Source organism: Orcinus orca, chromosome 16, assembly GCF_937001465.1.
Source record: "Orcinus orca chromosome 16, mOrcOrc1.1, whole genome shotgun sequence".
Classification (NCBI taxonomy): domain Eukaryota; kingdom Metazoa; phylum Chordata; class Mammalia; order Artiodactyla; family Delphinidae; genus Orcinus; species Orcinus orca.
The window spans coordinates 64,465,814-64,681,898 of NC_064574.1; the positions used below are offsets into that span (position 1 = coordinate 64,465,814).

Sequence of the window (216,085 nt, forward strand, 5' to 3'; positions counted from 1 at the left end):
GGAAGAGGGCTTGGCAGATTAAAGAAATGAAGGAAAGCCTCCCTCCTCCCTATTCTATTGTTTCTGCCTTCCAAGACTATTCTTATTTGTGATGACATGGGCAGAAACTTCAAGGGGATTATTGGACGAGTTAATCTCTAAAAAAGTCAAGCTGAGCATAGGCATTTGGGACCAGATGATTAAAAAAAAAAGAAAAAAGAAATCTAATTTAGAGGTTAAAGAAGATGGGATTGGGGGCTCAGGTATAAAATAAAAGCATAAAAATTATAAACAAAGAAGTAAAACTGTCTCTATTTGCAGATGACATGATTATTTACATAGAAAAGCCTAAAGAATCTACAAAACAACTGCTAGAACTAATAAGTGAGTTTAACAAGGTTGCAGAATCCAAGGTCAATATACAAAATAACATAACAAGATGCCTCACGAGGGGAGGGGTCCCAGTGGCTCAATAGTATCATCAAAGACGTAAGTTCAGGTAGACCTCTGAGCCCCCAATTCATAAAAACATACTTGTGAATGGAAGAATTTTTTTTTTTTTTATCATTCAGGAATATATAAATAGCTGAAGGGTTTTTCTGGTCGAGATGAAACTCAGAAAGGGTCTGTATGCCACCCCCAGGAAATAGACACCAGTGCCCACAGAAGATAAAATCTCATAAATGACCAGCTTGGGGCCACCCAGTGGCTTCATTTCTGGAAATTGTGGGGGATATTATGGTAGATACTGTTGGTTCCTTACCTGGTAACTATTTTTACTTTTTTATTCATCAGTCGAATTCTGGTTTTGTCGGATATCTTGTGGCCATGAGCTTTAAGGAATACAGTGCCTCTCCCCAGCCCCACTGAATAGGGAGGGTGAATACTGAATATTTCGAGAAAATCATGGTAATTCTGCTACCTTTGCCAGCAACTGGTTCGTAAATGGGCATGTGATATCGTTCTGGCTAATGAAGGAAAGCCTGGAGGGTGGGGCTCTGTGAAAATTTTCTCATCTCATAAATGTACACATTTGGATATTGTTTTGTGGGGATGTGATGTTTGGAGCTGTGTCAGCTACCTCGCAACCATGAAGATCAATGCTATATTTGGCAATGTGGAAAGCTAGAAGGAACTTAGGTCTTTGATGGTACTATTGAGCCACTGGGACCCCTCCCCTCGTGAGGCATCTCGTTATGTTATTTTGTATATTGACCTTGGATTCTGCTACCTTGTTAAACTCACTTATTAGTTCTAGCAGTTGTTTTGTAGATTCTTTAGGCTTTTCTATGTAAATAATCATGTCATCTGCAAATAGAGACAGTTTTACTTCTTTGTTTATAATTTTTATGCTTTTATTTCTTTTTCTTGTGTTGGTGCAATGGCTAGAACTGCCAGTACAGTGTTGAATAGAAGTAGTGAGAATAAGCATTCTTGCCTTATTTATGATTTCGCATTGTTTATATTTATTTATTTGGTTGTGTCGGGTCTCAGTTGCGGCAGGCAGCCTCCTTAGTTGTGGCATGCAAACTCTTAGTTGTGGCATGCATGTGGGTTCTAGTTCCCTGACCAGGGATCGAACCCAGGCCCCCTGCATTGGGGCATGGAGTCTTAACCATTGCACCACCAGGGAAGTCCCATGATTTCATATTGTTATATGAGATTATATGTTTATCGTTGTTTTAAGTCAGTTGAAATGGGTTTTCTGCAAGCTTTAATGCTTCCAGATGAAAGCACTGTAGCTGACACTATGATTAAAGAAAAGATTGATCCAAGAAGACTTGGTTATATACAGGTTAGAGTTATCAGTGATACAGTTAAAATATTAACATCCCAAGTTACTTCTAGTTGCAGATATGTTGGGTTTCATGTGAGAATTACAGCTTCTTTGCTCCTGGGAGGCCCCTGATGTTCCCAGAGATACTGAGAGCTAGAGATTGAAGGGAGGTGGCCTGATGAGGCCTAAGATTTATATCTCCCGGAGAACCAGGAGCCTGGCTACATCCCCTACAGAATCAAGAAAGTATTTTTACTGCCATGTATTACTCAGGCTCCCCAGTCTCTCAGGAAAAAGGCTGGAATTTGTTGAGCTCACTGATGCCAATTATCCAAAGAGGATGCAGTCCAGAAGCAAGAAAAGGATCAATAGGACTCAGCTGGGATTTGCCTTCTCCAAGTGGAAGGAATAAAACCTGTGATTAGCTCTGAAAATAAAAACTAAACAACATCACAGGCAATCACAGACACAGTTCTTTGCTATCTACAAGATTTTTAAAAAAATTTAAACAGTGCTAGGATTTTCCTGTGTGGACCTCAGAGTCCAGCTTTCACACTGAAACCCACCATCACATTCAAAGCACCTGCTACCCATATGTGCTCCAGTGGGGCTTTGGGAATGTCAGGTGGTGCTGCTGGGCATGTTTGATTCCTACCTGCTACCACATGAATGCTCCAGGCTCGTGGACCACTAGTGTTTCTCTGAGAAGAAACCTTGCCAAACTGTAATGATGCCAAGTAAGATGAACAGAGGGCATTTTGCCTGTAATGGCCAACTTTCAGACACCTGAGGTTTGGGGTCCTCAGTTCCAAAAGCCATGGGGCAGCTCTTAACCAGGAGAGAAGGTCCATGAGATAAGTTGCATTCTTCCAAAGTTGTTTCAGATAACTGGGTTGTTTTTTTTTTTTTTTTTTTTGCGGTACGCGGGCCTCTCACTGTTGTGGCCTCTCCCGTCGCGGAGCACAGGCTCCGGACGCACAGGCTCAGCGGCCATGGCTCACGGGCCCAGCCGCTCCGCGGCATGTGGGATCTTCCCGGACCAGGGCACAGAACCCGCGTCCCCTGCATCGGCAGGCGGACTCTCAACCACTGCGCCACCAGGGAAGCCCCTGGGTAACTGGGTTTTAAATAAACTGGGTTTCAGCTGGTGCCTGTCATATCCTTTCCAGCCTGATGTTCTGGCAGAGGCGTGTTTAACTTCATAAATTTATGGTATATTGTGAACCACAGAGAATCATTAAGAAAACGGATTCTAAAGGGCTATTCCCATGGCCGTGAAACACGCTTGCAATGATGCTTGGAGGGGGCTGTGAACAGTTACGCCTTTTGCGGCTGGCCCTGGATCCGAACAGAGCCGAGCTCTCCTGGGCTGCGTTTACTTACGATCCCACTGTCAGTCAGTAAGGCACATTCACCAGACCGCAGGCTGGGAAAACTTCTCTCATAGCAGAGGGAACAGTTCCACTTGTTCAAATATCACTGTATGGCCAGCAATATCCTTTGAATAAAATAATACTATAACCCAAAGATCACTCAACATCTGTCCGAAATAGTCCAGACTTTGTGACGTTGCTAGGATGAACAAATGAATGGGTAGAATACTTTTAAAAATTGTGGTAAAATACATATAACATAAAATTTACCATTTTATACTAAATACCACTGAATTGTACACAATATCCACTCTATTACTGATTCCTTTGCTGTAATAAGACTTTGGTTAAAATGAGTCCATTTGGCAGAATCTTAATATCCATCTGAAGGTCAAGGTTGAAACGGACATGTAGTGTTTCTGCTATCATGATTTTCTTTTTGCTATCATGATTTTAAGTAACGTTATGAGTATTTAGTTTGCAGTGGTGTCCTAAACTTTTATATATTTTAACTAATTAAAGTGTGGGCAGGACTTCCCTGGTGGTCCAGTGGTAAAGAATCCTCCTTACAATGCAGGGGACATGGGTTCGATCCCTGGTCAGGGAACTAAGATCCCACATGACACGGGGCAATTAAGCCCGCACGGCACAAGTACTGAGCTTGCGTGCCTCAACGAGAGAGCCTGCATGCCGCAACTAGAGAGAAGCCCGAGCGCCACAATGAAGAGTCCGCGCGCCACAACGAAAAGACCCCTCATGCCTCAACGAAGACCCGACACAGCCAAAAACGATAAATTAAATAATAATAAATCTTAAAAAAAATAAAGTGTGGGTATTAATAGTATCCCCACTTTACAGATGACTGTATAGAGGACTATATAGCTTTGAACCCAGATGGGCTCTAAAGTCTGTGTACTTAACCAATAGGATTACTGCAACAATTACTGCTGTGTCACTTCTGCCACTGTCATTGATTGAGGGCTGACCATATGCCTTTATCCACATGAGGGAACATATATATACACCTCTCTAGGCCAGTTCTGAACAGTCAGCAAGGTAGGCATCATCGATGCCTTTTTTTCAGGCAAGGAAACTGAAGTTCAGGGAGTTAAGTGCTCAAGGCCATAGGCAGCAGCAAAGCTGGAACTTGAACTTGGCTGCTCTGCTCTGGCTCCTCAGCCCACACTGCCTCTGTTGATGGAATTAACTAATGGAAAGTAGCACCCTGAGCCCTGCAGGAGAAGCAGGAAGATGCAGGTCAGGAAGATGGCTAGGCCTGCTTTGAAACCCAGCATCACTACTCACTTGGGGACCAATTCAAAACCAATTCCAGAGAGAGAAAGATGTTGACCGACTTACTGTTTTTTGTTTTGTTTTGTTTTTTGGATTTATTCATTTATTTTTCTTAGGAAAAAAGTGATCTTTAATACAGAGATTTCTTTTTTGGGAAACCTTTCCATTTTAATCATTTAATCCTAGAGAGCTTGCCCCTGAAAGCTGTGTCCAATTTGTGATGCAGAGAGAATGAAAGCAAGCGGGGAAGAAAAGAGCTGCCAGGAATGGATTTGTTCTTCAGGCCATTGCTCGGTTCCTCTTGACTCACCAAAGAGAAACATTTTAGCTGTCATCTCTATTTAGGAAACTGTGCTGTGCTTCTGAAACTCCTTAACCCTAGTCACAGTCTGAAATAGGAAGTCTCTTAAAGACTTTGGGAAATACCAGGATGGCGTTTTTCCCCCGACTTACTGTTTTTCCTTCTATGGGTGCTATCATCAGGGTTGGACCAAGATGTGTGGACACCTGGTCAGGCTAATGATTTGGTGTCCTATTGAGTCAGGTGGTCAGGATTAAAACTCTGGCTCCATCACCTACCAGGTTTGTGGCTTTGAGCAAGTGACTGGAACACCGTGCCTCACTTTCCCCATGTGTAAAAAGGCAATAATAAATGATGCCTACCTTGTAGAGTTGTAATGAAGATTAAATCATCTCTCCATGTAGTAGGAGTCCTGTAAGTCACTGTAAAAAATAATGACAATTTTCTCTATCTGGTTAGATTTCTAGGGATGTTTTAGCGCCATCCCTGTGGTTTGGCACCAAATGTCCCGTCCCTTAATCCAGTTCAGGCTGCAGCCTGGATCCTTTCCAAGCCCAGCCACTTTGCTAATCAGGATCTTATCACATCTCAGACTGGGCTCTCCCAGACCAGGCAGGGAGCCCCTGGGTCCTGCCAGCCTGCCGCCACCGTCTGTGTGGCTCTTAGCTGGGGAGACAGAAACCAAATCCTTCCCAAAGATGCTGGGAAATTAGTTTAGCATCGTCTGCCAGTGTGCAGTGACTCAGAGACTGCCTGCCCAGCGGGGCTCCCAAGCTCTGGGGTTGGAACAAGATTGATGTTGTCGTGAATGCAAAGCAGGGCGAGAGAACTGTGGGGTTGGGAGGCAGGGAGAGGGAGGGAGAGGCAGGGACTTCTGTTTGTCTCTTGCTCCCCTTCCACGTGAGCTGAGGTTTCAGGCAGCAGGACGGCCTCAGCTGCTCACCGTGATGGAGAGGCGGTAGGGAGTAGGGGAAAGCCAGCAGCTGGTTGGACTAATGTGAGGTGGGCATCCTGACCTGGTCACTTACTGTGTGACCTTGGGCAAGTAGCTTAACTTCTCTGAGCCCCCATTTCCTTGTCGGTCAAACGGATATCATAGCGACTGGGGTTGTTGTGAGGATGAGTGAGATGATGGATGTAACGTGCTTAGCTTAGCACAGCACCTGGAACACAGTAAGTGCTCAGTAATTGTGAGCAATTAATAAGATCAGACTTATGAGCTCCCTAACCCTTCCTTTTGTTAAACATCCTCATCCCTTCAAGCCCTTCCAAACAACTTCCTGAAAGCATTCACCAAAAGGTGGGGGAAGGAAAGGATTGAGGGGAGGTGTTGTGAGTGTGTGTGTGTGTATGCGTGTGTGTGCAAGTGTAAGAAAGAGAGACAGAGGGGGGAGACACACACACAAAGAAAAAAGGAGAGGGACAGACAGACATGCACACACAGAGACGTGCACATGAGCATAGAGAGGTACAAACACAGAGACAGAGAGAGAAATAGGAGAGGCAGACAGCAGGGTCTGAACCCTGGCTCTGCCGCTCACTAACTGTGTGACCAGTCTCTTAACCTCTTGGTGCCTGGCCTTGCTCACGTGTGCAATGGGGAAAGCAATAGTTCCTCCTTCATGGGATTGATGTGTAGGTTAAATGAATACAATAAAGCAGTTGGTAGAGAGACTGGTAAATGCTCAATAAATTTGGCAGGTGGAATTCTAAGATGGCTCCCAAGACTGGCGCCCCCTGGTGTACACTCCCGGTACAGTCCCCTCCCCCTTGAGTGTGGGTGGGTCCTGTGAATACTTGGGACCTCATGGATTAAGTTACATTATATGGCAAAGGTGAAAGGATTTCGCAAATATAATTGGGGTCCCTAAATCTGTTGACTTTCAGTTAATCAAAAGGGAGATTATCCTGAGTGGGTCTGAATTAACCACAGGAACCCTTAGAATCTGGTTCTAGAGGTCAGAGTCAGAGGAAGGCAAGAAATTCAAGCCTCGCTGATGTTCTCCAGATGACCTTGAAGAAGCCATCTGCCATGTGTGGAGAGTGCCATGTGGCAGAGAGCAGTGGGCAGCCTCCAGGAGCTGAGGGCCTCACACCTACAGCTACAAGGAGCTCTGTCAACAACCAGTAAAGGTGGGAAGAGGACCCGAGCCTCAAATGAGACCACAGCCCAGCTGACATCTTGATTTCAGCCAGATGAGACCCAGAGCCACATGTGGACTTTTGAACCACAGAAGCTGTGAGATAACAAATTTGTTTTGGCTTAAGCCCCTACGTTCGTGGTAATTTGTCGTGCAGCATAGAAAATTGTTACTCGGTTTTTTCAAATTGTGCTTAAAAATACTGTAATAAATATGTAATAATAATATAAAATTTAAATTGTAACAAAGATAGCATGAAAGTCATTATCTATGAACTAAAACAAAAACCAAAACAAGAACCATTTATTATCTCACGTTTCTGCAGGTTAGAGAAGTCAGGCAGGCTTGGCTGGATTTACTGCTTAGAGCCTCACAAAGTTGAAATCAAGATGCTGGCCGGGCTGAGGTTTTTTCTGGAGGCCCTGGTGAAGCTCATTCAGGTGGGTTGGGTAATTCACTTCCCTGTAGCTATAGGACTGATCCCAGCCTCCTGCTGGCCATCAGCCGGGGCCACTCTCACCTCTGAGCGTCCCCTCCTTCTCCAAAACCAGTAACGGTGCATCAAATATTTCTTACACTGGGAGTCTCTCTGAGTTCTTCTTCCGCTATGAGCCAGAGAAAACTCTGCTTTTAAAGCGCTAATGTGATTAGATTAGCCCCACCTGGATAATCTCCCTTTTTAGGAACCCAGAGTCAACTTATTAGAAACCTTAATTACATCTGCAAAATCAATTTTCCTATATAACATAACATAATCATCAATGTGCTATCTTAGCAAATTCACAGATTCCACCCACATTCAAGGGGAGGAGAATGTGGGGGTCATTCTCAGAATTGAGACTGTGCCTGTCCTTTTCAAGTCTTGTCTCTCCCATTTTTCATTCCTTCCCGTGAGATATTCTGTATACTTTCCATAAATTTTTGCTTCTTTGTTTAAGGTAGCGATTGTTGGCCCCAAACTCTAACTCCAAGCCCTAATCCATCTCCATTTGCCAAGATTTCCATGTGTATGCGTTGTAAGTCTGAGGTGAGGCCTGGAGTCTTATGACCTCAGAACCTTCTAGGTCAGTTCAGCTGGCCTTAGATGTGGTGGCTGAGAGGATCACTGAGGGAAGTCTGCTTGTGGATGGGCTAAGGGCTGTCTCACTCAGAGGGAGGAGGCCCCTGGGAGGGGTGCAGCAGTGGGGGCAGCATCTGGCCACCCATCTAGGAGACTAGACATGGTGTGTGAGCCCCTCAGACCCAATCCAGGGCAATTTGGGAATGGCTTGGTTAAGAAACAGGAATTTGGGCTTCCCTGGGGGCGCAGGGGTTGAGAGTCCGCCTGCCGATGCAGGGGACACGGGTTTGTGCCCCGGTCCGGGAGGATCCCACATGCCGCAGAGCGGCTGGGCCCGTGAGCCATGGCCGCTGAGCCTGCACGTCCGGAGCCTGTGCTCCGCAGCGGGAGAGGCCACAACAGTGAGAGGCCCGCGTACCACAAAAAAAAAAAAAAAAGAAACGGGAATTTACTTCCCCAAGGTCAGACCCCAGGGTGGCTTCTACACAAACGGAGAGGCCATGAGAATCCAGTGAAACGAACTGGGACTGAATCCCGTTCAAATCGGCACAGCCTCAGGCTCTGCTTCCCCAACCAGCAGGTCTCTGCTGAGCGCCAACTCCTTCCTCAGGTGCTTTACATGCAAGAGTATAATCTTGAAGCTCCAGGGCGGGCTTTTATAGAAAGACACTTACACCCATTTTTCAGATGGGGATCCTGAGGCACAAAGCATTAAACTAGCTGCCTGTGTGAATTCCACCCCACGGTTGGCACTGGAAGTCTGAGCAGGCTTCTCTCGAGATTTAGAGGGAGCAATAACTTTTTGGGGGGTTACACTAGAGCAGGAGTCAGCCAACTTTCTCTGTCAAAATCCAGATGAGATGCTATTTTAGGCTTTGTGGGGCGGGTGGTCCCTGCCACAATTACTCAACTCTGATGTAGTTGAGTAGTGGGAACACAACATGTAAACCAATGGGCATGGCCATGTGCCAATACAACTTTATTTACAAAAGCAGGTGCTAGGCCAGACTTGGCCTGTGGCTCATAGCTTGCTCCCTGCACTGGATGGTAATCATGAGACAGGGGGCGGAGTTAGTGACATTTTCAAACCTTTTCAGGACTTCCCTGGTGGTGCAGTGGTTAAGAATCCGCCTGCCAATGCAGGGGACACGGGTTCAAGCCCTAGTCCGGGAAGGTCTCACATGCCGCGGAGCAACTAAGCCTGTGCGCCACAACTACTGAGCCCACGTGCCACAACTGCTGAAGCCCACACGCCTAGAGCCTGTGCTCCGCAACAAGAGAAGCCACCGCAATGAGAAGCCCGTGCATCACAACGAAGAGTAGCCCCCGCTCGCCGCAACTAGAGAAAGCCCGCGCGCAGCAACGAAGACCCAACGCAACCAAAAAATAATTTTTTTTTTTTTTTTGCGGTACGCGGGCCTCTCACTGTTGTGGCCTCTCCAGCTGCGGAGCACAGCCTCCGGACGCGCAGGCTCAGCGGCCATGGCTCACGGGCCCAGCCGCTCTGCGGCATGTGGGATCCTCCCGGACCGGGGCACGAACCCATGTCCCCTGCAGCGGCAGGCGGACTCTCAACCACTGCGCCACCAGGGAAGCCCGCAAGGACTCTTGATGGGGCAAGATGCGGTCCTGCCCTTCTCTAAGAAGACTCTCCCGAGGCTGCAGTTACTCTTCCATGTTTTCAACCCTCCCCCCGAGTTTGAAATTTAAAGTTGGCTCCTCCTTGCCTTCTTGTAACAGAGATATTTTGTTTTGTTTTCAACATGACTTTCAACATTAGCTCTCTTTTGATAAAATAGCACCTCCAATTCCTTTCGGGAAGCCAGCTCTCCCCAGCTCTCAGCCTCGATTGCACAGAGCCTGATTGGCTAAAGCAATCAGGCTTGTCTTCTGGCCACAGTGATTGGTTAAAAGTTGGCCAAGTAACCTGGTACAGCCAGTGAGGCAAGAGGAGGTGACTGCAAGGGCTTCTGGGAAAGAAAGGCCCCTCATTCTCTTGAAGGGTGTAAGATTTAGAATTACCCTGGCCATGTTTGCTTCCCTAAGGGGAGAGACTGGAGCCTCAGGATCAAGCCAACAGCATGGAGGCAGAGCATGGACACAAATGCCTTTGGCGATATCACTTACATTCCTGGATCAAGCTGAGCCTGAAGGTAGATACCTCTGGACTTTTCAAGTCTATGAGTAAATAAAAGCCCTTTTGTGTTTAAGGCAGTTGGGGTTGGGTTTTCTGTCACCAGCAATTAAATCAGTCTCAGTGATGCATTTGCCGACAGAATGCCCCTGAGGGTTGCCAAGGGAGTGGAAGGAGTGTCCACCTGCTCACTGGAGGTTCAATTTGAAGGTGGGACCAATGTGTTGGCAAAAGTGCAGGTGAAGAGGGGCTCTCCTACACTGCAGGTGGAGTGTAAATTAGGGCAGACTTTTGGGAGGGCCATCTGAATATACTGTATGTATTAATCTGGGTCCTTAGAGAAGCAGGTGCCAAGATAAATTAAGTATATGCAAAGATTTTATTAGAGGAAATGCCTGTGTGAAAGAAAACAGGAAGGGAGCCAGGGAAGGCTGGTAAAGTCGTCAGACTTGGATGCAAGTCTGACTCCCAGTGAAGCAGAGAACGTGGAGGCGTCCTAGACTGTCCTGCAGTCTAAGGCGAGTTCTCTCTCTCTCTCTCTCTCTCTCTCCCCTCCCTCAAATTATTCTCAGGCCTGGTTGCCTGGCTTCCCAGCCCACAGCATCTCAGCAGCAACAACCTAGAAAAGATGGGGGATTCTGTGGGCTGTTAGAGACTGGCACAGTGACACCCAGATATGACAAGAGGAGACAAAAATACCTGAAGTTGATGCAGCCCACATGACCCTGAGTCATCTAGAAAAGACTAATCCCCTTGAGTATCTTCTATTTAAGGAAGCAGGAGAATGTATAACATGGTTTAGAAAGATTTCTAGCCAAAGTGGAAAAAGTAGAGATAGTTGTGATGCTTGAGGAGTGAATTTTAGTTTTCTGGACACGTCACCTATGCAGAGCTCTTCATTTCCCAAAGCTGCCTGATAAATCAGTTAGAGCTGGAAGGGACTGTGTCTCCATTTTACAAAGGAGAAAACTGAAACTCAAGAGAGGTTAAACCACTTCCGTGAGATCACATGGTAAGTGGCAATGGTGAGATTTGAACCAATGTCTTTTTTTTTTTTTAAGATTTATTTATTATCTATTTAATTTATTTTTGGCTGTGTCGGATCTTAGTTGTGCACCCAGGATCTTCATTGAGGCATGTGGGATCTTTCGTTGTGGCGCGTGGGCTGCTCTCTAGTTGTGGCCTGCGGGTTTTTCTCTTCTCTAGTTGTGGTGCGCAGGCTCTAGAGCGTGTGGGCTCTGTAGTTTGCAGCACGCAGGCTTTCTAGTTGAGGCGTGCGAGCTCAGTAGTTGTGGCAAATAAGCCACCAGGGAAGTCTGAACCCCATGTCTTTCTGATTCCAGATGTGGTAACACTGAGATGTACCACCCAGATCCCCACCTTCAAGGAAGGGGGGCAGAGTGGCTTCCAGCTGTCAGCTCCTACAGGGTCAGCCTCAGCTGCAGAGAGCTGCCTTAATCAAAGTCAACTCCTTGGGACTTCCCTGGTGGCGCAGTGGTTAAGAATCTGCCTGCCAATGCAGGGGATACGGGTTCGAGCGCCGGTCTGGGAAGATTCCCACATGCTGCAAAGCAACTAAGCCCGCGAGCCACAACTACTGAGCCTGTGCTCTAGAGCCCACGAGCCACAACTACTGAGCCTGTGCTCTAGAGCCTGTGAGCCACAACTACTGAGCCTGCGCTCTAGAGCCCGCGAGCCATAACTACTGAGCCTGCATGCTGCAACTACTGAAGCCAGCTCAACTACTGAGCCCACAAGCCGCAACTACTGAAGCCCGCGCACTCTAGGGCCCGAGTGCCACAACTACCGAGCCTGCGTGCCTAGAGCCCGTGCTCTGCAACAAGAGAAGCAGCTGCAATGAGAAGCCCATGCACGGCAACAAATAGACCCTGCTCACCACAACTAGAGAAAGTCCATGCAGCAATGAAGACCCAACACAGCCAAAAAAAAAAAAAAAAAAAAAAAGAAAAAAGAAAGAAAAGTCAACTCCTTTCTAGGGGAGCCCACATCAGTGACTGAGTGGAGTATGCAGCTAAAGGCCTGGCCATTTCAGTCCTATGTGGTCCACTCTGATCGCCTCTATTTGCCCCAGATCTCCCTGCCAGGTGGAGCGATAATTTGTCAGGCTGCATCTCAATTCCGCTTCTTCCTCTGCCTTCCCTTCACAGGTACTTATCCCTAATAAACATCTTTTACAAACCCTGTCTCAGCAACTGCTTCCAGAGAACCCAGTCGGGAGCAGTCGAGGAAGCAAGCGACAAGATGGGGCTTAGAAGCTGGATCGCTTACCTTCCAACTGGCGATCAGTGGTGGCATGTGGAACAGACAGCCCCTGGCACGAGGTGGTCTTCAACTGTTCAAACTTCCATGGAGTGAACTGGGAGGGTTTACGGGAAGGGGATGCACTAGGAGGAGTGAGGTAGCAGGCAGTTGATGAGCAGAGAAGAGCACCTATAAGCATAACTAGACTGTGGCTATTGCTAAGAATTTGATGTTCTACAGAAAGACAATAAACAGCTGAGGGGCTTCCCTGGTGGCGCAGTGGTTAAGAATCCGCCTGCTAATGCAGGGGACATGGGTTCAATCCCTGGTCCAGGAAGATCCCACGTGCCGTGGAGCAACTAAAGTCCGTGCGCCACAGCTACTGAGCCCGCGAGCCACAACTACTGAAGCCTGTGCGCCTAGAGCCCGTGCTCCACAACGAGAAGCCACTGCATTGAGAAGCCCGCACACCGCAACGAAGGGTAGCCCCCGCTCACCGCAGCTAGAGAAAGCCAGTGGGCAGCAACGAAGACCCAACACAGCCCCCCCCCAAAATATATATATATGATAATAATAATAAAATAAACAGCCAAGGACAAGTAACAGGTTCTTGCTCCAAGAGTGAAAGCCAAAGAGTCTCTTTGGTTGCAGACAAAGAAGTTCTCATCTCTTGTGGCAGGAGGGCAGATCAAGCCTGGGACTCAGAGTGTCCGAACTTCAAAGGGAGTTGAGCTCTCAACCAAGGCAGCGTGTTATGCTACCGCCAAGGCCCTGGTTGGGATCCTGACGATGGGATGGGGTCATCTGGGTGGTGCCCCCAAACATGTTTCCACTTTGGGGGCCATTGTGAGTAATGCTACTATGACCATTCATATCTGAATACCTGTTTTCAGTTCTCTTGGGTGTATACCCAGAATTGGAATTGCTGGGACCATATGGTATTTCTGTGTTTCACTTTTTGAGCAAGTACCAAACTGGTTTCCAGAATGGCTTTACCATTTGACATTCCCACCGGCAATGTACGAGTTTGGTGGTATTTTCCTTTTCCTTGGGGAACCACCTTCCTCCTTGGGCCCATGTGGTTCGGGTGATGTTGACCCCACCCCTCCTGCCCAGCCATGTGCATCTAAGCAGGGTCTAGCCGACCAGCACATGCCAAAGAGATTGTTTCAAGAATGGGCATGTGCCCTGAGCCAGGCCAGTGAGATTCAACTCAATCTAGAACAAGCCCTGGACCGTTATTACTTGGACCAATAAATGCACCATCCTTTATTTATAAAGCCAGCTGAGTTGGTTTTCCCGTCACTCGTCACCAAGTGATCACTCTGTATCTTAAGATTTGCTTGTATAAAATCTCTGTCTGGGAGATTTGTCTCCTCTGTGCGTTTTACATTTATTGAGTGTCGACTTTACATTAGGTACATCTACAAGTCGATGCTGGTGTTGGGCTTGCTCCGAGAGGGCGAGACTGGATCAGTGAATGGTCAGAGCTGCGATCTTGCAGACAAAGGGGAACTTTCGGCTGCAGGTGTTATCATTCCATGACCTCAGAGCTGTGACGGGAAAAAGCAGAGACTCTGCGTGAAGGTCCATCCATCACAGTAAAAGTCACCCCGCCATCCCACCAGAGTAAAAGTCCTCTCCCGTAGGCCTGGTGTCTCCACTGGCATTCCTTTCTCGCAGATGCTTAATGAGGCTGCTGTCCAGTCTTACTCTCTCATAAGGCTAGTGTTGACTTGTCACTGTGGAGGAACAGGGCAAGCGTCACCCAGAGGCTTGGCCCAGCTCTGGCTCCCAGGATAGCAAGTCGCTGTGCCATGCCTCCCTCCCGTAATCAGAAAAAGAAAAAGGAGCGAAGTAGGAATGGCAGCAGTTCAGCACTTGCATCTGGAGTAGATATAGGTTTGAAACCCAGCTCCATATCTGCTTGCTGGACAAACTTGAATAAATCACTTAACTTCTCTGAGTCTTGATTTCTTCATCTGCAAAATGGAAATATTAATAGTTTTTACTTCTTAAGGTTGGTGTGAGCAGTGACGTTGTTGTTCACGATGATGGTGGTGATTGCTGATACCACATGCAAACCATTGCAGTCACTTTATGTCTCTTATCTTCTTTTTCCTTCACATCAACCCTGTGAGTTGTGTCATTAGCCCCATTTTGCAGATGAAGAATCTGAGGCACCAAGAGGTTAAGGCACTTACTTTGGGCTACACAGTTCATAAGTGGTTGAGCTGGGGTTCAGACAAGGACATTCAGCTCCAGAGTCCATGCTTTTACCACTGTGCTGTATCAACTATATCTCCTTCAATGCTCAGAACAGCCCTGTGGGTAGCAACGATTATTAAACCCATTTTACAGAAGAGAAAAGGGAATCTCAGAGAGAATAAGTAATTGCCTGCAAGGGCACAGAACTAGAAAGCAACAGGGCCAGTACTTGTACCCATCTGGGTACTCTTTTCACTACTACACCTGGGTGCTCCTCCAGGCATCCCTTCGTTCTAATGTCCAGGAGCACGAGCCACCTCTGGTGCATTGGTGAGATGACATAAAAGCACCATCCTTTGGTCTCTACACAAGTTTCTTTTTTTCATGCTTCTATCTCTAATGTCTTTTCATCCAAATCACAGTTTGCATGTCAACAACGCACCATTAAACATTGTTTAAACTGGGCATATATCCTGAGAAAACCATAATTCAAAAAGAGTCATGTACCAAAATGTTCATTGCAGCTCTATTTACAATAGCCCGGAGATGGAAACAACCTAAGTGTCCATCATCGGATGAATGGATAAAGAAGATGTGGCACATATATACAATGGAATATTACTCAGCCATAAAAAGAAACAAAATTGAGCTATTTGTAATGAGGTGGATAGACCTAGAGTCTGTCATACAGAGTGAAGTAAGTCAGAAAGAGAAAGACAAATACCGTATGCTAACACATATACATGGAATTTAAGAAAAAAAAATGTCATGAAGAACCTAGGGGTAAGACAGGAATAAAGACACAGACCTACTAGAGAATGGACTTGAGGATATGGGGAGGGGGAGGGTAAGCTGTGACAAAGCAAGAGAGAGGCATGGACATATATACACTACCAAGCGTAAGGTAGATAGCTAGTGGGAAGCAGCCGCATAGCACAGGGAGATCAGCTCGGTGCTTCGTGACCGCCTGGAGGGGTGGGATAGGGAGGGTGGGAGGGAGGGAGACGCAGGCGGGAAGAGATATGGGAACATATGTATATGTATAACTGATTCACTTTGTTATAAAGCAGAAACTAACACACCACTGTAAAGCAATTATACTCTAATAAAGATGTAAAAAAAAAAAGCTAAAAAAGAAAGAGAGAAAAACAAGAAAAAAACAAACAAAAAATGCATCCACCATAGGGAACTGCCACGCCCCTAACACCCCACCCCCACCCCCCAGTGAACTCTGGTCACTCTCCAAGGTGTTGAATAATTCGCAGTTTCCTGGCTACCCCTGGCACCTCCCCAGCACCCCTGCAAGAGCCCTGGTCTCGAGGGCACCCACCGCTGGTGGGTCGGTACCATATTTGCACGCAATCCTCCTCTTCTGGGTCTGCGTGGATGCCATCGTCCGGCTGGCTCCCATCCCAGTAGCTATAGTCATAGGATGAGCCGTCTGTCCATTCAAACTGCCCTTCCTGGGGGGTTGCACCCAGAGGAAAGGAAGCAAGCCAAGGAGAGAAAGGTCAGGCATTTTAGCCAGCTCCAGCTTGGGGTAACATTCTAATACCTCCATATCTAACAGTGCAGAAGCCCTCACTTTTATCTGATATACTATTATTAACCACCATTACTGAAACTGAGCAGGACCCCACAGGGCCCTCCCAGGTACAAAAGCGCCTCCATGTCCCCTGCCTCTTTTCTGCAGAAAAGCTATAGTCTCCCAGACCTTCCCTGAGTCACAAAAAAAGCAGGCTCAAACAGCTAATGATTAGGACACTAGAGTCACAGAATCTTTAGCTCCTTCCTGAAAGATACAGATCACAGTGTCCTATGTACATTCCTGAGTAGTTTTGCAGATATTATGACTGCTGCCAGAGGGAAAAAGCTAACTGCCTGATGACCAGACTGTAGCCATGACATAAGCTGCTCCGTCTTGAGCAGCACTGAATCTATGGCTAGCTCAGTGCCAAGAACTGGCCTCAAGGAAGTGAGAACAAACTGACCCTGGAGTTGAAGATTATGCTTAAAACAATCAAGATGATGCTGATCCAACCACCGCATGACCAGTTTCGAGGTGACTGTCGGAGCTGGCTGTGCTGTTCTGCTCGTAGCCCCCTTGCCTGTGCACCCCTGAAACTCCCCTTTAAAACCTTTGTCTCCTAACCAGCAACCGGGAGATGGTTTGGGGGATGCGAGTCCGTCATCTCCCCAGGTTGCCGGCTTCTGGAATAAAGCATCTTTCTTGTTCTACCAACCCTGTCTCTCGAGCATTGTCTTTTGAGCAATGAGCAGCCAACCTGGAGTGTGGTTCTGGCTCCGGCTGGTAACATTACAAGCCGCCGTTTGTTGAGGGCTTATTACGTACCATGCCAGGTGTGCTTTACTCATTTTATCCTCACCATCCTGCAAAGCAGGCGTTGTCATCTCCATTTTACAGACGAGAAAACTGAGGCTCAGATTAGTCTACCCAAATTCACACAGTTAATAAAGCATTAGTGCTAGGATTCAAACCCGGGTCTATCTGACTCCAGCACTCGAGACCCTAACTACCATATTAAAAAGAAAATGTTTTTTACCAGTGGGTGCGAGTCACCCTTCATCTCTTTTCTTTCTGTCCAAATAGTGTGTATTTTTCTTGCCTGCTGTGGAACTAGTCTGTCCAATTACAAGAAAAGTCTTGCTGGGAATTTGACAGGTGTTGCAATAAATGTGCAAATTAACTATGGAAAGAACTACTTCTTTGCAATGTCCTGGAACAAAAGTCATTTCTCCATTTATTCAAGTTTTTAGAGAAGTGTCTCCCAAAGCACTGATGATTTTGGAGGCCATGTCATGTAATGGACACTGCATGCTCCTTCTGGGAGAGACTAGAGCCTGGGATTCCAGCTCCATCTACTTCCTAGCTCTGCAATCTGGACAAGTTACTTAACTTCTCTGAGCCTCAGTTTCCACAACTATAAAATAGAGCTAATATTTCCCTCAGAGAAGTATTGAGAGAAGTGAATGAATTAAAAGCATTAAGAGACTTAGCTAGTGCCTGGCATGCGGTGCCTAGGCTTGAAAACTATAAAAAGAAGTCCTGGGCTTCCCTGGTGGCGCAGTGGTTGAGAGTCCGCCTGCCGACGCAGGGGACGCGGGTTCGTGCCCTGGTCCGGGAAGACCCCACATGCCGCGGAGCGGCTGGGCCCGTGAGCCATGGCCGTTGAGCCTGCGTGTCTGGAGCCTGTGCTCCGCGGCGGGGGAGGCCACAGCAGTGAGAGGCCCGCGTACCGCAAAAAAGAAAACAAACAAACAAAAAAAAACAAGTCCTTTTACTGTATCATTTGTTATTATTATTCTTAGGTCTTGTTATACAAGTTCCTTAACTCTAAGTTAAGGAACTCATAAGCCAATTTTAAAGTTACTATTATAATGGGACATTTTGGTTTTTTCATGTTACAACTTCTATACAAGTTTTTGGCAGATGAATTCTATTGATTTTTAAAAGTATCTATACTGAGTCTGGCCACTATTGATACTTCTGCTACTTTTTTTTTTTTTTAATATTTGTTTATTTGGCTGCACCAGGTCTTAGTTGTGGCACGCGGGATCTTCACTGCGGCATGCAGGATCTTTAGTTGTGGCATGCAGAATCTTTTAGCTGTGGCATGCAGGCTTTTAGTTGCAGCATACATGCGGGATCTAGTTCCCTGACCAGGGATCGAAACCCAGGCCCCCTACATTGGGAGCGCGGAGTCTTAGCCAATGGACCACCAGGGAAGTCCCACTTCTGCTACTTTGACAGCAACTTCAACCACCCTTAATGAGCTCTCACAGTGTGCTGAGCACAGGCTAAGCCCTTTACATACCTTGGCCCATTTACTTTTTACAACCAGGCACTATTATTGTCATCCCATTTTACAGCTGAGGAAACTGAAGCTCAGAGACGCAAAAAAAAAAAAAAAGTCCCAGTCACCTACCATCCAGTACGTGGCAGAACAGGAGCTGGAACTGGAGCCCTATCTGAGGCAGGGCTGGAGGCATACATGCAGGAGAGATGCTCAGGATACAACTTGTCCATGGAAAGTGTGGAGACCAAATCTCCAGGTGGAGTGTGCCGTGATATTGCCAGGTATGAGATCTGGCCCAAGCCAGCCTCTTTGGCCTTATTCTCCACCGTTATTCCACTCACCCCTGTGCCACCCTGCATCCCAGGCACACTAGTCTTTAATGTCCTTGAGTGTGCCGTGATCTCTCCCACCTCAGGACCTTTGCCCATGCTGTGCCCTGTACCTGGAATGCTCTTCCTCTGGCTGGTTCCTATTTATCCACTAGACGTTAGCTTAAATATCTCTTACCCAGGGAGGCTGTGGCAGCTGTAGACGTGCACTGCTCAGAGCTCCTTCAGGAGGACCAGCTGAGGGAGCATGGCTGACTGAAAGCCCCTTGGACCCAGCACTGTATTCACAGTGAGACTGTGCTTCCTCCATGCTGTTCCCAGTTAGTGACTTAGCATGTCAGGGGTATTAGTGCTGGCTTCCTCCTGCCCAAGGTGGGACTCCTGGAATGGGCATCCTTTGCCTGGGGACACCCCACTGGCTTAGCTAAGACTTTCCAGGGTGAGCTGTGATCTAAGGCTCTCCCCGCTCAGCCGTTCCCTCCCCCTCTTCTTTCACAGGGCTCAGACCCACATCATGGCCTGAAGGTCTTCCCTGCCTCTTCAACCCTCCCGTCTTTTTTCCTTCGCCAATGTTTTCCCTCAAAAGCCTCTTACCCATCCAATCACGTTTTTGTGTCTGCTTTTTGGAGAACCCAAACCTAAACAGAGGCCGTCCCTGGCCATCCAATATGTTCCCATAATACCCTCTTTCACAACAATTATCATATTCTAACTGGGGCATCCTCGTGTCTGATCTTTCTGTGTGCTGGGCACATAGCAGTGACCTGGAACCCAGGTTCCATGTGAAAGGCTGGTTAAATCAAAATGGAATCTTGGCTGGAACTTCCAAAAGGGCTTGACGGTCAGCACTTCCTCACCTGCCTGTGATCGTGAAGCCCTGTCCAGATGTCAGCTGGGATCCCAGGAACACAGCTGTTCACGAGGTCATACACAAAGACATTCTCCTCCCAGCTGCGAAGGTAAGAAACCCGGTAGCCTGTTACTCATCGCCTCTTGCCATAGGATTGAGTTGAAAATGGACAGAAGTCTTCGTTAGCCCTCCCAGACCAAAGTAAATAGAGGATGTGATGCGGTCCTGCTTTCTCTTTTTCCTTTTTAAACTAAGGCACGCATGTGGGCTGTCCTCTCAGGGGCATCTCTGGATTTGGTCCAAAGCAGGACTCAGCACACACTGTTACTCATCCTAGAAATGTAAAAACACTAGCAAACAAGGTGGATTACATTGAAGACACAAAGAAAGGAGCTGACTTTGCATTGTACACATCAAATAACGAAAATCTCCACTGGATGTTTTTGGTCTTTCTCAAAAGCCCTCCTTACGGTGCCAGTCCTTACATAGCCTCCTCTCTCCTAATCCTTTCTCACAGAACATCTTCAAAATCTTTTGTTTTGCTGGAAAATTCAGCTCGAGGCCTGAACCTGCATAGACGACTCAGCAAAACCAAATCCTGCAATTATCAGTCCACCCTCTTCAGCAGGTATCTTAGGCCATTCAGGCTGCTACAACAAAATACCACATACAGGGTAGCTTATGAACTACAGGAATTTATTTCTCACAGTTCTGGAGGCTGGGAAGTGAAAAATCAGGGTGCCAGCATGGTCAGGTGAGGGCCCCTTCTGGGTGCAGACTTCTTGCTGTGCCCCCATATGGCAGAAGGGGGCAGGGGAGCTCTGTGGGGCCTCTTTTATAAGGGCACTAACATTCATCAGGGCTTCACCCTCAGAACTTAAGCATTTCCCCAAGGCCCCATCTCCTAATACCATCACATTGGGCATTAGGATTTCAACATATGAATCTTGGGGGGCACACAAACATTCAAACCATAGCAGAAGGCATTGGTGTCTTCTTGGGGGATTCTCACCTCCTATTTTAAAGAGCTTATAAAGTAATTCACCCAACAAAAGAAATTGATGGAGGACCCTGGAGGCAGTCTGCTGCCAAAAACAACAGAGAAATAGGGATGGATGAATGGATAGATAGACAGATAGATAGATAGGAACACAGTGATTTTTTTCTTCAGGTCATTAAAATGTTTCTTGAGCACTGATTTCATGCCAGGTACTATGCCGAATGTTTTATATACATGAACTCATTTCATCCTCACATCAAGCAGGCACAGCGGCAGATGCTACAGGTTACCTGCCTCACAGTCATTCCTAATCCTTTTGCCCGTTGCCTACAACCAAATTTAGGAGGCCAGATTTCACTTTCTCAGCCTCCTTTGCAGCTAACATTGGCCATCGGACCAAGTTCAGCCAATTAGATGTATGGGGAATTGGTAGAGGACGTCTTGGAAACATTCTCCTCCCCTATAAATGGAGAGTGGTGTGTGGAAAAGGTCCCAGTTTCCACCACTGCCTCCCTTCCTGGGGTTGTAGCTGTGTGTGGACATGATACTTGGAGCTGCTGCATTGGAGGCCCTGGAGAGGGGGCCAAGGTAACCACTCACCTAGTGCCCCAATATCCATGAACCTGGGGAATATTTGCAGAGATGAGAAGGGTGGGCAAGGGATGTGACAGAAAACGAACAACTAACAGGCACAGCTCACTCAAGCAGCTCACAGACCCAGAGGGACAGATTCCACTGGACAAGGGATTCCACATTTTTGGCTTCCACATGACACTAAAAGGTGAACATTGGTGTGTTGAAGAAGTCATTACGTAGTAATAATAATCAGACCTAACAAACACCTAACCAATAACTCACTTCAAAACAGGACTATGGGGCTTCCCTGGTGGCGCAGTGGTTGAGAGTCCGCCTGCCGATGCAGGGGATGCGGGTCCGTGACCCGGTCCAGGAAGATCCCACATGCCGCGGAGCGGCTGGGCCCGTGAGCCATGGCTGCTGAGCCTGCGCGTCCGGAGCCTGTGCTCCGCAACGGGAGAGGCCACAACAGTGAGAGGCCCGCGTACCACAAAAAAGCCAAAACAAAACAAAAAACGGGACTATGTTGAGGTACCCTTTACGTTACAACGGTGTATATCTGCTCCCATCGGCGTCTTCTAAATCTGGGGTCTCCAACCCCCGGGCCGTGGACCAGTAGCAGTCCGCTGCCTGTTAGGAACCGGGCTGCACAGCAGGAGGTGAGCGGCGGGCCAGCGAGCAAAGCTTCATCTGCCGCTTCCCATCGCCCGCATTACCGCCCGAACCATCACCCCCGCAACCCCCGCCCTGGTCCGCGGAAAAAAAATCTTCCACAAAACTGGTCCCTGGTGCCAAAAAGGTTGGAGACACTGTTCTAAATGACCGCTCTCTACAGGCTGCCACCTTGTCTAGAACACCCACCAATAGATTTCCTTTTGCTTGAGACGCTGGTGGCAAGTCAAAGCACACAGAGCTACTCTCCTTAATTTTGTTTGTGGAAGACATTCTTAATCCATCCCAGAAGCACCCAGAATTCTGGCTCTCAGAATCCTTCTCAACGCAGTGCTCTAGGCAGTCACATGCTGGGCACTGCTAAACACATATTGTTATGAACTGAATGTTAGTCCCCTGCCCCACAATTCACATGTCGAAATCCTAACCCCTAATGTGATGGTGTTAGGAGGTGGGGGCCCTTGGGGGTGGTTAGTTCATGAAAGTGGAGCCCTGTGAATGGGACTAACGCCCTTATAAAAGAGGCCCCAGAGAGATCCCTTGCCGCTTCTGCCATGTGAGGACTCAGCACGAAGATGACCATCTGTAAGCCAGGGAGTGAGCCCTCACCAGAACCTGATGGTGACGGAGCCCTGATCTTGGACTCCAGCCTCTAGAACGGTGAGAAATGGATTTCTATTGTCTATCAGCCGCCCAGTCTGTGATATTTTTGTTACAGCAGCCTAAATGGACGAAGACAGATGTTATTAGAGGCAATGGAAAGGAAACAGGGCGGGTGAGTCAAGCCTTACTTGCCCTCCGAAAGATGATCTGATGTGCGCAGGCTAAGTAAGCACTGACCTCTTGAGACACTCGTAATTATAATTAATAAAAATAATAACAGCTCCCACCACGGAGCATTGAGTTACCCGAGCACTTGTGTAAGAACTTCAGATCCATTTTTATCTCCTCTAAAGCCCCTCAACCTTAAAGTCAGTGTGACTACTTCTATTTCCCAGCTGAGGACTCTGGCTCAGAGAGTTTATGGGACTTGGGCGAGGTCGCCCAGGTGGGAAGGGGTGGAGTGGGGACTAGCTTAGGGCTGACTGACTCTAATGCCCTCAATCAATGCACATAACATTGCACAGGTTTCTTCCTTTAGAACATCTGCTGCCCCCATTCCCTAAGCTTCCCAAGCCTTCCAGATCTTGATCCAGGACTAGTTCTTCCAGGAAACCTTCCATGAGCACCCTCTATCCAATTCTTGCCCACCTGTAGCACAAAGTTTCCATGCTCCCCAGGGCAGGCTGGTTGGTTTAGTTTTCTATTTCTGATGGGCTCCCCAAAGAGAGAGACCAACACGGACCCACACGACGCCTTTTTTCTATTTGACATCTTATCTCACACCATCACCAGGCTCTATTCAGTGCCGATGTTCCAAGACAGTGTGTTCTGTCTAATATCAGAGTGGTAGATTTCTGGGGACAAAGTGCTCTCCAGTCCAATGGGTCTTTGCCCTTGGTCCTACCCAGTGAGGCACTGGCATCCCCAAGTGCCCCTCTCATGAGCAATTTGGGGTGTCCTACAGCAACTGCTGAACATGCATGGTGAGCGGTCATCTGGGGGAGTGGCTGCCCAGCCATTTTAGCACTAGTGCCATCTTTGTTCAGCGGCACCTGCTCAGGAAACTATTTCAATATTTTATTGCATTTTCCCCATATCTAGTCAAAATAACTGGGACATAGAAAGGCCCAAGGTGCTACTACAAGTAGTAAGCAGAGATCAAATGAACTTAATTCAACTGTCACTTGAAGCAAAGATGGAAATTATTAGGTAAGCTGAAAGTATGAAAACCTTACACTTTAATCAGTTGCTTGATGAACATAAGTTGATAACGTGCTTAATTATGAAGGAAAAGAACAAAATTACAAAGCATGAAAAAATGCCAGAATTAGAAAATTGGATTGTGTCTCAAAGACAAGATGTAATTAGAGATTTTATAATATTGTCTGGCTTTATGGGAACTGAACTTATAACAGATGAATGCGTTGTGCAAATTCAACTTTTCTACATGTTTTTGGGAAAGTATTCTATTATATACCAAAGTGGAAAACTACCTGTATACGAAAGGAAATGCTGGTATAACATTTGGGAAACATTAGTATAAGAGAGAAAAAGAGGGATGTCAGGACTGGAGAAGAGAGGAAGGAGGTAAGTTTAGGAAGAAAGGAACAGGATCTGGGTCAGGGGCTGTTGGAAAACCCCTGAATTTGCCTGGAATCCTTTCTAATGCCTATTAAACCAAGGGATAGATTACAAGCACCATGAGGCAGGCTGAGCCGTCCTTCCTGCGGACTGGCCCAAGGGAAATCTTCATTTGGAATCACTTTTAAAGTTACTGTTTATTACATATATTTCATTTTCCTCTATAGGTTGGTTATTTTTGAGAACTTATTTTATCCATCTTCATAAATGCCAGTCACGTGCTGTGCTCTGTATCACAGGGGATTTGACCCCCGAAGATCGCCTTTCCCAGGCTTCCATGTCAGCTGCCCTCCATGTGACGGGAGGCACTGATGGGAAGGATGGGAGGGAGAGAGAAGCCAGGGTATATCTTTCCCTCTCTGCCTGGGGAGGTGCTGGCAGGGGCTGCCTGCCTTCTGTGGCTCTAGCTCCCATAGGACTGGCCCGCCCTCCGGTTAGGGGTGGAGTTGGCTTCCTGCTAGTGTTAATCTCTAGATACACTACTGCTTCCTTAAGTTCTCAGAGTCCATCACTTGTGTATGTATGAAATTCTCTCTGTGTTAAATGTTTGTAGTGCTTCCTGTTTTCCTGGTCAGACCCTGACTACCTCACTATATTCTTCAGCACCACCAAGGATGCAGTAGGTGCTCAATAAATCTGCTGGGTGAGTTGATGCAAGGATTCAAGACTTCTTTGGAAACTAAGATTGAGGACCCCTTCCCCACTCTTAACAAAACTCTGTGACTGTAAAGCATAAAGAACCAACCGTCATTGTAACTTCAAGTCTCTGAGATTCTTGAAAAATGAGGTGAGATTGTAAATGTGTAGTTTAGTGGCAATGGAACACATCACAGCTGGCTTCAAAGAACCCACGAATCAGCAAGGAAGACAGATGTGAAAAGAAGTCATTAAAGTGATGAAGAAAGTGCTCCTGAGAGGTGGGTGGTGAGTGCAGTCAGGTGCCATTGAGTCAGGGGTGACTTCGGTGGAAAGATGGCAGAACTGAGTCTGGAAGGTTAAGGAAGTGTCTCCCTGGAGGAGAAGATAGGGATGGGAATTCCCAGTGGAGGGAACAGAATGTGCAAAGTATGCAGGCGTAAATGGGCTGGACCGCTTTGGAGAACTTCGAGATGGTGAGCATGGCTGGGGCTTAGGAGGCATGGAGGAACACTGAAGGAGGCCTTGGTGGCTGGGCTATGGAACCCAACTGCTCAGGTTCAAATCCCAGCTCCACCACTTTATAGCGAGTTACCTTCTTTGAGCCTCAGGTTCCGTATCTGTGAAATGAGGATACTTACCTAATATGGTTTGAGGGAACTTGATGCTTATAAACTCTTAGCAAATAAATATCAGTTATTATGTCTCATGTTATGTTCTTTACATACATATTATGTGAGTTATATCATAGGGTCAAACCCCCTGTGATACAGAACAGGGCACAGCACAAGATCGGCACTTATAAAAATGGACCTTCCAGCCTGCTGTTTGCTACCCTTGCTATGCTTTGTCCTCTACTGCCAAGGCCAGTTTCAGTGAGAAATTGGGCTGAATAAAAGCTGCAATTACCAAAGAGGAACACCAGTGGGACACACCATTCCCCACACCCCTTTCCAGAGGGGGTGTTTGGTTGGGCTACAGAGGACAGAGGAGTCCACTCACCTGTGGATGGAGGCCAGTTTGGCGGACTTCCTGCCAATGGAGAACTCAGAGCAGTAGAAGTCAGCCTCAGCCCAGGTCTTATTGAGAGGGAAAAATCTATAGCAGTGGCCTTTGAACTCCATCCAGAACAGTGGGCACAGGGAAGCCTGGGGCAGGTCTGGCATGGCTGGGGGCAGAGAGAATACGGGTTGGGAAGAAGCTTGGCCGTGCAAACGTTGATGCTATGACATCTTTTTAAGAATGAAAGTAAGAAGTGTCACCTTATGATTAACGCATACCTAAAGTTTACAAAATAATAAAAGTAATATGTGCTCATTATAGAATCCTTGGAAAACATTACTACATTAGAGTGTTTTTCTTCTTGTCATGTTGAATGCAAAGATTTTTTTAAAAATGCAATTGTGATTTTATTGACCATACACCCCTGTCAGTATTCTGATTTCTAAAAATTAAGAGTATAAGCATTTCCCCTCATGTCATTATAAATTTTTGTAAACGTTGTTTCAAATAGCTCTTTAATATTCCCTAGTGGCCCCCTAGAGTTTATTTAATCATTCCCCAATTTTGGGATAATTAGATTGTTTTCTCTTTTTAAAAAACAATTAGAAATAATCCTGAGATGAAAAGCCTTGCGCATAAAGCTTTTGCAGCATTTCTGATGATTTTCTGGGGATAGATTTTTAAGGCTTTGATACAATTTGCTAAATTACCTCCTGAAAGCAATTTATACTCCCACGGTGATGTCTGAGAGTGCCCATCGCACAGCGCCCTTGCCTGCGCTGAGTGTTACCACTTTAATGGCAATCTTTGCAAATTTTATAAGCAAAAAAATGGCATCTTATTTCAATCTGCACTTCTGGGCTGTCTGGCCAAGGTGTATATTTCCCTACTGTAGTCAAGACTACTTATATCTTTAGGCCGTGGAACTACTGGGGTCCAGGATGTGTTCTTAATTCTGAAAAGGGACAAACAAAAACCCCATGTTTGAGACACTAAAGTTCTCCAAAGTCTCAGCCCCTCTGGAGACCTCTTAGCATATACTTTTTTTGGAAACCACGATTGAAGATGACTGACTGGGGGAGAAAGGCATGCTGAGAACCTGCCTGGAACTCAGCTGGGTGGCTCATCTGTGAGAGCAGGCACCGGGCAGTGGTGAACTTGTTAGACTGGGATCCAGAAGCCCGGGTCCCAGCTCCAGCTCTGCGCCTGACATGCCATGTGATGCTGGTACATTCCTTCCCTTCTCAGCTGTCCGACTAGAAGATCTTTGGGGTCCCTTTTGTGATGCCCAGGGGTGTGAAATTTTGCCTTCAAAGCCATTGTAATAGCTGGCTGGGCTCATGAATAAGGAAGTAATGGACCACCTTTACTGAGCATTTATGATGTGTCAAGCACGTAGAGGGAAACTGAGACTTAGACAGGTTAAGTGACTTGCCCAAGATCATCCTGCTGGTAGTAGGCAGAGTAGGGATTTGAACCCAGGCCTCCTGACACCAAAGTCTTTGATTTTAAAATCCACATGATACTTCATCATGGGAAACCAATAGGGCTGAGCATGGTTAATCGTGTGTTAGCCCCTACTTCATCAGGTTGCTAGGCCAACTAATTGGGTCAAATAAAGTCACCGAGTGCTTGGCATGTACGGATGTCCATAATAGTATGATTATTAACGATTAGCTCAGGGTTTCATCACTGAGGTTAATGGGCTTCAGGGGTCCAGTGAATCCCTCGAAATTAAATGCAAAATCAAAAGTTCGTATGCATGTATGTGCACACACACGCATCTATATGAATTTTTCTGGGGAAGGAACGGGGCAGTTGCTTTAGTCACTAGAGCTATGCTGGGACTTCCCTGGTGGTCCAGTGGTTGAGAATCCGCCTTCCAATGCAGGGGATGAGGGTTTGATCCCTGGTCGGGGAACTAAGATCCCACATGCCGCGGGGCAACTAAGCCCGCGTGCCACAACGAAAGATCCCGCGTGCCGCAATGAAGATCCCGCGTACCGCAACTAAGACCTGAGGCAGCCAAATAAATAAATAGATAGAATTTACTTTAAATAAATAAATAAAGCTTTAAAAAAAAAAATAGAGCTATGCTAAGCAGGCAGCTTCCATCTGGGCTACCTGTCCCTGATGAGAGCCATTGGGCTTTCCTGTTTGATCAGAACCAGCCCTTCCCCCATCCTAGGCAGCTGCGCTGGTCAGTCCTGCCTTGTCCCACCGCTCTCCACCAGTCCCGGCCAACCGTCTTTCAGTGTGTGCCAGTATCCAAACTGGAGCCAGCTGGTTCAGAATTGGCTCTCTTAACCCTCCCTTACATGGCAAAGCGAGAGAACTCTTGCTTATGGAGTTAGGGGGCTCAGGACCGCGGCCCTTCCCTGTTCCCTGCCCCTCCCCGGACTTCGGTCTCCTCCTTTCTCAGTTGAGAGCATTGGTCTAGGAGGATATCGCCTCGATGCTGAGAGGGCTGAAGGACCCCTTGTGATGCTGGGCATTGCTGAGCTCCCTGTGGGGACTTTTGCCCATTCCTTCCACACAAAGAGATTCGGCTGAATCATTCCCAGGGGTCTGCTTTTGGAGCAGTTCCCCCTTTGCATGGATGAGAAGCAGCAAATCATTTCCATCTGCTTTCCACCCATCACTTGTAACCCAGGGCACTCATTGGTGAGAACGTGGCCACGTCTGTCAGGTGTTGGCTGGAATAGTTAGCCCAAGAGTATGATACTTGCTGGTGCTAAACCACTTTCCCCACTCTCACCCATCCTATAATTATCTTGCACCCTAACTATTCATATTAGAGATGGAAGTAGGGGATGTAACCACCCCAGTTTGCCCAGGACTGTCCCAGTTCTAAATCTGAAAATGCCACATCCCAGGCCCCCCTAAGTCGATCACCCTGGAGCACTGGTTCTCAACCAGGGGTGATTTTGATTCTCAGGGGACATTAAACAACGCCTAGAGACATTCTTGGTTGTCAAAAATAGAAGTGGTGGTGCTATTAGCATCTAACGGGTAGAAGCCAGAAATGCTGCTAAACATTCTACAATGACCAGGACAGCCCCACAGCAAAGGGTTTTCTAACCCCAAATGTCAATAGAATCCTCGCCCTAGATGGAAGGCAGAACTCCAAAATGCAAAATAACCCCACAGGGCAGCAACACAAAACATCACAGCAAACGTCCACATTTCTCAGCCTATCTGTAGTTTCTTTAACAAAAATTAAGCCACACAACCGATTAGAAGTAGAGTTTGTGTTATTTTTCTAATTTTGGAGTTAAAATATATAACTGTTATAAACCCAGGGCTTAAAAGCCCCGGGGCATTGCTAGAACCCTGTGTTTAAATTTAATGGTACAGACTTCACCAAAGGATGCTGCAGAGGGGAAGTCTTGCATTTCCTCCCTGAGTTTGGGATGAAGCTGACAAACTTCTTCATCATCTCTCTGACAGAGGGAGGACCGCCCCCTCCCCACTCGGCGCATCCTTTCCTGTAGGGTGGGACTCTTCACGGGTCTCCTCTCTGTGAGAGGGTCCGAGTCCCATCACTCCCTCCCCGGTGTGGATGTGAAGCCCGAGCTTCTGTGTCAGGGAGGCTGACACCGCACCCAGTGCTCTGCCGCGCATGTGCCCACTGCTTTGGTTTCCATCTCTAACTTTGTTTCCCGCCCCTGGTCGCCCTCCTCACTTTCTTGGAAGCCCAGCTTAATTTTCAAAGGATGTTTGTAAAGTTTATCTGTATTTCTGGATGTCTATAGTGGAGACGTTTTCTGTTCTCTAATTTACCATAAGGTCTGATCTGGAGGTTTCCACCCTCGTTGTCCTCTATCTCTTTTTCTTTTCCTTCACTTAAAAAAAAAATAAACTTTTTATTTTCGAATAAATTTAGATTTACAGAAAAGTTGCAAAAATATCATACAGAGTCCCTGAATAACCTTCATCCAGTTTCCCCTGATGTAAACTTCCCACAGTACATTTGTCATAACTAAGAAATTAATATGGGTACATACTCTTCAGTAAACTACAGGCTTTATTCAGATTTCACCAGTTTTTTCTTTTTCTGTTCCCAAGATCCAACCTAGGATACCCCATTACATTTGCTCTACCTTTGTGATTTATTTGATATCAAATATTATAGTATAGCTGTCTTGATTAAAGCTACTGCTCCTTTCTTTCCCCAGAAAAATGCAGTGTACACACACACACAGACACACACAGACACACAGACACACAGACACACAGACACACACACACACACACACACACACACACACGGCATACGGGATCTTAGTTCCAGACCAGGGATCGAACCCGTGTCCCTGCAGTGGAAGCGTGGAGTCTCAACCACTGGACCACCCGGGAAGTCCCATACACACACAGTTTTGATTAGACAAAACTGACAAGAATTGGCTGGAACTGACCAGAATTGTCTAGCATTGTTGGATATTTGCCCCAAATCATCTTTACCTCCTCTCTTTCCCTCTACGCACATCGAATCAATTTTTAAGTCTTGTTTATTCCATCTCCCAGCACCTTTCCAATTCCTTTCTTTCTTCCTTTTCTTCCCTCCTCCCTTCCTTCCTTTCTTCCTCCCTCCCTCCCTCTCCCTCCCCGACTTCTGTCTCTGTCTCTTTCCCTTCCACATTCTTCCTCCCCCTGTCGTCTCTCACAGAGACCTCCTCAATTGGCTGTTCTTCCTGCCTTATCTCACCTTCCAAATCCAGAGGGATCCTTCCAACACCCTGATCTCATCTCACCGAAGCCCTCCAGGAGTGCCCATCACCCTCGGGAACAGGGCTCCCACCTGCCCCTGCAGCTTATCCCCTGTCGCTCACAACATGCTCCAGATTTGCTTCAGCTCTTGCCATTTCTCAAAGGGTGTCCAGATCTTTGCAGATACTTCCCTTGGCCTGTCTTCGGCCAATTCGAGTTTCTTCTTTGAGTCTCAGCCACGTGGTGGCTTCTTTAGGGAAGACGAGGTAGGAGCCTCTCTAAGAGCTCCTAGAGCCCCTCATCCCTCCTTTCACACATCCCCGTGAATTCTTGTTCAGTCTGGCCTCCCCCTGCACAAGGTCTGCCGTGATCATCTCTCTCCCCAGTGCCTGGCACATAGTAGGTGTGCAATAACTAGTTTTGAATGACTAAATGCATGCTAGGAAATCAAATGCTGCTTCTTGGGGTCAACTGCCCCTTTTGGGGGACAGTGGTGAGAAGGGTGTGGGCACCGCCCATGTGCCCTGATGCCTCCAACCTGGTGTATCTTGACTCTAGGATGGCGTGCCTGGACTTTTCTAACTCAGCACTGAAGGCAGTTGACTGACCCTGGTTTTCCAGATTACTTAGCACAATGACTGCTGTTTGGAGCAATACCAGCATCACCAGGGAGCTCGTTAGCAATGGAGAATCTCAGCCCCCACCTTCCCACCCTTCTCCCCACCCCTGGTCCCTTTGATTTTCTCCACTGAGCAAGTGGTGGTTATGGATGCCTGGGGTGAAACATACCAGAAAATGGGGCTGTGACAGGTCACTGCTCAATTACTCCCCTTTCCACCTGGGCAGGCAAAGGCTTTTAATTGGGAGGATCTGGGAGGCAAAAAGGAGCCACTGGCTTGCACTGGGATGTTAATGAACTCCACCCTGCCTGGCAACCCCCTACCTCCTTTACCTCTGGGATTTTAGAAACAAGGATTAGACTTAGGACTTTTTTCTTTTTTCTTTCTTTTTTTTTTAAAAAAATATTTATTTATTTATTTGTCTGTGCTAGGTCTTAGTTGCAGCATGCAGGCTCTTAGTTGCAGCACACAGGATCTAGGTTCCCTAACCAGAGATCGAACCCAGGCCCCCTGCATTGGGAGCGTGGAGTCTTAATCGCTGGACCACCAGGGAAGTCCCTTAAAGGACTTTCAACCAACCTGGAACCCAGAGTAGCCTTTGCTAATTTGTGTCTCTCTGGTGAAGAGATCTCTATAGCTTTATAGCTTGACACTCAGGTAGTGATGGTGACATTACAACCAGGGCCAACCCTACTGAACTTCCGTCTGAGCCAGGCATTGTGTCAGGTGCTTTGTACATATCAGTTCATTTGGTCTTCATACATCCTACAAGGTAGGTACCATGATCATCCCCCTTTATAGATGAAGAAACCAAAGCACAGAAAGGTTGAGTAACTTGCCTGAGGTCACACAGCTACTAAGTGGCAGAGCTGGGTTTTGAAGCCAGGCTGTGTGGCTCCAGACCTAACTTAGAGATTCCTGCTGCATTTAAGCCCATTTCCTTTTGTCTCAATCTTGATGGTCTGGTTCTTCATTCATCCCCTTATTCATTCAACAAGTCTTATTTGAGCACCTACTTGGTCTCAGGTAGTTGGCTATGTGCTGGAGCTACTGTGGCACACTACACAGAGGTGACCTCTGCCCTCATGGATCTTACACTCTCTGGAGGCTGACATTAAGAAAAATAAGCACAGAAATAAAATGTCATTAATATGCAATTAATATGGATTTCTGTCATGCAGGCAAAAACTTGAGGGAGCAGCGCTCAAATTATTTTGGAAACTGGTCATTTGTTTGCCCCTCTTTTCTCCCTAGTTGAACTGGTGGCCACCCCAACCCTGCCTTCAGGGTGTCCACTGGTGACTAAGACAGGACACCAGAGTGAGTCCCCTTCCGGATGGGGAAAATAAAGGTGTTGCCACAGAAGCACCTAAAAGTGGCACATAACCCAGATTTGGAGATCCAGGAGGCTTCCTGGAGGGGGTGATGTGAGACCCCCCACTGAGAACTGAAGGATGAGGAAGAGTCAGAGGAAGAGGGTTCCAAGTGGAGGGCACAGCACGTGCAAAGGCCCAGAGGCATGAGAGAGAAGGGAGCATTTGGAGAATTGCAAAAGGTTCAGCCTGGCTGGGAATTTGAGGGAGGGATGAGGCTGGAGGTGATGGAGGGGAGGGGTGGAAGCGGGGGAGGGATGCACAAAGAAGCTTGTTGCTCTGGAAACCAAGAGGCCAAACTACATGGTATTTCACTTCAATTAGCAGCACCAAAGGCCCCCAAGGTCTCCCAGCTGGGGTGGGGGTCAAAGCCTTTGGAAGCTCTGAGCTTGTTAAGGAAAGAGGACATGCCACCGGAGTTCAGGACTTGTTTTTTTAATCTCTCTCTTTTTAAAAGAATAAATTGTCACCCTCCCACACGATCTGGCTGCTCGCTCCCCTGGCCCCAGTCCAGCTGCCCACAAACACACTACACTGCCTCCTCCTGCCCAGATCAGCCTTGAGAGCCAGCTGGGAGTGGAGGGGGAGGCTCTGGGGGCCACATTGGCAGCCTCCCCAGCGCCCGTCACTACTGGGCCCCAGATGTCCCAGGGGGTCGGAAGTGTCTCCCAGTGTCTGGGAAGGTGGCCACTGGGAGGTCTCATTCATCTTCATTGCCTGCTGTCTCCCTGGTCCACACATCCCACCCTCAGTGGGCCCTTCCCTGTGAGCCCTGGCTCTGGGGTGCAGAACTGCTGGTCCCAGGCCTCTCATGCCTCAGCTTTGCTTTCCCTCCCTCCAGGCTGCTTTTGTGGTCACGTGATACAGAGGAGACAGCACTGGGTGATTTTCTATATTGCTCATAACAGTGGCCATTCATTGCGTGGTTAATATAACCGTCGAGACCAAACTGGGAGGCGTATCTGTATCATCCCCATTTTATAGGTGCAGAAACTGAGGCTCAAAGATGTGAAGTCACTCACTCCCACAGCTAGCAAGTGGCAGTGTCAGGATGAGATTAAGGTCTGATGGACTTGAAAATTCCTAAGCACTACAGTGCCTCCAGAAAACATCTTTTTCTGGTCTTGGTTTTCTCATTTGGCAAGACAAATATATTAAACACCCAATTTAACAGCATTATGGACTGAATGTTTGTGTGTCCCCCTCCAGTTCATATGTTGAAGCCCTACCCCCCAGTGTGATGGTATTTGGAGCTGGGGCCTTCAGGAAATTAGGGTTATATGATGTCATAAGGGTGGACCCCCAGGATGGGGTTAGTGCCATTAGGAGAAGAGGAGAGACCAGAGCTCTCCTTTCTGTGGCCATGTGCAAGCCAGGAAAAGAGCTCTCACCAGGAACTGAATTGGTCAACACCTTAATTCCGGAGTTCCCAGGCTTTAGAACTGTGAGAAATAAATTCCTGGGGTTTAAGCCTTCCAGTCTATGGTATTTTTTGATAGCAGCCTGAGCTAACTAAGACCAACATAATTAAGTAATAATTCAATGTCTCCTGGGTGCTTATTTGGTTTGAGGTCTGTGCCCTCAAGTTGCTCACAGTCTGGAGGGAGGAATGCATAGCACACATGGCAATGAGTCCTCATATACTAAGGGACATTCTAGAAATAGGCAGAGGGCTCTGTGACCATAGAGGAGGGGTAGGGAATGGGTTAGAGTGTCCAGGCGGGGGTACTCTAGGATCTGACTCTATGATACAGACTGGTGGGTGGGGAAGGGTGTACTCTAGGAAGTAGGGACACCAAGTTGCCCAAGCCTCTGTGCTCCAGCCTCAGAGCTTAGACCCTGGAGTTAGATGACTCCAGTTAGAAACTCACCTCTTTGTGCCTCAGTTTCCTCATCTGTAAAATGGGCATGATGATAGTGCCTACTTCACAGGGAAGCCTGTGCCTGGCTTATAGTAGGTGTTCTAGTAAACATGAGATGTTACAACAGAAACAGCCTGGGCCCTGGAATAATCCTGGTGCTGAGTGCACAATGCCAGTTCCTTGGAGGGGTGAGGAAGAGGCTATGGAACTTGACTGATTCTCCCTTCCCACCCCTGAAGCCCTGCAGAAGCAGGCCCTGAGCATCAAAACGTTTTGCTAGAATTTCCTTTGCTGTGGAAAGTTCTTGGGCTCAGGAGCCAGGGAAAGGAAACTTTTTTATGGTTATGGTTGAAGAATCATAACAGCAAATATTTATGTAGCGTTTACCAGGTGCCAGGCCCTCTTTTAAGCACTTAATATTTGTTAATCCGCGTAACCAAAGTGATCAAAGCCAGGTTCAGAGAAGGGTTTTAGGAAAAGGATCTAGTCTGGCTAAATCCTTCCCAGGCTTTCAGAAGTGTCTAAAGGTTTGTTTCCAAAGCAGATCTAAGGGTATGGCTGGGTTGCACTATTTGCGTATATTTGCATGTTCATGAAAGGTCCAGAGCAGTGGGATGAAGGATGGAATGACCCTGTTCTGTTTTGTACCTAAAGGCTCGGGATGCAGGAGAGGAAGAAGAACCAGGCCCACTTTCACTAAGGAGGGCTGTGGTTGTGCGCCCACCTTCATGGTCTGCCAATGGCTCACCAAGACCCCAGATAAGACTTCCCTAGGCACACATCAACATGCACACTCACATGCACGCACACACCCACTTGACACACGTACACACACTTAATTCACACGTTCTCTTCTGCATTGAAATCACTTTCCTCTAGCAGATTTATCCACTCAGGCTTGAACTGGGCTTTCTGCTGGACTGGATGGATGATGACCTTGGCCAGATTATTTGGCCTCTGTAGGCCTCAGTTTCCACAGCTGTATTGTGGAAGGATTGGGCCAAGTGGATTTCCGGGACCCTTCCTTCCAACTCCAACTCTGAGGTCTCCAAAGTTGCTGGGTTGGAAGGGATCTCAGTCTCCACATCTGTAGAGTGGGACTGAGGCATGGGGCTAGATGTCTGGAAGTTCCTTTTGGAAGGCATTTTGTCACAGCAGAAAACTGTGTCTCCTGGTCAATTCTACCATAACATCAACAACCACAGTGGCAGAAGTAGTAAGGTAATAAGCCATTTTTCAAGTGCTTTCTATGTGTTAAGTGCTTCACTTGCATGATCTCATTGAAGATTCCCTGAAATGTTTGATGGACACCATTATCATCCTCACTTTCCACAGGAGGAAACCTGAAGCTCAGAGAAAGGTCCCATGGTCACAAGCTAGTGAGAGAGAGAGAGGACTCCCCATCGCTCCCACTCTCAAACTCAGCCTCAGGACTTTCCTCTTATGCTGGGCAGAAAGGCAAGATCTTGGAACACACAAGTATCTTTCAAGGATATTTTGTCCAACTTCTCTCCTGCTCACCCATTGCACAGATGAGGATATTGAGGTACAAGAGCAAGCAGGCAAAGACACTGTTATGGACTGAATGTTTGTGTGCCCCCCAGATTCCCATGTTGAAGCCCCAACACCCAATGTGATGGTGTTTTCATGGGGTCTTTGGGAGGTGATTAGGGTTAGATGGAGTCATGGGGCCCCCATGATGGGATTAGTGCCCTTGTAAGAAGAGGAAGAGAGACAAGAGCACTCTCTCTCTCCACCATGTGGCTACTTGCAAGCCGGGAAGAGGGCCCTCACCAGGTAACGGATCAGGTGGCATCTTGATCTTGGACTTGTAGCCTCCAGAACTCTTCCTGTTGTTGAAGCCACCCAGTCTACGGTATTTTGTTATGGTAGCCCGAGCTGACTAATACAGACACTCAGAGAGTTTATGGCAGACCAGAGCCCCTGATGCTTGCCCAAATGAACTGACCACCCTTTATCTCCCATCACTAGGGTTACCAGATTAAAAAAAAAAAGAATTCCCAGTTAAATTTGAATTTCAGATAAACAAGAAATAATTTTTAGCATAAGGTATGTCCCATGCAATATTCGAGACACTTACAGTAAAAAATGATTTGTTTATCTGAAATTCAAATTTACCTGGACATCAGGTATTTTATCTTTCAATCTTATCACCCCACTATTTAAATTCCCCTCAACACTGTAACTGCCCAATAACATGGCTTTATGGGGATCTTACAGATGTTTTATTACAGTGTTAGTTTTATTTTAATGGGGATAGAAACAGTATCTCTGCCATAGGGTTATTGTGAGGATTAAATAAATCCATATGTAAAAAGTGCTTAAAACAGTGCCTGGCATGTAGTGAGGGCTACAAAAGTACCACTTGTTGTTATTGGTATTATTATTATAGCTTTTAAACCATGTGTGGAAAGAACCCTCCTGGTAGAGGTGACAGGCAAGATCTTCCACCTTGAAGGGACTGAAGGACGCAGGATTCTTCCTACCCCAGTCAGCACCCTAGCCTCCCTATTGCAAGGGTGAAGAAATTGAGCTCATTTGAAGCCCCGCATCCTCCAAGTGGGACACTGGGAGGCCACATGCCCGAGGCTGATGGATCCCAATCCTTGGGGACACTGAATATCCGCAGAGCTGGGTGTCACTGGGCCAGGCCGCCAGGGAGGTCACTAGAGGGACAACTATGTCCTCCTGCGTGCCCAGCTCCCTGGGAACAGCTGTCACAGCCAAGGTGGGACCGCGGAGCCCAGATGCCAAACCCCTAACAAAAATACCATCTTCAGATCTTCCTGTGGTACCAGGCACTTTCCCCAGATGATCTCATCTCCCTTGCACGGTAGCCCCAGAGGATGTCACTGTGACCACCATTTTCTGAAGGAAACTGAGGCTCAGAGAGGTTAAGAAACTTGTGCCAGGTCATACAGCTTTTAAGATGCAAAGCTGGGATTTACCACCAGGTCTCTTTGCGTCTGGCCCTAGCACAATGCGCGTGAGCTGGAGGGAGAGCAGCTGGAGGGGCTGTCAGGAGGCTCAGCTTGGCCCCCCAGCATTCCTTGGGTCAGGCAGGCCTGCAGCCCAGGCAGCGAGGCCTCACTGACAGCTCAAGCATTTGCGGGGTGTCCTCCTCTCCTCCCGGCCCTGGCCCCGTGCTCACCTGGGCTGATATTGATGTCCGTTTGCGGAAAGGCCTGTGCGGAGAGGAGGGTCAGGACGGCCGCGGCCCACAGTCCCCACCTCTGCATCCTGGGCCCCGAGAAAGCCACCTCACGGCCTGAGCAGAGGAGAGAGGCCCTGCCGTGGGAGCTCGGGTCCGGACGGCTCTCCTGCCCAGAGCTCAGGAGCACTGGGTAGACCCCAGTCTCCTCCCCCGCCCCTCCCCTGACTCCTGTTTCCTCCCTGCACGGCCGCGGCCAGCTCAGAGTGACAGCCTGAAAGCCGCCCCTGGCCGGCCCCCTTCGGAGAACTCAGAGGAAGCGCAGCGCTGCTTCCGAGCCACCGAGTGGCCTTGGGCACGTGCTTGCCTCCCTTGAGACTCCGTAAGATGGGACAATAGCGGCGCGCACGTCCCCGCCTGGCACAGCAGATAAAGCATCGCGGAGCCCTAGGAGGAAATAGTACCAGAAGGTAAAAATACAAGTCAGCATCTAGGGCAGAGGCCTCCTGGGCCAAAGCGAGCTCACCCGTGGATGTGATGTGTTGGGTCCATGCTGTGTTTTAAAATTTCTAAAAATTCGTTGTCAGGGTGTAAGATCAGGATATTTTAAGTATAAGTCGAGATTTCTGCCTCTGCTACGAATCTGAAGATCTGACAAGAATTAGGCCTCCTTTGCACATGGGAACAATTACGCGGAGCTGAGAAAGGGCTCCCCCTGCAGGCGGGGCCTCAGTGCTTTGGCTCAGCGGGGCCCCAACGTGTCGGCCCAGCTCCAGGGCATTGGATTCCCCGCAGCGAGGAGGAAGGGCAGGCCCGTCATCTCCTGCAGGGTCTCTTGGAGGTTAAAGGATGTGCCGGTAGAAGGTTCTCGACACAGAGGAAGTGTTCACCAAAAATAGGCAAACGTTATCATTAGTGTACAGTTCTAGCGTGTTCAAACTTAAAATAGATCCGCTGGTGTTTCACTGGAATCTCACTGCATTTATGAAGTGATACCTCTAAAAATCAGTCTTTGTGTATCCTCTGCCTCTCTGAGCCTCACTTTCCTCCTTTATAAAATAGGGGATAATAAGAGTACCTACCTCACAAAGATTAAATGTCATAATTTGTAATACTTAGCATAGAAGCTGGCTAGTAGTAGATGTTGAATACCTGACAGCAAATTTTGCTATGATTGTCATTGATCCAGTGCAGGTCTTTTCCTGGCTTTCCCTGCACACTCCCTCCTTTCTCTCCCGAAGTGCTCAGCCAGGTGCCCTGACACTTCGTGTGGCTGGCATTCACAAGGGCTCAAGCGTGTCCCAGTCGCTCACTTTCTCTCTGGAACACCTGCCGCTGTGCCTGCGAGGAATAAAACTCGTGCCCATGCAGCGTGTTTTGCCGGCCCACATGGGGCTGAAAGCCTGCCAAGGCCTGACTCAGGCTACGAGCACAGCCCAGGCCCAGTTTCAGCCATGGCGTAACTCACGTCTACCCGTTGTCTCAAAGCTTTGCGATGAGGCCCCCCAGAGCATGCGCACTTATTTATTTATAAATGACATATGTTTATTATATAAGTGATGTGCATCGTGTCTGTTATAAAACAGCCCTCCCCCAAACGGACTTTTTTAAAAAGTTGATACAAACTATAAAAATGGAAGAAAGTTGGAAGGCTTTCTCCCCACTCCCCATCATCTGGTGTGCTGACTGTACTTAGAGGCCCCTGCTGTCACGGAAATCAAACACCCTCTGCGTGAACGAACCAGGGGGAAAAGGAGGGTCGTCAGACACAGGCCGCTGGAAATACTTTTGAAAAGTGGAGGAGCCTTTGATTTGGCAAATAAACCTCCTAAATGACCTGTGTTGATAATACAATATGTGACGGCTGGAGGTTTGGGTAAGCTGGTTCATGCCCCCTCTCTGGATGGAAACATGTAAAGTATTTGTGACACGCTCATTCCCAAGTGTGGTCCACGGACCAGCAGCGTCGGCATCTCCTCAGAGCTTGTTAAAAATGCAGAACCTCAGGCCCCACCCCAGGCCTGCTGAATCGGAATCTGCATTTTGACTAGATCCCCAGGGAGTCATATGTACATTAATGTTATGAAGCATTGCTCTAGACGGGGGTAGGCAAAGTTTCTAAAAAATTCTATTTTTTAAAAAAATAGTTTGTATTTAAGGCGTACAACATGATGATGTGATATACATATATATAGTGAAATGATACCACAGTCAAACTAATTAACATATTATCTCCTCACAGGGTTACCTTTTGTGTGTGGTGAGTGCCCCTGAAATCTACTCCTTAGGAAATTTCCAGTGTTCAGTACAGTGTGATGAACTACAATCATTATGCTGTACCTCACATCTCCAGACTTATTCATCCTACATAGCAGCAACTTTAAATTTTTTCTGTAAAGAGCCAGATAGTAGTGGCTTTGCAGCGCACATGGTCTCTGTCACAACTCTGTGAAAGGCTTTAGGAATGGGTCTGGCCAGGTTCCAATAAAACTTTATTTACAAAAACGAGCAGTGGGCTGGATTTGGCCCACAGGCCATAGCTTGCCACCCCTTGCTCTAGACCTCAAGTTTACTGGCTAGGAAATAGACAATTTATTCACTTAACAAACAGGATCTTTGCTGCCATTTGGAGGTTGTAGAGGTCTCTCTGTAACACAGTATGTATTTTCTGGGTTCTTAAAGACATTACTCTCCCCCACCCCCACCCGAGCCCATGCGTACACACACGCATACACACACTGTGCCTGGGGGTTTGGTGAAGATCTATTTCTTTCTTCTTATCATCTGTCTGCCTATCTATCTGTCTCCTTTAGTTTCTTAGCTTTTTAAAATTGTCATTTATTTACCAGTAAGTAAAACAAAGTTCCCTTCCCCTCACCACCATCATAAAAGGGACAATAGAGGCTAGTTTATTTCATGCCTTTCAATCCAGGCACATCTGTATCTATGTTCAAATTCCAGACCTGCTTCTGTGTGACCACACACTGATTATTTAATCCATCTTAGCTTCAGTTTCCTCATCCGAAAAATGGGGACAAATCAATACTTTTCCTCATACAAGTGCTTAGAACAATGCCTGACCCATAAATGCTCAATATATGTTAACTACCATTACATCACTATGGAACCTTCAAAAAAACTGAATAGGAAGGTATAAAATTGAGAAGCAAAACCACTTCCCAAAAGTTAACCCCTGCAACCTTCAGGGCAATGTCTTCCAGTCTCTTTTCTAGACATAAGTTTTAAATTTTTACTTAGTGGTGCTCATTCCTGGATTCTTTTAAATGGTATTTTTGACCATGAAAAAAGAAAAGGTATCCCACTGAGGGTGGAAGACAGGCCACCCAGAAAGGAAAGGAACTCTTCCTCTTTCCCTGCAGTGATTCCCAGCTTTCTGGGAGTAAAGTATCAGTACCCAAAACAGCTGTTCCTGGTGCCCTGGGAACCAGCACATCTGGGCAGGGCTGGGCAGAGGTCATAGCTTCTGTCAAGTCCCAGGGGTAGACTGGAGTCCTGAGGGGATCTGGAGTCCCCAGAGATGAGACAGCTCAAGATGGGCCCTGGGAAAATAGATGCAGATTTAAAACTTGACACCACCGCTTTTCCTCTACCTCCTTCCTTTGAACTCAGGTCCCCGCACCCCAAAGAGGGTGTGTAGGTGGCCCATGCATCTCCTTTCTCACCTCCTGGCCGAGGAGAAGGAGGATGCTAATTAAACCGGGCAGGTGGCCCACCATAAGGCACCTGGGGTCCAGGTTTCTATAGAAACCAAGTCATTTCTTCACCTTTCAACACATTTCCCTCATCACCTGACAAACTATCCTTGGAGACGTGGATGGCTCTGACATCTGTGCTTCTGCTGTTCTCTCCAGTCACTCAGCAAACATTGCCTGATGTGTGCCCAGTAGGAATAGCCATCAAGTGCTGTGTGTTAAGCCTTTGCAGGCATTTATCCCGGCTAACCCTCACGTCACATACAACCCTATGGGGTAAGAACGGTCATCCTATTTTCAGATGAAACAGCCCAGCAGAGCGGTCAGCCACACCAGCTCTACATGAGTTTGTTAGGGCTGCCGTAACAAAGGACCACAAACTGGGTGGCTTAAATAACAGAGCTTCATAGCCTCATAGCTCTGGAGGCCGGAAGTCTGAAGTCCAGGTGTTGGCAGAGTTGCTTCCTTCTGAGGCTGGGAAGGAAGGAGCTCTCCTTGGCCTGGGTCTCCAGGCCTCCCTCCTTGCTTGTAGATGCCGTCTTCCCTCTGTGTGTCTGTCTCTGCGTCCTAATTTCCCCTTAATATAAGGACACCAGTCGTATTGAATTAGGGCCCACCCTGATGACCTCATTTAATCTTAATTGCCTTTAAGGAGCCTACCTCCCAATACAGTCCCACGCTGAGGTACGGGGGGTTAAGGCTTCATGAAGTATGTGAGCTTGGGGGGAGATACAGTTTAGCCCATACCAGGCTCTAGAGTCAGCTGGGCCTGGGCTGGCATTCTAGCTCTGATGCTCGCTTGCCACTCAATCCCAGGAAACCTCGGCTTCCTCATTTATAAAAGAGGAATAAGAACACCTCTCACGTGGGGTGCTGCATGAGGACTAAATGAGACGCTTAGCACTTGGCACGGTGCCTAGTCAGCCCTGTGGTTATTGTAAACCAGGGGAGCAGATGCTGGGGATGCCCCACTCCCAGCCCTCGGCCACCTGAGTTCCCCCGATGCTGAGGTGGGCTGGGCCATGCAGAGGGACAGCTCACTTGCTCAGGCACATGCCCGTCATTCTCTGCCCGGGGAGTTCTCGGGGCTACCCAAGCTGGCTCAGCCCACACAGGACAGTCCTAAGTTGCCAATCACTGAACGCCTCCGGGGCTGTACCCTCAGGCTCTGAGAGACGAGGGGCAGTAAATAGTCCAGCTTCCCCATAACGATCATTCTCAAGCGTATTCTACGTGGGCCCCCAGCACGACTGAGCCCCAGCTGCCCACAATGCCAGTTAAAGCAGTCTCTGCCTTTTTCCTCCCCCTGACTTATCCTTCCATTTATGCTCCCTGGGCTCACCTCCCAAATAAACCACTGGCAGCCGAGTCCTTGCCTCAACATCGGCTTCTGAAGTGCCCAATGTAAGGTAATGAGGAAACTGAGGCCCAGAGCAGCTCCGCGGCTTGTGTGAGGGCACAGGTAGGGTGTGCTGGGCCTGGGGTTTGAACCATGGTCTCTCTGGCTCCAAAGCCCACGGGCCCAATCACCGTATAACCTCATCTCTGGTCCTGAATGCCTGTCCTGTTTCTGTCTTTCCTCATTCTGTTTGTTCTCTCATATTTTTATCCTCTTCTGTACAACCACAGGAAGGAAACCATTTTATAGAGAGGGAAAAGTTTCTCCTTTTGTCTCCTAACAAACATAACCTAACTCAACCTCCCAGCCTTTCCCCCTTGACCTTCATGCCATCTCCACTCCAGAGTGAGAGACACCAGAGGGACCCACGAGGGGACCCTGCAATGCCCAATGTGGCCAGAAGGGGTGAAGCCATCTCAGCCCACAGGGGGTTACCTAGGTCAAGCCCCTTTTATTGGGCATGGCCAATAGAAAGCTAAGTAGCCATGGCTCTTGCCCTGAACAAGCAAATAGTTTTATAGAAAAAAGCGTTACTTTCCTCCCCTGGAAAATGGGGATAATAATAGCTTCTTTGTCAAAAGGTTGTTGTGAGAACTAAACAAGACTGTGCAGGTATTGGGCTTAGCACACAGTAAGGCCCCAAGAGTTAAATAGAAATATAAGCTTCTTGTGGGGAGGACAGGAAGCAGCCGTCATTTCTGTCTTGGAAAATCAGGAAGTGGTAGTTTAAGCTGGGTCTTGATGATAAGTATGAGCTGGAACTTAAGCTGCTGGTATCCATGACGCTCACCGAATGGGGAGAGCCTGTCCAGGAGGCAGCATGATCAACAAAGCCCTGATCACTTCATCTGAGGCCCTGGATCCAGCTATGCCTGAAGCCAGGACTTCCTTCGTTGCTTAAACTATTTTGTGTTAATTTCCTGTTGCTTGCAATGGGAGGGACCTAACATAAATCCTCGTCTTCTCTTTGCACGGGTTCTCCTGTCAGTCGTCAGATGAATATATCTTAACGTTTCGACTGTTCTTCCTTCCCAGACCACACACTCATCTTACCAACAATGTCCAGCGTGACCGGTTGTCTGGTTATACCCGCTGTGGCCCTCGAGCCTTCCAGCTGAGGCCGTAGGTCTCATGGGACAGAGACAAGCCATCCCCGTGTCTGGTCTCAATTCTGCAGCCACAGAATCTGTGAGCATAATAAATACCAGTGCTCTGCGCCGTTGGGATGACGTGTTACACAGTGGTAGGGACTGAAACACCCTCCTACCCTCCATGCCCATGTTCACGAAGAAAAAGATAACGCAAATGCGTGGCACAAATAGATAATCTTTAATGTCAATAAATAGCTCCCCATTATACCAGACAATACGCTGTGGGAAAAGATACAGAAGCATCCAACAGAGAGAGAGATCTATTCTAACTACACTAATTTCTTAGCACGAGAGAGATGACTTTGGTTCACACACAAACACAGAGCGATCCTCAGGGTGTGACGAGGAGGGGTGTCGTCTTGGATGGGGGCGTGCAGCAGCCGTGGTGGCCATTTTATTCCCTGTAACTGTCCTTTGCCAGTCTTCTGTGAGTCGCAGTCGCCATGATTCGGTCAAAAAACGTTACTTCTGCTCTATCGTATTTTGTTTACTTGACTTACACGCTACTGTTACTGCAGGTGGGGTCTTCACAGACAGGAGGGCGCTGGGTGAAACTTCACTGACGGGCGAGGCAGAGAGAAGGGAGTACTCAGGACTGCGGTCCCGGCCCAGCACCTTGCTCACTAAGGGGACACACAGGCACACACACGTGCTCACCTGAGGGCACACACACCAGAACGTCCACGTACACACCCACAGGGAGTCCCCAGAAAAAAAGCTACCACGAGGACGAGTTCAATTAAGCCAGGAGCGCCTTCTTACACTGGAATATTTTTTGTTGCCGTTTGGTTTCTCCAAATAGTCTAATCTATTTATCACATCTACTAAAGAGAAGACAGAGTACTTAACACTTTTGGGGAAAGGTACCAGGTTTGAAGAACCCCTAGGAACAGCAGCCCATTCAGAAGTCACCCAGTGGGTGTGCATTTTGGGCATATGGGGGTCAGGCCTCCCAACACTGGCCAAACTCTTGGAAAATTTTGTCTCAGTGGAGGTTGGCACCTTTGGGGAGGCCCTTTCTCTGGCCTGAGGTTGAAAGTGCATTTTGGGGCAGGGGGATCCACAAGAGCAAGCACTGCCCGTAAGTCTCAGAGCGGAGCCCACGCAGCTCATGACCTGTGCAGGGGAATTCTGGAAAGTTCGCAGGCCTCGCTCCTTGAGGGCGGCCAGTTTGTGATCAAGAGTCAGCTTCCTTTCGGTTCTGAGAGGAGCTGTGCGTGTGGTGAGGAGTGTGTGTGCAGATGTGGATGTCATAGTATACATATATGGCATATTTTTTGTCCTAAGTTTTCTTCCTTTTTTCACAAATGAAAGCTGCCTTCCCCGCAGCCCTCAGGTCACCTCCAGCGAGGCAGGGGACACACGGTCACACTCGGCCCGGGACCGCAGGCTGTGCCACTGCTCCACGGCCGTGCGGTGGGCACTGAGCATCCGCCGCCAGTGGTTGGATTCTGAGGGGCCCGAAGAGTACTGGCCGATGACGATCCTCCCGATGAAGTCGTTGCTGCTCTTCATGTTGTGGCCGAACACTAGCCAGAGGGGCGAGAGGAGGAGGGGCAGGACGGGAGGCAGGAGCAAGACAGAGGCGTTAGTCTCCATATTCCTCAACTGCAGGTGCGAGGTCCTTGTTCTCAGGACACTTTTAACCATGAGAATTCCCGGATTCCCTCATCATCCTCCCACGAGTCCCTTGGCTGCACATTTAAGCTTCTGACTCGTAGACTCACCACACTGTCCTCAGGGCACTACAGCCGGACAGTCCTGGTGGAACTGCCAGCCACCACTGGAGTCCAGCTGAGCACTTAAACCAGGCTTCTCAAGCCCGGCACTGTTGACACTGGGGCCTGGATAATTCTTTGTGGGGCATCCTGTGCACTGTAGGATGTCCAGCAGCACCTCAGGCCTCTACCCACCAGATCCCAGTAGCACCCACCGCCCCCAGCTGTCACAACCCCTGAGTCTCCAAACATGGCCTGGTATCCCCAGGGGGTCAATTCATCCCAGATAAGAACCACTGGGCCATGGGGCCAGACATCCTAGGTGAATCCTGGCTCTGTCATTCAACAGCTCCGAGACCCTGAGACAAGCAAAGGAGCCCCTCTGGCACTCAGTTTCCTCCTCGGTTACACAGGAATCTTAACAGTACTTTGAGAGCTTTCAGTGAGATAATGCACACTGTGCCTGGCACTCAGTAAGTGCTCAATAAACACTACACTGCTCTTTCGATCCTCAATTTCTACCTCTTGACCTTTTACAAAAGGGACTTAGGCAACAGAGGCAAGTTTCCTGAGAGAAAGGGCTCCAGCAAGGTCTCCTCCCGTTGTTGCACTGCATGTCTCTTTGGAAGGCTGTTAATTCCCATGCAAGCTTAATTTGTGTCTTTCAAGCCTAATGAGATAGTTAGCTTGATTTATCTTTCCAGCCGAGTTCTGCCTAATTCCTTATCTGCATGTGGGTAGTCCAGGCATGCCATCTCACTAACGGGGAAGCAGGCTGTGTCTGTGTTACAAATGAAAGACTACAGAAAGGGGACCATCACAAATTCACCCAGCGTGAGCAGAGCACAGGCAGGCTAGATCCCAGGAGGGATGCCCATTATCAAACAAACCAGCTAAAATACGCAGCCCAAAACAGAGCTTGAATGCTAACAAATCTCTGTTTCCCCCTGTGGGGCTCACATCAAGAATTCCAAACGGGGGCTTCCCTGGTGGCGCAGTGGTTGATAGTCCGCCTGCCGATGCAGGGGACATGGGTTCGTGCCCCGGTCCGGGAAGATCCCACATGCCGCGGAGCGGCTGGGCCCGTGAGCCATGGCCACTGAGCTTGTGTGTCCAGAGCCTGTGCTCCGCAACGGGAGAAAAAAAAAAAAAAAAAGAATTCCAAACATAAAAATATGGGGAAAAAGAAAAGTGGAAAAACAAAAACAAAAATCCCATCCATTGTCTTTAAACCCAAAAAAGACCTAGAGTGAACCGGGCTAAGTGAAATGCTGTGCCATCTCCATCAAGAGTGTCCCGTACCTGTCAGCTCCATGAACAAAAATTGGACCATGTATATTTTTTGTACATTTGGTAAAGTGTTCACTATGCATAGGTAGACCTTATTTATATGAAAATTCCTTATGGAAGAGAAAAATTAGGAAAAGAATCTTTGCTTAATAAAGGAAATTGCTGAGAAGCTCTCTGATGCATCTTAAAAAAAAAAAATCTTTTTTGAATAGGTAACATTCAGGACTCTTGAACTACACCTAGTGGGCAATGTAAGGTTTAATTTTCACCAAATGAAAACAAGTCACCAGAGTCCCCTTCCCCGTGGGCCTCAAATCTAAAGTAAGACATTAGGAGACCATTTCAGGCCCCATTTGGTTTTCTTTCCTGGGGGCAAAATGTTCTGTCTTCCTCTGCCTCTCCAAAGCTCAAGACTGAAAATGCACAAACATCCTAGTCAATAGGTGTGGGTTTTGCTTCCTTGGCAAGTGGTCCTAAGAAAGGAAATCTCAAAGGTTCTCAGGCACTGTTGGTGAAAGAGGAAGCACGTTCAACTTTTGGGGGAGGTTCACAGTATCTGCTCAAAATAAGAATGTCATTACTCCAGATCCAGCAATTCTACTTCTAGGGATCTGTCCCATAGAATTATCTGCACAAATGGACAAAGATAAACACCCAAGAATTATCCACTGTAGCAGGGGTTGGCAAATTAGAGCCCTCAAGCTAAATCTGGTCTGTACCGGTTTTTTGTAAATAAAGTTTTACTGGAACCCAGTCAAACCCATTTATTTCCATAATGCCCGCAGCTGCTTTTGTGCTACAGCAGCAGAGTTGAGGAGCTGCAGCAGAGACTGTGCGGCCCGCAAAGCTGAAAATCTTTGCTGGCTGGCCCTTTACAAAGAAGTTCACCAACCCCTGCTCTAGAACATCGTTTGTGAGAATGACAAATGGAAATAACAAAAACACTTCATGACGAAGTGTGGCTGAGGCTTGCTGGTACCCTGCCTGCCCCCTCAGCCCACCCCAGAGGCTACCCATAGCTTCTGTTGCTGGCATCCTACCATGAGCGCCCGGTGCTCTCTGCCTGGGACGTGCCAGTGTATGCCGACAATGTGACTTTCGGTAGGGGCCTTGGACCACTCAATAGAAACTTGACCTCTGAAAAGGCTGGGGACTAGGGTCAATCCAAATCCTAGACACCGAGGCTTCAGTGCTCTTCCCCGGTTGGTGATCCTCCGAGCATGCTGCCACACATCATTACTGGGAGAATGAAGTGCTGTCCATACACAACTGGACACTCACGGCCGGTCTCTCCTGGACTCTGCCTTCTGCTGATTTGGGTCTGTACCCTTTCACTTCAATAAACCATAACCAGGAGTATAACAGCTTTTCTGAGTTCTGTGAGCCCTTCTAGAGAATCACTGAACCTGACGGTGGTCCTGGGGCCCTCCCGAGCTGCAGTTACCCACGCATCAATCGTCCTTGACTGGGGGCTTCCCTGGTGGCGCAGTGATTAAGAATCCGCCTGCCAATGCAGGGGACACGGGTTCAAGCCCGGGTCCGGGAAGATCCCACGTGCCGCGGAGTAACTAAGCCCGTGCGCCACAACTACTGAGCCTGCGCTCTAGAGCCCGCGAGCCACAACTACTGAGCCTGTGTGCCACAACTCCTGAAGCCCACGTGCCTAGAGCCTGTGCTCCGCAATAAGAGAAGTCACAACAATGAGACGCCCACACACCACAATGAAGAGTAGCCCCCGCTCGCCACAGCTAGAGAAAGACCGTGCACTTCAACAAAGACCCAACACAGCCAAAAATAAATAAATAAGTAAATCAATCAATTAATTAATTAAATAAATTAAGAAAAAAATCGTCCTTGATTGGCCTGCCTCCCTTCCTGGTCTCACTTCCCCAGCCTCTTGTTGGTGTTTCCTGGGATCACCTTCCTAGTAGCCTGCTTGTACCCACGTCCTTGTCTTAGGACCAGATTTGGGAGTACCCAAACTAAGACTGGAGAGGACTAATTATGAGTTTTCTTCTATTGCGGTACGCGGGCTTCTCACTGCTGTGGCCTCTCCCGTTGCGGAGCACAGGCTCCGGACGCACAGGCTCAGCGGCCATGGCTCACGGGCCCAGCCGCTCCGCGGCATGTGGGATCCTCCCGGACCGGGGCACGAACCTGTGTCCCCTGCATCGGCAGGCGGACTCCCAACCACTGCGCCACCTGGGAAGCCCAAGAGGACTAATTAAATAATTTCTGATGTGACAACACCATGGAAACCAGAACCATGGTAAAAAATGAGACAGACCTATATATACAAGATGGAAACATCTCCAAGACATATTGCTAGGAGACAAAATCAAGCTGCAAAACAGTATATGTAAACACAATCTCTTTTTGCTTAAGAAAATGTTAACATATAGAATAGAAAATAGTATCTGGAAGAATATTCACAAAATTGTTAAGAGTAGCTCTCTCTAGAGAGAGGAAACAGAGAACTTGACACTTTTTCTAATTATTATATAAGTATGTACAGTTTGAACTTCTTACTAGAATATATTATTTTGGAAAGAAAACAAAGGAAAAAATAAGTTCATATTAGAGAATCAACATCGAAATTACCAGAAGGGGCAGAAGGATGAATGGAAATCTGATAGCCTACGTTCCTTATCCCAAGGTGCAAAGTAACTTGGCTTGGTAAATCACTCAGCACTTGAAAGGTGGTCGCTCCTCAGTGATTCAGCCCTTCTGATGGGAAGCAGTTGCTGCTATGGCCATCTGACCTAATTGGGAGGCTTTGGGACTTGCAAATCACTGGGTAAAGTTATGGCAATCTTAACAGTCTTTTAAAAAACATACATTTAAAATGCAAATTATAACAAGCTGAATAAAACTAATGACTTCTATCATAAAATTTGCCTGGGAGAGTATCAAGATTTGCCATCACTGTAAATGCTAGGGAGTGTGAGAATAGGGAATTAAGACTGGATATTCATTGAATCCAGAAAGGGGCTCAGAGACAGGAGACCAGATACCCCTGACCACTCCACTTTGTAGACAGGGAAGCCAAGTCACTGAGTAAGCTGGTGAGACACTCGCAGTATTTGCAGCAAAAAACCTGTAAAGGAAGCAAATTCCTCATAACTAGATCCCTACATTTCTCCTCTTTAGAAACAATAACATCTAGGAATTTTGTTGTGAGGCACCCCAAATATCCCCACTGGCTGTTATGGGGGACTCGTCTTACTGCAGTCAACAGTATACACCTGCAAAATGTACAGGCTCTAATTTACCCTCATCATCTGGAGGGAACTTCAAAACAACCTTTACAAACCAGAGAGTGAAGAAAAGCCATAGATGTCAGCAAGGACCTACGGTATAGCACAGGGAACTGTGCTCAATATCTTGTAATAACCCATAATGGAAAAGCATCTGAAAAAGAATGTGTGTGTGTGTGTGTGTGTGTGTGTGTGTGTGTGTGTGTGTGTGTGTGTAACTGAATCACTTGGCTGTACACTTGAAACTAATACAACATTGTAAATTAACTATACTTCAATTAAAAAAAAAAGGCATAGATGTCACAAAGTCCATGCACAAAACCTGTGAAGAGGGCGCCTCGCATTTCCTCTTAGATACTATTTACTCTTCATGGCTTTAGACATAATTCAAATAAACTTGGTCATGTGGTTTCCCCATCTGGAGTAATTTAAATTAATCTGGTAGATTGTGACTATCAGACAGATACCAGAACTTAAAAAAGTACAACAGAACCAGGGCTATTTGGTGAAGCGGCAAACAACCCTTTTCTCCTTCATAGAGCCTGGGGAAATTCACTGTGTGATCATTTATTTTTATAATTAAGATTCTGAATCGGTAAGAAAGCTCAACGTCCTGGTTAATGGGTCAAAGGAAGTACAAACAGTTTTCTATCAAACAGTTAAAACTTTAAAGACTTTTTAAAAAAATAATAAATTTATTTATTTATTTTTGGCTGCGTTGGGTCTTCGTTGCTGCCCGCTGGCTTTCTCTAGTTGTGACGAGCGGGGGCTACTCTTCGTTGCGGTGCGCGAGCTTCTTATTGTCGTGGCTTCTCCTGTTGCGGAGCACAGGCTCTAGGTACACAGGCTTCAGTAGTTGTGGCACACGGGCTCTAGAGCGCAGGTTCTGTAGTTGTGGCGCACGGACTTAGTTGCTCCGCAGCATGTGGGATCTTCCTGGACCAGGGCTCAAATCTGCGTCCCCTGCATTGGCAGGTGGATTCTTAACCACTGCGTCATCAGGGAAGTCCCTAAAGCCTTTTTTAAAGTTTAAGGGGAACGCGCTTGGCGAGTAGAAAATTTACTCACACAAAACCCCTTTAGTGCCCCTCCCCCAGTGATCAGAGTACAGCACCAGGCGTGCCAGGAACGTGCTCTGTGCCCTGTCACACTGTCCTCTCTCTAACCTCGACAAACTCCATGCACCCTGATGGCTACAGTCTCCAAGGATCACCCTCCGTGTGGGCCAGTGAGTCACTGAAGTCCAGCTCTATCCTCAGACGGGGCGTGGACACACCTGGCACATTCTACTTTCTGAAATTTATCTCTAAAGGATCACCAACATATTGAAACCATGTACAAGCCCTGCCTCCTTGTCACGTTGCAGCAAAAATAGAAATGAGGTTTTTTTCTTTTCTGACAAACAAGGAAAATAAAGGAACAATGGGTAGGCTAGGGAAACAACATAAACTGGCCCGAAAGAGTTAAGCAATCCTAGTTTTACTGTAACTGTTACTTGTCCTTCACAAAGCTAACTCCTTAAACACTCTCTGACTCATGTGAATTACATCCTGCACCTAGTCTTTACATCCCCTACACTCCCTTGTAACAATTTACCCCTTGTAGCATTCTTCATTTCAGAAAGGTCACCAGCTATAACCCACAGATGAACAGACCTAATTACTGGGCTGCCTGATGCCAGCTGTGACTGTTTTAACTTTTTGCAAAAAAAAAAAAGAATATAAGGCTGTCACTGCTTTGATCCTTATCATCTATCCCAGACCTCAGACTACAAGACCTCTCCTGGGACTCCACTGGTGGCACAGTGGTTAAGATTCCGTGCTCCCAATGCAGGGGGCCCAGGGTTCGATCCCTGGTCAGGGAACTAGATCCCACATGCATGCCACAACTGAGAGTTCCCATGCCACAACTAAGGAGCCTGCCTGACGCAACTAAGACCCAGAGCAACCAAACAAATAAAGTGTCGAAGAGAAATGCACACTTCAATATACATCCCAAGGAGGGGAAAGAAGAAAGACCTCTCCTAATTCCCTGAAGAGGGGGGCACAGTTCTTGAGGCGCTAGCCTGCTGTGTTCCCTTTCTGTCCAGCAAAGAATAAAGCTCTTTCTCCTCCAAAACTCTGTCTCCATATCTTATTTCAGCATCCGTGTAAAAAGAGCCCATATTTTGACATCAATATCTGTCTGCTTCTGTGGTGACGATTGCCATGGCAATTCAGGTTAGGGACACACAACTGGCAAAACAAAAGCATGATGAGAGGCGCCGATGGGCTCAAGGCTTTGAAGGAACACGGAGAGCACCACTGCTTTATGAAGCACCTACCATGTGTATGGCCCAGGGCTAGGCGTATCACATGGATTAACTCACTTAATCTTCATATCAACCCACTAGAATGGGGTTTTGACATTTGGGGCCAGACTGTTCCGTGTTATGGGGGCTGATCTGAGCACTGCAGGGTGTCCAGCAGCACCCCTGGCCTCTGCCCACGGGATGCCATTAGCAGTCCTCTCCCCAAAGTATCTCCAGACATTGCCAGACATAATCCACCCCCCCCCTTCCACTGAGAACCACTGCTCTAAGGCAGCTGCTGTCACTGGCCCATTTTACAGCTGGGGAGCCCGAGGCCCAGAGGTGCAGGGAGATCCCTGCTCCAGTCAACATCCACGTGCCCTGAGTGAGTCAGGGGCAAGTTGAGGCTTTCACGTGTTGATATGTGCTGGAAAAATGATTCTGTTCTTTCCCACAAGAGCTAAACTCCTTTGGTTGCTAATTTAGTTTGCCAAGGCAGACGGTTCTGGAAGGGAAGCTGGACGACTTAGAGTGTGGGTGTGATAAACACTGCAAATGAAAAGGGAAGAAAATCTTGATCATTACCAGTGGGAGCAGACTTGGCAGCTGCCCAGTTTGCAGGTTCGGTTCACAAGGTGATGCCCCCACCTGCACAGAGACCCCTGCCTCGTGGAACCCCACCTCGTCGCTGTCCCCTGCAGTCCACCTCTTGGGTGCTGGATTGAGCATGCTCCCGCACTTCTGAAAAAGCTGCACTAAGCTACCAAAACCCATCCTAGCTGTTTCCCAGTCCTCTTGAACTCGTCACTCTGGAGGGATCCCCGCACTTCAGCAGGCTGTTCGGGAGTGATCTCAGCCCTTGGAGGAGCCCAAAGCAGTCTACACGCCCCTGCTTCCTCCCCTTCCCCCTCCCCACAGGCCACTCCACAAATGCACCCATTCTCTTTTCAACTTTTGCAAAACTTCCTCAAATTACAGTTGGTCCCCTGCATCCGCAGACACGGAGGCCATTTCATATAAGGGACGTGAGCGTCCACGGAGTCTGGGATCCAAGGCGGGTCTGGAACCAACTGCCCGCAAGTACCTCTTTTTTCTTCTCTCTGGAACCTAGAAGCTGTTTCAGGTTTTTCTTTAAAACCAGGGAGATCATATCACTTCCCTGGGCCTCGGTTTCCCCATTTACACAATGAGTGGGTTTATGTAGGTTTTAAGGTCCCTTTCAGCTCTGAGATTTCTTCAGTTCCAGTTTCATCCATGATTTAAGGGTGACGTTTTTCATGCTTTCTTGGCTCATTCTGTGATTCACAGCAGCTGCATGGACTGAATTGTTTCTCCATGTCTTTCCTTCTAATAGTCATCGTGACAATTTAGATAGCAGTATTACAATAATTTAAAATCAGCAATGCCGAATCCTGACATCTTTTTACTAGGCACTGAGCAAAGTACTTTATATACATTTTTGACTTAATCAACACCACCATCCTATAGGGAAGGTGCTATCTATACACCCATTTTGCAGATGGGGAATTAGAGGCTCAGAGGGCTTAGGAGGTTGAGTGTCCAAGGTCACACAGCCAGCATGGGCATAGACGGAATTGAAATTCAAAGCTCAGCATCATTTCTCCTCCTTCTGTCTCAGAAAGAAGAGACTTCTCACCCATTCCCCCCTTCCACTGACCCTGACACAAGACAAAGACAAGATTAGGAACAGAAATATACACAACAGGTCCTCAAGTCAGCATGTCAAGGAGAATGGCCCTAAAACCCCCTCACGACAGTGCCGGGTTGGAGACCTTCACACCGTCTCTCTGGGGTCCAGCAAGGTCAGGTTAACCTCCAACATCTGAATGGATGGCTGCTTCTTCAGGGGTGCAGCAGACAAGGAGGTTGTCTTATGTTTAGGGACTATTGATATGAAAAGTATAATAATAGCAGCTAACATTTATATAGAGCTTATCATGTGCCAACCCTGTTCCATGGACTTTGGATACACTAAATTATTTAGTCCACACAACTCTATTTACAAAGAGAGTACTATTATTATTATCTCCTTGGGCCTAGAGGTCACACAGTGGCATCATGGTCTACCTCCCTGAAGATGGACCTGGAGAAAACCCTAAGCAGGCTTCGGTCATTTGGGTGAAAAATTCTGGGATCCCAGTACTCAGAGGTGATCTGGAAAGGAAGATGTGGGCTCCAGGTGGGCACATCTCCTTGTCTCCCTGGACTCCTTGCCTTTAGACCCCCTCACCCCATTTAAAGTACAAGGCCCAGGAAGACCTAAATAGACATCTCTCCAAAGAAGACATACAGACGGCCAAGAGCACATGAAAAGATGCTCAACATTGCTAATTATTAGAGAAATGCAAATCAAAACTACAATGAGGTATTACCTCACACCAGTTAGAATGGGCATCATCAGAAAATCTACAAACAACAAATGCTGGACAGGGTGTGGAGTAAAGGGAACCCTCTTGCACTGTTGGTAGGAATGTAAATTGATACAGCTACTATGGAGAACAGTATGGAGGTTCCTTAAAAAACTAAAAATAGAATTACCATATGACCCAGCAATCCCACTACTGGGCATATACCCACAGAAAATCATAATTCAAAAAGACACATGCACCCCAACGTCCATTGCAGCACTCTTTACAATAGCCAGGTCATGGAAGCAACCTAAATGCCCATGGACAGATGAACTCATAAAGAAGATGTGGCACATATATACAATGGGATATTACTCAGCCATAAAAAGGAATGAAATTGGGTCATTTGTAGAGACATGGATGGACGTAGAGACTGTCATACAGAGTGAAGTAAGTCAGAAAGAGAAAAAGAAATATCGTATATTAATGCATATATGTGGAACCTAGAAGAATGGTACAGATGAACTGGTTTGCAGGTCAGAAATAGAGACACAGATGTAGAGAACAAATGTATGGACACCAAGCGGGGAAAGGGGGTGGTGGGGGTGGGATGAATTGGGAGATTGGGGCTGACATATATACACTAATATGTATAAAATAGATAATTAATTAACAAAAAAGACCTCTTTAAGTAATAAAAGACATGAAGAGATGAAAAATAAATAAATAAAATAAAAAATTAAAGTACAAGGCCCAGGGTAGAGGCCCCTCTTGCCCAGGTCTGCAGGCAATGATGGTTTAAAGCGTTGGGTTCCTTTAATCCAGTGGTTCTCAGCTGGGGCCAATTCTGCCCTCAAACTTGGCAATGTCAGGAGACATCTGGATTGTCACACTGGGGATGGGGGGTTACTACTGGCATCTAGTGAGTAGAGGCCAGGGATGTTCCTAACCATCTTACACTGCACAGGACAGCGCCACGACAAAGAATTATCTGACCCCAAATGTCCACAAGTGCCAAGGTTAAAAATCCTGCCTTAAGGGAAAGGCATGCGTTTGGGGGTTTCCCTTCATTAACACCCAATCCATTGTCACCAAAGGGAAGTCCCTGTGACCCAAGTGGCTACAAAGATCTGCAGGGAAAAAGAGCTGGGAGGGGAGAGGGAGGGAGAGAAGTCACCTGTCTGAGATAAAGAGGGTTTGGGAGCTCAACAGAGAAGAAATTCCAGAGCAAATTCAGGGCGAGAGGAAACCGGGGAGTGGGGGGAGGGCCTGCTGAGAATGTCGCTGTGGCTTACGAATCAGATCTTCCTCCTTGCCCAAGAGAAAGAACTCAAGATTACAATCTGTTTTAAAATTCCTTCGGACCACGGCCGGACTACTTCTTTGTGTCTGTGTGGAAACTGAGCCACGTGGAGCCTGCGTTTACAGGGATGACATATGGGTTGAAGCATCATGTTCAGATCTGTGTGTGGATCACACTGTCTAGGAGGAAGCATTTAGAAGTGTGACTGTAACGCAACGTGCTTGCTTTTACAAGAACAACTGAAACTTACACGTCTGAATGAGGAGCATCTTTGTAATATTTGTTTAAGAGATGCTGGCATTGCTTTGGGAGAGAATGTTCACTGCAAACTGTCTTCCGAGCTAGTTATACGACACCCACTGGAGCTTTAGAAGATGCCCCTCGTTTTCTAAAATAACTGAGAAAATAAAGGAGAGAGACCACGAACGTGAGAATCACTTGGAAGACTTTTAAAAGTATCAGTGCCGGGGCCTCACCCCAAGAGATTCTGTTGATTGGTTTAGGGGTGGGGGACTGGAGACCAGTGTTTTTCAACAGTTCCCCAGGTGTTTCTCATGTGTGGTCAGGTTAGACACACAGTATTAGAAGCAGATCAAAATATCCACTGGACTGGCGGCTTAGCTGGGGAAAAACCCCACACGTTTGGTGTCAGAAATGTTGAGTAGAGAAAAACAGACAGTTTTTTCTTTTCACTGTGTTCCAATAAAACGTTATTTATAAAAACAGGGAGTGGGCCAGATTTAGCCCATGGGCTGTGATCTGCCAATCCCTGATCTATCTAGGGCAGCGATCTTCAAAGTACAGACCCCAGAACACCAGCTCCAGCATCACCTAGAGCCTGTTAGGAATGCAAGTTCTCAGGCGCCATCAGGGATCTACTGAATCTACTGGAGATCTACTTGTCCTATATAATTTTTCCTTATTCCCCAACACAGTCTCTTTCTTAACCATCAATGCGGGTCAGTGCAGCAACTGTCTTGAATCCTAGCTCAAGACGAGGTGTCAAATCCTAGTGATAGATGGAGGCCCAGCTGGGATCCAGCCAGAGTGACAGTGGTGGAGCTGGGGTTGAACTCAGGTCCTGATGACCTCCTGGGTCCCTACTCTTAACCTCTCTTGGCATTTGCAGCATTCTAAATCATGCTTTGAAAGAAATGATGTTCATTTGGATGGGCACATTCTAGTATGTTTAAATATCACCCTACTTTTAGACTAGATACATAAATTGTTGTATAGTTACACACTGAAATACTATATTAAAAATGTGATGAAAGGGGACTTCCCTGGTGGTCCTGTGGTAAAGACTTTGCCTTCCAATGCAGGGGGTGTGGGTCTGATCCCTGGTGGGGGAGCTAAGATCCCACATGTCTCACGGCCAATAAACCAAAACATAAAAAAGAGAAGCAATACTGTAACAAATTCAATAAAGACTTTTAAAGAAATGTGATGAAAAACCACAAGTACACATAATTATATGAATAAATTTCATAAGGATGATGTTGAGTGAAGGAAGTGGTATGATTCCACTTACACAAAGGTCAAAAAGAGACAAAATGAATGTATGATAAGAAAAGTCAGCACAGTGTCCCCTGGGGGAGGGAGCAGTAATTGAAAAGGGCACAAGGAAGTTTCTGGGAACGCTCTTGTTCTTGATCTGAGTGCCAGTCACATGGGTGTGTTCGTTTTATAAAAATTCATGAATTGTATCTTTAAGACTGATGCACTTTTCTATATGTATATTACACTGCAACAAAAAGTCAACTTTAAAAAACAAACGAATGCGACTCATGTCTACAACTGACCTTGAAATGCATAGGAAAAAAAATGAATCAAGAGATAAATAGAGAGATGGAGAGACGTGTGATAAAAGCAAGTGGGAAATGTTCATTGCAGAATCTAAGTGGTGGGAATACGGATGCTGACAGAACCATTCTTTCAAAAATTTGTGAAGTTTCTCAATAAAATGTTGGGATTAAAAAAACCTAAACACACAAACACCTTAATTGTCCTACTTGTATATTTTATAGCTTTCGCTTGCTTCTTTATACCACAGAAATATCAATTTCCAGGTCTGTGCGCCCATTCAGTTCACAGGCTGGTCACAGGGCTGTTGGATCCTGCAGTAGGTAGGCAACTTGGGAAATCATCAGGGACACAGGAGCGAGCAGGACAAGACTCTCTGGGGAGACGGTGCAGACCTCCCAGTGGGTCCTGCCAGCTTATCCCAATGACCACAATAACCAGACCACACATGGCCAGAAACACAGTCCTGCGCCTGAACCAGGGGGTCTCACACCCTGATGATCTGTCTACTCACAACACCAAACTGAAGGTTCAAGTTGACTGTGGACCACTGACCACAGAGCAAACCCCTGCCTTCAATGCCTTCCTCCTTCCACATGATCTACACCACAGGTCACTGGGGAAATGCAAATTAAAATCACATCCAATTGTTTCATTAAAAAAAGATTACCTACATAGGATAAAATCCATCCATTTTTAAGTATACAAAGTTTTCTCCCTAGTACTTAACATCATTTCTACTCGACATAACTCAGCTGTTTTGTTTACTGCCTGTTCTGTTTACAACATTCAAGCACTCACCCAATGAAACTCGGATTTTTGTCTGATTCCTTCACTGATGTATGTACAGAGCCTGGCTCACAAGAGGTACTCAACGAATATTTGAGTTGAATGAATATATACATTAATATGGAAAAATATCCAAGATATATTATGCGAAAAGGGTAAGTTGCATGAAAGTATATTTATATATTTTGGATGTTAACAACAGAGGCTGGAGATCTATGCATACACACATGTGCACACATGTCACACATACACACACACACAGGTGCGTACATTCCTGGAAAGAAGGCTACAATAAGTTGTTAAGAGTAGTTACCTTTAAGTAGGGGGACTTAGGGATTTTTACTTTTTATTCTACTCTCTCCTGTATGTTTGTATCATACACACATATGTATTATACATACATATATGAATATACATTTACATGTACATATAATAACAACGTAAAAAAGCCTCCAGTACTCCTTGTCCCATGTAACCCCTTCACGTCACCACATGCAGGTGACATGCACCCATAAACTACAATGTGGGGTGGAGTAGAGACCTGATTGAAAAATACTCTGCTCATCTTCCCAGGAGGGTTGCCCAGCCCTGTCTCCCGCCGAGCCAGGCCACAGTGCATCTGCCCAGGCCACACTACCTGGGACATGGGGCTTGTTTGCAGAGCAAGATGTTTCTGTCTGGCCCAGTGATTATGGGCAGAAACAGGGAAGCCGTTTGAAACCGTGCACAGATGAGCACGAATTCAGCCAACAGGCTCTGCCCCGGAACTCTTCACACTTAGGCAGCTAAAGCGAAACTGCTGGGAATGATGAGAGGTTAAAATGCCATAAAGAGGGCTTCCCTGGTGGCGCAGTGGTTGGGAGTCCGCCTACCGATGCAGGGGACGCGGGTTCGTGCCCCGGTCCGGGAATATCCCGCATGCTGTGGGGCGGCTGGGCCCGTGGGCCATGGCCGCTGGGCCTGCGCGTCCGGAGCCTGTGCTCCACAGCGGGAGAGGCCACGGCAGTGAGAGGCCCGCGTACCACAAAAAAAAAAAAAAAAAAAAAAATGCCATAAAGAGAAGAAACATGCCCCAAACAGGCACATGACATGAGCAGACTGGCTCCGAGCCCACACCAACCTGCCCTTCACAGCTCCTGGCGGAGGCCACCACCTCACCTGCAAACTCCAAGGAGACCGGCAGAGCTGCTACTACGTCTCAGGGGGTCACAACCTCAGCATCCCTGACGTTCTCCTCTGTCTTGTGCAGTGTAGGATGTTTAGCAGCATCCCTGGCCTCTACCCATGAGACGCCAATAGCTTCCCCCAAGTTGTGACAACCAAAAATACCTCCAGACATTGCCAGATGTCCCCTAGGTAACAAAAATCAGCTCAGCTGAGAACCACCCATCTAACAGCTCTGCTACTTGAGTAGGTGCCCGGAGCTTGCCAGCCAAAACGTATTTGGTGAATATACTGCAAGGACTTCTCTTGTTAGGCTGAATTCCCCAAGCTTGGAATTTGGTCGTGTGGGATCGCCCATTGACACTGATCATGAACTCAGGTAACAGGTGCTCAGAGAGGCAGTGGAGCAAGCTGGTTCAGGGTCCAGGCTGGCTCTTTTGTTTGCCTCTTGGGTGCCTGTGGCAGAGACAATCGTGTGGTCTCCAAAGCCTTTTCTTCCTGGACAAGCAGCTGGACTACATTTCCCTGCCTCCCCTGCAGGGAGTTGTAGCCAAAAGTGTCTGAGTGGAAGCAGAAGTGATATTCATAACTTCCAGGCCTGCCCCATAAAAACTTCCCAGGCAACACACAATCCTAAACTTTCTCTCTCTCTCTCCCCCATTCACCAGCTGGAGATGAAACCCTCCAAGGCCTGAGAAGATGGCAGAGCCACAAGATGGAAGGGGCCTGGGTCACTGAATCATGGAGTGGAAGGCCACTTGTGAGAAGACCCACAAAGGATCAGTGTGCAAGAAATAAGGGCCACGACTCCCTCTTGCAAGAGCACCAGAATCACAACTAACTGCTGAACAATCATCAACAGGAAGACACTGGAACTCAGCAAAAAAGATACCCCACATCCAAAGACAAAGCAGAAGCCACAATGAGACGGTAGGAGGGGCGCAATCACAATAAAATCAAAACCCATAACTGCTGGGTGGGTGACTCACAAACTGGAGAATGCTTATACCACAGAAGTCCACCCACCAGAGCGAAGGTTCTGAGCCCCATGTCATGCTTCACAATCTGGAGGTCCGGCAATGGGAGGAAGAATTCCTAGAGAATCAGACTTTGAAGGCTAGTGGGAGTTGACTGCAGGACTTCGACAGGACTGGGGGAAACAGAGACTCCACTCTTGGAGGGCACACACAAAGTAGTGTGTGCATTGGGACCCAGGTGAAGGAGCAGTGACCCCATAGGAGACTGAACCAGACCTACCTGCTAGTGTTGGAGGGTCTCCTGCAGAGGCGGGGGGTGGCTGTCGCTCACCGTGGGGACAAGGACACTGGCAGCAGAAGTTCTGGGAAGTACTCCTTGGCGTGAGCCCTTCCAGAGTCCGCCATTAGCCCCACCAAAGAGCCAGGTAGGGTCGCCTCAGGCCAAACAACCAAAAGGGAGGAAACCCAGCCCCACCCATCAGCAGACAAATGGATTAAAGTTTTACTGAGCTCTGCCCACCAGAGCAACACCCAGCTCTACCCACCACCAGTCCCTCCCATCAGGAAGCTTGCACAAGCCTCTTAGATAGCCTCATCCACCAGAGGGCAGACAGCAGAAGCAAGAAAAACTACAATCCTGCAGCCTGTGGAAGGAAAACCACATTCACAGAAAGACAAAATGAAAAGGCAGAGGACTTTGCACCAGATGAAGGAACAAGATAAAACCCCAGAAAAACAACTAAATGAAGTGGAGATAGGAAACCTTCCAGAAAAAGAATTCAGAATAATGATAGTGAAGATGATCCAGGACCTTGGAAAAAGAATGGAGGCAAAGATCGAGAAGATGCAAGAAGTGTTTAACAAAGACCTAGAAGAATTAAAGAACAAACACCTAGAAGAATTAAAGAACAAACACACAGAGATGAACAATACAATAACTGAAATGAAAAATACACCACAAGGAATCAATAGCAGAATAACTGAGGCAGAATAACAGATAAGTGATATGAAAGACAGAATGGTGGAATTCACTGCCATGGAACAGAATAAAGAAAAAAGAATGAAAAGAAATGAAGACAGCCTACGAGACCCCTGGGACAACATTAAACACAACAACATTCGCATTATAGGGGTCCCAGAAGGAGAAGAGAGAGAGAAAGGACCTGAGGAAATATTTGAAGAGATAATAGTCAAAAACTTCCCTAACATGGGAAAAGAAATAGCCACCCAAGTCCAGGAAGTGCAGAGAGTCCCAGGCAGGATAAACCCAAGGAGAAATACGAGACACATAGTAAATAAATTGACAAATATTAAAGACAGAGAAAAATTATTGAAAGTAACACGGGAAAAACAACAAATTACATACAAGGGAACTCCCATAAGGTTAACAGCTGAATCTCAGCAGAAACTGTACAAGCCAGAAGGAAGTGGCATGATATACTTAAAGTGATGAAAGGGAAGAAACTGCAACCAAGATTACTCTACCTGGCACATATCTCATTCAGATTCGATGGATAAATCAAAAGCTTTATAGACAAGCAAAAGCTAAGAGAATTCAGCACCACCAAACCAGTTTTACAACAAATGCTAAAGGAACTTCTCTAGGCAGGAAACACAAGAGAAGAAAAGGACCTACAAAAACAAACCCATAACAATTAAGAAAATGGTAACAGGAACATACATATCAAAAATTACCTTAAATGTGAATGGATTAAATGCTCCAACCAAAAGACACAGGCTCGCTGAATGGATACAAAAACAAGACCCATATATATGCTGTCTACAAGAGACCCACTTCAGACGTAAGGACACATACAGACTGAAAGTGAAGGGATGGAAAAAGATATTCCATGCAAATGGAAATCAAAAGAAAGCTGGAGTAGCAATATTCATATCAGATAAAATAGACTTTAAAGAATGTTACAAGAGACAAGGAAGGACACTACATAATGATCAAGGGATCAATCCAAGAAGAAGATATAACAATTATAAATATATATGCACCCAACACAGGAGCACCTCAGTACATAAGGCAACTACTAACAGCTATAAAAGAGGAAATTGACAGTAACACAGTAATAGTGGGGGACTTTAACACCTTACACCAATGGACAGATCATCCAGATAGAAAATTAACAAGGAAACACAAGCTTTAAATGACACAGTAGACCAGATAGATTTAACTGATATTTATAGGACATTCCATCCCAAAACTGCAGATTACACTTTCTTCTCAAGTGCACACGGAACATTCTCCAGGATAGATCACATCTTGGGTCACAAATCAAGCCTCAGTAAATTTAATAAAATTGAAATCAGGGACTTTCCTGGTGGCACAGTGGTTAAGAATCCACCTGCCAATGCAGGGGACGTGGGTTTGATCCCTGGTTCAGGAAGATCCCACATGCCACAGAGCAACTAAGCCTGCATGCCACAACTACTGAAGCCCGCCCGCCTAGAGCTAGTGCTGCACCACAAGAGAAGCCACAGCAATGAGAAGCCCGCGCAACACAATGAAGAGCAGCCCCTCCACAACTGGAGAAGGCCCATGCACAGCAACGAAGACCCAACACAGTCAGAAAAAAAAAAAAATTACTACCTTAAAAATAAATAAATAAATAAAATTGAAGTCATACGAAGCATCTTTTCCAACCATGATGCTATGAGATTAGAAATCAATTACAGGGAAAAAAAACCGTAAAAAACACAAACACATGGAGGCTAAACAATACGTTACTAAATAACCAAGAGATCACTGAAGAAATCAAAGAGGAAATCAAAAAACACCTAGAGACAAATTACAATGAGAACACGATGATCCAAAACCTATGGGATGCAGCAAAAGCAGTTCTAAGAGGGAAGTTTATAGCAATACAAGCCTACCTCAAGAAACAAGAAAAATCTCAAATAAACAATCTAACCTTACACCTAAAGGAACTAGAGAAGGAAGTACAAACAAAACCCAAAGTTAGTAGAATGAAAGAAATCATAAAGATCAGAGCAGAAATAAATGAAATAGAAACAAAGAAAACAATAGCAAAGATCAATAAAACTAAACAGTGGTCCTTTGAGAAGATAAACAAAATTGATAAACCTTTAGCCAGACTCACCAAGAAAAAGAGGGAGAGGACTCAAATCAATAAAGTCAGAAATGAAAAAGGAGAAGTTACAACAGACACTGCAGAAATACAAAGCATCATAAGAGCCTACTACAAGCAACTCTATGCCAATAAAATGGACAACCTGGAAGAAAGGGACAAATTCTTAGAAAGGTATAACCTTCCAAGACTGAACCAGGAAGAAATAGAAAATATAAACAGACCAATTACAAGTAATGAAATTGAAACTGTGATTAAAAATCTTCCAACAAACAAAAGTCCAGGACCAGATGGCTTCACAGGTGAATTCCATCAAACATTTAGAGAAGAGCTAACACCCATCCTTCTCAAACTCTTTCAAAAATCGCAGCCAAAGGAACACTCCCAAACACATTCTATGAGGCCCCCATCACCCTGATACCAAAACCAGACAAAGATGCTACAAAAAAAGAAAATTACAGACCAATATCACTGATGAATATAGATAGAAAATACTAGCAAACAGAATCCAACAACACATTAAAAGGATCATACACCATGACCAAGTGGGATTTATCCCAGGGATGCAAGGATTCTTCAATATACGTAAATCAATCAATGTGATATACCATATTAACAAACTAAAGGAGAAAAACCATATGATCATCTCAATAGACGCAGAAATAGCTTTTGACAAAATTCAACAACCATTTATGATAAAAACGCTCCAGAAAGTGGGCACAGAGGGAACCTACCTCAACATAATAAAGGCCATATATGACAAACCCACAGCAAACATCATTCTCAATGGTGAAAAACTGAAAGCATTTCTTCTAAGATCAGGAACAAGACAAAGATGTCCACTCTCGTCACTATTATTCAACATAGTTTTGGAAGTCCTAGCCACGGCAACCAGAGAAGAAAAAGAAATAAAAGGAAAATTGGAAAAGAAGAAGTAAAACTCTCACTCTTTGCAGATGACATGATACCATACATAGAGAATCCTAAAGATGCCACCAGAAAACTACTAGAACTAATCAATGAATTTGGTAAAGTTGCAGGATACAAAATTAATGCACAGAAAACTCTTGCATTCCTATACACTAACAACAAAAGATCAGAAAGAGAAATTAAGGAAACAATCCCATTCACCATTGCAACAAAAAGAATAAAATACCTAGGAATAAACCTACCTAAGGAGGTAAAAGACCTGTACTCAGAAAACTATAAGACACTGATGAAAGAAATCAGAGATGACACGAACAGATGGAGAGATATACCATGTTCTTGGATTGGAAGAATCAAGATTGTGAAAATGACTCTACTACCCAAAGCAATCTACAGATTCAATGTGATCCCTATCAAATTACCAGTGGCATTTTTTACAGAACTAGAACAAAAAATCTTAAAATTTGTATGGAGACACAAAAGACCCCAAATAGCCAAAGCAATCTTGAGGGAAAAAAATGGAGCTGGAGGAATCAGACTCCCTGACTTCAGACTATACTACAAAGCTACAGTAATCAAGACAACATGGTACTGGCACAAAAACAGAAATATAGATCAATGGAACAGGATAGAAAGCCCAGAGATAAACCCACACACATATGGTCACCTTATCTTTGATAAAGGAGGCAAGAATATATAATGGAGAAAAGACAGCCTCTTCAATAAGTGGTGCTGGGAAAACTGGACAGCTACATGTAAAAGAATGAAATTAGAACACTCCCTAACACCATACACAAAAATAAACCCAAAACGATTAAAGACCTAAATGTAAGGCCAGACAATATAAAACTCTTAGAGGAAAACATAGGCAGAACACTCTATGACATACATCACACCAAGATCCTTTTTGACCCACCTCCTAGAGAAATGGAAATAAAAACAAAAATAAACCAATGGGACCTAATGAAACTTAAAAGCTTTTGCACAGCAAAGGAAACCGTAAACAAGATGAAAAGACAACCCTCAGAATGGGAGAAAATATTTACAAAAGAAGCAACTGACAAAGGATTAATCTCCAAAATATACAGGTAGCTCATGCAGCTCAATATCAAAAAAACAAACAACCCAATCCAAAAATGGGCAGAAGATCTAAATAGACATTTCTCCAAAGAAGACATACAGATGGCCAACAAACACATGAAATGATGTTCAACATCACTAATCATTAGAGAAATGCAAATCAAGACTACAATGAGGTATCATCTCACACCAGTTAGAATGGGCATCATCAGAAAATCTACAAACAACAAATGCTGGAGAAGTTGTGGAGAAAAGGGAACCCTCTTGCACTGCTGGTGAGAATGTAAATTGATACAGCCACTATGGAGAACAGTATGGAGGTTCCTTAAAAAACTAAAAATAGAATTACCATATGACCCAGCAATCCCACCACTGGGCATATACCCAGAGAAAACCATAATTCAAAAAGACACATGCACCCCAATGTTCACTGCAGCACTAGTTACAACAGCCAGGTCACAGAAGCAACCTAAATGCCCATCGACAGTCGAATGGTAAAGAAGATGTGGTACATATATACAATGGAATATTACTCAGCCATAAAAAGGAATGAAATTGGGTCATTTGTAGAGACGTGGATGGCCAGAGAGACTGTCATACAGAGTGAAGTAAGTCAGAAAGAGAAAAACAAATATCATATATTAACACATATATGTGGAACCTAGAAAAATGGTATAGATGAACAGGTTTGCAGGGCAGAAATAGAGACACAGATGTAGAGAACAAACGTATGGCCACCAAGGGGGGAAAGCGGGGTGGTGGTGGTGGTGGTGGGATGAATTGGGAGATTGGGATTGACATGTATACACTAACATGTATAAGATGGATAACTAATAACAACCTGCTGTATAAAAAACTAAAATAAAATTCAAAAATTCAAAAAAAAAAAAAGAAAGAAGGGCCACAAAACCTCAGCATTTGATCTATTACAGCTGCTCGCCTTACCTTAACTAATACAGTGCCTTTTGAGCAGGTCACTTGAGCTCTCTGAGTTTCCTCCTCTGTAAAATGGGAATAACACTAGTACGTTCCTCACTTGGTGGTTGTGAGGATCAACTGAGAGAGTGCTTGGGACAGTGCCTGGAACACACTGAGCCTTGATAAAGGCTGGCTATTATGATTAGTGGGGAGAAGAGTTACAACTGAATTCCTGCCCCTCCCATTATCTCTTCTGTGAATTCTTCCAAGTCACACTCAGTAACCTGGAGAAGAATGATTTGCTGCCGTCCTGAAATGCCTTAGGGACACACTGGGATTGTAGGGATACTTCTTGTAATGAGGCTGGGGACCCTCATTTTATCACGCGGTTGTCCAGGCATCTCTTAAGTATCCTGGCCTCTCCGTACCAAAGAGGCCACTGAGAAGCCAACGTGACCCTGCACAAGGATGGAAGAGGACCCCACCCACGAACCATCCACAGGCTGCCTCTCCTCTGCGTCTCCAGCCCCGATGAAATGAAGTAGAATGAAATCTGAAAGCAGACACAGAATGGGAGGTTTGGCACCAAGCCAGTGGATACCCTTCCGGATGCTGTAACTCAGGATCCTAAAGGGAGTGGCTGAGAGTTAAGCCCCCAAAGACCCTCCCTTCCCGGCCAGCGTGGGCACCAGCTCTAGGAGACAGAGGGAAGGATGAGCTCTTCCGCCCACTCCGCTTATTCTTCACCCACTTGTATGCTTTGCTGTCATTTTTTTTTCCCGGTAAATTATGCCCTTGCCTAAGGCCATCTCTAGAAATAATTACCATAGGTCAACTACATTCTGTCCTGATTTAATGCAGGGGGCGGGGGTCCGGCAGACACCCAGCGAAGCAGTTTTCATGTCAACTTACAAACGGGGAAAGAGAAAATTACACCCACTGAGCATCTGCTGTGTGCTAAGGGCCCTGCACTCACGTCAGCTCACCCATCCTTCGTGAAGGCAGAGCCACATCTGCCTTCCTCATTTCTGTTTCTCTGGTGCCAGACAGTCCTAGGCACACGGGAGGTTATCACCTAAGCTCCTGACCATGGCCCCTACTTATCACTCTGACCTCACTGCATAAGTCACTCCCCTCATTAACCATGCTCTCGTCACTGAACCATCTTTCTTTTCTTTGAACAAAACAAGCTCATTCTTACCTCAGGGCCTTTGCATTTGCCATTTCCTCTGCCTAGAATGTCCCTCTCTCCCATCTTTGCAGGGCTGCTCCTTTCTCAGCTTACGTTACCCAGTTTAAAGTAATGCTCCAGGCCCTCTCTGCTGCCTTACTTTACTCATCTTTAGGTGTTTATTTATTTCTTGTTTGTCTCACCCCAACTAGAATGCCAGCATCGTGAAAGGATGGATTACTTCTGTCTTTCTGCTATCTCTCCAGCAACTAAGCACAGCACCTCAACATAGTAGAGGCTTGATAAATATTTGAGGCTGTTAAAACCCAGCGACTGGGAGCCCAGATTCTGGATCGACATGACCCGAGTCGGAATCCGGGCTCCAGGATCTTGAACCAGATATTCATCCTATTGCTGCCTCAGTTTCTTCATTCCTCACTAAAATGATGACGATGCCCATGTCACAGTGTTTCTATGAGGATTAAATAAGTTAACTCACGTGAAAACAGTTGGAGTAGTTCCTGGCATGTAGGAGACGCTGTATATCTATTTGCTATTATTATTGCTAAAAACTGAATGAACAGGGTCGGGGAGGGGAGGGGGGAGAGGAAGAAAGAAGTCAAAAGGTACAAACTTCCAATTATAAGATACAGAAGTACTAGGGATACAATGTACAACATGATGACTACAGTTAACATAGTACGATACGCAGGGAAGTTGTTAAGAGAGTAGATCCTAAGAGTTCTCACCACAAGGGGAAATGTTTTTTCTTTTCTTTTTATTGTATCTATATGAGATGATGGATGTTAATTAAACCTACTGTGGTGATCATTTCACAATATATGTAAATTAAACCATCATGCTATATGTCTTAAACACATACACTGATATAGATCAATTATTTCTCAATGAAACTGGGAAAAAAAGAAATCTAAAATAAGAAACCAGGGAAAAAAAACTGAACAACCCCAAGGTAGATTCTAGGTGCATCTGAAGGATGGAGAATGGAGGCTCAAAGATGTTAAAAGGTCCTTCACGACGTGATACAGCAACGAAGCTCTGGAATCTGGTTTTCTGATTTCTAAGCCACATCTATTTCCATGACGGTGAAAGCTCTCCTCGAAATATAGAGAGACAGGTAACACTACAGCTTGTGCCCTGCAGGCCCCGGCATTCTAAAGGTTAAGCCTTCTCCAGCTGACTGGCGGCTCTGGGTTGGTGAAGTCAGGGCAAAGCAATGGACAGAAGGGAGATCTGGAAAGGATACTTTCGATTTCTGATTTTACTTCACGCACAAGGCTTCACCTCAACCGCCCCCGGGTGCTGGCCTTGGCTGCCGGGCCTGACTGCTTGCAGCCAGCACTGAGGCACAGGTGAGGCTGAACCTGGCCTCCACTGGTGCCCCCTTCTCACTCCATGTAGCTCAGGCCCTGCAGGCACACATATGGCTGGATAAATTCCCAGCCCCCTGATGGTCTCCCCCATGGGGACTTGCCTGGAACGAGGCTTCATCAAAAGGCACCAAAATCATTTAAAAAAACCATGCAAATGGAATAAAAATCCCCAGGAACCCTGGCAGCTGGCCTGGTCTTCAAAGGCTGCCACTGGAACCCACAATGAAGGTTTAAGATCCAGCCAGGTTTTACCACCTGGGTGGACTCCGGCAGCCTCAAGGAGCCTCTGGAGAAGAGGCTAAAGTGCAGGTGCCACTGCGGGCTCCGTGCTCTGCCAGGAGAGCCCCAGGGTGACGGGTCTCAGCTTCCCTCTCCTGATGACTTGGCGTCTGCGCACATCCAAGGTCAAAGCCATGATCTGCAGAGCCCTCACCAAGCACTGTGCTAAGTATGTTACATACAGGATTTCCTTTTGTCCCTGCAACACTCCACTCTGTGAGGTGGCAACTGAGATGTACAGATAAGGAAATCGTGGTTCAGACTGAAGTAACTTGCTGAGATAGAGGATGGTTCTTTACATCTAATCCACCAGCACGTTCTGTTGACTCTGCCTGTGTAGTTACATCCTACCACGTTACTCCTCTGAAACCCTTCTGCCACCTCGCTGGTCCAAGCCACCGTCACCTCTCCCCTGGACCAGCACCACAGCCTCGCACATGGTGGGGAGCAGCCTCGCTCCCCCCTCCTGCTCTCCTTCAACCCAGCTCAACAGCTGGAATGACACTTTAAAACGTTATCCAAATCCTATCAGTTCCCGGTCAAAACCCCTCCAAATGTGTCTCGAAGCACTTAGAAAACAATGACAAGCTTCTTGCCCTACAGGCTCTACTTGATCTGTCCTCTGCTAATTCTCCAAACTCATATTGGCTTCCTTGCTCTAGATGTATTGGGGTAACATGGGAGAACAGAGGAAAGGTCTTCTTGCTATTCAAACTGTGGGCCTCACACCAGCACTGGGGTCATCCAGCGCTTATTAGAAATACAGATGCTCAGGTCCCATCTCAGACTTACTGATTCAGAACCTGCATTTTAACAAGATCCCCAGGTGATTCATACACACCTAAGTGTATGATGAACAGTCAGGAAAGCTTTGGAATCAAACAGATTGAGTGGGAAGCTCAGCTCAACCACTCACCAGCTGGGTGACTTGGCACAAGTGACTAGTTACTTGCTGTGCAGTGAAGAATTCACCTACCCAAAGCGAGGGGTGGTCAATGCCCTTGGCTCCCGGGAGGTGATCTCCAGGCCCCTGGAATGTCCTGCTGAGTGCCTTTGTGTGTCTCAGGGCTCTGGCCATGGGACTAACAACGTGATTTATGATGGGAGCTTTTGGCCTCGCAGTTCAGTTCAGACCCCTGGAGAAAGTGATGACTAAGACACGAGCTGGACCTCCAGGAGGCGCTAGAGATGGAAGGTCAGCCACCAGACAGCGTGTGATCAAGCCCCAGTCAGAAGGCTGGACATCAAAGGCTCGGTAAGCCTCCCTGGTTGGCAATACTCTGTGCACACTGTCACCCTTAGTGACCAGGAGGAGGTACCGCTCGCTGCCCATGACTCCACAGGGAGAAGATGACGGGATCCCCTGGACTCTGCCCTGTGCGTCTCTTTCCTGGGCTGATTTTAATTTGTACCCTTTCGCTATCATAAAACTGTAGTCATAAGTAGTGCTTTCCTGAGTTCTGTGTGTCATTCTGGTAAATTATTAAACCTGAGGGTGGTCACAGGGACTGCGAACTTGTAGCCAACTGGCATGAAGTGAGGGTGGTCCTGGGGACCCCTGAGCTGGGGACCACTGTGCCTGAAGTGAGGACAGTCTTGTGGGGATGTTCTCTCAGGCTCTGCAGTTGACTCAATTCATTGCACTTTCCTTCTCTGAGCTTCAGTTTCCCCAACTGAAAGATGGCCATCAAAGAGATCACACCTTATATGGTTGTTGAAAGATTCAATGAGATACTGAGTACATAGGAGCCTCACAATAACTACAAGTATCAGTATTACTGTTCCCATTGTTCAGACAAGGAAACTGAGGCTCAGAGACGTAAAGCAACTTACCCACAATCACACAGAGTGTGAAGCCAGGTCTGGCTGACTTTGTCCACAATGCAATACTGTCTACTCATGACTTGCTGATGTGTTCTGGGAAGGGAAGGACAGTAGTGGTCCTGCTGAGCTGGGGTCATCCACCCTCATCCCAATGCTCCCCACTGTTTCTCTTCTCTCCTTCTGGGATTCATGTGACATAAATATTAGACTTCTTAATATTTCTCCATAGGTCTTTTTTCCCCTTCTTTTCATCTTCCCCCACCCCCAGAGAATTTTTTTTATTCTCTGTTGTTCAGATTGCCTAATTTCGCTTGATCTCTCTTCAAGTTCACCAACTCTTCCCTCTGTTTTCTCCAGTCTGCTATTGAGTCCATCCAGTGAATATTTCATTTCAGTGACTGTACTTTTCAGTTCTAAAATTTCCATTTGGGTTTTTTCTTTTATATCTTCTATTTCTATATCTGTTGATCTGCTGTCTTTTCTATCTTATCGTTCTTTTTAAGAGGGTTCACTCTTACTTCCTGAAGCATGGTTGTAACAGCTGCTTTAATGTCTTTGTCTGATAATTCCAATACCTGGGTCATCTTGTGGTTGGTGTCTGCTGATTATATGTACTCTAGGAACTTGCCAGATTTTCTGGTTCTTCATAAACCAGGTAATCTGTATCCTGGACATTTCGATCTTGTATTATGAGAGTCTAGGTCTTGTCGAAATCCTACTGAATATGTTGATTTTTTTAGCTGTAGCAGGCAACTGATCAAAGATTAGGTTCAGACTGCAAGTTCTAACCTGCCTTCATGTGCTGTCATTCCGATGCCAGTTCAGTTTGCAAAGCCTTTGCAGTGCTATCCCTATGTGTGCCTCACGTGTGTCCCCCAGGGGTCTACCCTGTGATTCAGTTCTCAAAGTCTCTGATACACCGTGCAGGGCCATCTCCACTCACGCGCAGCTTGGGATGAGCTCAGGAGTTTATATATAAGCTTATGGGATCCCTCCTGGAGCGCCTCCTCTCTGCAATCTTTCTCATTCTGGCTTCCAGGGGCCCACTTTCAAGGCCCTCCGGCTAGAAAGTGGAGGCTTTAGTCTTCCCACTCTGCCGCTCACTGCCCGTGACTGGGTCTGGAGCCAAGTGCCTACTGCCAGCCCCGCACACGCTGCCAAACCCAGGGCACTAAAGGCAGCACAAGCCGGCCTGGTCCTGTGGCTGCGTCCACACAGCTTCAGTGTCCATCCCTGGCTCCTGGACGCTGTACCAGCTGGCAGCTCTGGGGTGACGGTGATTAGGTGAGGGAGACAACCACAGGCAGCTGGGCTGAGCTAGTAACCTCAAAAGTGCCAGTGTTTCAACTCACACACACTGCGATTATTAAAACAGCAGGTATGGATTTCTAAGTGGTCACTTCTGGGATGGACAGGTCCACATGATGATCTGCCTTTAATTCCCATAATAGGAATGATTTGCTAGATTTTACACAAGAGAAAGTTGGGACTCAGAGAGGTGGAGTCATTTGCTTGAAGTCACACAGCTGGTTAACAGTGAGGCCAAGATTCAAACCCAAGTTTGTGTAATTCCAGGGTCCACTCCTATGGTAGCGTCCATTAATCTCACCATCATCATCAATCTCGTATCTCTCTTTTTTTTTATATAGATTTATTGATTGGCTGCATTAGTTCTTCTGTTGCTGCGCACAGGCTTTCTCTAGCTGCTGCGAGCGGGGTCACTCTTCGCTGCGGCGCGAGGGCCTCCCATTGCGCTGGCTTCTCTTGTTGCTGAGCATGGGCTCTAGGCGCGAGGGCTTCAGTAGCTGTGGCTCGAAGACTCTAGAGCGCAGGCTCAGTAGCTGTGGCGCACGGGCCTAGCTGCTCCACGGCAATATGGGATCTTCCCGGACCAGGGCTCGAACCTGTGTCCCCTGCATGGGCAGGCGGATTCTTAACCACTGCGCCACCAGGGAAACCCAATCTGGTATTTCTTGAGCACTAACTATGTACAAGGCACTGCCTAAAGCTCTTTTTTTTTTTTTTGCGGTACGCGGGCCTCTCACTGCTGTGGCCTCTCCCGTTGCGGAGCACAGGCTCCGGACGCCCAGGCTCAGCGGCCATGGCTCACAGGCCCAGCCGCTCCACGGCATGTGGGATCTTCCCAGACTGGGGCACGAATCCGTGTCCCCTGCATCGGCAGGCGGACTCTCAACGACTGCGCCACCAGGGAAGCCCCTAAGGCTCTTTATATGAATTGTTGAGACTGGAATGTTATAACAGGGGAGGAAACTGAGGCTCAGAAGAGGGATACCAATTACCCAAGGTCACAGGCACTTGCTGAGTGGTAAAGGTGACATCTGAACCAAATTGCACCTCACTTCCATCCATACTCTGAGTGGCCATGCGACCATCTCTCCAGGAGGCAGAGCTAGGCCTGGTACCGAGTGAGCAGGGCTGGGAGAAGTCAGAGCCTGCGGAGGCTGCAGAAAGGGGACAGGGCATAGGTGGGCCGAGGCCAGATGCTGGGGAACATCTGTCTCCCAGAACAAACCCACAGCATCTTGATCTCAACGGCGTTTCTGGCTCTCACAGAATGGCTATGCCCCTCTCAGACTGGCTTGCCCTTCTCTCCTCGGCTAGAAACCCACTGCTCCACTTCTCAAACCCCCACACTTTTCCAGCATGTCCTCTGTTGCCCATTCAACCCTGAGGTCTTTCCAGGTAAGAGGGCGGCACACTGTGCTCCAGACCTCCCCTCTCATTCTCCTCCACGCCTCCCACCCGTCTCATCTCACCAGCAGATACAATTAACCAATTTGACGCTACAGCTGCAGAAAGCCAAGCAATTATGGAAAACAGACCAGGTGCCTTGGAACTCGCTCTCACAGAGGGCCCTGGGAAGCCTCCAAGCAGACAGTGGGGTCGGGAGGGAGGAAGAACAGGACGGGCAAACGCTTGCCAACCCAGGCTGTGCAAGAGGTCCACCTGGGAAGCTCTGATAAATACACACACACACATCCACACACACCCCAGATACAAATGCCCTGGCCGATTTGGCTGCTCGGGGCCAGGGCCTGGGCATCAGGGTCTTTTTAAGTCCCCACGTAATAACGAATGTACAGATGGGGTCAAGAAATCTAATGATGTGCAGAGGTGAGGATCACAGCTGGAGAGTCTGATTCTTTCTAACACAGGCAGAAAGACTGTCACTCACCCTGAAGCACTTTCTGGGTCTCTCCATATCTGCTCCCCAAAGCATGGTCTGCAGACCTGCGGCATCGGCACACCTGGCTGCTGTTAGAAATGCAGACTCTCAGGCCCCGCCCCAGACGGAGTCAGAATCTGCATTTTAACAATCCCCTGGGGAACGCCGTTGCATGTGAAAGTCTGAGGTGCCAAGTTCTCTAGTCCTAGCTAGAGACACTAAGCGTTGGCAAAAAGCTAGGAGTGTCATTCATTGCCTGGCTTCCCTTCCCCGGTGTTCTGCAGCCGCCCGGCACTGGTTATCACTGACAGGCCCCCTTCGAAGCCTATGCCCAGGCCAATTCCTACAGCAGCTGCATTGAGAAATTCTAACAGGACGGGAGGGCAGCAGGGCATGGGTTAGCGCCCGTTAGCACCAGGCTGAAATGTGAAGTCAGCCTCGATTTCTCCTCCAGCCCTGCCTGATCTCCTCTCCCTCCCTACACCCTTCAGCTCCCAGCTCACATGTCACCTCCTCTCACTCCCCAGACTGGCTCGGGCACTTCTACAATAGGCCCTGCTTCTCTGCTTCACAACCCTTAGGCCAACTCACAATTACATCGCTTTGCTGTGGCATTGGATTGATGTCTCCCTCCAGAGGGAAGCTCCATGAGAACACGTGTCAGGAACGTCTGGTTGTCTACTGAATAAGGAGCACCTAGCACAGTGCCAGGCACATAGTAGGTGCTCAAAAAAAATTCATTTGGTGGGGACGGACACCTGGTTAGCTCCTGTCTTGGGCAGCTGGACCCTGCCCGCCCCCAGCTCTGCCATCAGAGGCCGCCTGTAGGCAGCAGGTCCCCACTCCTGCTGCCCCCAGGCATTGGGAACCTTTTCTAAGCTAAGTGCCTCCTGACTAAGGTCACCAGATGAGTAAGAGCTTTGAATGCTTTTCAGAAGGCCAGGAAGCCCAGGGTACTTAGGGGAAACAGACAGAGGCATAGGGCCAGAGGAGCATGACATAAACTTTAGTTCCTTCTAACCTAGCTAACCTTCTAACCTAGCTAACCTTCTAACCTAGATCTCCCCCAAACTTCACCTCCAAGCAGACAGAGGGTCTTCCTCTGACACTCAGAAGGAGAGGGACAGGAAGATGAGACAATACCCCACCCAGGTAAGTCTGTAAAATAAGTCCTTTCCTTTTTGGACTTTCCACAGAATCTCAGACTCTAAATTGACAAAGTGGGTAGAACATATTATTTATTTATGTATAATTACCTGTCTTCTTTCAGAAGCTTTAAGATGGCATCTGGCTGCATATATCTGGTGTCTATCAAGTAGCAATAATAGTAGCTAATACTGAAGGAGCACTTTCTCTGAGCCAAGCACCATTCTAAGCCTTCACATATATTAACTCATTTCGGGCTTGACAACATCTACTGAACTAAGGGCCATTGTCTCCATTTTACAGATGAGGAAGCTGAGGCAAAGAGAGGCCAAGGAAAGTGCCAAGATCACGGAGTGAACCCTGGGCATCTGGCTCAAGGGTCTGGCCCCTAACCACTGCATTTACCCCCTAAGGGAGGACAGTCTGCAAGGGTCTGGCCTCAGCATCCAGGAACTACGCTGAACCACTGGGGTTCTGCGGAGCTCAAGCTACATTTCTTGTCTCTCTCCTTTATTTAAATTGTGGTAAAATACATGTAACATAAAATTTACCATTTTAACCATTTTAAGTATACGGTGGCGTTAAGACAGTTCACATTGTGCAGCCACCCATCACCACCATCCATCTCCAGAATCTTTTCATCCTCTCGAACTAAAACTCTGTACCCATTAAATACTAACTCCCCATTCTCCCCTCCCCTCTGCCCCTGGTAACTCTATTCTACTTTCTGTCCCTATCAATTTGATTACTCTAAGTACGTCATATAAAGGGAATGACACACTATTTGTCCTTTTATATCTGGCTTATTACTTAGCATAATGTCCTCTAGGTTCATCCACGTAGGAGCATGCGTCAGTTTCCTTCCTTTGAAGGCTGAATAACATGCCACTGTATAGACACACCACATTCGTTTACCCATTTATGCATCCATCAGTGCACACTTGGGTTGCCTGCTCCCATCCCCACTCTTTTTAGCTGTTGTGAGTAAGGCTGCTTTGAACACGAGTGTACAAATATGTCTGAGTTCTGCTTTCAATTCTTTTGGGCACATGCCCAGAAGTAGAACTGCTGGATCATATGGCAATTCTATTTTTAATGTTTCGAAGAGCTGTGATCAAGCTACGTTTCCTTTTTTCTTTCTTTTCTTTTTTCCTCCTACTTCCAATAACAGCCCAATAAGCCCAGTGACTCCACTTGACTACCTGGAAGGCCTCTGGACCTCATGCTGCTGTCTCAGGAGTCAAAAAGCCATTTTTCCCCTCTTTTCTTTTAAACGTAAGCTGCAGAAATCACCTGATTGCAACCTGCAGAAGAACCCTCAACCCACACAGGAAAGGAACTGTTCAGAAAGCCCAGCCCACCAGCTAATTACAGGCTTTTACCAGGATTCTCCACAAATGCTTCAACTGCAGATCAACCTTCCTTTTGTTAGGTGTTTGGAAACATGCTAATGGACTGGCTTTCAGATGCTTAGCCTAGAGGTGACAACTCTTTCCCCCAGTGGATAAATAAAGCAAGTTAGAACCTTATGCATTTGAATTCAGGAGAATCACAGCTTTGCCTAGATAGATACCAGCTTAATCTACATTTCTTTATTATTCCAGCCAGTGGCCTTTATGTAAAATGCCACCCCAGCTGGGATTTCCCCTCAAAGCTGTGGCTCGGAAGGCTGACTGAGCATTAGAAATATCTGGGGGGCTTTAAAAATATAGATATTTATAGAGAGCCCAGGACCCCAGCTTAGCCCGGCTGAATCAGAGTCTCTGAGGTGGCATCTGGCCACTGGTAGCAGTTTAAAGCTCCCAGCTGATTCTAAAGTACAGCCAGGCTTGAGAATCCCTTGCTTAAGGGGCACAGAGGCCTGCAATCCTTCCTGCTCTACAAAGAATATTTTCAATGGGCTTTTAACCTGAGGAGAGAAACCCGAGCTAGGGGCCTGAAACGCCAACCTTTAAAGGAGAGAAGCAGGTCTTCCACAAATGGAGAGCACAGGCCTTGCTGATGGCCGCAACTGACAACTGCCCCCTAAAGTTGGGGGAGGGGGGATGTCAAATGAGAGATGTACGTCGGGGAGGTGGGGCTGGGAGCGCCACTCCGGTTTGAGGCTTCTGCCATATTGGCCTCACATATGGGATTCAAGGGGTTCAAAACACCTCTGAACTGTGTGCAAAATTTTCTGTCCTATTGTGTATTTTTCTGGGGAGGGTACTCCAGAGTTCCTATCACATGCTCTGAAGCTCCGTCATACACTCCTACCCCTGCCCCCAGAATGAGGAACCTTGGCGTTTTATCACAGTATACCATGTGATGGTATACAATGCAGTTATTAAAAACAAAGAGTTAGATCCATTCATATTTGCATTGACTGGAGGGACTGAACACATTCATTGTTAATGAAACAGAAGCAAGTTTCAGAGTGACGTTCACAGAATGGTCCAGAAACCTCCACAAGAGCAGGGACTGCTTAATACACAGTTCTGGAATTAATGAATAACTTTTTAAAAGAACTGACTCTTCCATATGTGGATGACGTTTGTGTGAACAAGGGGAAAAGTGTGGAGTGAGACACACCAGGACGTTAAAGGTGGCGACTTCAGGGAGAAGGGCCTGGAAGGAGGGTGAAGAGAGTAAAATTTCCTTTTAATAATAGTTAACAGTTAGCTGAGGGCTTGCTTTGTGCCTGGCACAGTGCTCAGCATTGATTATGAATGGATCTCATTTAATCTACGTAACAGTCCTTTGAGGTCTCCTTGTAGGGTTATCCCTGTTTTACAGATGAGAAAACCAAAGCACGCAGATCTTGCCCAAGGCCACAAAGTCAGCACCCAGGCTATGCAATGAACCCCTCTGTTCTTCTGATTCTCCGTCCATACACATCCTTCGGTTGTATCACTCACAAGCATGTGCTACTTTTGTCATAAAATTTTAAGTAAAATACAAAAGTGTCAGGACTTTCCACGCAGGCTCTCTCAATGCAACCCGCCCCCTGCCCGAACCCCTTCCTGATCTAAAGGTGCAACGTTAAGTCCTTTATTCTCAGGAGGGATGTAGGAATCGATATTCCATACTTGGATCCAGTCTTGGTTCAATATGGTTCCCACTGCCTGCTGGCTACTTTTAAGGAGTCAGTGGAATCACTGTCTTGTCTTGACCTGAAACCTTCCAGGGAGTGGGGTCCTTGTCTGTTGGTAACTCAATCTGGACAGAAGCCATCACAGGCTCTATCAGAAATCATTACATCTGCTGGGGCAGGTGGGCCTGATTAGATGCAGACTCTCTGGGTGACAGGTCTTGAGAAAGCCCAGAACCAGCCTGCCTCCGAGGGGTCTTGGAGCACGGAACATTAGCAACCTTGGGGATGAGAAGCGATGAGCTTGTGCAGCGGAAGGATTGCATGCAAGGATTTTTCAGCCATGGCCTGCTTTCTTGGGACACCTGCGCCAAGGATTCTAGACTGGATCTAAACAGATGAAGGTTCCCAATTACTCTGGAGCAGGACTCCTCAAAGTATGATGTCAGATCCCTAATGCCAGCACTACTTGGGTGTTTGAGGAAATGCAGATCCCTTGATTTTAGGAGCTAGCAAGACCAGAGCTTGAATCCTGACTCTTACCAGCTTGAGACCCTGGGTGGATTGCTTATGTCTTAGGCCTCAGGCCCCTGCCCTGTAAATGGACGAGGATGATGTTGACTTGACAGGGTGCACTACCATGAATATTAGCAACCACACAGGTGACGTCGATGAAAAGGACACGGGAAATAATAACCATTACTTCTACTAACTACCCTGTGCCGGGTGGGGGGGGCAGCTTCTAAAATGGCTCCAATGATCCCTGCCTTCCAGTATCCACACCCTTGTATCCTCCCCTCCCCTTGAATGTGAGCTGGACCTAGTGAGTTGCTCACACCCTTGTATCCTCCCCTCCCCTTGAATGTGAGCTGGACCTAGCGAGGTGCTCACACCCTTGTATCCTCCCCTCCCCTTGAATGTGAGCTGGACCTAGCGAGTTGCTCACACCCTTGTATCCTCCCCTCCCCTTGAATGTGAGCTGGACCTAGCGAATTGTTCACACCCTTGTATCCTCCCCTCCCCTCGAATGTGAGCTGGACCTAGCGAGTTGCTCACACCCTTGTATCCTCCCCTCCCCTCGAATGTGAGCTGGACCTAGCGAGTTGCTCACACCCTTGTATCATCCCCTCCCCTTGAATGTGAGCTGGACCTAGCGAGTTGCTTCTAATGAGTGGAATATGGCAAAAGTGATAGGACGTCACTTCCAAGACTGGGTTACATAAAGACTCGAGCTTCCGTCTTGCTTACCCTCTCTTACTCCCTCACTTGCCCACTCTAATGGAAGCCATCTGCCATGTTGTGCACGGCCCTATGAAGCAGCCCATGTGGGCAAGGTCACTGGATAACACCCAGGAAGGAACTGAGGTCTCAAGCCAACATTTTGCAAGGAACGATTCCTGCCAACAACTATGTGAGAGATCTTGAAAACAGATCCCCACCCTACCTCCAGTTGAGACTTCAGATGAGACTGCAGCCCTCGCCAATACCTTAATTGCAGCCTTGCCAGATAACCTCAGCCAGAAGCACCCAGCAAATCTATGACTGGATTCTTGACCTACAGGAACTATGAGATAATAAGTGTTGATTATTTTAAGCCACTAAAGTTTGGGGTGATAACTAATACACTCTGGAAACAGTAGATTAAATTACACGCTGGAAACAATAGATTCAGCCAGAGTGTGGCACCTGAAGCCTCTACCTAAATACCATGTCCTCTGGGAAGCCTTTCAAAATCCTCCTCTCGGAGTTAGGTGATCCTATTTTCTCATGTTTCCCTATTAGACCATAAGCCACTTGAATCATCATATTGTCAAAGCTAACACAGCACTTACTATTATCTCAAAGACACAATTTACTTAATCTTCACGACAAACCTATGAAGCAAGTACTATCATTGCTCATGTTTTATAGATGGAAGAAACTGAGGCTCAGAGAGGCTAAGTCAGCGGTCCCCAACTTTTTTGGCACCAGGGACCGGTTTCGTGGAAGACAATTTTTCCACAGACGGAGGTTGGGGGTGGAACGGTTGTTCAGGCGATAATACGAGCGATGGGGGCGATGGTTCAGGCTGTAATGTGAGCGATGGGGAGCAGCAGATGAAGCTTCGCTTGCTCCCCCGCCGCTCACCTCCAGCTGTGCAGCCTGGTTCCTAACAGGCCGCAGACCAGTACCAGTCCGCAAACTGGGGGTTGGAAGCCCCTGGGCTAAGTAACTTGCCCAAGACTTTAGTAATTATGTGGAAGGGCCAGGAAATCTGGCTCCAAAATTTACATTTGTAACAATTATACTTTGTGGTTCTATGAATCTTTTCCAAGTCCACAAACGGTGAGTTCAAACCCAGGTAGCTGAACACCAGATGCGAAGTTCTTAAACATCACCCTCTCTAGATCACCTTCTATCCCTAGGACAATACACTGAATATGCCTCACCTGCAGTTCATCAATGTCTGGAACACTACCTACCTGTAAACACTAGGCTAGCGTTTTCCAGTTCTTCTTGGGGAACTTTGAAGCTGAAGGATTCATTGTAGAAAGGATCAATTGTGCCTCTTAAGAAGGATGTCTTCTTTGTTTTCACAAGCTTGAGTCCATGTACCAGCTGGATTTTCACAAAGGGATCTGAGAATTGGATGCAGAATCATAGCGTTGGAGATCAGGAAACCCAATCCATCCATCCATCCATCTATCCATCCATCCACCCATCCATCCATCCATCCATCCATCCATCCATCCATCCATCTATCCATCCATCCATCCATCCATCCATCCATCCATCTATCCATCCATCCACCCATCCATCCATCCATCCATCTATCCATCCATCCACCCATCCACCCATCCACCCATCCATCCATCCATCTATCCACCTATCCATCCATCCACCCATCCACCTATCCACCCATCCATCCATCCATCCATCCATCCATCCACCCATCCACCTATCCATCCATCCATCCATCCATCCACCCATCCACCTATCCATCCATCCACCCACCCATCCACCTATCCATCCATCCATCCATCCATCCATCCATCCATCCATCCATCCATCTATCCATCCATCCACCCATCCACCTATCCATCCAACTTCCCATCCATTTGACAGCCCAACCACTGACCCATCCTTTCGTTTCTCATCAGTCCATCCATTCCAGGTTTTCACTCCTCCTTTCATTCATCCATTTTCCCATCTATCCATCTATTACATATTCTTCCTTTTTCCCATCCAGCTGCTTTTCTGCTCACCCCTTTCTCTCTTACTCTAGCCATCCAAAATTTATTGAGCTCCTCCCGTGTGTCAGGCATTGTGTTCATTTTACAGATGAAGAAACTGAGGACTCAAGACAGGAAATGATTTGCTTAAGATCAGGCTAGTGGAAGAAGAGCTAGACCCAGAGCCTGTCCTAGTTTTCTGCCCTTAGAGACCCATTAACATGTTAGTGAGCCCATAGCCCGTACAGGGAAAAACAGAATTATAACTGTCATTCTCAGATCACTTTATGGTTTACAAAGAGATTCATGTACATTATCTAATTTTGTATTTGTTTAAACAACCCAGTGAGATGAATACTGTTATTATCTCAATTTTTCAGATGGAGAAATTGAGGCTTATAGAGGTTACAAGTATATATACTTATATATGGGGAAGTATATATAACTTCCCCAAGCCCATATTATTTATAAGCAGTAGAACTAGGCTTTGGTTCCAGGCAGTTTGACTCCGGAGCCTTTAATCATTTTATCATACTGACTCTCCCACTGTAGTGATTCTGAAACTCTCCAGCCTTAATACCATTCCCTCTACTGGTCCCTTCAAAACCTGTTTTCATAATGTGTTTTTTTTTTTTCTTTTTCGGTACGCGGGCCTCTCACTGTTGTGGCCTCTCCCGCTGCGGAGCACAGGCTCCGGACGCGCAGGCTCAGCGGCCATGGCTCACGGGCCCAGCCGCTCCGCGGCATGTGGGATCCTCCCGGACCGGGGCACGAACCCGTGTCCCCTGCATCGGCAGGCGGACTCTCAACCACTGCGCCACCAGGGAAGCCCTATAATGTGGTTTTTGAGACTACAAGTTGTCTTCTAAATTCAGCTGTCACTTTATAGCAAAAGTAATTTATCTTAGCTACGGCACTTAGAGAAGACGGTACTTCCCCTACTGAGCAACCGTGGCTGCTTTCATTATAATATCCTTTGCTGTCATGGGAAAGCTACATACAAATGGAATGTAATCTGTTCTATTTCATTAAAAGTCACGTTTGAATTGGTGTGTTATAGGCACTTTAAATACAACAGCCTTTTCAGAGCTGGGATTTATAAAGACTTACGCTACTCTTGAAAAGGGCTGGGAAAAGAACCTCAGGGTGTGTCCACGGCTCTCACAGATTAGAATGCATGGTCAGTGCACGCTACCGCCACCTGGAGCATGGTGTCTGCATTACATGCATAGCATCTGGAAAGGCAAGTTAACTTCTTTGGGGCTGCAGGTGTATACAAAGAGGATCTAGATTTCAGTAGTCATCACACCTGGTCTCGGTCAAACCCCTGCTTCAAATGGAGTAACTGGAATGGTATCACTTACCTGCCTCATCCTAAGAAACAACCGATCGTTCATTCTTCCTCTTGAACTAACAGCCTAGATATGGATGCTATTTCACCCTCAAAGGGTCGCGTTAACTAATAGTATCCAGGATGCAGAAAAAGAAAATCAGGTCCCTTGTGCCAAACAAACATAGATGGCTTGTTAAAGAAATGGGGGAAGGAGAGGCCACACAGTACCTGAACCTTGGCTCACATCTGTCTGAAGAAGTTGCTTGGCTCGAATGACATCAACGTTCAGTCTCCCAGCACTCGGGAGATAATTCAGTGACAGAAGCAGCTCCCCCAGTTCTACCTCATTCTGCGGAGGAAGGATATGGTCAGGAAGGTGCATTTTTTTTGTATTCTTTTTGTATCTATCACGCAGGAAACTGATTCTAGCAGCTCACAAATGGACTTCTGTGGGTGGATCAGCTAACAGTAAGTGCCTCTTTCTTTGACTTCTTTTAGCCTCTGTCCCCACGTATTTTCTTCCATCTATTTCAGAAAGTTTGTTCTGCTCTTAGAATGTTTCAGAGCAGCCACAATATAGTAAGAACAAAAGCATCAATAATGAGAATAAATAAATGCTACATGTCGAGCTCTGTGCTAAGTACTTAACATGTAATTATTACTTCAATCTTCATAACGAGTCTGTGAGATATGAGTGTTACATTTAATGAGAGAGGAAACTGAGGCTCAGAGGAAACAGAGGCTCAGAAACATGTCCAAGGCTACACACAGCTAGAAAGTGGTAGTGCTGGCACCTGGAGCCAGGGAGGCTGATTCCAGATTCTCTGACCATTGTGCAGGGTAACAGGGAGGAAGACCACCCTGCAGGAAAACCATCCAGGTGAGAAATCTGTTCTCAAGCTGCAGGCTGAGTCCACAATAGAGCCCATGCTTCTTGCCTCACCAAGGCAAGCTCAGACTGTGACATCCCTTGTTAAAGAGTACCCATTCCTCTGCTGTCAACACTACCACACTCATGGGAAATTCACATACGCACCCAGTGTATGACTCCATACTTCCGAAAGTACCTAGAAACAAGAGGCCCCCACCTCTCTATCCCTTTAAACATTTTCTTAACTGTAGAAAATTTCAACCGTATACAAATTAAACACGCCAGTTCCAAGAATCTCCACATACCCATCACCCAATTGTACCAATTATCAACATTTTGCTGAAGGATGTTTCATCTTGTCTTAGTCCATACAGGCTGCTATAATAACAAAATACCACAGACAGGGTAGCTTATAAACAACAGAAATTTATTTTTCACAGCTCTGGAGACTGGGACATCAGGGTGCCTACATGGTCGGGTGAGGGCCCTCTTCAGGGTTGCGGACTTCTCACTGTATCCTCAGCAGAGGGCTGGGAAGCTCTCTGGAGTTTTAGTAAGGGCACTAATCCCATTCAAGGGGGGCTCCACCTTCATGACCTAATCACCCTCCCGAAGGCTCCACCTTCTAACACCATCATACTGGGTGCCAGGATTCCAACATGCACATTTGTAGGTGGTGGGGAGGGGAACACAAACATTCAGATCATAGCACATCTATACCCTGACTTGTGAAAATTTTTAGCTGAATATTTTAAACCAAGTCCCAGACATGACGTCATTTTACCTATATCTCTTTCAGAGTGCATTTCTAACTGATAAGGACATTAAACCAAATATTTTTAGTATGGGAAATTTCCAATCATATTCAAAAGAAGGCAGAAGAGTATAAGGAACCTCCTCATAGCCACCATCACTCAGCTTCAACAATTATCATCACATGGCCAATCCTGATTCACCTATCCCCTCGTTCAACTCCCTGTATTATTCTGAAGTAATTCCCAAACATCACATTATTTCATCCGCAATATTTTAGCATGTATCTCTAAAAGATCAGATTGATCTATCTGCCTATCCATCTATCCATCCGTTCTTCATCCACCAACCCACTCACACACCCACAATCTCTATCCCTTTTGCTGTCAGTCATTTGAGCAAATTAATGCCAAGCGGCAGCTCTAGAACAATGCTCCGTAGATACTCAATAAAGATTTGTTGACTAGATGAAGAGTCAAACGAAAAGATTTCTGAACCGAGCGACTTAGTCCCCAAACAAGAAACAACCTTGTAAATTAACTCAGAGGTTGCAGACTGGCAGCCTGTAGATGCGTTTTGTTTGGTTCACATCATGTTTAAACAGATAATTCCTCGCTAATAATTATAAAATTTAAGAATCAAGATTTTTCACACTAAAAACAGTCTGGATTTCTTGTCTTTCTTGAAAAACAGGAAGGTCTGGCAAGGCTGGGCCCACGTTCCCACCTGGCAACATCTGGCCACAATGCAGTGCCCTCTAGATGGGACCTGCCTCTTCACGTCACTGGGTCCCCACCTGTCCTCCTTCACCCTTTAGGTTCCTGCTGTCCAGCCCTGGGCACATAAGCTTGCAGATTTTTCAAGAAAGAAACGGCCAACTCAGTGTCCTGAGTAATCAAAGAAGTTCAGAGCCCTTTACGCATTTGCTAGGGGTTTCATTCTTGTTCTTGAAGGCCTGGAAGATGCCGCATCTTCAGAGCATGACCCTGAAGACATATTTGTCCTCAGGCAAAGAATGCTGTGAATTATGCTGGTGCCCAGGCCATGGAGAAGCCATTCATGTCTGTGGACTTTTTGTTCCTCCCAGGTTTATAAGTCAGAGTGATGCCTTCCCTGCTTCTAAAACAAACCAGCATCTACTTTGATGACGTAGCTGTAAAGACAGCGATCAGGACTTGTAATTGAGTCAGCTGAGCTGCATAAACAGGGCAAAAAATGGATTCAACCAATCCAGTCATCAAGGGTAGTTTGTTTAGGGATGGGCTCAACTGAGGAACAATTTAGGATGGCAAGAAATTAGCCCACGTACACAGACCAGTGCTTCTCAACTGGGGACATTTGCCAATGTCTGGAGACATTCTGGGTTGTCACAACTGGGGTCAGGGATGCTCCTGGAACCCTTCCCTTTGTAGATACCCAAATCTAGTGTAAGTCCTGGACCCCAAAGAATGATCCAGCCCCAAATGGCAACAGTGCTGAGGTTGAGAAACCCTGGATAGACAAGAGAAAGGGGGGTAGATGTCTCTTTTGTGATAACAAGAAAAGAATAAGTATTCTTTAACCCAATAGTTCCATTCCCAGCAACTTACCCCACAGATATCCTCAGACATGTGTGTCGGGATGTGTACACACAAGGATAATGAAGACAATATCATGGCTTCCATAGACTGCTTGTGGGCCTACCATGTGCCTGGACTGGGAATGGGATACGGTCCCTGCCTTTGTAGAACATACACTCTGGCGGTGAAGACAGACAGGAAACAGACTAAAAAAGTCATGAATGAGGTGATTTCAGATAATGTTGAGTACCAGGAAGAAAACTCCTGCAGGGTACGGGAGGTGAGGGGCCTTTCTGGGGATATGGAGATATTCTGTATCTTGATTGTGGTAGTGGTTACACAGGTGCATTTGCCCCCAAATCAATAAACTATATATTTAAAATGTATGTATTTACTGTATGTAAATTATACTTCGATAAAGTTGATTAAAAGGAAAGATCTAAAGTAAGCAAGTAGTGCAGAACATTAGCCCTTGTCAAGTCTGGGAGATGGGTACATGGGTGTTTGTTTTATTGTCTTACGTTAGAAATATTTCATTTAAAAACACAAAATAGGGCTTCCCTGGTGGCGCAGTGGTTGAGAGTCCGACTGCTGATGCAGGGGACACGGGTTCGTGCCCCGGTCCGGGAAGATCCCACATGCCGCGGAGCAGCTGGGCCCGTGAGCCATGGCCACTGAGCCTGTGCGTCCGGAGCCTGTGCTCCGCAAAGGAAGAGGCCACAACAGTGAGAGGCCCGCGTACCACAAATAAAGAAATAAAAATAAAAAAAGAAAATAAATATTAAAAAAGAAAGCAAGAAAACTCAGGCAAGAGAGTGGTGACCGATCGGGCACACGTGGGGACCCCTATGTGAGCCACGGTGGTCGGAGGGCGAGGCCTCTCTGTGAGGTGAGCTTGGAGGCGGGGGACACGCCAGGCAGAGAGAACAGCAAGTGAAAAGAGGGAGGAACCAAGCCGGTGCGTTCAAGAACAGAGGGAAGGCCAGTGTGGCTGGAGGGTGAGAAGAGGTGGATTCTGGAAGCGTCCCCGGAGCCAGAGAAAGCTGCCCAGCGGCTGACCGGGTGGGAGCCTGCTCACCCCCGGCTGCCAGTTCAAGGGATGGATGGAGAGAGAGGCGCCTGAGGCCAGCTCCTGAGCCCTCAGCGCCTAAGAGGTCCTCAAGCCCTCTCTAAGTGGAGAGTGCTTTCTGGAGTGGAGAGAGCTAGAGAGCTGCTCTTTCCCGCCCCTGAGGCCATTGACTGAACCCTCAACAAGGCAGCTTCCTGGTGTCAACACCTTTCTAAGAAGGCTGTTTGTCATCTAAGAGCTTCTTTTAGTCTTCCTTCCCTTAGCAGGACACAAGCTCCCTGTGCCCTCCCGGTGCTCCGCCCCCAACACAAGCATATCAAGGTTTTCATGTTCTATTTTTCCAGGGAAGCCATTCCATTGATCAAGCCACTCTTTCTCTCTGTCTTGGGAGTGATCAGTTTGCAAGACAGCTGTCTGGAATTTGGGGAACAGTTGGTAGAAATAGAAGAGAAGGCTAACTGAGCAATATCGAAGGGCTGATTCATTTAACAAACATTTATTCAAGTTACTGGGGCCTGGGCCTGGAAAGTTATGAACATGGTTAATTACAGCAAACCTTTATGGAGAAATCACCCTAGGCCAGGCACTGACCCCGGCAAGTTAAGGCTCAATCTCATTTCTTCCCCTCAATAGCCCTAGAAATTTCCATTTTACAGACGAAGGGATTCCAGCTCAGAGAAGGCAAGTGACTCAAGAAATCATAAAGTAGGACAGGATGCAAGCTCGGCCCCTGCATTAACTCTCACACCACGTTGCTGCCAATTAAAGCATAATCCCAGCCATCAACACGTCAGTCTGTTGGGGAAGACTAAGGAAGGTATAAAAAAATTAAAATTCCAGGGGCCTCATGCTCACTAGGATGGTTATTAAAAAAACAAACAGAAAATAACAAGTGTCGGCACAGATGTGGAGAAATTGGAATCCTGTACATTGCTGGTGGGCATGTAAAATGGTACAGCTGCTCTGCTGTAAACTCTAAACAGTTTGGTCATTCCATGAAAGGCTAAACATACAGATACCATATGATCCAGCAATTTCACTCCTAGGTATATACTCAAGAGAACAGAAATATGTGCACATGAATTTCACAGCTGCACTACTCACAGTAGCCAAAAGGTGGAAACAGCCCAAATGTCCATCAGTGGATGAATGGGTGAACAAAATGTGGTCTATCCACACAATGGAATATTATTCAGTCATAAAAAGGAATGAAGTACTGATACATGCTACAGTGTTGTGTAGATGAACCTTAAAAACATGATGCTAGGTGAAAGCCAGACACAAAACCACATCTTGTGTAATTCCATTCATGAGATAGGCAGAATCGGTAAATCCACAGAGACAAAAAGCAGATTAGTGGTTGCCAGGATCTGGGAGGAGGGGGAAATGGGGAGTGACTGCTTAGTGGGTACAGAGTCTCCTTTGGAGTGACAGAAATGTCCTGGAAGTAGAGAGAGGTGATGATCACACAACGTTGAGAATGTAGTAAATGCCACTGAATTGTACACTTTCAAATGGTTAAATTGATGTTATGTGAATTTCACTTCAATTAAAAAAATGTTATAGGTCCTAACTGTTAATGAGCCATATGAACCAGACCTAGTGCAAGACGGAAGCACAACCCACTCCTGGGAGGGGCATGACTAGGGACGGCTTCGCTCAGGATGCATTTGAGTTAATCCCTAACAGGTAGACAGGATGTGTTAACTAAGCTGATCACGGTAGTCACTTCAAAATGTACACATCTATATACGTCATCACATTGTACCCCTTAAACTTACACAATGTTCTGTATCAATTAGATCTCAATAAAGCTAGAAAAAAGAAAGATAAGTAGGATTTTGTCCAGCAACTATTGCAGGGAGGCACACTCCACACAGATGGAACAGAATGAGGGAACCCTTCACTGCAGCCCTGGCACCGCTTTGATCCTGAAGGTTCTTGATTTCAAAACATAAAGTCCCGCGTAACTTGCTACTAATAATAAAGTAGCCAAAGAGGGTGAATAATTTGGATTTCTAAAATAAATTAGTGAGGATTCTCCTTACAAATAAAGTCTCTAGACATTGCCAAAGGTCCCCTCAGTATAAAAGCGCCCGGTTGAGAACCACTTGTCTACCAGGATCTAAATAATCTGACCCCTGCTTACGTCTCAGACCAGCTGCCACCTCTGCCTTCTATCCCTTGAAAACAGAAGACCGCTCCTACCCCAAGGTTTGCTGTTCCCTTAGCCTGGGAATCTCAGCTCAAATGTCACCTCTTCTAGGCTTTCCATGACCACCCAGGGGACAAGAGCCCCCTGCCTCCATCACTTTCTATCACATCACCTTGTTTTCTTTCTTTCATGGCACTCGTCCTCGTCGGATGTTTTCCTGTTCTCCATAAAGGCAAAGACAGTGTCCGTCTCTCCACCACTATATTCCGAGCACGTGGAAGAACTACAATCCAGGGGCCACGAGAACAAGCTATGCGGCCCCAACGTGGAGGCTTCCTGCACCACATCCTGGTCCGAGAGGGGTCATCGGCACAGTGTCTGTCGCCTGTCCTACCCAACCTCCAGAGAATTGAAGCTGAGGTGGGAGAAGGACCTGGGTGACTGGTGACACTTCTACCTTTTCCCGTTTCAAGACAACGTCACAAATAGGCCTCGTTTCCTTTTTAAGAGCCTGATAAGCTTCATTTGGTTGAATCACGTGGGGTGGGCTTGGGAGAACTGAAATAGACCGCCCGTAAGTTACTCAGATGAATCCAGAACCGCCCTGCCAGCCCCCCGCAGCTGGCTTGTGCAAATGCTCCTCCACTCTCCACCCAGAGAGAACTTCGGTCTCTCTGCAGCCTCTGAACACAGCTAAGTTCTAATCAATAAAAAGGAAATCAAAGAAAACCATTTGGGACAAAAGACGCGTTCTGGGGAAAATAACTGCCCAGCTCTCCTCCTGACATACTTCCTTTGAAGTGCTTCTAATGGCACCCGGCTCCTGCTCCCCTAGCAGAGGGGGTTTCGGATGTGTGCACGTACTTTGAACGATGCCAAACATAGCTGCTGTGCGCCCACTGTCTTTGTCCCCGTGGGTCAGCAGAAACCTTTTGTCTCTTAATTTACTGCACAAACAACATTAAAATAGGAACTGATTTTTTAAAAAAGCGAAATCCAACCACAATCGCAGCACGTTACACATTTCATCAAATGCTTTCTTTTCTCCACTGCCCCGCTTTCAGACTCTTTTCCAGTCCTTGTCAATAATCAAAACAATATTTGCATAGCTGCATTGACAGCACAGGTGAATTCCGAAATACCACCCCTGACCATTTTAAAACTTAAATAAACAGACACACACATTTTCCAAGTTATTACCCAGACATCACAAGTATCATTCGTAATGTCTACTTAGAATATTCCATTAGGCTGAAATACTGCAATTTATTTTAACCATTTTCCTATTACTAGGTACTTAGGTTATTTTTAATGGTCTAAAATAGGGCACTTTGGCACTTTTCTTCTTTTAGATTACATCCCTCTAATAAAACCCAGGGGTGAGATCACTGGGTCAAAGAATATATTAAAACATATCAAAAATATCCAGATATTTTTCTGTCATTCAGTAATGAACTGCCAGACTATTTGTTAAAAGGGCTGAACTAGGGCTTCCCTGGTGGCGCAGTGGTTGGGAGTCCGCCTGCCGATGCAGGGGACACGGGTTCGTGCCCCGGTCCGGGAAGATCCCACATGCCACGGAGCGGCTGGGCCTGTGAGCCATGGCCGCTGAGCCTGCGCGTCCGGAGCCTGTGCTCCGCAGCGGGAGAGGCCACAACAGTGAGAAGCCCGAGTACCGCAAAAAAAAAGAAAAAAAAAAAGGGCTGAACTAACCTCACAGCCATCAGGAGAGGGAGAGGACAGGAGTATCACCACAACATCACCAGCACCGGGTATTAACATTTTGACAAATGGGGGTGGGATCAGTGTGGTTGCATTTCTTTGATTGAATATCTAGCCATATATCAATTTAATTACATTTCCTTTTTTACGTGGAAACACTGAGTTTCTGTGTGAGTTCAATGCCCCTCCTCGATATATGCCCACGCTGTGGTCAACAATACACACTTCGCACTGGACTGTATGTGTCTGTTACTGTCAGGCTTTCTAATTATTCCTGTCCACTGGATATCTTACTGTGGATTTAGTTTGTATTTCCCTGAATGCTAAAAGGACTGAGTATCAGCTATTCATTTTTTTCTCTTCTATGAAAACCCTGTTCATTTCTTTTGGCCTTTTCTTTTAAAAAAAAAGAAAACTAGGTGTCTCTCTTTTATTTATTTATTTATTTAGTTATTTAGTTAGTTATTTGGTTGCACCGGGTCTCTCAGTTGCGGCAGGTGGGGTCCTTAGTTGTGGCATGCAAACTCTCAGTTGTGGCATGCATGTGAAATCTAGTTCCCTGAGCAGGGATCGAATCTGGGCCCCCTGCATTGGAAGCGTGGTGTCTTAACCACTGGGCCACCAGGGAAGTCCCTTTTGGCCCATTTTTCTATTGGGCATCTACTGATTTATAAGAAGCCCTTTAAATATTATGGCTATGAAATTACTCACCAGTTATATGTTATGGGTTAAACTGTGCCCTTCCCCAAATTCGTACGTTTAAGTCCCATTCCTGAGTGCCTGAGAATGTGACATTATTTGAAAATAGGGTTGTTGCAGATGTAATTAGTTAAGATGAGGTCATAGTGGAGTAGGGCGGGGCTTTAATCCAATTAGAGGGAGAAATTTGGACACTGACATGCACACAAGGAGAACGCCATGTGAAGACTGGAGTCAGGCTGCCACAAGCCAAGGAACTACCAGAAGCCAGGAGAGAGGCCTGGAATAGACCCTTCCTAGAACCTTCAGAGGAAGCATGGCCCTGTCAACATCTGGATGTCCAGAACTGTGCAACAGTAAATTGCTGTTGTTTAAGCCAGGTTGTGGAATTTTGTTACAACAGCCCTAACAAACTAATACATGTGTATAGTTTTCCCAGTCTGTGGCTTGTTTTTACATTTTTTTTTACCATGTTTTCTAATGAGCAGAAGTTTATAGTTTTTTTTTTGCGGTACGCGGGCCTCTCACTGTTGTGGCCTCTCCCGTTGCGGAGCACAGGCTCCGGACACGCAGGCTCAGCGGCCATGGCTCATGGGCCCAGCCGCTCCACGGCATGTGGGATCTTCCCGGACAGGGGCACGAACCCGTGTCCCCTGCATTGGCAGGCGGACTCTCAACCACTGCGCCACCAGGGAAGCCCTGAAGTTTATAATTTTAAAGTGGTAGAATGCATTTATCTTTTTCCTCTATGGTTCATACTTTATGACTTTTTCAGAAATGCTTTGCTATTCTTAGGTCACAAAGATATTCTCCTTTTTTCCCTTCTAAAACTTAAAGTTTGGCTTTTCAAAAAGTCCTTGGACCACCTGGACTTGATTTTGGTGTATGATGTGAGGTAAGGCTCTGTTTTCATTTCTGAGGTAGTGACCCTCTTTTCTCCTATCTTTCTGCCCATGAGGCTGTCAAGGGTAGTGATTTTATGTTACCTCCGTCCATCTCCCCAGGTATAGAACAGACCCTGGGTGAATGTTGGCCAAGAGAAACGTTTGTTTATATCCTGTGTATGAAGCTAAACCTTCCAGGGAAGATGGGAGAGAGGCTCAATCTTCTCATGTCTGAGAGTTTATGTCTAGTGCTCACTGGCTGTCCAAATTAGATCAACCTACTTCAGATCCACTCAAGCATCTTGAAAGAGTGAGATACTGACTCTATTCTAAATTGGGCCCCCAGTGAGCATCTTGTAGCAAAGACAGCTGTTCTAGCAGAGATGCTGCCATAATATGCAACACTATCAACCCAAACCTGAATGGCAGACATGAAGCCCTGCCTCCAGCTACCCAGTGTCCATAATGAAGGGCCAACAGTGGACAGTTAGGGAGAAGCAGCAGCAGCAGCAGCTTCCAGGATGGGCCAGGGCACTTGCAGGCAAGTGGCTGGGAGAAGCTCTGCCAGCCAAGGGAGGGCTTTCAAGTCAGCGGGGTCCAGCCCCAGACCTTTCTTTCGTCTGCTCATCCCACTTCTGCACAGAAAGCCCCCCTCTGCTTCTCTGTGTCTTAGTCACCTAATTAGACCACCCCCTACCCAACCATCCAGTCCACAGATATTTATAGAGTGTCTACCACATGTCAGGCACAGGGCTAGCATACAGTAGGTGCTCAATAATTATCTGTTGACTGGGCAGTCATGCTAGACACAAAGGACACAGCAGTAAGCAAGACGGTCAAGGTCACTGTAATGCAGTTCCTGAGAGTAAACATTATTTAATGAATTACTATGCAGAACTAATTAATAATGAGATGATTTAATTAGCACTGTGGTGTGTGCTATGAAGAATAACAGGGTGCTGTGGCAACCGACTTTCCTAAGACTCCCCTGCAGAAGTAGGGACAGGAGTTAGAGGGCCAAGGAGTTAGAGGGCCAAGGAGTTAGAGGGCCAAGGAGCAGGTCCACTGAACAGCGGAAAAGGCCTATATGGACAAGTAAAGGGGGAAGGGCTGGGGTAGGGCAAGGTGCAGAGCTGAGGCTGGGGGAAAAAGCAGGTCAGCTCATGCCTTGCAGCCAGGTAAGGAGTTTGGACTTATCCTGAGGAATAGGGAGCCACAGAAGGTTTTAGACGGAATCACCTAATTCAACTTGCATTTTTAAAAGATCTCTCTGGCTGCATGTCCTCCCTCTTCCGATGGAAGCTGTTTCTGCTTCTGACTCCCTCTTCCACTCATGTTGTAATTATTCAACTTCTCTGCACCTCTTGTAACAATCTCTTTTATGAGGCTGTTTTACTTTTCATGTACTATCATTTCTCCGGGGCAGGGCTGCACCTTCTATGTTCGCCCTCACCTCTCTTTCCTACCCCAGTATTTGGAGGTAGGGTGGTTGGTATGCGTTGAATTGTGTCCCTCAAAAAGATCATGGAACCAAACCTCCCTCAAGGCCTCCAGAAGGAACCCGACCCTGCCGACACCTTGATTTTGGACTTCCAGCCTCCAGAACTGGGAGAGAACACTTTCCTGTCGTTTTAAGCCACCCGATCTGTTGTCACTTGTTACAGCAGCCATAGGAAACTGATACAGTGGTGGTATAAGTAGGACTGAGTCACAGCCCTACAACCCAATGCCAGCTCCACCACGTACTCACTGTGTGGCCTTGGACATGCTGCTGAACCCCTCTGAGCCTCTTTTCCTCTCCTCCTGGGGAAAATGGGGGGCATAATAAGACACCCCACGAAGTTGTAGTGGAGACCAGCTCTTCTTGCAGTTCTGTCACCATGCACGACAGGGTTCTCACCTACCTTCCCTCTCCCTCTAGCTTCTGTTTCCTGGTCTTCATAGTTCCTAATCCTTCTCCCCTGCCCTTAAATGCAGTTTTCCCCAGAATTCAACTCATGGTCACCTTTTCTTCTTACATTATACAGTGTTTCTCAGTAAATGCTGTTGATGCCTAGGGTTTCAACTATCATATTTTCTGTGTGTCCCAAACATGCTGATTTCTTTCGAGTTCTAGTCCTGCCTAAGCCTTATATGTTTTCCTTCCTCCTTCTCCTTTCCTTTCTTCCTTACTTGCTTCTCTTCCATAAATATTTTTATTGAACATCTATTATGTACCAGGCACTGGAGGACCAGCAGTGAACAAGACAGAAAAAAATCCCCATCCCCTTGACCTTCACATTGTAGTGGAAGGAAGAGATAATAAAGAAATCAGTTTGCAAAGTCTGCTAGTGGTAAGTACTGTGAAGAAAAATAAAGCTGCCTAAGGGGATAGAAAGTGATGGGGCTGCTCTTAAAGAGGGAAGTCAAGGAAGGCCTCTCTGAGGGCAGACCTAAATGAAGAAAGGAGGGAGCCATGCAGGTATCCGGAGGGAGAGCATTCCAGGCAGAGATAGCAAGTGCAAAGGCCCTGAGGCAGGACCATGCTTGGTGTGTTTGAGAAACCCAACAAAGTTGGTATGGCTGGAGCAGAGTGAGGGAGGCCACCAACAGGGAAAAACAGGTTGGAGGGAGAAGGGATTGGATCTTGTTTAGATTTTATCTTGAATGAGATGGGAAACCACCGGAAAGTTGAAAGCAGGAGGAAGACCTGAGCCGATGTTCATTTTACTAGATTCCCTGGCTGCCGTGTTGAGAATATATTGAGGTAGGCAAACGGATGAAGCAGGGAGACCCATAGGAGAGTTACGATAACCCAGGTGAGAGGTGAAGGTGGGCTGGACCAGACAGTCGGAGTGGAGGAAACTGGAAGTGGTTGGTAGGGCTGGCATGGTTTGCTGATGGTTGAAGGATAAGACTCCTAGGTTTAGGGGTAAATGCTGATACCACTGATGGCTATGGACAACATGTGTGGAGGAGCAATCTGGGGAGAAATCAACAGTTCAGTCTTGAACGTATTACGAGTGAGGTGTCGGCCATCCACCCAGGCAGGGGACAGGCCTAGGCTTACAAAGTTCCATGTTTCCATAGCCTCCCTCATCAGACGCATCCCTGGGGGATTTACGGGGCCTCCCCAAACCTACTTGATCAGATTCTTCATAGGAGGGGCCTGGGAATTCGTATTTTAAACAAGTGCCCCAGAAAAACTGATAACACAGGTGTTTCAAGTGCTGGGATCAGACACAATCACTTAGGGAGTTTAACTTCAGTCCACAGGAAATCTCCACATGGATGTTTCACGGTCATCCTCAACCCCAGCATCCCAAAATGAAGTATTCATCACCACCCCCACTCATCCCCGCCTGTTCCTCACTGCCCAGCTCCCCCAGCCAGCAAGCCCCTCAAACTGAACAAGATCCTGGAGGCCTCCTTCACCCTCGTCCCTCGTGTCACTTCCAACAACTAAACACCCTCGACTCCGAGCCCACCCCTGCGCTCAGTCACAGCAGGACGCCTCGCCCACTAGTTACAGGCCACCCGCCTCTGCTCTCACACTTCTCTCAACGGGTGCTTCTCAACCAGGCTATGTGCCCCCAGGGGACATTTCGCAGTGCCTGCAGACAGTTTTGGTTGTCACAACGTGGGTAGGAGGTGCTACTGGCATCTCGTGGGTAGAGACCAGAGATGCTGTTAATACTACTCAGTTCCGCCTAGAAGAGAATAATCTGGCCCAAGATCAGTAGTGTTGAGAGTGAGCTCTAAACTATCTGGTCTAAACACCCCAAAGGATTAGCCTAAAATGTAACCCTGGCCAGGTTTCTCTGCTACTTATCATCTTTCAGTGGCTCCTGCCCCCATGCCCCGCTCAGGATAAACTCCATCTATGAGGTTCTTCACTCCCCAGCTTCAATTTCCCTTCATCTCATGCTGTGAAATTCCTTGTAGGGTCCGACTATGTGCCATGCAAACAGAACATCCCAGACCACCCAAGCTCCCTCCATGCTCCCACCCCACCCCCAAGTGGGGACAGGGGTCCCTCCCACAGGCCTCAGACTTTCAGAGGAAATGCTACCAACAGGTCATTCATTCCACAAACAGAAGCTCTGCTCTGAGCCAGGCGCTGGCACAGCACTGGGCATAGAGCAGTGAACATGTCCCCCCAGGAACCTCAGCCCAGGGAGGTAGCAGCGCAGAGCACAACTTAGGACACTGGGTTCTAACTGTCTAGACCTTCTGTCTAGACTGAGAGTCTGCACTAGAGCTGGCACATGGGAAACCCTGCAAACAAGTTCGCTAAATAAATGAACAACCGCAGTACAAAATATTGACTGAATACTTCTGTACCACACATGGGGTGGAGCATGTGGCATGTGTTATCTCATGCAGTTCTCAAAAGAACCCGTTGATAATGATAATGATGCCAATGATGATGATGACGGTGATGATGTTGATGATGTTGATGATGATGATGGTGATTATGCTGATGTTGATGATGATGATAACCAACACGACTGAGAACACGCCACGTGCCAGGCCCTGAGTTCTGAGCCCTTTCCTTTATTTTCCCAGTTAATCTTTACTACAACCCTCTGGGAGAGGGACTATTATTATCCTCATTGCACATATGAGTAAACTGAGACACTGGGAGGTTAAGACTTGCGCCTGACCTTACATAGTGAGCAGGGAGCAGAGCCAGGGTGTGCTACAACGAGAAATACATATTTGGTCGTTGTCCCCAGTTCCTGGCATACATGTCCTAAAATTCTTGGGATCTCTGAAGTGATGAGTATCTTCTGGACGCTAACAAGATAACTGATTTAGGCTGGGGGTCCCAAAATAGCTTCAAGATGGAGGCTGGTCACCAGAAAGACCAAGGCAAGATGAGAGGGTTGGAACTCTCAGCCGCAACCCCCCATCGTCTGGGAAGGGGAAAGGGTTTATAACAGAGTTTAGAGAACTTCTGAGTTGGTGAACACACTGAGGTACTGGGAACGTGGACCCCTGGAGTGGTACCCCTGGAGTGGTACCCCTGGAGAGGGCATGGACGCTCTCCCCCCTCAACCCACCCAATACCTTGCCTTAAGCGTCTCTTCCATTTGGCCATTCTGAGTTGTATTCTTTATAATAAACTGATAATAGTAGGGGCCTTCCTGAGTTTTGTGAGCCATTTTAGCAAATTATGGAACCTGAGGAAGAGGTCGTGAGAACGCCTGATTTATAGCTGGGTGGGTCAGAAGCATGGCTGACAACCTGGGACTTGTACTGGGCATCTGAAGTGGGAGCAGTCTTATGGGACTGAGTCCTTAACCTGTGGGGTCCGAGCTAACTCCAAGCAGTTAGTACCAGAATCAAACAGACTTGCAGGACTCCCAGTTGGTGTCTAGAGAAATGGAGAATTTGCTGGTATGGAGAAAAAACCCCACACATTTGGTGTCAGAAGTGTTATGAGTAAAAGCAGTTTACGGCATATGAACCCAAGGAGGCTGGCTCCAGACTGCGCCTTCTTGACAACTGTGCTCTCGGGCTTTTATCCCCATCTCCCCCACTGAAAACTAAGGCTCAGAAGAGTCAAGTAACTTTCCCAAGGTCACATAGCAAGTGGTCCCTATGACAACACCAGTGCCCTAAGTGCTCAGTTAATGTTTATTGAATAGATGAAGGCATACTTACACTTGGTCAAGTCTGGATTAGAACTCAGGTCTGTCAGATGTAAGTCTAATACATCTATTGATGGAAGGAAGGAAGGGAGGGAGGGAGGGAGGGAGGAAGGAAAGGAAGAAAGAAAGAAAGAAAAGAAAGGAAGAAAGAAAGGAAGGAAGGAAGGAAGGAAGGAAAGAGGAAGGAAGGAGGAAGGAAGGAAGGAAAGAGGAAGGAAGGAGGAAGGAAAGAGGAAGGAAGGAAGGAAAGAGGAAGGAAGGGAGGGAGGGAGGGAGGAAAGAAAGAAAGAAAGGAAGGAATGAAGGAAGGAAAAAAGGAAGGAAGGAAAGAGGAAGGAAGGAAGGAAGGAAGGAGGAAGGAAGGAGGGAAGAAGGAAGGAAGGAAGGAAGGAAGGAAGGGCATTTCCTTTCTTACACCTGCTGCCCTTATAAGCCCTCACTTATGAAAATCCACACTTTCTCTCAGTCTTAGGTTTTGGAGGGGCCCTATAGGATGCACCTGTTATTTCTGCCTATTTAGCATCCCTCCCACTTATCAGAACCTCTTTGGCTGTGGTTTGGGTGGGGCTAACCCTGGGCATTTGACACCCGCCCCCCCCACTAGAGTAACTCCTCCTCTCGCTGGCCAGGTGACGGGCTCAGAGATGGCCATGTGACCAAACCACCCAGTCAGAGTCCTCCCCCATGGGGGATGTGGGAGATCCAATTCTAAGATGGTCCCCAAGACTGGTGCACACGCCCCCACACACAGATTACCCTCCCTGAACAATCAATCCCCTCCCCTTGAGTGGGTGGGACCTGTGTAGAGGATCCGACATCACTCTCATGATTAGGTTACATTGATGAAAACGTAAAGGGAGTCTGCAGATGTAATTAAGTCCCTCATCAGTTACTCTGAGTTCACCAAAAGGGAGATTATCCCGGGTGGGTCTGACCTCATCAGGCGAGCCATTTAAAAGGGGATTTCAAAGTCAGAGATAAGGAGCACCAGCAGACACTCTCCAGTTCAGGTTCAAGCTGACCCTCAAGAAACTGTCATCTGCAGAGAAAGCCACAAGGCAGGAACTGCAGGAGGCCTCTAGGAGCTGAGGGCTCAGTCTACAACCACACAAAACCGAATTCTGCCAATAACCAGGGAGTCCGAACGAGGACGCCAAGCCTCAGATGAGATCAAAGTCCCAGCCAACACCTTGATTTTAACTTGGTGGGGCTCTGAGCACCCAGCTCAGCCGCACCTGGAAAGTGTGAGATAAGGAAGGGGTGTTGTTTTAAGCTGCTAAATTTGTGGTTGTTACGGAGCAATAGAAAGTGAATACAGGGTGCCAGGCTGTGAGCTGGCTGGCGGCTGTCTAATGACAGAGTCTATCTGAGGGATGGAGAAAGAAAGGTGGCCCTGAGAACAAGGCTCGGGCCTCTGGATCCAGCTGTGCCTGAAGCTCGGGAAACTCCAGGGGTTCTTAGTTCCCTGAGCCGGCATCTCTCCTCCCATCTCCTATAAAGGAAGCCTGAGTTGGGGTTGTGTCCCTGGTGGCCCAAAGGGTCTCGACACACTTCACAAATGTCACAGGAGGCAAGTCCCAGCCCCCATTCCCACCAGAAGATGAGGGGCGGCCGGCCTCTCCGTGCTGCAGATAAGCAGTCTCTGTTAGCACCCTGCTGCCACACAGAAACCAACTTCTTCTATCACACAAGCTTGAAGCACAGGTAGTGTAGTCACCTGGACCATCCAGGGGTGGCCGGGGCCTCAGTAGGGCCTGGTGCTGAAGGCGACCTCTGCCATGGGCCTTGAGAACGTGTGAGGGGCCATAGAGAGAGCCCTGGATGGTGGGGAGTTGCAGCTGTTCCCCAGAGGGTTCCCCCGCTAGGATGCACAGCCTTTCTTCCAGATGCGTCTGCAAGCTGATCTGACCTTCCGCCTCCGTGCACCGACCTGCCTGCCTAGTTTAATTCCTGTGCCAGTTCAAAGGGGCAGCTGAGCCAAGGAAGCTGGCAGAGTCACCAGTGTGGGCAGAAACACTTCAGGAACTGAATCGCCATCTCCTCTCTCCCTCTCTCCTTGCCCCCAGCACTGGGATACACACATCCTGAGGCCAAAGCCAACTGAAGTAACTGTCCAGATCAAACAGGGCCACGCCTTCCGGGGGTGACTGACAGCACCTGCCCAAGACCCCCAGCCCAAGGTGCGGGCCCACTGGATTCCCTGTGTCCTGGAAATTTGAAACTGGAATGGAGACAGAGAAGGAAAGCAACCCCACATCCTTGGATCCAAGTCAATCCCTCTTCTCGCTCTAGTGCTGCGCTGTCAGAACAGACACCACCAGCCTCCCGTGGCCACTGAGCTCCTGAACTATGGCTACTCCAACCTGAGCTGTGCTGGAAGCATGAAATAGACAATGGAGGCCACGATCTAGTGTGGAAAGAAGATGCAAAATCTCACACTAAAAAAAAAAAATGTTCACACTAATAATTTCTGACGATCACACATGGACATAACATTTTAGTTAGACTAGATTAAATAAAATAGTACAGAATAAACTTCATCTGGTTCCTTTTAGTTTTTTTAAATGTGGCCACTAGGCGATTTCAGATGACGTAAGTGGCTCACGTTATACTTCTGCTCCAAAGGACCCCAGAGCTGCCTGGGAGCCTGCAGGGCTCAATTCTTCCTTTGCTGTTATGAACTACTCCTACCCTTTCTATACTGCCCTCTTTTTCTCCCAGAGAGCCTGGTATGAAGCCTGGCTCTGCCATTTACTGTGTGACCTTGGGCAGGTTCGCTAACTCCCTGACGTCCGTTTTCTCATCTGTACAATAGGGACAGTAAGAGCACCTGTCATATATAATTGATGAGAGAATTAAATGGATAAATATATGGGAAGGGCTTAGAGCCCAGCATTTAGTAAGTGGATCTATTATTTTACTTATCATTTCCCTTAAGGTGGCCACAGTCAGATCTGCTGCTGCTTGAAATGAACAGACCGTTCTCCTTTGGTCCCACTAATTTTCACCTTGTATCATAGTTACTGATGGCCCTGACTTGTTTCTCAGAGGCACTGCCAGGTAATGAGGAAGGACGGAGCTCCGGAGTCACCTAAGTTCAAATCCCGGCTCCAATATTTATTCCTTGAACACCAAGGCAAGTCACTCATTGACTTGAACCTCAGTTTACTCCCGTGTAAAATGATCACGGTATCTCACAGGCTCGTATGATTCAACGGGATCATGTATGGAAAACGCTTCATGCAGTGTTAGGAAACAGGGAGCACTGACAAATGCTTACTATTGTTACACAGTCGTTCCTTGGTATCTGCAAGGGACTGGTTCCAGGACCCCCTCAGATACCAGAATCCACGGACGCTCAAGTCCCTTATACAAAAGGGTGCAGTACAGTTGGTCTTCTGTTCCGTATCTGTGGATTCAACCAACTGGATCTGGATTCAGAACTCCTGGATATGGAGGCCGACTGTATTACGATGAGAATCTTAAAGGAAGGGATCAGGTCTCACTCATGTTGGTAGCCCCAGAACCTGCCCTCTGCGTGTGCTCAAGCAATCGGGACAGCCCGTGGAAATTTTCAACCTCTCCCTCTTTGAAGAGAGCCCCGGCATCCTCTCTGGGGTGCACCGCCAGATGCCTGGACCACCCAGCCAGCCGGCCACTCAGAGTAACAGCCTCATCTTCTCAACCCCAGCTGGAGTGGATGAATGGCTCGGCTGGCAAATGTTGCTTTAAGCGCCTTGGTCAAACTGAGTTGCGGTCCCTCGGCTGGGAAGATTTTAGTGCAATCATCATGGTAACGATTGACAGTGACATTTACTCAGTGCTCACCAGCAGTAAGCGCATGTCAGCTGAGGCCCTGCCACGTGCAGGGCCTGTGTAAACAGCACAGGTGTTATCACATCCCACCCTAACCACAGCCTTTGAGGTCAGGGTTGCTATTCCTGCCATCTTCCAAAGAAGGAAGATGAACCTCACGAGACAGGGTGGTGGCCAAGAGCAGATGCTGGGATTTGAACGGAGCCTCCTTCCTTCACTGACTGCACGGCCTTCGGCAAGTTACTCAAATTTTCTGTCTCACTTTCTTTAACTGTAAAATGGGGAGAATGACAGTCCCTGGTGGTTTTCTGACTTACACGGAAAGCCCCAGAACAGTACCGGGTCTTTGGGAAGCACTCAGGAAGAGTCAGCAATTTCCATTATTACCAGTGACCTTGAGTAACTGCCCAAGGTCACACCGCTGGAAGTGGCTGGACTGACTCTGGCCTGAAGATTTGGGGACTGCTGGGTCGTGCTCTTGACCACGACATGGCATCACTGTATACACGTGTCAGGCTCTGCTCTGCGGGGGGGCAGAAGGTGGAGGCTCTGATTACAAACGCTACAGCATCTGTCAATTTCATACACAGTGGCTGATTTTCAATCTGCCAGTGTGAAGTCAGCGGGTTTGTGAAATTCCTGAAAATAACAATTGACTCTACAGGCCAGCTCAAGCTGGCTCCAGCACACCACATGATTCCCATTTTATACACAAAGAAAACTGAGGCTTAGAAATGATAAAGTTAACTTTCCTGGACCCACATCTGTAGAAGGTGGCAAAGCTGGGACTTGAACCCAGGTCTGTATGACTCTAGGGTCTGTGCTCTTAGCCACTATAGATCCCTTCCCTTGTGGGGTAAAGCAGTATGTGCCAGGAGAAAGACCTCCTGCCTGCTGATCAGGTGACCTAACTCTAGTCTCCTTTCTGTCACTGAAAGCTGTGTGACCTTGGATAAGTCACTCAACATCTCTGTGCTGCAGTTTTCTCATCTATAAAATAGGATTGGTTCAAATCATCTCTGGTTCCCCTTCCAGTTCACATTATAAACTAGGAATCAAAAGCTCACTTTAAGGCCTGAAATGTAAACTACATTTGTATTTTAGGAGGAAGAAACAAGAAGGACCACATAGAAAGAACCTTCTAGTTAATGCTGCCTTGTAAGGTTCTGGTCTGCGCCCAGCCCTGGCTGCATAGTGGTGCCAACACTGCTGTTCACCAAACCTGGGCAGGAAATCCTTTTAACTAACACACGCAGAGGACAGGTTTCTGCCGAGAGGGTCAAGGCTGACAACAGCTCAGGACAAGTTAAAGACGGCTTCTCATTAAAAAACTGACATATGCCTTGTCAAGGGCCTTGACTATTTAGGTATCAGGTGGTCAGTGATCACCAAATACAGTATGCAGTCAGGAGAGGCTGGGGCGTGTACGGCCCCAGGCAGATTCCAGGTACTAGGCCCAATCAGCACACGCCTCTGGGTACCTCAAATCATCACCATTTTTGCTATTAAAAAATGTCCTCAATTCCTTCTAACTTCATTTGCCTGGGGCACGGTTAAGACCAAAGTTGCACATATTGAAACACGAATCGGATTCTAAGGCCAGTTCCTCATGGCTCAATCTCAATTGCTCCCCAACCTCTCCTCCCTCTTTTTTTCCCTCTTCCCTCCTCAGTTCCCTCCCCAACCTCCTGGTACCTGAGCTCCTGGTCACCACTATTCAGTGTATATTATACGCCAGGTGCTTTGCGTCCCAGATCTTGGTTTATCAAGAGGCAATGTAGTGCAGTAGAGTGGCTAAGTGCACAACCCTGGAGCTGGACTAGCTTGGGTTCAAATCCCAATTTTGTGGCCTTAGGCATGTTACTTAATGCATGCCTCAGTTTCCCCATCCATAAAATGGGATGCTGAGAGTAGTGAATACAATAGAAGCCTTAGCACCATGCCTGGCACATGGTGAGTGCTATGTAAGTCAGACGTTGCTATTGTTATCTTCACGATGTTCCCCCAACTCTCCACGCAGTAAGCATTATTATTCCTAATTTAAAGGGGAGGAGTTGAACCCAAGTTCATTCAGCAGTAAGTGGTGAAGCCAGGACCTTCACCAGGTCAGTCTAACTCAAAAGCTAACACTCTTTATACAATGATATTTATTTAATTCAAAAAACACCTATCAAGTTCCTTCTAAGTGCCAAAGAGACAGAGAATAGATAACAAAAGCTGATGTTATGGAGGGTCTGGGAAGCCTTTAGCTGTGCATGGACAGAATGTGGAGGGGGACTTTTCCTGTTAGGCCAGAACTGGCTGCCTGGGCCCAAAGCTGGGGACTAGAGAGAGGCAGCAAGGGGTTGGCAAAAACCGGGCCCAACACCTCCCTCCGGGATTTTTAAGAGGCAGAGACCTGGTCCTGCAGTTTTCAAAACCATCCTCCTTTCCCACCTCTATAAGCAGAGGGGAGGTACTGGCCGAGTGGGGACAGCTGGGGATTTTCCCTGCCCACCCACTCAAAACCGAGAGAGACGGCTGCCAAGAGGGTCCCTTGCAAACATCAGGCACCTCCTCAAGGGGAGACCGGAGCCTTTTTCTCCATGGCATCCACTTAGCCAGGGGTCCTGCTCATCTGCTTTGCACCTTCCTGCCCAGAGGAAAGAAGAATGGAGAGGGAAGGGGGAACGCGGAGGATCCTGCACTCGGAGCCTTCGACGTGGCAAGGTTAAGTGTGGCCATGTTGAGGGTGCACCCCAGCCCCCGGCCCTGACCAGCCCGCAGACTCTCTGCCCACAGAGTCTCAGGTCACCAGGGTCCTCCTGAAACCCAGTCCCCCTAAAACTGAGTTCCTCTTCTGAGTTTATGATTAACTCTCTCTATCCAAAACTTTACTCCCTTTCTTTTCCTGAACCTGTTCCCCTCAAGATTGAGGACTACCAAGGAAGAGGGGGGATGGGAACCATATACAAGCTCCTTTGAAGTAAAAGCCTTTTGCTTTAGTTTCCCAGGCCTCCCTTTGATTCTCTAAAGGCTGGCTCAAGACTTCTTAATTAGGAAACGTGAAGATGTAGAAACAGAATAGCTATTGGGCCAGGACACTGGTACCAATTTAGACTATAAATCCGCCACACAGCAGGATCACCCAACTTCCAGTTCCCTGAAAGACACAGATACAGGCCTGACACACAGTCCTAAGTTGTTTTTATAGGAAGCTGACCCCCTCCAGATGGAAACTGCTGATCGCAAGAACGCAGACCCTAGGCTGGTTGAAACCAGAAGGCTGATGATGCTTGAAACTTCACCTTGATGCCGACCAACCCGAGAATTGAGCACGAGCTGATCACACACCCTGCGGCCCCCTCCCTCCCACTGCCTTTAAAACCCCTTCTCTGAAAGCCATTGGGAGTTTGGGTCTTTTGAGCATGAGTTGCCCGTTCTCCTTGCTTGGTGCCCTGCAATAAATGTTGTACTTTCCTTCACCACAACCCAGTGTCAGTGGGCTGGCTTTACCGTACGCAGGCGAGTCGACCCTGGTTTGGTTTGGTAACACTCTCTCCTCAGATGCATAAGGCAGGCTGGAGGAGCCTGGGGAATTAAGCGCTTCTGGAAACATCCTTCAACCTGTGCCTGCTGGGAGTTGGGGAACACATGCCCCAGCGCCCCCCACCCCTGGGGAAGCCTACACCGAGAGTCCAGGAGGGTCGCGATCCACATGCCCACAGTGGGGACTTGCCTGATAACACTGGTTCTTCTTGGAATCACCCCCCAGATAAAATACTTGCACTCAAATCTTGATCTCAGGGTCTATTTCTAGGGGAGCTCGACCTAGGCCAATAGATGACTCTCTCAGGGGGCAGTGAGCCCCAGAGAAGGGAGCTGGGATTGGACCATCTGACTAGGGCCCACCCTCCCGGGCTGCTCCTCACTGAAGGGACCCCAACAGTAAGAGGCCATGGGAGACACTCCCAGGGCTAGGAGTCCACCCACCCACCACCAGGACGTTCCAAATTGTTGACACATGCCTGCCACCAGGGCCAGCTCTTGAACCCTGCCTGCCAAGTTCTTCCGTGGGGATATTAGCCAGAGAAGCTTCAGCAATAAAAACTGTGGCCATGGCAGTGAAATAAGGAGACAGTCATGCTTCCTTCTCTGAAGCGGCACTCCTTCCCACTTCAAGGCTGTGAAAAGCCACGCTCCACCGTGCATGAGGAGGGCAGGATGAGGGAGGCCAGGCCCCTGAGAATCCTCCCTGGGACTTCTGGAACTTTCGGGACAGAGGATCTCTCTTTCCACTGGTGTGGCCCAGCTGGCAGGAGGTAAGCCCGGGTTTTGCTTCCCTGGGGAAAGGGCCTTCCTGAGAAGAAAGGTAACGGATGAAGGCGGCGCTGAGGAACATTCCAGCTGAGAGATTCCCAGGATACAACCTGGACGCCAGACTCAGTGGAGCCTGGAGCCCACACAACCGCAGACTTTTCTCTTTGACCAAAGCCAGTCTGTGATGGGTTCTGTCGGCCGTAACCAGCATTTTGGGAGCCACCAAAGAAAGTAAATCTCTTACTTCAGAGTCATGCCATTTTTCTTCTATTGCTCAACCAGAACAGCAGTCCCCACACTGACAATCAACTTGGTTACCAAATCAGACTGTCCTTTGGCCTCTTCCAAAGATCCAATCAGTTTGGTGCTCCTGAAGAAGGCCACCAGCTCACCCCTCAGACTCTGAAGGCTCTCCTAAGGGGCTCCAAGCAAACACAGAAATCCTCTGAATGGCTCCAAAGGTGGAAAGAAGCAAGATACACACTGATATAAAAATCTGGGTATACTTATGAGAAATACTGTCTTATCATATCCAAGTTACACGGGGTAAGTCAATTTACAAAGTCCTCAGCCAGGACTTCCTCCTAAATAGATTATTTCATAGCGGTTATGGATATGGGCTTGCAGTCCGTCTCAGGTTCAAGTTCCTACTCCAGCTGTGCAATTTTGGGTAAGTTTCTTAACCTTCCTGAGGCTCAGGGTCCCCATCTATAAAATGCAGGTGCCAGTGCCATCCATCTGGTGGGGAATCGTTAAGTATTACACCGAGCCCAGGGTCTGGTACGTGGTGAGAACCAGAACACGCTTATTGCCACCACCTCTGACTCTTATGCTGCAAAGGCAACATACACAGACTTCACTTCCTAAGCCACGGGGCCCTGAATTATAGGCACTGAAGGTCTAAAAGGCATTCCTTTGGACAAAGCAAATCTCACATTAAAGCAGTTTTCAGAAACATAAATATCCAGTAGCCAGATGTGCAAATATCACTTTTGACTAAGCACATTTTCTTTTTCTGGGCTCAAATCAAACATTGTTCCTCAGCAGGCAATGTGGCTTTGTAATAAGAGATACTACACCCCACATGACTCCGAATTATCCCCCAAGAACATCTAAGAGCACGCTACCCGGAGCCTGCCCCTTTCCCAGACGGCTCCATAAAATACCATCCTAATGGCAGCCTAGATCGGGCTTGCAGGCAGCCAGGCCAGCTCGCTAAACCAACACAGCAGCCGACCAGCGAGACCACATCTCAGACCTGTCTGTCCAGCTGCAACAGCCCAGCCCCTTCAGCATTCCACTGGCCACCCAAGTGCCTCCCAGAATGAGGTCCGCAGTTCACTTAGGACAGACTCTCCCAGCACATTCACTCAAGTGCAGGTTCACCCAAGACTTAAGAAATCAGAATCCAGGAGGCTGAGGTCTGGGAACCCCACAGGCACAGCTCCTGGGTGATTCTGGTGCTTGGGAAGTAAGACAACAGCAGCATCCCCTGTTTGAGAATCCCCCCTCTGTTTGAGAGCCCTCATTTACAGCACCCCTGAAGCTGGAGTGTAAAGGCTAAGGGCTGGCTCTGGGGATCAAAGACGCTGCCTTCAAACTGTCTCCCAAGCTGGGCACTTGTCCGCTCCCCTTCCCACCCGGAAGCCCGCAGCGTATTACTCCTAACTGGTGTTCCCCAACATTTTCTTATGAACGTTATCAAATACAGAGAAGCTGAAATAACTGTACACTGAACCCCTTTAAATATATCACCGAGCTCGTACAATGAACAGTTATTAATTCTGCAACTAATATTTTGAAAATATGCTATATTTGCTTTATCGCATATCTATCAATCTTTTTCTGAGAGCATTTTAAAGTAAGCTGCAGGCACTAGTGACCTGAACACTTCAGCAGGCATATCATTAACCAGAATTCGAGGTTTACGGCTCTTTTATTTTTCAGATAAAATTTATATGCAATGAAATGTGCAAACCTTACGTGATGAGTTTGACAAATGCATACACCTGTGTACCCAACGCCCTATCACTATTAGTCTAGAAACTTCCCTTTGGCCCCTTTCCAGTCAATCCCCTTCCCCAGTCACAACCACTGTTTTGACTTTTCACCATAGATTGGTTCTGTCGTTTCTTGAACTTTATATATATGCGATCATCTATATGGGCTCTCTTGGGTCTGACTTCTGTTTCTCATAATGATTGTCAGCAGGATGTCCTCCTCAGCATAATGTTTGTGACAGTCATCCACGCTGTATCAGTCCTTTTTCCTTCTTATTGCTGAATAATGTTCCATTACATGAATATACCGTAGTTTGTTATCCTTTATCCTGTTGACGGACACCTGGGCAATTTCTAGTCTGTAGACCTTCTCTGAATATGCATGTACAAGTTTTTGTGTGGACATAACATTTTCATTTCTCTTGGGAGTGGCACTGCTGGATCGTGGGGTAGATATCGGTTTAGTTTTACAAGAACCCACTAGAATTTCTTCCTAAGGGGTTACATCACGTGATATACGCACAGCACTGCCTGAGAGTTCCAGTGGCTCCACACCTTCACCAACATTGGATGTTGTCAGTCTTTGTGATTTTAGGCATTCTGGTAGGTGGGTTGTAGTGGTATCTCACTAAGGTTATAACCTGCATTTCTCTGATGGCTGATGAAGTTGAGCACTTTCCCATGTGCCTTTAGACCATTTGCATGAGTCTTCTGCTGTGAAACATCTGTTCAAAATTGTTGCCCATTTAAGAATTGGATTTTGTCTTGTATTTTTGAGTCATTGGAGGTTTTTTTTTGCTTTTGCTTTTTTTAAATTGGGGTATAGTTGCTTTACAATGTTATGTTAGTTGGAGTTCTTTATATATTTTGGAAATAAGTACTTGTGGGTCCCCCAGGAACAGTTCTCTCCAGGCAGCCTGGCCGGGTCACCCCTCCTTCTCAAAATACTCCAAGGCTTCCCGTCACCCACAGGAATAAAATCCAAGCCTTTACCTCAGCCTACAAGATCAATGTGATGGGGCATTTTAAGCCAGTTCAACCTCAACTCCTGCTGCTCTCCCCTCACTCACTCTCCTCCAGCCTTCAACACACTCTGCCTCAGGGCCTTTGCACTTCCTGTACACACTGTTTGGAATGCTCTTCCCCTGGACATCCTCCAGGCTCACTCCCTCAACCCTTCCAGCTCTCTACTTAAATGCCATCTCCTCACCCACCTAGAACAGCTTCCCCACTCTCACCCCTCAGCCACCCCTCTCCAGCCCCTTATCCTGCTTTCTTTTTCCTCCTGGCAGAGACAATGCCAACAGGCATGATGTGTTAATTCATTCACTGAGTATCTATGTCCACTAGAATGTAAGCTCCATGAGGGCAGGGGCTCTGTTTTGCTTGCTGTAGAGAACCAGTCTCATGTCTTGGTTATGGTGCATCACTTTGTAAGCCAAAGACCTCAGTTCTACCACTCAGCACAGAAAGATGACTTAGCTTCTCTCTGCCCAGTTTCCCCACTTTGTAAAATGGGCCCTTGTGAAGATAGACAAGTGAGCACATGTAGAACGTTGCTTGGCTCATGGTAGACACTCAGGAAACTCAGAGTGAAATTAGTAGCCCCAGCCCCTAGAGCATGACAATCACCTAACAAATATTCATTGACTAAATAAACGGATAGTTTATATATGTACAATATTTTGACTGTATATTTATAATGTACAGTATATTTATAATTTTCCTCAACTCGAGGGACTTTCACAGCCAGAAGCTACTTTCTCCTGAGAAGAGTTCATAGCCCTAGAGAGGCACTGCAAGGGAGCGGGCAGCAGGTACCATGTCTCCACTCGACACGAGCAAACAAAGACCTACAGGGTTACGTGACTCCAGTCACAAGGGAACGAGTGAAAGGGCTGGAACAAGAACTCTGGTTCCTCCTAATGCTCTGTGAGGTTCTGGCATGCCCACGGGACCTCTGCTCTTTCCACCTCCCTCCCCCTTCCTTCCCCAAACCACATGATCTCAAGAGAAAACGAACGTCCTTCATCCTGAATGTTTTTCTGGCTCAAGAAAAGGTTGAAGAAATAACTGCACACCCCTGTTCATAGCAGCATTATTCACAATAACCAAAACATGGAAGCATCAACGGATGCATGAAAAAACAAAACGTGGTCTATCCACGCAATGGAATATTACACAGCCTTCAAAAGGAAATCCTGCCACATGCTACAACATGGATGAACCTTGAGGACATTAGGCTAAGTGAAATAAACCAGCCCCAAAGAGACAAATATTGTGTCATTCCACTTATATGAGGTACCCAAAGTAGTCAAACAGAAAGTAGAGTGGTGGTTGCCAGGGGCTGGGGCCAGTGGGGTATGGGGAGCTATTGTTTAATGGGAACAGAGTTTCATTTCTTGCAAGATGAAAAGAGTTCTGGATATGGGTGGGGGGTGATGACGTGTGTGTATGTACTCAACACCACTGAAAGATGGTTAATTTTATGTTATGTGTGCTTTGTCACAATTATTAATAATTTTTTAAAAAAGAGTTGAGACTACACGGATTTCACCTCTAAATGGCCAAAGTATCAATTCACTTCAATCCACTTGGATAAGAGAACTTCTCTCAGAGGCCACTATAACTTCATACCACATCAATCACACCACACACTTCGGTATTTCTATGTCTTCATTTCCATTATCTTTCGGCCCAGCGTTCTCAATGTGACCAAAAAATCTGCAGTAGATCCATTAGCTGCTAATTTCCTGAATGTCAAGATCAAAGACACAATGTTCAAAGGCACAAAACAACCGGGACATTCTGCCGTGAGCCAGAAGATGCCTATATGCTGGCCCTACAAGCCAGCAATCTATACGCCCCCACAGGGTCTCCACGGCAGAGACTGTGGAACTAATAAACCCTCAGAGTCGCTCTGACCCACATACCGCGAAGTCAGGCTGAAAACGAGAAACTGCTTCCACCCCCCGCCCACGCAGCTGCATCTTCGGAGCACTCTGGTGAAGGCAGACGCCTGCCTCCAATGGAAATCAGCGGTGATGGCCAACCTAACCGCCTGGGCGCACTGTGTGAGGATTTCGTTTTCTGTCTCCAATGCAGGTCTATTTTGCTTCATGTGGATTTTTGTTCAAAACCGCTATCTCCTTTTTCACATTTGGAATGAAAACCAAAGCAGCTACCTGGAGATCTACCCCTCACATCATCTTCCCCTTGGCCCGACCCCGACCCCTGACAACTGTCTCTCCCTGGAAAACCCTCCTGCCCCAACAGGGAACAGCCCAGCTCCCGTCTTGCCTGTCATGGCAGACCCTGCTCCGTCCCCCCAACCTCCATCCTCCCCTTCACCCCACAGCACTACGGACATCTTGGGCCAGATCATTCTGTGTTGTAGGGTCTATCCTGTGCGTTGCGGGACATTCAGCAGCATCTCCAGTCTCTACCCGCCAGAGGCCAGCAGCACTCTCCCATCCACCTAACCCAAAACGTCTCCCAGCACTGACAAATGTCCTGGGACCAGAACTGTCCCTGTTCAGAACCACTATTCCATACTATAGAGGCTTCAGGAAGGCCCAGGGCTGCCCGGCTGAAAATCGGATTTCCCAGTACGGTCCCCGCCAATGACTGACAATGTGGGCTGGCTGGCTCCCTTGTCTGAAGGAGGAAATGCTGCAATGAGATCCAGGACCCAGAGTCCCCTCCCCACCACACACCAGGCTGAGGCTCAGCCTTGCTTGGCTGTCACCCTTCACCTAGACCACTTCACACCCACCCCTGCAGGGTTTTCTCTTGCATCCCATTTTGGATTGAATTGTATCCCCCAAAGGTGTGTTGACCTCCTAGCCCTCAGTACCTCAGAATGTGACCTCATTTGGAAATAGGGTCGTTCCAGATGGGATTATTGAAGATGAGGTCATCCTGGAGTAGGGTGGGCCCCTAATCCAACATGACTGATGTTCTTACAAGAAAAGACACAGACACACACAGAGCGAAGGCAGGCTAAGTGAGGGGGAGGCAGAGATGAGAGTGAGGCAGCTATAAGCCAAGACTGCCAACAACCAGCAGCTAGAAATAAGCAAGGAAGGATCCCCTCTGGGTTTCAGAGGAAGCACGGCTCTTTGACTTAAAGACTCCAAACTCTGAGACTATAAATTTCTGTAGTTTTTTTTTTTTTTTTGCGGTACGCGGGCCTCTCACTGCTGTGGCCTCTCCCATTGCGGAGCACAGCCTCCGGACGCGCAGGCACAGCGACCATGGCTCACGGGCCCAGCCGCTCCGCGGCATGTGGGATCTTCCCGGACCGGGGCACGAACCCGTGTCCCCTGCATCGGCAGGCGGACTCTCAACCACTGCGCCACCGGGGAAGCCCCAAATTTCTGTAGTTTTAAAGCACCCAATTTGTGGTGCTTTGTCACAGCAGCCCTAAGGAAACTAATCCACACTGAAATCCTATCTCAAGCTCTGCTCCTCGGGACCCCAACCGCAGACAGCTGACCTTCCCACTCAAAGAGTATAAATTCCAGAGCAAGCTTGAGACGGCAGATATGAGTCCATTCTTCCCTCAATTTCCACGAGCCTTTCTCTACATGAGAAAGAAGAAGAAGAAGGGAAGGAGGAAGCGGGGAGGGAGAGGAGAAGGAAATTTACTTTGGGGATCCTTCCTTCCTCCATCCTCCACTCATTCAATAAATATTGCTGAGCACTACCACGTGCCAGCCACCGTTCTGGGAGCAGGTGAGAGAGCGGTGAACGAATAGAAAAAAGCCACTGCCCTCCCAGTGTTCACATACTAGCAGGGGAGACAGACCATAAAATGTACGCCTACGGGGTGATGACAAGTGCCACAGAGAAAACCAGAGCAGGAGAAGCGGGCGGGGAGCGCCCGGGGCGGGGGCTGCCTCTGGCGTCTGATACAAATGTTCCCATGGTCCTGTCGGGCGAGGTCTCAGCTCAGGCAGAGGGCGGCACACCTGGTGCACACCAGCACACTTGGGCTCCTTCTCTTTTCTGCCCTAGCCCTTCAGTGAGGTTTCGGGAGCCCACCTGGCCAGTGTGCTAGGACGGGCTCCATGCCCGTCCCAGTGCCAGAAGGGCGACCTTCAGAACCACCACTGACTCTGACGACCCCTCCTTCCCCGTCTCCTCCTCAGCTCTCACTTCTGCTTCTTGGGATCACCTCCTAAATTAACGATCTGCACCCAGGCCCCTGCCTTGGCCTCAGCTTCAGGAGAACCAAACCAGGGCAGATGGGCCAGGAAGACTTTCCATTTCAGGCAAGGTAACCTTTCAGCCAAGACCTACAAGAGCCAGGTATGGGGATGTCCGGATTCTCTACCTCCGGGGCCTTCCACTGACGTGAAGAGAGGAGCTGGCAAATCTGGAATTTATTTTGTCAGGTGGGCCTCCCTCTTTCAACATAATTTTCTTGACACTTGAAAAGCGAGTGATATCAAATATCGAGGAGGATACACAGAAAGTACCAAATATATCCTGACCGTGTGACGGGAAAGAGGCTTTGGGATTATAGCAGACACTGCCAGCATCGTGCCCGCTTCTCCTGACCGGGACCACTTCAGCCTGCCAGCTCCTGCACTTATTTTTGCATTTGTGGATGTCAAAAGTCTCTGTACCGGGCTTCCCTGGTGGCGCAGTGGTTGAGAGTCCGCCTGCCGATGCAGGGGACACGGGTTCGTGCCCCGGTCCGGGAAGATCCCACATGCCGCGGAGCGGCTGGGCCCGTGAGCCATGGCCGCTGAGCCTGCGCGTCCGGAGCCTGTGCTCCGCAACGGGAGAGGCCACAACGGTGAGAGGCCCGCGTACCGCAAAACAACAACAACAACAACAACAACAACAAAAGTCTCTGTACCTGCCAGTGTAACAGGACAGAAATACCAGGAAATGAACCTCCCCATCCCCCCAGCCCTCATTCAGTGGCTGATAGGAGGTGCTGTACAAAGACCCCGGCTCCTTCACCCCTCAGGTGGAAAGGCTCTTAGGTGTGTGTCTGACACTGGCTCCCAGTCCCCCCAGCAGGTTTCAGCTCCAGTCACCCACAGTGGTGGTCGGCTCAATAACTGCACCCCTCATGCGACTTTCCCACCCCCTCCTGGTGTCACCTCCCAATTAAATGACTTCCCCTGCCTCAGGGTCTTCTTTTCTTGGGGAATATAAACTAAGAGAGTGATAGCTTTGAAGACGTGTACACACACACACACACACACACACACACACACACACACACACAGTGGAACAGCCCCTCCAGTCCTCATGTTTAACACCTGCACCCCAAATGTGATGCTAGCTCATCAAATCCCCGGCCAGTAGACCTCGGCTTTAGAAGCACCTTGATGTATTCGATGCAAAATAATCCCATCTGCATTACACAGGATCACTGTCCCCGCGTGGGTGGGCTAGACCAGCCTCCAACTGGTGGGGTTTTTTCCTTCCCATACACTCCCCTCATATCTTTCCACCCACAGTGGGGGCAGTGCTGTCCTCCAGCCCACAGAATGCCCAAGGGAGGGACCCTAAAAGCCCACTGGTGAGACAGCCTGGTCCACGGGTGGCTCCCCAAGGGGCCAATTGCTCTTCCCTGGGCTGGAAGAGGGAAGGAAGCTAATCTCACAATTTGCCTGAAAAAAATCCACCTATCATCCCGTTCTTCAGCCTTCATTTTATTTTTCCCAAATCAATTTCTGAAAGTCAAAATGACTGATAGCTTCATACCCAGGACAATCACTCTCCTTAGTAAATAACCCAGCATCAATGACAAACAGCTCCCAGGGCAGTGGTGGCCACGTGAACCCACACACATGGGAAAATTGCATAGGGTCTGTAGTTTAGTTACCAACATCAGTTTTCTGGTATCGCTAATGCACTCGGATCGTATCAGATTTATCATCGGGGAAGCTGGATGAAGAATACACAGGACTCTCTGTACTGTTCTTGCAACTTCTTGGGAGTCAAAAATTATTTTAAAAACCAGAGGTTTTAAAAATGCAAATAAAAAAAAAAAGTTAAATACTGAGATAAAAATAATCATTTTTTTAAAAAGCTCCCAAGAGGAGACGCTGCCAACCCATCCCTTACCTGAGAACTGGGAATCAGAGCCTTCCACCAGTGTCCGCCTTTCACCAAGTCGACCTCGCACAAAGGCACGGCCACCTTGCCGATGACACAGTGGCGTGAGAACTTATCAAAGTCCAGCACAGTCAGCAGCAGGGTCCTCCTCTGCGCCTCCAGGAAGGGGATCTCAAAGGTGTAGCGCTCCTCGAACACGGGCTTCTGGGTCTTGCGTTTGACCCCGGTCTGCTTGGAGTTCTTCTGGTCCGGCAGGAGGCAGATCTTGACGTAGGGGTTGGAGTGCGCCATGTCCTGGCGCGCGCCATCGTGGGAGATGGGAGGTGGCAGGTCCCTGGCCTCGATCACGCGCACCGTCAGGTGGTTGTGCAGCAGGTCGTACTGGGTGCTGAAGTGCAGCATGCCCAGCTGGTACTTGGACAGGATCTCTGCGTCCGTCAGAAAGTCCACGTCGTCGCTGTTGGAGCCGAGGGAGTACAGGCGGGGCTCGAACTTTCTGAAATAGTCATCCGGGGTATAGGTCCGTCTGAGCACCGAGGGCTGGATGGGCTCCTTCTTGGCGCTGAGAATGCCGAACTCGATGGGTTTAATATCGATGAGTGGGGAGCTGGGTCGTCTGGAATCGAGACCTACACACCCATCAGAAATAACAATGAACACCACACCAAGTACCGGACCGGACCTGGGCCGATCTGTGAGACTGACGACATTTCCCGGATCCTCACACCTGTTCGCTCTGCTTCATGATGCTCTCTGCCAGGTGCTCTCCACTCCCGGGAATCCTCTTATTTACTCTATGGGAGGCAGCCTGGCGGTACAGCCATCCCCATCGCCATCACCACGGCAGCTAAGTGCCAGCCACTGCCCTAACTGCGCTGCCTATATCCAGTTATCTAATCTTCACAAGGTATTAGCCAGTGACTGTTATCTCCACTTTACAGATGAGGAAACAGAAACTTTAAGTCACTCACCAAAGGTCACACAACTAGTAAGAGGAGGAGCCAGGAGTCAAGCCCCACCTGTCTGGCCCCAGAGTCTGGCTCTAACCATTACCCTATACTGCCTCCACTTTCACAGAGTAGGCTCTGGGGCCAGAGTGCCTGGGTCAAATTCCAACCCGGCTACTTCCCAGTGAGTGTGAATCTCTAGTAATGAGCCGTGTGACTCCAGGCACATTTTACACACTCGGTTTTCCCACCTGAAACATGGAGCCCATCACAGCACCCACCTCAGGGACTGTGGTGAAGATTCACTGAGCAATGCAGAGAGGGCTCAGCACAGAACACACACATGGTTAAGAGGCACTAAATGGTAGCTACTGCCCATCTTCAAGGATCACACTCACACCTCGTCACTTACAGGGTACCTCTCCCCGGCAAGCAGCAGAGTTCACTGCTCCCAGGTTCATCATTCCAATCTCTGCTCATCCCTCTGTTCTAGCAATGAGCTCATGGCATTCTTTTTTCATTTTTAAAGGACTTAACTGAGGCATGATTGACATACACAAACCTGTCTATATATACACAACTTGATGAGTTTGGAGATAAGTTTGCACCCATGAAACCGTCACCACAACCTATACCATAAACGTATCCATCACCTTCAGAAGTTTCCTCCTGCTTTCTTTCTTTCTTTAATTTTATGTGTGTGGTAAGAACATAAGAGCTACCCTCTTTTTTAAGTACTCCATACAGTACTGTTAATTTTATGCACTCTGCTGGACAGTGACTCTCTAGAACTTACTCATCTGGCATAAGTGAAACCAACACCTGCCTGGTTCCAGCTCCCCCTGGGAACCATATTCTACTCTCTGGGCTTAGGAGTTTGATTATGAGATGCCTCGTATTAATAGGATTGGTATTTGTCCTTTCATGGCATCTTGTTAATTGCCCAAAGCCTGTCTTGCTGGCTAAAATCACGAGCCTTTGCCGGTGCGTGGCTGCACTCTCTGATAAATGTGTGCTGAATGCAGTCATCCCTGTATAGAGCTGGGCACGAGATTTAGGAATCATCTAGACTAGCGCCATCCAAGAGAAAATAAATGCGAGCCAGATACAGATGTACAAGCCACAGAGGTAACTTAAAATTTTCCGGTAGCCACAAGTTTTTAAAACTACCAAGCAACAGGTGAAATCAATTTTAATATCCAATATATCCAAAATATAATCATTTCAATATGCACGCAATGTAAAAACATTTTAGTGAGACACTATAAATTCTCTTTTGTCACACTGGCTTCAAAATCCATTGGGTATGTAACAGGTGCGGGGCATCTCAGCTCAGCCACATGGGTGGTGGCCGCTGTGACCAGCGCGGGGGGCAGGACAGCCCTCTCATTCTACAGATGGAAAGACTGAGGCTACAGAAGCCCGACATCCCCTCCGTTTCACTATTTCAAGCCCTTGAACTTTACTTCCTTCTTCTTCCCCCCATAGTCCCAGGAAAGATCAGACATCAGTCATTTCCAGCTGAGTGGATTAGTTTCCTGAATTTAAGCTTTTTCCCTGTTAAGTGAATTTCAGACATCAGCTGAATGAGACAGAGGAGACTCATTTGGGGAGTGACAGGAGGTTGGGAGTCTCTGGGCTTTCTCCTTCCCACCCAGATCATGCCATCTGGTCAAACACACAGGCTATACATGGACAAACTGAGTGGCCTGAGGGCCACATTCAACCCAGAGATACATTCTGTTTGAGTTTAAAAGTAAAGAAGTTTCATATAAAAACCCAGACTGCCAGTTTCCCTTTCCAAAGATCAGGCAATACAATCCCACATGGCAAGAGCTGAGTAGTAGCTGGCCCCGTTCAATGAGACATTAGCTTCCTAACTGGCCCCAATCCCTACCCTGCCCTAGTACAAGGCCAAGAGTCAGCTGCCATTTGTCACTGCATTTGGGTGATATTTATCTCTCTCCAACCCTCTGCACTCAGTCACTGACACAATCCATTTGGCCCCTGAAGTCACTTGAATTTGCAAGCCCTGCTACGTAACATGGTAACTAACACTTGCCTTTCGGGGTCCGAAATGATAATATGCTGACAATGTCATCAACTGAGCCAATTCAATGAAACTTGTGATCAATACTACAAAAATCAATCAAAATGATCGCTTCTCACTGAACTTGGAAGAAATCAGGTGCGATGCCCTCCTCTGTCACACTGCCATGATCTCTGTCATCTTGTCTCCTGGCCTGTCACACCACTCCACCCCCTCCCCAGAGATGACCCTGTCCTTCATGTCTTTCCCGGGGATGCTCCTGAGTGTCTGGGAATGCCAGCTTTCTCCATTTGTCCTGGGGACCCAGATAGCGGGGGTGTACTTCACAGACTGAGTGGCAGCTGAGCAGCAAGGCTTGCTCGAGCCAGGACCCCTGACCGTCACGGCAGAGACGCTTACTTGAAATCCTCCGGGTCAGGCTGTATGTAGACTTAGATGTGTCCGAGGACGAGCATCTCCGATCTGGGGAGTTGGTCCGTGGGGTCAGCGGGACTTCACTGGCTGTGTGGACAGAGTTCCCGTCCTTGTCACTGCTCCGGCTGGCCAACCTGTAGGAGAGAAGAGGTCTCAGTGGTTGTCAGAGAATCCCCAGGGATTGGCATCTCTGTCCCATGGGAGACAGACCCATGACGAAACTGCTCTCAGACCCAGGTTATGCAACTTGGAATAAAGCAAATTTGAAATAAACTCTCAATAGCTGTTAACTCTCAATAACATCTTGCTTGTTGTACAAAATGTGAAATGATATAAATGAGTATTTCCCAATTTAGAACAATCCGTCAAGAATTTGCACAATTTCAGAGCTGAGGCTGGGGTGGGGGGAGGGGTATGGAAACTTCCTCAGGATGCTGCCACACGGAGGGTACCACTTTGACTAAACCAAGACAAGACCTGTCAGTCTTCAGTCTGGAAGGGAGAATGTGGCCGTTTATATGCATCAGAACTTCTGCGAGTGGCTTTTGGTAAGAAGTGTCCCACTATTTCAACAGTCACTGTGTCTATAAGATCTTTAAAAAATATCCTATAACAATGTCACTCCAAGTTTCTTTGAATGGCAAGGCTATGGCTACAAAATGGCCCTGAGAATCAATGATTTAAGAGCAACATTTTGATGTGTAGAAACAGCTGCGAATTAGCAGCAGCCACAACTCAGTGTGCTCCCAATAAGGATGAGAAATGCTGAAAAAATAGAAAGCACTTCGGGGGGCGGCGGTACAAGGTAGTAATTAAGAGCTAGCTCAAGGCAAGTCCCTCCCTCTCTCTGTGCCTCCGTCTCCCCGTCTATAAAATGGGACTAATAATAGTACCTGCCTTACCCAGTTGCTGTGAACACTGAGTTAACAATATAAAATGCTTAGAACAGTGGTTGGTATGTTGCAGGTAAGTGCTCAATACATTTTAATTGATGTTATTATAGCAGAGGTGGCTTTAAGATCCCCCAATACTCACACAGCTACTAAGGACGCTGGGAAGGGGAAGGGGCGGGGAGACAGCTTGCAAAGTGGCCGTGAGACTGATGCTGCTGACAGCAAGCCCCTCGGCCATACCTTCAAGACTGCATCCCCCAACTTGACATTTAAACCTGAGGCGAAACTAGTCTTGAAAAATGCAACTTTCAAATTCTATAAGGTCTGCAGATGCAGCCTGGGCATGACATGAGACTGATCTGATGTTCCTCCAAAGCTAGGGTCACAGCCAGGACGAATGGGCACGTTACGGGGCGAAACTCCCAGTCCTTGCTTGCCTCCTGCTCCTGGTCTGTAAAAGGAGAACGGAGGGGCTTCCCTGGTGGCGCAGTGGCTGGGAGTCTGCCTGCCGATGCAGGGGACGCAGGTTCGTGCCCCGGTCCGGGAAGATCCCACATGCCGTGGAGCGGCTGGGCCTGTGAGCCATGGCCGCTGGGCCTGGGCGTCCGGAGCCTGTGCTCCGCAGCGGGAGAGGCCACAACAGTGAGAGGCCCGCGTACCGCAAAAAAAAAAAAAAAAAAAAAAAAAAAAAGGAGAATGGCCAGATGGAATGTGGGGCATGGAAGGGGGCAGGCGAGGGCACAGAGATGCGATCGTACTAGATCCTTCTCTCTCTCCTGTAAATGAAGCAGCAGCACCTCCCAAGGAAGGCAGGACCAAAATGCGACGCGGCCACTGGGGCCCCTCCGCCTGCATGGCCTGTTTCCCGGCTGTCATACCTCACTGAGGCCGCTGCCTCCACCTGTGAAGTCCCATCAGTCTTCAAGGATCAGCTTAAATGCCATTGCTTCCTGAAGCTTTGGTTGAGTCCTCTCAGACACGGTAGCAGTGTATGCCCAGCCCACCCCTGTCCCTTTGGCGACCATCAAGCCTCCGTGCCCTCTGTTCCTTCCGCCTGGAATGCTCTTCCTGCCCCCCGTCACCTGTCTTGTTCCTCCTCATTGTTCAGATCTCAGCTGCAACAGCACCTCCTCAGAGAGGCCCCGCCCTGTCCCGTCACCTCCTCCCACCCCGTCACTCCTTATCCCTGCACCTTCTTTTTCCCACTTCAGCACATAACTCTTCTTCAGTGTAGCCTGCCTGCCTATCTTCTGCGTCTAAGCCACAGCTCCACGCGGGCAGGGGCAGTATCTGCCTTACTCACCACTGCCCTCCTTGCCCTAGCACGGCACCTGGCACGTCTGGGGCGCTCTGGTTTATTTTTTTCAGTGAATGGGTGAATGAATACACCTTTCCAGTGGTTCTCATCTGACTTATCTTGTGTCACTCTGATCTGAGGGCACGCCTTGTCACTCCTCCCATAACAGGGTACAGATCTTAACGGTGGGATCTGTACTTACTGTGATCAAAAGTACCAGGTGCTGAGCACCTACTGTGTGCCAGGCACTGTGCTCAATGCTCTGTATGAACCATCATTTCATCCTTGAATCAATGCAGGAGTTAGTCGTTATGAACCACCCCCACCCCCTTTACAGACAGGGAAATGGAGGCCCCAATCGGGTGGAGGGAGGGGTGGAGAATTGACCTGCACCACTGTGAAATGGCAGAACCCCAGTGGAATGCAACAGTACCAGACTCCGGATCACATGCCCCACGCTACAGAGCTGGGTATCCCCTGGGAGGCCTGTAAGAGCCCTGCGCTTAGTAGGTACTCAACACATGCTTGTTGGACAAAGAAATAACCTAATTCACTCTTCAGTGAGGGTCTTCCTGGCACTGCCCCAAAAGGAGCCAGTCGGATTGTACCGTTTTTCTGACCCTCACCAGCCCAGCCCAGCCCAGCCCAAGAAAGCTGGGGGGACCCACGTGATGGAAGCATATGTGACAATTAATGGTGTGTCCCCCCAAATCACACACACAAAGGGCCAGCTCATCTGCCACATGCCACCCCACAGAGAGGCATGTTCTGTGGTTCTTGGTTCTAATGTCACAGTAGCAACAGCACTACAAGGCCTGTACACTTGACATTTCTACTCTCTGCCTGTTTGATAACATGCAACTGCCTGCCTGGTAAATAAATCTGAGGAAAGCACAAGCACTAAATTCTCTTTCTGGAGGATTTAACCGGCCTCCCCTTTACCGATTTCTCTTAATATTTCGCATGATCTTGACAGTCAAAAATGTACTCAGTGTGCCCAGGATTCAAGGAAGACCTGGGTCATCTTAGGAAGCACAAAGGTCATGTACAGCTGCTCAGACTGTACACTGCACTACGCTAGGTGGTCCCATTCATAATGACCACCACGTGAAGGGCACCTCCTGAAGCTGTGTGGTGTGCTGGCTCTGCTGGAAGGTTCCAGCCCACTTCTCTGCTTGTGGCATAACCAAAACAAGTGTCTTCCCTGAGGGTCCCACCCCAGAAGAAATCCCCCGCTTGTACAAAGGGTCAGCAGCCTGGGCAAAGCAAAACTATCCTCCAACTCAGTGGCCGTGCATCTGGAACACTCTGCATCTGGGGCAAACAGATACCAGGCTGTGATTTTCAATGTCTATCAGGGGTCTACTCTGGTTCAGAAGAAAATCCAAATTCCTTAATCTGGCATTTGAGACCCTACACGACCTGAGCTCGCAGGCTCGTTTTCTATGATCCCCCCGATTCGTGGCGTTTGTCCACCCTGGATCCAGTCACAGCACCCAAATTGTTTATTACCCAGGTCTGCAAACTACAGGGCCAAATCCACTGCCTAATTTTGTAGAAGTGTTATTGGAGCACAGCTATGCCCATTCACTAATGAACTGTCTATGGTTGCTTTTGTACTACAAGGATAGAAGTGAGTAGCTGCAACAGAAACTAAGCCCAAGAGGCTAAAATATTTACTATCTAGCCCTTTACCGGAAAAGTTTGCCAACCCCTGTTCGACTAGCTTATTATTTCTTGTGTTTCAGGTGGAATAACCCTTTCCCTGGTTCCAGCATGGTCAGCAAACCCAGGAATGATCCCAGCACTTTTTCCTCCAAGCAAAAGTGATTGGATCAAGTGATTGGCACACGACCCGAGCCAGGGCAATGAGAGCCTTTCCCGATACATTTGTTGCTGTTAAAAATGAGGCAGAGAAAAAACAAAGCTTAAGAATGAGGCCAGGGCTTCCCTGGTGGCGCAGTGGTTGAGAGTCCGCCTGCCGATGCAGGGGACACGGGTTCGTGCCCCGGTCCGGGAGGATCCCACATGCCGCATAGCGGCTGGGCCCGTCAGCCATGACCGCTGAGCCTGCGCATCGGAGCCTGTGCTCCGCAACGGGAGAGGCCACAACAGTGAGAGGCCCGCGTACCGCAAAAAAAAAAAAAAAAAAAGGATGAGGCCAAAACAGAAGAAACGTAAAGAAAGAGAGTGAGAGCGCGTACATGCACGCCCATGACATCATTTGAGCCCCTGGATCCAGCTATGCCTGCAGTCATTCTCCCAGGATTTTTCCATAACAAAACTCTATGCAAGACCGTCATACGGGCGTGCAGGGTGTGAATACACAAACTGAACTTATATACCTGCTGTACCTCCTACACTAGAGTTTAAATCCCCTGAGCATGGGAACAGGACTCTATCTAGCCTTGTAGGGCAACCTCAAGAGAAAAACTACCGAAGAAACTGAGATTAACTTTTCAAGGGCATGACTGCCACTTTCAGGACTCACTTTCTGCCTGCAGGTTAGTCAGCTGGTCAATAGCCATTTTTTGGAATGAACAAGACAGCCCTGGCACAGCAGAGCTGGAGTTCTTCTGAGCATGGCTTTAAAGACGCCAGATGGGCTGAGCCAACCTCCGTCACTGGAAAATGGGGATGATCCCTTGATTAACGAGTTGGTTTCACCAAACATCTCAACTCTGTGCACACCTGCAGGATCCAGGCTACAACCTGTGAGTAATGGGAGGTTCCTTAACATTATCTTTATCAGTTGAAAGAATCTTGATCTATACCTAACAATAACAGAGATGAATACTTACTACTGTGCTCAGCACATTGGTGCATATCTCATGACGCCTAACAGCGACCCTATAAAGTAAGTTCTATTACTTTTCCTACTTTACAGATGGGGAAACCCAGAATAGGGTAAAAAGAATCACTTAACGTCTATGATTACCAACAAGGTATCAAGCAGCCTTAGGTACTTTTCCATACACTAATTCATGCAATCACCACAACCACCCTATAAGATAAATACTATTCTTTTTATCATCCCCATTTGACAGATGGGAAATCAAGGCACAGAGCGATCAAGCAACTTGTCCAAGGGAACAGAACTAGAAAAAAGTAGGAGAAACAGGATTTGAACTCACAGAGCCTGACACAGAGCCATTTGGCTATGGAAATATCTGATACTTGCTTCTAAGAAAATAAGAGGACTGAGGCATGACCCCCAACTTGGAGGGAAAGATGGGGCGCCAGAGGCTTCTGGAATCTTAGCCCAAGGGTTTAGCTGAGACAGCACTGGATCCCCACTGAGGCTGCAGCTGTGGGCCCTCACACTGTCTTCCCAACTCTCTGAGCCTCCCCTCTGTATCATGAGAAGTGGCACCTGGTGATTCCCAGGCCCTGGCCCTCTAGACTCAACCCAGACTCTCCGGCCACATTCCTCTCCCAGCCACAGAGAGGTGGACCAGACACGTGGCTGAGAAGCTTCAAAACTGCGTTCCCAAAATATCCGAGCGACTGGCAGATGGAGATGTTGTATGCGGGCGCGGGAGGAAAACGAATTGGAAATAAAACGAAAGACGCCAGAGAGAACATAAACAGCGAAGGAGGACACGATGGCGACTGGAGGTGCTTTTCTGCTCCCCTGTTTCTGAAGTTCCTGCTCAAACCAGCAGAGAGGCACTTGTTTGTTCATGCTGTCCACACCAAATACTCCTTGAGCATCTAGCATGAGCCAGGCACGGGCCAGGTGCTAGGACAGTTTGTCGTACTGACTTGGATTGAAACCTTTAGAATGTGGACATCCCTTGAAGAATATAGATGCTCACAGATCTCTTTTTCTGCTTGGAACGACACTCAGCGTGATTAAACGTGCCCACATGCTTAGCGTTACACAGTTCGTATCTCAGAAGGCCCGATGTGAAACCAGCTACACTGAAGCCCCACCCCCAGCTGGTCTCGCCAGCCTGCCGAACGCAGCGAGGCACAGAGCACATCCCATCAGCAGCTAAGAGGTCGATGGAAACTCAGCCTTTCCCACTTTCACACCCCAAATCCTCCTTCCCGGGCCCCAAACCCCCTCGCAGAAACGGAGGAAAGAAAGGTCTTAAGATTGCCTTCCAGGAAGTTCGGAGCAGTTTTACTTACAGCCAGGGAGGAGTCTGGGCAGGGAAAGGTCCCAGAATTTCAACTTCATCCTCACTCGACTGGCAACAGCTGGATTCATAGCACTTCTGACAGCAGTGCCGGCAAGTCCATCTGCAGAGCAGCAGATCGGAGATTCTAGAAAGAAAACCCTGAGGCCATTGGGGGAGGTGGGGAGTGAAGAGGGGTAGAGGGGAGGTGGAAAGGGTGGGGAGGAAAAAGAGGAAAAACACCCAAAATTACAAGCAGCTGATCCCTGATGAGAAATAACGACATTCAGGAGGTCTGCCTCCGCCACTGATCACTTAGAACAAAATGTTTTCCATTTCTATTTACCAACTGCAGGCACAAAGATGTGGCAAACACCAACCCGCTCGAGCCATTAATAGCGAGCAAAATATTTGCAGGTTATTTTCTTTTGCAGTTTATGTGAACGTCTTTCTTGACATGGGGGTGGTTTATTCAACATCGTGAGGGCTATGCAATATGTTCTCAAAACACAATGAATATTACTTTGTCTTCTTGAAAGCAAAGCAAAAATATTTAAAAAAAATCATCTCATGACATGAGAGTAAACAGAGATAATCAAATGGCAATAAGTAGGGGGTGGGAAGGAAAACTTATCTCATCAACTAGTGTCTTTTCACCGGGATCTCCCTTCCGTAGAAGGGGATCGAAACTATGCCGTTATCAACATCCGGTTGCTGTTTAATATTCAATATCCCCGCAGCCCCACACAAGGCTCCAAAATGACAAGCAAGCATTTCTTGATCAGAAGCCAGACCAAACGAATCGCCGAATTAACTCACCTCGTTTAAAGGTTCCAACTGCCCTTTTAGAGATCCACGTGAAGCCAAGGGGCGCAGAGGGCGAGGGGGGCGACAGAGAGAGAGAGAGAGACAAGACCAGTTTAGCAATATTCCAGCAACCCAAAAAAAAAAAAAAAAAAAAAGCCCTGCTTCTTTCCACTTACCATCCTGGGAAGGGAGCTGACCTCCTAACAAGGTGTTGCTACCTTCAGGGTTGCTGGTAGCCTCCCGGCTAACCAACACCGAATAAATGGGAAACTTTAGCATTTCGATTTGATTTGCACCGTATGCTGTTATGAATCAGAGCGGGTGGATAGATAGTCATGCTATCCAATGCAGCCACACTTCAGGAGAGGAGCAAACCTTCCTATACAGAAATAGCCATGAAGCCAACCCAAAAGGACATGATTAGCTAACATGCAGGCAGGCACAGCGTGGATGTGACTTGGCTCCCCCGCCCTCCCCGAGGCCCTACCTTCCAATTCTGCTCCAATGGTGGGGAGCTTCACATGACCACCCACAAACAGAGGGAGCCAAAGAAAAGAAAGCCATAGTCTGGTCCTCGGGAAGAAGGGAGGGAGCCCCTCCCTTCTTCAGCCCCACCTCCACCCCAGTGTCTTCTCTCCAGTTCCCAAGGCAGAGTCTCCCGCCACCCCCTTCCGGGAGAGAGTCTTAATGGCTTTCCAAACGGGCCAAGTAAACCAGGTAGGTTAGGAGGAGTCTCCCACAGAACTCAGAACTTTGAGTCAAGAGGGAGAAAGTTAACTGTCTTTTTCAATTCTCTTGCAAGGAGGAGAAAGTCTTAATTTGGTACCATTGTATGTGACATTTTTCTAACAGTTGCAAATCCCATCCCCGCCTTCCTTTTTAAACTGAGAGCAGACCCCAGCTCAGAGCCTTGGAGACAGCCTACCCATCTAGAATCCAAGAATGTGGCATTATTCTCATGGTGTTTATTTTTCCTGTTGCCTTCTGTTTATATCACGTGACCCTGGTTTTCTATTATGGTAATGACATAAAGTTTCCTTTTCATACTATTTTTTAAAGTTAAAATAAAGTGCAAGTCCATTTATAGAAAAAAAATTAAGTGAATAACAGCACAGGTGGTTCGCAGCTCATGAAAAACTCAAAATCCTTGAAGTGATAAGCGATTTACTGCAGCTTGGGAAACGAAGTCTCGGGCACTAACCACACCGAGGCGGGTGAGGAGAAGGGTATGAAACTGAGTGAAGAAGCGCTAGTCCTGGCCTCACCAGTGGCCAATCATGTGACTTGGGCAAGTAGGGGTGGCGGGGGGGGGCGCACTCTGAGCCTCAGTTAACCTCTTCTCTTTAGTGGAAGGGCTAAGCTAGGACACTATGAAAATGCTTTGTCCTGCCCAGCTGCACAATATCTGAACCCCTTCTGTGGCTTATGAGAACCAGACAGTTTGTCAAGTCCAGTTGGAACCTGCTAGGCACCAGGGACTGTCCTGGCCAATACAGCAGTGAGGTGAACAATGCAGAAAAAGCTATGCCCTCGTGGGGCTCACACGAGAAAGTGTTTTAAAATGCTTACGGTCAAGTGCAAGGATACAGTGATGCTTCTTCACAACAAGCCAGGCTCACAGGGAAGGGTTTCTTGGGTATGCAGTGATCCAAAGAGAACCATTTCTAAAACCATGATGAGCAGAAGCAAGGCCACCTCAGGGGCCCCAATGAGGTACAACCACGCAGCTTTCTCAAGGCCCAGGTGCAAGGTGACTGTCAGGGCAGCAAAGAGAAACCAAGGAAATGAAGAAAGAGGAAAGGGAAGATTCTCTGAGGCTCCCAGGAATGCCAAGTCTTTGAGGCTCGGTTTCATGGGTTTGACCCAATGGAGGAGAACTGATTCGAGCCAGGAAAAAAAGGAGGAAGGAGGAGAACCCAGATATTCTAGAACAGGGGGTGCAAGCTATGGCTAGCAGACCAAATCCAGCCTGCAGCCTGTTTTTCCAGGGCCCTCCAGCTAAGAATGGTTTGTATATTTTTATTTGGTTGAAAAAGAAATTTAAAGATTAATACTTCCTGACTCATACAAAGTATATGAAATTCAGTTTCAGTGTCCACAGACTTTTATTTAGACACAGCCATGCCCATTAATTTACTACTGTCTATGGCTGTTCAGAGCCAGAGTCAAGAGGCTGTGACACAGACCATGAAGCCCTCCAAGAAAAAAGAAGTATTTACTATCTAGCCCTTTACAGAAAAAGTTTAACACCTTGTTCTAGGAGGAAAGTCAACATCACCGGGCCATCCTCATACCAGATGCTTAACAAATCCCCCACCGATCCCCACCAGCCCCCCTTTTAGGCCTCACCACGACCCCTAAGCACCTGTATGGCCTTGGGCAGGTCACTTAATTACTCTGTGCTTGAAGGCAGTCATTAAGACCCGGAGAAGCGTTGTTCCTTTCTCACTGCACTGTGCATTCTGAGGGGCAGGGACCTGCTGCTTTCTCAGCTGTGTCCCCACTGCCCATACATAGTAGGTGATTAGCCAAGTGTCTTGAGCAACTGTCGCACAGCGCCCCGCCCGACAACATCCACACAGTAGGTGAACAGTAAATGTGACCTTCATTGAACTTGAAAAGATGACCTAGGGATTCCATAAAAGAGAAGTCAATGGAGCAAACCTAAGGAGAGGGATGTGAAGGCTATGGCCTAGGTGGCAGAGCAGAGTTCCTGGCAGGTGGAAAAGCCTAAAGACATGACGAGGGAATGCGTGAGCCAAAGGGGCACGAGGGGACCAGCAGCAACCCCAGCTATAGCCGAGGGGAGACGTGAGCCCGGATGCACCCTTACTGTGGGAGCCTGGAGGCTTCTCTGCCAGGCTGAGGAGCCAGGCCCAGAAGCAAGCAGCTCAGCGGGTCTGACTGCATGACCTTGGCGCTGACCCGTCGCCACTTCCCCCCCATGTATCGAGAAGAAAAGTCTTTCAGTCAAGCAGCGCCCCCTCACCGCCCCCTAAAGAAGGTGCTTGTAAATTATTTCAGCCTAAGTTCTTGGGGGGTGTCCCCAAGATGATGGTGGTCCACAACTCCCAGACTCCAATGCAATGGCCCAAAGTAATCGGCTGCCCCCCACCACCACCAGCGCGCCTCTGGTGTGTCCCCCACCGCTCAACACCCAGTGCCCGGGAAAGACGACGTCCTTGTCCCTCCTGGCCGGAACAGGCTCCCTCCGCCGGCCAATTAGCCGGAGCCGTCACCAAGGCAACGGCAGCTGGCGGGCCGGGCGGCTGGCGCGCCCCGGGCCGCCCTGCCCGCGGCCCCTCCCCTGGGGAGGGGTGCACGAGGGAGGAGGTGGGGGAAGGGAGAAGAAAAGTCCGCCCCACCCCCATTCCTTCCCCAGGAGGTGAGGGCGCGCGTGAAGAGTCCGCTTAGGGCCTTTCGTCACGGGGTGCGGGGGTCCCCAGCCTCTTCTCCTGGGGCGCACCCCCCACTGCTGCACAGGTAGCCTGCGCTCAGACACCCTTTTTCTCCAGGCAAGTTTGTGGCAGCGCAGCCGTCTGCCCTCCCTCCCGCGCGCTCACAGTCGCAGGGGGCGCGGCACCCCTCACCCACACCGCGGACCTGGCCCCCCGGCCTCAGCCCTACCTGAATGTACGCCATTTTCGCCCGCGCGCACTCACTCCGGCCCGGGCATGGCGCCGCCACGGCCACTTTGCCCTCGCCAGCCCGAGAGAGGAGAGAAAGCAAAGGGGGAAAGAAAGAAAAAGGCAGCCGGGTGGCCCCAGACGTGACTGGCGTGGCTGATGAGCGGCTCCCGCCCCTCCGTCGGCCGCCCCGTCCTTGCCTTCCCCTGCGTTCCGGCTCCCGGAGTCGGGGCCGCCTCCCAGGTTGGGAGAGCTCGGGCGCCCAGGGCCTCCGCCTCGGCCTCCCTCGCTGTCCCGCGCTTCCCCCGAGGCGCTCCCCAGGCTACATTAAGGCCGGGACGCCTGGGGAGGGAGCCCGGGGCAACCACGGAGACTGCAGCGACCCCGGCGCGGGCGGGGCCGGAGACGCTGGGGCCAGTGCGCGCCAGAGGCGGGGGAGGGGACCGCGAAGGGGAACGGGGTGGGAGGGGGCGGTGCGCGGGTCAGCCCATCCGGTCGGCACAGATGCTGGCACCTACGAAGAGCGGGGCCTCCGAGGCGGCCGTGAAGCCGAAGGGGCACGGTCCAGCCCACCTTGTAGTCTGGAGCTGGGAGAGTCCTCCCCATCCAGCCCTCTCCCAGACCAGGTTGGAAAAACTTTATTCCCGCCCCCGCCCCCGCCCCGACGCGCCTAGAACTGTTGCGGTGAGGAACGCAAAGGCCAAACGAATGGGAGCCTCAAGTTAAGGTGGGGCCTTGGGCTCCCCGAGGGAGATACCGCGGCCAGGGTGGCAGGGGCGCGCGGAGAGATCGGCGCGTCCCTTTACCCTAAAGCTGCCGGACTTGCGCCCTGGGCGCAACAGGTCTGGCGCGGGACGGCCCAGCAGCGCCGCCCAGCGTCGCGCCCAGCGTCCTGCGTCTCTGCCCGCTCGAAGCTCCGCGCCAGCGAGCGTGCGCCCCCGGGCGTGTCCACCGCCAGCCTGCCAGCCCTCGTGGCTGGGACGGTCTGGGCCTGGAGGCCTCCCCCAAGCCCGTCCTCCCACCCCAAGGCCACAGAGCCGAGGCTGGGTCTCCACTGAGGGATATGAAGTGGAACACTGCCCTTCGCTGGTTCTCTTTTTAAAATGCCCAGCCATCTCCAGTTGCCAGTCACCTCCAGTTGCCCGTCACCAGTTTACCCGCTTTTTAAATCTCCCACTGCCTCTGTCTTTTCATCAGTAAAAATGGCATAAAATCTCTGCCCTGCCTTTCCTCCAGGGCTGTCTTGTGGGAGTAAATGAGGAAATTAATGCAGAAGTTATAAACAAAAGGTGTAATATACATATGTGTAAATATTTTGTGTAAATATCTAGCATACATATACATTTCTAAGTATGATATACTATTTCATTTGTAGCACATGGCATGTAACACATGTTGAGCGATTATAATTCTGCAGGCACCGTGCTCAACCCTTCACAAGCATTTCATTTTGTCCTCCTCTGCCTTGCGTACTCCTATACATCTAGCAGAGTGCTTGACTCCTCTTAACTTTATGAGGGAGCTGCTGCAACTATCCCCAGTTTACAGATGGGGAAACTGAGGTGCACAGAGGTAAAGCCACTCTACCAAGTTATGACAGCTGCCAGTTGGTCGCACTGGCATTTGAACCCACCATGGTCTGTACTCCTAACAACTTCATGGTATGTATCCACAATGTTTCTTTAACACTGATGGGAAGTGTGCTTGGTCGGGAGTGGGCTTCACAGAGGAGGGATGCCCACTGGGATAGGTGCCCCTTGTGGGGACTTGAGGGAGGTGGAGGGGTTTGCCAGGTGTTCCCATGAGGAATAGCTAAGTTTTTTTTTTTTTTTTTTTTTTTGTGGTACGCGGGCCTCTCACCGCTGCAGCCCCTCCCGCCGCGGAGCACAGGCTCCGGACGCGCAGGCTCAGCGGCCATGGCTCACGGGCCTAGCCGCTCCGTGGCATGTGGGATCTTCCCGGACCGGGGCGCGAACCCGTGTCCCCTGCATCGGCAGGGGGACTCTCAACCACTGCGCCACCAGGGAAGCCCTAGCTAAGCGTTTAGAGACAGTGCCAGGCAGGGCTTTAAACCTTTTAAAACCTTTTACAGCAAATTCAATCTTTTAATTCTCTGATATGCTTGAGGTGGGCACTGTTACTGTCCCACTCTTCAAATGAGAAAAAAAGGAGGCACAAAGCAGTGAAGTTGCCCAGGGGCTATATACAGCGTCGAGGAGCTGGAATTCAAACCTAGACCCCTTAAACGGAAATCCTTCCCTAGCCACTGCCCCACGTTGCTGCATAGTGCCGGATATTGGGGGTAGGGGGATGAAATCCTTAGGGTTAGTTTGGTACCTTAATCCGTAAAGACTTAAAACTGCCTCAGAATACCAAGCACCCCTCCTCCAATGAAGGGGGTTATTTTAAATGGGGATAATAGAACCTACCTCTGGGATTATCAAATACTGCCATTTATGTCAAGCGCCAGCATGCAATGGGTGCTTAATAAATGCTTGTTGAATGAACAAATGGATGGTGTTAATAGCTGATATGGGTGCCTCCAACTCCTGAGTCATTATTATGATCGAGGGCTGATCCCTTCACGTGCGTTCTTGTGTAATCCTCACCAGAGCCCTGCAAAGTGGGTACTATCATCGTCCCATATTACAGGTAAGGAAGATGAAGATCTGAAAGGGGAAGGGAGTTGCTCAAGGTAAACAGGTGAAAAGTGGCAGAGACAGGAGAAAAATGCAGATCTGGTTAGCTGCAAAGGCCCATTTCTTTAGGGCTGCACCATCCTGCCTCCAATGAAAGAAGGAACAAGAAATCGGTCCTAAGTCATTCATCAGGGGAATGTCACTTCAGGGTCTCCGGCTCTGCGAGCCTCTACCTGCCCAACAGGGGACCTGCGGTCCAGCTTTGAGGTGAAACCTGGACTCAGACCGAGGCTGTGCCTGTTTGGATAGGGCACCTTCACGGGTCTCGGTGGAGAGGCCCCCAGGCCAGTACACTGACAAATTCATGGAATTGCATATGACCTGTGGTGTGATGAAGGGAGGCCCAGGGGGCTGTCGGGGTACTGAGGAGGGGCCCTAACCTAGTGTGGTGAGGGTCAGAGAAGCCTTCCTGAGGGGTGACCTTAAGCTGAGTCCCAAAGAACCGAGATGAGGAGATTATTCTAGAGCCCAGTGGTACTTGACTGGGGTGGAGGAGTCCATGAATTTAGAAAGGCATAAAGTTACATCTCCATGGTCACTGACCTGGGACTTCGTCACCAGTAGAAATCACATATGTTCCTATCACATTACAGTTGTTGCTTTTATAACTTGACTCTTCATTGACACCCTTTACTGTTTGAAAATTATGGCAATTATTAGGCCTCCGCACTAGGTCTTTCTATTTAATGCATTATTGAAGAAGCACACGCATTACCATAGTTAAATTTAAATTGGTTTTAATATTTTGATAAATGTATATCAGTATGTTATAATTTCATTATAATTCCATGTATCCTGCTCTATGATTGAAAAGACATTATTCTGAGGTGGGGTCTAGAGGCTTCCACAGACTGGCAGAGGGGTCCATGGCAGAGAAAGGATTAAGAACCCCTGGAGGTCACATGTACATTAGCTTAGAGATGAGAGTGCAAACTCCAAGTAGCTCTCTAGCTGAAGTGAGGGGAGGGTGGTACCAGCTGAAATTCAACAGGTAGGAGGGACCAGGGGCCAGGTAGTCTGGCAGCCTTGTGAGTTACCCCATAGAAGAGCAGGAAGGGTCAGGCCGAGGCAGATTTCTGGCATGTCTGTGTGTGTGTGTGTGTGTGTGTGTGTGTCTGTCTGTCTGTGTGTCTGTGAGCGCCGAGCAGACAAGCCTGAAGGCAGGGAGGCTGTTGCAGCAATCTGGGTAAGAAGCAGTGTGAGTCTGAACCAAGGTCATGGCCATGAATCAGTGGCCGAAACTGAATCAGCAGTGATGAGGTGGGGAAGGCAGGGGAGGCTGGAGGAGGGCAGGTTTGCTGGGGGAGGAATTGGGGTTTTGTGTTTGGATATGTTGAACCTCAGATGTGTATTGTCTAGGGTTCCTGAAAGAAACCCAGTTCAATCCAGCTTGAGCGAAAAAGAGCTGATGGGCTTATTAAGTTGGAAGGCCAAGGGCAAATCCCACAGAGATGTCTGGATTTAGGGATGCGGTGAAGTCATGAGGACTCACTCTCTCTCCATATCTTCTCTCTGAACATTGGATTTTTTTCCCCCTGGAGTAGGTTTGTTTCACATGGCAGAAAAATGGCCACTAGTGCCTTAAGCTTATATTTTAACAGTTTATGCTCCAAAAGGAAGAGAGACTTTGTATGAAATCTTAGGGAAAAACTCTAAATGGGGCTGCTTAGGTCACGTGCCTACCTCTGGACCAAGCAGTGTTTCCAGAGGACCCAGCACTCTGCTTGAGTCAGCCTGGACCAGGTGACCAGACGTATGTGGGTATCATTAGCCATGACCCCATAAGGACCCAGAGAGGGGCAGGAGGGGTTCTGTAAGAGATTACAGGAGACAAAAATGCGCACAATGATACGGCAGTGGAACATCCAGGTGTAGATGCCCAATGGGCAGGTTCGATGGTTCCAGAGTTCAGCCCCTCCTAATGCAGAAAGACACTCAGAGTTGCAGGTCAGGAGATGAGGCTTCAGTCACCTCCTGGTGGCACGCCCAAGCTCATCTCAGTCTGCAGCGTCTACAAGGAACCTGGCCTCTCACATTCTCCCCTCAGAGACCCAGCCCTGGATGCAGACACAGGCACATAATAATGGTTTTCCCTTCAGGATCCTTAAGAAGGTAGTTAGAGGTGGCATTGTAAACCACAGACCTCAGGATAGCTATTATAACTAAAAAGCACCAGAACGGCAAAAGCAGTTACTGGCGTCCATATGGGCAACACACACTCTGGTTAGGTGACTTTCTATTTCTGCCATACAGGCTGACGGCATCGTCTCCCAAGTCAATTTTAATTATACAGCTTCCAGCACATGCCATTTAGGTCCTGTTTTAGCTGTGCCCGTAACCCTGGGCAGTGTTTCTGAACACCACGGAAGTAAGAAGCCTCCGGGCTAATTAAATAGCTGGTCTGGAAATAGGAAGGGCGGCCCCAGGGCTGACATAACAGGGCAACCCTCTGAGTGACCATGCATTGGAGTCAGACCCCTTTCATCTCCATCTTCACCAGGCTAGTGTGGTTTGATAGCTCCAAGTCCAACCTCACCTACATAATAACTGTGTGGCCTCAGGTAAGCCATTTAATCTCTGGGAACCTGAGTTTTCCTCACCTGAAGAATGGGTATAATGCTTTCCTCCCAGGGCAGGTGTGAGATGGGGCCAATGAGAAAAATGCATGTGAAACACAAGCGCATAGTTCAAAACTAGTGGCTTCTTTCCGCCATAGCATACATTTAATCTGCAGCCACGGTGCCTCTTACCCTATTTTACAGTTGGAAGGGAAGAGTGTGTCAGGGGGAAGGAAGGGTTAATGTGGAGGTTAAAATCCTGACCTCCGGGGTGAGCCGGGCCTGGGTCTAAGTCGTACCACCTGCCACTTAGAAGCTGTGTGACTTCACACCTGTCTCTCTGTGCACCTCACCTCCCTCCTCCATGAATGGGATGCTAACAGCCACTATTTCATGGAAGTGAGGATTCATCCCTTAGCACAGTGCCTGCCAACGAGGAGGGTCTCAAGAAATGCTAGCTATTATTATTTTTTATTTTCAAAATATATACACACTACACAGACAAGTCACTATTTTTACTAGTCGCTGCACTAGATACTTTGTTTACCCTGAACCATTGTCCTTTTCTGTTCATGGCCAAAAAAGAGAAGGAGAGCTGTGTCACACACTAGGACATTCGTTCTCAAACCTGACTGCACAGAAGAGCAGGATGGGGGCTGTCTTGTTAATTTCCCATTCTCAGACTCCTCAGCAGAGATTCTGGTGCAGTGGGGTCTGGGGAATCTGCATTTCCTAACAAGCCTCCTAGGGTAGGCTGATGCAGGTAGTCTAAAGTTTGACCTTGACCTCCACACACTGTAACATCATCTTTGGACTTCCCTGGTGGCGCAGTGGTTAAGAATCTGCCTGCCAATGCAGGGGACACAGGTTCAAGCCCTGGTCCGGGAAGATCCACATGCCGTGGAGCAACTAAGCCCGTGTGCCACAACTACTGAAGCCCACGTGCCTAGAGCCCGTGCTCTGCAACAAGAGAGGCCACCGCAATGAGAAGCCCGCGCACCGCAACGAAGAGTAGCCCCCGTTCGCTGCAACTAGAGAAAGCCTGCACGCAGCAACAAAGACCCAATGCAGCCAAAAATAAAATAAATAAATTAATTAAAAAAAAAAAAAGAACATCATCTTTATGTTGGTCACATACTTTCTACCGAGGAAGATGGTCACCAGCAGCCAGGCTGCCCCATGAGTGTCGTTCCATTGGCTAGAAAGGATCAGGTGGAAGATTTCATGGAGGCAGGAGTAGGCCTGATGGTGTCCATAATCCCTCAAGATGTTTGACTCACCGGTGATGCTTGACCTCCAGCTGATCCCTGCATCCCACTGGCCATCTCCTTATCTTGCATGCTGTCTGCTGGCATCACTTCTAAGGGTCTTGCTCAGATGAAGGAATCTGAAGGTCTAGCCTTTGAAACCCCACTGAAGCCCCCAACCCATAATACCTCCAGCCCTCACACTGGTTCAAGAATTTCTACCACATATGCTCCTGACTAAGGCTGGTAGCTATAGCCAGCCAAACTCTCTCCGCCCCTTGATTCAGAAAAGGGTAGCTAATTATTTAGCCTTGAAGAAGGAAAATCTGAGGGCAATTTAATAATGGGCTGCAAACATATGAAGAGTTATTAGCAGGGAGCTGGTGACCACCTGTTCCCTCTGTCTGCCATGGCTAGGAGAAACGGAGATGGGATTTAACTGCAGAAATAAAACAGGACACCAGGGTAGTCATGAGCGTACATCACTAATGTGATTTCAAGGGGCAGCATATAAAATCTACCTTCCTAGGATTTACGGCAAGGAAAGAGCTTTGGAACTGATGTGTTGTCTCCCCGCAGAGGCCAGAGAAAGGCCTGAAGCTGTGAGCCACTTCAAGGCAGGGATTTTATCTTACTCGGCCCTGAGCCCCGGCACTGGGCATACCATAGACCAGCGGTTCTAAAAGCAGGGTCCCTGGGGTTTCCCTGGTGGCGCAGTGGTTGAGAGCCCGCCTGCCGATGCAGGGGACACGGGTTCGTGCCCCGGTCCGGGAAGATCCCACATGCCGCGGAGCGGCCGGGCCCGTAGAGCCATGGCCGCTGAGCCTGCGCGTCCGGAGCCTGTGCTCCGCAATGGGAGAGGCCACAACAGTGAGAGGCCCGCGTACCGCAAAAAAAAAAAAAAAAAAAGTAAAAGTCAAAAGGCCCCACATAACCTGGCCCCCATTACCTGCCCTGCTGTGCTCATCTCTTCTCCCCTACACCTTGCTCGCTCTACTCCAGCCACACTGGCCTCCTTGCTGTTCCCTGAACACTCCAGGCAAGCTCCCACCCAGGACCTCTGCATTTATTCCTTCTGCCTGTTACACTCTTCCCCCTGGGGTCCCCCATGGCTCACTCTTTCACCTCTGTGACGGGCAGCTTCTAGGATGGTCCATAGTGATCCTGCTTCCTGGTATTGACACCCTTTCATAATCTCCTACCATTGAGTATGGGCGGGACCGATCACAGGCAATGAGACATCAATTCTGTGATTAGGTTACCTAAGGCAGTAATTTCTGCCTTGGTAACAGATGCTTTTCCTTGCTGGCTTTGATGACCCAAGTTGCCATGTTGGAGAGACCCACATGGCAAGGAAATGAGGGGTGCTTATCCAGGAATTGAGACCCTTAGTCCAATAGCCCTAGAGGAACTGAAATTCTGACAACAACCATGTGAGCTTGGAAGCAGATCCTTCCCGAGCTGAGCCTTTGGGTGAGATCCCCAACCCCAGTCGACGCCTTGATTAAAGACTTGTGAGAGGGACTTCTCTGGTGGCGCAGTGGTTAAGAATCCGCCCACCAATGCGGGGGACACAGGTTCGAGCCCTGGTCCAGGAAGATCTCACATGCTGCGGAGCAACTAAGCCCGCGTGCCACAACTACTGAGCCTGCACTCTAGAGCCCGTGAGCCACAACTACTGAAGCCTATGCACCTAGAGCCCGTGCTCTGCAACAAGAGAAGCCACTGCAATGAGAAGTGTGCACGCCACAACGAAGAGTAGCCCCCGCTTGCTGCAACTAGAGAAAGCCCAGGTGCAGCAACGAAGACCCAAAACGGCCAAAATTAAATAAATTTATTTTAAAAAAAAAGACTTGTGAGAGACCCTGAAGCAGAGGGTCCAGTTAAGCCATGCTTAGCCCCCTGACACACAGAAACTGTGAGATTATAAATGTGTTGGGTTTCTTAAAATTTTTTTATTTTTTAGATGTTTGTGGCAGATGTATACAAATGGATTGCTTTTAGTAGATTGATCTATTAGCAGCCTTGATGAACTCTTACTTGCTTTTAAATGCTTTTTTTTAAAAATATTTATTTATTGGCTACGTCGGGTCTTAGTTGCAGCACGTGGGATCTTTCACTGTGGCAGGGGAGCTTCTCTCCAGTTGTGGCGCACAGGCTGCAGAGCATGTGGGCTCTGTAGGGCTCTCTAGCTGTAGCTCGTGTGCTCAGTAGTTGCAGCGCATGGGGTTAGTTGCCCCGTGGCATGTGGGATATTAGTTCCCTGACCAGGGATCGAACCCGCATCCCCTGCATTGCAAGATGGATTCTTCAGTGGACCACCAGGGAAGTCCCATAAGTGTTGTCTTAAAGCAGCTAAGGCTGTGGTAATTTGGTAGACAGCATTAGATACTACAACCCGCTTCAGGTTTGGCTCAAATGTCACCTTTTAAATCTGACCTTTCTGACTTTCCTCTTTAAAATAGCAACCTTTCCATTCTGCCAAGAACACCCTATTCCTTTTCTCTGCTTAATTTTTCCCCATAATACATATTACCTTGTGACATATATTTTCCATATTTTTATGGCCTGTCTCTCCAACTAGAAGTAAGCATTCTGATCTCAGGGTTTGTTTTCTTGTTTGTTTTTTGTCTTTTTCTCCCATACCTGTATCCCTAGTACCTAGAGTAGTGCCGAGCATGTAGAAAGCACTCAGTAATTTTGTTGAATGAATGAATGAATTCTGCCGACAGTCTCCCTCCATACAGTGAACAAGTAGCAGTAATGGGCACCAACCTTAGTTTTTCACTATAGCAACCCCAGTGAGAAAAGAGGTTTTTCCAGACATTTTTATACAGTAGTCCTCACTTGTCTGTGGTTTCAGTTACCAGGGGGTCAACTGTGGTTCAAAAATATTAAATGAAAAATTCCAGAAATAAACAATTCATCTGTTTTATATTGCATGCTATGCTGAGAAGTGTGACAAAATCTCGCGCCATCCGATTCTGTCCTCTAGGCTGAGAATCATCCCTTTGTCCATGTCCCACCCATTAGTCACTTAGTAGCAGCTCGGTTATCAGATGGACTGTTGGGTTATCTCAGTGCTTGTGTTCCAGTAACCCTTATTTTACTTAATAATGACCGTCAAGGCGCAATTCAATTCGTGTTGCTGGCAATTCAGATGTGCCAAAGAGCAGCTGTAAAGTGCTTCTTTTAAGTGGAAAGGTGAAAGTCCTTGACTTAACAAGGGAAGAAAAAAATTGTATGCCTAGTTTGCTAAGATCTACAGTAAGAATGAATCTTCTATCCACAAAATTGTGAAGAAGTAAAAATAAATCTGCACTAGTTTTGCTGTTGCACCTCAAACTGAAAAAGTTACAGCCACAGTGTATAAGTGCTTAAAGGTGGAAAAGGCATTAAATTTGTACAATAAAATATTTTGAGAGACCGCATTCATATGACTCTTGTTACAGTATATTGTTAAAATTGTTCTGTTTTATTGTTATTAATCTCTTACTCTGCCTAACTTATAAATTAAACTTTATCATATGTATGTGTAGGAAAAATATAGCGTATAGAGGGTTTGGTACTGTCTGTGGTTTCAGGCATCCACCTGGGGTCTTGGAACATATGCCCCACTAACAAGGGGGACTACTGTGTATCAATCCAGGAGAGGACTAATTGGTCCCACCTGGCTCTTGTCCCACCTTATTAAGAGAAACGTGAGAAAATCCCTTATACAGGGACTGAGACCTTCTGACATCCGTGTATCAACCTGCCTTCTCAGGAGTAGCGGATAAGTCTTAACACTCTATCCATCATTGTCAAGCAAGGTTCACCCGGAGGCCTGGGTGCATTTTCTTCCAAGAAAGAGCTTGCCTCTCTGAGGTGAGGAAGGAGAATTCAGCATTGTCTACAGAGCCCTTGCCCTGCATGAAGACTTGTGTGTGAACATTCAGAGCATCACTATTCATGATTGCCCCAAAGTGGAAACAACCCAAATGTCCATCAGTGGGTGAATGGATAAGCAAAATGAGGGTTAGTCATGTAATGCCTAACTTTACAGCAATAAAAAAAAAAAAAAAAGGCAAGGGACTTCCCTGGTGGTCTAGTGGTCAAGACTTCGTGCTCCCAATGCAGGGGGCCTGGATTTGATCCCTGGTCGGGTAACTAGATCCCGCGTGCTGCGACTAAAAGATCCCTCACGGGGCAATGAATATCCCGCACACTGCAACTAAGACCCAGCACAGCCAAATAAGTAAATAAATATATATATATATATTTAAAGTCATTAAAAAAAGAGCAAACTACAACATGGATCACCTCAAAAGCATTCTACTAAGTGAAAGAAGCCAGACAAAAGAAACCACGTGTCATATGACTCCAGTTATATGAAATATCCAGAAAGGGCAAACCTATAGAGATAGGAGGGAGTTAGTGGTTGTCTGGGGCTGGTAGTGGGAATGGGGAATGAACGCAGCTGCAGGGGGGAATGGGGAGTGGTGATGGAAATGTTCTAAAACCATATTGTGGTAATAGTTGCATGACTTTGCGAATTACTAGAAATCATTGAATTTATACTTAAAAATGGGTGAATTTTATGGCATGTAAATTGTACATTAACAAAGCTATTTTTAAAAAGAAGATAAAATGAAAAGCCCTTGCTGAAAACCTTTTTTGGTTCTATGTCTAAAGGACCTCCTCTCAATTCTCTTTGAGGCTTATACTTCTTTACTTTTTAGACGTCTGTTTCTATGAAAGATCAATGAAAACCCCCATTGGTGTCCCAAATAATATACATGAACACAATAAATTAATAAATAAACAAGCAGGCCTTGTTTCTGCCCTATGGCAATAAAAAGGTCATAAGATTCTGACCTTTTGAAGTGGTTTTCTGCTCATGTATGCAGACCCTTTGTCATCTGACTCTGTCACTGCGTGAACTGCACCAGCTCCAGGGGTCTGTGCCCATCACAGCAACTGAAGAATCCACATTCATGTAGGAACCGGAAGAGTACGAGTAAAATCTTGCATTGTGATTACAGGAGTTGGAGAAAGAATGAAATACTCTGATCAGTCTGTCTCTTGGTGACCTGCAGTTTCCATCTCGATGCAATCAGAGGACAGAGGCAGCTTCAACTTCGGCAGCCCCTGGCGCGAGCGCAGGTGCAAGGGGGGATGTAGCGCTCGGTTTGGCACTGCCTCGGTCAGGTGCCCATGTAAGCACTAGGGACGGCACATCATGAAGGGCAGCCCACTGGAAACACAAGGAAAAGAGAAGGGAAGTTCCCACAAAGGAAGTAAGGATGGTGAGGAGGCAGCAGCACCAGAGAGCCGTTACATTACTCCCACATGTGGAAAAATCACAACAGGGCAAGATATCCTGTGGGCAAGGGCAGGTAGTATGGGCTTCAGAGAGCACAGGTCTAACATCCGCTCATAGGGAAATGCCTTCCTGGTTATATTCAGATCCACCTTGATCAAGGACAGCACGATTTTCCTTTCTTAGGGCCAGCCCCATACACATACAGGTCCTCGCTCTCCACTCAAGGGGACTTAAAAGTGTTGAGGAATCTGGGATAGCCTGTGGTCCAAAGCTGGTGGTCATTGGATGATTCACACGGGCAGTGTGAAAACAGCAACCTCATAGAAAATAAAATCGAGAAACCAGAAGGGGGAGCTCTCATGTCCTGCTACTGACATGACTCCATGTCAATCGCCTCCCGGAGGGAAGAAGGTACCTTGCACTCCTGAACAGGAAATGCCAAGGCGGAATTTCTCCTAGCACAGCAACAGCCCGGCCAATGAGAAATGTCACTGCTAAGCTAATGAGACGTCATCACCACCCTGAGTTCCTCCTTTCCCCCAGTGAACTGTCATTTAAAACAGCCCCTCCTAACTCCTTCCTTTCCCCTATAAAAGCAGGCTCCCTTCCTTTGTTTTCTGGACATGCTTAAGGTTTATCATAGATTGCACGTCCCCAATCACAGTACTTTGCTGTTCCCAGATAAACTCATTTGCTGGTAAAATAACTAGCTGTTTTAATAATTTAAGGTCAGTTTTAAAACTGTTGACAGTTTTTAAGGTCAACAGCAGGCAGTTCATTGTCCACTGGGTCCTTTCCACCCCTGACCTTTACAGTTATGCAGGAGTGGCTACACATAATTTTCAGGGCTCAGTGCAAAATGAAAATGAGGGGCCCCTTGATCAAAAGCAAGCACAGGGTCTTTCTGAGCATGGGATCTGTGCCACTGCCACTAAAGCTGGCCCTGTCCTCATGACAAAAATGTCTTCTTTCTTGTCCTACTTAGAAGACTCCGGTACCCCTCTCTCCCCCTAGTCACCTGTGCCCACCTCTTCCTTCACCTCTGGCTCCACTTTTATCTAGTATTGAAAACTAAACAACCAAACAAAAACAAAACAAAAAACCCACCTCTCCTGCAAGTTTAAATCCAAATATCTCTGAGGCTAAAGAGCTCTGCCAGGAGAAAGAGTTTTGCATTTTAAGTACCTTAAAGTACGTCTTACAGTATTTCTCCTCATCCTTGCCTAGAAACGGCCGCAGCATTTTTCGTGGGCCTCGGGTTGAAGATGAGTAGCTTCCTGAACGGAATCCCAGTCCCCAGGGCTGTCACCACTTGGTGATGTTTAATAATAACTATTTCCATTTATTGAGCCCTTACCCTGTGACCAAGTACAGCCCTACACACTCCACATACATGGATTCCATTCCATCCTCACAACAACTCTGTAAGCCAGGCACAAAGGCAGTATCCACTTTTCAAGAAAAAAACTGAGGCTAAGAGATATTCAGCAAATCATCCCAGGTCAGACAGCCAATCAGTGGCAGAGCTGGGATCTGAGTCCAGGTCCGACAGGGAGCAGAGTTCCTGCGACACCAAACAATGTTTTATCATTCCATTTCTAACCCCACAGAGTCCTGGAGACTGGACACAGGGCAAATGAAGCCATTATTATCTTAAGATGCATGTTGATGCCTTTTGCAGTGCTCAAATTCCATTAAAACTGATCAACTTTGAAGGTTACCATGGAAAAGAAAACCAAAGATAGGTCAACCAAAGTGCTTTTGGTGAGAACCAATGTCAAACCCTACTAGACTATCCATGTTTCTAGGTTCAGAGTTAAAATCTCTGAAGCTTGAGCGATAGTCTTCCTGAATAAAGCAAATGGGCAATTAGTAGAAATGAATAAGTGTAAACCACCCTGCAGAGAAAGGATGGGTTGGAGATTGCTTTAGAGAGCTGGAGGAGAGGCTGTACTGAAATAGTGGAAACTTGCCCCGTCTTCCCTAAAACACTGTTTGAATCATTTATCCCACCAAGTGTATTGAGCATAAATTTCTATGAGCCAGCCAGAGTGCAGGGAATGGGAGATTCAAGGTGGGCCATCTCTCAGCCCAAAGGCCTCCCATGGCCCCCACTGCCTACAGGACAAATACCACCCCCTCGACCTGGCATTCAAGGCCTTCACTAACCTGACTTCATGCCATCTTTAGAGGGAAGGCACACAGTGCATGCGAAGCTGGAGGAGGCGAGGGATGGTACTGGCGAGAGCTGAGTTAACAGTGAGGTCAGGCATTGGGAAGGGAGAAGGGTCTCCTGACTGTCAGTTAACAGTGGCTCATCTCTGTGGCTGGGCTGACTTCACTGTGTGGGAACCACATTTTGCCTTCCTGACCGCCCGAACCACAGATCTCCCTGATGAGATCAGATGCCCCATCACAGTCTCAGAGTGCATGGTGTCTGACACACAAGCTTGTACCCCTTGTATGGGGCTATATGATCAGGCCACCCGAGATGGCCGTTCTCTTGCTCTCTGTACATCCCCTGCTCGGCCAGTCCCTGCTTCACCTACGCCTACGCACATGACTAACCTTCTCTCTTAACTATGGAGCCTAATCAGTAAACGCCTACATACTTGCCCTGACCCCAGCTTGTGACTGTTCTAATCTTTCGATGAGAACTATCTCCACTATGATAGTTTATCAAAGAGGCGTGCCCCTCTGCGGTTTCCCTGGCAACTGATGAGCCAACCTGAGGTCAAGTCCCTCTATAACTGGTAAACCACTCCCACGCTGCCCCCATAGCGAAGCCTGCTGCCATGTCCTGCCCGCCGTGCACTGCGCACAGTGGGGTGTGACTCCAGGACCTTGCTTCAGACATGGATGATCCCCCATCCATTAAACCATGGATGTCTCTGTCACTGACTCTGGGCTCTTTCTTCAGTCTTGAAGCTGGGCAAGAAAAGTGCTTACAGGCCTATGGGGTACAGCCCAACACGGGGTATGTTCAGTTGGTCACCCCAGGCCTTTCCCTGGATCTGGCGCGACCCAGAGACTGTCCCTGCCCCTTGGGCCCCCGCCATTTCCAAAAAAAATGCTGCTGACCCAGTGAGTAACCAAGTAATTCCTAAGGGGCCTGGTCTGCTTGATCCCAGACCTGCTCTCACACTGTCGGTTCAGCCAGTTTTCTCAGACAGAGGCACACCTACCTACCCATCCCCCCATCTGGCTCAAATATTACCCAGATCCTCACTAGGCATGTCTGAGCCTCCTAGCAAACCCCTCACCAAAGTCTTCTAAGGATCAAACTCTTTTTGCCTCAGACAAATCTTCATTTGTCAGAAGTTATTTTTTTTTTTATTCTGCCTTCTTCTTATCTCTCTCTCTCTTTTTTTACATCTTTATTGGAGTATAATTGCTTTATGATGGCGTGTTAGCTTCTGATTTATAACAAAGTACATCAGCTATACACATACATATATTCCCATATCTCCTCCCTCTTGCATCTCCCTCCCACCCCTCTAGGTGGCCAAAAAGGCTTTTTTTTAATTAAAAAAATTTTTTTATTGAAGTATAGTTGACTTACAATGTTGCATTAATTTCTGCTGTACAGCAAAGTGACTCAGTTATATATATTCTATTTCATATTCTTTTCCATTATGGTTTATCACAGGATATTGAATATAGTTCCCTATGCTATGCAGTAGGACCTTGTTGTTCATCCATTCTATATATAATAGTTTGCATCTGCTAACCCCAAACTCCCAATCCATCCCTCCACTACCCACCTTCCCCTTGGCAACCACAAGTCCACTCTCTATGTCTGTGAGTCTGTTTCTGTTCCGTAGATAACTTCATTTGTGTCATATTTTAGATTCCACAGATAAGTGATATCCTATGGTATTTGTCTTTCTCCTTCTGACTTACTTCACTTAGTATGATAATCTCTAGGTCCATCCATGTTGCTGCAAATGACATTATTTATTCTTTTTATGGCTGAGTAATATTCCATTGTATATATGTGCCACATCTTCTTTATCCATTCATCTATTGATGGACATTTAGGTTGTTTCCATGTCTTGGCTATTGTATATAGTCCTGCTATGAGCATTGGGGTGCGTGTATCTTTTTGAATTACAGTTTTGTCTGGATATAGGCCCAGGAGTGGGATTGCTGGGTCATATGGCAGCTCTGTTTGTCAAAACCTTTGATGTAATTTATGTCAACTGTGAAATACCTTGTAACAAATTTGATACTTACAGAGTATTGTTCAGTTGTGCGAAACCGGCAAGTTTCTTTGTTTCCCATCATTCTTCGCATTTGGGTCTGAAATTCTCTTCCTGTTTCAGGAAACTTACCTGTTAAAGATAATCCAGTCTCCTCTCACTTAAAGCAGACTTTTCCCAGGAAACAGAGGGATCAGAACTCTTTCCCTCAGCTCAAGGGCTGTGCCGTATCCTGACCCCTTCCCAAGACGGATGCATGGAACATGTAAGAATCCCAACGGCATTCTGGGAAGACTGTTGGGTCTGTAGGACCTCAGTTTGGGGGGGGGTCTCATCCCACATGTCTTTGTGTGGGGACTGGGGCTATGGTGAGCACTGACCCTGCACTTGAACTACCGTTAAATTTGGGGTTCTAAAGTGCCTCCCCTGCCTGACCCTACTGCTGGCCCCGCTTTCCCTGTCAGCTTCTGTTCTTGCTGCTTCCCACTGAGGAGTCGCAGGTCTACGCTAGTCTGCATTGTGTTGTTTCCTAGGTTTCATGCTGGAATCCGTTACCCATGGTGGTGGGTCCTGCTCTTGCTTCCATCCTCGTGTCCCTGTGATTGTTTCTTTCCGACCCCAGCTTCTAAAGGTCCACAATGACCTTGGTAGCCCCAAGGCAGGGGGGAGGGTGATGTAAACCCTTGGGTGGCAGGGAGGTTGTGCAGCAGTTGAGACTCTGGGCGGTCACCCTCAAGTCCACCCTCACCCCAGGTTTTCCTCAATCTCTGTCAATCTACCATTCCTGAGCCACCTTGAATTCGATGCCACGCCAAAGCAGGTTTCTCTTAGGGACCCACAGTCTCTCTAGGCTGTGTCACGGAAAGCTGGATTCTCTCAGATCCCCCAAAACCTTTCTGGAGATTTCTACAACTCACTGGCCTTTGCTACTTCCTCCAGGAAGTAAGCAGTGAGGACTCTTAAACCTAATCTCTTACCTCACTTCCTCTCTTTCTCTCCCCTCCTCCTCCCAGCCGATTCTACTTCCCCATTATGTCTGGTAGGAATCTTCTTTCATCATTACCTCATAGCTGTTTCCTTCCTCTTCAGTAGTTCCCAGAGTGTCGTCCCAGACCAGCAGCAGCAGCAGCAGCAGCTAGGAACTTGTAAAAAATGCAGATGATTAGGACCCAATCCAAACCTTCTGAATCAGAAACTCTGACAGTGGGACCCAGCAATCTATATTTGAATAAGCCCTCAGGGGGGTGCTGATGCATGCTCAAGTCTGAGAACCCCTACTTTAAGGTCTAAATCGATAGTTCTCCATCCTGGTTGCTTTAGGATCTCCTGGGTAGCTTTTAAAATTTAGTGGTTGCTAAGTCCCATTGCAGGCCAACTAAATCCAAAGCCCATAGAGACCAGACCAAAATCAGCCCAGCCAAGTGTAGATCAACAGAACTTCCCAACTGACCCACAAACAATAATAACAGGTGTAAGCATTAATAACAGGCATTGTTTTATGCAACTAAGTTTGGGAGCAGTTTGTTATGCAGCAATAGCTAACTGATACACAGCACATGTGTGAACTTCTGGTGGAACAGTGATTGATCTCCTTACTCCCCCAAACCCAGCCCTCATTTCTGTTCCATGCTTGTTTTCCTAGCTGCCCCAGCCACTGGGAGGATACCCTAGCCTGCCAGATCAGACCTTCCCACTGACCCTGACCCAGGCTCAACAAGGCAACCAGTCAGGACCAGATAGAGGCTCCAAATAAATAGAAATATAACATGAGACACATACTTAATTTTATATTTCCTACTAGCCACATTTTCTAAAAAGGTTAAAAAAAAAACCCAGTGACATTAATTTTAATAATATATCTTGTTACATATTTTATTATATATTTCCTTTAACCCAGTATATCCAAAATATTGTCATTTCACAATGTGGCATGGCACATTGCAAATGTTGGCTAGCCACATACAGCTAGTGTTTTGGACAGAGCAGCTCCATGCAGACCGCTATACATGTCCCTTCCAGAGCAACAATGACAGCAGGAGTGAGTAAGAAGCAGAAGGAGGGCTTCCCTGGTGGCTCAGTGGTTGAGAGTCCGCCTGCCAATGCAGGGGACACGGGTTTGTGCCCCGGTCTGTAAGGAACCCACATGCCGCGGAGCGGCTGGGCCCATGAGCCATGGCCGCTGGGCCTGTGCGTCCAGAGCCTGTGCTCCGCAACGGGAGAGGCCACAACTGTGAGAGGCCCGTGTACCGCAAAAAAAAAAAAAAAAAAAAAAAAAGAAAAAGAATAAGCAGAAGGAGCAGAAAGAGCAGAGCCTCCACCAACCATATGTCACACAGAATCTTGACCCAAGAACAACTGTGCCCAGCATTCTGCCACTTGTAAGACATCTGCTCATGCTCTCCACCTGCCCTATACTTCTTCCCATTCTGCCCAACAGCTCAAATGTTGCCATCTCTGTGAAGCCTTCCTTGGATGCCCATAGCACTAACTTCAGAATTCTAAAACAGTTCTTAAAGACATACAGATGGCCAACAGGCACGTGAAGATATGCTCAACAACACTAATTATTAGAGAAATGCAAATCAAAACTACAATGAGATACCACCTCACACTGATCAGAATGGCCATCATTAAAAGTCTACAAATAACGAATGCTGGAGAGAGTGTGGAGGAAAGGAAACCTCCTACACTGTTGATGGGAATGTAAACTGGTGCAGCCACTATGAAGAACAGTATGGAGGTTCCTCAAAAAACTAAAAATAGTGTTGCCATATGATCCAGCAATCCCACCCCTGGGCATATATCGAGACAAAACTACAATTCAAAAAGATACATGCACCCCTATGTTCATAGCAGGACTATTCACAATGGCCAAGACATGGAAACAACCTAAATGTCCATCAACAGGTGAATGCATAAAGAGGATGTGGTACATATATATACAGTATAATATATACAGTAGAATACTACTCAGCCATGAAAAGTATATATACAGTAGAATACTACTCAGCCATGAAAAGGAATGAAATAATGCCATTTGCAGCAACACGGATGGACCTAGAGATTATCATACTAAGTGAAGTAAGACAGAGAAAGACAAATACGATGTGATATCACTTATATGTGGAATCTAAAATATGACCTATTTATGAAACAGAAACAGACTCACAGACACAGAGAACAGACTGTGGTTGCCAAGGGGGAGAGGGATAGTGGAGGGATGGATTGGGAATTTGGGATTAGTAGCTGCAAATGATTATATATAGACTGGATAAACAACAAGTACCTATTGTATAGCACAGGGAATTATACTCAATCACCTGTGATAAACCATCATGGAAAAGAATGTGAAAAAGAATATATATACATAACTGAGTCACTTTACTGTACAGCAGAAATTAATGCAACATTGTAAGTCAGCTATACTTCAATGAAATAACTTCTAAAAAATAAAACTAAAAAATTCTAGGGGACTTCCGTGGTGGTCCAGTGGTTAAGAATCCACCTTCCAACACAGGGGACGCAGGTTCGATCTCTGGTCGGGGAACTAAGATCCCATGTGCCGTGGGGCAACTAAGCCGGTGCACCACAACCTACCAAGCCTGCACACCATGACGAAGAGCCCATGTGCTGCAACTAAGACCCGACACAGCCAAAATAAGCAAATAAATATTTTTTAAAATTCTACGAAACACACACACAAAAATAAAGTAATTAAGTTGTTCTTAATAGCCTGTCCCCAAAACAGCTACCACTTAGTGAGTGCTTTCTGTGTGCCAGGTACTGGGCTGAGCACTTAACCTGAACTATACCATTTGATGCTGACACTACACCCTGAGTAGGAATTATTGTCCTCATACAGAGGAAGAAACTGAGGCTCAGAGAGCTGAAGGAGCTTCCAAGGTCACTCAGCTAGTTAGTGGAGGAACCAGGATTTGAACCCAGGGCTGTCAGGCTGTAGAGGCCATGCTTCCAATGCCTGGCCCCTCACTAATAAAATGTGGTTCTTAGACCAGTAGCAGCATCACCTAGGATCTTGTGAGAAAGGCAGATCTCGGGCTTTTCCCCAAACCTACTTCTGAGAGTCTGAATTTTTAGAAGATCCCAGGTAGTTCATGTGAATATTAAATTATGAAAGGTGCTGGCCGAGGCTAGTCAGTATTTTAGTTACCTGTTTATATGTCTGTTTCATCCCTAGGCCACCAGCCCCGCAAGGGCAACACCGCACCTCTTTCACTTCTCTGTTTCCTGAACACCTATTACAGAGCTTCGCACAGTAAACTGCTGGGAACAGTATTGAATCAAGTTCTCATCCTGCCTATTGGAGTTTTTATCAAGCAGCCTACTTCCTTTTTTTTTTTCTTTAAACCCTGCCTAGGGAAAAGAACAAGAATCCACTGCACAGAGCCAATTTACTACATCTGCCTGTGTCCTCAACAATAGCCTGTTCCACTTTAAAAGGCATGACAGTGCCCTGGAGTCCCTGGTTGCAGAGCTAACCGCCCAAAGTTGTTGAAAGCCAGGGCCCAACACTCAGCTGTGCCGTTCCGACGTTTGCTCTCCAGGAAAGTGATTTTTCTGAATGGAACCCATTCTGCTATCTTAGGAAGGGTAAATCTTTGGACACTACTCAGCAGAGGTAGCCCCAGAATTTTTACACTAGGAGACGCGTTGGGACTCTGCTGGGAAGGAGGACTGAAAATGAGGATGTCGAATAGCACATCAGATTAAGAAAATGTCAGCTGTCCATATTAAAGAGCGGTGGGGTGACGGAAACTGAGGGATGGGGAAGGCTAAAGCCTCCCCTTACCCCCACAGCAAAACACACACACACACACACACACACACACACACACACACACACACACAATGCTGTCCCCTTGGAACCACCAATGGTATTCGGGTCTCAGGAGTGGAAACCACAAACCATTGGAAGAATAGTTATTTGGGGTTCAGTGTTGATCCCAATCAATGTAGTAGAATTTTACGATCTTAAAACATCAGAGCTGGCTGTGACATGGCATAAGATGAGTGTTTCAGAAATATTTCTTAAAAGTTTAGCAGTGGGCTTCCCTGGTGGCGCAGTGGTTGAGAGTCCGCCTGACGATGCAGGGGACATGGGTTCGTGCCCCGGTCCGGGAGGATCCCACATGCCGCGGAGCGGCTGGGCCCGTGAGCCATGGCCGCTGAGCCTGCGCGTCCGGAGCCTGTGCTCCGCAACGGGAGAGCCACAACAGTGAGAGGCCCGCGTACCACAAAAAAAAAAAAAAAAAAGTTTAGCAGTGTTGCCAAAACTCAGCCTCTGTTCACCAGTGCCAAATAGAAATGTGGAGACAGAGTTTTGGGTGAAGCAGAAAAGAATAGCTTTATTGCTTTGCCAGACAAAGGGGGCCACGGTGGGCTAATGCCCTTAAAACTGTGTGTCCCCTCCTGGAGGGGGTAGTGAGGAGTCTTATAGTGCTCAAGGAGCAGGGCGTGACCGGTTTGTGGACACTCTTCTGATTGGTTGGTGGTGAGGTAATCGGGAGTCAGCATCATCAACCCTCCAGTTCTAACTCATGTGGGGTCCACGTGCTTGTGGGCAGCGTACAGTTAACTTCTTCCACCTGGTGGGGATTTCAGTATTTGCAGAACAGCTCAAAGGACGTGGCTCAGAATATTATCCACAGTGCTTGAGGAGGAGCTAAAGGTCCTTGACTTTGTTTAATGGCTAAAGTATTATTATTTTGTCTTGCTTGACTGTTTTCCTTTCTTTCTGCATTTTCTCACTTCTCTGATTAAATATTTTCTTTGACTAAAGTTTTTCTATAGACAGAAGGCGGGCAGAAGACATGGATGGGGTCTATTCTGGGAAGGCCTCATAGGACCCTGCTTGGTTACAGCAGGAATTAGCTTGGGTTGAGATTTTGCTCATCTTTTAGATGCTACTGAGATCCGGGATCCAGGAATGCCTGAATCTTGCCCCTGTCCATCTCCTTATACCACCCCCTCACTCCACCTCATTCCCAATGTTCCTTAGGGAGCCACGTGCAAGGGATAGTAGCTAGATTGGAATCAAGACACCTTATTAATAGTTGAACCTAGACCTAATAATCACCAGTGTAAAATTTCCTTTAAATATGGCACAAATGAACCCATCTATAAAAGGGAAACAGACTCACAGACATGGAGAACAGACTTGTGGTTGCCAAGGGGGAGAGGGGGAGGGAGAGGGATGGACTGGGAGTTTGGGGTTGGTAGATGCAAACTATTACATGTAGAATGGATGAACAACAAGGTCCTACTCTATAGCACAGGGAACTGTATCCAATCTCCTGGGATAAACCACAATGGAAAAGAATATAAAAAGAATGTATATATATAGTGTATAACTGAGTCACTTTGCTGTACAGCAGAAATTAGCACAACCTTGTAAATCAACTATACTACCATCTTAAAAAAGGAAAAAAATAAAACTCCCTTTAAAAAGGGAGCACTTTTCTAGAGCACTCAGTTGAAGCTCTAGAATAAAACGGGCTTCTTAATCCCCGCCCCCATCCATGAATATAAATCTTGGAGCCTGTCCAGCCTCATGGAGTGGGGGAGGGGCTGAACAGAGCTGCAGCCATTGCCACACAGTGACCCCTCCCACTAGTGACCCATGGCCCAGGGAGTGTCCTGGACTCTCAGGGAGCCGACCAGCACCTTCCCCTCATAGAGGAACTAAAAGGGTGATGGGCAGTGGGGTCAGGCATGATGTCTGAAGAGTCCTCTATGTGGACATAAATAAATCAATAACCTCTCAGGCACCACCCAACCCCCTTCACTTTGCATGAGAAAACCGAGATCCCCAAAGGAAAAGTGGCTCACACAACAGGACCACCGGCACAGCTGGAGTGAGAACTTGGGTTTCTGATTTCTGATTCAGAGCTTGGCAGATGGATTCTCTTCCCAGCTGGACACAGTCTCCAAGACTTATCAACTCTGTAAAAGAATGAAAGGTACTCAAGTGGCATCGAATCTCCTGGAAATGGAAGTAGCACTCCCCTTGGCCAAAACAGGATCACACAGATACCCCTGGTTGCAAAGACGTCTGGGACAGCAGGGAATAGTATTTCCCAACTGACTGGCTTAGTGATCCATAGTCTAAGATGAGCCCACTCCTACCTGGAACTAATTCAGCGTAGGCAAAAAAATAGGGGGGATAGGTAACTTGTAGGTAACATCGTCCATATTACAAATGAATAGCCTGATATTAGAGAGGTAAATTGATTTGCCTAAGGTCACAGCTAATTAATGGTCAAATTACATTTCTCCCTTGATTCCCGAATTTGAGCTCTTAGCTGCAATGAAACACTGACTTTCAGAAAGAAAACAAAAATATGCGACTCTTCAAAATTTTGGAAATCTAATCATTTTTAAATCATCTCAGTTCAAAGATACTTGAAATTTGTACACATTTTTCATTCAAAGCAGCAGATCATTTTTTCTTCACAATGGAAGGATGTAGGACGATCAAACCTCACACCTCCAGGAGGCGCTACTCACATGGGACCTGTATCAGCACCCTCTAAGTTGTGCAGTGCACAACCTTCCCAGCCACAGATATCAAACGGTGCTATGTTTAATCTGTCTGGGCTCCAGTTCCTTCATCTGCAAACTGAGCTGGTTGTTCTGGAATGATTCTGAGGTCCCTTGTGAGACCTGAAGATACTGTGACAAACCATGTGTATTCACACAGGAGAATAACAAATAGGCCAGTACAGGAAGGTGTCATGCTTTCCCAGGAGGCCTTGCTGGTGCTTTGCCAAAGTGCAGCGTAGAGATGGTTCTGACATTCCCCATATTGCCCATAATACAGCCCTTTTGGTTGTAAAACACCCTTGTCAACAACCCAGAACTCTCTGGAGCTTAATTTTTCAGAAACCAAGTATGTCCTTATGGTCACATAAAAGTGATGCCTCTTCCTTGTCAGACTAGCAGCGAATAGGGTGCTGATCCTTGAAGGACACTCTTCCTGGGCATGGTGCCTGCTGTGAATTGGCATGACCTTTCCCCCTCATATCTGTCTAGTCCCCAGAGGCATAGGCCCTCTTATTACATTTTCTCAGCCTGGAGTTTAGCTCCACAGGCAACCTCCTGTCATTTGTTTGTCTGATGGATATTATTTCTTCTAAGAATCTAATTAGGATCTTTTAAAGGGTTCAGCCTGGGAGTGAGGGAATTAACTATGACTCAGAGTGTGTGCTTTTCAAAGCCAAGCAAAAAGTTAGATGATCATTTGATTTATTCATGTATTTATTCATTCCACAAACCCTGACAATGCACCTTTTTTGTGCCAGTCTCTGCTGGGAGTTCAGGCAAGTGGTGAGAAATGGATGATTTCTGGGCTTGCCTGGTGGCGCAGTGGTTGAGAATCCACCTGCCAATACAGGGGACACAGGTTTGAGCCCTGGTCCGGGAGGATCCCACATGCTGCGGAGCAACTAAGCCCGTGCGTCACAACTACTGAGCCTGTGCTCTAGAGCCCACATGCCACAGCTACTGAGCCCATGTGCCACAACTGCTGAGCCTGCGTGCCACAGCTACTGAAGCCTGCGCGCCTGGAGCCCGTGCTCCGCAATGAGAGAGACCACCGCGGTGATAGGCCCGTGCGCCATGGCGAGAGGCCCACGTGCCATGGCGAGGAGTGGCCCCCACTTGCTACAACTAGAGAAAGCCCGCACATAGCAACGAAGACCCAACGCAGCCAAAAATAAATAAATAGATACAAAGAGCTGGACGATTTCTTTCCACCTTGGAACTGTTTAGCCACATATCACAAGTGCGCTCCACTTCAAGGAAAGTGATGAAACATGGCACAAAATGCCATGGGTCCACCAAGTCACCTTTTAGTTCCCTCTTTTTGGGGGGTGGGGCCACGTAACTAGTTCTAACCAAAGGGCTCTAGCAGAAGTGACCAGTGTCATGAAGAAGCAGGGTGCAAACATCCATTCTCTCTTACCCTGGCTTGGCGACCAAGAGTGCAGGGGTGGAGGTGTCTGAATATCTGTCAGCCTGAGTCTCTGAGTGACTGAGTGAGGCAGAGCCCCACCCCTGCTTCCTATACCCTAATCCAGATGTGTAGCAGGAACGAGAAATAAACATTTGTCTTCTTAAGCCACTGAGATTCGGGGATTCACTTATCACCACTACATAACTTAGCCTCACCTGACTAATCTAAAATCTAAACATTTAAACCAGTTAAACTGGTGGTGATGGACCTGGGGAGAACAGTTATATACCTCATTTATTTGGTAAATGTTTACAGAGCACAGACTATATGCCATATACAGTGTTGTGGTTCCAAAAATGAGTAAAGGATTGTCTCTGTCCTCATGGAGCTCATGATTTGATCATAATCATAACATTACAGTGTCTGACACATAGTAATTGCTCAGCAAATAATATTACTACTCTAACTGAAGCTCAGATATTCACACCTGCAGTGCGTTCCCAGCAAGATTATTATTCCCCAGAATTCAATATTTGTGTATAGGTAAAATTCCAAATGGTAGTTCGCACACAGCTTTAGTATACCACTTAATGGGTTCTGACAAAGGCACACAGCTTCGCAATCCAAACCCCTATCAAGATACAGAACATCTCCATCACCCCAGAAAGTGCTCTCATGTTCCTGCTTTTCTCATCCATGCTGATCTTCACCTCTGTAAAGATATCTAAAAGGGTAAAATTAAAGGCAAACACACATAATTCTAAAAGAGCAACTCAAAGTTCTGCAAGCCATGGATGGCAAACCAGGGCGGGGGGTGCCACTTACAGAGCATCTTCTGTGACCGAGGCACTGCAGGTGCAGCAGTGAACTAAACAGCCCCCAAAATCCCTGCCCTCACTGTGTTTCTATACCGGTGTGGGGAGTGGGTGGCAATCAACACAGAAATAAGCAAATATATGGATTTCCAGATAGTGATAAGTGCTACAGAGAAAAATGAAGCAGAAAAGGAAACTAGTGGGTATGAGGCACGGGGACGTGGGGCTGCGATTTTAAAGAGGGTGGTTAGGAAACCTCACTGGGTGACAGTTAAGCAAATACCTGCAAATGGCAAGATGTATAGGAAAGTGTGATGAAGGAATACATGAGCGTATTAGTCTGCCAGGGCTGCCATAACAAAATAACACAGACTGGCGGTCTTAAACAACAAACATTTTTTTCTGAAAAGTTCTGGAAGTCCCAGATCACGGTGTCAGCAGGTTTCTCCTAAGGCCTCTCTCCTTGGCGTGCAGATGGCCACCTTCTCCCTGTGTCCTCACATGGTCGCCTCTCTATTTACGTGTTGTCTGTGTCCTAATCTCTCCCTCTAAGGACACCAGTCATACTGGATGAGGGCCCACCCATCTGACCTCATTTTACATTAATTATCTCTTCAAAGGTCCTATCTCCAAATACAGTCACATTCTGATGTACTGGGCATTAGGACTTGGACACAATGAATTTTGAGGGGAACACAATTCAGTCCATAACAGTGAGTGAATGAATGAATGAACAGATGAACCAGTCTGCTGCTTTGCTTCTGGGTGAGAAAGTGAAGGTAGCCAGAGAAACATGAAGAGAAACAAAGGACAAGGAACAAGCAGCCACATCAGGAGAAAAGCTGAGGATTTGACACGTGTTGTTTTTCAAATCCCTCTTGGCCAGTTCAAAATGTGCTTTTTTTTCTGGCTCTGGCTCTCAACTATTTCCAGAAGTGGTTTTATTAACTGATGGCTTGCAGCAGGAAGTCGTAGAGGAAAACCCTGATCCTGGAACCAGAAGAGCTGGGTTCTGTATCTACTCTGCTGAGTGACTTTGAGGAAGTCACTTAACCTCTCTGCTTCATCTATAAAATGGAGATGAGAATCCTGCCCCTTCACAGAACTGGAAGAGAAGTGAAGTGAGGCAATCGGCAGGCAGATGAAGGCGTGTAGCAACAGGGCTTAGTAAACAGGGAAATGTAATATAAACAAAAGCGGAAGGTATTACTGTGAAGCTTGCAGTGAAAACTGCAGACAGCTCATAGCTGGGGCCTTCCAGCCACTTCAAAGGGAGTTTATTAAACTCTAGTCCCAGTCCTGCTTGTTTCCCCTCAATCCCCAGGGCCATCAGAGAGCTGGGAAGGTGCAGGTTGGGGAGAAGAAAGGCTTATAAAAATGGGAAGAGAGGTTGACCCCATCTCAGGCGCAGAACTGGCCATTCCTGCCTCACCAAGGATCCTTTATACACACACATACATATATAAAGCTGTAGATGTTTAATGCATACAACCTGATGTGTTTGGAGATAAGTATATACCCGTGAAACCAACATGACTGTCGATGCCATAAACTTATTCATCACCTTCAAAAGTTCCTCCTGCCCCCTTTGTTTTTGTTTTTTTTCTCTTTTGTGGTAAGAGCACTTAACATAAGATCTATCCTCTTAGTGAATTTTGAAGTATATAATACAGCACTGTTAGTCATGAGCTCTATGTTATACAGTAGATCTCCAGAGCTTTATTTTGTATGACTGAAACCCTTGGACCACCAGCCCCCAGGCCCTGGCAACCACCATTCTACTCTCTGCTTCCGTGAATTTGATTACGTCTGAGTCCACATATGAGTGAGATCATGCTGTATTTGACTTTCTGTGGTCTGATTTATTACTTAGCATAACATCCTCCAGGTCCATCCATGTTGCTGCAAGTGGCGGGATTTCCTACTTTTTAAGGCTGAATAATATCCCATCATATGTATATACCATATTTTCTTTATCATCAAGGATTCTTGGTATCGAAAGCTGACAATAATGGGCCCCCTCCTTGCCAGATTTGATACTAAGCCCTCCCCAGGCATCAATTCACTGAATCCCGACAATACCCTCTGAGTCTGGAGCTATTATCTACCCATTTTTTAGATGAAGAAACTGAGGCTCAGTGGAGTTAAATAATTGCCCAGAGTCATGTGGCTATTAAGAGACAGAATTGAGCCCAAATTAACTTCCACCTACACCCTTTCATAATTACACAAAATGCGCTAAGGTGTGCCTGGCACTAAGCAGGTGCTAAAGATATTTAAGGCATCTCAATTCCGTTTGAATCCCAGCTCTGACACTTCCTAGCTGTGTGACTTTGGACACGTTATTTACCTTCTCAGAGGACTACCCTGCCCGCCTGTCACCCCCAGTACTGGCCAAGTGTGAGCTGGGGGTTGTTCTTTAGCCTCTTTGAGCCTCAGTTCCCTTAGCTGTACAATGGAGACAATAACAGCCCATATCCCAAGTGAAAAGCACTTACCCCAGTACCTGGCATCTATCATTTTGTGACAGCAACAACAGTGCATCTACACCGCACGGGGGCAAGGAAGAAGAGCAGAGATAGAAACACAAACAGAAAGAATAAATTTAAATTTTGTACATTTTGCCCTTTCAGAGCTTAGGATCAAAAAATAATTATCTCAGCTAAAGATGTGTCATTATCCTTTGATTAGAAAACAAGAAACGGTGTGATGTGTTGTGTTTCCCTTTTTGCTTTGGCTACCAGAAAGCTCACAGCTAAATTCCATTCTTATTCATAGTAACTGGATAGAACAGAGTCTAGGCTTAGTCTTCCTTTATGCTATATGCATTTTAAAATTTCTGTTCTATTGACTTTATTGTCCTGTAACATTTAGAGTTAACATAAAAAAATTATTAATCCAGCCTCTTGAAAAGTAGGTAAAAATAGTCAAGACATATTATGTAGTTATATGTCAACTATATATAGGCTAAAGCAGTACATTTGAAATCAAAACATTACCTGTTACTTGAATTTTAGACAAAGATAAAAGGCACTGAGATTACTTTCAAAGTAAGAGATTACTTTCAAAGTGGATTAGTTCAGATGAAATATTTAGGGGGAAAAAAATGTAAGTGATTCCCAGTGCAGGTCAATCCTACTTGCAGGCAGAGAGGAGGGTCAGTTCTGGGCCCCCAGGGCCTACTGGGCTGGCCCTCAGCTTTTCCAGGTCCCAGCTCTACGAGGAGCAGAGGCCTGCACCGTTTCCCATGCCTTCAGGGGTTTCCTGTTTATCTTTCCAGATCATGTGTCCACTTGCACAAAGATGTGAATCCGTGGCAGAAGCCAAGATGACAGGAGCTATTTCTGTAAGTCAGTTTGATGTTAAACATGCTGGAGGAAGGAAATTTACATTTAAATTAAATTTTGGTTATATTCCCATTGTACAGAGTCTCCAGAAAGAGTAACTGTGTGTGTGAGAGAGAGTATGTGTGTTTATATCCAAATATGATATTCTCTCAAATTGATGGTTACAAGGGTTCTCATTCTGGTGCTAGTATAATGGCCAAAAGACTGGAAACAATATAAAATTAATCAATGGGACCTGGTAGGATGATATGCCCACAGAATGGAAGAGGACGCAAGTGTTAATAAAGAACGAGGACCCAGCCACTTTGGGAACTAGTCTGGTTAAGATGAACTCACACGTAACCCAGGATTTCCTCAGCCTCTGTCACTCTCAGAAAAAAATCCAAATTCCTCAGCCTGGCCTACACCAGGCTTTCTCACCGTGGGCACTGTTGACGCTTGGGGCCGGATAGTCTATGTAGTGGGGGGCTGTCTCGTGAGTTGTAGGATATGTATGGACGTCCCGGGGTGCCACCCATAAATGCCAGTTGCACCCCTGCCCCCTAAAGTTGTGACAACCAAAACTGTCTCCAGACATTGCCAAAATATTGCTTCATGCAACAGCATGGATAAATCTCACAAACATAAAAACACACACACAAAAAGAGTACACATTGGGAATCCCCTGGCAGTCCGCACTTCCGTTGCAGGGGGCATGGGTTCGATCCCTGGTTGGGGAACAAAGATCCCCCATGCCGTGGGGCATGGCCAAAAAACAAAAGAGTACATATTATTTATAAACCCATTTTGTTGGGAGAAAGAAGGCACAGGCAAGGGGCTTCTGGGATGAAAGTAACAGTCTGTTTCCAGATTGAAGTACTGATTACTCAGGTGTTTTTCACTCTGAAAATTCATCGCGTTGAGCACTTTTCCATCATTATGTTATAATTCAGTAAAAATGGTTTTTAAAAAATGAGGCGTATCTACATGGCTTGATATGGAAAAATCTCCAATACACATGGTAAGTGGGAAAAAAAGCAAGCTGAAGAACACAAATGTTGTAATTCCATTTATAAGGTATTTCCGGAAGCACAGGGGGCGGGGGGAGGGAAGCACACACACTACTGATGGGAGTGTGAACTGTTAATCACCACACAGCGTCCTCACTAAAAATGCCAAGGTGGCCCACACCCCACGACTCAGCACCTCTGGACCTCAGGAATGTGCTCTCGAGAAACTCCTGCCCACTGCTCAAGGAGACTCAGACAAGGAATGTTCACCACAGTGATGACTGAGGCTCAGAGGAGTTAAGTAACTTGCTGAAGATCACACAGCCTGTGAATCAGAAAGCCAGGATCTGATCTCAGGAGGTTGAGGGCTGCGAGGGGCTCTAACTCTCCAGCACTTCTGCTGGTACTGCATGTGGGTGGAGCGTCCTGCCACAGCTGGCTAAGAGTCCTCCGGCAGAGCTGCAGGTGTTCACAGGACGCAGGCTTCACAGTGTGGAGGTGAGTGCAGCCTCGCTACACATGCTGCCAGCCCACCCCCCCTAGACCTCAGTGTCTCCTTCCCAGCCTTGGGTTACACCACAAAATGCCCCCGTTTTATTGCCTCCTCCTTGGGAGGTACCAGCCTCAGGAAAAAGAGGACACAAAGGAAAAGTCCCTCTCTCCTCTCTACTGTAGGTTAACCTGGAATGGCCCTTCCTCAGAGGGCCTGGCAGCCCTGCCCGTTGCCCCAGCCCAACAGAGGAGTGATGACAGATTAGACCCCACCGCCTTGTGGCAGGAAGCCAAGGGTGGCTCTTGCCTTTGGGAAGGGCAAAGCTGTGAGCTGATTGAAGAGATCAAAGGCAGCTCCATCCTCTTCAGATGAAATGAGCTGCTAACACTTTTAAAGAGAGAGAATAAGTAAACACTGAAACTATCTCGGGGCCGAAAAGAAAAGTAGTCACTTCCTAGAAACTCTTGCTAGACTCTGAGCTATTCTGCTTTCTCTTCTTCTGATTTGGGATTATCCACCAAAAAGTCAAATTCTTTCCCATATTGATGGTGATGATGGTGACAGTAACAATACCAGAGACTCTCACCACTGAGGCTTGTGTAAGGACTTTACATCTAGTAACTCATCTACTCCTCCCAGTTCGCAAAGAGCCTAAGAAGGAGGTTCAGCTGGTAGCCCAGGCTTGCCACGGAGAAAACTGAGGCCTTGATCAGAGGCAAGTCTCAGCTCCAGGCCAAACCCTTTCCAACTCAGCTGAGGTCAGAATTCTAAGTTGGAAGTCCACATCCTGCCATTGTCCCCGATATGCTGGCCTCAAGGCAGGAGATGATGTCATGGGAACTGATGTTTTTGTCGGAAGGGATGGCAAGGCTGGGGGGAGGGGCGTTCGGAGGGCAGCCCTTCTCTCCCACTCCGGGTCGCTCACAGGGGTGTCCAAAGATCTTTACTTCTTTCTCACATGCTTCTGTGATATTTGCAATTTTTACGGCGAGCATAGATTACTTCTATGATCAAAAACAAACAAGAAAGCTATTTTCATTTTGAAAAAACAATCCAGGGCCAGTTTGCACTTTTCTAGATTCCCAGGGTCAGTTTCCGGCCTATCTGGGTCACTTGCTCCTTGGCCTGGCTCTCTGTGAAAATAACCTAACAGACCGGGAGTCTCTCTCTGGTTCCTGCAAATTCAGGCTGCTCTCTCAGGCTCGAAGGGGTCACAGGCTGAGGGTTATTTAGCACAGAGCCAAGCACCTAATGAGCACCAACACATGACCCCTCTGTTACTATTCATGAGTCTTAATTACGTTCTGTGCCAAATACCGCGCTTGCATGCTTGGTTGAGAGAGAGGTTCCCATTTTACGGATGAGGAAAATGAGATTCAGAGAGGCAAAGGGACTTCCCCAAGGATCTGAAGTCAAACCACATTGCATCTTCTGCCTGGCACGTCTTTCCCTCAAGTCTGAATTCAGTCCAATGTCACCTCCCTGCGTGGTCCCTCTCTGAGCTGATTCTCACTTACCTTGCCGAGGGCTCTTTGCCCCTGCCTTCACGTTTGAATCATATGGGGAACGTTAAAAAACCCTGTTTCCCGGCTGCTTCTGTATCAATGACATCAGAATCTCCGAGGGTGTAATAGTAACTTGGGGGTAGGATGGAGTATAATACTGGAGGCCCGGCAATAGTATTTATTAACACTCCCCAGGCGATTTCAACGTGCAGCTAAGATTGAGGTCTGTCTTCACTTTCTCGTAAGAAGGACCAAAGTAGGGTAAATAACTGTCCAGTTTGCCCAGGACCGAGGGTGTTCCAAGGACATGGGACTTTCAGTGATAAAACTTTGAAAGCCCTGGGCAAACTGAGATGTGTTGGTTACCTTGGCCGAAGCCAGGTCCCACTGGCGGCAAAACCAAATGTCTCCAGGTATCAAGCCAGTACCTAAATGTCTGAAGTTGCCCGCAATGGGCAGTAGGAGATGGTGTTTGAGAGCAGACAGATGAAGAGAGCGTGTCCCACCTGGACCCTCACATTCAGGTGAAATAAACATAACAAGCAGTGCTGCACTATCAGACCAGAGCCACTTGTTTTAAACTTCCAACAGGCAACCTTCAACTCCTACCCTAGAGCCACCAGAACAATTGTCTACCTACAGCAGAGTCCAGTGGACCCACAGTTCTCAAGCTTACACTGCAATTACCTGGGGAGCTTTAACAAAATCCTGATACTCAGGCCCAGCCCACAACAATTGACTCATAGTCTCTGAGGGTGGGACTCAGCAGTTGCTATATTTTTTAATCTCCACAGGTGGCTGTAATGTCTGGCTAGGGCTGAAGACAGATGCAGTGGGTGACCAGATGAAGGAGGAAAGGGGGACATTTCTTCTCCACACCTGGTGTGTCTCTAAAACACCCTTGGTGTCTGACTTATAAGCTTTGAAGAGCATTTCTGGTCTACCTGCTCTTTACAGCCACTAATAAAAATCAATTCTAAAGCAACAAAGATGTCCTGCAGTAGTTGAATGAACTGTGGTACATCCAGATGACAGAATATTTTTCAGCACTAAAAAGAAATGAGCTACCAAGCCATGAAAAGACATGGAGGAACCTTAAATGCGTGTTATTAAGTAAAAGAAGCCAATCGGAAAAAAGGCTACATACTATATGATTCCAACTATAGGACATTCTGGAAAAGGCAAAACTATGGAGACAGTAAAAAGATCGGGGGGTGGGGGGAGGGGAGAGTGATGAATAGGTAGAGCACAGAGGACTTTTAGGGCAGTGGACATACTCTGTATGATACTAGAACGGTGGGTACATGTCACTAGACATTTGTCCTAATCCAAAGAATGTACAACCCAAGAGTGAACCCTGATGTAAACTTTGGGTGATAATGATGTGACAGTGTAAGTCCATCAGTTGTAACAAATGTACCATCTGGTGAGGGATGTTGATAAGGAGGGAGTGGGGACAGTGGGTACATGGGAATCTCTATACCTTCCAGTCAATTTCGTTGTGAATCTATAACTGCCTCTAAAAGAATGGAGTCTTTTTGTTGTTTTTTTTTTAATCAAGACTGAAGAAGTGCTTCCAACTCATTCATTCATCAGGCACCACTGAGCACCCAGTGCCTGACCCAGCTGCATGCTGGGAGATCAGGGTGTGCTGCAGGGGGATGGCTTCTGCTGTGTGACACTGGGCAATACACTTAGCCTTCCTGTGTCTCAGTGATTTCCTCCATGTCAACATCAGCTTGAGGTGCCTGGGTCTCAAGTCCTATGGACATTCCAAGTGGGGCTGGGGATCCAGGGTCCTGGACCCATAGGCCTTGCTGTGGTAGAGAGAGATTTTGCACAATGGTGCTAAGGCAGCAGGGTTTTCTGGCATTAGAACAATACCCTGTGCAAAAGAGGGAGGAAAAGGTCTTCTGAGTCATGGAAATTACTATGGTCAGTGGAGAGGGAGGAAACAGTGTGGGCATATGTGTGTACATGCATGTGAATAGGTGTGATTACATATCTGGGGGGGGGTGTCTGTGAGGGCATATATACCAGGAGTGTGTGTATGCGGTGGAGTGTGTATGTGTGAATGCCTGTGTGCGAATATGAATGTGTGTATATATGAATCTGCAGGAGGATTTTGTGTCTATATGAGGACGTAGGTGTACGTACATATGTGAATTGTGGACATACGTGATGGATATACATGTATAATGGTAATGTGTGACTATGAATGCACAGGCATATTTGTGTGAGTGAGTGTGTATGAGGGTGTGTGCATGAGGGTGAACTAGGTGCTGGTGGGCAAGTTGTTTAACCTTGCTGTGTCTCAGTTTCCTTATGTCTAAAATGAAGACAAGTACTTACCGTGGTAGGTTAAAAGTGGTCACAAGCTCTTTATACCCCTGCCACTGATAGGTGGAGTCCACATCGCTTCCTCTTTAACCTGCGCTAGACCTGTGGTTTGTTCTGACCAACAGAATCTGGGCCTTACAAGACCTGCAGTTCTGCATTTGCACACGTGGAACACCTCCCCTGGAAGAGTCCAGTGGCCGAGCCATGAGAAGCTAGAGCCAAATGGTAGGCCACATGGAGGGAAACTGAGGCACACCAGTCCAGCACCAGCTGAGTTCATAGCCCACAGGACCACCAACTGCCCACTACAGGAGTGAGCCCTCCTGGACAGGCCTGTGGTCCCAGTTGGCATCACAAGGAGCAGAACTGAAACTGAGAAGGACCCTCAGGGCCCTCCTGAGTACAAGCCCCTCGACGTCCCCACTTCTTGTTTGTAGAAAACGCTTTAGTCTCCTAGGTCTTCCCTGAGTTCCAAAGAGTAGGCTCAACAGTTAATGACCGGAGAAATGAGGACAATAAGGTCACAGGACTCCTGGTTTCCTCCTGAAGGGGTACAGATAACAACCTGATGCACATCTTTGAGTTGTTCTGCAAAAACTAAGACACCCCCCACCAACCGGGTAGAGGATGGTGATACATGCTGACCACAAGCATGTGGACCCCAGACTGGTTGGAACCAGAAGGCTGATGATTGAGATTCCTGAAACACCCCCGTTACCTCCCTACCAACCAATCAGGAGAAAGTCCACAAGCTGATCACACACCCTGCAACCCTCACCCTTAATGTTGTCTTTAAAAACCCTCACCTAGGGGCTTCCCTGGTGGCGCAGTGGCTGAGAGTCTGCCTGCCGATGCAGGCGACATGGGTTCGTGTCCCAGTTTGGGAGGATCCCACATGCCGCAGAGCGGCTGGCCCCGTGAGCCATGGCCGCTGAGCCTGCGCGTCTGGGGCCTGTGCTCCACAACGGGAGAGGCCACAATAATGAGAGGCCCGTGTACCGCAAAACAAAAACAAAAACAAAAACAAAAACAAAAAAACCCAAAAAACCCTCACCTAAAAGCTATCAGGAAGTTTGGGTCTTTGAGCACAAGCTGCCCATTCTCCTTGCTCGCTGCCCTGCAATAAACACTGCACTTTCCTTCACTGCAAGCTGGTATCAGTCGATTGGCTTTGCTGTGCTGTGGACCTGAGTTCAGTTCCACAGCAGAACTGCCAGCAGAGCTCATTAACACACAGACTCATGAGAGATAATAATGGTGGTGGTTATTTTTGAGCCACTAAATTTTAGGGTGGTTTATGCAGCAATAGATAACTGATACTATATAGAGTTTTTAAGCACTTAGAACATGGGGTCAGCAAAGTTTTCCTGTGAAGGGCCAGACAGTAAATACTTTAGGTTTGGGGGCCATATGGTCACTGCTGAAACTACTTAGTGCTGCCTTGGCGGTGCAAAAGCAGCTAAGACAGTGCATTAATGATGAGGGTGACTGTGTTCCAATAAAACTTTATTTACACAAACAGGCAGCCGCTGGATTTGGCCCACAGGCAGTTGTTGGCCCAGACCTAGAAAACTGCCTGGGACACGGTACATGCTATAGAAGTGTTAGCTATGGGTGCACGTGTGTGAGTTCAAGAGTGTGTACGTCTGTGAGTGCATCATGGACACACGTGTCTGCATGTGACTAGATGAGTGGAAACGTGTGTGGAATCTGTTTAGTCCTTCTGTAAAAACACAGCAACTAGCCCATACCAGCTGACGTTTCAAAGCACCTCCGCCCGGGGTTCCTGCTTCTATTCTGAGGAGAAAGCAAAGCATCAGAGAAAATCAAGAGAGGAGAGAGCTGGCCTGTCCCATGGTTTGCATCTGGGCTACTGTAGCGTGACACCCACGCCTTCCTGTCTGCTGGAAGGACGGTGAAGTCAGCTCTCTGGTTGGAGGGGGAGGGGAGGCCATAAAAATGAAAAAGGAACTCTAGAGCTTTTAAGGAGGGGCTTGGGGGGAGGCTCCTGTGTGTGGAGGGGGTGGCGGGGGGTGGCTTTTCTAGGCAACCTGTAAACATCTGCCTGCTGGTTTCGTTTTGTTCTCCCACTGTGGGACTCCAGAGGGGCTACTTCCTGCGTGACTAACCGTCTTGGGTCAGTTTGCAGGGGCCAGAAATGCATCAAGTGTTAGCCTGGGAGCCAGTAGATGTGGGTTCAAATCCCTGTCCGCACTTGCTTACTAAGTGGCATTGGGCATTCAGCCTCATCTTGCTGAGCCTCAGTTTCCTTACCTGTATCATGGGGATGATATTAGCACCACCTCCTAGGACTGTTACAACAATCAAATGAAGATACTGTGCATCAAGGCTTTGGTAAGGAGCTTTGCACACAGTAAATGCTCTGCAAGGTGACACTCTGACACAGACCCCATGGGTTCCTGTGCTGGGCTCCAAGATTTCCAGGAAGTCTTCCCTAACCCCCCGGGGCTGCCTTAAACTCCTTTGGATTTACAGTGTCATTGAAACCTGTTTCTTGCCTTCAAAGCTTCTACCTCTATTTGTTATTCAGCATTCGTTGGCAGGCTTAAGCCTCTGCCTCCTCCAGCAGATTGAAAGCTGCAGCCAAATGAGATGGTGTCTGTTTTGCTAACCACTCCGTCCCCAGGGCCAGCACAGGGCCTGGCACTCAATGATTAGTTACCGAATGAGTGTGAATGGAGATGGAAAACTTCATAATCTGGACATTTCTGGGGCTCTAGGGAAGAACATCTCCTCATTTTTAATCAACACATGAATTTGAGAGGCTTCCGATAGGGTCTTCCAAAACGGGGTTAGGATAGGAGCCCTCTTCAGCAGCCTCTTGTATTAGTTAGGTTAGGCTGGGCTATGCTGCTGAAACAAAGAGCCCTGACATTTCGTTTCAGAGGCCTAACAGCACACAGGTGGATTTCTAACTCAATCAAAGGCCAGTATGAATCGGGTGACTGGCAAGGGCAGCTCTTCTCGGTTCCATCTTGTGCTGCTGGCATCTTCGTGTGTGGCCTTTACTGCCTCTGCAGGATCATAACCAGTCAGTCAGCCCCATCAAACTGCAGGGGTGCTGGGAGACATTGGGTTCCTCGGGGCTACTCGGCAGGTAGCCGAAGAGTCTCTGCCACGTGTAGGAAGGGCTCAGACTTCTTGGCTGGCCACTCACAGGTCTCCCAGGTCCTGGTGTGAGGACTGCCAAATGCATTGTGAAGGCTTGGAAAGTGGAGATTCCTACTAATTAGACTGTTCTTTGAAAATCAGGTATTTATCAGAGGAAAAATAACCAATCATCACAGATCCTTTGCCTAAAATACGGAGCAGTGTTTTCAGTGCAGTTTCTTGCCACGCAAGACCCTGAGGGCCCCCCATCTCCAAATGTCAAAAGCATTTTTCTCCACGGTTGAAATACGTTTTAATGGTTTCACTTTGATAAGGATCGACAGCCGCCCATCAGAGGCTGAGCTCCTAATTCAGGAGACCAATGATTAAATAAACAATAAAGATAAAGATCTTTTGATGACATAAGGTCCTTAAAAGCTCTTGGTTGAGTCTGGCACACAGTGGGATGCCTAGTATTTTTTTTCCTGGTTTCATTGGAAGGTGACCTGATGGACTGTACTTTTTCTTAAGTGCTGGCTTAAAGTCACTGCGTCTAAGATGGCAGTGGGGGGAGGGGAGACACTGAGATAAAGCGTGGGAGAAACCACTGAATATTCATGAAAAGAGCCAGCATTTTGTGAACTTAGGCTGTATATGATGTATGTCCTCTCCAGGCTAGATGACAAAAAGAATGAGGGAACTATCACTTCTATTATAGAGGCTTTTCTTTGCTGAGAAGTTTCAGGGTGACTGATGACATTTTTTTTAATTCAAAATTAAAAAAAAAAATGTTTTCATATCCCTGGGGTTGTAGAAAAAGGGAACTGCTAGTGGGATTAAATCCTGCGCCTGTTTGGCAATATTTTGCCTTGTATGCCCCAGCTGAAGAGTTCTGTCCTAGGGTTTTATTCCTACACCACCACCGCCAACCCTTCAGCTGCCTGTCTCTGTCCCAAAGCAAACCTTACACACACCAGCTGGTGGTTCCACAGCACCTGGTGGGGAGATCCCAGTTTCTCTGCTGAAAGGTTCCAGAGAGGCCATCTGACCTAAGTCAGTGGTTCACAACACTAGCTGCATTCTAGAATCGTCCACAGAGCTGTAGCCATGCCTGGGCTGCACCTGGAGAGTTTCTGACATCACTGGGCCAGGGTAGAGTCCTGAGCATGGATAATTTTACAAAGCCCCTTGTATAGCCAGGGCCAGGACTGAGAACTACTAGCCTGAGCTTTCTACCAGGACTCAAATATCATTTGAGAAATGAAGTGGGGAGAAGTCTTAGAAGATGGCACAATTCAAAAGAAAGAAAGAGACATAACGGTGGTCGTTTCTCTCATTGGATGTCCTCCCTCCTGGGAACATGAACAACAAATATTCATAAGTGCCAACTCACTCACAGTCCTGTGGGAAAGGAAGTTTGGTGATGGGCAGGCTCTGAGCAGAGTGCCTGAGGGTGACCCCTACCCCTTAAGATACGGATTCACCTTCCTGTTGTTCCAGAGATGCTGGGGCACCACTCCTAAGATACGGCAACTAACGTTTGGTAGTGCTTCTCAATCCCATGTGCATTACCCTTTGATTCTCCCGATTAGCCTGTAAAAGGAGGGATTATCAACCCCATTTTGCAAATGAGGAAATTGATGTCCAGAAAACTTAACGGACTTGCCTAAAAGATTACAGCCAGGGAATGGTAGAGCTGGGACTTCAGTCCTAACATTTATGGAGCATTTACTATATGCTAGGACTCAGGATGGGTATAAATTATATAATTATGGAATTATAAATTCCCCAATTACTTCTCACTTCAGTGACATAATCTTCTGCTATTTGTTTCTAGCATTTCTGTGGCAGAATCTTATTTACTCACTAATACCCATTCTTTTTTCATATTTTGCTCAGGGCTGCTGTGTGCCATGTGCCGGGCTCTCTTTCCAGCTTCCCTTGCAGCTAGGAGTGGTCATGTGACACCATCCTGGCCAATGAGATGTAAGGGAAGTCTACTGCATTCCTTAATCCAGTTTCTCTTCTCCATGGCTGTAGTAGCCATTGTGGGATCTTGATAGGACAAGCATGAAGATAAAGGTGAAAATACCCAGAATGACAGAGCAAAGAGATGCCTGGATCCCTGATTCATCCCTAAACTGCTGGATGCCTACCTCCAGGCTTCTGGATGATGAGAAAAAAGAATTTGTTACTATAGATTAGGTTTTCACAAGTTGTGGCCAAATGTCTTCCTAAGTGATACAGTTTCCCACATGCCCTTTATCATTGCTGTTCTTTTCCTTTACAGTTGAACACGCCACCCACCAGCTGAACACCAGCCAGTACCTGACTGAAGCTGAAGTTTAGCCAAGAGGGGACACTGAATCAGTGTCTCAACTGTATTACCTTTGAGACCTATGGCATGTTGTCACCTGAATCAGCACTTTCATTTTCCAGCTTCCACTTGCTTTTATGAGATCAGGGCAAATGCAGGAACACAAACAGCCGTGTAAACACGCCCCCCAAAAGATGGCAACACTGCCACAACTCAGCCAACACTGTGCTTCAGCAGATGAGGGAAACCTGGATTCACTGCGGGAAGGTGGGTTGCATCAAAGTCTGGCTGTCTGAAAGTCAAATGCACAGAAGTCGAGACTGCCTGTATTTACTCCACCGGCAGCCTCTCCAGATTTCTTCTTTTTTTTTTAAGTTTCCAAATCATTTAGCTACAGCTGAGCTACAAACTACCACTAACTCAGTGGCTTAAAACAATGTGTTCATTTTTGCTTCGAGTCTATGGGCCAGCTGGGTGGGTCTGCTGATCTGGGCCAGGCTTGGCTGGTCTTGGCCAGGCTCCTTCAAGTGTTTCAATCATTCTGTTGTCTGGTCAGTTGCGGGGGAGAAGGGGAAACGGAGCTGGTCTGGGATGGTCTCGGTCGTGTGTCAAAGGCGGCTATCAGCTCTGGCGACAGGATCACGTGGTCCCTCATCCTCCAGCAATGCCAGTTATTCACGTGGGGGCAGCAGGTTTCCAAGAGAACAATCAGAGGCAGACAGGCCTAGGCCGGGAACTAGCACAGTGCCCCTTCCGCCACATTCTACTGACTAAAGAAAGTCACAAAGCCATTCCAATTTCAACGTGTAGGTAAAAAGGCTTCCTTCGTGACGGGAGAGATTGCAAAGTCACTTCGCCAGGGGCAGAGGTATAGGAAGCTTTGGAGAACAGGGGCGGCTACTTTTGTAATCAGGCTACATGGTAGCCAGAGTAAGAGCTTTTCCTTCAGGGGAACACCATGGGCATCAAGGAGCAAGATAAACAAAATCTGGGTAGCAGAGAGATGGTTGGGTGGACAAAAGGGAAATGCACCCTGCAGAGGAGGGAGAATGAGCCCAAAGGGAGCAGAGGAAGAGGTTGGAGACACTGACTAAATGAAAATTCCACCCCGAAAACTGCTTCCACACTGACGCACACTGCGTGCCTAATGTGCGGCAAGTCCTTTGCAGGCACAATCAACTTAATCTCATTCACTCCTATGAGGGAGGTCCTATTATTAATCCCATTTTATAGATGAGGGAATTGAGGTCCAGACAGGATTGGGTAACTTGCAGAGAGACACACAGATGAGAAGCGCAGGATGCAAGACTTGAAGACAGGCCTCTTGGTGTTAAAGTGCTGGCCCTAACATGACACTGGTCTGTCTCCAGAGTAACTTGTGTCTCTGTCCCCACTCCCCTGCCTGGGCCTGGACCACTGCAGCATCTGATGATTTCCAGTCTGATTAAGTCCAGCCAACTTTTCCATAAAAGGCCAGATAGTAATTCTTTTCAGTGTTGTTTTGCAATTACTCAACCCTGCTAATGGAGAGAGAAAGCAGCCAGAGCAGTATGTAAATGAATGTGTGTGGCTGTGTTCCCATAAAACTTTATTTACAAAAATAGATGAATTGCCACCCCCTGCTCAACCCATTCTCCACCTTGCAGCCAGAGTGGGCCAAACTCAAATGTGACCTTGTCATTCCTTCCTAAGGTGGACTGCCAGTATCTTGGGGACCAGTCCAGACTTTCAGTGTGGTTTACAAACTTGTGATCAAAGAGTGGCCCCTGCATCAGTGGCATTGCCATTATCTATTAGGAAGGCAGGCTCTCAGGTCACATCCAGACCTGCGGAATCAGAACTTGCATTCGGACGAGACGCCCAAGTGGTTTGCACATTCGAGTTTGAGAAGCTTTGGCTTCCAGAACCCCTGTGCCCTGGTGCCTTCCTACCTCTCCCACCTCATCCTTTGCCCCCGGAGCCTCCTCGCTCCCGCCCACCCCCACTTTCCAGCCAAACTGACTGCTCCTGTCACCTCTGTGTCCGATGCATTCCTCTCCAGCCCAGCTCCCTTCACGCAGCAAACTCCTATCTATCTCTGGATCTCAACTGCGACACTTCTTCCGAGCAGCCCTCCCTGAAACCCCCGACTGCATGAGGTGCCCCTCTTCTGCGCTTCCAGACCCCTCCCCCACCTAGCACCCACCACACTGCACAGAAATGACTTCTTTAACTGCCTGCCCTCTCACAGCAGTTTGTGAGCTCATGAGAGGCCGTATCTGTGGTTGCCTCTGTGTGTCCTCAATGCCACTCAAGAACTAATTGTTGAAAACTAAACAAAACACAGCCCGCCACACCTTTCCCCTGGGAGAGTGCTCTCCACAAGCAGTTTAGCCAGCCAGTGGCTGCAGGTTTCCCCAAACCTCCACCTGGCTCCAAGGCTTTGAAGAGTCCTACGTGGCCTCCAAGATTCCATCTCTCATGAAGCCTGGTGGGTTTTCGTATTAGCAAATGTTTACCATTTGGAGAGGACCTGGGGGCCTAAGAGATTTCTGGGCAGAATTCTTGAGCTATAAATTAGCCACAGGCCAAGACTTGAGTTGTGTTTGGGCTGGTGTGTGAGAGCCGAGGGTGGAGGGGGTGGAGGTGGGTGACAGAGGAAGGGCAGGGCCAGAATGTTCTCGATCAGAAAAAGACTTGAAGGCAGGCCCCCGGGTGCCTACAGAGCCATGAACTGGCATCCTTTCCCACCTGTGTACGGTGCCAATTCTGTACAATGATCCCAGCTTTGCTGTGTGGGAAAAAGTCCCATACACCCACTCACTGAAAGCAGGTGGGCCTGTGTAAGGAATCACAAGCCAGTGTAGCCACAGGCTGTTCTCCGGGAAGACGACAACCCTCCCCAAATCTGACGTTCAGGTCACAGGTTTCTACAAGTTCCTTTATTAATAAAGCAAAGTATGAAAGAACAAGGTCCCCAAATGACCCATATGATTAAAAGTGCAAATTTACTCCAACCTGAAATAGAAAACAAATGGCCGGCCTCGACTATTGGGCCGTGGAAATCTGGTGTGATTAGAACGCCTTTTAATCACACAACTGTAGCAGCTGAACCATAGTTGATTACCTCTTTGGTCTCTGTTATTGGAACAAAACATACACTATGACCACAGCCAACAGACTGCATCATAATACACAGTTTGGGGTCAAAATCCACACTAAAAATAACAGTAAAATAAGAGGAATGTTTTAAAGTCAAATGACTGAATCAAGGCATTTTTTTTTAAGCAAAGGGTGCTAAAAATATTCCTGAATACCTGATACTTCAAAAACCAGATTACATATAATTTAGCTGCATGTTTTAGTCTGTTCTCTCTGTACTGATGTTCACATACATCTTCGTCCTCTCCCAGCTTATACTTGCTTCATCCCCACCAAATCATGTGCTATGTAGGTACAGAAAAAATAAACAGTAGTGTCTAAGAAACAGACATGCAATTTTTTATAAAAACTAACAAACGCCACAATGATAACACTGAACTTTTTTCCTTCCCAAGGGATACTGGGAATGTTCACCAGGTTCATTTTTCCCACCACTGGGGAGGGAGGTAATAACCTTCCTCCATGTGGATACGATAAGTCATCGTCACGGTCAAATGCCACATTTTACGGAAAAGGTGACTTACTCCATGAGGTTAAAGGAGACACTTTGGAAGGCTATTAGTTTCCTTCCTTCAGAGGGCTAGGATGTCAGTTTTGGTGGGAGCCACGGAGTCAGAAAGGGATAGAAACATATGATCAGAACAGTTCTCTTGGCGCTGGGGCTGGTAACAAACCTAAGAAGCTTGGCTGGGAGACCCAGCACCACTTTGCTGGTGTCACGGCCACCAACCATCACTGCAAAGGCTAGGAAACTACTACAAAATAATAATTAATTTAAAAATACAAATAAAATACAAATAAAGAAGAAAACAAGTTATTCTGCAATCCTTCCTGATCACTCACCTGCAGACTCTGACAGAGCCAAGGAGTTTGGCCCCAACTCACCAGGGAGGAAATGCCAAGAGCTGGCCCCTAGTGGTCTGAGGTCCCACCTGACTCCTACGGGTCCAGGGTGGAGAATCCTTCCGGGAATTGAGAGTTAAGTGTTATCTGTGGCCGTGTTCATTTGGGGGGTTTGTTTCTACAATAAAGCTTAGCTCTGAGCGATAAAGCAGACTTGAAATATCAGGCCCCCCCACCATGTATAACAACATCATATCCATAACAATAAATATAACCTTATACATACTTGAGGGGTTACCGTCTAAGGCAGGGGTCGCAAACTGGTGGCCCCCAGGCTCAAGCAAATGTGTTTTTTGGCCCCCTTGTGTTTTGGATATTTTTTAATTATGTTGTTTAAAAATCAGAAAGTTTCTTTTTTTTTTTCTTCTATTCCCAGCCCCACCCTACCCTTTTCCCCACATGGAGCTGAGCCACGTGGCCCCTGAAGACGGCACAGCCCCCCATCACCACCCAACCCTTCTCTTATTTACCTCCCTAACTTGCTTCTGCAGGCTGCTGAGTTTGCGACCCCTGGCTTGAAGTAGCACATATCTAGAAAATGTGTTTCCTAACCCAGACCTCTCTCGCACCCTCATGTGATTTCCACCCCATCTCCCCTTCTGCCCAGCTCTTCGTTTCGCGTCCATCTTAAGTCCTCCTTCCTGAAATCTTCGGATTTCTCTTGGTTTGCCCACATTTTCCCTTTTAGCTTCAGTTTCATTTTGCAAAAACAGTCTCCTCCTCTCAGCCCACGAGCATTCCGGGATGACTCCCAAGACTGGTCAGTGGGAGTTACTGAAGGGTGTCTTAAGGCAAAATGGCTGAGTCATCTCCCCAAACACTTTCTTCGGACACCGGCTGGACAGTTAATCTTTTCTTAAAAGCACGAACAATTCTGAGCTTTCTTGTATGAGAATATTTGCAATACATGAACCTCCAGTACCAAGTATACACCAAAAATGTATATATTTCAGATCAAGGACATGATGGAGCCCTAATAAAATACAGAATCGAGCTTAATTTAAGTGCCTTGGGCAACCATCACACCTGACTAATATGCCGTATTATTTTCTTTGTACACAGTACATGTTTTGGATTACTAAACATTGATCAAAATTGATCGAAATCTCTAAGTTTTTGGTTACCATGTACAGAGAACAATTGCTCAGCATGGCATTTAAATAAAACATTAATATTTTAAAAATTCACAAACACAATGCCCCATTCATTAAAAAAAATAAAATTTAAAAATCTTGAGGATGGATGAGGCTTTGGGTAATTAACCTGAAAAAAAAAAAAAAAACCCACAAAGAAACTACAAGAACTGTATGTTACCGGATTCAAACTTTAAAATGCTATTCAGATAAAAGAGGAACCTATCAACTCAGCTAGAAATATTTGGAAAATTCAGCTTTTAAAGCTTTATAATCCCTCTAATAGCCTCGCTTTCCCCCACTCCAAATGCTGGGGAAATTGTAGCTGAGTATGGAAACATTATAAATATATATATTTATATAAAGATCTACCTACTCTTGGAATTTATTTTAAAAATAATTATAAAAAACACTGTGCAGTTTATATCTTCGCAGGAAGTTGGTAGACTGATTCCTGTGCTAAATGCAGTACCTTATGACCTAACACTGACCTCAAAAACTAGGAATGACTTTGTGGTATCAAGGGGAAATGTCTCCAAACAACCTCAAAGACACACCACAACATTTGCAACTGTTTCTCTTACAGCCCAAGGTTGCAAAGGACATAAGAAATCTCTGTAGCTCTGATGAGAAGGATTCCCTATAAATCATTTATTCACAACGATTTCCCCACAGTGGCCAAGTAGGTCCCCTAAAGAAAGAAAGTTTAAAGAGTTCCCTCAAAATAGCTCAGAAATTAAACAATGGCCCAATTCATGTGGCTACTTCTGTCTTCCAAGTTTTACCTTTAAGAGTCTCTGTTAAAAAAAAAAAAATCCCAAAGTATATCACTGGGATTGGCTGCATTTTCTATTCAGCAGATGATGGACCATTCTAAACTTCAACTGAGTTTTATGTCAACTGATGCAACTGAGAGCTGTTAGAAATTTGGGAGGACGGTGAGGGATTTCAGAATGCGCTAGCTGCAAAATACACCCAGCCTGGTGATACTTATGCCCAGAGAGAAGAAAGAACAGACAGCTGACAAAGGATGTCTCCCTCCATCTCCCCCTAACCTGCCCTCCTCTCCTGTCTTTCTCCTCTGTCAGCTGATTGGGAAATAACTGATCTTCAAGCACAGAGCCCAAGATACCGAACCCTAAGTGAAATGCATTGCAAGACCTGTGCTGAATCAACCCCTCCTCAAAGGTGGGCTTCGGGCCAATTAAAGGCCGCTTGGGCAATGAGAGCAAAACTTCCCAACTACGGAGGATCACTGAGCATTGGCTGAAAGCAGGCATTGCCTCTTCATATCTCATTAAACTCGGAAAGAAATCTCCATGCAAAGGGGTTTGCCAAAAAGACTTAAAACAAAAAAAAAAGGTTTCTGTCTCCAGCCAGCAGCAAGCCCTGGTGACACATCTTGCTAGGCAAAGAGTGAAATATCAGTACATCTTTTTCGAGACCCAACATGTTTCATGCCCTCACCGGTGTTGTCAGAAGCACGTATCCTGTTGCCACTCTGCACTGTGATTGGCTCACAGCAGACGCTCAATGAATCAGCGCTGACTGGTGCACATCCCAGCGCGTGCCTAGAGGGACGTTGAGCAAGCCTGCTCCTCAAGGCTGCACCTTTCTTAATAGTCGATGTAACTGGCCTCCCTTTCAGATGCCACACTTGGCACTAGCGATTACCACAAAATGAAAGAACTGATCAAAATAAAGTGCTATTTGCTCTGGAAGTTTCACTAACCAACTCCCGACTGCCTTTCAACACCTGTGACTTAATTCTTCATAATCCTGTCAAACACCTGTGATGGGCCTTTAACAAATACATTAATACCAATTTGAACAGTGGAAACTATGTTCTTCAGAACATAAGCCTCTAGAATAGAACTACAATTCCAGTTGTAGATCAAGATTCAGATTTTTAAAAAGACAATCAGGAACCCAGGACCTACCAAGTAGTTGTGTCAAAAAACATTAGCTTCTTTAAATTTGGGGGCCAGAGAGATCTGTCTAAACAACCCACAATCCCTTCCTTTCCTGATCCTCCCTAAAAGCTGGATCCTTCTACAGAATCATTCCACACAAACCAACATTTGGACCAACTCTTAGCTGCTAACGTTGAACGTCTTTCCATAGCTTGCCCAGGACACTCTGGTGGGTGTGAAAAAGATGCCACAGCTATCTGGACTGTGGAGCCAGGGGGTGACGCTGAAGCCACCGAATGTCATCCTCTGAACGTTCCAACACCTTCTGCAGGTCATCTTCCTTGCCTTAAACTGGCTTCACTGCCATCCCCACCCCCACCTGGTGGGTGGGGCTTCAGGAGCACCAGGCCAGGCTGGGGCTCTGGCAGGGTTTAAGGTTCATCTTCAGGGAACCCCTGGGGGCGCTGATTCCGGGGTGGGGGACACCTGGCAAGGTAGCGGGGACCCCCATAGGCCCGGAGAAGCTGGGGCAGCCTTCGCCACGTGGACAGCAACCGTGCCGCTGCGAGTTCCCGGGCCTGCCTGTCGAAAGTGGCCAGGAGGTCAACCGGGGTGGCTTCACGCAGTACCTTGGGCAGTGGGCCCACCTCGGCGGCCGCCCCTCCAGGGCCCAGGAGGCAGTGGAAGAGTGTACGGCGTCGCAGCAGGCAATCCCTGAGGAACTGTACTAGCTCTTCCAAGCGCTCGCCCAGGTGCGCCTCGTCCCAGCCTTGTGTGGGAGCCTCCTGGCGTAGCAGCGCCGCCAGCAGCACTGTCTTGAGCACGTATGAGGATAGGATGCGTCCCCACTGGGTGGCGGCCGTCGGGTCCAGCCCGCGGGCGCCCAGGTCTCGCAGAGCTTTAAGCAACTGCAGGCACTTGAGGTAGCAGGCACCTGGAGGGGCCCTTTCCTGCAGCCAGCTCAGCAGCTTCTGCTCCTGGCGCGCCGTGTTCACACCCCACAGTGCATCGGCGCGCAGGCCTCCCGGGAGCTCCGACAGGGGCCCGACGGGTGAGGGTGGCAGTGGTGGGGCCACCAGGAAGACGCTGTCGCCCAAGTGGACGGCAGGGATGAGACGCACGGCCATGGAAAGGCGGCAGCAGCCGTAATCGGTGCGGCAGGGGAGGACGTGTAGGGTAGGGGGCTGCTCCAGGCCGCCTGGGGTCAGGCTGACCCGACAACGCCCCTCCAGGCTGTAGCGCACGGTGGCCAGGGAGCGCTGCAGGTGCGACTGAAACCAGCGCAGTACCAGCGTAGCCGAGAGATGGCGCCGCCCGCGCACATCCACGCAGAAGCCGTCGGCGAAGGCTTTGCAGTCCCGGAGCCAGTGGCCCCCGGAAGCCCCTGGCGGCGCCTTCAGTGCGCACACGAAGCAGCCGTGGAAGGCTGGGGCCAGCGTGGGCTCCGCGCCCAGGCTCCGCGGCTCCAGCGCCACCAGGGGAGGGAGGCGCAGCGGCACCAGCACGTCGAAGCCGTCGGGCCGGCGGATTTTATGCTGCTCGTAGGCACTGCCTACCTGGATGAAATCTCCGCGAAAGGCCAAGGCCAGCGCTCCCCCGGGGATGGGGCCTGGGGACCCTCGGGCGCGGCCAGCCCGCACCAGCTCGCCCACGATCCGGCTCACGTGTGCTTTGCTGTGGCCCAGCACGTGCGGCGACAGGCGCACCTCGTGCTCGTAATAACTCTCCAGCAAGATGTCGAGGCTGGGCTCTCCTAAGTGTCTAGGAGAGAAGGCGGAGTGGCCCCCCAGGCGGGGAGACCCCGGCAGGAAGCGCTGCCGGACAGCGTGGCGACAGCGCAAGAGGATGTAGCCGAGGAGCAGCAGTACGGCCACCTTGAGCAGCGGGAAGCCGCCGTCCGCGCCTTCGGGGGGCTCGGTCCGGGCGTCCCCGCTTCCCCGCAGGACATGGTAGAGGCACACGAGGGCGGTGCACAGGCCAGTCACCAGGGGCCAAAAGACGCGCAGATTCAGGGTGTAGTGCACCGACATGCCGGGCGCCCGGGGCAGCGGCGGCCGAACAGCCCAGGGCGCGAGCCCCGGCGGCGTCCCAGGCCCAGCATGCGCGCAGCGCCCGGGCAGCCCCGCTGTCCCGGTTCCCTTCGCCTCCGCGGCGGCGACCCCGTCGCAGGGCCGCGGAAAGCAGCCCTCCAGCTCGGCCTCCTTTCCCAGCTCAAGCGCTCCTTCCAGCAGCGGCCCGCCCTGCACGCTCCAGCTCCCAGCCGCGCCCCGTGCCGACTGCGCGCTGCGTCCGGCCCGCCGGCCCTCCCCGTCCCGCTCCCCGGCGCGCCGCCTTCGGCCAGCTTCTGGTCCCGCTGCGCTCGCCTCCTACCTCGGGCCGCCCTCCCAGCGCCGTGGGTCCCCGGAGTCCCCCGCTGCTCCCCTCCGCTCTTGTTCCCGTTACTCTGCCACGGGAGTTTCCTCTTCCGAGGGGAGGCGAGGCCGCGCCAGCTAGCGGGGAGGAAATGCCGAAGTCTGGAGCCGCGAGGCGAGCGGGCGGGCGGGGTCGGCCCCCTCCCGGGCCTCCGCCTTAAAGCGACGCGAGGCGGCGGGAGGGACTTCAGGACGCGCTGGCAACTGGCCTCCCGCGGGCCACCCCTATCCTCCCTCCCTGAAGGCAGAACCAGGAAGGCTCTGATTGCGGGGCGGTAGCCTTGTCCAGGGAGCTTCTGCAGTTGTACTCACACAAAGTTACACTGGGAAGTTGAAAGGAGGGAAAAAGAGCGCACGACGGAACCGTCCATCCCCGCCCCCCCCAGCAAGTCGTGGTGGCGTGGTGTTGGTGGCGTGGCAGGCCCTGGAACGGAAGCTGCCCTTGCCAGTGTGCCGCTGTCCTTCATTCAAACCAGTATCTACTGAGCACCTACTATGTGCCAGGCGGGAGACCAGGTGCTGGCGAAATAGCAGTTGACAAAATAGACAAGGCTTCTGCCCTCCATAAAGCTTACTGCCTTTTGAGAAAAGGAAACCGAAAGACAAGGGATCCACAGCAGAAAATGCTCTGAAAGAAGCAAAACTGTGTGAGGGAGTGTGAAGGTAGGGGCTGCCCTGTGGAAGCCTGAGGCTCTCTGTGGGTCTGAGACCCACAGTTGGTCTGAGACCTGGATGAGGAGGATCCAGCCTTGAAGTAATAATCGCAGCCTTTACAAAGGTCATACTGTGTGCCAGTACTGTGCTGATCACCTTACACATTCGCTCCCCAGTTCATCCTATGAAAGGGACACTATTACTTTCCCCATTTTTCAGATGAGGAAACTGAGGTGTAGGCAGATTCACCCACCCCTTGCCCAAAGTCACACAGCTTTTAGCAGAGCTGTGCCTTGAACACCTGTCTCCAGAGAAGCTGGGAGGCAGGACTCAGGGAAGGGGACTGGGGAGTCCCTTCCTCAACTGCTGAGAAGTGTCCTTTGTCAGGACCTACCCTGGGACCTCAGTCCAGGAAGCTTTGTTTTGTTTCATAACAGGGAGCGCTCCCTGAAATGATCGGCATTTATTTAATTATCCGAATTTATTTAAACAATTAACTGTACTTATTTACACTTCTTGCACCTTCCTTGCTCCCGGAGAGCAAGGGTAAAAAGATTAAAAATGTCAGAACCCACATGCCATCTGGGAATCAGGACTCAGGGGATGCTCCTGGCTTAAGCACCAAGATGACTCCCAGGAAAGCCTCTCAGAGCTGAGCAGAAATGCTTTCAGATCCCCATTCCCACTACTATTAGCTGTGAGATCATGGTCTATTAGTCAGGATTCTTTGGGTTGCAGGTGACAGAAACACAGCTTAGAAAGCATTTTATTGTCGTATTAACTGAGACGTCCATGGGGCTCCTGCTTCAGCATGGCTGGATCTAGGTACGCTCAATCCACTTCTTAGCTCTGCTCTCTTCTCCATGGGCTGCACTCTCTGCGAGCCTCTCTCCATAGGCCCCTGGCTGCTCTAGCCTTATGTTTTCCTCAATGAAGAGGAAAAGAGAGCTTCGGTTGCCTGAGAGTTGTAGCAAATGTCATGCCTAGGGATAACGTTGGGTCCTACTCTAAAAGGGACCAAGTAAGATAATGCACTGATTAGCCTGGCCTAGGGTGGTGTGTGGACTGAAATGTGTCCCCTCAAAATTCATATGTTGAAGCCCTTTTTTTCCCCAAATTAAGTTCATATTCACAGGTTTCAGGGGTTAGGATGTGGGCAAATATTTTTGGGGAGCCACCCTCAGTAAATGATGTACTGTATTACCGTTACTATCTTTTCTGCCTGTAATCAGTTTCTGTAGCTCATTTCCTCCAGAGGGTTCAAGGTACAGACCTCAGAACTTAGCTCTTGGAAAAATCTACTGTATGTTTCAGAGCAAGTACAAATTCATTTATTCATTAATTTATTACCCAACATGCCATGTGCCAGGCAGAGGGGGATGTGACGGAAAAGAGGGGGCTCTACACTTATGGACTAAAACGCCACACAGCGTGGATGGAGTGAGAAAACTGCCACTGTTTCATTGACTTTTGATCATTATTTCATTAAAAATCTCCTTTAATGTTTAATAGTTGACAAAGGCCACTCCTGGGTTTTTTTAACAGCTCAGCAAATATATATACACACCCCTCCCAACATTTCTGATATCCCGGAGGTGTGTCCTGTGGAGGAAGAATGGCAACATTGATGAGGGGAAAAGGGAACGAGGTGGTGACATTTCCCATGCGAGGCCCAGGGAAGGCTCCTGGGAGGGAACATCTGATCAGGCTTTGAAGGATGGGAAGGGACAGTGTGTTTGATAGCATGTCTGATATTTCCACTGCAAACATTTTCATCACATAACTAATTGGCCTTAAGGCAATGTTGCTGTAAAAGATAAAATAACGAAAACCAAAAGAGGGGCATTAAAAAGGACATAATGAAACATGAGAAATGAATAACAAAATTAAAAAGACTTTATTGCAAAATGCAAAAATATTGAGTACATTTAAAATGTGTGTCAATTTATGGCAATACTGCACAGATAATTGATTTTGTTTTGTAAGTTGTACCTAAGCAATTGTCTTTCAAGTCTTTTGTTTATAGTACTTTAGAGAGATTTTGCTTTTGACTCATCTCCCCATTCAGCTTTGCACTTTTTCTCTAAAATTTCTTCCATCCTTAAGAGGGGCATCAGCTTCCAAATACCGGGATGCATATTTGCACCTGAGCTTTGTATCGAGTTGGGAAAACTGTTTGTTTTTGGCAGGTTGTCACATGTCTACTGATAGACGTTCCAAAGTTCTATGAAAGGTGTAGGTTCAACTCTGTGCCTTCAAATCACTGAAGGATCTGCAAACTGGTATGTTATCATTTTCTGGTACAGTATGTGCTCTGGCATACTGTCTTACTTCACACTTCCAGTAACTTTTATCACCATATTTTCTATCAAGTTCACGTATGTAGTTGTTATCATCCTCTATTTTAAGACCGCCACGTCTACTCATCACTGTACAAACCATCATGAGGGCTGAGATTGATGGAATATTAAAATGAGAGTTCTGTGTCAGTGGAGAAATAAAACCAAACTGTCAACCAATTGAAAGCAAACTATCAAACCAAACTGTCATCCAGTTATTTTATCTTTTACAGCAAAATTGCCTCATGACCAATTAGTTACGCAGTGAAAATGCTTGTGGAAATGTCTGTGCAAAGATGCTTGAGGCGTGAGTCCCGGGAGCCCTTTGATAAATACCGTGCACCTCCTGGACGCAGCTCTTCCCCTGTGGTGGCTCCTGAAATGCTCAGAACCAGGCCAGTGAGGGAGGTGCTGCTATCAATGCCATTCTACATACGGGCAAAGTGAGGCAGAGAGAGAGCAAGAAACTTACTCAGAGTCACACAGCTGGCAAGGCTGACTCCAGGGCTGGACTCTGAACCCCTCTGCTTCACTCCCTTTCACATTGTAAAGGGTTTTACAGGCACATCTCGTTTTATAGCACTTCGCTTTACTGTGCTTCATGGATGTTGCATTTATAACAAACAAGGTTTGCGGTCACCCTGTGAGCAAGTCTGTCGGCACCATTTTTTCCAACAGCATTTGCTCACTTCGTGTCTCTGTCACATTTTGGTAATTATCACAATATTTCACGTTTTTTAAAGTTTATTTATTTATTTCTGGCTGTGTTGGGTCTTCATTGCTGTGCGCGGGCTTTCGCTAGTGGTGGTGAGCAGGGGCCACTCTTCGTTGCCGTGCGCGGGCTTCTCATTGTGGTGGCTTCTCTTGTTGTGGAGCACGGGCTCTAGATGCACGGGCTTCAGTATTTGTGGCTCATGGGCTCAGTATTTGTGGCTCATGGGCTCTAGAGCACAGGCTTAGTAGTTGTGGCACATGGGCTTAGTTTCTCCGCATCATTTGAGATCTTCCCAGACTAGGGCTTGAACCCATGTTCCCCTGTGTTGGCAGGCGGATTCTTAACAACTGTGCCACCAGGGAAGTCCCTAAACCTTTATTATTATTATATTTGTTATGGTGATCTGTGATCTTTTTTTTTTTTGGCGCGGTACGTGGGCCTCTCACTGTTGTGGCCTGTCCCACTGCGGAGCACAGGCTCAGCGGCCATGGCTCACGGGCCCAGCCGCTCCGCGGCATGTGGGATCTTCCCGGACCGGGGCACGAACCCGTGTCCCCTGCAACGGCAGGCAGACTCTCAACCACTGCGCCACCAGGGAAGCCCTGATCCGTGATCTTTGATGTTACTTCTTTGACTCACTGAAGGCTCAGATGATGATTAGCATTTCTTAGCAATAAAATATTTTTAAATTAAGGTATGTACATTGTTTTTTTAGACATAATGCCGTTGCATACTTAATAGACTACAGTATCATGTAAACATAATGTCTATATGCACTGGGAGATAAAAAAAAATATTCGTGTGACTCACTTTATTGCGATATTCACTTTATTGCAGTGTTCTGGAACTGAACCTGCGGTCTCTCTGGGGTGTGCCCGTATAGGACAGAAAGAGCGCATTCTGGGAAGGCAGGTTAATTTATGTTTGTCTCTAGCTCCCTAACCAAGTGATGAGATTCTTGGGGGCAGGGACATATTCATCTTGGTATCCCCATCAGCCAACATCATGCCTGCTACTTTATAGAGCTTTATGGGACGAAGGAAGGAAGGGAGGAAGGAAGGGAGGAGGGAAGGGAGGAGATTTTGGCAGGAAGGAAGGAAGGCAGGAAGGAAGGAAGGGAGGAGGGAAGGGAGGAGATTTTGACCGGCAGAAATTCAGGGAGGCCATTCCAGGTAATGGAAACAAAATGTGCAAATGCTCGAGGAGCATGTGACAGCTGGGTGAACAGGATGTCAATGTTGTTACGAAGTCTGGTGTTTGTGAATGGACACTGTGGCATTCACTGGCCAGCCATTCCAGCCTTCTTCCAACAAGCCTTCCAGCAGTGGGGCCAGCAGTGGGGCCAGAGGCAGCAGCTCCCTTGGTGACCCGGTTCTGCTGTGTGGCTTAGGAATCTTTTCTGGAAGTTGGGCTCAGAGCCCTTTCCTGCAGTTTTCCCAGTGGTTCTGAAAGTGTCTGTGATAAATGATCTGTCGCCGTTTTTTTAAACTTTCCTGTGTGTCCTACTGTGCTTGGCTACCGCACAGCTGACGTCATGCAACTCAGAACACCCACACGGGTCTATCCTCTCTTCAGAGAGATGTGCCCATCAGTCACTTTGGTGAATGCCAAGGCAAGGCCAAGTTGATGCAGATGTGCCTGAACACTTCCTATCAAGTGACTGGATCAGGGCGGCCTGTAACAAGGGGGCCTGACACCCAGCTTTGCCAACAGTGCCATCCAGTACTTGACGGTGACCAAGTGACTCAAACCTATCTTCTGTCTTGGAAAGTCTGAATGGGACACAGAAGCCGTGAGGAAGCAGAGCTCAGAATTAAGCTGAAGCCATATATAAGCAGAAGGATGGAATAGGCAGAGGCCTTGAGGAAACAGAAACCATTGCAGGTCAGGGGAGCGTAGGAAGAAGCCAGGAGAGTAAGCGGCTCACCTGAGAATGGTGAGTGTCAGAGTTGATATTGGGGCACTACAGCTGCGGTGCCCAGAGAAAATTCCAGGCCCCCTCCTGTTTGATGAGCAGCTGCCTCAGTTCCAGTGGAACCTGATAATAATCCCCACTGGGCTCTGAGATCATATGAATGTGTCTCTTCCCTGCAACCCAGACTCAGGGTTGGGGAGGATTTTTAGCCCGGTTCCCTGGAAAACAGAATCTAAGAGTACAGCTTGCGTATGAATGTGTTATTGGGGGTGCAAGCCCAAGGCAGCAAGAGTGAGAGCAGAGGGGGAGTGAAGCAGGGAAGGAAGGGGAACACATACAATATGTTGCACACAGAGCTGGCCACGCATTGCTGCAAACACAGCTGGTTCCCCAGTCACCCAATAGGCTGCACAGAGCCTCTTTATCTCTAAATAGTTAGGGAGGAAAAGGGCAGACAATTGAAGGGATGTCTCCTTCCCATCTCCTGTCCCTCATCTGTCAAAGTATGCCCACGGGGCACTAACTGACCACACTTCCCCACTGTGTCATGGGGCTGCTAGAGCAGCCAGGGTCTCTGTGGGCGTAGCCTAGTCTGAGCACCTGCGGGCAGTCTCTCCTTCTCAGTCGGCACCGTGCAAAGGAAGTCCTTGGTCAGTGGCTGTGACAGGAACCGGCTCTTTCCAGCTGTGAGAATGGAGTGAGTCGTGGCTAGGGCTGCTCTGGGCAAGAAACAAGGCCGAGGCCCGCATATGCAGATGAGGCTGAATGGATCTGGGGAAACTGGGTCTGGTAAGAAGGTTCCCTGGGGGAAGTGTCTGCTAAGCTGATTTTGGAGGATGAATTGATTATTGCCTGATAAAGGGATTGAGAAAGCCGACTGTGCAGAAGTCCCTTCATGTATGGAATCCTGGAGAAATGAAAGCATGGTTTCGATTCCAGTAAGTCTGAAGTTTGGGGCTTAGGAGAAAAATGTTGAGAGATGAGACTGGAGAGCTGGTCACAGCCTCGTGTACCAGGCTGTCTGGTTAAAATGCTCTTGGTTATGGTTCATAGAAGACCCCCCAGTTCAGCTGATTTAATTGACAAGGACATGTTACAACCTCACAAACTGAAAGTCTGGAGGTGAGTGGCTCCAGGCTTGCTTAGTTTAATGACTCAACCATGCCATCAGATTCCTTCCATCTTTCTGCTCTACCATCTACAGACTAGCTCTCCTCCTGGTTACAGAATGACTGCCACAGTTCCAAGCATCACATTCAGATACATCCATCAGAAGATGGACCTAACACCCTGCCTGGTACTTTATAGAGGTGGTTATCTCCCTGGGATCTCTATTTTAGAACAAGGAAATAGTTCACAGAAATTCCCCAGCAGAACTTTTGGCAATTTTCATGGCCTAGAATTGCATCTTGTCCAGGCCCAAACCGGTCACTGGCAAGAGAAATGGATTGCCCTGACTGGTTTATATATGAGGATTTACCTCTGAGCTAGAGGTACAGTCACCTTTGTTAAGAGTTGATACTTGAATAAATTTGGGGTTCTTTTAATAAGGAAGAAGGGGACTAGGTGATGGGTAGATGTGTTCATTAGGATAGCAGTCCTGCTGTTGTTACAGAAACCTGACATTACAGCACCTGAAACAAAAGAGCAGTTTTTCTCTCATGAAACAGTCACAGAGTCAGGAGCCCAGGCTCCCTCCAACTCGATCCACTATGCCTAGGTGGTGCCCTGACATTGATACTGCAAGATGGTACACCAGCCCCTGCCTTCCAGCCCACGGGAAGGAGTAAAAGGACAAAGAAAAGGCGTTCTCTTCCTTTTAAGAGTATGACATAAAATTGCACATTCTGCTTCTGCACATTACATTGGCCAGGACTTAGTCGCATGTGTGATATTGTGACTTATAATAAAAAATATATATTTGGTCTTCATCCCTGTTCCTGGCACAGAGCTCCTAAAACCCTTGGAATTTCCTAAGTGATGAGAGCAGCAAAGGTGTCTTGTTTTGTTAGGGAGGTGACTTTTGGAAGCACCTGAGGGTGGGAGCTTGTTGCTAGAACCAACCTCATGATTAGACGGTTGGAACTTTCAGTCCCACCCCCCGACCTCCAGGGAGAGGAGACGGGCTGGGGATTGAGTTCGACCACCAATGGCCAATGATTTAATCAATTGTGTCTATGTATGTAATGAGGTCTCCATAAAAACCCAAAATGATGGGGTTTGGAGAATTTCCAGTTGATGAACACATGGAGATGCAGAGAGCATGGAGCTCTTGGAGAGGGCATGGAAGCTCCGTGCTCTGTCCCACACACATTGCCCTGTGCATCCCTTCCATCTGGCTGTCCCTGAGTTATAGCCTTTTATAGTAAACTGATTCTAGTGAGTAAAATGTTTCTCTGAGTTGTGAGTCGCTCTAGCAAATTAATTGAACCCAAGGTGGGGATGGGGGTTGTTGGAACCTCTGATCTATAGCTGGTTAGTCAGAAGCACAGGTGACAACCTGGACTTGCAATTGGCATCTGAATGCGGGGCGTGGTGACGAAACTGAGTCCTTAACCTGTGGGATATGGCACTATCTCCAGGCAGATAATGTCAGAATTGAGTTGAATTGTAGGACACCCAGCTGGTGCCTGAAAATTGCTTGGAGGTATGGGAAAAAAACTCTCCACACATTGAAATTGGTTCCAGCATTGTACATGGCCACATATAACAGCAAAGGAGGCTGGGAAAGGTAGTCGTTATCCTAGATAGCAAGCATCCTGCTAATAATAAGTGTTTTATTACTATGGAGAAGAAAGAGAATAAATGTTAGGAGGCAGTCATCAGCCTTTGGCATAGCAGGCAAATAACATTATCTGCTCTATGGGCTCCATCCTAATTGTGAGGCATTATTCATGTGATTACTAATTACATGTTTGTATTTCTAAATATATCCTGAGGGGTTTTTTTGTGAGCAGGTGCTACATCTGTCCAGCGCATGCTCAGTGCTAATTGTTAAATGACTGACTGAGTAAAGAAACTGAATCTATTTCAGGAGTCTGGCATAGTAGTCCCATACTGATAAAGAGCGTTTCACTAGAAAATGTTCTTTCCTGATCTCCATTTTCAAAGCCACTGTTTATAAAAGAGTCATGAATAATGAAACCGACATCCGTCAAAGGGAAGCTTCCGTCTGGCAGAGACGAAGGGCTAGGAGAGAGCTAATGGGTCTGTAATGCAATTTGGTGCCAATAAAATGGTGCGATATTAAATTCAAGGCCGTGGGATTTACGTTATAAATCCAACACAATTAGAGAGTAAGAACCCTATCTCCCACGTGCTCAGTTCCTCTGGTTTGAGTCATTTTATGGACACAGACTTCCCACAGACATTGCCTGGTGACGTCATGGTGAGAATTTTGACAGTCATTACATTTCTGGCTGGAGGGCCAGCAGGGCCAAAGAGACTCAGAACTGAGTGGAACATAAAATCACCGGCTTCAGTAGGCACAAAGTTAATGTGCCTCTCATCCCTGCCTCCTGCTGTGAGAGCTGGTGATAAGGTCAGCCTCTCCTGAGTGTTCCCCACTCAGCAGGCAATGTTCTACTCAGGCACTTTACATGATGTAACCCATTCAGCCCTCACCACACAGAGCAACCTTATGAGGGAGGCCTATCTTTACCCATTGTGTAGCTGGGGAAACTGAGGCCTAGACGCAGGATACATACTTTGCGTGAGGTCAGAGCGCCAGAAAGTGGCAGAGCTGGGATTCAAACCCACGCTTCCTGTACTGATATTTTTAACCACCGCACAAACTGCCTGTAGTCAGTTCTTTCCAAATGGGCATCTGGTGATGTTTTCCGGGGTCTGGGGCAACAGAGCAAAATAAGACACGTGAAAGGCATTTTTCATAAAGCTCAGTTCCCAGGGGGAGTCTCGTCTCGCAGGGTAGGGACATTTCAAAGTCAGCACATAGCAAAACAACATCTAATTTAGTGCAAATTACCCATGATAGAGCGGCTTAGGGGTTCGGATCACACATTTGTCAAAACTCATTGAGTGGTGCACTCCAAACTCAGGCATTTCACCGTATCTAAATTTTCCCTCAAAAAAATTACAAACACACATTGGATTCTAATGAGTGATATGCATGCTGAAGTGTACGGCCTCAGCAATTGCCTTTGAAATGTATCAGAAAATAAGATGGACTGATTGATGGGTGGAGAGAGGGATGAATGAACAGAGAGATAAGAGAGAAAGCAGTCAAGTTAAACATTCATGGTAGACTTTAAGAGGTGGGTATATCGATGTTCTCTGTACAATTCTTTCGGTTTCTCTGTATATTTGAAAAACGTTTTTAATATAATGTTGAGAGAAAAAAATACATTTGAAAATCTTTTAGGAAGTTGCTATTGTGGAAACTGATATTCTGTCTCCCACTGGCCATCACAGTCAGAGTTTTCTCCAGCATTGAAACCAAAGTTTCAGCAGCTGAGCCCCTGATGAAGGAGTTGGTTTGAGTTCATGGGCCAAATTGTAGGAATAATATGTACCTTTAGCCACCCAGCTTGAAGTAAAGTGATGAACGAGGTTGGCCATGCTATTTAAAGAACTCTCTCCCACACCCCAAAGCATGTTTATGTAGCTGTGAATTAAAATTCACATTTTATGGCAAGACAAGAAAAATTTAAACATAAAACCTTTTTCTCTGCCCTTTTGGCCTCCTCTCTCCCCTCTACGGTGCGTTGTTTATCTGCATTAGGCATCAACCAAACCTCCCCATTGGTAGAAATATCTGTTCAGCCATACAGAGCAGCATTCTCCCAGCATCAACAAGACAATTCCTTAGGAGATAACATTCCTTCTTAATCTTGTAAGGGGTCATGATGACCCAAGACCCACTATTCTGCGACTGCTAAATTGTGAAACTGTCAATAATACGCCATTTAAGTTACAGCTCTCTGTCTCAAAAACTTATATAATTGTGCTTTGACCTCTAACCAAGGGAACAGTTCTCAGCTTTTTGAGAGGCTGTTCCCGGCTTACAGTCCTCAATTTGGTTCAAATAAAATTTTCCATTTCTTTCTTAGACGACTGATTAAATTTTTTCATCAACAACTTAAACTTACATATGATATGGTTCTAATATAGTCATGTTAAAAGTTTGTCCGTTAAAAGCACATCCTTCCACTCTGTTGCATGTTAAAGTAACCATTTTCTTCTAAGGAGAAATTGATAGTAATGATATTCATGGGATGGTGGTTTCTTTCTTTTTATAAATTTATTTATTTAGTTTTGGCTGCGTTGGGTCTTCGTTGCTGCACACGGGCTTTCTCTGGTTGCAGTTAGCGGGGGCTACTCTTTGTTGTGGTGCACGGACTTCTCACTGCGGTGGCTTCTTTTGTTGTGGAGCACGGGATTCAGTAGTTGTGGCACACGGGCTCAGTAGTTGTGACGCATGGGCTTTGTTGCTCCACGGCATGTGGGATCTTCCCAGACCAGGGCTCGAACCCATGTCCCCTGCATTGGCAGGACAGATCCCTAACCACTGCACCACCAGGGAAGCCCATGGTTTCTTTCTTTAAATGCTAACAGAAAAATGAAAAGTTGGCAATCCTGGGCCACTCGAATGTGGGCAGGGCTTTTATCTGTCTCATGCCCCATTATTTCCCCAATGCCTGGCACTAGAGTCACTCACTGAATAAATATTTGTTGAATTCATTTTACAGCCTGTGAAATCTGAAGGGTTGGGGAGAAGAAAAGCCTGCACCAAGATGCAAGCAGTCATTACTGAACCCATGGGCTGCTCTGTGGTCGGCCCCGTAGAGACGTCCTGTGATCATCTGTTTGAGGACATAGTCATCAAGGCATTCCAACCGGCAAGAGCAGAATGGCAGCCTGGCCAGGATGCCCCAGTGCAACACACACTCCGTACATTTCACTTGGGATGTCTTTCCCACAAGGAGAGAAAGCATTGCTCTGTGTTGCGCCTCAAAAGCCAAGAGGACCCTGTGTGTTTTGACACCCAAAGGAGGGTCACTGGTGATTTGCATCTCTGTTAGATGAGGAGTAAAATAGACTCTGAAAAGAAACACAGCAGAGAGGAGCCCGGGACTGCCAAGATTGCAGGGATTTTCAGAAAAGATGCTAAAAGTGTTGTAACATACTAATGTAATGATGAGCGGATCTGGTGGAAACATCTGACCTGGAAAAGGTGCCTGGTTTTGAATATTGGTCACTTTTTTGGTGGTATCTTAATCTCTTCATGGGGATCCAAACCTCTACCATTTACAGTTTTCCTATGAGTCGAACAGAGAAGCCCCATCCCTAAACCGAACCCCACAAGGTTTAAAATTTGGCCATTTGTACCTCTAAGGTGGTTCAAAAGAAAGTATTGGGTTGGCCCAAGAATTTGTTCGGGTTTTTCTGTTGACGTCTTACGGAAAACCCCAAATGAACTTTTTTGGCCAACCTCATACTTAGAAACGAAGTTAGAATATATGGAAGTGGATGGAAACTGTTAAGGTCTGCAATACAGTCGGAGCACTTTTCATTTATGTGACTTTTGCAGGGGACCCGCCCATCTACCCTTGGGTCTGGAGCACATGCCTCCTTCTCGGTGAGTGTAAGACAGAAGGTGGAAATCCACTGTCCCCTCACCCTATCCCATTGCCACCTGCTGGGGGTAACATATTTAAAGCTTGCCATTTCCCTTCAACACGGTCCCAAGAAACAACCCCTTACAGTGCTCAACCAGAGAAATACAGTGATGGGTTCCAGCCTTGGAAAAAAGAAGCTGGGTGTATGGAGGCAGAACCATGCTGTATATTGCAGGAATTTAAGAAACTATTTCAAGGGTATCTTTGCCAATTCGTGCGTTTCACCGCCTCTGCTGACATTGGACCCTCCCCCATTGCATCCCCACACTGTAAAGAGTGGGGAGCATGTTGCTCACTTTCTCTGCAACTGTAGTAACTCTCAGCCTTTGGGGCATTTTGGTCAATTGCAACTTGGAATGCTCTCGCTCCAGGGTCTGACTCTCTTCACCTGACCCGTGTGAACCCATCGCAGATGTAGATGTGATTCCTAAGTCTCTGAGCGCTGGTATCGCCAACGATCTCCGGAGCAGCCTGCCCAAACCTCCTCCCCAGCTCAGCCTGACAGTGGTCCACACTGTCCCTTCTTCGTGTGGCTTTCTTTCTTTTTTAAAAAATAAATTTACTTTATTTTTGGCTGCATTGGGTCTTCGTTGCTGTACGTGGCCTTTCTCTAGCTGCAGCGTGCGGGGGCTACTCTTCGTAGCGGTGCGCGGGCTTCTCATTGCGGTGGCTTCTTCTGTGGCGGAGCTCGGGCTCTAGGTGCGCGGGCTTTAGTAGTTGTGGCACGTGGGCTCAGTAGTTGTGGCGCACGGGCTTAGTTGCTCTGCAGCATGTGGGATCTTCCCGGACCAGGGCTTGAACATGTGTCCCCTGCGTTAGCAGGTGGATTCTTAACTACTGCACCACCAGGGAAGCCCCTTCGTGTGGCTTTCTTAAGGTCCCCTTCCCTCAGATGGGAATAAAGTAAGAGGTATGAAGTGACTCTCAGGACGACCGGCTCTCAGCCTTAGCTGCCACCCAGGACAGGTGTCTTTTTCTCCTCTCTCCCCCTCCCATCTTTCCTATACTTTAGGCTGGGCTTTAATTGATGGCATTAAATTGAAAATTTGCAGATAATTTTCCTTTGGACAATATCTCATCCCCCCAGCAAACACTTAACACTGTTAGTAACATCCTTATCACCTTAAGTAGCTTGGAATTGCAAAATATGCTTTATGTCCCTTTACTTTGATGAATACCAAGAACTTTCTATTTCTTAATTTCACATATAGTAACTCTTCAAATACCTCAAATATTTCCATGGTCCTCCTGAACCTTAAGTGAAATCATTACTAAATGTTGTGGCTCTTAAAGGGTGGGGGATGGTGATTTCACTGAGAGCCCTTTCTACCTGCCAAGGAAATGGAGTTGAGAGAAATTCAAGGGGATGAAATTGTAGATCTTAAGAATTATTCCATGTTGAGGGCGAGGCTGAAGACAGAGGCAAGGATGGATTTGGCCTCTAGTTTAGGCAACTGGTAGATCTTTTAATCTCCCACAACTGGCACTTTATCTGGCACAGGGCAGATGTTAAGTACGTATTTGTGAAGGAAAAAGACCCCCCAAACCAGTCACTTCCTTGATTTGATTCCCGTATTTCTGTCCTACGTTCTGATTGTTTTCCTAGTCATTCAGCCTGAAACTCATCATTGACTCATCTTTCTTTTAGGTTCTGTATTAGTCAGGGTTCTCCAGAGAAGGGGAACCAAGAGGAAGTGTAGAGAAAAAGGAAGAGACTCATGTGATGAGGGAGGCTGACAAGGGCCAGGATCTGCAGTCAGCAAGTCAGAGACCTGGGAGAGCCGATGGTGTGGTTCCCGTGTAGAAGCTGGTGGCTTCAGACCCAAGAAGGTCCGGTGTTTTCCATTCGAGTCCAAAGGCAGGAAAAGCTTGTTGTCCCAGCTCAGCAGCCAGGCAGGAGGAGTCTTCACTCAGGAGTCAGCCTTTTGTTCTATTCAGGCCTTCAGCTGACTGGATGAGGCTCACCCACCTTGGGGAGGGCACCTGCTTCACTCAGTCCACGGAGTCAAATGCTAATCTCAACAAAAACCACCCTCACAGAAACACCCAGAATCATGTTTGACCAAAGGTCTGGGCACCCCGAGACCCAATCAAGTGGACGCATAAGATTGACCAGCAGGAGTCCTTTCCGATTAGCCAACAAGTCCAGCTCTTCTTCTGGAGAGGAGCTGTCTATGCAGTCAGTATCCTGGCAGGAGAGAGAGGGACACGCAGTAAGGGGTAATGGAAGGGAGGTGAACGATGGGATTATTCAGAAGCTCCAAGGGCCTGGGAAAGCCCGAAGTGCCGGGCACGGCTCAAAGCACTTGCCACACACTACCTTGAAAAACCTCCACGGCTTAATTCACATACCATAGAATTCACAGATATAAAGTGTACAGTTCGATGGCTGTTGGTATATTCACAGTTGTGCAACTATCACCAGGGTCAGTTTTAGAACATTTTCATTACCCCACCCCCCACTCCTCCCAGCCCCAGGCAATCACTAATCTACCCTCTGTCTCTATAGATGTGCCTGTTCTGGACATTTCATGTAAGTGGGTCATACGTTGTGTGGCCTTTGCGATCGGCTCCTTCCACTTGGCTTATTGTTTTCGGATTCATCCATGTCAGCCCTGGTGCCATCTTTTTACAAGTGGGGAAATTAAGGCACAGAGAGGTTAGGCAACACCTGGTAAGTGGCAGAGCAAGAATTCAGACCCAGGTGGTGTAGACCATCTTGTTATGCTGCCTGTCAACCCAGAGTCCCCACCCAGGTCGTCATCCAACATCAGGGGAGGCTACAGTAATGTCCCCCCTGGTCTCAGCCTTCCAGCCCATCTGGAACCCACTGCCCCACTTGCATCCACTCAAGTCTTGTCCCATCACGACTTCCTGGGCTCAGGGGATATCAGGCCTTTTGATCTGCCCGACATCTGTTCTCCCTTCTGGTAAGAGGACTCTGGCTTCCTTTGGGGGAACCACCTTACCCCACTCTTGACCCATGTGGCTTGGGTGGAGTTGTCCCCACTCCACCCACTTCAGGAGCAACCATGTAACCAGGCATGGCCAATGAGATTAGTCTCAATCCTCCAGGCCAGGTTGAGGGCCAGGAATGTGATCCGATTGGAAGAAAATGAAGCTAGAGGTGGAGGAGGGCTGTATTTTGGATTCTGGGAAAACAAAATTTTCTCTTTCTTCTGCAGAAGCTAGAGGAAAAGACCCTCATCCTTCTTTTGGATGGAGGAATGTTAGGAGGTGATGTATGGAAACGCTGCATAACAATAATTATGTGGCCATACTTGAAGAGGGACTTGGGGGCCACCATGAGCCTAATATCAACCCTGTGGAAAGAAAAGAGAGGAGAGAGAGAAGCCAAGTGTTTGGTTTGAGCTCCTGGATCAAACCATACCTGAAGAACACCCTATGGATTTTTCATTTAGCAGAACTAACAACTTCCTATTAAAGCAAAGGTGAGATGTTGTGTTGTGTCACTTCTAAATAATATAAAAAGAGGAGTGTGAATTTCATGTCCTAAAATTCCTTTATTCCACAGTACTTAGAATAATATGCTACCTTAAAGCATCCAGAGGACTGAGATAATTATTCTTTTTAATGCCCACGTTGTCTTATTTAAGCACACATACAGGAAGTAAGTGCAACAGGTGGCATCTCCACGCAATTTTTTTTATTGTTTCAGTAAAGCCAGTTGGAAGTTAGGCATGGAAAATACCGCACAAAGGCTGCTCACCCAGCAGTACAGGGAGCACTGCTGTTCACCACTGCTCCCACCTGATGAAGACAACTTGGTCTGGAATATGTTTCCAGCTGTCATGGCACTGAATGGGCTGGAGAAAACTGGAACTACAAGTCACATCTTAGGAGAAGGCAGTGCCGGAGAAGTGGTGCAGCGTGGAAATCTTAAATCAGCCCAGAAAAATAGGATGTAAAGCAGGGGAAAGGCATCCATTTGGAGGCAGGTTTAAAATAAAGTCCTTGTGGAATTATACCGTTTATTCTTAACCATGGCTGCACATCAGAGCCGCTGTATGAGTTTTTAAATTATATTCCTACCTTAGGCCCCGCCCAGAAGCTTCTGCTTCACTAGGACTGAGTGGAGCGGGAGCATCTGTAGATATTTTTTAAATCTCAAGAGTTTATTCCGATGTGCATGCCCAGTTAGGAACTCCAGGAGGAAGCAGTATGAAATTCTGTATAACCTTGGAAATGCTGAGGTTAACAAAAAAGAAAAAAAAGGAAGAAAGCATCATGAAAAGAAATTCTCAAAAAACAAAACACAGGGCTTCCCTGGTGGCGCAGTGGTTAAGAATCTGCCTGCCAATGCAGGGGACAAGGGTTCGATCCCCGGTCCGGGAAGATCCCACATGCCACGGAGCAACTAAGCCCGTGTGCCACAACTACTGAGCCTGTGCTCTAGAGCCCACGAGCCACAACTACTGAGTCCACGAGCCACAACTACTGAGCCCACGCACCACAACTACTGAATCCCACGTACCTAGAGCCCGTGTGCCACAACTACTGAGCCTGCGCTCTAGAGCCCATGAGCCACAGCTACTGAGCACGCGCGCCACAACTACTGAATCCCACGCGCCTAGAGCCCGTGCTCCACGAGAGAAGCCACCGCAATGAGAGGCCCGCGCACCAAAACAAAGAGTAGCCCCTGCTCGCCGCAACTAGAGAAAGCCCGCGTGCAGCAATGAAGACCCAACGCAGCCAAAAATAAATAAATAAACAAACACCACAGCAGCAATGAATAAAAAGCGTTTCAAAGGACAAGAGTAGAGACATGGTCATGTGTTAAGTGTTTGCCAGGCTTTGGGGTGCAGATGGGCAAGAGGACTGAAGGGCACTCACAAGGTTGACCCTCCCTCCCCACTTCATACTTACGTCCAGAAGTTTCTAGGTGTGCTCATACTGAGATCAGGAGGATCGTGTTACTACTTGTAATTACTTTTGCTCCATTCTATGAGTCCACGTGATTTTTTAGCGTAGATTAATCAAACGTCAGCTGAGGGCCTGCTAAGCTCCAGGTGTGGGGACAGCCCTTGACTTTGAGAAGCTCGCTGCCAGCTTGGAGAGATGGTAGGAAAGCAGGTAATGACGGGATGCAATACAAATGCAAGAAGCTGAGGGATGGGGGATGGGAGATGCGGTGTGGTTTGACTTCTCCTATGAGCTGGGGGTTTAGAAGGGCAAATAGCCTTCATCAGGCAAAGCGCTGAGCACGTGGGTGGGAGGAAGGCGTGTGTCCAGGGAGCAGCACGACCTAATGAATAAACATTCAGTGAGACTCCTCGGACACTGCTTGACGCTTGAAGCCGGTTTCATCGTGTGGTACCCCTAGAGGGAGACTAATCGACCTCCCCTGTGTTTTCCTCTCCCTTTTCTGAAAAAGAAATTGCGTCCTCCCTGTTAAGGACGCTAAAGTCAGTGGGCCCGCGCAGCCAGGAGCAGCCAGGTGAGCCCGCCGCATCTCGCAGTGTGTGAACGAGACGTTCCACTCCCGTCCTACAGCGGAGATCCGGAGGCCGGATTATCAGCACTCCTAGCAATGACCTGGTCTCGCCCGCCGGGCGTGTCCCCGTGACGTCTGGCAGGGCCTGGCGGGTCGGCGGCCGGCCGCGGACTCGGAATGCCGGCGCAAGGGCGCCCTCTGGTGATGGCGGCGGGCGGGCGCCGGAAAGCCCGAGACCTTCCTCAACCTTGGCGCGCCCGGGAGCAGATCTACCTACAGGATCCGGATCAAAGGCCCGTGGGGTTCAGTCACAGCCCTGCCGGGCTGCCATTTCGGTAACGGGAGTGGGAGGAAGCACGTCCCCGAAGGCAAAAGGAGCCTTTTAAACCTTTGAAAACATATTCAGTAGAAAAGTGCTTTGTGCTCCTGCAGAGCCAGAGAGAGCGATTTTGAGGAAAGGTTTCTTTTGTTCCTCGCGGTTGGGAAAGGTCACGTTTTCTTCTCCCCAAATCACCCGGATCAAGAGACCTTAAGGAGGCCCAGGGGTGACGACCCAGAGCTTTTATTATATGGTCAAAGAAGTCTGGGATCTCCAGAAAGGTTAAAGAGCCCAAGGGGTCCCTCCTCTGGAAATTCCATAGAGACTGTGTTGAGGTGGTCCCTGAAGCATTAGAGGTCCCCCAGTTCTGTGTTAATAACCCCAAATGCCCACCGCTGGGGGTCGAGAGTACGTAAGAGGCGGAGGGGCTTCGTGGTTAAGTTCTAGCTCTCCAGCACCTAGCGTTTCCTCCTGTGCGGCGCGGGGGTCGGGAGAGCTGCGCTGGGTGGGGCGGTGTGGGAGCCGCCGGGTGCAGCTGTAGGGCAGTGCAGGTGGGCCTGTGGGTAGCGCTGGCGCAGGGCCGCGTGACGGAGGTGGCCCTGAGGCAAGGCAGCAGCCAGCCAGCGGGGCAAGGTGGATCGCAGGGGCTGACTTGAAAAGGTGGCCAATATCGGTCACGAAGTGGAAAACGCACGTGTCAAGGCAAGATGCCCAGTATTACTCCGTTTGGGGAACAATACAAACCCAAAACTGTATACGTATGGATAGACTTTTTGAGTCTGGAAATGAACACTGTGACTATTAATAGTGGTTACTTTTAGGGAATAAGTTTGAAAGGGGTGCTTTTTTTTTCTTTTTCTTTTTAATGTACAGGCAGTTTATATTGTTGGTTTTTGGGTTTTGTTCTGTTTTAGTTTATATTGTTTTTGAGACAAGTGTTACTTTTGGAAGTGAGGGGGAAAGGGAATGTGGCAGATTGCTAATAGTTAATCACAAGGTAAGGCAAGTGGTCTCAGTTTCCTGGTAATCAACAAACAGGGAGATATGCTTGTCACTGTAAATACCCTTTAACTCTTGGAATATTTCACCATGTGCATACATCCACTATTTATTACAAAAATAGTTTTAATTTTTAAAAATACAGGGCAATTTAACGTTGTATTTAGCCCAACAAAAATTCACTGAGTGTCAGGCACTGTGCCAAGCCCTAAAGATAAGGAAATGCCTAAGTGGTCTCTACCTTCCTGGAGTTCATGGTCTAGTTTGGTGCTTCTCAAACTGTAATGTGCTTCCAAATCACCTGGAAGTGTTGTGTATTGGTTATTTCTGTATAACAATTCACCTCAAAACCCAGCAGTTGAAAACAACGAACATTTATCATCTAACATAGTTGCTGAGAGTCAGGAGCTCAGGAGTGACTCAGCTGGGTGGGTCTGGCTCTGGGTCTTCATAAGGTTGCAGGCTGGCTGCTGGCTGCAGTTATGTCATCTGAAGTCTTGACCAAGGCTGAGGATTCACTTCTGAGATGTTGTGCAACATGATTGTTGGCAGGGGGCCTCAGTTCTTGGCCATGTGACCCTCTCCATAGATTACTGCTTGAGTGTTCTCACCACATGGCAACTCTGGCTTCCCCAAGGAGGAGAGATCCTAGAGAGAGGTCTTTTATGACTTAGCTGCCTTGGAGGTCGCACTCCACCATCTCTGCCTCATGGTTTGTTATAAACAAGTCACTAAGGACAGCCCACACTCAAGATAAGGGGAATTAGGCTCCACCAAACAGAGGAATATCAAGGAATGTGTGGACATACTTTAAAACCACCACATCTTGTTAAAATGCAGATTCTGATTAGGTAGGTTTGGGGAGAAGCCCCAAATTCTGCATTTCTAACATGCTCCCAGGTGATACCACTGCTATTGGTCTGTGGGCCACTTCTATTTTCTAATTTAATTTAATTTAATTTAATTTAATTTAATTTAATTTTGGCTGCGTTGGGCCTTCGTTGCTGTGCGTGGGCTTTCTCTAGTTGCGGCGAGTCGGGGCTGCTCTTCGTTGCGGTGCACAGGCTTCTCATTGCAGTGGCTTCTCTTGTTGCAGAGCATGGCTCTAGGCGTGTGGCTTCAGTAGTTGTGGCACATGGGCTCAGTAGTTGTGGCTCCTGGGCTCTAGAGCGCAGGCTCAGTAGCTGTGGTGCACGGGCTTCGTTGCTCTGCGGCATGTGGGATCTTCCTGGACCAGGGCTCGAACCCGTGTCCCCTGCATTGGCAGGTGGATTTTTTTTTTTTTTTTTTTTTTTTTTTTGCGGTACGCGGGCCTCTCACCGCTGTGGCCTCTCCCGTCGTGGAGCACAGGCTCCGGACGCGCAGGCCCAGCGGCCATGGCCCACAGGTCCAGCCGCTCCACGGCATGCGGGATCCTCCCGGACCGGGGCACGAACCCGCGTCCCCTGCATCGGCAGGCGGACTCCCAACCACTGCGCCACCAGGGAAGCCCGGCAGGTGGATTCTTAACCACTGCGCCACCAGGGAAGCCCTGTGGACCACTTCTGAGTAGAAAGGGAATCAAAAACATGCAAAGAACTATAGCTCAGATCACATCTTTGGAATTGCACTGCTTGCATGAATAATATCCTTTGTCATCCTGGCATGATCTTTGGATGGTGTCCCATTTTAAAATCACATTTCCTCTGAAAGATCAGAGCAGTAAAGTAAGAGAAAGACAAGATTACCTTGTTAATACACGAGGACAAGCTGTAATGGAATTAAAAACAATCAAAGAGGGATTCAGAAAATCTCTCTGGCCTTGTTCTAGAAGATTTCAGAAGCATAAAACATCAGACATCAATTCTGAAGGGGATGCCAAGCACACAGCAGCAAATCTGGGCTTTTAATAAGGGTTGAACAAAGTCCCTTCACAGGACTAAGACTCCTGACTGCAATACTTACAAAATGAGCTCTGATACAGGAAGGCAAGAAACAGCACGAGCACCTCAGAAGATCAAGGCTTCCACATGCTCTGCTGGCTTGAAGGCTGTACGTTAAAGAAATTGTTTCCCCATTCAACAGCCTGGACTGAATTTCCTTTCAAATATAGCATGAAACTACAAATCCTGTATTTTTTTTTATTGCTATCATTCATACCATTCATACCATAAAATTCACCATTTAAAAGCCTACGTTCCAGTGGTTTTTAGTATATTCACAGGTCCATCACCACCATCTAATTCTAGAACATTCATCACCCCAAAAAGAAACCCGAAATCCATTAGCAGTTCCTCCCCATTCCCCCCATCTCTTGAAGTCCTAGGCCACCACTAGTTTATTTTCTGTCTCTGGATTTGCCTGTTCTGGACATTTCATATAAATGGACTCATACAATATATGGCCTTTTGTGTCCAGCTCCCTTCACTTAGCATGTTTTTAAAAAATTATTACTGTAAAATATACATACATTTACTGTCTTACCATTTTCATGTGTAGAGTTCAGTGGCATTAAGCACATTCACATTGTTGCATAACTATGGCCACCATCCATCTCCAGAACTATTTTCACCTTCCATACTGAAACTTTGTAACCAAACATCATGTTTTTAAAGTTCCTCAATGTTACAGCATGTATCAGTACTCCCCTCCTTCTTATGGATGAATAATATTCCTCAATGTTACAGCATGTATCAGTACATGCTGATATACTCAGCATATACTCAATGCTACAGCATGTATCAGTACTTCCTTCCTTCTTATGGATGAATATTCCATCGTATGAATATACCACATTTAGTTTATTGATTCATCAGCTAATGGACATTTGGGTTGTTTCTACTTTCTGGCTATTATGAACAATGTTACTGTGAATATTCATGTACCACTACCTATTTGAACACATTTTCATTTCTTTTGAGTTTATACCTAGGAGAGGAGTTAACTGTACCACGGTAATTCTATGTGTAACTAACTGAGGAAATGCCGGACTATTTTCCAAAGGGGTTGCACCATTTTACATTCCCATCAACAGTGCATGAGAGCTCCAATTTCCCCACGTCCTCACCGACACTTGTTACTTTCCATCTTTTTGACTGTAGCCATCCTAGTGGGTGTAAAGTGGTATCTCATTGTGGTTTTCTGTAATGATGTTGAGCATGTTTTTCAAATGCTTATTGGCCATTTGTGTATCTTCTTTGGAGACATGTCCATTTGCCTATTTTTAATTAGACTATCTGTCTTATCGTTGAGTTGTAAGAGTTCTTTATATATTCTAGATACAAATCCCTTATCAGATATATGATTTGCAAATATCCTCTCCTGTTCTGTTGGTGGTCTTCTCACTTTCATGATAGTGTTCTTACAAAAACAAAAGTTTTTATTTTGATGAAGTCCACTTTATTTTTTTCTTTCATTGCCTGTGCTTTTGGTGTCATATCTAGAGAACTGTTGCCTAATCCAAGGTCACAAAGATTTACCCTTATGTTTTCGTCTAAGAGCTTTAGAGATTTAGTGGCCCATTTTGAGTTAATTTTTCTATATGCTGTGAAGTACAGCTCTAAATTCATTCTTTTGCATGTGGATTCACATGCAAAACTCCAGCCTCTAATTTTGAAATCATCAGCAGGAAACGTAGAGAATGGCCTTCCTTTGGTTTCCTGGTAGCATTTCCCCCCAACCCCCGGCCCCACCACCCAGCTGAAAGATTCTGTTTTACAGCAAAACAATTTGTACAGACCAGGGGGCCAGGGGCCCAGCTTGGCATCTTCTCAATAAATCTCCACTGAATTTTGCTGACATGCACACAGGAGTAGTTCTGAATTACTAGTTATCTAAAACTGACTTCTAATAAGGGAGAGCAATTTCTTCATTCAATTCCATCAACAACTAGTTATTGAGTGCCCATTATGTGTCAGTGATTAAAACAGAGATTTCTGCCCTACAGAGCTTACATTCTTGTGGGGAGAAACAGACAAAAAAACATAGCAAGTACATTATATAATATGCTAGAAGGCAGTAAGTGCTGTGGGGGAAAAGTGCAGAGCAGAGCAGAGCAAGGGGGATGAGGCATGTGGCGGGGTGGGGTCTGCAATTTTGAAAAAGGGGTCCTTTCAAAAGTGACATTTGAACAAAATATTAGGAGTTAGTGAGGGATTTGACCATGCAGATATCTGGGGAAAAGGATTCCAGGCAGAGGGAACAGCCACTGCAAAGGCCACAAGGCCGAAGCATGCCTTGGCATTTCAAGGAATAGGAAGGGGGCCGGCATGACCAGAGCAGATTGAGGAAGGGGAACTGGTCAGAGAAGGCCAGATCACGTAGGTCTTGTAAACCATTTTAGGGACTGTGACTTTTATTCTGTGGTAACTGGGGAAAGCCACTGGGAGGTTCTAAGCTGAGCAGTATTGTGATCTGACTTACGGTTCAAAGGGTCATTCCGGCTGCTGGGTTGAGAATGGATTGTGGGAGGACAAGGGTAAGAAGAACAGTTAGAGTGCTTCTAAAATAATCTAGGTAAGAGATGGGGTGGGAGGGACCTGAGCGGCAGCAGTTGGAGACAGCAAAGAGGATGTGGTAGAACCTGAAGAATGTCCTGGTTGATGGGACTGTAATAGAGGCAGGTGTCAAAGGTGACTGTAGAGCTTTTGGCCTGAGGACCAGAAGGATGGAGTTGCCATTCCCTGTGATGGGGAGGCCACTGGGGAAGCAGGACTGGGGGAGGGGAGGCAGAGAGCTCAGCTTGGGGTGTGTGGAGCTTGGGATTCTCTTGACTTCCAAGTGGCGGGATCTTGCAGGCAGATGGATATTTGAAAATGAGAAACCTGGACTGGAGATACAACTGTGAAGGAGTCAGCCACAGGCAGGATGAGATACCAAGAAAAAGATGATGGACAGAACACAGCCAGGGACCACACTCTGGGAAACTCTGGCACTGAGATCCAGAGGAGAAGAGGAACAGCCATGGAGGCCATTTTCCTACCAGTTTGGTAGCTACTTATGTACGTTTTGTCCCTCCTTCCCTTTAAATGGGTACCTACTATGTACCAGGAACCGGAAAAGATGTTTAGCCCTCAATAAACTCATAGTCTTTACAGGAAAGACATAAAATGCACATTTATAAAATAATGGAGATATAGGCAATAACTGAGTAGGAAACTTGGCTTTTCAGTTGTTAACCAACTACACTAACTATACTACAGACATCTGTTTGTAACCTAGCACAAGAGTTGGGAATTCAGTTGTCTTCAGTGCTTCCCTCCCATGTTTAATTATTATCAGAAGATTGATTCACTTGATCCCATAAGATTACATTCATGTTCTGTTTAGGAAAAAAGAGGTTGTAGAGGACTAGTCCACACTATCCTGGTGTCACAGTCCTTCAAAACAGGACTGGGTGGGAGGCAAAGACCCAGTGACGTGATTCTTCTCCATGAGAAGCTGACAATCTAGTCCAGGGGTCCCCAGCCCTGACCCACCCCAGAATCGCCTGGGAGCTTTCGAAACCATTCTGATCCTGGGCCCCACCCTAATTCAGTCAGAATTTTTTCTTCACAACCTGAAAAATTCTAAAATGCTCTTCAGGACATTCTAATGTGCAGCCAGAGAAAAGAATACCACTGATCTAGGTTTTTTCATAAATTTAACAATTTGAAAATCATAGAAGATTTCAACAAAGTATGAAAATTATAGTCCGTTTTGGCCCATTCTTTTGGGAACAGACCTAAAGGAAATGATTATAATTCAACTTCACAAATAATCCACAATTTAGTATATTCTCTGATGGAAGTAACCTGCTCTAAACCCACAATTCACAATAAAAACAATGTCAGTCGACAAAGGATTAATCTCCAAAATTTACAAGCAGCTCACGCAGCTCAATAACAAAAAAACAAACAACCCAATCCAAAAATGGGCAGAAGACCTAAACAGACAATTCTCCAAAGAAGATATACAGACTGCCAACAAACACATGAAAGAATGCTCAACATCATTAATCATTACAGAAATGCAAATCAAAACTACAATGAGATATCATCTCACACCAGTCAGAATGGCCATCATCAAAAAATCTAGAAACAATAAATGCTGGAGAAGGTGTGGAGAAACAGGAACCCTCTTGCACTGTTGGTGGGAATGTGAATTGGTTCAGCCACTATGGAGAACAGTATGGAGGTTCCTTAAAAAACTACAAATAGAACTACCATATGACCCAGCAATCCCACTACTGGGCATATACCCTGAGAAAACCAAAATTCAAAAAGAGTCATGTACCAAAATGTTCATTGCAGCTCTATTTACAATAGCCCGGAGATGGAAACAACGTAAGTGCCCATCATCGGATGAATGGATAAAGAAGATGTGGCACATATATACAATGGAATATTACTCAGACATAAAAAGAAATGAAATTGAGCTATTTGTAATGAGGTGGATAGACCTAGAGTCTGTCATACAGAGTGAAGTAAGTCAGAAAGAAAAAGACAAATACTGTATGCTAACACATATATAAGGAATTTAAGAAAAAAATGTCATGAAGAACCTAGGGGTAAGACAGGAATAAAGACACAGACCTACTGGAGAACGGACTTGAGGATATGGGGAAGGGGAAGGGTGAGCTGTGACAGGGCGAGAGAGAGTCATGGACATATATACACTAACAAACGTAAGGTAGATAGCTAGTGGGAAGCAGCCACATGGCACAGGGATATCGGCTCGGCGCTTTGTGACCGCCTGGAGGGGTGGGATAGGGAGGGTGGGAGGGAGGGAGACGCGGGGGGGTGGGAAGAGATATGGGAACATGTGTATATGTATAACTGATTCACTTTGTTATAAAGCAGAAACTAACACACCATTGTAAAGCAATTATACCCCAATAAAGATGTTAAAAAAAAAACAAAAACAAAAAACAATGTCAGTCTTCCGCTTACCTGATGGGCTCAGCAGTCTTGCTTGGTCAATCTTACACATCATTGTGTTTTAAATTACTTTGTGTTACCAGTAAACTCTTTTTTTTTTTCTCTTGAAGATTTCTGTTACTTTCTTAATGATTCATTCTTAATGCTTTATGAAAAAATTAACTACAGACCAAACAAGGACCGGCTTATTTTGCTATAATCTGAATGCACCTGGTGAACTGTCAGCCTTATGGCCATAAAGCAGCACAGAGAAAAATAAACACTGGAGGGGCTTCCCTGGTGGCGCAGTGGTTGAGAGTCCGCCTGCCAATGCAGGGGACACGGGTTCGTGCCCCAGTCCGGGAAGATCCCACATGCTGCGGAGCGGCTGGGCCCGTGAGCCATGGCCGCTGGGCCTGTGCGTTCGGAGCTTGTGCTCCACAACGGGAGAGGCCACAACGGTGAGAGGCCCGCATACCGCAAAAAAAAAAAAAAAAAAAAAATCAACACTGGAGAATTTTATTAACAAAAATACCTCTCGCAGTTTATTAACAAATTCACAGAACAGTAACTGTACGTTTCCTTTTCTGCTATTGTCACTTGTTAAATTACTATCATCGTTTATACACAAGGAAAAGTGGACATACTTTACAGTCTTTCTGATAAATATACTGCCACGCTGCATCCAGCCTGGATAACGCTCTTCAGAACAGCGTACGCTGGAGCCTGTTAAAAACAACAACAGTAAGCAAACCAAAGAAACCTGCTCTATGTTCTCCTTCAGTTGTAAGGTACAGGCCTGGCATGGCAGGGTTGGGACTTCTCTGGATAAGTAATAAGATCTAAGAAACAATTTATTTTAATTGGGGGAAAAAAAAAACCTATTCAAAAGATTGGAATGCCTCTGCTGCATCCAAAACGTTTGACCCAACTGGTTTCTCACCTGAGAGGGAGAAAGTGCTGGGTAGAAGGATAAGGAAGAGAAGCAAGAAATAAGATTCCCAGTTGGGAGAAAGCCATTTGCTGGCTTTCTGTCAAGCAATGTATTGGTTCTCTTTGTCTGACAGCCACTTTGTATCTTTCTGGGAACAGAAACCTTCCCATCCCTCATCCTTCCAAATAAGGTCACCACAAGCAAACAGTAAAGGGGGGTCCCCACCAGTTCTGCGTCGTGTTCGAGGCCTATGTCATGGTGCTCAAGCTCTTCATCCCGAAATTTCCTTATCACCTGATTAAGGAAAAAGAAATGGAAGCAAGTCAGCCTACCAGCTCCCTGCTGTTCTGACTTATTTTGGAGACTAAAGCCTCATATTATCATCTAAGACACAGGTAGGCAAACTTTTCCTACAAAGGGCCAGAGTCAGTACTTCAAGCTTTTGGGGCTGTAAGGTCCCTGTCACAACAACTCAACTCTTCCATCGTAGAGGGGACAGCAGCCATGGACATGTAGACAGATGGGTGCAGCTGTGTTCCAACAAAACTTTATTTACAGAAACAGGTGGCTGGCCACTGACTTAGCTTCAAAAAAAATTAAACAGTTCCCTTATTTGCTGTAGAAAATTTCTGAGGATATTTATTTATTTAATCTGAAGGGTTTGTACTCATGGCATTTGCTCAGAATCTATCAATGATCCGGAAGCAGAGAGAATACAGGTCTGGGCTCAGGAAATACAGGTTTCAGTCCCAGCTCTGCCCAAGCACGTGACAGGGCATACGGCTTCAGCTGCCTCAGTTTGCTTGCTTTTAAAATGAGGTGCTGCCCTAGGTTTCTGAGGCATCGCAATTCCCTAACACTCTATTTTGTTCCTCTTACCAAACTGCATATCTGCCCTTCCCCCACAGCAGCCCCTTCCAGAGCCAGTCAAATACCTGAAGAAGCTCTTCATACTTTTCAGGCTCCTTCTCCATCAGCATCCTGATCTGGTTGTTGTAGTGGTGTGCTATGGACTCTTCCACAGCAACTGTGCAGGCCATAGCGCCCTCCTTCCCAAGCAGGGCAGTTCCCGCACCTGGAATTGTCAGACCCAGAAGGCAAAGGATGGGGCTGATACCACTGGGGATGGAGATCAGCTGAGGTCAGGGTTTGTCACCTTGGCACCCTGGACTCTGGGGCTGGATAATTCCTTGTTGTGGGGGAATGTCCTGAACACTGTGGGCTGTTTAGCAGCACCCTTGGCCTTTACCCACTAGGTGCCAGTGGCATCCCCAGTTGTGACAACCAAAAATGTCTTTAGATGTTGCCAAGCATCCTCAGGAGCAACTTGCCCCCCTTGAAAACCATAGTTTTAGGTGGTACCAGATCACAGTGTTAAACCTTGAATCACATAGTAAGAATGTTCTTTTTTCAATGCTTTTTCTAACCTTCCGATTATGGCAGGAGTGAGTCTTCACTGAGGGTGAGTGTGTTTTGGGTTCCTCTATACCACTGATTCCCCCCACCACCCTTCTTTTTTTGGCCGTGCCTCGTGGCTTGCGGGATCTTAGTTCCCCGACCAGGGATTGAACCCAGGCAGTGAAAGCGCCGAGTCCTAACCACTGGACCGCCAGGGAATTCTCTGACTCTCCCTTTTTAAGAGTGAGCAGATCTCAGGTTTAGAACCTTCATCGGGGAACACCATCTGGCTACAATTGAATTGCTCTAGCTTTTTTCCTCTCTGTTGTATTTATTTTCACTGTACCTTCTATTTATAAAAGTTCTGATTTTAAGATTCTATCTTAAATAAATGTAAGCAAAAAAAAGTCAATTTAACTTCAGAAAAATATTAAGTAAATTAAAAGGTTGTAAGAGGACACAGCAAGAATTGCAGAAGTGGTTATTTAATGATTCAATCACCCCAGATCCCTAAGCTCACACAGGCTCTTCTGGACAGACACATACCCAGTGCAAAGCCCAGCACATTCCAAAAGGGCATCAGAATGGTTGGCCGCACCCTGAATGCAACCATCAACTCATTGAACTTTTTCAAGTGGTCCTTTTCTTGATCCCACATTTTCTGTAAGAAACATAAAAACAAAGACATGCAAGCATTCCACAGAGACCGCCTGCTATACAGCAAGGAAACTAATGCCCTCTCCATGTGCGGTAAAGGAAGCAAAACGGGCAAAATGATGAGAACTGCTATTTCTCCCATTCCCCTTGAATCGTCGAAGAAAAACCCTAAACATCAGGCTACGGAGAAGAGAGTGACAGCAAACCAAAAGAAGCATCTGTAATCTTAATTCCAGAGAAGCGGACCCTGAACCATGGTGCCAGAAGAAGCTCCTCCGACCCACAACGCGCCTATTCAAGGACAAGAGTGCGCACCCAAAAGAAATGAGATGTGTAGCCCATCTCAAAATCAGAAGGGCAGAATATTACATTTTATATAAGTTCCTTTCAGAGAGCCAGAAATGTATCATTTACATCAAAGAAAAAAGGGAGAATGATTATAAGAGCTAACACTTAAGAGTATGTCCTATAGCCAAGTACTGTCAAATAGCTTTACATACGTAATTAACTTAATCTGCACAACTGCTTTGTGAAGGACGAACTGTTATTATCCTCATTTTACAGACGAAGAAAGTGAGGCACAGAGAGGTTAAGTAACTTGCCCAAGGGCTCAGAGCAGGCAATTTAACATGTGCTAAGTGTCTATTACATGCCAGGCATGGTATTAGCCGCTCTACACCAGCTCATTTATTCTTCACCAAAACCTAATGAGGTGTTAACAGCTCATTTTGCAGATATGGAAATGGAGAGGTCATGTGACTTCCCCCAGGTCACACCGGGAGAGAGCTGGAATGTGAACCTTTATAGTCTGTGTGACTATAAAGCCCAGGCCCCACCATCTGCCCCTCAATATAAAATATCTCCACTGGTCTCCACTATGGGCAGGACCACAACGTCTCACAACTGGCGCTTTTACTTAACGCTGACTCTCAGCCCTTTTTTATCGCCCGCACCGCCCCCCACCAAGACATTTTAATACTACAGATATACTGTATGTGTTTATGTACGAAATGTATGTGCTTGATAAAAAAATAATAATATGCTTTTTACTCCTCCATCCCCACCCGCACAACCAATTCTTGCTTGCCTGGGGACAACAGTATCTCCCTTGAGAAGGCATGACCCAATGCGATTCATTACTCAGATAAAGAGGCGCCCACCTGAATGACCGGCCCGACGCTCGTCCGACCCAGGATGGCCATCTGCCCTGCGTAGATGCGGTTCGCTCCATATTCACCTGCATGATCCACCCGGATTATTCGATCCACAGCTGCCCGACTGATACCGTCTAAGGTCACTCCCGAACTGCAAAATCTGACACTGCTTCTTCTTCCATAAGCTGCAACGCAAGTGTTTATTCTCCATTACTCTCGGGTAAAACTGAGTTGTTTCCTTCATAGACAGAAGAAAGAGGCACCTTAGAGCAAAGGTCACAAATAAGCTCCCCATAGGTGGGGTACGCCCACGGGTGTATTCTGTTTAACCTGCAATGGTTTTTGTTCTGTTTTTTGAAGTAAATTAGTTACCAATATTTAAAACATAAAAGATTTTAACTAAAGATCTGGACTCTGGCTTCAATCTAAGTGTATGATGATCTAGAAATACTGATCCTGTCTTCTCACCAGGCAGTTAACGTGGTAGCTGCCTCTAGACGGGCATGGTTCTCCAGTCCACCCGCTCGTGCCAGCTTGCTCTGTTCCCAACCCTGGCTGCACAGAACCCCTAGGGAGCTCTCAAAAGCACGGATGCTCCTCCCCAGTTGATCTCTGGGAGGGGACACAGATGTTTTTGAAAAGTTCTGTGCGCAAATCCTCTCTGCAGCCAAGGTTACGAACTGTAGATTTAATTTCTCCTAAAAATATCTGCACCCGTGGGCATCTGACTTTGAGAACTTAGCCTTAGAGCTTAGGTTTCATCTCATTATGGTACTTAATTCAACTGAACTCTTCTTGCTTTCAAAATATAAATTCTTCAGGATAGATTAGATTTTGTCTTTTAAAAAAATCTCCAAACAGTAACACCTTGACTGTAATCTCTGAGGCTTACATTAGGGCATTCCCAAAGTTCTCTCCCCTAAGAGAAGAGTTTTGTAACATGTTTAGATGTATAAGGTGTTATCAACTCATTTTGAAGATATGGAAATAGAGACTCAGAGAGACCATTTAGTTTGGAATGTGAACTTCGACCTGTATTGATATCATCTTGAGGTGTGTTTCAAGGCTCTTACGTATGACTACTGTGTGTTTAATAGATACTTCTTTTCATTTAGGCTAACTTGAACACCTACACAATGTGCAGAAAGTTTCATTTTGGATACATCTATAGTTTGTTTGTTTGTTTTTCCATTAAAAAAGGCTTGAGTGCTTTGGACACAGTGATGGGGTAGGCCTGATGAAATATGAGGGGGTTCTGCATTTGAACTTTTCAGGCAGGGGATTTTAAATGACTAAACAAAGGAGCAGTGGATATTAGGGGTCCGAAGCATGGTGACCCAGCTGTGATCCAGTCTTCCACATATAACCTGCTCCATCTCACCGAGCATATTTGACTCAAGAAACTGGATGGAGTCCAAGTTCTGCCAGGTGTAAGGTACCACTCACATCTGTGCCATCAGACAGTGGGTCACTGTGGTCCGTGGCCATGTTTTTATGTGGAGAATAATTTGAGACATTTGACAAAGTCAAGGTAACCTGTCTCAAGTTTTTGCCTCCAAGTCCAAGGACTGGTGCTTCCATCAGTCTGGCCTCCTTATAGAAAGATGGGGTCCAATTAAAATTGAAAACGATGAGATGACTCTATTTTTTAAAGTAATCTTGTTTGCTTGTTCTTTTATTTTGTTATTCCCATCCAGAAACGTGTTAATGGGAAAGAACTTTAAAGACAACTCAATACTCTTTTTTTTGGCCGCTCCCCATGGCTTGCAGGATCTTAGTTCCCCGACCAGGGATTGAACCCAGGCCCTCGGCAGTGAAAGCACCAAGTTCTAACCATTGGACCATTGGGAAATCCCTCAATACTCATTTTTAAGAAACCACTTACTGAGAAATAGCAAGGGGCTGAGTGCATAGGATGAGGGTGAGTTCAAACGCACATCTAACTTCTGATGGCTAGAATTATATTTCTATTAAAAACATACTTGAATTTTCCCTAGCACTGCAACACTCTTCCAGATTCAGGCACCTAATAAATGCTTTTTGGGAGTATGTGTGGAGGGTGGGGTATTGTAATATTTGCTATTTCTATCTTTTCATAATCTCTGCAAGGTCTCTTTAAAAAGTATGGGATGGATACTCCTGGATTGGAAAAATTAATATTATTTAAATGGCCAAACTACCCAGAACAATCTACAGACTTAATGTGATCCCTATCAAATTACCCACGGCCATTTTCACAGAACTAGAACTAATAATCCTAAAATTTATATGGAACCATAAACGACCCAGAATTGCCAAAGCAATCCTGAGGAAAAAGGACAAAGCTGGTGGCATAACCCTCCCAGACTTCAGACAATATTACAAGGCTACAGTAATCAAAACAGTGTGGTACTGGCACAAAAACAGACATATGGATCAATGGAATAGAATAGAGAGCCCAGAAATAAACCCACACATCTATGGCCAATTAATCTTTGCCAATTAATATACAATGGAGAAAAGACAGTCTCTTCAGCAAGTGGTGTTGGGAAAGCTGGACAGCCAAATGTAAATCAATGCATTTAGAACACACCCTTACACCATACACAAAAACCAACTCAAACTGGCTTAAAAACTTACATATTAAGACATGACACCATAAAACTCCTAGAAGAGAACATAGGCAAAACATTCTCAGACATAAATCACACCAACGTTTTCTTAGGTCAGTCTCCCAAGGCAATAGAAATAAAAGCAAAAATAAACAATGGGACCTAATCAAACTTATAAGCTTTTGCACAGCAAAGGAAACCATAAACAAAATGAAAAGACAACCTACGGACTGGGAGAAAATATTTGCAAACGATGCAACCCACAAGGGCTTAATTTCCAAAATACACAACAGTTCATACAGCTCAATAACAAAAAAACAAACAACCCAATCAAAAAATGGGCGGAAGACTTAGACATTTCTCCAAAGAAGACAAACGGATGGCCAACAGACACATGAAAAGGTGCTCAACATTGCTAATTAGAAAAATGCAAATCAAAACTACAATGAGGTACCACCTTACACCCGTCAGAATGGCCATTAAAAAGTGTACAAATGGGCTTCCCTGGTGGCGCAGTGGTTGAGAGTCCGCCTGCCGATGCGGGGGACACAGGTTCGTGCCCCGGTCCGGGAAGATCCCACATGCCGCGAAGCGGCTAGGCCTGTGAGCCATGGCTGCTGAGCCTGTGCGTCTGGAGCCTGTGCTCCGCAACAGAAGAGGCCACAACAGTGAGAGGCCCGTGTACCACAAAAAAAAAAAAAAAGTCTACAAATAACAAATGCTGGAAAGGGTGTGGAGAAAAGGGAACCCTCCTACACTGTTGGTGGGAATGTAAACTGGTGCGGCCACTATGGAGAACAATATGGAGGTTCCTCAAAAAACTAAAAACAGAGTTGCCATATGATCCAGCAATCCCACTCCTGGGCATATATCTGGACAAAACTCTAATTCGAAAAGATACATGCACCCCAATGTTCACAGCAGCGCTATTTACAATAGCCAAGACATGGAAGCAACCTAAATGCCCATCGACAGATGAATGGATAAAGAAGATGTGGTCTATCTACCTATACACACACACACACACACACACACACACACACACACACACACACACACACACAATGGAATACTCTTCAGCCATAAAAGAGTGAAATAATACCATCTGTAGCAACATGGATGGACCTAGAGATTATCATACTAAGTGATGTAAGACAGAGAAAGACAAATACCATATGATATCACTTATATGTGGAATCTAAAATGTGAAATTATTAAGAAATTAACAAATGAACTTAAGAAAGACTCACAGACATAGAAAACAAACTTATGGTGACCAAAGGGGAAAGGGGGTGGGGGCGGGATAAATTAGGAGTTTGGGATTAGCAGATACAAACTACTATATATAAAATAAACAACAAGGTCCTACTAGATAGCACAAGGAACTATATTCAATATCCTGTAATAAACCATAATGGAAAAGGAAAAAAAAAGTACAGTATGGATCACAGATTGGCAAAACATTATTTCTAAAAATCTCCTTTACCAATATAGGAGATTTTTCTCTATTTGTAACCACTTTAAAATAGTAGAAATTACATTCTGAAATTCACCACATGGTCATTAGTGTTATCTCTAGGTATTGGGGTTGACATACTAAATTTCTTCCTACTCCTTTTCTCTATTTTTAGTTTTTCTACAGAGAACATTATTGCTATTATTATTTCCACTTTACTGTTAGTGAGAACGCACATTGGTGCAAATTGGTTTCTTAAGGGGAGGGTTGGGAAGGGAAGATTTAGCAACATATTTCTACAGTATGGATCACAGATGGGGCACAGAGCTAGAGCCAGAAAATACATATCCTGTCTCTAACACAGACCTTAGACAATTCAGAATTGCCATTTCTTACATATAAAATTGGGAATGATCAGGTTATTTCCTTTTCAAGGGAAAACACGCAATAATAAAACCTTTCTTAATGAGTTATCATGAAGGTAAAATGAGATACAGGAAGCAAAGTAACCCTTTAAATGAAAAACAATGATTCTTATTCTGGTATTGGCTCAACTAAGGAGCATTAAAAATCATGTTCAACAGTCCTCTGAGTTTTGCCTGCACTGTCACACACTTTAAAATAAAACTGAGAAATAATATATAAAATTGAGGCCCAGTGCTAGAAGCTCTCAAATGCATCATTTTATATTCATGTTTTCCCAAAATGTGAAACACATACCTATGATGGTACCTAGGAGGTTTCATGTGGTTTATAGGAAGACCTTAAGTGGCTATGAACATGCATTAAATAACACCCATGTTTTTCAGCAAGAGTTATTCTCTTCCAATTTTTTTGTCTTCATCAAGGAGATGGTCTCAGTTTACAGCTGACACATCTTAAACGTCTTCCTAACACTTGCTAACCTCCCTTTCTTACCAGAAAGAAAGATGATCTTGGGTTCAAGCCTTGGTAGGCAACAGTATCTAACACAATAACTTCTTGTTTTCAGCGTATTTATTTTTTATGATTACTTTTCTTGGGACAGGCGATACTGGTTTTCTGTTTACCATAAGGATCTAGTTTCCGTGACATTACTTAATTTAAAATGGGACACGGTTTAGGGAAAAAAAAAAAAAACCTTTAGTAATCAAAATACAAGTGGTATTGCTATAAGGCAAAAGTCGTCAAGGTGGTACACGAATGATTTAACTTTGAGAAAATGACCTCACAATTTTCTGAGGCAGCTCGGATGAAATGAGGAAAGGAGGAGCCAGGATCCAGGCCTAAGTCTCCCTACTCCCAATTCGATACTCCTTCTAATACCCTGGTGCCTCTCAAACTTGCAAATGCACACGAATCATTCGAAGGTCTTGTTAAAATACTGACATAGCGATCCAGTAGGTCAGGGGAGGGACCTGAGAATCCGCGTTTCTAACAAGCTCCGGGGTGAGGAGTGGAGGTGTCGGGGGCAAGCGGACGCTGCTGGTCATAGGACTACCTACGAGGCCCTGAGCAAAGGCTACGAGGAGGACACCCCCACCCCCCCCGTCCCCGGGACACTAAACTTTTAAGGTCGCCAACTGTCCTCAGTCCGGAACGCCGACCACACCTGCAGTGACGTCACGTAACAGGTGCGCAATTAGGTCATCCCCAATGCGCCGACCCGGAACCGGCGCTCCAGACGGTTACTGCGGAAAACCACCCCACTTCCCGCCCAGCGGACCCGCGGCGCACTACTGGCCTAGCCCCGCTTTTCCAGCCGCTCAGTCGCGCTCCGTCGCAGCCCTGTGACGTAGTGAACGTCTTCCCCGTGACCTCTCCGACCCAAGCCTCAGGAGAAAATTCCCTGGCTCGCCGGCACGGGGCGGGGCCACGGTAATGCTCCCCCTTTACCTGAGAGGGATCTCGGGGCGCCCGTGCGCAGCTGCCACAGACAGCAAGCCGCCGCCGCCCGGGTGCAGCTCATTGCCGCGGCAACAGCGGAACCACTTCTTGAACAGAGCAACCGTGCCCTTGTCGCAGACTGATGACGCACGGCCGACGTAAGGCAGATAAGACCCGCTCTTGCCTCGGTGGAAACGCCCTGGGCCACCTGCTTCCACTCGATTGGTTGGAAACGTCAAATGGAAAGATTCTATTGGATGAGATCACTATCAATCACTCAGACCGACCGGGTAAAGGGTTGCCATGGAGATGAGAATGCTAAATTGTTCTTTCAAAGATCCCGACGGGGTAAAGATTACTCTACTCAGTTCCTGGGAAGGAGGACCATGAAGGAATTGTTTACTGGCATAGCCATTGTGTTTTATGCTTTACCAATATAGGAGATTTTTCTCTATTTGTAACCACTTTAAAATAGTAGAAATTACATTCTGAAATTCACCACATGGTCATTAGTGTTATCTCTAGGTATTGGGGTTGACATACTAAATTTCTTCCTACTCCTTTTCTCTATTTTTAGTTTTTCTACGGAGAACATTTATTATTGCTATTATTATTTCCACTTTACTGTTAGTGAGAACGTACATTGGCGCAAATTGGTTTCTTAAGGGGAGGGTTGGGAAGGGAAGGTTTAGCAACATATTTCTTACTTTTAAGTCTATATCCAATCTGACAATGTAGACTCATCAATTGTAACAAATG

The 216,085-nt window shown here is 47.2% G+C and overlaps 4 protein-coding genes across 10 annotated transcripts; all 4 read right to left on the reverse strand.

The window, feature by feature from the left end:
- Nucleotides 1-13,548: 13,548 nt before the first annotated feature.
- CLEC19A (C-type lectin domain containing 19A) lies at nucleotides 13,549-42,960 on the reverse strand. Its single transcript, XM_004285729.4, has 5 exons — nucleotides 37,393-42,960; nucleotides 25,656-25,821; nucleotides 19,533-19,626; nucleotides 15,859-15,991; nucleotides 13,549-13,873 (listed from the first exon to the last, which is right to left on the reverse strand). The coding sequence occupies exons 1-5, from the start codon at nucleotides 37,478-37,480 to the stop codon at nucleotides 13,794-13,796; spliced, it is 561 nt and encodes a 186-aa protein (XP_004285777.1). The 5' UTR covers nucleotides 37,481-42,960; the 3' UTR covers nucleotides 13,549-13,793.
- Nucleotides 42,961-43,419: 459 nt separating this feature from the next.
- SYT17 (synaptotagmin 17) lies at nucleotides 43,420-165,199 on the reverse strand. Of its 6 annotated transcripts, none has more exons than XM_049698848.1 (9): nucleotides 158,257-165,199; nucleotides 152,819-152,932; nucleotides 147,033-147,111; nucleotides 125,539-125,673; nucleotides 119,197-119,345; nucleotides 115,810-116,429; nucleotides 83,483-83,603; nucleotides 81,172-81,327; nucleotides 43,420-43,690 (listed from the first exon to the last, which is right to left on the reverse strand). In XM_049698848.1, the coding sequence occupies exons 1-9, from the start codon at nucleotides 158,300-158,302 to the stop codon at nucleotides 43,554-43,556; spliced, it is 1,557 nt and encodes a 518-aa protein (XP_049554805.1). In that variant the 5' UTR covers nucleotides 158,303-165,199; the 3' UTR covers nucleotides 43,420-43,553. The 6 variants fall into 6 exon arrangements, with proteins under 6 accessions (XP_049554805.1, XP_033272344.1, XP_033272346.1 ...); XM_033416453.2 differs by lacking the exon at nucleotides 43,420-43,690 and adding an exon at nucleotides 43,815-45,184 and having other exon boundaries at nucleotides 158,257-165,194; XM_049698849.1 differs by lacking the exon at nucleotides 43,420-43,690 and adding an exon at nucleotides 44,959-50,883 and having other exon boundaries at nucleotides 158,257-165,198.
- Nucleotides 165,200-172,762: 7,563 nt separating this feature from the next.
- ITPRIPL2 (ITPRIP like 2) lies at nucleotides 172,763-179,667 on the reverse strand. The gene has a single exon (XM_033416458.2). The coding sequence runs from the start codon at nucleotides 178,978-178,980 to the stop codon at nucleotides 177,382-177,384; it is 1,599 nt and encodes a 532-aa protein (XP_033272349.1). The 5' UTR covers nucleotides 178,981-179,667; the 3' UTR covers nucleotides 172,763-177,381.
- Nucleotides 179,668-199,516: 19,849 nt separating this feature from the next.
- COQ7 (coenzyme Q7, hydroxylase) lies at nucleotides 199,517-215,512 on the reverse strand. 2 transcript variants are annotated; one of them, XR_004479978.2, is made up of 8 exons: nucleotides 215,336-215,512; nucleotides 209,420-209,598; nucleotides 208,149-208,263; nucleotides 207,140-207,279; nucleotides 206,430-206,498; nucleotides 205,918-205,996; nucleotides 200,340-200,424; nucleotides 199,517-200,080 (listed from the first exon to the last, which is right to left on the reverse strand). XR_004479978.2 is itself a non-coding variant. In XM_004285725.4 (7 exons), the coding sequence occupies exons 1-6, from the start codon at nucleotides 215,406-215,408 to the stop codon at nucleotides 205,919-205,921; spliced, it is 654 nt and encodes a 217-aa protein (XP_004285773.1). In that variant the 5' UTR covers nucleotides 215,409-215,512; the 3' UTR covers nucleotides 200,247-200,424; nucleotide 205,918. The 2 variants fall into 2 exon arrangements, 1 of the variants encoding a protein (XP_004285773.1); XM_004285725.4 differs by lacking the exon at nucleotides 199,517-200,080 and having other exon boundaries at nucleotides 200,247-200,424.
- Between the last annotated feature and the right edge of the window lie 573 nt (nucleotides 215,513-216,085).

Excerpts from the sequence above, each read along its gene's own strand:
- COQ7 (XM_004285725.4), bottom strand. The coding sequence starts at position 215,408 with ATGAGCTGCACCCGGGCGGCGGCGGCTTGCTGTCTGTGGCAGCTGCGC. Across the intron at positions 209,599-215,335 it reads CGCCCCGAGATCCCTCTCAG|CTTATGGAAGAAGAAGCAGT; the intron begins GTAAAGGGGGAG and ends CTTGCGTTGCAG. Across the intron at positions 205,997-206,429 it reads TCGAACACGACGCAGAACTG|GCTCCAGCGTACGCTGTTCT; the intron begins GTGGGGACCCCC and ends TGTTTTTAACAG.
- SYT17 (XM_033416453.2), bottom strand. The coding sequence starts at position 158,302 with ATGCACTGTTGTTGCTGTCACAAAATGATAGATGCCAGGTACTGGG. Across the intron at positions 147,112-152,818 it reads TGTGCCGGTGGTCCTGTTGT|TTCCTAGCTGCTGCTGCTGC; the intron begins GTGAGCCACTTT and ends ATTTTTTACAAG. Across the intron at positions 119,346-125,538 it reads GCCCAGACTCCTCCCTGGCT|GTTGGCCAGCCGGAGCAGTG; the intron begins GTAAGTAAAACT and ends TCTCTCCTACAG.
- CLEC19A (XM_004285729.4), bottom strand. The coding sequence starts at position 37,480 with ATGCAGAGGTGGGGACTGTGGGCCGCGGCCGTCCTGACCCTCCTCTCC. Across the intron at positions 25,822-37,392 it reads GGACATCAATATCAGCCCAG|CCATGCCAGACCTGCCCCAG; the intron begins GTGAGCACGGGG and ends CTCTGCCCCCAG. Across the intron at positions 15,992-19,532 it reads GGCTTCACGATCACAGGCAG|GAAGGGCAGTTTGAATGGAC; the intron begins GTGAGGAAGTGC and ends GCAACCCCCCAG.
- ITPRIPL2 (XM_033416458.2), bottom strand. The coding sequence starts at position 178,980 with ATGTCGGTGCACTACACCCTGAATCTGCGCGTCTTTTGGCCCCTGGTG.